The 277,328-nt window shown below is 38.7% G+C and overlaps 10 protein-coding genes and 1 pseudogene across 21 annotated transcripts; 4 read left to right on the forward strand and 7 right to left on the reverse strand.

The window, feature by feature from the left end:
• Positions 1 to 11,078: 11,078 nt before the first annotated feature.
• On the reverse strand, positions 11,079 to 45,676 carry LOC139979955 (tyrosine-protein kinase Fer-like; annotated as a pseudogene).
• Positions 32,506 to 51,083, forward strand: LOC139979953 (programmed cell death protein 2-like). Of its 5 annotated transcripts, none has more exons than XM_071991223.1 (7): positions 32,506 to 32,524; positions 46,721 to 46,821; positions 47,284 to 47,450; positions 47,903 to 48,385; positions 48,754 to 48,852; positions 49,152 to 49,300; positions 49,924 to 51,083. In XM_071991223.1, exons 2-7 carry the CDS (start codon positions 46,726 to 46,728, stop codon positions 50,055 to 50,057), a joined length of 1,128 nt encoding a protein of 375 aa, XP_071847324.1. In that variant the 5' UTR covers positions 32,506 to 32,524; positions 46,721 to 46,725; the 3' UTR covers positions 50,058 to 51,083. The 5 variants fall into 5 exon arrangements, with proteins under 5 accessions (XP_071847324.1, XP_071847323.1, XP_071847320.1 ...); XM_071991222.1 differs by lacking the exon at positions 32,506 to 32,524 and adding an exon at positions 45,745 to 45,886; XM_071991219.1 differs by lacking the exon at positions 32,506 to 32,524 and adding an exon at positions 45,748 to 45,899.
• A 3,469-nt stretch (positions 51,084 to 54,552) lies between these two features.
• LOC139979950 (uncharacterized) lies at positions 54,553 to 69,812 on the reverse strand. Of its 2 annotated transcripts, XM_071991216.1 has the most exons (12): positions 69,653 to 69,812; positions 65,769 to 65,885; positions 64,419 to 64,526; positions 63,856 to 64,031; positions 62,040 to 62,473; positions 61,069 to 61,125; positions 60,361 to 60,396; positions 59,556 to 59,608; positions 59,447 to 59,525; positions 58,417 to 58,694; positions 57,533 to 57,605; positions 54,553 to 56,362 (listed from the first exon to the last, which is right to left on the reverse strand). In XM_071991216.1, exons 2-12 carry the CDS (start codon positions 65,865 to 65,867, stop codon positions 56,055 to 56,057), a joined length of 1,701 nt encoding a protein of 566 aa, XP_071847317.1. In that variant the 5' UTR covers positions 65,868 to 65,885; positions 69,653 to 69,812; the 3' UTR covers positions 54,553 to 56,054. The 2 variants fall into 2 exon arrangements, with proteins under 2 accessions (XP_071847317.1, XP_071847316.1); XM_071991215.1 differs by having other exon boundaries at positions 59,447 to 59,608.
• Positions 69,813 to 71,870: 2,058 nt separating this feature from the next.
• Positions 71,871 to 89,465, reverse strand: LOC139980402 (uncharacterized). Of its 2 annotated transcripts, XM_071992042.1 has the most exons (14): positions 89,278 to 89,464; positions 87,965 to 88,085; positions 87,189 to 87,284; positions 84,141 to 84,310; positions 83,064 to 83,359; positions 81,333 to 81,383; positions 79,922 to 80,006; positions 79,333 to 79,363; positions 78,754 to 78,790; positions 77,772 to 77,822; positions 76,358 to 76,442; positions 75,760 to 75,790; positions 75,176 to 75,212; positions 71,871 to 73,606 (listed from the first exon to the last, which is right to left on the reverse strand). In XM_071992042.1, exons 2-14 carry the CDS (start codon positions 88,028 to 88,030, stop codon positions 73,302 to 73,304), a joined length of 1,341 nt encoding a protein of 446 aa, XP_071848143.1. In that variant the 5' UTR covers positions 88,031 to 88,085; positions 89,278 to 89,464; the 3' UTR covers positions 71,871 to 73,301. The 2 variants fall into 2 exon arrangements, with proteins under 2 accessions (XP_071848143.1, XP_071848144.1); XM_071992043.1 differs by lacking the exons at positions 75,176 to 75,212; positions 75,760 to 75,790; positions 76,358 to 76,442; positions 77,772 to 77,822 and having other exon boundaries at positions 89,278 to 89,465.
• Positions 89,466 to 98,484: 9,019 nt separating this feature from the next.
• LOC139980306 (tyrosine-protein kinase Tec-like) lies at positions 98,485 to 147,593 on the reverse strand. 2 transcript variants are annotated; one of them, XM_071991868.1, is made up of 18 exons: positions 147,412 to 147,593; positions 139,509 to 140,009; positions 135,975 to 136,070; positions 134,540 to 134,633; positions 126,117 to 126,238; positions 125,259 to 125,309; positions 122,327 to 122,463; positions 120,536 to 120,607; positions 115,859 to 115,993; positions 115,221 to 115,351; positions 112,691 to 112,756; positions 111,056 to 111,230; positions 110,144 to 110,235; positions 108,850 to 108,980; positions 105,241 to 105,305; positions 104,367 to 104,482; positions 103,335 to 103,495; positions 98,485 to 102,578 (listed from the first exon to the last, which is right to left on the reverse strand). In XM_071991868.1, exons 2-18 carry the CDS (start codon positions 139,680 to 139,682, stop codon positions 102,480 to 102,482), a joined length of 1,917 nt encoding a protein of 638 aa, XP_071847969.1. In that variant the 5' UTR covers positions 139,683 to 140,009; positions 147,412 to 147,593; the 3' UTR covers positions 98,485 to 102,479. The 2 variants fall into 2 exon arrangements, with proteins under 2 accessions (XP_071847969.1, XP_071847970.1); XM_071991869.1 differs by having other exon boundaries at positions 147,556 to 147,574.
• Positions 147,594 to 147,885: 292 nt separating this feature from the next.
• LOC139980304 (phosphatidylinositol-3,5-bisphosphate 3-phosphatase MTMR2-like) lies at positions 147,886 to 165,434 on the forward strand. 2 transcript variants are annotated; one of them, XM_071991867.1, is made up of 17 exons: positions 147,886 to 148,136; positions 148,423 to 148,667; positions 149,317 to 149,395; positions 150,007 to 150,101; positions 150,269 to 150,379; positions 151,370 to 151,471; positions 152,216 to 152,299; positions 154,481 to 154,555; positions 155,242 to 155,316; positions 155,727 to 155,915; positions 156,440 to 156,531; positions 156,940 to 157,033; positions 157,493 to 157,699; positions 158,267 to 158,359; positions 160,437 to 160,550; positions 162,801 to 162,980; positions 163,191 to 165,434. In XM_071991867.1, exons 2-17 carry the CDS (start codon positions 148,449 to 148,451, stop codon positions 163,344 to 163,346), a joined length of 1,965 nt encoding a protein of 654 aa, XP_071847968.1. In that variant the 5' UTR covers positions 147,886 to 148,136; positions 148,423 to 148,448; the 3' UTR covers positions 163,347 to 165,434. The 2 variants fall into 2 exon arrangements, with proteins under 2 accessions (XP_071847968.1, XP_071847967.1); XM_071991866.1 differs by having other exon boundaries at positions 147,887 to 148,667.
• Positions 151,479 to 171,785, reverse strand: LOC139980307 (solute carrier family 35 member G1-like). 3 transcript variants are annotated; one of them, XM_071991873.1, is made up of 2 exons: positions 167,528 to 171,785; positions 151,479 to 151,941 (listed from the first exon to the last, which is right to left on the reverse strand). In XM_071991873.1, the coding sequence occupies exon 1, from the start codon at positions 171,326 to 171,328 to the stop codon at positions 170,282 to 170,284; it is 1,047 nt and encodes a 348-aa protein (XP_071847974.1). In that variant the 5' UTR covers positions 171,329 to 171,785; the 3' UTR covers positions 151,479 to 151,941; positions 167,528 to 170,281. The 3 variants fall into 3 exon arrangements, with proteins under 3 accessions (XP_071847974.1, XP_071847971.1, XP_071847973.1); XM_071991870.1 differs by having other exon boundaries at positions 151,479 to 151,944; XM_071991872.1 differs by lacking the exon at positions 151,479 to 151,941 and adding an exon at positions 166,944 to 167,356.
• A 2,328-nt stretch (positions 171,786 to 174,113) lies between these two features.
• LOC139979647 (N-acetylglucosamine-6-phosphate deacetylase-like) lies at positions 174,114 to 188,316 on the reverse strand. 2 transcript variants are annotated; one of them, XM_071990655.1, is made up of 8 exons: positions 188,153 to 188,316; positions 183,096 to 183,376; positions 179,714 to 179,853; positions 179,105 to 179,165; positions 178,352 to 178,564; positions 177,461 to 177,549; positions 176,344 to 176,621; positions 174,114 to 175,639 (listed from the first exon to the last, which is right to left on the reverse strand). In XM_071990655.1, exons 2-8 carry the CDS (start codon positions 183,358 to 183,360, stop codon positions 175,312 to 175,314), a joined length of 1,374 nt encoding a protein of 457 aa, XP_071846756.1. In that variant the 5' UTR covers positions 183,361 to 183,376; positions 188,153 to 188,316; the 3' UTR covers positions 174,114 to 175,311. The 2 variants fall into 2 exon arrangements, with proteins under 2 accessions (XP_071846756.1, XP_071846757.1); XM_071990656.1 differs by lacking the exon at positions 188,153 to 188,316 and adding an exon at positions 186,121 to 186,295.
• A 6,120-nt stretch (positions 188,317 to 194,436) lies between these two features.
• On the reverse strand, positions 194,437 to 195,018 carry LOC139980067 (gem-associated protein 6-like). Its single transcript, XM_071991433.1, has one exon. The coding sequence runs from the start codon at positions 195,016 to 195,018 to the stop codon at positions 194,437 to 194,439; it is 582 nt and encodes a 193-aa protein (XP_071847534.1).
• A 63,938-nt stretch (positions 195,019 to 258,956) lies between these two features.
• Positions 258,957 to 262,506, forward strand: LOC139980401 (uncharacterized). The gene is made up of 2 exons (XM_071992041.1): positions 258,957 to 259,150; positions 259,625 to 262,506. Exon 2 carries the CDS (start codon positions 259,625 to 259,627, stop codon positions 261,713 to 261,715), a length of 2,091 nt encoding a protein of 696 aa, XP_071848142.1. The 5' UTR covers positions 258,957 to 259,150; the 3' UTR covers positions 261,716 to 262,506.
• Positions 262,507 to 269,124: 6,618 nt separating this feature from the next.
• Positions 269,125 to 269,916, forward strand: LOC139980068 (protein sprouty homolog 2-like). Its single transcript, XM_071991434.1, has one exon. It carries the CDS (start codon positions 269,125 to 269,127, stop codon positions 269,914 to 269,916), a length of 792 nt encoding a protein of 263 aa, XP_071847535.1.
• Positions 269,917 to 277,328: the final 7,412 nt, after the last annotated feature.

Raw genomic sequence — 277,328 nt, forward strand, 5'->3', positions numbered from 1 at the left:
TTTAACTTTTTTTTTTCTTCCAGTATTTGCAATTCACTTTTCGGTTTTCTTAAGATAAAAAATAGTACCGAAATTTGGTCGGAAAAGACCGATTTCGGTACTAAAACTATTTCTCACGATTTTCGCGAACGTTTAAACGTTTTAACGAACGAAAAATTGGCCGTTTAAACGTTTAGGTCTCTAAACGAAAACTCACAGCCCTAGTGTACTCTGTGTACACTGAAGCAGCTTAAACTATGGTCTTAACAAGACTAAGTATGATAGAGGGTTTTAACCTTTCGCAGGGCTTCAAAGATATCTCTAACTTTTTCAACCTCTAACTGTAGTGTTTCCGGAAGAAAGACCACCATTAGAAATCAATCAGCAAGGTAACAGAGAAAAGTATTTTAGTAAAATAAATAGAAATTGACAAGAAATGTTCTCATTGATTGTGGGATTCAAATGTTGGAAAAGTCCGGGCAATAACATACCGGAATGATAAACCCTAAACAAGAGCTTACAGTAACCACTTGAAAGTATTCTACAGAATGTAGTTTTGGCTTTCAAAGTGTAATTGATCAAGCATTAGCTTACATACTACATAGGAAAGGCCAACTGGAAATCTTTACTATCCAAACTATTCTCATATTTTCTACATGAACACATAAGATGATTGAATGTCCCATTGACGTAAATAAGTTTAAAAAAGGAAAGTACCTCCATTTATTGTTGCTCAATGGAGTACTATTATCAAGACAATCCAATTTTCCGTCCTGCCACCTGTGGGGAGGGGTGATGGGTGAGGGGGGTTGGATCATGCCCAGTGTCTGTCTCATATTTTGTAATATGTATATTAGTACCAGGGTAATGCAGAGTACTGTTGAAACAGCTTTATGGAACTTTATGACACTTTCCTTTTCTGGGGGGAGGGGGGTGGGGGAGTTGGTCTTGATAACATTACTGTATCATTATAATGGTTGTACAGATGGAGGGATGGTGGTGAGCAGAAAGAAGGGAGATTATTTAAGAACAGAATCATTTGCAGAACACCAACTGTGTATGGTATTCTGTGATTGTTCCCAATCCGATATGGTATGGGGGAGTGAGGCTGTCCAAGGTTGAAGACATTGAATGCAACATCAAAGTATTCTTCTATTTTCTTTCCCTGTTCAATCCATTTCTTTTTTAAGGTCTTGACAGGAAGGGAAGTGTTTGCAACAAAGGAAATCAGGCAAGGTGATTTCTAGCTAGAATAAAGAGGAGAAATCATTTCTCCTGAGGAGGCATCCAATAGAGCTAGAACCAAGAAAGCTGGCAACACTGCCATGTACTTGTATGAGAATGGTGGAATTATAGAATGGTAAGTTAAAATGTTTGCTTCCCATTTTATGGTCTGTATATGTTTAATTTTTTTTTATGACTATTCACAACATCAAAAATAACAATTTAAAATATGCATATTTTTTTTCTATAAATATTCACAACATTCAGGGTTCAAATTTTGACTATATCAATCACTAATTTGTGAGAAGGATGTTATTATTGCCAGGAGAAAATGAAAGGCACTAGTAATTTTTGGGGAGTAACCTAACTTCCCCTAGAATTTTAGGTACACATTTCTACAATAAAAGTCTCCTTTCAGAAGATTTGTCAGATGGAGGGAGGGGGGGGGGAGGACTCAGGGTAGCATGACCAGAGGTTGATATTTAATGTTTTGTGGAATGTGGAAGAGAGGGAGGAACTTTTTTCTAGAGGTAGGGAGTGGCTGGCACAAAGCAATCCACTAAGTTAAGTGCAGAAAATCTAGCCTAAACATTTGTTTAAAAGAAAAAACAATTTTTTTTTTTTTATGAAAAACAAAACAAATGCATAGCCATGCTTACAAGTTTTACATGTAGTCACCTGGAAGTGGATCATGGAGCTAAGAATAATAAATTGGGGAGAGGGGAGGACTGGGGAGAGAGGGATGGGTGTTTATAAGGTAGGTAAAAGGGAGTGCTGGCACCATATGCCAACCACATTTTGCTTGACACTACACTCAGTCAAATGGGGAGAAGCCAGCCTATTCACATGTTGACAAAAGTAAAATTTGCATAGACTTGTGAACAACTTTGGATGTAGTGATCTGGCAGTGGATGCTAGCCTTATATTCTGAGGAAGAGGGGGTGAGCAAGGACTCGGGTGGGCAACAGGGAATTAAAGAAGTATTTATATGGAGTCATTTGATAGTTTTCCATTTTCAAGCTAATTTGAGAGATGTTTGATATTGGTGTTTGAAATCTTTTTCATGTTGTTGTTGGTCTTAAATTTGAATTAACTTTTATACTACACAAAGAATCATATATAAGCTATCAGCATAATTACCCCAAAACTCACTGGTTTACGAACGACGATACTTACCTGTCTCCTACAACACTAACGCACATTTCCTAGTCTACCTAGACGCCACTGGTATAATTTTAGCACTGCGCCCCCGGTGACCTCTCCCATAGGTCACCGCGCACCCTCTCTCCCTTCCGGATTTGCCCCATTCTACTGTGGTCGTGAAACCGCAGCAGGGAGGCCCGAGTCGAGTGGGAGAACCCACCCGAGAGGGATGCGAAAAATCACGCCGAAGCGTTCTTAATCTGCTTAAAGGATGAATGGTAGTGTGAATCAAAGCAATAATACGAGGCACAAGGCACTCACCTGGTGAAGGTTAGGTTGAGAGCGTAGATGTCGTGGTTCGTTCGGTGTCCGGACTGGATGGATATGTCCTTGGTGGATATGTCCGGGTGGATATGTCCGGGTGGATATGTCCGGATGGGTGGATATGTCCGGTAGAATATGTCCGGATGGGTGTGTCCGGGTGGAAGTGTCCGGTATATCCGGGCCTGTCCAGCCGTGTTAGCACATACTATAGATAACTTATGAGAGAAATATGATCTACCAGTATCGAATGACAAGCGGTATTGTTTTACTGTTGGTGTTGTGTCGGGCTTGTGAGGTCCGCACGTGGCGGAGGGAGGTGGGTGAGACAGGTAAGTATCGTCGTTCGTAAATACCGAAACCAGTGAGTTTTGGGGTATTTACTTCACTCCTCTCTTACCTGTCTCCTACAACACTAACGCACAGAGTGGCACTGCTACGATGGTGGGAGGCCCAACGGGCGGGACCTGCCCGCAGGAACGCCCAACACCTTATGGCCAAACGTCGACTCAGAAACGACCGTGTCCGTTAGGTAGGACGCGACAAAAGTCAAGGGGGTTTTCCACGAGGCAGCCCGGAGGATATCATCCACCGGGACCCCTTGGAACAGGGCCTTCGATGCCGCCTGGCCTCGAATGTCGTGAGCCCTGACCGGTTGGTCTGTCTCCGCATGGAGACCAATTGCCTGCACCAGCCATCTGCTGATTGTTTCTTTTGAGGCAGCCGAGTGAGGGCTTGTGGGTAGTATAAATAGGGCCTGTGATGATCTCAGGTCTTTTGTCCTATGTAAGTACCATTTGAGTGCCCTCACCGGGCACCACAGTTTTTCCTCCGCAGTGTCGGAGGCCAGGGACAGTTTCGGGAGGAAGATGTCCCCTGGTATGAAGGCGAGCATCTGGTTCTTAGTGAGGAACCTGGGGTCCGGAACCAGATGCACGCCTTGGCTGTCAAAATGGATGTGTCCTTCTGCTGTGGACAATGCGTGCAGGCAACTCCTCCTCCTGGCGGAGGCAGAGGCCACCAAGAATAGTGTCTTGACGGTGAGGTCCCTGAGTAGGGATGAGCCCATTGGTTCAAAAGGTGGGCGGGCTATGTGATGGAGCACGCCGTTGATACTCCAAGCCGGTGGAAGCTTACGACGCATGGGCCTGCGGTTGGCCATACCCTTGAGGAGGGCCGCTAGCCGCGGGCAGGTGCCTACCGATGACCCATCTGGGAATCCCGAGTGGATCACTGCGATAGCCGATCTGTAATTTTGAATGGTATTCGGTTGTTTACCCTCTTCGAAGAGGAGCATGAAAAAGTCCGCTAGTTGTGCCGGAGAGGTAGTATCCGGACGGACCTGTAAACGGGAACACCATTCGAAGAATCGTGCCAGTCGGGAATCGTAAGTGTGGACGGTGCTTGGCCGCCTGGCTGAAGAAAAGCCGCTCGCTCTGAACCGAGCCCGGACAACGGCCACGCAGTCAGGTTCAAGGACCGTAGATGAGGTAGGCTGACTCGGGCCCGGCCCAAGCTCACTAGGTGGGGTGAGTCTGGAAGACTGCGTGGGGTTCCTGCTAGTAGGTCTAGCAGAATTGGAAACCACGGTGGCCAGTAGGGCACGATTAGTAGTAGCCGTGTTTGGGGTAGGTTCAGTTTGAGCAGCACTTTCTGTATGAGGCAGAGGGGGGGGAAGACGTACGCCTCCATCCCCTCCCAGCTGATCGAGAACGCGTCTGACGCCCACGCCCAGGGGTGGAAGGTCCGAGTGCAAAATACTGGGAGCTTGGCATTGGCCGCCGAAGCAAACAAGTCGATGTTCGGAGTCCCAAACAGGCGGAACAAGTTCCGGCAGGTGATTTCCTGTAGGGACCACTCCGTTGGGGTTTGGGGCCCCCCTGGACAGGGCGTCCGCCGTTAGGTTTTCCCTCCCTGCAATGTGCGAGTCTCTTAGAGAGATGTCGTTGTCGCGGCACACAGTGATCGGGACTTCGTCCCCCCCTGCCTGTTGACGTAGGCCACTACTGTGGTATTGTCGCAAAAGGCTGTTACGGTGTGGCCCCGAAGGTGACACTCGAAGTGGTGGAGGGCTCTGGATAGTGCCTCCAACTCGAGCACGTTGATGTTGGCCTGTCGCCAGGTTGGCTCCCACTCCCCCGAAATTGTCAGGTCGTCCAGACACGCTCCCCAGCCCTGTAAGGAAGCGTCTGAGGAGATAGAGATTAGAGACTTTTGTTCTCGAAAGGGGCGTCCCTGGGCCCAGTTCTCTTTTGTGAGCCACCACGAAAGGTGGGCCGTGTCGAACCCGTTCAGGGGTACTCGCGTGTCGATTACGTCCCGCTCCGGGTCGTAGTGCTCTAGGTGTATTTGGAGAGGTCGCATTCTGAGACGGCAGAATGGTACCACGTCCACAAGACTGGCCATGAGGCCTAGGGCTCTCATCCAAAGTCTGGCCGGGGAGGACCGCCTGTTGAGTAGACGGCAAACTGTTTGTTAGGTGTTGGTGACCCGCTCTGAGGACGGTCTCACCCAACCAGTGTGAAAGTCTAGAGTCGCACCCAGAAACTGAATGGTTTGGGTCGGGATGAGATGTGATTTTTCCCTGTTGAACACCCAACCGAGTTGTTCGAGGCGTTCTGTTGTGCGACCTAGGTTGAAGAGTGCCTCTTGGTGCGACCTCCCCGTGACGAGCCAGTTGTCGAGGTAAGCATATAAGGTCACTCCGCTTCGGCGTAGGTCTGCGACCACCGCACCCGCTATTCGTGTGAAGACTCGCGGTGAGGTCGAGAGGCCGAAGGGTAGTGCCACGAACTTGTAGGTTCTTCCTTTGTACGAAAACGCTAGGAAGTTTTGTGACTCGATTTCGACAGGAATGTGGAGATATGCGTCTTTGAGGTCGACGGATGCCGCCCACATTCCCTTCGCGAGGTTCGGTATAACTATTGCGAGCGTCTCCATGCGGAAGTGAGTGGGCCGGACGAAGCCCTTGTTCAACGGTTTAGGTTGAGGATTGGTCGCCATGACCCGTCCTTTTTTGGCGTTAGAAAGAAGGAAGAGTGGTCCCTCCCCTTCCGTCGCCTCCACTATTGCCCTCTTTGTCATTAGCGCATGGAGCTCGCTTTCGAGGGCGATTCTCTGGCCCGGGTTGGTGGGGACTGGGGTGTCCTTTCCGCCTCCCTCCTCTGGGGGAGTCCGAGAGAACTCGATGGGGTATCCCCTCCTAATCACCCCCAGGACCCACGGACCCGGGTCCATCTCTTTTCAGATGTTCCGGAATAACTGGAGCCTCCCCCCTACCGCCGGGTACGCTGTAACCGTGGTAGGGTGGGCACCCCTAGGGCCTTGGGGCCCCGAACGATGATCTAGGTGGTTGATCGTCCTGTGAGAGTCGGCCGTATCTCTGCCCCCGAGGGGAGCGTCTTGGTGACCTGTCTGGTCTCCCGCGCCTGTAGGATTTGGTGGCGTTGCCGCTGCCCAGCTTCCAGTAAGCGGGGCGTTGTGCCCTACCCCTTGGGGGTCTCGATTGATCTGGGCGTCTGTAAGGGGGTGACTGTCTATCACCCCTACGAGTATCTGGGCGGGAGAAGCCCGACTTTGACAGAGTCTCTCGCCGTTCTAATTCTTGTTTGACGGTTTCACCCAACTGGCCGTCGAAAAGATCCTCTCCCAGGATGGGGAGGTTCGCCAGTTTCTCTTTTGATTCCCCCGCTGGCCAGTTTACTGCTGCCAGTACGCTTTGTCGGCGGGTTTCCAATGAGCGGATCGCGATTCTTGCGAATTGGTCGTAGACCAGCCTGGCTAGTGGGCCCAGGAGCCACAGTATCTGCGCAGCTTCGCAATCTGGGATTTGATCCGGGTCTTCTGGCAGCTGCTGTTGATGTCCCATGAGGACTTCAGCTGCCAGAAGGAAGGTTGACGCGAATTTCATCCCAACTCGTGACGACTGGTCGAGCTCGAACAGCGTATTTTCGTGTCGTTTACAGTGTGGGTCCTTAAAAGTCCCACCCGTCAAACCTAAAGGCAGTCCGTCGCGTCCCGCGGAATCGAAGGAGGGTGGAAGAGATATTTCCAAGTATCCTCCGGCACACGGAGTGCTCTGTCCTGCTTTGCAGGGAAGGCTGTCCACCTCCGTTGCTTCTGTAGAAACTCAACCCGTTCGAAACAGAGCGGGTCCACAGGGATGGAGGTGGAATCATCCTCCGGCGTTTCGTTAGTCGGACGCAGTTGTGACGACGACTTTGGGGCCGAGGGTCCCGCTGGGGAGCCCTCGAACCCCAACCGTTGCTTAAAAATGTCCGCGACTTTTGCGATGAGGTCGGGTGGTAGGGTAGTACCCCGCGGTTCCACCTCCTCTTCCGTTTCTGTTTCAGGGAACCGATCGCCCTCAAAGTCTTCGAGGCGGTCCCCGAGTTCTGAAAATGCTTCGGAGGCCTGAACCTCCAAAGCATCGGGGTCCGGAACGATAGAGGACAGATTCCTCGGGACCCGTGGAGGCACGGTGCCTAAATGGACGGGATATTCCCGTGCTGCCGGAGGGATATCGGCTACAGATTCCGCCCGGTCTGGGGGTCGCGGGGGTCGTCGCGGGGGTCAAGTGTTGGACCAGCGGCGATAGGACTGAGGTGAGCTGCGAGAGCAGCCACGCACAGTTGGCGGAGGGAGGTCCTGTGGGCGGTGATGGTGCCTCCATAGACCTACGACGTTTCTTTCTCCTAAAGCCCGTGTCCGAGTCCGGTGAAGACTCACCGGGGACTGACGACGCACCGGCGAGCGGCTACGTGTCCCCGACTCCCTTCGGAATTGACGCAGATCTGATTGTCTGGTCTTGAGGGTCGGAGGGCACAACAGAGGCTTCCACAGTGGGAGCGGCTCTACCCTTAGCAACCGAGCTGGCTTTCGGTGCCTTCCCTTTAGCTCTGTTATAGGTCTTTGCCTTGACCTTAGCCTTAGGGTTCGAGAGATTCTCAGATCTCGAAGTTGTCTCCGGATCGGTGGTCCGCGGGGTTTGCGGTGTATCATCCGGAGGTTTGTCATGGACTGCGGAGCAGTTTGGTCAGGAGCCGGAGTTGGCGACGTGGGTGGAAGATGGTCCAGCTGGAGCTGAAGCCGTTGACGCTTAGCTTCCAGCTAGGCTTCCGTCTCTTTCCAGTTAGCCTGCGTGAAGGTCACGCAGATGGAACAAGGGTCCTGCTGAGTGCAAGATCTGCACTGCGGGCATAGTGCGTGCTCGTCCCAGGCACGCCCGGGGCGAAAAAGTGAGCACGTTGCACATTTAATTGAAGTCCTCCCGTCCTTAGACATCCTGAATTCCTATACTGTAGGAGGAGAATAAGTCGGGAGAAAAAAATCATACGAAAACCGCAAAAAGAGCGGTTTGAATAACGTGACCTACACAGAGTTTTCTGAAACAAAACAGGAATGTGAAGGTCTAAACTCCTCTCAAAGGGAGCTCCCGGGTGGCTGTAAAAGCCCCCCCAAGTATTTCCCGTGGAACTCCAAGGGTAAAGAGAACACGGGAGAAAAGGACCTAGACAAGTAAAAATCAACGAAAAATACGTGAATAGGTCTTAGCGGTACCACACGTAAGTGCAGTGTACAGGTGTCTCGCACAACCCGTACACGTGTGAGGTACCGTAATGCAAAATGAGGCGAGATCCTAGTTGTTAAAAGAGGCAGAAAAACTGCCGAAAACAAAAGGATACTTAGCGGAAACTTGGGGAATCCTGTTGTAAACTTTGTCAAGAACCTTCGTCGTTCATGAGAAGCCGGATTCCAGCAAGAAAAACTCAGTTTGGCGTTAGAGAAAACGGAGCTCGAAAGACACGCGTTTTCCTTCGCAATGGTAAATTCGGAAGGAAGAGAGGGTGCGCGGTGACCTATGGGAGAGGTCACCGGGGGCGCAGTGCTAAAATTATACCAGTGGCGTCTAGGTAGACTAGGAAATGTGCGTTAGTGTTGTAGGAGACAGGTAAGAGAGGAGTGAAGTAAATAAAGACATCACAGAGAATAACAGTCTAATAACAATCATGTGTCCATTGAATAAAAATGACAAATATCAATGATAAAAAGGGGTTATATTCAATAAGAATTGGATGCAAATTCCTCCAGAATGTTACATTCATTTTCCTATTATATGTGTAAAAAATCCTTTTTGCTTTGACTATCTTATGTATTGGAGTGATCTGTCTATGCAGCTCTCTAAACAGTGTTTCAACTTTTACAGTTGTTCAGTCCCGCTCCTTTGGTTTCATAGTCATTCTGAATTGTTTTATAATCCACTTAAAATTTCAATTTGTTGCCCTCAGTATTGATGCTACAGACACAGCCTGTGTTGCAAAGATGGTAAATGATGAGATTGGCAGGGAGGCCAATTCTGTTATGAAGAAACAGATACTTTAAGGGAGAGTCTGTCTCTGTTTGTTTGCCCTAAAAGACACGAAACATGGTCAAGAACTCCGGTACGACTATGGGCAAACAGATTTACCGTGGAGAAAGAAGGTAAGAAAGAAATTGCAAGGCATGAGTAAAAAATCACTGGTTTGTTAAAGTTTAATAGGGTATGGAGAAACATCTTAAAGATAAAGTCTTGGTCATAATGTTTTTTTCAGATTTTAACTTGTGAAAGTTCATATCAGCATTAAGGAAAACTGAATGGATATTGCAACTGTTTCCACATGATGTAGAGAACAGAGTGGTATGTAGTAAATGAACTGTGTAGACTTGGCGACAAAAACATTGCTGGCACTAAACACATTTCTAATGTAAAAGATAAGTTTAAAAACCCTTTCTGCTTGAATGAGATTTGATTGAGGAAACCTTGGATGTTGTCGTAACCTCATTATTCAATTGCAACTATTTATGTGGTTTGACACATTTCATAACATTTTTCTAATATAACCTTTGTGTTAGTTCATACTAATATCACCTTAATACCTTCCCTGGAGTTCAGTACTTGTCTTACAGTACTGAATCTTAGCTATGCATATGACTATGAAGAAGACAAATATGTGCTGTGAAAGCCGAGCACAAGACTCCTTTGATGCTTGTAAAACCATAAAAAAAAAAGGCATGAAGAAAACTGCCCAAAGCTTCAAGTTTCCTTCATTATTTCGAAGATAAGAATTTATGGAAATTACTAGCAATAAGCAAACTTTTGAACTGTTCTAGACCTACCAGGATTTGGACCCTAAACCAAGACCCAGAGAATTATAAAATTTATAATTTGAAGCAGTGTTAATATCACCTTTCATGGGATTAATAGTAAGGTACATAACCGTGAGAATCTGTAAGATAAAATATATACTTAAAGTTTACAGCAAAATAGTTCAATCTACTTGCTTCTGAACTAAACAGTGAGGGTGGTATCTTAATTTAACAAATTGTAATGGAAGTTGTCAATACTTGGTAAACTATTTACAAGCTAATAGTGGCCAAACATGATGTTGTAGGAATTAGAAAATATGCAATGCAATATAAGCAAGAAATTTTTTGAACAGAAATAAATGAATTTATAACAACCTTCAAGAACATCAGCTTAACCACCAATATGTGCTAGAAATGAAATAATGGTCACTTATGCTCTTTGCTTCATTCCTCAAACTTCTTTTCTGTGGCATAAAATTTTTAGAACCATTTGTCATGAATAATTTTTCTCTTCTCAAAACAATAAATAAAAGTTGTTACTGTAAGTTAAATGAAAACAAATGAATGTATGATCTTATATTTCTCAAGTTTATTTTCCTTTAATAATGTTGAAATCAAATATTACAAAACGATATAATGCAGAGTATGAATTATTACAAACCTTGGTCCCTGGCACCAAATGTTCCTATTTTCACCCATCAATCCTCATCTACCCCCTCCCCACTCCACCTACAATTACTATTTACCCATCTACGTAGTAACCTTTGTTATTTACATAAACAGATTAAGAGGGAAATATTCTAAATCTGTTGCATGATATGGATAAAATTGAAAGCAAATAGTTAATAGCCATCTCTGTAATTTCTTCCTCAAAAGAAAGAACTATTTCATACATTTTTGTAGAAAAATAATTATTAAAAAGTTTACTTTTGATAATAATAACAATAAAGATTGCAAAATAATATATATCTGTGAAGTTAAGATTTCCCTCTACCAGTAAAAACCAGAACACTGTTTAAAACATAAAAAGGACAAAATGTACAAAAAAAACACAAAAAAATCTTGCTATTGTTTGAGATCTTGAACATAACATACATCGTATTGCATCTTGCTCATGTCCAGATGTTTAAAGGAGCATTTTGAGGAAAAATATAACAAATTTTCTGCCCTGTCAAGATACTAAAATCCCATGCCAATGAAGGTCATTAATTTCACTAGACAACTTTAACCTCAAATAATGTATTCCAAGTGGAACAATTTCAAACATTATCAATGTGATTTCTGTGCCTAAAATATGAAAAATTTCTTGAGTGTTAACTATGGAAGATCAATGGATTTGTTCACCACTTTAACCACTGTAGGCTTGATTAAGTTTACAATTAAATGCATAAAGCTTCTGTAATTGCTTCAAGAAAGTTGTTGTTTTTGGTTGAAAGCAATTTATTCCTTTCCTCCCATGTTGTAAGTCCTATTCATATAGGGTAAAATGAATTGGTTTGTTTACGAGGTAAACACCCCCCACCCCCTACCCCAATACAGAAATCATTGATACAAATATGTAGCTAACCTGTTGCATTATTGTTCAAAATTATACATGGCTTTAAAATTCATTTGTATACATATCCTCCAGTTCTGCTTGTGTTAATTCTAGTTAAGAATGAAACTTCATGTCTTCTTATGGCATATATACATTTTTGTTACATGCGCAGTTTTATCAAGTTTTTTGAAACACACTTAGAAGGAAGTGAAAATACAAGGAACTCTTTTTTCTGATACAACAAATTTGTTACCATCGAAGAACAGAAAGTAAAACACAAAGTGTGTATTGCAGTCTAAGAAGTAAAATACTAAACTTTGTCGCACAAAAGAGAAACTTTATGAAATGTTGGTCCGTCAAATGTAATACAAACTATTCCTGTGTAAATAAAAAAATATCTACAATGGCAGAAAAGGAGACAAAAATCCTCCAAGCAATTCTGGGATACATATAAATATTGCAAAATTATGAGGAGATATCAGATATGCAACAGTTATCCTGTGTGACATATTGACTTTTAATTTTGGGGATTAACCTTGAATAAATAGAAAGGAAATGCATTTCTTTTTCAAATGTTGAAAAAAATAGCCATCGTAATGAGCACTCAATCCATATCTTATTTAGATTTAATACAAACCAATGACCTAGTTTTACGATCGCATTGTAATGAGTGACCATTTAGCAGTACATGTAATTATCCAGCAATGAGCTATGTTATAGACCCATTGTAATGAGTGACCATTTAGCAGTATGTGTAATTATCCAGCAATGAGCTATTTAATAGACCCCATTGTAATTAATGACCATTTAGCAGTGCGCGTAATTATCCAGCAATGAGCTATTTCATAGACCCATTGTAATTAATGACCACTTAGCAGTATGTGTAATTATCCAGCAATGAGCTATTTAATAGACCCCATTGTAATTAATGACCATTTAGCAGTACGCGTAATTATCCAGCAATGAGCTATTTCGTAGACTCATTGAAATTAGTGACCATTTAGCAGTATGTGTAATTATCCAGCAATGAGCTATTTAATAGACCCCATTGTAATGAGTAACCATTTAGCAGTATGTGTTTTCTATTGTCTATTATCTATTGTTGTTACATTGCAAGACAATATTACAACTATTATTCATAATGAGAATTGAGTTCATGTTATTGATCCACTAACCAAGCTCTGCCTGTATGAATTTCAATATGTTGAACAATCAATACCTTGTTTTGTGCACATTGGGACAATCATTATTAACTTTTGCATATGAACCTCATTTTCTTTCTTCAATTTTTTTCAATAGTTTCAAATCAATAATCCAGCTTTTTGCCTGCAAACGGTCCAATAGTGTTATACAAACTTTTCTTGCAAAGCAAATACTGCAAAAGGAAATACCAAAGAAGCAGCTTGTGTCTCCAACATGGCTAAAAACTCATTGGATATATTTCCCTTGATGTTATTGATCAAACTTTTTTGTTGCCAATTAATTTATAAGAAGTATTTGAAATTTCCTGATACAGAAAAAAAAGAGTTGGAACACAAAGATATATGTTGTTTCACTGATCAAATTTACTTTGCCATCAACTATATCAGAGTAACTGTGGTAAATATGCTAATGGCCGTCACAATGTGACAACGAACAACATCTCACCTATAAATAAAAGACCTGGTGTCATCCCACGACAAAATAGTTAACGAGACTTACCATTAATGTATATCAGTTGGAATTTAGGTACACTTACTTAGGTACACTTACTAAATCAAAAACTGTTTCAGACTGTATAAATGACAATTAACTTTACAGGGTGAGAAATATATTGTAAATACATCATTTCTTAACAAGACTGCAAGCCCACGATAATTGGATGAGTACTGTCATGAACAAACTAAACATAGGTAAATGCCATGCTATGTATATTCCATTTTGAAACGGTTATCGGTTCCAATCGTTCCAAGAATCCAGTGTTTGATGGGGGAACCATGCAACCATACAATCCATTCTCTTCTTCACCAGAAAACACCGGATAAAGTGAAACATTCTCGATCACGTAATTTGGGATTCACTTAATCGACGGCCATATTTCTGGGATGTTTCCTGAGCAAACATTGGCAATAGATTTGTAAAGATGGTGGCTTTTCACCTCTGTACCCTTGAGTTGTATCAGACTGAATCTCACACTATTGGATGTTGAAATAATTGAATTTTTTTAAAAAGAGATTGCATTCTATTTAAATATTTTATGTATCTTCTTCATCGCTGTCTTGATTTCTGAAAAGTTTGGTCTGTCCTCTGGTTCTTTCCTCCAGCAGGCCTGGATCCATTCCCAGACGGCATCTGGACATTCGGGAGGCTGGTTCATCCGATAGCCTGAAATTGTGGAGAAGATAGGCTTATAACCATGACAACGAAAAACAAGCACAGGCATCTAACGGTCGCTATGGTAGTGGTCAATAACGAGACATTTTAGGCATATTTCCAAGAATGTCAGACTTTTTTCTACATCATTTGTATCATTCATATTATATGTAACTAGCAGTAGTTAGTATCTAACGTAAATTAAGGTGGCATTTTTCTTGAGGACGAAAAGAAGGAAGCAGTTACAGCTTTACAAAAATTAACCCCCCTCCACTCCCCCAAAGAATAATTCATTAACTGTCTGGTACAGCTTTGGAAACCCTCTATTATACCTACTGAGGCTTTCTTGTGTAACTATAGTAACCAACTGAGGACCACCTGGTGTAACTTTTGTTATCTATTATATATTGTCTTTTAATTTTAATTTGAATTGCATACAGTGAGTACTATTATTTTCCAGTTCATCTGGCCAATATTCTTATTTTCCTTAAAGGGGGAGGGTAAGGTTAAGGTGACTTCATATTCCTCTCTCATTGTTTTTCAGTACTTACCGCCTTGTATTTTCTCTCTGGCCTCGTTGTTATTCATGCCGGGGTACGGAGTGCTACCTCTGGAGAATATCTCCCAGAGGAGTACTCCATAATTCCAGACGTCAGAGAGCGACGTGTATCTTCCTGAAAGAGGATAGAGAGAGGACAAGCAGAACGGGTTGATTCCTGAGGAGATAGATGATGCAAGTCTCACGTTGAATGGAAGAGTCTAAAAAACATATTTATATATATATATTTTATTATATATGCAATCAATTAAATATGTATCTGAAGAAGATTTGAATGCTAGTACCTGGCTGTTGATGTTTCATGCTACGATGTAAGCTAGGGGCAAATTTTTTACGGATTTTGACTGGTTGTCCATCTGACAACCCGGCCTAATAGTTTATATGTCGAGAAAATTATAAAAATATCAAAATAAGAATCACTAATACATTCACTTCAGGAGAGATTGATTAGACCATTGTTTAGATTAGATTAATTAAAACTGATTGGTTGGAATTAAACAGGACTATATCTGAGCCTTATGATGTTTAGATTTATATGTTTGATTATTGATTCCTAGAGCTACAGTATGATGTGTCAACTGTTTTTAACAAATAATTCTTATTTTTCAAATTGGGGGCCTGGGGGGAGGGGGATGTGGGGTGGGGAAATACATTATCAATGAATTTGGACAAAAAAAATCTAAGATGCCAATCAGGATGCTCATTATGGATTCCAAGGGCTCAGGTAAACTCTTCAATGAAGTGGCAGGGTTTGGGATTGAAAGTGTTTCACATAATAAAACGATTTTCAAAATGTTTCCTTGTGTTTTATTTCAAATTGTGAATGTTCTGATTTGGCCAAAAATGAGAAATACAATCTTAATGCTTTGGCCAGACAAAATCATTAAATTTTGAAAGAAAAAAAAAATGTTCTCAAATGCCAGTCAGGATGCTCATTATGGATTCCAAGAGCTCGGGTATACTCTTCAATGAAGGTAAGTGTCGGTCTATGGAACACTAATAAAATGATTTTCAAATGTGTCTTTGTACTTTCTTTAAATTGAGAACGAATAATCTCATTATAGCTTAATAAGAAGGACACCCTCTATACAGTGTAGAAAAAACTAAAAAAAAATGGCCAAAAAAAGAAGAGAATTGATAAGGCTATAAGCCATACGAAATCCCAAAAATTTTGACCAAAAAAAAAAGGTTCTCAAATGCCAGTCGGGATGCTCATTATGGATTCCCAGAGCCCAGATATGCTTCTCTCTGAAGTTAAAAGTGGTAGCCTATGGAATTTTTAGCCTATTAAAATGATTCTCAAAATGTTTCATTATAAATCCCCTCAAATTGAGAATGAATACTATCACTGCTGCTTTATAAGAAGGACACCCTCTATCTAATGCATATATGTAGGAAGAACTAAAATAAGGTCATGATTTTGGCCAAAAAATAAATAAACTCCTTAGGTTATATAGCCATACAAATTCATTAAATTTGGACCAAAAAAAAAAGTTCTCAAATGCCAGTCAGGATGCTCATTATAGACACCAAGGGCCCTGTTATGCTTCTCTCTGAAGTTAAAAGTGGAAGTCTATGAAATTTTTAGCCTATTAAAATGATTCTCAAAATGTTTCATTACAAATTCTCTCAAATTGAGAATGAATAATATCACTGTTGCTTTATAAGAAGGACACCCACTATCTAATGCATATGCATGGAAAGAACTATAAAGGTCATGATTTTGGCCACAAAAAAAAAAGAAACTCATAAGGCTATAGCCATACAAAATCATTAAATTTTGGAAACAAAAAAAAGTTCTCAAGTGCCAGTCAGGATGCTCATGGATTCCCAGAGCCCAGATATGCTTCTCTCTGAAGTTAAAAGTGGTAGTTTATGGAATCTTTAGCCTATTAAAATGATTCTCAAAATGTTTCACTAAAATTCTCTCAAATTGAGAAGGAATAATATCATTGTTGCTTAATAAGAAGGACACCCTCCATCCAATGCATATGTGTGGAAAGAACTAAAAGGGTCGTGATTTTTACCCCTCCCCAAAGTAAGGCTTTGGCCATACATACTCAATAAATTCAGACAAAAAAAGTTCTCAATGCCAGTCAGGATGCTCATTATGGATACCCAGAGCCCAGATATGCTTCTCTCTGAAGTTAAAAGTGGTAGTTTATGGAATTTTTAGCATATTAAAATGATTCTCAAAATGTTTCATTATAAATTCTCTCAAATTGAGATTGAATAATATCATTGTTGCTTAATCAGAAGGACACCCTCCATCCAATGCATATGTGTGGAAAGAACTAAAAGGGTCGTGATTTTTACCCCCCCTCCCCCTCCCCAAAGTAAGGCTTTGGCCATACAAACTCAATAAATTCAGACAAAAACAGTTCTCAATGCCAGTCAGGATGCTCATTATAGATACCAAGAGCCCAGATATGCTTCTCTCTGAAGTTAAAAGTGATAGCATATGGAATTATTAGCATATTAAAATGATTCTCAAAATGTTTCATTATAAATTCTCTCAAATTGAGAATGAATAATATCATTGTTGCTTAATCAGAAGGACACCCTCTATCCAATGCATATGTGTGGAAAGAACTAAAAGGGTCGTGATTTTTACCCCCCTCCCCAAAGTAAGGCTTTGGCCATACAAACTCAATAAATTCAGACAAAAACAGTTCTCAATGCCAGTCAGGATGCTCATTATGGATACCAAGAGCCCAGGTATGCTTCTCTCTGAAGTTAAAAGTGGTAGCATATGGAATTTTTAGCATATTAAAATGATTCTCAAAATGTTTCATTATAAATTCTCTCAAATTGAGAATAATATCATTGTTGCTTAATAAGAACGACACCCTCTCTCTAATGCACATGTGTGGAAAGAATTAAATTGATCATGATGTGAGCCATATGGCTGCAACTTTACAAATTTAGTGAATTTGGAGAACGAAAGTTCTCAATTCACAGTCAGGATGCTCCCTATGTTTTCATACAGAGCTCAGAAATATGCTTTACTATGCAGTTTCTATGTTTTTTTAGAATTTCTTTCAAGGTGGGAATGGTTCTTCTCATTCCATCTATTTTTGTAAAATTAAATGAAATTAGAAAATCAGAAATTTGCTTTTCTATCCAGATAAAAGTGGTAGTCTATGGAATTTTAAGCCTCATGATATCATAACAATTTTCAAAGTGTTTTAGAATAACCTTCTTTTAACCTGGGAATGAATAATACATTATTACATAATTCAAAAAGACACCCTCCATCCTATGCATATACTTAAAAGGTCATGATTATGGTAAAATATAGAGTTATTTTTAAAGGGTTAAAAATTCCCAATAAACCACTTTAAACTGATCCTAGACAAGCATATCTGGTAACTCATAATGAGCATTCTATGTGACATTTGAAAGGGGTTTTTTTTTCGACTGAATTTAGGGTTCTATTTATTATTGTTTAGCATTGGGTGTTTATTACTATCTGTTTTAGGCTTTTACAATAATGGTCTTACTGTACTATTGTTTCTCATACTTATTTATATTTATAAACATAGACTATGATTTAATCTTTTGTGCATTTTGTTAAGTTTTTAAAATTATTTTACTATTTACATACTTCTGAAGTTGTTTTGGACTGTATGCATTCAGGTTGTATTTTTTTATTATCGTTTAGTACAAGTGTTTTTTATATTGTTGGGCTTTTACATTTTATGCCTTATTGGTTCTATATATTTAATATTTAGGTTTTTGTTACTATTTGTTTTTAGGTTTTACATTTGCAAAGCGCTTTGAGCAGTGTTGCTGATTATGCGCTTAAAATATTACTTATTATTATTAATATTATTGACTGATGATTTTTTTGTCTTAGCTTTTTAATTCTTTCCAAAACTATGGTTAGGATGGAAGTTGTCCTACTGCATTAAGTTCAAATAATATGCTACATTCTCAATTTGAAAGGAAGTGAAATGAAACATTCTGATAATTATTTTAATATTTAGAGGTTTAAACAGTCCATAGACTTCAACTATTAGTTTCAGTATAAAGCATATTTCTGAGCTCTGGGAATTTATAATGAGCATCCTGACTGGCATTTGAGTACCTTTGTTGATTTTTGCATGGCTGAAACCTAATGATTTTTTTGTGGCAAATCATGTCTTCCTATTTTTTCCACAAGCAACAATGATATAATAAATTCCTAATTTGAAAGAAGTTATAACAAAACATTTTAAAAATCATTTTAATATTTAGCGGCTCTAAGTTCCATAGACTAACTATTTAACTTGGAATCCATAATGAACATCCTGACTGGCATTTGAGAACTTTCTATTTGTTTTGGTCCATATTTAACAGTTTTGTAGGCTGAAACCTTATAATTTTGTTTTATTTTTTGGCCAAAAAAATGACCTTTTAAGTTGAGGGTATCCTTCTGAATTAAGCAACAATTATATCAATTCCTAATTTGAAAGAAGTTATAATAAAACATTTTAAAAAATCATTTTAATATTTAGAGGCTTTTGGTTCCATAGACTAACACTTTAACATCAGAACTTTCTATTTTTGTTTGTCCAACTTTAAGTTTTGTTACTCTAAAACCATAAAATTATTTTAATATTATAAGAGGCCTAGCTCTGAGAATCCATAACGAGCATCCTGACTGGCATTTGAGAAATTGTTATTTGGTCCAAATTATATAAGTTTGTAAAATTAAATTTAAGTTAAATTTAAATTAACTAAGTTATAATTTTCTTTAGCTAAACTATGACCTTTATAAGTATTTCCACAATGATGCATAGGATGGTGTGTGTCTTTCTGAATTAAGCAACAATCATATAATACAATCCAAATTTGAAAGAAATTATTATGACAAATTTTGAAAATCATTTTATGCACATTTCTGAGCTTTGAGATGCCATTATGAGTATCCTGACTTCTGTCCAAATTGAATGATTTTTGATAATATTTGAAAACAATCATGACCTTTTAAGGCCTTTCCAAAATTACGCATAGGGTGGAGGGTGTCCTTCAGTAAAAAGCAACAATGGCATTTGAAAACTTCTGCCAAATTGAAAGTTTTGTAGGGCCATATATAGCCTATGACTTTTTTTTTTTTAATTCTTTAGTAAAAATCATGACTGTTTTAATTCTTTCCAAAATTATGCATAGGATGTCTTTTATTCTCAATTATCAGGTCTGGATGCTCTTTATGGATTCCTAGAGCCCTGGTTTGCATTTGTTTAGTGGTAGTCCCTAATTATCAAAATGATTTCATATAACACAAAATCATTCAATTTAGATTCTCAGCATCAAGAATTTTATGCTTTTCTCTGAAGCTAAAAGTGGCATGTTAAGAGGGTTATAACTCCATTTTTTGCTGTGGCTAAAATTCTGACCTTTTTTTAATTCTTTCTAATATTACACCTAGATTGGAAGTTGTCATTCTGATTTAAGTTATTATTACTTCTGAATATTACTTCTGACTTATTACGTCTGAGTACTTATTACTTCTGAGTTATTATTACTTCTGAATTAAGTAATATAATCAGTTCCCACATTGATAAAAGTTATAGCCATTTTTTGTAACATCACTTTAATTTTTGAAGGGTAAAACTTCTAAAGACTACCACCTTTAACTCCATTTTTTTTTTCTGTGGCTACAATCGTGACCTATTTTTAATTCTTTCTAATATTATACCTAGATTGAAAGTTGTCATTCTGAATTAAGTTAGATGAATATGATCTGTTCCTACCTTGAAAGAGGTTATAAACATTTTTGGGGGAAAATCACTTTAATGTTTAGAAGGTTAACTTTCAGAGAAAAGAACATTTCTGGGCTCTGGGAATCTATTTTAGAACTTTCATATTTTGTCCAAACTATAATGATATTGTACATGCTTATAAATACCTTATTTTGTTTGCCTTATGATGATTTTTAATTATTTGCCAAAATAATGACCTGTTTCTAAAATGATTTGATCCCAATTATTTATTATGTAACGGGCAATAGCCTTGTGATTCAATTTGTTTTTGGCCACACTCATTTTATCTTTTCATTTTAACTCAATACATGTTTCTGCATTTGAAAACTTTTGTTTTGGTCCAAATTTAATGATTTTGTAAGGCTAAAACCTTATGATTTTTTTCATTTTTGGCCAAAGTCATGACCATTTAAGTTTTTTTCCACAATTACACATAAAATGGAGGGTTTCCTTCTGTGTTAGGCAACAATGGATACAATCAATTCCAAATTTGAAAGAAGTTATAAGAAAATATGTCAAAAATCATGATAAATATTTAGAGGCTTTAAGTTCCATAGACTAACACTTTTTACTTCAGAGAAAAGCATATTTCTGGTCTCTGGGAATCCATAATGAGCATCCTGACTGGCATATGAGAACCTTTTTATACTTGTCCCAATTTAATGTTTTGTAATGCTAAAACTTAATGATTTTTGTTTTACTTTTTACCAAAATCATGACCATTTAAGTTGTTCCACAAATATATGCATATGATTTAGGGTGTCCTCCTAAATTCAGCAACAATGATATAATTCATTCCCAATGTAATAGAAGTTATGAAAAACATTTTGAAAATCATTTTAATAAGCATAAAAATCCATACATTACCACTTTTAACCTTCAGAGAAAAGTATGTTTCCAAGCTCGGAGAATCACTAATGAGCATCCTGACTGGCATTTGAGAACATTTTGTTTGTTCAAGTTAATTGATTTAGTAAGACTATTCATATCGCCTTACGAATATGTAAATTTTCCACCAAAACAAAATATCATAACCATTTTCATTCTTTCCACTATGATGCATAAGAGACAAAGGCTGTCCCTCCTAAAGTAAGCAACAATGATATAATACATTCCCAATGTGAAAGAAGTAATTATGAAACATTTTGAAAATCATTTTAATAAGCATAAAAATCCATACACTTCCACTTTTAACTTCAGAGAATAGCATATTTTTGAGCTCTGGGAATCCATAATGAGCATCCTTACTGGCATTTGAGAACTTTTTTTTGGTCCAAAATTTAACAGTTTTGTAAGGCCTTGTAAGCCTTACAAGTTTTTTTTTTGGCCGCCAAAATCATGACCTTTAAGTTTTTCCACAATAATGCATAGGATGGCGGGTGTCCTTCTGTATAAAGCAACAATGATATAATACATTCCCAGTAATTATGAAACATTTTGAAAATCATTTTAATAAGCGTAAAAATCCATACACTACCACTTTTAACTTCAGAGAAAAGTATGTTTCCAAGCTCTGGTTCCGTCATGGGCATCCTGAGTGGCATTGGAGAACTCGTTGAGTTTTTGGCCCCAATTTAGATATCATGAACAGTTTAATTCTTTCCACGGTGATGCATTAGATGGAAGGTGTCCTTCTGAAGGAAGCAATATGATATAAAACATTCCCAATGTGAAAGGAATTTTTAGAAACATTTTGAAAATCATTTTAATAAGCATAAAAATCCATACACTACCACTTTTAACTTCAGAGAAAAGTATGTTTCCAAGCTCTGGTTCCGTAATGGGCATCCTGAGTGGCATTGGAGAACTTGTTGAGTTTTTGGCCCCAATTTAGATATCATGAACAGTTTAATTCTTTCCACGGTGATGCATTAGATGGAAGGTGTCCTTCTGAAGGAAGCAATATGATATAATACATTCCCAATGTGAAAGGAATTTTAGAAACATTTTGAAAATCATTTTAATAAGCATAAAAATCCACACACTACCACTTTAACTTCAGAGAATAGCATATTTTTGAGCTCTGTGAATCCATAATGAGCATACTGACTGGCATTTGAGAACTTTTTTTTTGTCCAAAATTTAACAGTTTTGTAAGGCCTTGTAAACCTTACAAGTTTTTTTTTTTTGCAGCCAAAATCATGACCTTTAAGTTTTTCCACAATAATGCATAGGATGGAGGGTGTCCTTCTGTATAAAGCAACAATGATATTATACATTCTCAATGTGAAAGAAGTTATAATGAAACATTTTGAAAATCATTTCAGTAAGCATAAAAATCCATAGACTAAACACATATTAACTTCAAAAAGAAGCATATTTCTGAGCTCTGGGAATCCATAATGAGCATCCTGACTGGCATTTGAGAACTTTCTTTTTTGTCCAAAATTTAACAGTTTTGTAAGGCTAACACCTTACAAGTTTTTTTTTTTGTGGCCAAAATCATGACCTTTTTAGTTCTTTCAACACATATGCATTAGATAGAGGATGTCCTTCTGAATTAAGCAACAATAATATCATACATTCCCAATGTGAAAGAAGTTATAATGAAACATTTTGAAAATCATTTCAGTAAGCATAAAAATCCATAGACTAAACACATATTAACTTCAAAAAGAAGCATATTTCTGAGCTCTGGGAATCCATAATGAGCATCCTGACTGGCATTTGAGAACTTTCTTTTTTGTCCAAAATTTAACAGTTTTGTAAGGCTAACACCTTACAAGTTTTTTTTTTTGTGGCCAAAATCATGACCTTTTTAGTTCTTTCAACACATATGCATTAGATAGAGGATGTCCTTCTGAATTAAGCAACAATAATATCATACATTCCCAATGTGAAAGAAGTTAAAATGAAACATTTTGAAAATCATTTCAATAAGCATAAAAATCCATAGACGAAACACATTTTAACTTCAAAAAGAAGCATATTTCTGAGCTCTGGGAATCCATAATGAGCATCCTGACTGGCATTTGAGAACTTTCTTTTTCTGTCCAAAATTTAACAGTTTTGTAAGGCTAACACCTTACAAGTTTTTTTTTTTGGCCAAAATCATGACCTTTTAAGTTCTTTCTACACATATGCATTAGATAGAGGGTGTCCTTTTGAATTAAGCAACAGTGATATCATACATTCCCAATGTGAAAGAAGTTATGTTAAAACATTTTGAAAATCATTTTAATGAGCATAAAAATCCATAGACTAACACATTTTAACTTCAGAGAGAAGCATATTTCTGAGCTCTGGGAATCTATAGTGAGCATCATGACTGGCATTTGAGAACTTTCTATTTTTGTTTGTCCAAATTTAACAATTTTGTAGTGCTAAAACCTTGAAACCCAAAAATCATGACCTTTTCAAGTTTACCTACAATTATACATTAGATAGAAGGTGTCCTTCTGAATTAAGCAACAATGATATCACCAATTCCTAATTTGAAAGAAGTTATAATAAAACATTTTGAAAATCATTTCAATAAGCATAAAAATACATAGACTAACACATTTTAACTTCAGAGAGAAGGATATTTCTGAGCTATGGGAATCTACAATGAGCATTCTGACTGGCATTTGAGAACATTTGTTTGTCCAAATTTTAACAATTTTGTAGGGTTAAAACCTTATAATTTTGTTTAATTACCTTATAATTTTGTTTAATTTTTTGCCAAAAATCATGACCTTTTTAAGTTTTACCACAATTATACATAAGATAGAGGGTGTCCTTCTAAATTAAGCAACAATGATATAATCAATTCCTAATTTAAAAGAAGTTATAACAAAACATTTTAAAGTCATGCTTTAAGTTCCATAGACTAACACATTTCAGAAGAAAAGCATATTTCTGAGCTCTAGGAATCCATAATGAGCATCCTGACTGGCATTTAAGAACTTTCTATATCTGTTTGTTCAAATTAAACAATTTTGTAAGGCTAAAACCTTATAATTTTGTTTTAATTTTTGCCAAAACTATTAACCTTTTAGGTTTTTCCACAATTATGCATCAGATAGAGGGTGTCCTTCTAAATTAGGCATCAATGATATAATCAATTCCAAATTTGAAAGAGATATAATAAAACATTTTAAAAATCATTTAAATATTTAGAGGCTTTAAGTTCCATAAACTAACACATTTCAGAAGAAAAGCATATTTCTGAGCTCTAGGAATCCATAATGAGCATCCTGACTGGCATTTGAGAACTTTCTATTTCTGTTTGTCCAAATTTATCAATTTTTTTAAGGCTAAAACCCTTATAAATATGTTTTACTTTTTGGGCAAAAATTGTGAGGTTCTAAGTTTTTCCACATTAATGCATCAGATAGAGGGTGTCTTTCTGAATTAAGCAACAATGATATAATCAATTCCTAATTTGAATGAAGTTATTACAAAACATTTCAAACTCATTTTAATATTTAAAGGCTCTAAATTCCATAGACTAAAATTTTAATTTTAGAGAAAAGCATATTTCTGAGCTCTGGGAATCCATATTGAGCATCCTGACTGGCAATTGAGAACTTTCTTTTTTGTTTGTCCCAATTTAACAATTTAAAGTTAGGTATATCTGAGCTTTTGAAATCAATATTTTAGCACCCTGACTTAATATTTGAGTCCTTTATTAAAAACCTTCCATATAATTATTTTAAGTCTTTAGTCATTATGATTTTTTTTCTAGAATCACAATTTTTTTAAATTGTTCCCAAAGTGATGCATAGGATGCCCTGTTGATTATAAAAATGCAAAGAGTTCAAATAAATTCAGTGTTATTTAAAGCTATTTCATAATTTGAGGCTTAATATTTCATACAACCCCACTTTTAACTAAAGAATAAAGCAGACCCTAGTTTGGTGGGAATTCCTAGTTCCTAAACTGTTTAAGTTTTGCTAAATTTAAGGTTTGCATAACCTGTCATAATTTTTTCAATTTTCAGCAACAAAGCACGAATTCCTCTTGCTTAAAATTAAACATGCCATCATTTGATGATGATGTTATATTGCCCCTAATGTTAATTATTATGACCAAAAAATAATAAATAAATAAATAAATAAAATTAAAAAAATAGTGATAATAATATCTCACTTATATATAGTACTTAAATACCAGCAATAGGTCTCAAAGCGCTTCACAGAAGAGATGTTACCCCTGGTCAATGATAACCTGTCCCAGAGACAATCCCTCCAGGCGGCTGCAGTTATATACTGCGCCCAATGACAAGTTACCTCACAGGTACCCATTTAACCCCTGGGTGGAGAGAGGCAATTGAGATAAAGCATCTTGCCCAAGGACACAAGGTAATGGACTAGGCAGGAGTTGAACCAGCAATCCTTGGATCACAAGTTCGACGCCTAAGCCAATCGTCCACAACACTCTCTAAGGTTTTGAACACGCAGGTTTTGAAACACACCCACAGAATATTTCACTTTTATATAGCGCTTGTACCAGCAATAGGTCTCAAAGCGCTTAACAGAAGATATGTCACCCCTGGTCAATGATAACCTGTCCCAGAGACAATCCCTCCAGGCGGCTGCAGTTATATACTGCGCCCAATGACAAGTTACCTCACAGGTACCCATTTAACCCCTGGGTGGAGAGAGGCAATTGAGATAAAGCATCTTGCCCAAGGACACAATGTAATGGACTAGGCAGGAGTCGAACCAGCAATCCTTGGATAAGTCCGATGCCTAAGCCAATCGTCCACAACACTCTCTAAGGTTTTGAACACACAGGTTTTGAAACACACCCACAGAATATTTCACTTTTATATAGCGCTTATACCAGCAATAGGTATCAAAGTGCTTTACAGAAGATATGTTACCCCTGGTCAATGATAACCTGTCCCAGAGACAATCCCTCCAGGTGGCTGCAGTTATATACTGCACCCAATGACAAGTTACCTCACAGGTACCCATTTAACCCCTGGGTGGAGAGAGGCAATTGAGATAAAGCATCTTGCCCAAGGACACAAGGTAATGGACTAGGCAGGAGTCGAACCAGCAATCCTTGGATCACAAGTCCGACGCCTTAGCCAATCGTCCACAACACTCTCTAAGGTTTTGAACGCGCAGGTTTTAAAACACACCCACAGAATATTTCACTTTTATATAGTGCTTAAATACCAGCAATAGGTCTCAAAGCGCTTTACAGAACATATGTTACCCCTGGTCAATGATAACCTGTCCCAGAGACAATCCCTCCAGGCGGCTGCAGTATATACTGCGCCCAATGACAAGTTACCTCACAGGTACCCATTTAACCCCTGGGTGGAGAGAGGCAATTGAGATAAAGCATCTTGCCCAAGGACACAAGGTAATGGACTAGGCAGGAGTCAAACCAGCAATCCTTGGATAACAAGTTCGACGCCATAGCCAATCATCCACAACACTCTCTAAGGTTTTGAACACGCAGGTTTTGAAACAGACCCACAGAATACCTCACTCCTATAGAGCGCTTATACCAGCAATAGGTCTCAAAGCGCTTTACAGAAGAGATGTTACCCCTGGTCAATGATAACCTGTCCCAGAGACAATCCCTCCAGGCGGCTGCAGTTATATACTGCGCCCAATGACAAGTTACCTCACAGGTACCCATTTAACCCCTGGGTGGAGAGAGGCAATTGAGATAAAGCATCTTGCCCAAGGACACAACGTAATGGACTAGGCAGGAGTTGAACCAGCAATCCTTGGATCACAAGTTCGACGGCTTAGCCAATCGTCCACAACACTCTCTAAGGTTTTGAACACGCAGGTTTTGAAACAGACCCACAGTAACTGCTTTTACCACTTCTTTGCCATACTCAGGCGCGTAGCCAGGAATTTGCCAAGGGAGGGGCGAACCTGTAGGCAAACTATCAGAGCCAAATATATGGCTCTGAAAACTATCTTAGCGTAGCGCCATCACGAGTTGGCACGAAGCCTACAAGAAAACTTTGGCCGAAAATGCCTCCCAGTTCGCTGGAAATGGCACTTCCCAGGCCTTGTAAGTTGCAATTAAGCATTTTCTATTTTGAAATTACAAGGGATATCATAAAAATATACAAAAAAAATGTGCTCAAGGGGGGGGGGGCGGTCACCCCGTTGGCCCCCCTTGGTTACGCGCCTGGACATACCTATACACAACCTTTACCATAGTTCATGGCCCCAGGGGCCGTCCATTTGATTGATATCTGTCTCAGGTTGTTGCTGTCAATCTGATATTCCTCTTCTTCTCTCGACATTCCAAAATCGCTAAACCTTCAGAATATTCTTCGTGCCGACCAGACAATTCCTCGCTGCCAGGTCTCTGTCAGTGAGGTGAAAGCATGACCATGAGTTTTACAGAGGTATACTGTTGGAGCATGGCAGTGACCATATATCAATCTACTACATCTGCTGTAATATACAGAGCAATTGGCATCTCACGTTATTGGGCCCCTCCCAAAAAAATTCTCCCTACCTTGAGGTTTCATTCCTTAATGTTGCCGCATTTTTGATAATGTTAACATCATTTCAGTTCCACAGAGTGTTTATTCTAACATTCGTGTAGATGGATAGGAGATCAATGGTGTGAGGTGTGGGGGGGGGGGGCATGATGGTGGTGAGGTTCTATCTGTTAACAGAAAGTTACTTATCACTACAATTTACTAGCAGCATTCTACAATTACAACCATCAAGAGCAAAATGTCTAATTTCTAAAAGGAGTGGGAATGTCCCATTCTCCTTATTTGGTTAAGTATTAACGAGAATTGTCTTTAATTAGTATCCAGTTTTGACATTTTACCTTTGAAAGCAGATATCACACAAAGTTTTAAATAGACGCGAGTCCTGATTACTTATCTGAGTTCTTGTTTGTTCCTCAACAAATACATACTAACATACATGCATACCCATACCTACATCCATAAACCCACACACATGTTTATTAATCCCAGGACAATTTTCTAGTTTACCTGTGAATACAACTTTTGCCCTCCAAGTAAGCCATCCCTGATGCTGCGTCTTCACTCATTTTAATCCTCACGGGGACACTCAAGGTCTTGCTGTCATCTCGAAGCAACTTCAAAAGATCTCCTCCTGCAAAGGTGACAGAGAAGCAAACATCAGTCAGTAAAACCAATGTTTTTAAACAATTTACTGATTTCATCTCATAAATCTATTGTTGTTTAGTCTGTTTTGTGTGTATTAATTATGATACAAGCCTAAACGTACGCGAATAAAGTTCCTCTGTTCATGGTACATGTTGCACATCAGTGTAAAGCAAGCCAAAAACTAATAAAAGAGCTCATATATAATTGCAATCTTCTCTGAATGTGTAACCAGAAATACACCGTACAAAACTTCAATTTCTAGAAAATGTCACAGTATACTTAGAAAGATATTTATAAGGATATTTATGATATACGGATATATATGGACAATATAAGGATATTTAAAATATTTATAAGCCGGTCAAAATAGGTTACATTCAATCAACTAATAAATCTCCAGTTAGGTGCATAGATTTTGAGTTGGGTTATTCAACTAGCAGTGAGGAAACATTTTCTTCTTCGATAAAATTTCACGTTGTTTGCGACCAGAAAATACTTCTCCATACAACTAACCAGAGTGGCAGGGTATCCATATACAATAACATGTTGATGGTGTACCACATTCCCTAATGAATCAGAGGCAAAATTTGCCTCCCTAATCTAACTAATTTGATAGCTGTCACAGAAAAAAAGAAATGATGTCAAATTAATTTTTTCTGGTTTTTGACCTTGTACAAGCTCCATGACGATGTAGATTGGATGTCTGTCTGTTGCCACGCCGATAAGTTTGACGATGTTGGGATGGTTGTAATTCTTGAGGATGTAGGCCTCTGAGAGGAACTTCCTTCTCGTTGTAGCATCTACTGTGGCCTTGCACGTCTTGACGGCGACAGGTTTATTCTTAAATGTCGCTTTGTGGACGTCACCGAAATGTTCCTGCATGTACACAAGAAAAAGGATGCTTATGAAACTAAAAGAACAATGCAGTCAACAAACCCACCCCCTCACCCACCCCACCCCCGTTTTCATTTTATTAATATTTTATTTCACTGGGGGTGCAATAGAGAAGAGTTACAACCATATGGGATGTAATTAATACAGTTCTAACAAGATATTCATATAAAAATTCACTTTTTTTCTTCTTTTTTTTCACCTTAAATAAAGAATGCAGCAGTAGTATAGACAAGGAGATGTCACATGCGAGGTCATGTGATATGTCACATGAGAGCTCACAATATATGTCACATGAGAGGCAACCAGTGGCTTAATAAACCTTGAAACAGTAATTTTTCATTGCCTACAGCTGAAGGGGTATACAATAGAATTCAGCTAACATCTTACGTTAGCCCATGTACCAACAGTACGAATCTCCCCAACTAACTCAACATTAGTGCACACACATACTGTGTTGATAGGAATAGACTGGAGTAAACAACATGACACATGTTGTGCACACATGGTCATCCCTGTTAACTGCAAATACAAGTCAATTGGCCAAAAAAAAAATTCAAGGTTTCAGGGTCACTGGTACAAAGTGGGTAAATGTCACTGAAATTAACTCATCTACCAATTAACTTTTCATTACCATTAAAGGCAATGAAGACCCGCCCCAAACAGCGTGCTGCCATCTGAAAAAGTTAACTCTCTGTTGCTTGCAAGTGACGTTTTGCTCGTGTCACTACAAAATGCAGACAGTAATGAAACGTGATACCTTGATATCTTTAGCTGGACCTGAGATGTCCATCGCTGTATCGTTTGTACACTGTGCTGTGGGTATTGACCGCAGCTGTATGTACTGACTGTACACTAGTGTCTCATTTACTGACGGTAGCAAGCTGTATGTGTATTTGCTGGGATTGATGATGGTGTGTAACACTTCTATTACACCTCATTTGAAACTAGGTCAGATTACTGGCATTAGACGTTTCTTTTTTTGCGCGAGTCTTCACACCCTTTAAAAGATTGAATCATTGTGTCTTTCATGAAACTCGCCTGTCCTAATTTGGTGTCCAGCAGGATGTCCTTGTGTCGAAGCTCATGCTCGTCCTTGACCTTACTTATTGGATTTCTGATCATCATGGCTTTCGTCACCGGTGTTTGAGTTGACATGTGATGGTTCACCAGTTCCTGGATTGACCGAAAACTCCCTCCTTCCAATCGATACTGTTAAAAACCAGAACATTCAGACATCCCAAAAAATTGTGTGGAGGAGAAAAGTCAGGCTTAATGATATATCATATCAAACACACACAGTATGCCATTTCAATTTTAAAATGTGAGGGAGGAAGGGGAAGGGGGACCAAGATGTGTGGAAGGGGGGCCTTTCAGGACCCCTGGCCCCACCACTGCCTACAGAGGATGGTATTGTAACACCAAAATGTGTATTTTACATGGTGTTTTTACATGCTTTTATTTAGAAAATATTATGCTATTATGCTAATATATTACATATAATATATATATATTATGCAATTATTAAAAAAAGAAGCACTATTGTAATAATAGCTATCAGCAAAAATAAGTCCCAAGATTGAAATTGCTGTCACCTCTGCAGGTTTAAAAACTCGCAATGGACTGACCGTGCTATCGTCTTGTTTCACAATCGGGAAGTGCCTCTGTTTATCGGCGGACCTGCAGCAGAGCACGTACTGGCCGGAGGCGTCGCTCTTGAATCTGACAATGAAGTCTCCCTCCTGTTTCAGCAGCTCCTCCGTCTCTTGTCTCGGCAGGGCGCCGTGGTACCAGGCTTCATCCTCCAGGGGCACGTCCTTGTTGGAGCTAGGCTGTAGACACAAACATCTCTGCTGTAAGTTACTCAACATCAACAACATTCTGTTAAATAACAACTTTGGACGACAAAAAATATAACTAAACCTAACAGTAATAGGAGACTGACTTGACACAATGAAGTCAGACCACAGTTGGAGCATGCTTCTCCCATCTCATGTTTGTTCAGCTGGAAGATTTCAATTATCATATGACATGTGCACACTGTCACCTGACTAAGTACACTTGTCACCTGATTGAGTGCACATATGACCTGACTGAGTGCACTTGTCACCTGATTGAGTGCACATATCACCTGACTAAAAGCACTTATCACACGACTGATTGCACTTGTCACATGACTTCAGTGCATGAGAATGGTCTACCCTTCACCCACCTCAGACCGAATACTTGCTAACGTCACAGAACCTAAGCAGACTCAGAGATTGAAATAAGCCAAGACAATATGATTAACTCATATCTCCCATTCTTGGTATTATTTAAATGTACTATGAATTAACCATTGTCCACAATTCTTCAATTATCGGCCAAATGCTTAACACGCTAAAATTGTTCAAAGGACTTCCCGAAAGGCTTTCATCCTCTCTAAATTATACTGAGATGGGTGGGTGGGTGTTCAATTAGATAAATATGTCGCAGTGAGTTTACATGCTTTGTGGGTTGAAATAATATACTTCTCGTTATTTGATGTTTTTAGTATGTGTAGGGAACACACTGATGACTATTAATATCAGTGGTTAATGATCTAATATTCACACACACTTATGACTTGTAAAAACTACCTTCATACCTCATTAATACTTCACACCCACGCATGTTTATGAGACTGATATTTTCACCGGTACATTAAAACAAAGCGAATCTAAAACATATCAGTACAGAATTGCCAAGGTATAATAAATTCAGGTTGCAGATAAACCCAGCTTCCTTTAAAAAAAAAAATGGTATCAATAAAATCTGAGGTTTAATCTTCCTTCAAATCTGTAATATAGTATTCCCACCCAACATTTCCCAAGAAAATCGAACATGCTACTGAAGCACTGGGAACCTAAGTAACTCAGACAAAGTAAAACAAGAAGTGAAAGCAACAAGGAAACGGTCACCTTTATCACTAGTATACTAGCACTCTCTATAGCTAAATCAACTTTAACACACCTGCCGGCCTTGTTTATCAAACATGAGACACCTTGCAGCTAGCATTACGTACAGGTTAACACAATATTAGCAATACATGTTTTGGAAATGTCATGTCATAAGTGTAGTAATAGTAGAAATCAAGTCAGAAAATCTGCTAGAAATGAACACTTCCTTGTCCAAGGATATGTTTCTCTTGACTATAAAGGCAACAATGGAGATTCGTAATTCAGGATGTTTGTAAATGAATAAAGTTTCAACTAGCTTCAATTACGTCTCCAGTTTAAGCAACAGAGGATAGGAGGAAACAGGAGAACTAGCACATCTCCAAGCAGACACAAATTTTCTCTGACATTCAGATCAACTCTTAAGGTGGCATACTCCTATTAGGGTCTATATCAATCCGCAGCAAGTGTTCTCCTTCAGGAAAAGTGCCAATTAGGAGCAGGAGAACAACTTTTTTGCTATGTTATCAATTAGGATGGGTTTTTTTGTGGCTTGGATGTTAAAGAACATGAATGGAAGCACATGTGGTTAAAAAATTGGGTAAAATTGAGGCAAGTTTAGATCAGTTTATCCCAGGAGCAGCGGACGAAGATTGTTTACGGCCGAGTAAAGAGGTTTGTTTACAAGTGACAAAAAGTTCTGGCTCTCGTAGCAAAAAATTTTCACGGTCATGGTACGGAAAATTGATGGTGCCAAGAAAGGCCAACTTGTCAGCTATCCAGTGATGGGTAGCGTTTAGCAAGTGAAAACTTCTATCTAGACTTAGAGAGGGCAATACTTTTGTGACTTAGTGTGTAAGTCAATGGGGCTTTTAATGGGCGTATGCTACCTTAACAGTTAATATAGTAATTTATCATGTCTTATTTATAGAGGTAGGTTAAAAGTCATATGTATTTTCCTCCCAAGTTCATTGCAGACATTTCTAGTCAGTTAATTAGGACATTTAAGTGTCTCATGCCATATGGTGGCCAAAGCAAGAACTTAAGTGCAAATGATTGGTCATGGATTACCACTTTTCTAGCACATTTTCACATACATGTATGGTCATTTTCACAATCAGTGGTGTAACTTTCAATATTGGCACTTATTGCTTTGTAACTCAGTGACCAAATACCAGAATTCTTAGATTTTTTGCCATTTGACCATCCTTAGTGAAGTCTACCTTGGGTAGCTTAACAAACTTTTTCGGTTTCTTCAGGTGGATTTGGTGGCCATAAATATGCTTCAAATATGCTAGTTCAGCCATACACTTTCAACTACACTGTTTTTGTCAGAGCCTGTACTTTTTGGTGGAAGGTATTTTCCAGTTCTTATTTGGTTGATATTATCAACAAGTGTCCAAACTAAAATGCAGTTGTGTTCCCCAGGTGTCCTTCCTTTCCTTCTCCAAGGACCAGGCTAGATTTTGTCGTTTCGGAGGTGACATTTTCCATTAACAATTTCCGTTAACAAGTTCTAATTAAGCAGTGTAAATTTTGTTAAGTATGGTTGCATTATTTCAATAACTAATGTGTCTAATATCTGGGCCCTAAAATATTTTTCATTTGGAATTTTTAAAAGAATTGTGTAAATTTCAAATTTAATGTTAACTTTTCCGTTAACTTTTCCGTCACCTCTGACACAAAGCATTCTTCAGCCCAAGATTCATGTAAACTTAGTATAGCCATTTTGAACTTATTAAAATATACCTCACCCCCTAACGCAATATTTGAGTAAAATTTGTGACAACATGACCAGTCGTTTTAATTTCTGGGAGATTCTTAACTTTCCGTTAACATGCGTCACCTCCGAAACACCTTGTCACCTCCGAAACAGGTTAGTTGGAAATTTTATCTCTACTTATCCAATAAACATCTTCCTTGGCTAAAACTCATATTACAGTAATTCTGTAGAGGTGTAGCAACCAGTATGATAATATCTTTTAAGAGGTCCTTTATTAATTGGGTCAATTCATGCCAAATCAACAGATTTTTGGGTCGATTCCAAGTCGACCCTCTCAGAATCGCCTGAAATTGATATGGTGTCTTGCCACATGTCTCAAAGGATGAAATTGGGCAAAAAAACTTTTGAAAAGTTTTTGGTTGCTAGGATATGGCCACACCTAGCAACCAAATCCAGATTGCATTTTGAGAGCCCTAAATTTGTGTCAAGTTTGGAGGCATCTTTTGCATAAATGTAAAGTATTTTATGTCTGATATTGCAAATATTATGGAAGACATGTGACCAGCTTTCGAATTTAGCTAATTTTGAGGAAATTTTACGGTCTCAATTTTTCATAACAAGTAATTAAAATGGCAAAAAATGAGATAGGGGCCTTTTCTGGCCCTACATTGAGTGTGCTCTATATTCACAAGCAATGGCATGTTTTAGTTTTAATTTGCATAGGATCCTTGTCCAGTGGTAGTTGTACGGGAAAAGTGCCCAAAAAATGTTGAGCGGGTCGTACCTTTCACGAACAGCGCCCTCAAACTTAAGAAATCTCACTTCTGGCCCTAGTTGGGGGTCCAATTTGGGGCTGTGGGTTAATTTGAATTTTTCTTTAAATACCATTTTTCAGGAGTGTATTGACTCTATTTTTAAAAACTCAAGTCAAAAAGTTGTGTATTTTGTGTTATCTACTCAAATTCACGACTCGAAAATCATGTAGTTCATATGTATGAAAATGCCTGCACAAGCAGATTTGAGTAATTCAAATGACAACAACTTCTTAGCATTGGCATACAGGTGCTTAATAATTAAAGAGGGTGGTACACTAGCATAAGGACTACCAATCAACTGCATTTTCAGGGTCACATGCTCAGCGATGCCTGTGAACAGCGCCCTCAAACATCACATTTTACCAACATTTTGGGCTATTTTGGGCACTTCAAGGTCAAATTTGGTCACAATTTAAACACTTATTTTTTGTTTTCAATACTAAACTAGTAAGACATGTATAGTTATGATGCAAAGAATGAGCTTTGGGCAACTTGGATTGGATATTAGCCCTCTGTGAGGAGACATTATTTTATAGGGTGTTTGACTTGGCCTTATCTTTTTTTTAAATTTAAAAAAAAAAATCCTTGCTTTCCAATAAATTTTCAGTAAACATGGAAATATCTGCAATAGTATTAAAAACTTTCTGCCAAATCCTTTTCATTTTTAAGTAACATATAATGATTTAAGCATTTTAAAGTTTACTTGAATCAGAGTACTGTTTTAACACCGTGTAAATATGGTTGCTTAAAAATATATCTTTTTGCTTAAAGTTTCCTAGAGTCATACAGTCACCCAAAAATTATAAAAATTATAAAATAATAAGCATTTTAAAGTTTACTTGAATCAGAGTACTGTTTTAAGACTGTGTAAATATGGTTGCTTAAAAATATATCTTTTTGCTTAAAGTTTCCTAGAGTCATACAGTCACCCAAAAATTACACCCATAAACGTATATGTTTAAGCTTCAAAAAGTTGAAGTTACAAAAATTTGAACCCTTTAACATGTGATGTTAGTAAAAATTGTAATATATATGGTGTTTGAAATTTTGGCCCTGAGTGTACAAAGTTACACCAATGATTGTGAAAATGACCATATACATGCACGCATACAGGGGGATAGGAGCTTGGGGGGGGGGACTGGGGGCATGTGCCTCCCAACTATTTTTCAAAATAGCAAATGTGCCCTACTGGCAAATAAAATGTGCCCCTTTGATGAAGAACTGTCTTTTGGATATCTTAAGCCTTTGTTAATTTAAAAAAAAAAAATTATTATGTGCACCAAAATTGTATTGATAGCATACTAACAAATCATATACAGTATATTTAAGTGATTTGGCCGGTGTGTATCGGTTTATAGCATAAAGAGTGGTGGTTGTGGAATGAGAAAGTGCCCCTCTGATGTTGTGCCCCCCCCCACTTTTTGGAAGCTTCCTACCCCCTGCACCCACACATACTTATACATGAATACACAAACACATACACGCACACACACGCCATCAACATCGCATAGATTCCTTCGGCCTTCGGCAATTAATCAATAAATTGTTAAAATATCCTACCTGTAGTGAAGGATTTGTGTAATCTCTTCAATTGGTTTTCCCAAGACTCTGTATCAGATTCCATATCCCTTCACAGTCCTCCTCATATGGATCAACTGGAACAAAAAAAATTATAAATGCTATGAATGATATCTGTTGCAATATTAGGCATGAACCCAAGAGGTAATTGAATTGCCACTGGTAGTAGTTTTACTTAAGTGTAATCTTTTTGGAAAACAGGTATTGAAAAATCCCAATCTGCTATTCTCTAGCTATGGTGGTTAGCACAATATAGCTATCTCTAGTTGATCTTAGCATCATATGACCAATTCTTCAGCATCAATTTAAGATACAGTACGGTACTTTACTGAGTATTTGCTAGTGTGACTACAACTATGACTTGAGCAGAAGGAAAAGAAGCAGGTCTATGCAGTCATGCTTGTGTGTATGGATGTATATGTGTATATGTAAGTGACATGCATGTGATGCAACTTGTAAACATAATAACTTGATACTTAATGCAAACTTCAGTTGAGCTCTTACTAGGTAGGTAGAATACCTTTTTGTGAGTACATGGTCCCTATTGCTTTTGGTGGAGGTCAAAGTTCATCTGAGGTAAAAAAAACTGTTAATCTTTAATCATAGTAATTTGAGATAAACTTCAATTAAATTCATGCTTGTTATGTAGATTATTTATAGTGAGTACATGGTCCCTATTGTTTTTCTCAAAGGTCAACAGATGTCAAACATTGACAACCTTGTAAACACCTTATCTTGACAAGACACACTTCAATTGAGCTCATACTTATTATGTGTATTCTTTCGAGTGTTTATATGACCCATATTGTTTTATATGGAGGTTAACAGAGGTCAAACATAGAAACCTTGTAAACAATATATATATCTTAATGAGGTAAAATTCAATTGAGCTTATACAGTACTTGGTGGGTAGGTTACCCATAGTGAGAAGGTAGGTAGGTTTTCTTCTGTGCCAGATGGCTCATAAGGTTGGTGCTTAAACCTGGTTCCCATGATGCAAGTAAAATCAGAGTGAAACACTCCCCCAATCTGTCAATCCCTTGTTGGACAAACTCTCCTTGGGGTTGACCTGGAAGAACATGCTTGGTCAAGATCGCTACTTTCACTATCTTCATCCAGGGTACCTGCAAACCAAAATAAAAGAACCATGTACAATTTAATAATTGTAAGTATGAAATTAATTCTTTCAACAAGAAATTGATAGGTAGATATTGATGGTTTGGCATATAAGAATTTCAGGTATCCTTTGACTCTATATTCAAGAACATCATATTCACTACAAATATTGTATTCTCATAATTAATTTACATGTCATTTCTTCTGACTAGTAGCCGTAATGGTAGACTTACATGGACTGTACTGTATGTTAATCAGTCCATGTACAATATTCAGCCCATAGCCATGTACTGTTGGACACCTCACTAAAGTATGTCATTCAACACATGTGTTGTTTAGAATGATTTAGTACTACAGGTAAGCACACTTTTTTAACTACCCTTTATTTTTTGCAGTGTTATAGTGAGGGGAGCAAGGGAACTTTCCCCAAGGCACAGGGTATAGGGCCCCCTGCCCCTCGGTGCTGATAATGCTCACTATGCCACTGATCGTACAGTACTTGGAGTTTTTGCATGCAAGACATAATCAAAATTTGCAATATATTAAATATATTAATAATATTTGCATATATACCTTAGGCCTAGCCTAATCGTGCATCGTTTTATTGTACTGTACATCAACCATGGACTCTAGTGTGGAGGTTTCCGAAAAGTTCCCACTTTCATGCAGAAGAGGTTATAGCGCTTACACAGGTTAAATCTCTGACCAAGGTGGCTAAATCCTGACTAGTCCAAAATCACAACGTTGCACCACGGTGCACACACACAGAAATATTTCCTGAGTTCTCCGTACGGCATTGATTTTGCACAGGAATGAGATCTCAAAATAAAATATAGTTCGTTATATAGATACAGTCAACCATCTCTGTGAGGCGTTGCAAATGTTCAAAGCCCCCAGTCCCAAGCCCCCCACGGTATGGTACTCATACTTCATGAGCACCTAGCTGGTACATACAAAATTTGGGTCAGGACTTAGTTTGGGTCAAATCCCTATTTTCCTTGGCGCACAGGGCCCGAATCACATGTCAGATATGCCAATTTTGTTTTTGACTTATAAAAAAAATGAAACAGCTCCCATTGACTTTGTGTTAGCTCCGTGGGTGGGGTGTTGCAAATGTTCAAAGCACCCAGTCCCAAGCCCCCCACGGTATGGTACTCAAACTTCATGAACACCTAGCTGGTACATACGAAATTTGGGTCAGGACTTAGTTTGGGTCAAATCCCTATTTTCCTTGGTGCACGGGGCCCCTAACACATGCCAGATATGCCAATTTTGTTTTTATCTACAGATGTACAGTATATCCTGTACTAAGTAATAATGTAGCATGACAATGTTGCCTTTTTGGTGATTGGAAAAGAGTAGACTTTGGGACACATATCATCAGTCACTAACATAGCAAATTCTTTAACTTTAAGACTCGCGCAAAACGAAACGTTAATCTGACCTAGTTTCGAAAGAGGTGTAACAAAAGTGTTAGACACCATCATCAATCCCAGAAAATACGCACACAGCTTGCTACTGTACCTTCGGTAATTAGACACTAGTGTACAGTCAGTACATACAGCTGTGGTCAATACCTACAGCACAGTGTACAAACGATGCAGAGATGGACATATCTCAGGTCCAGCTAAAGATAACAAGGTATCACTTTCATTACTGTGTTCATTTTGTAGCTCAACAAGCAGAAAATTTCACTTGCAAGCAACAGAAAGTTTCCTTTTTCAGAGGGGCGAGTCTTTAATGCCTTTAACTGCCAAAATCTGATGATTAAATCAAAAGATATTTTCATCTCATATAGATACTACTAGACTGGATAAGAGGAGCTTAATTAGGTGTTAGGTGAGACATTTCGGTATTTAGGCTTCATTTTGTTTCCTTTAATACTGATGCTACAACAAAAATTGGGGGTGGGGGGCCGGGGGGCAGAGTAAGACTCAAAACTTATTATAGATTCAGAATCAATTTACCCCCTTGAGTTTTTAAGTTGCAGAAAAGGCAGCTTTTCATCAATGGTCTATATGTCTCATGCTTTACTTATATCTAATGATTGCTGTGTAATGAGATCCCTTTTGCGAATATGATTTGAGGTAATTCTAAAAAATAAGTTTGTGGAAGCTTGGGGTATAGGAGCACAAGGCCTAGTTTTACTAAGACAATGGTCTCCATACAGGAGAGCAGTGGCAAAATTGTGTTCCACGTCATCCATCATTTTGTCAATCTGGTTATAAATGTGAAATTTAAAGGTCTTGTTCATATGAAATCTTGAACAATAAAAATTGTAATCTTTGCAGTCATGCTGGCGTGTGTACATGGGTGTGTTTATGTGGTCATGCTTAGCAGCTTGTAAACACAATATAGATCTCAAGAATGGAAACTTTGACAGTCCCCATGTTTGATACTGTATGTAGGTGGGCTCCATTGAATAAAAGAACCTGATTGTCTTTAAAGATCAAGGTTTGGGGTCAAAGGATTTACGGAAATCCTTGTAAAAGCAATATCTCAAGAAGAAAAGCTTTCAGAGATTACAGGTTACCTGTGCTGATGTATTACACTGTTGTACTAAATAGAAGACTAAGACCGTTTTGGTCATCAATCACTCTTTGTAAATGTCTTTGTCTTTGTAAATATTCTTAATGCCACATCTCTTCCTCAATGCTTTTTGCTATAATACTTAAATCAAGTGTGTTGTTCATCCTGGCTATAACTTTTTATAACATTGAAACCACAATGCAGTTTTTCATTCTGGTTATACATCTTTCTTAGGACTGTTGTATATATATTCCTGTTTCACATGCTGTTTATGATGTTTAATTAAAGGTTCACCTTTATTGGTCTCTTCAATTCCTGTGTCTCTTATCTGTGACAGTGTCGGATTCTGTAATTTAAAATTGTCCAAGAAAGCATGGAAAACGATATTCATAGAAATTTGAAAATATAATAACCTGGCTCTGTTTTTATATATGCATACTTCTAATGCATGTTTCAAAGGATTTGGTACTCACGTCACCCTAAGTGCTTTTTGCACATTACATTGTGTTCAAGCACTAAGTATGACCAAATATAAAGTGTTATGCTCTCAGTACACTTGGTAAAGCATTTTCCTCCTATTACATGTAGGTCATCATTCAAACACTTGATAAGAAATAATGTACTGAGTGTTTGCTATATATGCAGTGCAAATGTCCCTTTACCAAAAGACCCTGTTTAATAAAAAGAAATTGCTCTGCTGTGAATGGAACCCTAATTATAAACCTATTAGCTTAAACCTATAATCCGAAACCAAAATGTCTCCGCCTTGAAGCAGCCAAACAGGCACCATGAACAACTTCGGCGCTGCAATGCAACATCAAACAAACAGTCAAAGCATTGTAGAAGAAAATATGTCAGTAAGACATCTCAAATTCTAGCAGGCCTACGTAGTTTTTCACAAAGGTAGTATGCTATTTTAATATTCTACAGCTCAGTTATTTTCTGTAGCGTTTCACACCAAGAGAGCAGTCCAAACACTAGGTTGAACTGGTTTTGCCCACCATGGTTATTCACACACTTGATATTCCATTCTGGGTGTCACTTACCACATCAAGGACACAGTGGTTCAAACACTTGGTACAAAACACTGAGTGTTTTGTGTACCATCTTAACCAGACAGTAGGGTTGAGGCTAGTGTCAAGGTGTTTCGGCAAAACAGCTAGTTGTGACTAGTTTCAAGGTGTTTCGACAACGCCAGCTAGTTGAGACTAGTTTCAAGGTGTTTCGACAACAAAACTTGGTATTGCTTTCTGAGGGTTCCACTGAGATTAGAGTCAAGGTATTTCGACACACAGCTAGTTGAGGCTAGTGTCAAGGTGTTTCGACAACAAGGCTAATTGGTATTGCATTCTTAGGGTTTCACTGAGATTAGTGTCAAGGTGTTTCAACAACGCAGCTAGTTGAGGTTAGTTTCAAGGTGTTTCGACAACACAGGCTCTATATAGTTAAGGCTAGTGTCAAGGTTTTTTGACTACAAGACTTGGAATTGCTTTCTGAGGGTTCCACTGAGATAAGTGTCAAGGTATTTCGACAACACAGCTAGTTGAGGCTAGTGTCAAGGTGTTTCGACAACAAGGCTAATTGGTATTGCATTCTGAGGGTTTCACTGAGATTAGTGTCAAGGTGTTTCAACAACGCAGCTAGTTGAGGCTAGTTTCAAGGTGTTTCGACAACACCAGCTAGTTGAGACTAGTTTCAAGGTGTTTCGACAACAAAACTTGGTATTGCTTTCTGAGGGTTCCACTGAGATTAGTGTCAAGGTGTTTCGACAACACAGCTAGTTGAGGCTAGTGTCAAGGTGTTTCGACAACAAGGCTAATTGGTATTGCATTCTGAGGGTTCCACTGAGATTAGTGTCAAGGTGTTTCGACAACACAGCTAGTTGAGGCTAGTGTCAAGGTGTTTCGACAACAAGGCTAATTGGTATTGCATTCTGAGGGTTCCACTGAGATTAGTGTCAAGGTGTTTCGACAACACAGCTAGTTGAGACTAGTTTCAAGGTGTTTCGACAACACAGCTATATAGTTAAGGCTAGTGTCAAGGTTTTTCAACTACAAGACTTGGAATTGCATTTTGAGGGTTTCACTGAGATTAGTGTCAAGGTGTTTCGACAACGCAGCTAGTTGAGGCTAGTTTCAAGGTGTTTCGACAACGCCAGCTAGTTGAGACTAATTTCAAGGTGTTACGACTGTCACGAGTATGCTTGACGCAAGTCTAACGACTATCGTGCAGCTGTATAAATTTACTCATGAATATTCATTTGTTGTCTGTTTTGCTCACGAAGTTCAAATTAGTAACATACGACATTCTAGTATATGCTTTGTTTAATTCACCGATTGCTCGACGGGCATCAACGGAATTTGTGCAAGTCTTTGTTTAGATTAATTTGCATAAAATGCAGGTAAAGGGTTGGTATGAATAGGCCGGGTAAGCAGGTCAGGGCGTGGTATTCGTGTTTGGTACAGTATACTTGGTGCAAGGGTGCTGGGTGCACCACAGCAGTTACTTGTGGCAGTTGGACACGATGTCCGTTGGGCGACGTTAGCCCGCAGTACTTCACTATTCTAATATAGTATATGTAGGGGCAACTTCAGTTCCCCGCTGGTGAATTCGTAGCAATATATATATATATATATATATCTTGTCATATATCGTAAAGGACGTACCGAAGCGTGTAAAAGCCGGAAACTGACCGAATTCCGTAAGTGTCTCATTTTCTTATGTATACTAAGTCAAACCTTACTATGCAGTAGAGGGAACGCAACTAGTTAGTCGTATTCTTGTTTCTTATTTGAGTGTAGCGAGGCCGGAATATGTTAGAGATTGGAAGGCACGTATAAAATATATTTATGTGAAGTTTGTTAGTATCGAATGTCTGTATAGGGAGGGCATATTGTAAATAGGTGATAAGTGTTAATAAGGTGTAAAATCATGAGATCATACAGTAAGATCAATGCATGTTTGATATGTTTCATATTGCCGATGTAACGTCTTATTTGTGTGAAATATTTGTTTATACAATGCGTACATTTTACGTTGTGTTTCAGGGTTTTTGCCCCTGGTTACGAGGAGTAAATAAAACTCATAGAAAAGACACACGCCATCCGCCTCGAGTATTTACGTTGTCCAGCGAATAGTTCTACCTTACCCGTGACAACGACAACAAAACATAGTATTGCTTTCTGAGGGTTCCACTGAGATTAGTGTCAAGGTGTTTCGACAACACAGCTAGTTGAGGCTAGTGTCAAGGTGTTTCGACAACAAGACTAATTGGTATTGCATTCTGAGGGTTTCACTGAGATTAGTGTCAAGGTGTTTCGACAACACCAGCTAGTTGAGACTAATTTCAAGGTGTTTCGACAACAAAACATGGTATTGCTTTCTGAGGGTTCCACTGAGATTAGTGTCAAGGTGTTTCGACAACACAGCTAGTTGAGGCTAGTGTCAAGGTGTTTCGACAACAAGACTAATTGGTATTGCATTCTGAGGGTTTCACTGAGATTAGTGTCAAGGTGTTTCGACAACACCAGCTAGTTGAGACTAATTTCAAGGTGTTTCGACAACAAAACATGGTATTGCTTTCTGAGGGTTCCACTGAGATTAGTGTCAAGGTGTTTCGACAACACAGCTAGTTGAGGCTAGTGTCAAGGTGTTTCGACAACAAGACTAATTGGTATTGCATTCTGAGGGTTTCACTGAGATTAGTGTCAAGGTGTTTCGACAACACCAGCTAGTTGAGACTAATTTCAAGGTGTTTCAACAACAAAACTTGGTATTGCTTTCTGAGGGTTCCACTGAGATTAGTGTCAAGGTGTTTCGACAACACAGCTAGTTGAGGCTAGTGTCAAGGTGTTTCGACAACAAGACTAATTGGTATTGCATTCTGAGGGTTTCACTGAGATTAGTGTCAAGGTGTTTCGACAACACCAGCTAGTTGAGACTAATTTCAAGGTGTTTCGACAACAAAACATGGTATTGCTTTCTGAGGGTTCCACTGAGATTAGTGTCAAGGTGTTTCGACAACACAGCTAGTTGAGGCTAGTGTCAAGGTGTTTCGACAACAAGACTAATTGGTATTGCATTCTGAGGGTTTCACTGAGATTAGTGTCAAGGTGTTTCGACAACGCCAGCTAGTTGAGACTAATTTCAAGGTGTTTCGACAACAAAACATGGTATTGCTTTCTGAGGGTTCCACTGAGATTAGTGTCGAGGTGTTTCGACAACACAGCTAGTTGAGGCTAGTGTCAAGGTGTTTCGACAACAAGACTAATTGGTATTGCATTCTGAGGGTTCCACTGAGATTAGTGTCAAGGTGTTTCGACAACGCCAGCTAGTTGAGACTAATTTCAAGGTGTTTCGACAACAAAACTTGGTATTGCTTTCTGAGGGTTCCACTGAGATTAGTGTCAAGGTGTTTCGACAACACAGCTAGTTGAGGCTAGTGTCAAGGTGTTTCGACAACAAGACTTGGAATTGCATTTTGAGGGTCTCACTGAGATAATTGTCAAGGTGTTTCAACGACGAAGCTAGTTGAGGCTAGTTTCATGGTGTTTCGACAACACAGCTATATAGTTAAGGCTAGTGTCAAGGTTTTTCAACTACAAGACTTGGAATTGCATTTTGAGGGTTTCACTGAGATAAGTGTCGAGGTGTTTCAACAACACAGCTAGTTGAGGCTAGTGTCAAGGTGTTTTGACAACAAGACTTGGTATTGCATTCTGAGGGTTTCACTGAGATTAGTGTCAAGGTGTTTCAACAACGCAGCTCTAGTTGAGCCTAGTTTCAAGGTGTTTCGACAACGCTCTAGTTGAGATTAGTTTCAAGGTGTTTCGACAACAAAACTTGGTATTGCATTCTAAGGTTCCACTGAGATATGTGTCAAGGTGTTTCGACAACACAGCTAGTTGAGGCTAGTGTCAAGGTGATTCGACAACAAGACTTGGTATTGCATCCTGAGGAACACTGAGATTAGTGTCAAGGTGTTTCGACAACGCAGCTAGTTGAGGCTAGTTTCAAGGTGTTTCGACAACACCAGCTAGTTGAGACTAGTTTCAAGGTGTTTCGACAACAAAACTTGGTATTGCATTCTAAGGTTCCACTGAGATATGTGTCAAGGTGTTTCGACAACAAGACTTGGTATTGCATTCTGAGGGTTTACTGAGATTAGTGTCAAGGTGTTTTGACAATGCAGCTAGTTGAGACTAGTGTCAAGGTGTTTTGAAAACAAAACTTGGTATTGCTTTCTGAGGGTTCCACTGTGATTAGTGTCAAGGTGTTTCGACAAAACAGCTAGTTGAGGCTAGTGTCAAGGTGTTTCAACAAAAAACTTGGTATTGCATTCTGAGGGTTTCATTGAGATTAGTGTCAAGGTGTTTTCGACAACACAGCTAGTTGAGGCTAGTTTCAAGGTGTTTTGACAACAAAACTTGGTATTGCATTCTGAGGGTTTCACTGAGATTAGTGTCAAGGTGTTTCGACAACACAGCTAGTTTAGGCTAGTGTCAAGGTGTTTCAACAACAAAACTTGGTATTGCATTCTGAGGGTTTCACTGAGATTAGTGTCAAGGTGTTTCGACAACGCAGCTACAGTAGTTGAAGCTAGTTACAAAGTGTATCGACAACAAAACTTGGTAAATGCTTTCTGAGGGTTTCACTGAGATTAGTGTCAAGGTGTTTCGACAACACAGCTAGTTTAGGCTAGTTTCAAGGTGTTTCGACAACAAAACTTGGTATTGCATTCTGAGGGTTTCACTTACTGTACCAGGGCAAAGTGATTCAAACACTTGGAATGCCATGCAGGGTGTTTCAATTACGACATCACAGACACAGTGATTCAAACACCTGTTACAGCAAACTGAGTGTTTCGTGTACCAACTTTACCTAGGGCCTAGATCTGAGGGTTTCGCTTACCTTAGTGATGCAAACAGTTAGTACCGCAAACTCAGTGTTTCGTTTTCCATCATTTCTTGACTTGATTTTATGCATTTCGATTTAACAATGCTCTAAAAGTAACTAGCATCTTCATCTCTATCCCCAACACATCCCAAAACTCCATAATACGATATGCGAATCCGAAACGGAAGTGACGTCAGGGGTCAACTAGCCGTGTTGTCGAAACACCTTGGAACTAACCTCAGCCCACTGGGCGCACTGATCTGTACACTAACACAGATCAGTGACTGGGCGCCATGTGAAGTCAGTGACCAATATATTCCCCTTTAGGTTCACTCAGAACTTGGTTACTTAATTTCCGACCTGTAATCTGTGGAACACAAGGTAAAAAGACATGGTAAGATCTACCTATGTATGATATTACAAGATCGCTGACGTTTTATGGCTTTGTTTGGCATTCAAAAACTCACATTGGCCAACCTGTTCATAGGCCCAGAACGAACCGGTTTTGCGAAGTGATACAATACGCAGAAATTGCCGACAGATGTAAAGCATATCCTACCCAACTGCGTTTTCCTATTTAGTAAAACTGTAAATTTTCAGCCTAATGTGGTCTGCATGTCAGACTCCAAGTTTACCCTAAATTAGCCAATTTTGGCATATGTTATGAGATGAATTGGTGTAGTCAGCTACACTGTGGAGCTTTGTGTTGCATGGTATTCTGCAATTAAACCATGAAAATGACCCAAAAATGTCACCAATAATATCAATCCAACTAAAAACGTAAGAAAAAATTATTTTAAAGCATTGACTTTGTTTAGGTTATGGTACTGTTGTGGGATTGGGGGTGGGAAGGGGTGGGGATGGAGACATGGACTCAGTTATGTACCTGTTTTGCTGAATCAAAAGTGCGTAAGACTACTCAGAAAATACTGGAGGAAAAACTATGTCTTCTAAGTTGATACTCTGGTCCCAGAAGGCTACTAGGACCATATTCATGCACTTGGACAATTGCACCATATAATTAAAACTTTGTTTATTCAGTTTCATTACTGGAATAAAAATACTCAACTACATCATTGTCTGTTGATTGAATTAATTCCCAATCATATCCATGCTTTTATCATTTGGAGTAGACTATTACTGTAATACTTAACTACAGACCATCTTATGTGTCATTTTTCTTTACAGTATATCTGTCACTTTCTATTTTATCAGTCAAAATGGCAGTGTCACCTTTGTCAGTTTTACTTGGGGTAGTAGATACAGAGTGTAAAGAAAACACATCCTGGAGCACTAACAAAATTGGTGGAGTACCCGTAAGTACATCTGTTGTTAATTTTTTTTTTTTCGACTGACTGCTTTTCTACTGAAATTCTTCCAAGTTTGGTTTAAATGTCTGAATGGCAGTAACCAATTTGTTTTTTATCTTTGTTAGATAATTTAGATGGTCAAACAATTTAGCATATGTGTAGAGAATGCCATTTGATAATTCCATCTCAGTATATTTTTTTCTAAACTCAGTCTAGGTATGGTTGTTTGATTGTATTAATATATAGTTTGGCTCAAGCGATAAGCCATCTCCATATGCATAAAAGCATTCTGACATTGGGTGTTGTCTGTTAGGGAGTTACTCCACTAACAAAGAGCTCATTGTCTATTTTCAAACAGTATAGTAGAGTAATATACATGATTTAAAGACAATTATTATACATATCTCTAAAAGGAGACAAAACCAGCATATTTTATTCACTTTTTATCTTTTTGAACTAATCATGTAGGACTGGATGGAACCTGGTGGACAACATCATCACCCAACATGTCCACTGTGCAAGAATCAGCTCTATTTGATCGTCCAGATTTACTGCCCATTAAGTGGCTCTCCTTATCACAGAACTATATATGTCTTTGCTTGCACAGAGAAACCTTGCCAACAGAATATTAGAAGGTGAGGCTTCCAAATATAAACAGTCAACTTACTGTAAGCTGAGAAACTTGCGTAAACATATTTTGGAGGTTGTTTAACTTTTCACTGGGCTGTTCCCTAAGCAAGTGGTGAACAAGTTTAGATCTCCCAGTTTAACCCTCTGTGACCTCGGCCTTTTTTTCCCGTTCCTTCCTTTTCCCCCATACTTTTGAATTAGTTTGCTATCCAGCACATTGGAGTTGGGGGAGTGGAGTTGGGGGTGGGGAGAGGAGAGGGGGAAGCTAATGCTCATGACTTGTAATGTTGGCCTCACTTGCATTATTCAATAATTGTCAAGATCCGAATTGAAACTTCTTTTTTTTTATAAATTACATACACTACATAGATTTTTAACTTCGATCATCGTAAATGTTCCATCCACTATCAAGTCTTTACGTTAAATTGTTTTTTTTTTTTCCCATATTTATTTCAAGTTGGTATTTGCTACGAACGCAAAAGTTGGAGGAGAAAAATGGCACAATTAATACATCAGCTAAGCCAGATGTCACGGACAATGTCCAAGATTGGACGGAAGATGCAGACGACTGGGGGAGCAGTGACGATGATGATGATGATTGTGAAACTGTAGATGAAGAGAAAAGATTACAGTTACTTTTAGAACCTCAGAGAGAAGCAGCTGATATTGAGGAAGGTGAAGAATTAACACTCTGTGATTCACTGACAAACTTAAAAGATCTCAGTCTATCTGAGCCAAAGCAAACATCAGTGGAACAAAAGGGTCTGAGAAGCTTTGTACCTCATTATGTTAATGTGTTCACAGAACCAGAAGAGGAACAAAAATTCACAGCAGATAACGAACAGAGACTTTTATCAGAATATGCTGAAAGAGAAGGCCTGCCCGCTGTTACAAACTGGGATGCAGCATTGTCATCAAAGACTGCTGAAGAGAAGGAAAGGTAATCATGTCAGTTTCATGGTTGCAGAAAGTCCTCCCATTTGAGGGTACCAATATCTGTATTATAAAGGGCAGAGAGAGGTGGGAAGGTTACTTTGGGGGGGATGTTTGTTGGCTGAATGAGGCTGACAATGGATGTATTGAAAGATTTCAAGTTGTAAATGTCTTTTTAATTAGCCCCTGAGGATGGGGGGGGGTGGTTGTCTCACTGATTTCTCTCTCCTCAGCATCACATTCCTGTCAAAAGTCATGTTAGTCACTGCCATGTTCTCCAAAATGTTGGATGAAATCCATCAAGGTGTTTCAGAAAAAGCCTTTCTATAAAAGTGGTTTCCTTTCTTTTTGTTTTTCTTTTTTTGTTTGCAACAGTTTGGGAGAAGTTTATGAGAAGACACTCCCTACTCATGGCAATGTAACTTTCTTGAAGTTCACAAAGAGACTTCGTCGATATCCAGAACAGTGCCTGAGGTGAGATCACTGAGATGTAAGATTCTTATTGTTGTTTGTTTGTCATATTTAATATGTAAATATATGAAAAGAACATTTCATCAGAGATACCTGTAACCAACTTCACATGAATGAATAATGTCAGACTTCTTTCTTGCCTATGACACATTGATGACTCCAAAGACCATAACTAACTTTCAGTGTGAATTTCTTCTGTAAATGATAAATACTTAAATTTGTACCAATTTGGCTACTTACTAGGTGAGGTAAAGCAAAGTTCCAATTTTTGTGTTTTTGTTTTTGGTCGTTACTTCATGAAGGTACTGCTGGAGTGGAAAACCTCTCTTAATGTCTACCTTGCCTACTGGTTTCTTTCTGCCAGTTTGTCAGTATTGTGGAGCTACAAGAATCTTTGAGTTTCAAGTTATGTCTTCTCTCATATCAGTCCTTAGATCTTCTGAAAATAGAGGTAAGTCAATTCATAAAGTCTTTAAACAGTTAGTACAAAGTATAATTGACAATGAGTTTGATTTCATTTCTCAGTATTGACATCATAAAGTCGCATTAGAAGTCGAACTGAAAAAAAGCAACCTCCTCTTTTGACTCCTTCACTGTTGCTTGTTTTTTTGTAATTGATTCTCTAAAAGACAAGAAGAGAACCAGAGGGTAAATGAAGTGAGATTCCCAGGAAAATTATCTAATGTGGTTTTAGTGTCACATCTTGTTTTAGTGCAAAGAAACCAGTGCAAACAGAATCTTGTTATGGGTGGCCATTACTGCAAAATATAATATAAATTTATTAAATGTCTGTTATGAAATATTAATGCCAAATTTTACCAACTATCCGACTTACAAGGAAACATTATTTTTGACAGCAAAATCAGCATCATCAGAGTGTGAAATGTTAATTCAATAACAAATGAAGCGATACTGATATTGATAGCAATTTCAAAGAAACAAGCCACACAGATTAAATATCAATTAGAACAATCTTTGAAGACTAAAACTTTCTGGGCTAGAAGCAAAATGACTAGATGCAAGCTGTGAAGATGGTGATTAATAATTTGATCTTCTCCATTTTATTCTCTGTAGATTCAGCCTTAGATTTTGGCACTCTGTTAATCTACAGCTGCAGTCAAAGTTGTTGGTCCGATGGTTGTACAGTCAGAGAGGAATATGCCGTTTTACAGAAAGATCCAGACCATGATGTCATCGGACATTTATGACAAGAAATAAATGTTACTGTCAAAGCCGTCAGCTTAATATTTCATGGTTTAACACAAGATATAATAATATTATATATAACATAACTTCCAATGTGATAAAAATAAAAAAAAACAAATAGATATACATAAGTGGATGCTTTTTATTTGCGCATGTCAACTTCATTCTCAAGGTTGACAATCCAACTCTAAACGCCTGCCTCTGTCCGTTATACGGCTCCTCCCTTCGGATTTGCTAGCTACCTCAATAGGTGCTCATGGTAGCTATCTCACCAGGTGTTCATGACAGCTATGTTCATGGCAGCTACCTCACCAGGTGTATGTGGCGGCTACCTCACCAGGTGTATGTGGTGGCTACCTCACCAGTTGTTCATGGTGGCTACCTCACCAGGTGTATATGGTGGCTACCTCACCAGTTTTTTCATGGCAACTACCTCACCAGGTGTTCATGGTGGCTACCTTACCAGGTGTTCAAGCCGGCTACCTCACCAGGTGTTCATGGCAGACAAAGACAATAGGAGAATTTGAAAGAAGGTTTGTGAAAGCAATAAAGGGGGATTCTTTGAGTTGGACAGGAGTCTGATCAAACATCACGTTATGTGAGATTGACCTCAAGGGACGTTGAGGAAAATGATGCAGTAGACACTTTTAATGAGTTTAAGGTTAAGTTACCTGTGTTCATCTGTTACAAATTCCTTTTTTACTGCATCGTCGAGAGAATGCTCTTTCTGCATCATGTCAAAAACATAGCCCACAATGGAGAAAGTTCAATACCATGGAAATATTTCTGGTATATAGAAAACATATCGATCGTGATATTTGAAAGAAGTCAATATGTTTCTATTAAATTTTGCATTGTTTTTGAGGTACTGACCTTGTGACATATTCTGTTTTCTTGAAACTATATATTAAAGTGCACCATGCAATGATAGTTTTAATGGCTTGTTTTAAACCAACATATATTTTTGACCATGAATCATCTTTAACTTGTACTTGTTTTCTTGTCAATTATATCAGGCTGAAATCACAGTCATCTATTAGATGTTTGTACTTTTTTAATATTCACTCCATAATCGTACTTCTTGGTTAAACAGCTGCCTGGTCTTTACCTCCAAAAGGAATGCTTTATTTATAGCAGGGATGAGACTGAGCCGGGGGAAAAAAATCTGAAATTTATCGATAGCCGTCCTGGGGGAGGGGTTTAAGGGGAGGGGGTGTCCCCCTCCCCTTTAGAAATTTTTTGTCAGGTAAGGAGGGCTTAGATGCAAAATGGTGGACTCTAGATGGAATCTATCACATCACGTAAATCGCCAAAAAAGTGTGGAATTTCTGCTTGTATAATTTATCCATTAGCTTTTTTGAACCAAAAAAAGGCTTTTTTGCTTGCTTTGTGCTACTTGATTCCACCACTGGTCAAATTCGGTGTTTCTTCCATTCACAGTCCAGCATGTTCGGCAAAAAAAAAAAAAAAAAAAAAAAAAAAAATATATTAAATAAAAAAAAAAAATTAAATCAAAAAAATAATAAAAAACGCGAATTACGAGAAAAAACGCGAAAATGAGAAGATAAAAAATCAGAAATCCGCGTTTCCGCGGAAGAGTCTCATGCCTGTTATAGAAAGTGGTATTTTAGGCTCGCACAAATTTGCAACCAGAAATATTTTCAGCACTACACATGATTCTCACATCCTCCCAAAATGGACTAGATACATTCCTTCACATCAGATTTTCAATTGCAATTTCAAAAGGAAGAAATACAAACATTATATACTGTAAATATTTCATATTTATTTCAAACCTCCGAAGTGACCAGCACCTCCAACCATGATAGAAATACTCACACATGATATTCAATAAATATTATTATATTTTGTGCATCAACAGTTGTGCATCATTATTTTCCGACTCAATATTTCCACACACAAATTTGCAGCCTTTGGCTTCTATGTTGGTGAATAATAGTTTACCCACAATGCATTTCACTTTACCAAGCCTTAAAAGAAGTCATCATCTTTTGGCAGCTTTACATAATATGCTGGTATGACATAAACAGAAACAAGGATGAATGACAACCACATTAAGAGACTACATGTGAAATAACCTCTAGAAACAAAACACTCATATGTCAATATTTGACTTCGTAATTTTGCATAGATGTGATAAACAACAGTTTGTATTTAACCCAAAAAGGTGGTTTGTAGAACTGCATCCCAAAAGTGGGTTTTCGTATAGCAATGTGCATGGTATTTGCCGTCTCATTGGCTGGACCTCTGTGACCCCCTCCCGACACTTCTCTCCACCTTTACCCCACCCTAAGCCCCTCCTTTTAATCAACAAGTTAAAGGGTGCAATAAAGAAAACAGGAAAGAAAGACAAAATAAATCTAGTGAGAGAGAAGTGCAATAAACCTCATTTGATAACACATCTGACATCAAAAACTTCAGTTGTGTGCAGACTATCTTCCTCTCCACATAACCCAGCCCTAGTCTGTATGATAAGTGTTGTTTGGACACCTATATATGCTATTCACCTCACCCACCCTTCTCTCTACAAGTCTCTCCCACCCCCCCCTTTTGCTCCCCCTCAACTTCAACCTCTCCTTTACCATTTACTCTCTCTCCCTGCCTCAGCTTCACTATCCCACCCCCCCCTCATTCCCCTCCCCCAAAATCACCTGTTCCACCACATCATGCTATCGGAAGTGTCACATGGTTCATGATCATACTATTCCTTTAAAACCATAGTTTCAAGAATCTGCTGCTTTTACATCACGGTTTGTTCACTGTCACTGATCAGTTAACGATCTACAGCGATTCTTTACACAGACGACCAATAACAGATATTCTGTGTTTTTTGGCCAGATGAAAGCAACATCATACACGCATGCCCTAAGGAATTGTATAAAACCTTGGGAATGCTTTCAGCAGAACAGCTCATTTCATGACAATTCCAAAACTGACTTCAAAGTATGCCATAAGTATAAAACATGAATGTAACTACCATGAACAGTAGAACAATGACATTATGTTACATGGAAATGTTATAGAATTAAGGAACACTGATGGATACTCATAGCAATTTGATATTTAATGCTCATTATCAAGTGATATTACATTTAAAACCTTTTGGATAAAATAGAACCAGGACAGACTCTCGAATGGGATATAGCTACAAAGAAAACTTAAAGCCATTACACCCTATGAAGTCAGGCCAGTACAATAACCGACGTGACAAAACCCTTTGTGCAATTATGTGGAATGTCCGTCTAGCAGCTAAGTACACTTTCTCTCTTTCTTCCACGATTACATTTCAAGTCCTCAACGACCAGAAGTTACACCGTTCGACCCTCAGCGGTACAACTGACAGAAAATATAAATTATAACTTATGTCCTCATTGACAATCCTGTACTCTTTTTCCATGGATTTGAGTGCCTGCCAGTTTCTAGATATCTTGTGCAACTGAACCCAACCCTCTATTACCCTGTCGTGCTTATACTGGTATTACATAATCGCATGGATACCACAAAAGCGAAAATTTAAAAGCTTGACAACACAAAAGATAAAGCTACTAGATGTCAACATCTGCATACGTGCATAGTTACATTGTACTTTCGTTTGACTACTTAACAGCTTAGACATGTTGTACCATTGACAAAACAAAACATAAACTGGTAGATGTCGACATATGCATACTTGCATAGATATCTTATCAGATAGCTTTCCTTAACAACTTAGAGACTTAGTATTTTTTTCCAAAATAAAATTGCTTGTTTGACAATGAGAGTTGAAAGACTCAAACAAGTACAGATGTAAAACAAAATGATACAGAACATGAAAAGGATACTGTACTATGAGGGAAATTTTACATTTCAAATTTGAGAAACAAATTCTAAGCATTCTGGTGAAGTTTACAATAAATCCTATGTTCTGTTTTCTGATACCAGCATTTGGTAAAAACCAGTATATACCATATGACCTTACTAAAAAAAACCTTAAAGTACTTTAGAGCTTGCTGAGTTAATCTTGGCAAATATTTTTAAATGAATCTAAAGTACTCATCTAAATGGTTAAAAATTAAAAGCCCTTTGCCAGATGAGATATTGAAGTTGTAAAGTCGTGTGAGATGGCCATGGCCATGAACAAGACTGAAAACCATAATTAAATAATATATAATAATGATAAAATATCTTGATTAATATCTTGATCAAATATTAAATCAAGTTCTTTCTGTGTAATTATATGAAATTAATAAATAGAAGGCAGGGTATTTCATTTTCCCCTCAACCAGTGACAGTTGAAAAACGCCAAACATTTCATTTTTTTGGCATTTAAAGCACCTAACCTTAACCTCACCGCTACTCGGTGAATGAAGAATTCCAATTTGTTCTGGTGCACCAAAGTACAAGAACGTGGGAAGATGGGTATTAAACATTCACTTATCTAGAGACTTCAATACCCCATCTGGCAAACTTGGGTATACAAATGAAATTTCAGCAAAATTTTTAACCATTTAGATGATAAGTTTAGATTCGTTTAAATAATGTGTATCAAAATTTTTTACAATGAATACATTTTGTTCGTAATAAATTTCATTTTGATTTTCTGTTCTTAAAAAAAATATAAAAAAAAAATCAATTTTTTTCTCCAGCTTCTTTTCTTTCTTATTTACAATATGGTTTAGAAAATAAAAATTTATTGCATAGTTTTGTGTCGTTTTCTAAACACTCAATTCAAGTCAGGAAAAATATGATAACAATGTCTTTGTACAACTCTGCCCAATGTTCTTGCTTGTATCCTAATTCGGATCCATCCTGTAAGGAACGGAGTAATCACCACAATAACCATTAGTTTGTTCAACACTGTTGTGCTGCTTGGCACTCTCTAAACAGTGCTTCTGTGACTCTACCTCCTTTAAAGGTTGCCCCTCCCACCTCTAAAAGTTACCCTCTAATTCTTACGTCAATAAAATAACGACATTTGAAACAATTCCCGTTCTGTTTAATTAAACCCACAATATTGTTGAGAAATATGTAACTTGATGATCTGTCAGACAAATAAAGAAGACATTTCCATCTTGCTATAAAGGGAATGCAAAAATGTTGAATGTAACAGAAACTCATTAAGCCTGAAATAAACAGAAAGTTCTACTTGTTTCTTCCAAGACACACCTGTAAGCCAAAATATGAAATTCACTCATTCATAGGTTCAACCAATAATATTCTGAAAAATATATATTTTTATTTACATTGATTTTCTGTTGTTGCTCGAATATGTGTCATTTTTGTTTGCTTCGATCAAATAGCACAATAATTTGGTATTAAACGTTAACAGAGGTTTCATTTGTAATGTCGTCAAGCACTTGAACATATGACAAGTATCTCTGAGAAGAATTTGTTAAATTGAATTGTTATAAAAAAAAAATATCAAAAAAAAAGTTAAATTGAATAGTTTTCAATGAAAGACATTGGTATCACAGCGTTATGACAAAAAGACTAAAAGACAGTTGCATTTCATTAACCAATTTGCATATCTAGTACTGCTACCGCTACAACATTAATGTTGTCTCCTCACGTCCCTCTGTGCCCCCCACTCCATATGGGGGTACATTATTACACTGTATGCCTCAATGGTGTACTTCATCTACTGTGAAACATAAATAACTCATACACCCATTTGTAGGGTTTCGTTACTTATGTTTGGCTTTCCGGCGAGTAAATCTCACAAATTTTTGCTCACTAGAATAACCCATCTTAAACAAACTGTACATTCCCGTCGGATATTAAGTCAAAGAGATCTTTAACCCCCGAGGTCAAACTATCTACCACCAAGCATTAAAAATTATTTTTGTATTTCAGATGGCGAGAACGCTGACAAATTTCTCCGTTCGATAGGACTTCAACGAGAACATTTCTACATTTGCTGACAGAGGATTTTTTACATTCAGTGTGATGTCATAGAATGCACAAACTTAATATTTCCTAAAAACGTTTATCTACCTCATTCAGCTTTCACCACCGGCTATGTGCGTTAACCGATCTTTCACTTTTTCGTAGAGTAACTTCACTGCTGCTACCCTCTTGTGCTTGTAAAGCACTTTTGCTAGTTCAACGACCTTGAGGTCAGGCTTGGTCATTTCAAGAATATTTTGCATGGATTTATAGCGTTTCAGCTTATGAGCAATAGTATCATCCACTCCAAGGTCCTTGGCAATTTCGTAGAGATCCCCGCAGTGTTTAACGTCCTTCTCCACTAACTTTTCTAAGTCTGGCATATTTTGAAGTTGGCTATTCCTCATGTCCAAAATGTTGTCTGATGTGCAAAACAAAAATGAGGCACTTGCTATTAACCTTTGTATTCATTAATCTATGTATGGTGAATCCATGAAACAAATCGTATATTAATGATCGGCATGTCGCACACTACACCCCCCCCCTCCCTCTCCCACCAACACACCTCCCCCTTCCTCCATCACCTCATGGCTTCAAGTGCAAAAAACCAAAGTGCATTGTGGTTTCGATGATGTATTAAACATGAGCTGTTTTCTTCATAAATCTGATGTGAGTGCGGGTGTGCGACATACTTGATCTTAAAAACATACAGTGAAAAGCAGTGACAAACAATAAATTCACAATCGCACAGGCTGTCATGAAATGATCATTGACCTCAACATCAGGCTTCTTGTACTAAATGTGATACATCAACATACTAAATACAACATCCATCCGTGTTGAAATATTGTGTAAAACATGATTTTCACAATTTGACCCATGGTGAACTCACACAACCATTGACCACTGCCCACATTAAGGCTTCTTGTACTCAACGTGGTACAATTAGATACCAAATGTGGCATCTGTTCAATCTTCCCTTGCCATATTATGGTTAGGAAGGTGCGTTGGGGTAGAAAGACAAGTAAGAAGGAGTGAAGCAAATGTTTGTTTTTTTTAACTTCAAATGACCTTTGACCTACACCAAAAGCAATAAAAGGCTCCTTAAATTTGATATGGTACATCTACAAACCAAATATTCCCTGCTAGCAATATCATATTTACAAGCTTTTCACAATTTGACCCCTGGTCACCCTAAATTACCTTTGACCTCCACTAAAACAATAGCATTCTGGTACTCAATGTGGCACTTCTACACACCAAACATGAAATTGGTGCGACATTCCCTTCTTCAGATATTGTGTTTACAAGCTGGGCTTGTCAATGCATTTAATCATAAAATTGTGGGTACTACACTTTCATAAAGAGGAAGGGAGGGGATTGGGCGCAGTATTTCTTTAACATGTTACGGGAGATTGTGAAATATTTCCATAAATGGCCCACATCTACGTGGAACTAAAATGGCCCTTTCTTGAAAAGTTTGTCTTCTATTTCCCATCAGTGAAGTGGTGTGAAGGGGTGGTCTTCACTGTTTAATGGGTACCCCATCTCATTGGTAGGACTTGGTAGAAAAAGAAAATTATGGACTCACTTTCTCTCAAGAGTCTCTGTAGCCTCCCCAAGTAATAATCTTCTTCTTCACCCGATGCCATGCATTGCTGATTCTGTTATACAAAGAAAAGAAGGCAAGGAAAATAGAACATAAAATCAACTTGAAACCACATAAGAATTGTACTGGTGGGGTTTCACTTCAAGTGCTAGCAGGTTTTTTTTTTGTTTCTTTGAAAGTTCTAAAGGCCAAATAAATGAACTTATAGGTTAGGTGAGAGGCAAAGAGAAGCAGAAAGAAAAGAAGGGGGAAAAGATGTGTTCGAGAATCTCAAGGTTGTTTTTTCCCCCCCCCCTTTTTTTTTGCAAATGTTCCCATGAGCCAGCTATCTTCAAAGGCAACAACCTTTTACTGAATTATATATGACAACTTAAAAACTATAAATATAAATTAAAATACAACCCTCTAATAAATCAGGATTACAAGCTTGACTTTCACAAGAAATATGAAGTGATCCAACTAGGTACGTATATTATAGTTTTGTCTGCAGAAAGTAGCCTGACATGTTGTCACAGGGTTTGGGGAAGCGGGGGGAGGGGTCTATTTGAAATATGGTACAACATCATTTAATATACATGTGCAAATTCAATGTAATACCACCAAGACAAAATTTAATGCTACAGGGAGCAAAAATTGCCACAGGAGAAAGCAGCCAGACTTGATTTCCTCGTCAATTTGCATAAGGAGAAGAAATGCCTTAAGGAATTCCTTTCACTTCATGACATCATCATGGCTAAATTAACTAACGAACTAACGCTATAAAATACACTGGTCAGGCGGTTTGGGGGGGGAGGGGAGAATGAAAATTGTAAGATCTCTGAGGAAGCGATCAATCAATCAATCAGTCTATCAATATGAGTATTTACCTCGGCCGGAACGGCAAAGTCTGGATGTGAAGATTCTATTATGCTGCATACACGTGCCATCTTCCTTATCTTAGCGGCTTTGAACACCCTTTTCATCACATCAAATTCCGAAAAGATATTCTGATCCATAACAGTTGTCACAAAAACAGCAAGAGTGCCTATGCTGTCGGCAGAATTAGGGGTCAGTTCTTCGGCAAGGATGAAATATTGTTTGAGAGATTTGAGAAAGTCATCGTCCGTTTCTTCCTGAAGCTGCAACACCAAATCTGCAAAGCGACCTAAAATTGTAAGAAAAAAGTGGTCACCAAAACTATACGCCAATATTTGTTGACGGGGTTTACTTCTCTTAAGCACTATTCCGATTGCCACATTCAAAACGACTGTCCAGTGTCGAGACAAAGGATTAGAAAGCATTTTCAGCAACTTGATCCAGATTTGAAAACAGTTTCTAGAAATGATTATTGTTGCATGAATTTTAACTTTGTAACACTGCTTAAACCTGCATTATGAAGTCAAAAAGACACAAATTTCAGAATTGATAAGATATTCTTAGCGTAATTATTACTATGTTTTTTCATCTCCACAGTTAATGTGATCCTTAATCTTGTATACCTGCAATGTTCAACACTAACTGGCCCCTTCACCCCCTTCGTGATATTGTTCGCTATCTCCCTCTTTCCCTGTAAAACACCGTTCACCATGATTCTTCCACATTATGACATACATTTGTCACACATCACACATAGCTTCCATTCATTCTGAGCATCGCCTGTGTAGGGTGGGCGAGGGGGAGGGGGGTGGGGGTCTGGACGGCAGCTCGGATGTAGGCCCCTTGTTTATTCTTTTATATTTTCTTTATAGCTCACTGAACAATTTGCTGTTATGTTTCCATACACAGTAATCTCAAAAGCTCACTTGTGACAGAATTGCACATTTGTACAGCAAACGCATAAATGGATAGGTTTGGACGACAATCTGTCTCAGCTAGAGCTCGCACACAATTAATGGCTTTGTTTAATTGAATTCTAACCTGCTGGGTTAGGCACGTTATTGCCCTGAAGTCCGCCGTTAGGAACGTTATTGCCCTGAAGTTCGCCGTTAGGAACGTTATTGCCCTGAAGTCCGCCGTTAGGAACGTCATTGCCCTGAAGTCCGCCGTTAAGAACGTTATTGCCCTGAAGATCGCCAGGAACTGCAATGAAATCAAGAAAGACAAAAGTTCAAACTTGGTAACATTTTGGATGACAGACAAAAATGTCTTTCTTATTGACTAATGTTACTCTCGTTGCCTCCCCTAGGTACCCTAACATGATTCCCCCCACCACCTTATCTATTATTCTATTCTCTAGCCTGGCATACCCCTATTCAAACTCCTTGTTCAATAAGTCATTCATCTTCACATTCCCCTCTGCTGCCCTCCTTATTCTTCAATTATCCCTCAGCAACACATCTTCATTCTCTTCATCCTATTATTCTCCCACTCCCTACTCCACCACCCCCTCCACCCCACCCGCACCCCACACACCCTCCTGTGAGTATAATTCTTCTCTACCCACGCATGGTCTCTCAGCTTCACACGTTTCACAATCTACAGCGTAAATTTATTCAAAATTCACAGTTGTGAGTAGTGACCAGGTTACTTTGAGCAGGAGGATCGTATACAAACATGTTTTCTTTTCCATATCCTACATGGAAATGTTTTTGTATCCAAATAGAAAAAGTTTGGGGAACTAGATACTGAACTTGAGTACCTATGTGCAGTGGTATAACACTGTAGTGAATAGTAGCAGATTGACCTGTACAGAAAGGTCACAGACAGGAGCAATGCATGATGGGCAGCAGTCATCTTCTGACTATCTTATTGGACCACTAGAATGGGTGTATCTTTTACCCTCCCCCCCACCCCCTTCCCTCCCCCAAACAAAACTGCATTAATGAAGTTACCTTGCAGCATTTCCATGGTCTCTCCATCGAATGTATCTGCAACACAGAAATTGGAAATGAACATACATTATTCATACCGAAAAAACAGACAAGAAGTCCTTTTTTTTTCGGTCGATACCATAATACACAAGGTTTCAAACATGACTGCAGACACACAGAATTTAATATTCTATTCACATGATTATTGTCACATTTTGCGGTTATCAGCAGGCAGTCTTTCTAGCCACTGAGTCGTAAAGTTCCAAGAGCAGTCGGTTCACAGCTCACCGCTCATTGACTGAGACCACCCATGCATCGATAACTGCATAGTTTAGGTATAGTCTTAGGTGAGTGCTGGGTACTTGAATGTGACCTCTTGAGATTAATCATCACACAGGAATAAAGGTGAGTCATAATAGTGGTAATGACACAACAAATTTAGCAGAAAATGAACAAAACAATTAGAAACTCCAATCTACAGTAAGAAACCTCAGTTTAATGACCAAGGTTCAGGGCGGGAGGATGGGATAGCGAGCATTCCTACATCCTCCGACCATCCCCCCCTCCCCCCTGCACCCCCATGCCCTTTATATTTTTTACACCACCCCTTGTAGTAATGTTTAGTTTAGTAGAAGAAAGGATCAGGAAGGACATCTAAGTCCCCATTAAGGACCCTATAAGCATTCCTTATAGGGTCCTTATAGGGTAATGTATATAATAGCCACATACCACCATCTTCGCTGGTCATAGAGGCATTGCCTGACTTTCTTCTTTTGCTCCAAACCCCTGCAGATGAAGACAAAAAGAGCAAAAATAAGTGAGCAGAATGCTAGAAGTGTTGGAGTCATTACTAAGGACAGAATTATACATATATATGTGGAGAGCTGTATATGTTGCTAACCAATCTCTGTTATAATTAGAATGCAAGAGACATACATAACCTTTAAAAATTTATACGAATCATATAATCTTTACCAAATGATCTTTCTCTCCCCTTAAAAGGATTTTTTTTTTTTTTCATATTGAAGAAAATAATATTCCACATTGTTAGCTGAAAACGCCATCTCAAAATCTGGACCCTAACTTGAGAATTGGTCAATTTAATGTAACCTATTTTGATTGGCTAACCCTCCAACTACTCCAGGAAGCTGGATCACAGTAAGGGCTCTAATGGTGTCATCTAGGAGAAATTTCTTCAGATGCTTTCCTTAGGCTGTTATAATCTTCTTGTTCATTTTATCGTTGAAAATTGATACCATTGAAATCTTTGTTTAGCTGTCAAAGTTCTCTGTAGTATTTTTTATAGAGAACTTCACCTATGTGGATAAACGGTTGACAAATTATACAAAGAAAAGGAAAGACATTTTCATCTGAAATGACATTATCCATTCTGCTGTTACAAAGCTGCATTTACAAAATAAGCACAAAAATTGAACAATTCGTTATCTTTTACGATGCAAAATGCTACCAGGATGTGGTTTTTCCGCCGAAAAGATACTGAAAAGTTTCCGCATTTAGTCACAAGTGAGGCGTGGTATCATAGAATTCATTATGATTGATATTTAATGAATTTGCATGTCTGTCAGTTGAAACCGAGAAACCTAGCAGGTCAAACTTTGTTCAATGGATAAGTTCAATTTGTATCCATGAGAGAGTAAAGTCAGATTGATAGGATGTCATGTAGCACTGAATAAACTCACCCCTGCACTGCAGTGATATGTGATGATAAAGGCACTTTATGGCACAGCAAATGGTCACTACCAAGACAAGTACACCAGCAATCGCTGCAGAACCCATCGAGAAAATGTTAGGCCCATTGGGCATTGGCCATGTGACGATTTCATTGGAAGGATTCACGGAGGATTCATCTGTATCTACCTCAGGCAAACTGACATCAAAAGCTTTCGTGACAGTGGGCAGTTTTGTGATGGTAGTTGGAGGCTGCGATGCTAAATCGGTGGCCTGTGTCGGTGATGTGGGGTCGTCATTCTCACGGCTCACAGTGGCCGACTGTGCTATGTACTCTTCCAGGACTGGAGGTGGCGACGTCATTTTCGGCTTTGGTTTGCAAGCTTCTGGTTTCTTACCGCGACTCGTAGAGCAACGTCGACACGCACCAAGCTTTTCAAAATAGCTGCGGAAGGAGACGGGACGAGATTTGGAATGAAAGCAGCGGAAAGTGCATCAGATGCTATCAAAACATTTCTCAGTCGCAGTCGTAATTCGACGCACAGACTCTCGCAACTTGAGCAGACCATGCGAGTACGGGTTTAACAAAACCGTTTAAACGATTAACGCCACTTTTAATGGCCATGTTAAGAAATCGAGCCAGTTAATATGTCACTTGTAGAGAGCCATATAACTCCCCCAAATTTACCGGTTTGGATATATATACCATATGAGTACAGTAACAAGACTGGTAATTGTCTCTGTGCATCATACTCAAGTGCTTTCCCATCTGCCCGACCTACTGAATGGGTAACGATTAAGTAGCGCGCCGTGCTTGGCGACCAAGTGATTTTTATTGGATGAAGAGTTCGGTGAAATACACGTAGATCAACATCTGAATGGGGAAAGTGGGCAGGGTTCCGTATATGGGATTTGAGGGTGAAGTGATAAGTGTTACAATGTTCAGACATGTAAGGTAGTTGGGAAAATTCAGTGCATAAGTAAACTAGGCATGGACAAGAAAGAGGAACAGAGTCATAAGTATTAAACCAATTCACACATATATAAGACAAGCATGCAAGCTATCAAATTTCAAATACAGACAGACAAACCAACAAAAAGTAGATTTTTGTTTGCTGTTGTTTTTTCACTCCAATTATATTCTGAGCGTGGGTATGGGAGCTGGCCAAATTGACATTCTCCTAACTGGATGCAGTAAATGTAAAAGCCTACACGATACAACAACCAAAAAGTACTTCATTCACATTCTGTTGAATCCACACACTATTGAGAAATAACAATTGCATTCGATACAACCAAAAAGTACTTCATTCACATTCTGTTGAATCCATGCACTATTGAGAAATAACAATAGCATTCGACTTCATTGTTTGAATTCTTGAATTATGAACCGCAAAGCTATCGACTTTCAGTTTCTTGGTAAAACAGTCAGAAAATCAACAAAATGAATAAAGAATAAGGGAGGACTCACTCGATGTTCTACAAACCATGGGCAAAGACCCCCTAAGTGCAGATCTGAAATTTGTTTTGGTTGGGTTGCTGGATTTTTTCCAGACGTAGCCAAATGTCTTTTTCGCAGCTTATCGACAGAGATCGATTAAGGCATTTTTGTTTATCGTCGAGTCGTAGACAGAATGAGTTTTCTTAATGCTATTTTGAATATTGATTCTTAGGGGTGGGTTTGGTTGGTGGGGGGGGGGGGGCAGAGGGATCTCACCGAGTGTGGCTCAATCCTGATGGAAAATGGAAAATTTTGCGGATCACTGCTTATGCCAGATCTAGTCAACAAAATATAACGCCTACTCAACGAAAATAAACGGTACATACCCCGGTCGACAGCCCCCACACACGGTGTCACTTATCCGGGTGCACCTGCTGATTACCACTCTATTCAGACAGTGCTGACACTGTTTACACGATGGCTCCACGTAATGCTCTTCATCTTGGTACCATCCCGCATCACACGCCCTACAGCTCCCTGGCCCGATGGACTCTTCGCAGTACTGTACGGTGGAAATGCATCAGTTTATTAAGTTCATCAAGTTTATTAATTATTAAAGACTTAATAGTCAGATGAAACGAGAACCCAAACGGGCACACTAAGATATGGTTCCTTGCTTTAATAGTGGAATATTAAAGTATTCTATACTGTCTTACAAATTCATGATGCCCATACGATGGCCAGCCAAAGGTTAAGAGATGCGAGTAGCGCATGCCCCCACGAGAGGTTGTACCTCCATCGTGGCTTTTCCTGAGTTTTGATTATTAACTATCAATGTGCACGTTTATTACTCTATATGATCAGAGAGGAGACGTTCGCCGAGAAATATTCAAAGGTCCATCACTAGATGAACTACAAGTCTAGTTTCAGAAACTTGGAGGTGCCTTACGTCTACTGCAGTTCCCTTTCCACACGGCGTACACGAGTGGCATGCCTGTTGGTCGTTGTTGTAGAATCTTCCTACAGGACAATTCAAAATGCTTCGAGGATACACGAGCTGAAAAGAGGAGAGAATCAGAGTATGGTGGAAAGAGTATATATGTCCATCCACATGTTGCAATCATGAGATTTTCACCCAAAAAAGAAACATAAAGGACATATTAATATATATATATATATATATATATATATATATATATATATATATATATATATATATATATATTAAAAGATGCTGGTGTGAGTAACTCATTACTCCTTGATAGATATTCCCTTCTTTTATTGACAAAAGACACATCTTCAAAGAGAAAAGAAGGAGGGGAAAAAAACTGGTCACAAAACTGCTTATCATCTGCAAATGGCCTGTGTAGGTTAAGTTATAGGTGGTGATGGATGGTAGAGGTGGGGGTGGGGGATGGGAGAGAATGGGGGGAGCTCACATTTCAATCTCAGCCGGATTTTTTTCTTAGGGAAATGAAATGATTAAAGGTACGACTTAATCAAGGACACATTTAAGATAATTGGTGTGGATAATTAAGATTAGGCACAACAGAAGGGTTGGGAAATGAAAAGGAAATCAAATCAACCCCAAGTGAAAAAAATTTATTTCAACATAACATTGACTGATTCGATTGCAACTGATTTACACATTGAAGGAAAACAACAGCACAATGAACTTATACATATTTATGAAAACCTGGTACACAAAACAAATACATGATGAAGGAGAGCATGTACTGTCAGATTGTCTTTAAAAACAATTAATCATAATTAATTAGTTGTTTTGTTTTCAAGCTCCCACCCACCATAAAAACATTGGCAACCAGGCCTAGAATATACAAACTTTTAGCTACTAGCTGATGAATGCCATTTGCAATAAAAAGAGCTACTGGCAAAAATATCTAGTTCTCAGTGTCTTTGTCCTGAATAATAACACACATCAGATTAAATATACATGCTGTATGGCCTTTGGGGGGGGGGGGTGGGGGGAGTTGTTACAGTAAGTACAAAAATCATGCCATTCTTTAATTGATGATTGTTAACCCAGTCACCATGAGTTGAAAAATTAATTTTTAATACATTTTCAGACAGAGAGTTGTCATGGGCCCATTTTTGTTTTTCTTACTGGTAAATGATAACATCCAACTGGCAATTAATTAACCCAGCAAAGACAATGAGTCCAGATTTAAAGGGTCTGACGACTCGGTTACAACCCATCGTTTGGAAGATTGGATCTAAATCACAGAGGCAAAAAAAAAAAAAATCCTGCAAATTATGTATCGGCAGCTGTTTGACCAACCTTCTTAGATTCCTGCAAGGGGTAAGAGTTGACGGCCAATGGCACAATGATGGCAGTGAGGATAAAAAGGTCCACCCCTCTCATTACCACATCTGACATCTTCACCCTGCAGGCTGGCTAGAGAATGGAAAGAATATCTCCAAGGTTATCACCTTTACAAACAAAAACAAAAAACCAACGGAAAATATCGATATCGTCGAGAAAAACAAAGTTGAAAGTTGTAAATTTTTCCACTTGAATGCCAAAATTTGAAGTAAGATTTGAATAGATAAGCTAGTTTATGTATGTCATTACGGCATCGTGGAATCAGTGAGGTTGAGAAATACCATAGAAAAGGACGCAAAACGCTGCTTTGACAAGTGACCTCACACAAAACAATTCCATTTGATTTCAACCTGTTGACATGGCATTTTCCACTGTATAGTTTGTATGGAAACACACCCCCCAGGAGGTCTGTAAACAACTCCGTACAGGATATGTTGCAATAACCTTACTTTTCTGTGAATGGACCCCTCCAGCATGTGATCAATGAAGCAAGGAGAGAATTGGCAGAATGCCAACACCGGATGCAAAACAAACTGCTGATAAGGTTGTGTAGGTATGTCTATTGAAGTGTTCAAAATACCATCTATTGTCATTCAACATTTTTTCAAAGGTTCAATAAACATATAAATATTAGTGTGCTTAAAAACTTCCTTCCCAATAAAAAAAAAATCCTCAAGGTTCTGACCCTCCAAATTTTTCCAAGAGGTTCAACTAGACAATTAAATTTCTAAGAGAAGAACAAAAAAAGGCACTAAAATGACATGTTTAAGTTTGAAAAAAGAGTGACTATTATATGACTTCTAGAATCTTTGGGGGGTCTCATAAAGACCATTAAATTGTTTCAAAGTTTACAGAAATGCATTCGATAGAAAGTGGAAAGCTGAAGACCACTCGAATGCCGCGGTATTGAGTCCCATCCAAAGCTTATGATGTCATTGGCCCTACTGTAATCTCAAGATACAGAGCAGTTTATGAGACTGTTTACACTACGTTCGTTCCGGAGCTTTCAGCATGTTCACAAAACCACATAGAAATACAAGTTCAAGATAAATGAATAGTTTTGTATTGCTTTACAGTTCTTCATCTACATCCAATACAATATGAATAGATAGTCCCCATTTAACCAAAAAAAACATAGTTTCTTGTTTATGATCGCTTTCTACCAATTTACCAGACCTACAGAGAATTAGTCAAATAACATTACTACTGTTTAAAGTTGAGTTCAAGTGATTTAAATGAGTCTTATAAATTTTGCTCAGTTTATTAATGATATGTGAAGTCTACTTCTAGAACAATAAATAGGTTTGATTAGTCCGTCTCACTTCCAATAATCAGTGAGAAACTTTTTGAATCTTGTTTCACTTCCTTTTTTCATGCAAATTTGGTAAATATTAATTACAAAAAGAGTTTGGTTACAAAATATTGACAATGGCATGGATTCATAAATATAACTTGCTCTTAACAGTTTCTTTGGTGGAAAAACTCTTCCAAGATGCATTAATTTGATGAATTTCAATCTTCTTAATTTGGGGTATTAACAGTTGATAATTCCAAAGAAATATATATATCCAAATATAAATATGTGCCTACGACATATTGAAACATTAATAAATCAATTGAAGGAAATACAGCAAGTTGGTTAGGCCCCAAATAATTATTTCATTTCGATTCTAACAAAACTTGATGCACACTCACTTTTTCAACTTATTCTTTATTCTTCAAAAGGAAATTTTAAGTCAAAAAGTTTGAAGCTAAGAAATTGCCCAAAAAACCATTTGCAAAAGGCTGTATTTAAAAAACTTCAGAAGCCTTGCAAATTTATGACTAAAACTAAAATATCAAGTATTATAAATGGTATAACAAATTGCCAAATAATAATGGCCTCAGAGTACTGTATATAGTAGAGTGATAGGTTAGTGTGTTTTTCTGCCCTTCTGATATGCGCTAGAATGGCCGTAAATTATCATACAAATAACATACAAATTACAGACGTGTAATTCTCTTCATCTTCTGCTTATTTGATTGGTTTTGGGGCATTTAAACTGTCCAACAATTCGGTATTAGTTTAGAATCCGTACCATTTGACCCTTCTTCCAAACCCCTAACCCTATTCCCTACTTCCTAACCCTACTTCCTAACCCTACTCCCTAACCCTACTTCCTTAACCCTAACCTTATTCTGCCTATTCGAAGTAAGCTTTCCCATTCATATGACCAGTACGGATTCTAAAGTTAGGCCAACAATTCATTTCTTTCCATTGAAGAAATAATTTGCAAAGGATTACCAACAACACCTAACAAGGGCATGCCTAGTTGGATCTGTACCATCTCAAAAACTAGGGGTCAACCTCATAAATAAAGAACAAAAATCCTCCAGAAAATTCTTCAAGAGGGAATACTACAGTACGACAACTTAGCGAAACTGGAGAGAGAGCTAAGTCGATGAAATGTAACTTCTGAAGTAATGTTATTTAGAGCTGACAATGATATCGCATACCATTTATGAAGAACCAAGAACATATATATATGTCACCTAATCACTATCCAGGGAAGGGTACTTGGAAACTGCTATGACCTTGAGCACCTTCGTATACATTACTAATGTGTATATTAACAGTCCTGAGGTTTTAATATGAACATATTACTATGGTCATCTGCTGTTAGGCCTACTTCTATAGTATGTTGAACTGTTTCGTATGCTATATCGTGACGTCACTGTAGCATGGTGGGCTCATAATTGACCCACTTAAAGGGTGTGAAGACTCGCGCAAAAAGAAACGTCTAATGCCGGTAATTTGACCTTGTTTCGAATGAGGTGTAACAGAAATGTTTAGCACCTCCATCGATCCCAGAAAATACACACACAGCTTGCTAATGTTGGTAATTAGACACTAGTGTACAGTCAGTACATACAGCTGCGATCAATACCCACACTCACACAGCACAGCAAACAAACAATACTGCGATGGACACCTCAGGTCCAGCTAAAGATAACAATTAAGGTATCACGTTTCATTATTGTCTGCATTTCGTAGCGACAAGAACAAAACTTCACTTGCAAGCAACAGAAGGTTAACTTTTTCAGATGACCGCACGCGGTTTGGGGCGAGTCTTCAATGCCTTTAAGGATTTGATCAACAGCATCTATCACGGAAAATCCAAATCACTCAATTGTATGTGTTTTTCATATGTGTGGTTCCTCAGAAATGTTATTATCTCAAAATGTTTATTGTTCTGTGCATATATATGCAACATACAATTGAGCAGAATTTGACCACAAAATGTCTGCTGTGTCAAGTTCTTTCATACCCCTAAATTTACACATACCTCGATAAGCTAACTGTAACTTTTGTGTAAGTATACATCGATCGACTCTGAATGCTGTTTACTATGCTCTAAGCTCAGACAGGTCAGGTACCAGAGAGTAGTGGTATCATGCTGAGGTAATGTTGGTTATTTTTGGGAGTGAGATTTCCAAATCCCAAAAATACGTGCAAAACTGGGGAGGGGGCGGGGGGTGTTAAAAGCTTAAAAAAACACAAATTGATCAGCACATAGCTGAAATGGATTCAAACTCATGAAATATGTAACTCTGCTTCGCTGCAAAGTTTAGGTTGTATCGTTGCTGTAACTTTGCAGTGCGTCAAATACGAAGGTACGTCAATTATGAAGCATTTACTATTTGTACCAACCTCACTGTGCGAATGCAGCAAGCATAACGATATAACAGGGATACGGTTTAACATTAGCCTAACGTTACAAATATCAACTTTGCGATTGAAAACTTCAGATACCATTTATGTGATGTGTAACAATTGGAAACCGTGTTTTATATCTTACCTTGGCGGTGACGCAACCAAACTTTATCGATGACTCGAATTCATGGGAAACGCAATTACTAAGTTGGGCTATCCTACGATTCGTAGGCTAGAGTTACTGTTTTGCTGTATCACTGTAAAAGTATACTAGTGATACAGTAGCTTACACATCATGCATCGACGTTATGCAGATACAACTATGTATTCATAATTCTATAAATAAAATTACGTACTACGATAGCCTGTAAGTGCCAACTAATGGACAATGAACTTTTTAGAATCATGCTGAAAGTCACCTCCAAAAAAATTAAAAGGATTGTATATTGGCCCCAAATATGCCAGATATTCAAATATGATCACATTTGGTCGAAATTCTAAAACTGTTTTTATTACCACCTTGGAAGAAATGTACCTCACTGGGACACTCAGTCATCTCGTGTGTTCATTTAGAATGTCTGGGAATAATTTGGAGAACATATAGACCCCCAGGAAAGTACTTTTAGAGAACTATTATCAATTACAGCGTGCTATAATTTGGGGCCTATACATGCAACCTTTAAAGCCCAACAAACTATATGGAAGGACATATGATTGACAATTTGCACCGAAAATTGGTAACTAGAGGGTGGGGGGGGGGGGAGGTTCAAAGGATACCGTTGACATGTTGTCAGCAGTGGCGTCGCCAGACATTCCAATTTTGGGGGGGGGGGGGGCAACGAGGTAAATGAATCTGGAGGATTCATGTCAATTGGGTGCGCGCGTACCATGTATGGAGGGTCATGTGATGTGTTCCAGGGTGGTACTATACTGATATTTCTCTGTAGCAGTTCGAGAACAGTGTTAGTGACTTCGTGAAAGATTGGTAGGTTCGGACATGGGAAATAACGGCATAAGAAGGTACTGGTACTTCAGGCCTACGAAAAAGTGCTAATATGCTAACGTTCAACCTTATTCTCTTGAATGAAGGCAGGCCTTCTACATAATAGATCTTACTTATTAATACAGCTCTAGGGGCAAGCTTTGTCTCATATAGCCTAACGTTATTACAACACGCTATAAGTGAATGAAATGTGGGGAAATGTTTAGTTCAGTGCAACCACGGAATTCTCCATGGAACAGAGCCTAATGCTGCTCGACGGGAATATAGCTATCACGTTAGGCTACAGGCACGGTTATTGCTAGGTAACGGGTGTCGTCTGCTGCCCTAAGCACGCAAACACATTTACGTACTAGTTGGGTGAAATCATCATGCGTAATAGGGAGAGTAGTATATTAGTACCACCCTGGAACACATCACATGACCCTCCATACATGGTACGCGCGTACGCGCGTATTTACTGTGTGATAGTTTCTCCAGATTCATTTACCTCGTTGGGGGGGGGGGGGGGGGCACAGGGGGCACAGCACTTATTTAGGGGGCATAATGTTTTTGTGAATGCCGTCCTGGGGGGAGGGGGTGATTTGTGTAATATTACTTTAGGATCCTTAGATGCAATCTAGTGCTATATTTTGCAACTTGAAGTAACTTTACGTTCAAGAATTTTCGGGCCTAGGCATAGTCGGTCAGATATTTATGTTTTTCAATGAGGCAGATAAAGTTTTTGTTCGAGTATATTTTTTCAACACCAAATATAACATCTGGGGGGGGGCACTATTTTTTAAATAAGTAAATATGATAATAAACTTATTTATTTAATAACTATATAGATATGAATTTATTAGTTAATAGAAACAAACGTTATTCTAGCATATTTCGGGTCAATATATACTAATGGTCTTTACGTGCACCACATAAACAAGTAAGGGACTATTTGTGTGTATGTGTGTAATTGGTATAGGACATGAGGTTAAACTCCACACGGGTTAACCGATTGTAGATAAACATGACATAATAATATATTAAAACTAGTGTACGTGGTGCTTAGCAAGGTATCATACACTACTCAGCCAAAGAATTAACACAAAGCCTCGTACATAATAGTATAATGGTATATATGCATGTAAAACTGTGTTTTTGTGATGTCGTGTATAGTCAACAACTAGACTGAAATTACGACAAATTTTGTTGTAAGCTATAGCAGTACAAACTCGATACTGAATCAGCGTACTGTATACTTTCATTAAGTTGGGGCATAAATTAAACATTTGTACTAACATTAAATTTGTCAGGTGCGATGGTCTATTATAGGGAAATGGTAAACATACAAATAATAAACAAAAATTAAATAAAAAAGGCGGAATTATTTATTTTCGTTTCGTTTTTATTTTATTCTTGAAGTTTAGTTATTTAAATTAACTTATACAAAATTGTCCTGTTCGCGAATAACGAATTCTCCTGAACCATTTGCTTCAATTAAAGTTTATTACCAAATATTACAAACTTATCACCAAATATCACAAACTTATCACCAAATATTACAAACTTATCATTCACTGATGGTATATACCGCAGGGGCGTCGGAAGCTATTTGGAATTGGTACGGCAGATCAGAGTGTGGCCACCTATCATATTTATCGGGGAGAAGTTTGGTAAGTCAAACTATACGCTACGCGCCACCATGGTTGGCGCGTAGCGTAATGGAGAACATTTTGAAAAAAATGCCTCCCAGATTGCAGGAAATGGCACTTCCCGAGCCTGAAAACAAGACCCCTGCCATGCCAGAGTAGTCACTTTTAGCCTACTTGCTTGGTTTCATTTTGGTTCTTTATTTTTTGCCTTTTTTTTTTAGTTTTTTTTTCGCCGTGAATGGCTCCGACGCAACTGTACCAATGATGGAGTATGGAATCGTTAAAACTATAATGATATTATATTATACACTAACCCGCCCACCTGAATACGAACGTATGACGTCAATTCTTTATTTACTGATCTAGTCAACCATGCACTACTAAAACAGACGGTTCAATGTGATAAAGTATATAATACAAAGTACACGCATAAGGGATTTCCCCTGTATTTCGAAAGACCGCAAAGCAGGCATCGGCTTTACCAAACTTCAATGGGGGTCAAACTTAATAGAGCTCGGATTGAAAGGATATAAAGAATACTTTACACTGACTTAAGTCTATTTATCAAATATTGACTATATTTTCAATGCAAAAAATGAGTGACGATAAAATTTTATATGAAAGACAAAATTTAAAAAGAAATGTGATTCTTATTTAGTACTGCACAATTCTTAACTTATGAAAGACTTAGTATAAATGCATATATCAAGTCATTCCGAACTGAAAGTGACTTTCGTTAATGATAATAAAGTACGACATGAACATATATTTTCGTTTATGCCTATCTCATCGTGTAACAGATACTATTATTATTACCGTATATATTTTACTGTTTTATCTTGAATTAAAAAGTGACAATACAAACGGGCAAATCACGGTTTTGATTTGTATCTATGGCCCTTAAAGTAACATAGACTAGATAATTTGCAATGGAAATTTAAAATTATCCATTTTTTCCATTCTTCACTGATTGATTTAGTGCTCTCGTGTGCGTCGGTACAACTACGACACATCAGTGGCAAATTAATACTGACTTCTCATGTTGGTAAACCAACGACGAGTCCCACGAAATCCTCTAATTACCAACAAACTTACAAGAAAGTAACGCTTGTATGTCGACTCGTGCAAACCTGTTTGATGGTTTCCATTCATAGCAATGATATTCAGCCATGATGGCACATCGCAGACTGATGCTTTTGACAACGTGTATTCCGATAGAGGTCATTCGCTAAGTCCTTGCGTCCGACTGTGCAAAGGCCTAACACTAGGACGCATGGTTTCTCTATAGAATATTGGTCAAGCTGTTCGAGTGTTGTAGAAATTTCACTAAACGTTGAACATTCTTCTCTGTGACGTTCTTTGAAATCTTCTAACCCAAGAGAGAGATACGTGATAAGGAGTTTCATTTGTTTCGTCTTAATGGCACCATTAATGCGAATAATCGCGGAGGCGTGCTTGAGATTGTTATCTGCAGGAGATAGAGAAAGAGGAGGAAATATGATATAACGTAAATCCAATTGAACGGCAAACAAAACCAGAACACACACACACATGCCCGAGCAACAATAACAACAACGCCATAAACGTAACATCATTATCAACAATAGCAATGCCACAATAACCGTCATGCAACAATGTCAAATACACATATGAACGAACACCAATAATAACGAAAACAAAATAACACAAATAACAACAACACCCTTACTAACAACGCCATCATATAACACAATCATCAATGTTATGAGACTGCACACATGAAACAAAAGTAACAACAGCTACCACACCCACGAATACGGTAAACCAGCGAAGGCTCCATTCGTTGGATATGTCATTTCGGGAATCAGTGGAATATCGAGATATTGTCTGACTGCTTCCGATATTTGAAGAAATAGAAGGACTTTACAACGAAAAACGAGGGAACTCTGTGTTATTACGTAGTCATCAATATGGTCATTCGACAATGAGAACACACCACTATTAATATCAGTTGACACCCCACTTGCTCCCGTAATCTTTACCATCTTGACGTAATTTTAAGTATTTCAGAGGGCTCTTGTAGCTTTTGAGGGCTATACATAGTTGCCCTTATGTCTGGATTCATTACTTCTACTGTTTACTCATTTTCCTTTAGTACATGTATCACAATCGCAGTTCGACTACTAATCGATATTAATTCCCCTGATAGATACCGTCGACTACATGTTCTTGCTAATTTTTATTACGTCTTCCAAATTACAGTGCCCCAAGATTTCATGCCGCCTGTGGACAGAATGCACATGTAGGAAAGCCTGTTTCTATTATCATCCTTATAATCTTCATTTACAGTGTTGATATGCATTGTTCAAGTAGTTTAGCCTAATAGTAATACGGAGTGGGTTTTTTTTTGGACGTTTCTAGGTACTGTGACAGCGTTCTCTGCCATAATTACACAGTCAGTAACACCTCCCCCTGGACATTTCTTGAGTAAGGTTAATTCGTATTCATTTTCGTCCCTGCTAAAGTGAAGTCTTTCGCTTCACTACCTACCCCCCCCCCCCCACCTGGACCCTTAACCTGTTGGATCTTTCCTTCGGGATGGAATATCGGTAGATTTTATCTGATTGCTTCCGATTTTGAAGAAAAAAAAATGATAACACGTAACAACGAACACTATTGACATGTGACAAAGAGAGCACTGAACTAGTAACAGTGAACATCGTTATGACACAACCTTCAATAATATGAAACTACACACATGAACCAAAAGCACCAACATCATTAAAAAAAAAACGCCGTAAAGATAATACAATCTTCAAAAACATGATAAAACACAAATGAACAAACAGCAATGACAAGACACACCATTAACATTATCAGTCACAACGCCATACTGACACAATCATCAATAATATGAAAAACACATGAACCAACATCAATGCCACCAAGAGCAACACCACTAACACCAGCATCAGTAACATGATAATGCTCAATCTAAGGACATTCCATGGACCCCAGTCGAGGGCCCGATTTCTAAGAGAGATCCTAATTAACCTACCCTGTCCTCCTTCGGTCAACGGTGGGTTACCACATTCCTAGAAAGGAAAACAGAGTAAAGTAATGATTATTCAAGCGCACAGAACAGGCATAATTTAATAGCATAACATTCACCAACTTCGAGTAATGTTTGCTGTTGTCTTTTTGGCCATTCCTTAGGGACAAACCATTACATTGGTTCCTCCCAGGTTCCTCCCTATCAGATATGTTGACAGTGTTCTAGGCAGCCCTTTCAATGAATTGGTCATAATGTTACTAGTATGTAGAAAGGAAGCATATCCCTAACACTGACAAACCGAATATTTGGTTCTTTACCAAATATATAATGCTAATATTTTAAACCAGTTTTACTCTGAGTCCGATACAGGGGAAGGTGTACAGTGCGAGGTGTAGAATTGGAAAGTGTTTATAGGTGATGTGTACTTATCAAAGACGATGCACCCTCCCCCTCCCCGAGGGTATGCATGTACCTTCCCCACAAGGGTTGCTAAACAACCCCTTTTAAACTTTAAACATTCTCGTGAATACTTTCCAAATGTTATTTATGATGAATCTCTTTGTAGGACAATGAGAAAAATTACTTACGTTCCCGGGGTTCTGAAAATGATCGTCACCGCTGTAACGGAAAAGAAGGGGAATAAACAGTAGGTGGCCAGCGTTTAAAACTTTCTTCAATGGACATTTCTACTCATTGTTGCGGAGGGTGCGGGCGGAGGGGGGCAGATACTGTGAACGGTACGGGGTTGTAGTTTGAACCAAATGTCCCAAGAATACCAGTAAAATTAGTGTCCCACAACCCTATAAATTAAGGTTTCAACACGAAATGGGCCCATTCCTTTCCCACTCCTCGTCCAAAACTTATGGGAAGGGGAGGGGGAGGGGGCACGTCCACTCATTTACCCTCAAAATATATTCGACTGTAAATGAGGCTCTAGGTTTGGGTATTGCTCATGCATTCAGGCATTTATTATTCCGAAGTTTGTTCTATTTTATGTAAGCGTCCACTTCGTGCCCATAATTTTTTTTTTTTATAAAGGTTGCTTGTTCCTATATGTTGTATTCTTGGGGAAAGGCGGGGTGGGAGGGGGGTGGGTGGAGGGTGTATCACACAAAGTATTGGTAACTCATATAACATAATATGCATATACCGGTACCCTTTATAGACTAGGAATAAAACCCTTACCTTACGAATGACCTCACACTGTTGGTACTTGTTGTGTCTAGCAAGGCAGAACTAGTGTCACTTGTGCCGGTACTTCCCATATTATCTGCAAAATTGGAAAAAAAGTAACACAAAATCATATGCAGCCGCCCATGGTCGGTGGTTAGAAGAGCATGTTGTCAATATCCTCTGATATCAAGATCGGAAGAGAGTCATGCATTTAGGATTTATAATTTATTGCAAGACACTATATCACAATCTGACAGATAGATAAATCCAAGAACACGCCATCTAAGTATGTTGTATTTATATGGACATTCCTCCTCCTCCCCTCCCCACCCCCCCATCTTCACAACCCCAGGCACCAGATCTTCCTTCCATCATGGTCCGGCATACAACAAATTCTATGTATTTTAAGGAGAGTGAGCAGATATCAATCAGCACTTCATTGGAAATACAGGCCGTCGGGAGGATGGGTTGATTTTCATACATACCTTTATACTATAATACAAATCATAACGAAAGCCAACTTTGTACAATATGCATTTCACGAGAACAGACAACTTATCCAGTTGGAAATATTGCTTATATAACTTGTACTTTCAGGTCTCTCTGCAAAAAACACTGGTGCTTACTTTCTAACAGGTTCCGACCTGTTCATACTGTCAATACTAGTGCTTTGAAACATGACATGAACATACAGTTTAGAGTGGCACTAGCAACACTATAGCAAAATGTTCCCATCTGGACGCACAACCATGCACGAATGTAGTGAACAAATGAACAGCTAACCTCTAATTACCACTACCACCCCCACTCCCCATTCCCACCCACCCCATCCCGCCTCCCGACTCCAATGTATAACAGGAGTCATATCGTGTCATTACAGACACGACCGAGCTTAAAAGGTTTCCTCCATTCTAAGATGTACATGGGTGTGTCCACTTTATATACATCAAAGTGAATGCACAGAAATCCCCACCTTTATATTACCAGGAATGTGCCAACGCTGGGCGGCACTGGGCGGCCCCGCCCAGCACTAAATATTACTAAAAATTGTCTTAAAAATCGTGAATCCCGCCCAGCACTATTTACATCTAAAATCCCGACATTCCTAACCATATATTCACAAAAACTATAAAAAAAAAAAGTAAATTGTTAGCAAAACTAGTACTTGTGTATGTGCTTAAAATGCTACACAAGTGCCAGCATTTTGGCATCTGAGCACCTTCAAAAATCGAAAATTTTCTCAAAGGGGAGGGGGCCGCCCCTCCCCCCTTAGACCCCTCCCCCATGACGGCGATCAATATACCCAGCACTCAGGACATCCTGGGCACATTCTTGTATAACTGTGTCCAATGTATGGTTTATCATTCTATACGCGATAGACAATAAATGGCTACGCTGGTTAACAACAGTTACGTAATTGACTTACGTAGTTCAATATCATTTGTTGATGGATCCATTTGATCGGTTCTGCCATTCCCTGCAGGGTAAAAATGTATATGAACAAGTATCAATGCGCTGAAATGGTTACTTTTAAATACCTGTGTGAAAGTTAATAGGTTTAATGAAAGGTGTATGTATGTATGTATGTATGTATATGTGATCTTCCCGCAAGCAGGAACTCGCGAAAGAAGCCATGAAGGCTTGTAGACTCGCAAGCTGACCGAAGCCAATCTCTCGGCACACATCCATTTAACGTCCAGTGTTGACATGCATTGTTCAAGTAGTTTAGCCTAATAGTAATACGGAGTGTTGTTTTTTGACGTTTCTAGGAACTGTGACAGCTTTCTCTGCCATAACTACATCGTCAGTAACACCTTCCCATTGACATTTCTTGAGTAAGGTTAATTCGTATTCATTTTCGTCCCTGCTAAAGTGAAGTCTTTCGCTTCACTACCTAACCCCCCCCCCCCCCCCCACCTGGACCCTTAACCTGTTGGATCTTTCATTCGGGATGGAATATCGGTAGATTTTATCTGATTGCTTCCGATTTTGAAGAAAAAAATGATAACACGTAACAACGAACACTATTGACATGTGACAAAGAGAGCACTGAACTAGTAACAGTGAACATCGTTATGACATAACCTCAATAATATGAAACTACACACATGAACCAAAAGCACCAACATCATTAAAAGAAAAAACGCCGTAAAGATAATACAATCTTCAAAAACATGATAAACACAAATGAACAAACAGCAATGACAAAACACACCATTAACATTATCAGTCACAACGCCATACTGACACAATCATCAATAATATGAAAAACACATGCACCAACATCAATGCCACCAAGAGCAACACCACTAACACCAGCTGCAGTAACATGATAATGCTCAATCTAAGGACATTCCATGGACCCCAGTCGAGGGCCCGATTTCTAAGAGAGATCCTAATTAACCTACCCTGTCCTCCTTCGGCCAACGGTGGGTTACCACATTCCTAGAAAGGAAAACAGAGTAAAGTAATGATTATTCAAGCGCACAGAACAGGCATAATTTAATAACATAACATTCACCAACTTCGAGTAATGTTTGCTGTTGTCTTTTTGGCCGTTCCTTAGGGTCGAGCCATTACATTGGTTCCTTCCAGGCTCCTCCCTATCAGATATATTGACAGTGTTCTAGACAGCCCTTTCAATGAATTGGTCATAATGTTACTAGTATGTAGAAAGGAAGCATATCCCTAACACTGACAAACCGAATATTCGGTTCTTTACCAAATATATAATGTTAATATTTTAAACCAGTTTTACTCTGAGTCGATACAGGGGAAGGTGTACAGTGCGAGGTGTAGAATTGGAAAGTGTTTAAAGGTGATTTCTACTTATCAAAGACGATGCACCCCCCTCCCCAGGGTATGCATGTACCTTCCCCACAAGGGTTGCTAAACAACCCCTTTTAAACTTTAAACATTCTCGTGAATACTTTCCAAATGTTATTTATGATGAATCTCTTTGTAGGACAATGAGAAAAATTACTTACGTTCCCGGGGTTCTGTAAATGATCGTCACCACTGTAACGGAAAAGAAGAGGAAAAAACAGTAGGTGGCCATCGTTTAAAACTTTCTTCAATGGACGGTCATTTCTACTCATTGTTGCGGAGGGTGCGGGGGGCAGGTAGTACGGACGGTACGGGGTTGTGGTTTGAACCAAATGTCCCAAAATACCAGTAAAATTAGTGTCCCACAACCCTATAAATTAAGGTTTTAAAACGAAATGGGCCCATTCCTTTCCCACTCCTCGTCCAAAACTTATGGGAAGGGGAGGGGGAGGGGGCACGTCCACTCATTTACCCTCAAAATATATTCGACTGTTAATGAGTCTCTAGGTTTGAGTATTGCTCATGCATTCAGGCATTTATTATTCCGAAGTTTTTTCTATCGTATGTAAGCGTTCTCTTCGTGCCCATAATTTTTATTATAAAGGTTGCTTGTTCCTTTATGTTGTATTCTTGGGGAAAGGCGGGGTGGGAGGGGGTGGGTGGAGGGTGTATCACACAAAGTATTGGTAACTCATATAACATAATATGCATATACCGGTACTCTTTATAGACTAGGAATAAAACCCTTACCTTACGAATGACCTCACACTGTTGGTACTTGTTGTGTCTAGCAAGGCAGAACTAGTGTCACTTGTGCCGGGAATTCCTATAGTATCTGCAAAATTGGAAAAAAGTAACACAAAATCATATGCAGCCGCGCATGGTCGGTGGTTAGAAGAGCATGTTGTCAATATCCTCTGATATCAAGATCGGAAGAGAGTCATGCATTTAGGATTTATAATTTATTGCAAGACACTATATCACAATCTGACAGATAGATAAATCCGAGAACACGCCATCTAAGTATGTTGTATTTATATGGACATTCCTCCTCCTCCCCTCCCCACCCCCCCCCCCCCATCTTCACAACCCCAGGCACCAGATCTTCCTTCCATCATGGTCCGGCATACAACAAATTCTATGTATTTTCAGGAGAGTGAGCAGAAGTCAATCAGCACTTCACTGGAAATGCAGGCCGTGGAGGATGGGTTGATTTTCATACATACCTATATACTATAATACAAATCATAACGAAAACAAAGTTTGTATTATATGCATTTCACGAGAACAGACAACTTATCCAGTTGGAAATATTGCTTATATAACTTGTACTTTCAGGTCTCTCTGCATAGCACTGGTGCTTACTTTCTAACGGGTTCCGACCTGTTCATACTGTCAATACTAGTGATTTGAAACATGACATGAACATACAGTTTAGAGTGGCATTAGCAACAATAGAAAAAGGTTCCCATCTGGACGCACAACCATGCACGAATGTAGTGAACAAATGAACAGCTAACCTCTAATTACCACTACCACCCCCACTCCCCATTCCCACCCACCCCATCCCGCCTCCCGACTCCAATGTATAACAGGAGTCATATCGTGTCATTACAGACACGACCGAGCTTAAAAGGTTTCCTCCATTCTAAGATGTACATGGGTGTGTCCACTTTATATACATCAAAGTGAATGCACAGAAATCCCCACCTTTATATTACCACGGATGTGCCAACGCTGGGCGGCACTGGGCGGCCCCGCCCAGCACTAAAAATTACTAAAAATTGTCTTAAAAATCGTGAATCCCGCCCAGCACTATTTACATCTAAAATCCCGACATTCCTAACAATATATTCACATAAATTTAAAAAAAAAAGTAAATTGTTAGCAAAACTAGTACTTGTGTATGTGCTTAAAATGCTACACAAGTGCCAGCATTTTGGCATCTGAGCACCTTCAAAAATCGAAAATTTTCTCAAAGGGGAGGGGGCCGCCCCTCCCCCCTTAGACCCCTCCCCCATGACGGCGATCAATATACTCAGCACTCAGGAAATCCTGGGCACATCCCTGTATAACTGTGTCCAATGTATGGTTTATCATTCTATACGCGATAGACAATAAATGGCTACGCTGGTTAACAACAGTTACGTAATTGACTTACGTAGTTCAATATCATTTGTTGATGGATCCCTTTGATCGGTTCTGCCATTCCCTGCAGGGTAAAAATGTATATGAACAAGTATCAATGCGCTGAAATGGTTACTTTTAAATACCTGTGTGAAAGTTAATAGGTTTAATGAAAGGTGTAGAGGTCCAGATGATACATGACAGGGGTCCGAGTCAATTTAGGGGCCAGGGACAATTTGCAAAATGGGAAATGTATTCACAATTTCCTAATATATTTAAGGACAAAATGAGGAATGCAAAAAAAAGGGGGGGTTAGGGGGTTACGTGCGATAGTGGTTTTGGTTATAACGGCATAAATGTTCATAATTGTGGGCGGTTGCAATGAAACGAGTGGTAACAGGAGATGCAAACACGAAGCTCGCCCCAGAAAAATCCGTTAGGGCTATCAGCCCCTCCCCCATCGGCAGACAGCATCTTAGACTAATCCCCTGGACGACTTAACATCTCCCTTCCCAAGCAGTACAACAAGTGTGATGCGTCCCTGGTGATATGTAACGATACACTGTTTGGGGAATACTTGCAATGTTGGCATAATTATTTACTGTTTGCAGTGACGGGTGTGATGCATGATTGTGATAGTGATGGTTGTGAAGCAGTAACTGTCCGAGTGGTGACTGTGATGTAATCTTTCTTGGTTTTGGTGGTGGTAACAGTGAACCGAGTGCGACGGTAACAGTTGTAAGTGTTGAAAGTGTGGTGTGTGAGGTTGTCCAAAGTGTGGTGTTGAGGTTGTTGAAAGTGTGGTGGGTGAGGTTCATCTTGGTTCTGGTGGAGGTTGTGATGAAACGAGTGTGTTGGTGATGGTGGTGATGATATGAGTGTATTGGTAGTGGTGATTTTGATAATGTGAGTGTGGGAAGATGGTTGTGCAAATGTTTCTTGGTTGTGGTGATTGATAGGATGATATGATTGTGGTGTTGATGGTTGTGGTGATATAAGTGTGTTGGTATAGTGGCGATGTTGATGTTAGCATGCATGGGTGATGGTTGTACATGTGTTTGTAGGTTTTGCTGATTGTTAGGATGAGATGATTGTGGTGGTAATTGTCGTGATGACATAAGTGTGGTGGTGATGGCTGTGATGATATATATGTGGTGTTTAAGTGGGGATTGTGATGTTAGCATGGGGTGATGACTGTCAATGTGTTTCTTGGTTGTGGTGATTGTTGGGATGATATGATTGTGGTGCTCATGGTTGTGATGACATAAATGTGGTGGTGGTGATTGCGATAGTGGTGTTACTATGGGGGGATGGTCGTACATGTTTAGTGATGTATGAGTCTGACAGCCGTGATGGTGGTGGTTTTAACTTGGCCAAATCGTCTCTTAATTTTAGTGGTTACTGCTATGTATGAGTCTTATTGTGCTAGTTATGATGATATCAATGTTTCGTTCATGGGTGTGTTGCTATATGTTGAACATGTGTGGTGTTTGCTATGATGTAAGTGTGGTGACGCGGGTCGCAAATTCTGATGGTAGTTCTGATGTTATGATTTCAATGGTGATGGCTGGCTCTGTGGTGATGTGGTAGTGGTGATTATGACGTCACAAACTATCACGATTTCCCAAAACTAAAACGAAAACTACAGGTACGTATATGCACCCAATGACCTTACGACCTTGAAAACCTTGCAGATAATAAACATGTGCGTGCACTTGAGATTAAGTGGTTGTTCGGAACTTCTTATCCAAAACGTTGAACTTACTTTTGACGATGACCAGTGCCACCATGGTTCCTAGTAATGCTACCACGAGCACACTAACTATAACAATCATGACAGAAGTGGATGATATTTGCCATGGCGAATATGACATGCCCGGAGGTACTTTGTTGTTTCCATTGCCTTGATTAAAACGACGGGAGGCTTGGGTGTTATTGGACATTTCAGATGGAGAGGATTCTTGAAGGGTAGGAGTATTTGATGGCGTCACCGTTGGTGTAGTGGTGGGACAGTCAGTGGTACATGGCTGACACATTCCTAAATTCATGTTAAAAGTGAACCTAAATTGGAGATGAGAACGAAAATGAAATATGTTTTTAATTTTTTAATTTTTTTTATATAAAGAACGGGTGAAACACTGGTAGTGGGGGAGGCTTTTAAGAGGCCAAATGGTGGATTCTGATGCATATTTTAGACCACAAATGAAGCGTTTCAGAGTGGGCAAATGAAGCCCTCAATATGATCCCAATGGACAGCATACATGGTTGGTTGACTTAAAAAATCTGTGCTAACAATTACGTTCACATATCTGTGTAGTTGTTTCCAACCACCACCCCTATTACCCCGTACCAACCCCCCCCCCCCACCGCTGATCCTCGACAGGGTTCTCGCCTGCTGCTGAGTAATATTACTTAAAACAGTAAGTTGAGACGATACAGCCAGTTTATAATTAACTATTTTGATAAGATATGCAAATTACAAGTATGATAATGGATATAATTCATAAATTCAGTTTGTTTGCCAGGAATGTGCATCACAGTTCTCTCTCGATTTGACTCAAATTATTCTAACTTGATTTTACGAAGACATTGTTAGTGTTTCTACTTTGTTCACGATTTGATTTATTCATGAATGTAACTTTTCATTCTTAAACAACAAGCCTTATCTGGTGTAATTTACAATTTCGCAAATTCAAAACACGAATATACCAAGTACGGTACCGTAGGCCTTAGTAAGTGGGGAGTATACTTAGTATTCTCAAAAGAATAATTTAGTTGGCAAACAGTCCAGTTTTTTATCGGGCAAATTGAAATGGTCCATGAAAATGCGTTGGTTACTCACTTCGGCAAGCAGTCTCCACACTCTGTATCTTGTTTTGCTGAACATTCTTGTATAACGTGCCTATCTTTACAGTAGCTGCATGTACTACAATACATGTCGTTGCCACTTTGGAATGTTCCTGGTTCACACGGTTGACAAACACCGCCCTCACCATCTCCCCAACCACAGTCCTGGAAGACAAAAGATTTAGAAAAAAAAGAAAAACAAATTTTAGTTGAGTTTGACAAATTGAAATATTCGAGTAGATGATGAGAAATCTTAATTTTCTTTCCTTCAATATTCCTTATTCGTATGTTTGCATATATTTGATGTTAACTAGTATGAAAAGTTACCGGTTGATTGACGACATTTGAAAATATATAATCAAATTAATTAATTGCTCGTTCAGGAAACCCTCGCTTGGTGGAAAATATATAGACTGCCTTAGTTTGAGCAATTGTTATCGTGTAACGTTATGTGGTGTCCAATGTAACTACAACCCAATTCCCCACAAGCGGTTTTGATTAAATTTAACAGAGCCTTCAAGAAATGTTTTTCTCTCCTCTCCTTGCGTTCCCTTGAAGTCAAGGGCGTAGGAACCGGGGGGCTGGGGGCGCCAGCCCCCCAGTGAAAAATGTGGAGGGGCGGAAATATCATTCCGCCCCCCCCCTCTTCGCAAGTCAGGAAACCCCTTTTTCATTTCCAAATGAGAAAAAAATCTCATTTGGAGCACCAAATTGCATCTAAGGCCTGGTGAAAATACAAAATTAAGTTTACAAAATGGAGTGGGTTTTGAAGTGTACTATATTGCACCAAATTGCATCTGAGGCTACCTGGAAATGTAAAAAATTCCAAAGGGGAGGGGGACACCCCCTCCCCTTAGACCCCTCCCCCAGGCCCGCCATCAGTCTTCAGCCCCCCCACTCAAAAATTCACCACCGCCCCCTCCCCAACCCCCTACTACTTGACAAAACTGTTTACTTCATATTATTGTAAGTGGTCTCGTTCCAACCTATGGATAGGTTCTTACGACGGAAAAGTTCAAGGTCATCACAGTGACGTCATTCACTGACATGGGTGCTGCTCAAGATCGTTGCAGTGTTTCAAAATTCCTAAATTCGCATCAATTACGTCGGAGAAGAATAAACGATGTTTTTATTCTCCCTTTTCATACCTTCCCTGTGTGCTATTTGAAAACTATGACATATAAACTAAACGATGTATGAAAAGGAGAGATTTTTTATATATAGGGTGTTCCGAAAGTTCTCTCTCTATTTAAAAAAAAAGAAAAGATTTTTAAAGATACTCTAAACACCATGCATACGGTAATTGTTATTGTTTTATATAGGCTACATATATATTTATAGATGTAGTAGAGTCAGTTTCCTTATTTGTTTTCCCTTTCTTCCGCTATTACATAGCAAGTTCCCACTCCTTTTCCAAGCCACTGTTTTTTCCCTTAGGCGCCATATTGTTATGCGTTGAGGTTTGTTTACCTATTCAATTCACCAAGTGTGCGTTGTGTGTCCGTACAAGAAAAGTTAATAACTCACTGAGTTCGTTACAGTGTGTGTTCCGTAGGCAATTCGTACGAGTATCACAGATGGTTTGAAATTGAGGGGGCTATTGTAGTACGGCTGAGATGCTGAAGGGAAGATGGGCGCTAGAGCGGAACGAACTTTCGGAATACCCTATATCAGTACCGTTCATCTTCAATGCTTACAAAGCATGCTCACTGCCATAAAGAAATACATCTATACAATTTGCTTACAAAACAAAACTCTGTCCGCCCAAACCCTTAAACAATGCGATTGCATACCGCAGCACTGCTGAACTACTGAATAAGAATTGGCATGATGTAATCCAAAGCAAAAATAGTTCATTACGGAATAGACAAATATTTCCACGTAGATTCCTTAGACTAACAATTATTCCATTACAAGTGAATAGCTCACATGACTAGGTTAAGTCGATTATAATATCACCAACTAACACACACCCCACAGCTAAAGTGAAAGAGTCCACGGTTGGAATTGGGTATACATATCCGTTGATGTGAAACAAAATCCTATTTTTTGGGTCAGGTTTTTCGATAGCTTCGACGATATGAGAGTAGAGGTTACCGATGGAGGGGAACTTAGTGTTTCTAGAGTGGTGGTTGGATGGTTGGATTGTTGGGGGTTGGGGTTGGATGGTTGGGGGTTGGGGGTTGGGGGTTGGATGGTTGGGGGTTGGGGGTTGGGGGGTTGGGGAGGAGATGATTAATATATAGGGGATGGCGGTAGTGGTATCGAGGTTGGATGTTAAGAACCACGACATTGTCCACTAGTTCTAAAGAAACCAAAATATCAAAGTTCTATAACTATATTGGAAACCATTTACGTGTTCCAGTGACCACGGACCAGCTAGGGTGTCTCAGAAGCGGGGTTAGGAGAGATACAAACACTGGATAGATAGATACCCAAGTAGCGCTGCATACAGTAGTACATCGAGAAGACAAGTATAAGGAATGCCCGCGAGCAAAGCATGCTCATTTTACCAATATTGTATTCCTTGTTGTGAGTAAGGTTATATTTGTAGGTTATCTTTTGGGGCAAAATACAGTTTCATAGAAGGAGGGGTTGGGGGGGGGGGGACACCTCTCTATTCACCTATACAGTTAAACGATTTAATTAACTTATTACTTAACGGTGATTTTCTTCACGACACCACTCCTCGATGTCTGGTGGGAGGGCCTACAGCAAAAAGTGCATTAAAAGCTTCCAGCGATATAAGTATGCTAAAATCAGGAACGGGTCCATTATTCTCTAAAAGGAGGGGGAAGGGGGTGGGGGTCACCGAGGACGTTTAAGATCCGAAATGGTACACTCTGAGATTAATTAAAGCTATCAATTAGCTTTATGGTTGTGCTGATAACTACTTTTGCATTTTTGTGTGAGAATAAAAAAAGGGGGAGGGGGAACGGTTAAGGAGGGGTAGTACATTCCCACCCTTCTGGATCCGCCCCTGAAAAAGTGGATGATGAAAGTTAATGGGTTTTTTTTAACGAAGAGATAATTTGTAACTCACCAAACTCAATTCTAGTCCAGCGCGGCACTTTGGGCATTCCTGACAGGCGCTGGTCTCGTTGTCGTAGTACTGGGTCTCACCGCATTCTGCCGAACTCTGTCGACATGATACAATATACAATAGAGAAATATAGATAATACCAACAAATAGTCACATCTCTTTATTGTCGTCCTCGATGTGGTTATGCAGGAATTTGTGTGACTCATTTTGCCAGATCGGGCTCCAAATCAATAGACACAGGCTGTATGTTTAGAGGGAGGGGGAGGGGTGGGAGTGGAGTCGGTTATGGAAGGGGTGAGGACTACCAAGCAGTGGCTCGAAGAGGGTAAGTGAGGAGTGGCTTTCTATCTTGGACAAGCATAGCTGCAACTGTATGGAAGCTGTGTAACTTTTGGTGTCGGACCTTTAACATGTATAGGTTTATTATTATTATTAGCTCTCGTTTGAAAAAAAAATGGTGCACTTCATACCTAGCCTTTTCTCTTACTAGCCAATTCCCTGTCTCGTACCCCTGCCCGCCCCCTCCTTACTCTCGACCAAATTTCCCAATGGCCTGCCACTCCAAAGAACAATTTGATAGGAGTTTGCTAACAAGTCTTTAGAGTGAGAACAGATATACATCACACTTGCAGCAGCTTTGTGGAGAGGTACACGAAAGGAATAATAAATGACGCATGTATAGCGACGCCTTGTCAACCATGACTATTCATGATCCGGAAAGGCTTGTCTTTCGAACAAGAAATGTAACTTTTTTTTTCCTTCTAATTCTTACTTACCATTACACGGGAATAAAATACTCCGAAGAGTAAGATGAGCATAATGTTAATCGTCTCTTGGTCCATATTTTATTGAAGATTTGGTTTCCGATTTCTGGATGAATATTTTGATGAATTGTTTCTGTACATAAATTAAGTAGTAAAAAGTATAACAAATTAGATCTTTTCTTGTAATTGGAAATATAATTCAAGTCATTCATTTGTCGAAAGTATACCTATTACAAAAAAAAAACAAAAAAAAAACAAAAAAACGAAGGGGATATTAGTTCGTCCAGGTGTGCAGACGTTCATAGACTCAATAGGGTCGATACAAAGGTCGGGCCTGGTGACATGATGGTCCCTTGCACTCTTCATTTAACCTTAGGTATATTACGATACGAGAATACACGAGTTCTTTATCCTATACATTTTCCAGGGCCACATCTTTGCCTTTTTTCCTGGGCCCCCTATAACTGATCCTTGACCCTGGGCTGGATCTTCTTGACCCCCCCCCCATCCCGGCCCTCCTTTCCTCATGCCTGCATAGACTACCGTTGTAAGAGAAACTGGAAATATAATAGCCCTTTCAATAAAAGTCACCCAAAATAGAACCTAGGCACGAACCCCCCCCCCCCCCCTATAAAAATTTTAACCCCAGTCCGCAGTCCCCAGTCATTGAAAATGTAACTGTGTAATCATGACGATGTTACATGTAGTGACTATTACCAAATTATAAGATGTGGGGCGGTTCCGTCATCTATATAATACAGTAGCTGTTTTACAGCTGAATGTTTGGGTTTCGTTTGTATTGTTGTCGAGCGAATCAATGAAGATGACGTCACGATAGGCAATTTAGAGAACTCACATTTTTAACATTCCACGGCACAGTCCGCAGCGAACGAGAAATTGTTATTCAGAGACTAGAATAATATAGAGCCGGGCTTATTCATTGTACCTATTCATCGGCAGTTTCTCATCACTGATCCTCGACCACGCCATAAGTTCTAAAGCGACAACTTCATTAAGCGTCATGTTATGTAGACACCACACAATGAACAATGCATGGAATAATCAGATGATCCATTGTTGATTTTATATAGGCCTACCTACTATAGTTCGTCGAAATTTCGAAATTTTCATTTCAAGAGCGAAATTTTGAGGCCGTGTAATTAAATAAAAACTTTCCAAATCGTCGATACAACATGTGAGGACCACAAGATCCCCTTGGTATCCTAACCCTATAACCGTAGCCCAGGCTCACCCACGCCCCCCCCCCCCCCCCCATTTCTAGTACATATGATTGATTTGAATTGTATTTAAAAACGTAGTCTTACCTTTTCTTTTCTCTCGCGATTGACACTATATATCAGCCTGATATTATTTTACTCAGTCCTTTTTGATGATACACACAGTTTTGACCGTTTAAGTCCTTGTAGGCTCTTTCAATATTATCTGTAAGAAAGAATGGGCACAGAAATTAGAGTCACCGCAAGTACCGCATAACTAAACCAAACGAAATCAAATTCCCAACAAACTTCACGATTCTGCTGAACACATATACGGATGCTTTTGCTGGCCACTTGATATGATTTCAAGCAATGAAGTCAACATTCTTAAAATAGCTAATTACCTAATGAAAACCAAGTTCAGTACAGTATACAAGCAGTATAAGAAGGGGGGGGGGGGGAAGGGAGTAGAAGGAGCACAATTTTATGGACAAGGGGATAAATTCGTTTTTAAATCTTCTACTGCTTTTCAGGAGAATAGGCTATGTAAAGTTTGTAATGAGATAGGCAAGGGCCGGACAAGGTGGGGTTAGGGGAGGGGATGTCCACTGGCTATGCCAATGTAATACGAGCGAGTAAAAACCGGAGTGTTTGTGTAGTATTTCATCATTTAAATCAAACATACGATGAGACCGTGTAAAATTTATCCCCCCCCCCCCCAAAAAAAAGTAATATTTATTTCTTCAAAAACCATTTGTAATATTTTGTTAAAGTTGACTTAGAAAGTAACCACGGTACGTTCATTTGAGTATTCTAAACGTGAAAGATTTTTTATAATAAAGGGGAGGGATGGGGGATAGTGGAAGGATGATTTTGGAGGGAAGGGCATAAAGCTTGCAACTAACTTTGCGAGTGTCGAACGTGATAAGGATTTATCACAACAGGTTGCCAACACATCAATTGTAAAAAGGGTCGTTACAGGCATCCGTAATCAACGATTGCACAATCCAGGACGAAAATCCCCTTTTTTATTGCATAATGTCGCTTCAAAAAGCGAAACTTGACACACATGTACAACATGTACATTCGAATTAATACGCGTATATATTCGAATTAATACGCGGATATATTATACGGTGTTTGTCCCACATGGTTTGCCATAAACGTGTTACCGGCATGGTATTATGATCGTATATTATTGCGGACAAAGTTTACCGGATACCGTTTTCCATAAAGTTAGTGGTTGAAGTTGTCACATTTGGCATCGCAACGTGAATTTGGAGCAAACTGATAAATGTTATGCAGAGTTTCTCTATTAATTTTCTACGTGGGTCAGGGTTACATTTTGGTTTGAGCAAAGGGCCCGGGTAAATCAAAATCTCACTATTCCTAGACTGAACAATACGCATGCATGCTATATACCGGTATAGGGCGTTCAAGCTTAACAGCCTAAGGCATTAAAAATAAATGTAAAACAATTTTTTTTTGGGGGGGGGGGGCGTCGGCCAGATTGAAATCTTTTGCAGGACCGGATTTACGTGGATTGGGTTCAGTTCCAGCTTAATTCATGAATTAATCCTTTACACTCAAATGATTATAAATACGAGTTCTTTATGACTGATATCTAATTTTAATTCCTGTATGGATCCAGCCTCTCCTAAACACCAACCATACCCCCCCCCCCCACCCCACACATTTCCCGCCTTCAAAATAAATTGTGGGCTCTATGTATACGGTCTCCCGACGTATTGAGTCTGTTGCACAAGTTCAACTCCAAGAAAAGAAGTAGCCCCACTAATCCCAGAATTATTTTTACACAGTCAAACTTGAAATCGTCTTTAACATTTCATTTTTTTTCTGCCTTCAATTCTTCCCATCACTAAGACCTGGCTTAATTCGACAGCTGAAGGGAATCTCAACTTTCCTGAACGGTCTAGTAATATAGACTGAATTTTACTAGTGTGAACTCCCATCATACACCTAACTCATCCTACTCCTACTTGACGTAACACGATCGGAATGGGACAACGGTCATGCTAATACGAAGGCTGAAACAGAAGTCTGTTATAGTTCAGTCTGCTTCCGGCTGTATAATATATTATAAGACCTGCTATAGTTGAAGTAATAATGAAGTTTGAACAACATTCATTCATTTATTTGTTTTATCGCCAATTTTGTACAATGGGAAAGGAAGTCTCCTATGAAGCCTTAAAAAGACTTATCAAGGTAGGAGACTCCCTGGCAGAAAAGAAAAGAAAAATGTACAAATATATATAATACAAAATATCCCAATGGTGCTGAGATGGATACGTGAATATATTATATAATACTAGTACGAGTTAATAAAATTCCTTTTCAAATGTCTGGTGAATGTGGGTTTTGAAGTTATATAGACTAAAACTTTTTGGATAGATCATTCCAAATTTGTATTGCTCTATTACGGAGACCGAATTTCCCTATGTTACTATGGTAACAAAATTGTAATGAGCGTTGTCGGCTCGTCTTGTCTGCATGGTTATGTAGTTACTACATATAAAGTACTGTGAATATGAACGTGTATAAACAGCCAGTTATGTAAAACCGCTGTGAGAGATTTTACACAGACGTTTAACTATTAATGTAGCAAAATTTAGACTCCCGATATATCTCAACTATATCTTTCTCTCTTATCCTCTCGTTATCATTTATTCATCTCGTCTCGTCAAAATAATCTCATTTTCTGTGACTTTACTAAGTCTCAAGGATCATGACGACACTATACTGATACAACATGCCCGTATGTATAGGCCAATTCATCCTATCACGATCCGCGAACAACAGCTCCGTACCTCGAGGGACGGGCATGCAGATTAGTGGGAGATTTTTTTTTCTGATTGTGGCGTCGACGGTTGCGATTATTAACTTAATATTTACTTCTGTCTGACTGAAGAAAATAAAAATAAAAATCCACGAAAACTCCATTTTCGTGACCTATAATTAAGTTTATCGATATAGCCTATTCGTGAAGATCCGCAGTCGTATGGTATACAACTGAATCCCTCACATATAGTAACTTACACCCCCCCCCCCCCCCCCGTGATTGGTTACTAAAGTATCGTGTATCTTAATTATCCGAAGTCACAAATTAGTTGTAACACACGGGGAGAGCATTGGACTAACACAAATCTCGATCTAAAATTAGCTTCATTTCTGTTTCATATCTTTTGTATCTTTAATGGTACGCACGCCTTGTGGTAACACCATGGTACTCGGGTAAAACCGGAAGTATTCGATAGCTTCAAGGTTCTTGTGTACTTACACTTGTACTTTTGTACAAGTGCGACCTTCCGGCAAACGGAGCGTGACACGGGTGACACAAACGATTGCGCAAGGAAGGGATTTATCCCACATTGCATTATTTGTTTATATTGAATGAGGGAGGGAAGTGAAAAGGTGACGGAGAGGGAGGGACAGGGAGGGGAGGCGAAGTGTAATCGTAGTGGAGTGGGGAGCGTAAATAGGACGGAAGAAGTTGATAGGAGCCGGGAGGTGGAGCGAGAGTGTGGAGGGGTGGAGAAGGAGAAAGAGAATAAAGAGGAGTGAAGGGGAAATAATAGGGGCAGGGGATGGGAGGTAGTGGATTCAGAGGGGTGGGGGAAGGGTTGGGATGGGATCGTGGATGTTCAATAGGGAAAGAGAGGGAGAGTGGGCGGGAAAGGAGGATATGTAGAGGGTAGTGGGAGGGGGAGGGTGTTTAGAAATAAATTTCCTGTCTTTTCTGTAAGCGGGGAATAGGAAGAGGAGCGTAATGGGGGAGGGGGTGGATCAGGGAGGTGGTACAGGGAGGTGGGGCAAAGGGGTGGGGAAGCAGCTATAGGGGTAGTGTAAATCAGGGAGGTGGAGCGGGAGGGGGGCGGGTGGAAGAGAGAGGAGGTGGTGTAAAAGGTTGGGGAGAGGAGATGAAAATGAGAGGACAACGTGGAACAAGATTGGGGAAGGGGAGGGGAATGGAGAGCAGAGAGACCGGGAATTTGGGAGAGAGAGAGGAATTGAGAAACTGGGGTAACAATATCTTTTTATCTTCTTTTCCATCTTTAACGATCTGTTTACCTTACAGCTCTACTATCCATAAGGCAAAATCGTTGTGAGTTTCTGTTTGAGCAGCAGAGCCTAACCTTAATAGTTGCACACAACCAGATTGCCAATTCTTCAATTTAGTTTTAAATTATATATACCGCATAATACTTGATATCTTGGAGAAATATGTACTACAAAATCTATTGGATATTATACACACGTATAAAACAAAAATCTGTCTACAAATGTAACATAACTTCTCAGACTGTCTTATTAAATCGCACGTCGGGCCCCCACAACAGTAACAGTCTTCCGGTGACTGAAGGGCCTCAAAACACTCCAGCCCCATTCCAATGCAGGAAGTTTTCATCTACGCGGCCATATTGCTTTGTCTTTTCATTATGTGTATTTTCATTATGTCCGTACTCCTGGGAATTCTAAAGTATCCTCATTACCTTTTGGGTCCCTTCGTCTATAATCAGCCGAGTTTTCTAGGTTTGTAACGGTAAAGTATCCGTCCTGTCTTGTTCGAGCTCTCCTTTAAATTGGCATTCGTTGGCAATATTCCTTCTATACTCGTCCGGTACAAGTTCTAATTAAACGCCCAACTCTCGACACGTCTGCCTGACACTTAAACACAGTAAGAACAAAAAAAAAAACAAAAAAAAAAACAGTAAGAACCAAAAAAAAAAACAAACAAACACACACATACACACCCTAGTGTACATACAAAGAAGTCTGCGGTGTGACCTGGTACAGGGCGGTACCTATCACACACCCTAACCAACTATGTTACAAAACAAAGTATATATCGTTCTTCAATGCAAATAGAGTTATGCAGGCTTACTTTAATATTAATGTCAATCATGGTAAACCACTGCAAAATGGTTGATTTCGTAAAATTCTAAAGGTGTTTTAATATAGACTCCAAGCTCAATTGGCGTGAGCACATTAGCCATATTAGTTTCCTCTCTTGTTGGCAAAAGGCGTAGGCATCTTGTCAAAACTTAAACACACCCTTCCTATGAAAGTTCTAAAGGTCTCTTTATCAAACACTAGTACTACTATACTTGACTTATTGTTATATCATTTGGTCTGGCACAAGTAAGCTAACTATTTTTACAGAAAAGAGCGATCTGACATAATACTCTTTCTCTCTCCTAATGGATCACACGTGTGACTCAACAGTTATGGGAAATTCCCATAGTTGCGCAATAACTGACATCACTGTATCTTGCACCCGTTATGAAGTGTACAATTTATGTGTAATTGACGTGATCTATTCAGTGGTAAGTTCATATCATTTTGTTACAAATTGTTGGAATCAGTGACGTAGGAAGGTACCTTTGAGTGGGGGGGGGGGGGGGCTGAAGACTGATGGCCGGCCTGGGGGAGGGGTCTAAGGGGATGGTCGTCCCTGGAATTTTTTTTGCATTTCCAAGTTGCCTCAGATGCAATTTGGTGCAATATAGCACACTTCAACACCCACTCCATTTTGTAAATAATTTTGCATTTTCACCTGGCCTTAGATGCAATTTGGGGCTCCAAATGAGATAAGCATAAAGGACCAACAAGTATATATATTTGATCCTTCTGCAAGCAGGAACTCGCGAAGAAGCCTCATTGGCTTATCAAAGCCGCAAGCTGACCGAAGTCAGTCTCTTACATTCATATTTAACGTCCATGATTATGAATTGTTAATTGTCAACAACTCTGTAACTGGACGACATACATTAATCTGGGAGTGACTCGAACCGGGGACCTTATGATTGAAAGGCACCGGCGTTAACCACTGAGCTAACACTCCACACTAACACTCCACACTAACCAGTGGCGTAGGAAGGTACTTTTGAGTGGGAGGGGGGCTGAAGACTGATGGCCGGCCTGGGGGAGGGGTCTAAGGGGAGGGGGTGTCCCCCTCCCCTTTGGAATTTTTTTGGATTTCCAGGTGGCCTCAGATGCAATTTGGTGCAATATAGCACACTTCAACTCCCACTCCATTTTGTAAAGAATTTTGCATTTTCACCTGGCCTTAAATGCAATTTGGTGCTCCAAATGAGATTTTTTTCTCATTTGGAAATGAAAAAGGGGTTTTCTGACTTGCGGAGTGGGGGGGGGGGGCGGAATGATACTTCCGCCCCCCATATTTTTCACTGGGGGGCTGGCGCCCCCCAGCCCCCCCGGTTCCTACGCCCTTGACACTAACACTCCACACTGAGCTAACATGCCCACATGCTTTGATCAGTTGGCGAGAAGTACAATGGGTCGTCAGCTCCAGTGGGGGAAAGTGCACATTCGAAGGTTCTGAAGTCCCTGGAGCTTACTTTTTCCGCTTCAGATCGGACCAAGGGGGCAGTCGGATGGTGGTGAGGGATGAAGGGTATACGGGTAAGAAGAAGCGTGAGAGGATGGAGTGAGAGGGTAGGGGTTAGAGGATAAGGCAAGGGCGTAGGAACCGGGGGGCGGGGGGGGGGGCGCCGGCCCCCCTCCCCCAGTGAAAAATGTGGAGGGGCGGAAGTATCATTCCGTCCCCCCCCCCCGGTTCGCAGGTCAGAAAACCCCTTTTTCATTTCCAAATGAGAAAAAAAATCTCATTTGGAGCACCAAATTGCATCTAAGGCCAGTTGAAAATACAAAATTAAGTTTACAAAATGGAGTGGGTGTTGAAGTGTGCTATATTGCACCAAATTGCATCTGAGGCCACCTGGAAATGCAAAAAATTCCAAAGGGGAGGGGGACACCCTTCCTACGCCACTGGGATAAGGAGTGGGTCTCCCACAAATAAAATAAAATAAACTTGCTTCTAAAATTGCTAGACAATGCACATAACGACAAGCATTCAACTTTGGTGAAATATGTTTAAGAATTTTGTTTACGTTCCGCATAATCATGTACCGAATAGTTAATACACGATACAATATTCGTGCTAAAATGATTCGTTCATGAACGAAAGCATAAAACTATCCATCGCGAGACAGATGGCAAACAAGTTTGATATTTTGTTCATGCCAGTCAAACTTACGTTTTGGTTCACAGTAACGAAAAGAGCGAATAAGTATAGCAGTCCCACTATAGGGTGTGTCTCTAAGTTAAACATAAAAAGAACGACACCATATTATGAACTTCATTGTTGAATCTTCTCTTGAGCTATGTTGCTTTTGTTTTGATGGGGGTAGCTCCTGTTGGTGTATTCTTTTAGCTGAACTCATTTCGCAACGAGGTATCCGGTGTTTTTTATTGTTTTTTTATTTTTTATATTATTGCCAATCTGAGGGTAGTCAGGCGCGTAGCGTGGAATTTGCCAAGGAAGGGCGTACCTGTAGACAAATTATCAGAGCCGTAGATTCGGCATTGGAAACTATATCAGAGCCGTATATCTAAGCGTAAGCGCTAACATGATTAGCGCGAAGCGTACAACAAAATTTTGGCCGAAAATGCCTCCCAGATCGCTGGAAATGGCACTTGCCAGGCCTTGCAATTGCATCTAAGCATTTTCTATTTGAAATAACTAGCGATATCATAAAAAAGTACAAAATAAATACGCTCTAGCCCTCAAGCATCTGTGTTCATTGCGAGCTTCAGTCTAGTTTGTGTCTAGTTTGGTGTAGGTCAGAGTACGGTGACTCTATAGGACACAAGTTAGCTAACCTGGAACCCGATCCATGTGATGATCGTGGACAAATATCCACCTTAAATTAGCAACAGATTGAGCCAGGTCGGAAGCCCGGGACAATTACGTCACCCCCTTGTAGTCCCCTGTTAGTTGCACTGTCTAATTTTGATTTTAAAGTTATATATGCAAAATGAGTACACTATTGTTCATGTAATATTTAAAACAGTGGCGTAGGAAGGTACTTTTGAGTGGGAGGGGGGGGGGGGCTGAAGACTGATGGCCGGCCTGGGGGAGGGGTCTAAGGGGAGGGGGTGTCCCCCTCCCCTTTGGAATTTTTTTGCATTTCCAGGTGGCCTCAGATGCAATTTGGTGCAATATAGCACACTTCAACACCCACTCCATTTTGTAAATAATTTTGCATTTTCACCTGGCCTTAGATGCAATTTGGTGCTTCAAATGAGATTTTTTTCTCATTTGGAAATGAAAAAGGGGTTTTCTGACTTGCGGAGCGGGGGGGGGGGCGGAACGATACTTCCGCCCCCCATATTTTTCACTGGGGGGGCTGGCGCACCCCGGTTCCTACGCCCTTGATTTAAAATGAGGGTACGTAAAGGGAACCGCCCACCTAATCAAACTCAATAACCTGATCAGTAGGCTAGAACAAAAAAACTCAAAAAGAAGTTTTACTGATAAACTCTATTCCCCCTTCTCCCTCCCCTCCCCCAAGCTTTACATATTATAGATTTGACAACTGTAAGCTCGCTTCCACTCTTAAAAAAAAAACTAAGACACTTCTAAACAACTATTGATATTTGTATTATGTCATGTACCTTTTTCAGACATAAGTTTCAACAGTTGTTGGGTGAGGGTAGGGATGGAAGGTTTTTGGGTGGATGGGTGGGTTTTTAGCTGGGAGTTATGGGCGGGGAAACAGTCAGTGGCGGAGCTGGGGGTATTGGTCGGGGGCACGAGAATGGTCTGTAGGGGCGCTTTCGACACTATCTAAGCGGAGCGCCACCACAGGTTGGTGCGGAACGTACAGAAATTTTTTGAGTAAAGATACTCCCTAGATCTCCGGAAATGACCCTTTCGGGCCTTGCTAATTTGCAGATGTGACAAATGTCAATAGGTAGATGAGAGCGCAATAAAAAAAGTCAATAATCGCGAATAAGTAAAAAGCTGAAAAGTGCGTCAGTAGTCCATTTGAGTCCGTCAGGAGGGGCATCCGCCTCCCCTGACTGTATGGACGCTCCACCACTGTGGGGAAAGGTGGGAAAGGAGGGTATGAGTGGGGTCAGGGACAGGGTCATGGTTTTTCTTTTATTTCTCTTCGTTTTTGTTTGTTTCTTGTTTAGAGACATATTTTCATTGTTAAGTATAGGGAGTGCTCTAGTCGTTAAGCCATAAAGGATTTTTAGAGCATTTCCTTTCACAACTGTTTGTATCTTTGTTACTTTATATGTATTATTATCAACAGAATGTTGTGAGAAAACAAATAAATAAATGCAATGAAATGAAATATGACATCGCTGATCAAGGAATTTGTTGTTGTTGAAAATATTGGTATGATTGGGAATGGTTTTCAGACACTTGTCAAGATAACACTTAACTGAACACAGCAAAAACAAAAAAGAACACTACACACATTATCTATTTACATCAAAGTATTGATCAGTTTAGTTCAAACTGCAATTATTTCGGCTTCCTTCAATTAAAGAAGACGTTTACAAAATACCGATTCATATTAGGTATACATCATGGTCATTATAAGTTCTTTCATTTACGCATTAAGCATAGATACACATCCCGATGGAACGCGAGACGAAACTACAAAAGTGATCAATATCCCATGGTACGTACCAAACATGCAGAATTTACAATGTACACACGTTTTCTTCCTTTCCCTTCCTCCATCCCCCACCCCCTCTCCCCCACCCCCCTCTTCACCATCTTTCTCAATGGTCACTAATCCAAGCAATAAATATCGTAAAACTGAGAAAGTAAGATAAATGTGGTTTTTTAACTTGGGGTCGAAAGATGGTTGTGTGGGGTTAAACAAGACCTGACAAAAACAATCGGGGACATCAGCTTAACTCGAGTCCTTCTCAGGGCCCAAGAACTGCAATTTGGAATTATCCCATCGATGTCTGCTGTATGGAGCAATCCGACCCACCGTTACAGTGTATACTCACCGTTAAAGTGCACGTTGTTTAGAAACAACGAGTACAGTCGCATTAAGTACAAGGATGCGAGTTGAAAGAGTTACCAGTAGCAGTAACAGTACATATATCTTGTACTGGTATATCTACACACTCTAGAGATATACAGAATGACTTGCTTAGGAGTAAAAATCCGTTAGGGTGAGTAAAAAGGTATAAACATAGGAGATCTATAGAACCTCAGTATTCACTATAAGCCTGTTAAAGCCAACATCAATTTAAAAACCTAAGTATTCAGTTTAATTCAACTAAATCCCTGAAAATATTCTCATGAAAATTTCAATCATGATTGAAAACTTGTGAGTTGCATAAGTGGATTGGAACACTCGGTCCCAAAAGAACATAAAAATTATTATCAATTCGTCGAGATCAACAATACTCTTTTTGACATCCGCAAATCAGATATCTCTCTCTTCCTCTTCTCAATCTTGTCCCTCTTACCCTCCCCCACCCCTCCTCCCCCACCCACACCCCTCCTTCTCTCAAGATGCTGACATTTCCTCATAAATAAATTTGACACAAAATGTTTGCTTTCATATATTGTCCTAAAGTTCTGAACTTCTGTTTTAAGATAAAGAGTTTGTAATTATCCAAACAACATCAACAATGTTACAACTTATCATTCAAAGCAGACAACTAACTTAACCCATTGACATTGAAAAAGCCACGATTGCGTTTGAAGCTATTCTGTAGCAAGCTGCCAAAAATGGTATATAAAAAAATCCGACCCCCCACAATTTTTTTTTTTTACAAAAATAGAGGCAGCGTGTGAACATGAATTATAGATGTACATTAAACAGGCTAAGCAACAAGATATAAAACTTTCTATACACACAACTGTTGCAAAACCATTTCTCATGACCCCCCCCCCCCCCCTAATATCACTGGTTACCACTCTATCATACAACTGTTAATCTCTTTTCACACAATTTTGGTTTTCATATCTTGGCCCAAATACATATGTTACTTTTTTTTTATGTAGGGTTTACCCACTTCTAAGTAATATGTGTGACATTCTGGTTCTTTCACAGTGGCTAACCGAGAAAATTTTTAAATGAGAATGTTGACATTAACTGGTGGATTTGCTGACTACTATTGACTACAAGTCACATTTTGTTGTATTGTACAGATGCAATATATATATGGTCTGTTGACTACTACCGATGAGTATAAATGTTAACATAAACTGGTAGGCTTGTTGACTACTATTGACTACAAGTCACATTTTGTTGTATTGTACAGATGCAATATATATATGGTCTGTTGACTACTACGGATGAGTAATGTTGGCTTTTATTTTTTTTCTTTCAAAATTAACAAGATGACAAAATGGTCTCACAATAATAGCTACAGATTAAAACTCAGGGCTGTTTCAAGGATTTTATCCCAAAAAAGTTGGGTAAATTAGGAGGTCAAGCAGTCAAAAAAAATAAAAAAATAAGAGATATAGTTTGAACAGGGAATGTTTCCCAACTTACAAGCTGACAGAATAATTCTAATAGCAACTATATAGATGTCATACTACATGATTTTTATGTAACAAACAGAATTGAATTAAAACAGAAAAAAAGTCAACAAAATATGGCATGATATATCATTTTAACAACAACATTAACTATTACATCATTTCACAACCTTCCATTATTGTTTCTCTAATTAACAGACACTGTCGTTCACAACTACATAGATGAAAAGAAAGTTGAAATTCTAAATTTGATTTTGGTCTAAAGTGACTCTTAGTATCTTTGCATATTTGGTCCAAATTTAACCAACGGCATAATTCGACAATTTCTCCATCTTCGTCTTTACAATCTACCGATGTTGGTTCAAATTGCCTAAATTATTATTTTTTTTGTTACATCAATATTTTACTGTGATCTGATGTGGTGACAAATTGATCACTCGCACACCAAAAATGGTATCACCGAAAAACAGTTCTTTTCTTTTAGTGGGTAAAATTGGGAGAAAACAATGCATTTGATCAGCTGCATATAATTAATTAGGTGCATAAAGGTTTCGGTGATCATTTCTTCTTATGTTGCCAAAAAAAAAAACGAAGAATATTAAAAGAAAGAAAAAAATAAAAATTGGCAATATATAGATACCAAAAAAACACGACACAAGCCAAAAATCTGTAATCTCAGCTTTGGCTCTTTTGAAATTAAGATATTTCCCGAAGACTGATTGATGTAAAGTCTCACAAACGAAAAATTAAAATAAAAAATGGAATTTCCTTTGCTTGAAACGAGTAAGATTCTGTTTTCAAATTTTAACTGTAGAAGTAAGGCAAATGTCACCCTATTAGTGACTGCCAGAACTTGCAAAAGAAGGCTAAAATATTGAACTTTCAAACCGATATTTGTCCCCAAAGCCCCAGATCCCCATCAGTCCACCCCTGTCCACGAGGGCTCACCGCCCTTGCAATTTCAAACCTTGAACAAAAACTATCAATAGTATTTGACATGTGAATTCCCACAAAATAGGCAAATTTGACAGTGCAAGTTATCTCACAATACTTTTCTGGTGTTTAGATTTGACACCCCTTTCGATACTTTAAAGGAGCATCCCTGCTTTCAATTATCGTTCTGGGTTCATCCCAACAAAAGTCATATGCAGCACTGGTTATTAGACAAGACGAAAACACAGTCCATTCTAAAATTACTGCATTCTTGTGGGAAATGAACGGAACTCTGTGGGCAAGACTTTGGAATGATTTGACTATACAACGATAATTCATGTCTGACCGGCAAGAAATCCAAAATAGACCTTATTTCCCTTCTAATCTATTCTGAGAAACAAAATGTCGTCAATGTGATATTTTCAATCAAAGCCGAAACTGCTACTTTAAAAGTACTCCTTTTCCCCTCTCGTTACCATATCTCCTGTCTCCAGAGAATCAATTCAAGGTATTTTAATAGAGTGTTCTCTACACGGTCTTCTTCGTCAAGAATTTTAAGAAATATTAGCCGCTGGTCTGAATGGCATAAATAAAGCATTCAGCCCCCTGACCCTTATCTGCAAAATAGCAAATCTGTGACAACTTTGAAAAATGGTGCCAAAATATTATTTCGGTTCATTTTTCTTTATCCCCCATTTCTATTTGCAGATGGCTACAAGCTGAAGCTTCGCTGTGATTTGTATGTTTTCACGATTAGCCTTTATGGTTGGTTTCAGAGCAAAATCTTCAAGAAAAAAAAAAAAAAAAAAGGGTATTGAAATGCAATCTGCATTAACAAATGGTTTTTTGATATGACCAAATGACTATCTCTCCGCTGAGAGTCATCCTTTAAACACTCCATTACTTTGACACATGACCCTATCGATGGTCCGTACTGGAAGTATGCAAAACACAACAACTCCATCTCCTTTCCTCCGAGGTATAAATGATGAGAACTTCCAAGAAGAGTCCCGTCCTTCCGTATCTACGGAGCCCACGACTGGACGGTAGTGCTGTCATCGTAATTTGAAAGGTGCATAATTTTACTCAGGAGAATCTTGAAGGAAGGTCGATCTTCGGGTTTCTGGAAATGGAAAGAGAAAAATGGAGGAAAATAAGTGAGAAGATCCAAAGAAAGATGGCAAATGCTAACATCACGATTCGTTTAAAAAAATTCCTGTCAATCACGAAAAAAATACAAAAGAATATGCGGAAAAGCTGTAGGGTAAAGCTAGAGTCAAAAGAATTTAACGTATGAGGAAGAACCATTTTATTGACAGAATATTCAGAAATATTTGGATTGGTGTGGTGGGGGCAGGGGGTGCACAGTTGCACCTCAAGGGCACTAAATACGTTACAATAGTGTGTGGTGCTGTTTGTTATATACAAAACTTCCAAAAATGTCATCACCAGCCTTACGTCGGGTGATATTTACCAGTGGCAATTCATCTGCCCTAGGCTGCACATGCAAAGCCGAAATGATTACGGAATTGTTTTCAATCCTTCACTTCAAACAAAACTTAAACTATCCCTCAGTCATCAATTGACCTTTGACACAAACAACATTAGTATATACTAAATGTGTCATTTTTATCATCACTTAAAAAATGCCTCAGCTATCATTTGACCTTTGACTGAAATGAATTTACATAAAATTAATGCCTTTTAAATTAAACACATTTGAGCTACTGACAAGATAAATTTCACAACTCTGTGAAACTTCATTATTAATTGAGATTGTGCAATCAATGTTTTAACAGCATTGGAGAGCACCGAATGGTCTTTATAACTTTAAGAATACCAAAACGACATTAATGAGATGAGGCTACTCTCGGCTTACCTCGTCCCAGCAATCTCGCATAATTCGGTAGACAGGTCGAGGGCAGTATTCTGGCTGTTCCATTCTGTATCCTTGTCTTGTCACCTGCGACACAACCTCGACATTACTCATAGTTGGATAAGGGGTCTTACCTCCACTGAAAATCTCCCACATCAAAATTCCTAGATCGAGCAAGAGGCATATGACATTACTCCTTGATTTGTAATTATTATATTATGTTTTATTTGGGTGGGAGGAGGGGTGGGGGGGGGGTGAGATAAGAATTCTTTCTTTCTTGGTTGGTTGGGTAGTAAAACTAAACTTGCAATAAACATTAAAGCTACATTATAACCCGAAAAAAAAAAGACATTGACCAAGATTTCTAGCTTCAATCTGAACTACAGAAAGGTTTATCTCTATGTGTTTTATCATTAGGCCTAGTGTGTTAGTGTAGTCTAGGATACATAGAATGTTATGTAGGTTAGGCTACCAGTTTCTATATATAGCCTAGCTGGGTCAGAGTAATGGTGTGTATTACAAGCATTAATGTTAACTGAAAGTTGAATGGTATAGTGTAGAGACACCAACACAGTTTGGAGATTTGGGGGGTAAAGGGTCCAGCAGTTTTGAGAAATCTTAAGTGATGTAGGAATTTCCGGCCATCACTGCACCATGACTGAGTGAAAAAAAATTGCTGTGAAAATTATTGAGGGATAGCCTCCCCCCTCCTCCTCCCCCGGCCCCTAAACCTCTTCCCACATCACAGGTCCCTTTACTGCTCACCAGTGCTGTCACTGAGGCAACAAATACACAGGAAATTTTGCACTCAAATAGAACACCTTGTCTTACTTTGTTGGTGATATGTTTGTACAATTAAGCTGGAAAAACCATGCATTTCCATGCCACCACTATGAGACTAATTACAACACCACTCCCTTTACCAATGGGTTGCTCTTGAGATACCGTCACAAAATCGGTGAAAATTTGAGACGTGGCCACTCCCTATGTACTTACTTACAAAGAGCATCTAGGGCAGCAGGAATGTCAACTTACCAAATGCCCATACATCAGATTTACTACTGAATCTTGTGAAGTGAAGGACCTCAGGAGGTGCCCACTTTATAGGGAACCTTGCCCCTGAGCTTGTGTACTGGTCATCAAGAACATATCTGAAACAGCAACATTAATTAAAAGTCTTCTTGGAGTTTGAAAATATTATTTTATAATCTGCGAGGAAGTTCTTTCTCCTTAGGTGACCATACGACCAGGAAATATGGGTACATGATATTGATGTTGACCCTCATGTTGGCATGATAGTATTTAGAGGGTGGAGTCTTTTAGGGCATTTCAGTTGTGGTGGACAGCTATGTTTAAAGTCCATTCTTTCTTGCCCAAGTTTTAAGAAAGGATCTTGAAACAAGTAATTTGGACAAAATGAAAAAGCAAGGCCAAGGAACCAAAGGTTGTTGAATTATTTGGTGATCTATGTTTGATGTCATCTGTGAGTGTGAATGAACTTTATGTGTGTAGTTAATGGGGCATTTTTCCTTTTGTTTCCAGCTGCTTCTGTAGCAAACAGGTAAAGTTTAACTTATTCAGGGCCTGTGTTACAAAATTCAGAGATTACTCCAGGAACACTTGTAGAGATTCAGACACAGTACAACAAAACCTGGAGACAATTCTGGAGACTCTTTTAGTCCCAGGGATGGTACAAGAAATCCAAGGACTGTTCCCGGAAATTGGGAACGACTGGCCATCTTATCTTTCCCAAACTTTTGGTTCTTTGAACAGAACGATAAACAAAGTTCCGAACAATGATTGGCCGAGCCTTCCTTACAGACAGCGTCCCAATGTTGAACAATTCACTGGAATTTACGAAGATAGGCATAGAAAATATTTGTAGCAATTCATAGGCTCAAATTTTTACCTGGTTAGGCCAAAATCAGCTACTTTAACCACATTCTTGTCACCCACAAGGCAATTCCTGGCAGCCTGAAAAGAAAAAAAATAATGACAAATATTACAGTTTTGAGGAAAATTGAAAGACCTGAACCGTTAATTGTGTTAGGAAAACATAAAACAAAACATTCAAGAATAGAGGATTGGGAGTTGGTACAACAACTTATAATTTTTTTTATTTTTATTTTACTTTATTTTTTTTATATATTTTTTATTATCATTCCATCAAGTATCCAAGCAATGTACAGTTCATAATAACATATACTTTATGACCATTAGTCAATATTATCCACAACAACCAATAAATCATTAGACTTCAAATCAAATAAAGATTTCCAGTTATACCATCTGATATCAAATGCATTTTGATTACAATTAGTTTGATACATAAACTTTTCTTTTAAATAAAAATTCTTTAGATCAATTTTACCATAGCTAAATTCTCTTTTTTAACCTTACTTTTGTAAACACAGAATTTCAGAACCAGAAGGATGTTATTAAACACATAGTCTTTGTACAAATAATTTCCAAACAGAACAAGCTCTTTACTAACTGCAATTATAGTATGCGTCGATGAATCACCGACTTTCACAAGCAGAGTTACTTCCGTAATGTGACCAAAAAGCATTCAACATAAATTGAAAAATAAATATAAAATGCCCATATTTTAGCTAACCGGGAGAAGTAGGATAGGATTATGCAAAAAGGATTATGAAAGTGATACTTAAGAAGTGGCTTCCAAATGTACCCTCCTTTTGATGGTTGCCTTTAACAACCTAGTTTGCCATATATTAAACAGAGTTCTGTGGATTTTACAGAGAGAGATGGATGGGTGGTGTGGGTGGGGGGTGGGGTGGATTTCTCCCCTTTCATCATTTTATTATAAACAAAGGGAAGATTTACTCATTTAGACTGACAAAAAAAAGAACTACTCCGTTCCATTTGAACAAGATAGAAGAGGTATTCCTTTTAACAACCAGAATGAAAACATTTCATGGTTCCTTGCTGCTGTTCATTAGTTCCATTCATAGGGAAATTTTAAACAAAGCCCTAATACAACAACAGCAATTTATGCACACAAACTTTTGTTGCCAAAGTAATGCTAAGCCCTGATATCAATTGTAACACACATCAGTGTGTGAAGACTATCTACCATTAACATCATACCAAGTTTGACAAAATTCCGACTAGTAATATTAGCCAAGTAATTGCAATTTGGAGTATTTCACGTTTGACCCCATGACCTCATTAATATTCATGATACAAGCACCAAAATCAACAGGGTTCATCTACTAACTATGGGCCACACACCCACCAAGTATGGTAATGATTGGTAATTCCCTTGTTGAGTTATCGTGCATACAAACTTTTCATAACGAAATATTGCTAAGCCCCCCCTCATAAATATGCATGATATCAATTGCAACACACATCAGTGTGTGAAGACTATCTACCAATATCATCATACCAAGTTTGACGAAATTCCAATAAATAGTAGCCAAGTTGTTGCAATTTGGAGTTTTTCATGTTTGACCCGTGACCTCATTAATATTTTGTAACTTTGACCTCGTATAACTTCGCACACGAAGGTCACACAGGGGTCAACCTATTGACATTTATGATCAATAGGTACCTTTGACATCTGAAAATAGCTTAGAAACTGTAAAAATCCCCAAAACACGAAAAGGTCACCAGAGGTCAAATTGAGGTCAAGGGTCACCCAGATGCGGGTCGACAACTGCATTACATTGAAGCAACTCCCAACCTTTACGGACAGTTCGTTCTCAAGTTATCACAAAAATACTAGTTTTTTATCATTAATTGACCTTTGGTGACCTCGGATCACATGACCGTTAAGTTTGAAAATATTTCCCTATACCATTTGCAACTTGTCCAAAAATATCAAACATGTCACACCTTGGAACTGGGAGTTATTGCATTAAATGTCTGAAAATTAACTTTGACCTTGTATAACTCTGCACACGAAGGTCACATGGGGGTCAACCTATTGACATTTATGATCAGAAGGTACCTTTGACATCTGAAAATAGCCTCGAAACTGTAAAAATCCCCAAAACATGAAAAGTTCACCAGAGGTCAAATTGAGGTCAAGGGTCACCCAGATGCAAGTCGACAATTGGATTACATTGATGCAACTCCAAACCCTAACAGACAATTTGTTCTCAAGTTATCGCAAAAATACTAGTTTTTTATCATTAATTGACCTTTGGTGACCTTGGATCACATGACCGTTAAGTTCGATAATATTCCCCTATACCATTTGCAACTTGTCCCAAAATATCAACCGTGTCACACCTTGGCACTTGGAGTTATTGCACTAAATGTCTGAAGATTAACTTTGACCTCATATAACTTAACACACAAAGGTCACCTTGGGTCAACTTATTGACCTTTTTGAGCGGTGAGACGTGAATATAGCATCAAACTATAAAAATTCAGACATTTTTTCTTTGCCCATTTTCTCCCCCCAAAATACTAGTTTTTTAACATTAATTGACCTTTGGTGACCTCGGATAACATGACCGTTAAGTTTGAAAATATTCCCCTATACCATTTGCAACTTGTCCAAAACTATCAACCGTGTCACACCTTGGAACTGGGAGTAATTGCATTAAATGTCTGAAAATTAACTTTGACCTTGTATAACTTCGCACACGAAGGTCACATGGGTGTCAACCTATTGACATTTTTGATCGGAAGGTACCTTTGATATCCAAATCTAGCATCAAAACCAAACATTTCCTTTTTTGCTCGTTTCCTCCCAAAATAGGCACATTTTTTCTAATGTGACCTTTGACCTTTTGACCTTGGTTTCAGATGTAGTTTTATCTCCTGATTCCAAAAAACAAAACGACAAGTCTGTACAGCCATCCTAACTCCGACCAAAAAACTTTGACCCCATATAACTTCGCACAAAAAGGTCACACGGGGTCAACCTATTGACATTTATGATCAGAAGGTACCTTTGACATCTGAAAATAGCATCAAAACTGTAAAAATCCCCAAAAACACGTAAAGGTCACCAGAGGTCAAATTGAGGTCAAGGGTCACCCAGATGCGGGTTGACAATTGGATTACATTGAAGTAACTCCCAACCCTAACGGACATTTCGTTCTCAAGTTATCGCAAAAATACTAGTTTTTTATCATTAATTGACCTTTGTTGACCTTCGATCACATCACCGTTATGTTTGGAAACGATCCCTTACTCCATTCACAACTACTCCCAAAATATCAACCATGTCGGACCCTGTCAATGGGAGTTATTGCTGTTTTTAATATATTGGTTTTTGGCATCTAACTGACCTTTGGTGACCTTTGCCGGCACCAAAATCAATAGGGTTCATCTAGTCACTATGGGCCACCCACACACCAAGTATGGTAGTGATCGGTAATTCCCTTGTTGAGTTATCGTGCATACAAGCTAAAGCGTCACACACACACACACACGCACACACACACACGCCAACCTGAATACATAGGTTCCTTTGCTTTCAGCAAGGAACCAAAAATGAGATATTATTAGTTTAAACATTTAACAAAGACGAAGCACTCACTAAATCTCTATGAATAAATCTCTTGTGTTCTAGGTACTTCATCGCTGAAGCAATTTGTTGTGTGAAGTGTATGAGGATGCTAGCCTTATCCCAAAGATCAGCATGTCTCCTCAGATAGAACAATAGGCAACCTGAATATGACAAAAGAAACTATTGTTAATAAAAAATGTAAAAAAAAAATGACATGAATCAAGAGAAAGTTTTGACTTATAAATAATAAAAGAACCTGAGTAAAACAAAAGAACCTGTTAAGATTTATACAAACAATTGACATTCGATCAATGGTCACCTTTGTACAATTATTGAATATTCACTTCTATGGTGTTATTTAATATTCACTTCTATGGTGTAGCATTGACACATAAGTTACTTAAATCGACCAATAAAACAAAGGCAAGTCCTGTAAATCAACATTGCTACCATATCTTTCGAGAGGCAACCAGTATAAGTTTCCGATCCACATGAAAGACTTTATGTTTCACTGGAATCTTTTTCACGAAAACTTAAGAAACAATGTTCTTGATTTACGCACTGAAAACCACCTAATTTAAAGGAGCTCACTTGAAATAAACAGTATTCTGTAACAGGTTGCTGCAAATTGCTGTGCTTTGTGTTGGATCTGTCATATTACCAAGCCATTGAGGATTATAAAGTCATTTACTGAAAGTAATCCACTCTCAGCGATTGTTTTTTTGTCAAATTTATGTAAATTAATGAATTTTATTCACTTCTCAATAGTTCCTCTCCCAGACACTACCCACTAGTATTAACCACAACCACAAAAGCAAACTTGAAAGTTTCAATTCTTTTCTTGAATCCACAAATCGAAGTAAAAACGTCGTCTAGCTAATGGTTAACATGGTGTGGAGAGATTTTTACAGTCAAAATTGATCAAAATCATCCCTCAATGTTGCTTCAATGGTGCTTGGATACAACATAACTGCACAAACAACCTATGTGGGAAAGGAAACACCCCCCCCCCCAAAGAAAAAAAAAGCAAGTGATGTAATAAAGAATTTCTTAACAAAGGAAATATCAACAGAAGAATATTAATCCTAACTTTTAAAAAATTTTCACAAATCTTTCCAAGTAAGAATGCAACAGATCAAACCATGACACACTTCTAGAATTTCTCGCCAATTAAAGGGGAAAGTGAAAGCAATTTCAGGATTCTATGCTAATTTTAGAGTGAGTCTGAAAACTTATTCAGTTTTATGCCACTGTTTTTGAAATGAAACTGTACTTGATAATAACCTCCATTTTTACAGATGTTAAGTACCCTGCCAAGGCTTACCTTTGGACATGAACTCGGTCACTATTGCGAGTGGATGGGCTTTGTCCGTACACACACCGTAGAGTTGGACTAGATTCTCATGCTGAAACTCTCTATAGGTAAAAATATGACAAGGGGGATCAATATTGCAATCATAGCAGCTTTGATTTATTCCAATATAAACTTATGTTGCCCAGAATAATCAGTGTGATGTCTGCATATTCATTGACACTCTTCAAAACAAGTCCTTTGGGAAAGTTACACAAAAAACAAGCAGAAATTTCATCAACTTTATTGAGACTCACTCAGTCTTCCCTGTTAATGGAGAAGACTGAAGCAATTTTCAAAAACATACAAAACTATGTATTTTTGAAAAATATAGAATGATAAACCAAAACCAAAAATACATTAATCTAGCCCAGACATTAGCCCGAAACATTTGCAGAATCATTTGAGAGATACCAAATCTTTTGAGTTGGGTTTGGGTAATTCCTGTTACTTTGACCAAAGCGAGTAATATTCAGACATGAGTGGATTTTTCCCTCAAAATCTAACAAAAACCAAATTTCATATATATAGCGACATTTCATTTGATCGCTGCATGCTCATTTGTGAATGATAGCATTCAGAAACTAAAAATCACAGACTTTTTGATTTTGAGAAAAGTTTGAGAATCAGCCAACTGTTTGATGCTTGGTTAACTCAAGATCACATTTGAAGTATAGTAATTAGCGTATGGTGTTTGTCTCGACCAGCTTTGTACTCTGAGAATTTTATTAATCAATTGTCGCACAGTTGCTGTTACAGGAAAAGGAGAAAATATTCCTGCTGGCAGCATTTAATGGTCTTGTGATTTTGGTCGCTGAAAACTAAGCATGATTAATTATTGATAATTAAATGGAAAAAAGAATGAGAGAAGAATGTGAACTATACTTCATGTTCTTGGCTTCCTGGATGAATTCATCTTCTGACATGGCGTTTGGCTTCATGGTCTTGATCGCCACAAACTTATCCAGCTTAATGTGTTTGGCTAAATGTACCACTCCAAACTGGCCACTTCCCAGCTCTCTGAATATATGTAGTTCATCTCTCCTAATTTCATATTTATCTGTAAAGGATAGAAAATAGTTGCTTAACAAAGGTGCATAATATGACATATAAACTATATAATTCCTCATTCACCATGACAACATTTGTTATTCCTAATTTTTTAGCAAACTACAACCAACAGAGCTTGATGCTTAAAATAGGTACAAATCAATAAACACCTCCCTCTTTTTTTCCTACTCATTACAATTTCAATCATATATATTCATTTGCCTTTGACGTTTACCTCCATTTCATTACCATAAAGTATGTTCAAAGTATCTCTTTCGAGATCCGGTTTTAGGAATCACAAATGATTTTGAGTTGGTTAGCATCACGTTTGATCTCTAAAGTAAGGTAAAATATGTCACCAAAACAGAACTAGTATTGTTTGATACAGGTGACAAAAATGCCTGGCATCCTACAGTGGAATTACGACCTTCCTTACCGGTTTCGAACCTCTAGACATACAATCAGCGTCCTTAGCCTAGTGGTTAGGGTGTCCGCATATAAAGCAGGAGGCCCGGGTTCGAACCCCGGTGGAGGCTGGAAGTTATTTCATTGTTCTCGATTTTCCAACTCATTACTATATATATATATATTATATATATATATATATATATATATATATATATATATTATATATATATATATATATATATATATATATATATATATATATAATATATATATATATATATATCAAGGTCTTAAAAATTTAATTTGAATTACTTTGAACAAAGTGTTGGCTTCTTCCGTAAGCAACTACAAAGTTTTAAATCATCAATTGATGCTGCGCAGCAGGTTACATGCCCTTCCAAATAATGCCTCATTTATTTCTGTAACCTTTAACAAGACTTAACCGCTCTTCTTCCTGTTACAAGCCATTTCCTTCAATTACGAATAACATGGCGGCTGAAAAGGGAAATCCTGTGCACATTTATACTCCCAAAGACAAGTCTACATTGATTAAAATGACGTGCATGATGGTACCGTAACATATGTGTCAGGGCTCAAAGCAACGATACAAAACCAGAGCAAAGAGACTCCCTTAGGGCGAGTTACAAATTGTCTTAGACACTGATTTCAAATGGCCGGACAACATGGTGACTTTTGTTAGCTTTCCAAAGGGGGCACACCGAGGCAAATTTTTGGATCATTTGAAACGGCACCGAGGCAGGTGCGAGAAAACAAGTGTACTTAATGGATGACAGTAATGATTTGAATAGAGATAGATTATCAAACCGTACGTCAAGATCTTTTGTTTCCCAGCAAGCTGCTGAATATCTGTTTTCTGGAGTTGTTTGGACAATTTTTGGAGCCCTGATCAAATGGTGACTTGATTATATAAGGCATGTTAATTGGTGCTGCTGATGGCATATTTGCCCTGGGTGCCTTCGGTTAATTTGAGCTATGATGTTTCATGTATTACTGTGTAAATGAATAGGGTCTCTTTACACAGTTTCATACATTGATCTTTACCTGATCCTAGGCCTGCTGTGGTTGGAGGTATCTGTCCAGGAGCAGATCGTAACCGTGTTACCAACCCTGGTAGAATGGGAGGAAGAAGAAGAAGAAAAAATACCAGATCAGTCTCAATCAGATACTTCTCATGAGGACATTTCATGCTCTGTACATGGTAGTATTAGCATTGTGAAATAGCAGTACACCATAATAAAAAAAACATGCTCTATAACATGTTACAATATTAATACTACGAAACATATGCAAGTGTTATACTATGGAAACATGTAATACAATATGTTACAGTAACTGATGTTGCATTTACCTACAATAGACATACTACAGTCATACTATGGACACCTGCCAAAGCATATACTGTAGTAACAGTACGCTGATGTAGTAGCACTCTACATTAGCAAACTACATTAGCACACTACTGTAGCATGATACAGTAGAATACTAGAGTAGAATACTAGAGTAGAATACTACAGTAGCATACAACAGTAAAATACAAGACTAGCACAATACATCATCACACCAAAGTAGAATACTACAGTTGCACACTACAGTAGCACCTTACAGTAGCACATTGTAGTAGCACACTACATTAGCATACTACAGTAGAATACTAGAGTAGCATACTACAGCAGCACACTACACTAGCACACTACAGTAGCATACTACAATAGTATACTAGAGTAGAATACTACAGTAAAATACTACAGTAGCACACATTAGCACACTACTGTAGCACACTACAGTAGCATACTACAGTAGCACCTTACAGTAGCACCTTACAGTAGCACATTACAGTAGCACACTTAGCACACTACAATAGCACATTACAGTAGCATACTACATTAGCACACTACAGTAGCATACTACAATAGCATACTATAGTAGCACACTACATTAGCAAACTACACTAGCACCTTACAGTAGCACACTACAGTAGCACCTTACAGTAGCACAATACAGTAGCACCTTAGAGTAGCACATTACAGTAGCACACTACACTAGCACACTACTGTAGCACAATACAGTAGCACACAGCCCACTACAAGTCACAGTCTAGACACAAGGTGAGTGGGTAGACAGTGGATCAGATAATTTGTTTGTTTTTATGCCCAGGCTCTCAACCTTGGATGACTTTTCTAAACCAGTACCTGTCAATAGTACACTAGAGTAATACTATATTACAAACACTATAATACTATATGGTAACATACTACACTAACCTATCGGAAAACCTATTTCAGTATACCACAGTATACTGTGTAAAGTAACATAACATTCATTCCATTTCAATTAAGGGGACAATACAGTTGCACAAAACTGAAAATTATTATTGGCAACATAAGATAAACCAATAAAGTAGTAAATTTCACTTATGAGGCAAACTGCCCAAAATAGATAAAGTGTTAAAACAAATACCCCCCAAAAACATCAATTTAAAATAGGATCTCACATTAGCAGGTAGTAAGATTCACCTAGGGACGAAAAATCGTTTGACAAATTAATTAAATTGTTAAATCCGTGGCAACAAATTGATTCAACTGTCACAAAGAGGAAGTCTTCAAGTGTGACACAGCAAATGATAAATCCTGATAGGACGTGCTAATTAATTTTTCCTGCTTCTGTTTGCTTCTTGAAAGTTTCCGTAATTAAAAGTTTGTCAAGTTTTACTGACAACTATTTCTTTCTTTTTTGTTTAGTAAACATTTACAGTTTCTGCTACGGATGAGGTGAGGAAACCTTTATACAGGAGGGTGAAGAGAATCTAGACCTAATTTAAAGGCTCCTTATACAAGCACCTTGAAAAATCTTGTTTGCCCAAAGGGCCTCAGACATTTCCTGTGCACAGCCTTGCTTTGACTTTTCTTTGCCAGCAAGAAAGTTCAGAGCAGATCAGGAATGTTCATTCGTAGTCCTTCACATTCATCGCTACAGGTACATGACATTTCACTGAAAGGTTTTGTGTCAGCTCTCCCTCCACCAACCCACTACCCCTCATCCAACTAAGCCCCCCTTAATGTCCCCTCCTTCCTGCAATCACAAATCTTGCCCAGGCTGTGAATTTTACCGACGGCAAGCTGAGATCTGTCTCCTCAAAACATTAGTCTACTTTATCTAGCACACACAGTGACCTTTAAGTATGGTCCTCCCTTGATGACTGACAAATGCCGGTCTGAGGTCAAAGGTTACCGGGTACTCTAGTGAAGGTGTGTCGAGAGTGCAGTTGATAGGTGGAGACAGGGAAGTGAGGATTGAAGCACATCTCTTGTATCTCCTTTCCCTATTGGCAGCCAGAGAGGGTCACCAAATGAACATTGTAAGAGCAAGCACGGTTTTTAATTTAGTGTTCAAATTTTGCAGTTTTAAAGAAGGCAATGAACTTTTTATCTCTTATAAAATTACACATTTCCTGTGTACGACAAGTTGCGATACGTTGATGCACTCGTGCAGCCCATTTTTTTTTAATCTAACATTCTGCGATGCCATACCGGAAAAAATCATCCCTTGGGTAGGAGAATCTCGTGCAACTTACCTCCAGCATTCAAACTGTGGTATTCTACAAGACTGGGAACATCTTTGAATGTGTGGGCCTGTGAGATGAAGAATTCTCCTGCGGCATTCAGCTTGATGTGGTAATGTTTGACTTCAAAATCATCAGATTGGCTGTTTTAAAATAATAAAAAACGAAGCACAGATAATAACGTTACGATCCCCCGTAGCATTTTACTGACTTCTGTTTTGTTTGATTTCGTTCTGTGCGAGATTGTCAGGCTCCATTGGACAATTTGTTATTTTTACATTCAACTTTAGACGATGAAAAATATGCTTTATGAACTCTTAGGATGAATAAAGAAAAGATATGTATATGTATGATCTCGCATAAAAGACTTTCACTTCAATGTCTGATTAATCTTCGACATAATGAATTCTGTTGGTCGTAGTTATGACCTCTTTTTGCATTAGTCATCATAGATGAGACGGTACACATTACTGATCAATCCGGAAAGTAGATGTACAAAACTTAAAACTGACCAATCACATTACGTAAAAGATTAAAGGGAAAACAACAGATAATCACCCCATCCCACCCCCCCTCCTTCCCCTTCTCTGACACAAAACACCTGCAATTGACCTCCTCATCCCTGAGTTGAATAGAAAAAGTGTCCAAACCTGTTATTTTTGGTTAAAATGGAGGTTGTGTATCTGCCAGGTGTGCTTGAATTGCGTAGAATAAAGCAACCTTCTTTATTTTCGGCTTTCAGTTCAACCTCGGCTCTCGGCCTTGACCAGGTGCCTCTGAACCATCTGGAATGAAAAGAGAAAGTAAATCTTCAGGTTCAAGAGTCAAGCAGATTTCAACTGAAAATATAAATTTCAAATATTTGTCACCATTGACGAGAGCAAACGATAGAGAAAAAAAGAAAAAGGGAAACCGAACGTGATTTTTTACATTTTTTTATTAATGAAGTTTCCGATGCAGAAATTTCCCATTTTTTTAATTCATTTTCATTTTCATATTCATATACTTGATATCACAACTTTTCGGTTGCCAATTTTGGCCTGCATGGACCAATTTTTCTTTACGTAGGACATTTGGAGAATGAGTTTGAAACATGAGAATCTAAAAACAAAGAAATTGTCTGTTTGTTATATTAAACATCCTCTTCCTCTACGTCCGTTTCACAAGACACATAAACAAATGCTGTCCGGCATGCATACACTACCAAAACCACAGATACATATTACTCACATGGGAACATGAACAGTATGTGAAAGCCATGCATATAAAGACACAAACACCAACCAATGAGGTTAATGATTGCATATGAAAGATCTGTTTACTATTACATTTAGTTACATCTACGACCCATCAATGATCTTCTACATCCATGGCCAATACCCAATATCGACCGGACAATGTTATACCATCTTTTTTAATTCAAGTATTTCTGAAACTGGGAGAACTTGTGAAAGACAGAAGGTGGTGGGGGTGGGTGAGGTGGGGGGGAGGGGTAGTGTAGGGAAAAGGGAAGCACGGAGCAATTCGGCACGGTTTACTACTATCTTTCCACATCATCTTGACTCACCATGCATGGCTCATTCTTTTCTTCTTTTTTACTCATTTTACGTTACTTAAATTTTTGGGGTTTTCTTTGGTTGTTTCCAAACCAATGAGGTGGTCTTCTACTGGACATGCCGTAGAGACAGACATACTCTGCACAAATGTACATTTTAAAACAACATGTGATGACGTCGTGTGTCTCCAGGAACCACGTCAGCAAAAACGGCTTGCAAAAGTAAGGAAGGACGACGGAAGGCGGAATGTGTTTTATTATTTCATTGTAAACATCTTTGCTGTTATTATTACGCAGTTTACAATAATATCAGTAGCACACAATTCCTTGTGTAGCTACATGTACAAAATCCACAAACAAATTGGATTTTGACAACAGAGTTGTATTGTCTTTATTTTTGACTTTTAATTTTATGGAAATGTTCACTGTTATCTAACTTCAAAAAGGAAACCATTTTACCAAGAAATAATAAACCAAATGGATCTACAGTCCTACATCGACATTTTCAGTTTCGAATTACAAACATCGTTAGACCTTCCCTGTGCTTTTCTGTTAAAGTGTGATACAGTAGCTCTGCGGTTTTATGGCAATTTTATGCAATGAAATAGTAACTAGTTACATTGAAAGGCTCAGAACACAATTATTTTTTATTTCCTTCTCAAGTGGCATATCGAAACATAGGAAGTTAAAAGGAGACACAGGCCAAACCATCGCCATTGCTCTACGTGATAATGTCATGAACGACTTCTCCAAACAGCAAAGAAGAATTTTGATTCAATTTCATAGATATCACAAGAAAGTTGATGTTCTTTTGCAGACAAGACTGAATATTTGATCAAGTCCAAATATGACATCATCAGGCCATCTGTGTTAATTTTTTTTATGGTTTCTTTCTTTGTTTGTCACAATGGTTATCAAAAAATTAATTCTATTTTAGGGAGATATCATTCGAGTTGATATTGCTTCAAACACAAGGCTGAAGACTTGATCAAGTCCAAATATGACATCATTTTTGTCTTCATGGTTTCTTTCTTTGTTTCTTACAATGGTTATAAAGAAAAAATTAATTCTTTTTAGGGGATATCATTCGAGTTGATGTTCCTTCAAAGACAAGGCTGAAGACTTTATCAAGTCTAAATATGACATCATCAAGCCACATGTGCTTAAATTTTTTTTATGGTTTTCTTGATTTATGACAATGGTTATATGCTCTAACAGAGTCCATGGTTTGTAGAATATATTAAATCTAAAATATTGAACCTCTTAATATGACCCAATTAATGATGACATTGGTTTCAGTCGCAGCATTTTCTACTTTATGAAAGTATGAGAAAGAAAAACAATTGGGATATAACTCCTTTTCAGATCCAAGTTTCACTATGACAACACAGAGTCACCAAAGTACACCCCCCCCCCCAAAAAAAACACAACCTTTTAACTAGGATATATCCCAGACAAAGCATGATTGATTTTAGTTGGAGTTTGTTCATCACAAGAGATCTTATAAGCTAAAGATGATAAATGGGTCTGTGTCTCAATTAATGTACAGTGTATGCTGCATTACCATATCCAATGTGACACACACAAGGTACATGAGTTTACATGTCAATGACACTGGAAACATGTTTCTTCTTGCAAAATGTAACTGCACCATGCTAATTTGAACTCCGATTAATCAACTGTCATTTGAATTGTTTTAATGAGTTTCACTTTTCTTCTTAGTCTACCTACTGGTTTATAGATCAACAATATTTGTTTACATATATGTAACTGATAACCTACTATCAAGTAATTACTACTATTGTTTTATGCAGCCAAAAGACTTTCTGTTTTGGTATTAACTGTCTGTGTACCACAGTCACACTTAATGTGGAACCAGGAAAAAGAACAACAAAAACAAAAATCACACATCAAAAAATGTCTGAAGGAAACAGGAAATAAATCATACAAGTATTAACAAGACTGTAAAGGGATAACTTTAGGCACACGATTGATATTATTATCCGTAAACTGTTAACATACCACACTGCTATTTTAGTCCAGGTTCTATTACACAACATACTAACTTTACCTCTTGTTTTTTTTTGTAGTTTATGAACTTTTTAACATCTGAGGCTCATCAAGTAAAGTGACTGGACTACTGAGTCTAACAACCAGACTTTTAATGCCACAGAATCCTCAGAAAGGGAAACGTCAGATTTTCCTTCACGGCCTAAAACAACATAATTACTTTAAAATGAATACAAAATTTGGCAAGACCAAATGGTGATGCATGCCATATAAAGTTCATTTGTTATTTATGACAAATATAAACTTAATTTAAAATGGACATATTTTTTGGTTGGGTTTTAGAGTTTACAAAATAATGGCTTAACGATACATTAAAACTTGCACAGCAGGAGCGAATGTCATCATCATCAGTGCAGCCTTAAAGAGCCCTTTCGAGGTTTAGCATATTCTGTAGCTGAATATCTGGACAACTAGAATAATTGCTAGCATTTCAAATGCCGCTTTTCCTTGGCACAGGAGGCATCTCAAGAATCAAATTCTGCCAATTCTTTTCAACAGATTTACGTTGTTTGCTATTTCATCGGCATAGAGATATATATGCAGTCCTTCCCTTTTGTGTTGTACCTAAGGTAGGATGTCAAACAATCAAAGACAAGAACCACTGCATTTCCATGAAAAGCCATCTTAACCTTAATCCAAATACTTAAATATTAACCCATCCTCCTCATGCATGCAACGACAAAAGCTCACTTGCCAACCTTAACTTGCCTGAAGGTCTCTGCCAAACAAAACTATCCATTATTTGTTATAGAAGCAGAAGAATGAAATTAGAAATATTAGGGAAAAAAATGATAATACAAGAGGCAAAAAGATTAGGAAAAAGTATCATAAATTAGAAATAAGAAGACCACCTTTCATAGGACTTAACAGGATGCAGTGGAACAGTCTGCCACGCAAACGTCTCTTGATTGAGAACTTTAATTATTTAAAGCCTCACTTAAGACCCACCTATTTAGTGAATATTTTCATCATACCTTTCTGTTATTGGAATTCTATACATTCTTTGTTAACTTTTCAGAATTGTTATTTTTACCTTCCTAATTATTCTCTGTACATGCTTATATTGCACAGTTCAAAAAAAAAAAATTGTTTACAATTTTATCGTTTTTTGTTATTTTATGCTTGCAACAATTGTTGAGATGCTATACATGTAATGCGTTTGATAAGAATGATTAACATGACATTACAATAGCTTGGCAAACATGAATAGCATTATCCATATATCTACTACATATAAATAATACTCTTAATATTGTCACCAATTCCTGGCGATATTAATAAATCTACAGAGTAATATTACTCAAAGGGACAAAAAGGTTACGACAAATTATCCCGACTGTTTTTCTTCCAATTTTTTCTTCATTATAAAGTAATAGTAATATTTTTTGGTTGGAAAACTCGTTCACAAGAGTACCCAAATTTCAATTGATCATTTTGCTAGATTTTGCAAATAGAGTGGAAGAAATGAGACACCATACCAGTTGTTAATCTGTGAACATAAAAACTGTAAGCTTCAAATATTCAGGAATTTTGATGTATAAGACTGGACAATGTTTGAAACATTGACCATCCTCATGGGAGCTATTCAATGACCTGAATTGAAGGAATGAACTCAAAAACAGCATTACACATAAACATATTAAATATATAATATATAAATATACAATGGAGCAGCTTCCTACAGGTACATTTGTAAACTTACTCATATTTTTCCAGACCAGTGTTGAATCTTGATTTTTCTTCCACATAATTACTAGGAATATAACCAACTTGACTGAAAACGAAAGGAAAATGGAAAAATTCAATCTATTACCTGTGTAACTGTTTTTCAATTTTTTTTCCAACCCCTTTCTATGCTCCTCCGAATGATAGCTATTCTGAGATGTCACGAAAATATATATTTTAATCGGCTAGAAATAGTGTAGGACTGAAAAAGATCACGCCACATTAAATCCTTCATATTCCCCGTTCCATAAAACGCAAAAAGCAGCAACTGTATTTAGAGATGACATATTTATAGTAACAAACTAAGTCTTTGCAGAAAGAAAATGGCAACATGTCAAAGAAAGTCAAACAAAATCGCTCCATATTAATTCTGAGAATCGGCTTAACATTGGTAAATGCATCTGAGCGAAAACCATTGAAAAATATAAATTAAATAAAGTAGTCAAGGAGACAGATAAGATGGGTTGTGATGAAAATGTCTCTGAGATATTTATGGACAAAAAAAAAAAAAAAAATTATTGTTACAAATTTGTTAAAATTTGGCCAAGCACAAAGAACTTGCCCTTTAAGGCAATCTACTTTTGTTTATGTACAGGCATGGATTAGTACTGAACCATTCATTCAATAAGAAGCAATTATGTCAAACAGCTCTCAGGAAGTGAACAGTTTGATTGTTTCCATATTGCTACCTCTTCATATTTCATGCCGATAGGCATACATTGATCTCTACTTTTGTTTTTACTGACAAAAGAATGTTAGAATTTGCTAATAAGGAAAATTCCAAATAAGGCACTCCGATTCCAAGGATATATATAATAACTAGAGTAAAGACTACAGAAAGAAGTATGATGTATATGCAATCAACAGTGGATCTTCGACTTGCCCAAGTCCTCCGTCTATTGCATGGGGTGTTAACAAGTTTTACATGACAAAGATAGTTTGTTTTAGCTTGTTGAGTGACTTTAATATTGACATCAGAATGAGTAATTGTCCTGGGTGGGGAGGGTGATGATACCATCATTTCACATCTGTATATCCTAGGTATTAAGGGGAAAATTGATTGAATGTCTCTCTTTAAGCAGGACATAGAGCTAAATTCTAAACTGTGTCGTGTTTCTTTTCCCATTGTTTTGCAAAACCATTGTTACAGTTCTTCTGCAAATTCCACGGATCTAGATTTTCTATTTCAAATATCACCAAAAAAAATCTACTTTCATCTGCAAAGAATGTTCTTGGTAACGACACTGTTCACTTGGCTTGTGTTTGATCTATGAATAATGTCGACAAAATTGATATTCGGGAGATCTGCATGAGCCAAATATTGACCGATTATTCTGTGATGAAAGCGGCCTTATCCATTGATGCTGAAGATTGGTATCATTCCATAATCCCCATTGCTATTTAGTTCACTGAAATTATGTTTAAATTATTCAAACAAACAAGGAAACAATAAAACAACATATGAAAACAATGTAGGCAATATTTTGTTCACAAACAAGGCTCAATATAGCTTAACTACTAATCTTTGCATGTGAAAGGCTGATTAACCAGAATAATTGACACGAGGGAGGAGGCAGGGGGCAGTTATTTGTTTGTTTTACAAATAAACTGTTATGTTTATGTTGTTCTTTCAGAGTTTTCTGCTTTATAACAGCAACTGTCAAAATCACTCCAATCATAAGGGAGAGCCCCTTTAGAATACATCCGTCGCGATTCGTTCCTGTCTTTGAACGTCATACCGGCAATTTTTGCTTCTAATCAGACTTACCCTTGCTTATTCTGTGCCTTCCACCAAAAGTCTCTACTCGAGTCCAGAATAATATATTCCTCCCCTCGGACCAGTTTGATGTCTGTCGGTTCGACGGGGTTGTACTCGTACCTGGCTATGGCTATGAAATTCTGAGGCTGCGGGTTTAACGAGAACGGGAAACGTGTCATTAATAAACTGTCAAGTGGCCCCCCGGTAACTCTCCTCTTAACGATGACTAACGACTTGATATATTTAAAAGGATGAGAAATGTTTTTTTAATTCCAAGTAGGTCTTTGCTATAATTTGGTGAGAATAAACCAACTGCAGACACAGATTATTGGGAGTATATTTCCTGTTCTAATTACAAAAGAATAAGAACAAGATGAATACAAACAAAAAACATAAGATAAGATCAAGAAACTTCTTAGCGACCCCATTAAATCCGCCACACCCTCCCCCTGCCCCCATAGATAATAAAACAGCCAAAAGAAGGAAATCAAAATAATTAGATATGTTTAAAAGTGACAACAAATATCATTCATTGACAGCTTTGGGAAAGATTGTGTGGTGGTATTCAACACTGTGGGAAAGCTGTGTTAACATCCACACTGTTGACATGTATATGTGTAGCACAGATAAACAAGAGAGTCACCCAATCACTTTCAGTACCTTTAAATCGCTAAATCCTTTTGTTGCATGTAAATTAAATGTTGGTTTAAATTAAGAAGAACCTTTAGTTCCCAGTATCAGAGAAATATAGTAATTTTTCTCTGCAGAAAAGAATTAGTATAATCTGACTGAATTTGGTTTCTGTTTCTAGCTGTATTCAAGGAATAAATCCATATAATATACCTTGTCTTGGGGAAAATATACTAAAATCTAATATAATGTATCAGTTATCATTAAAATGATAAAAAGGTCTTTATTTATGAGATAATGGAGTAAATAATACCAACGTTTCATTTTTTAAATTGTTGGTTTTGTCCTTTATGAATGACAGATTTAAATCCAAAGACTGTCAAGTCTTGCCTGGACTATTCTTTGTATTTTTGTATTCTTTGTGTGAGAATAAGCTGGAATATTATAGAATATTATATTGGCCATGGCCAATGACCAATATCTTGAAGGGGCCTGTACGGTGATTCGTAAAGCCGAGCAGAAGACAATTTTTTTTTTGTATATTTAATTTTAAGTAAATCATGACCAGAGTTACAGACAGACTGACTGGGAATTCATAAAATTGAATTTTGGAAAATTATTGGCTGAGAAAATTGGAATGATTCACACTGATTTCACCAATTTCTGATCTACAAACAAAACTATATCACACTGGGTTCCGTTAATCATCTCGATTCTCGTTAAGGCCGAGAGAAATAAAAAACATTTTTTTTCTCGTCCCTATTTACCTCATAGATTAGGAAAGAAGAGTTGTAGTTGATTCCATCAAATAAAGCAAAGGATTTAAATTTCCTTACGTATCGGTATATTTTCGAACGGTTTTGCACAAACAAACAAAAACATAAAAATAGGAAGCATTTTTTTGTTTTATTTATTTGGTCTAAATCAATTAAACTGAGTAAATAAATCCTACTCTTTCCGTCTGATTATCGGGTCTGACTCTTAACTCGACTTATTCTGAGCTTCATTTCCTATCTCTCTAGCGTTCTCTTGATGCGCACAAATAAATTTGTTTGCTTAAACTAATATTTTCCCACTTATCTCGAGATTCAAAGGTCAAAATTGTGATATCATGCAAACATACTGGTTGGTCATGAAAGAAAAAGAACTAGTACATAATAAGGTCCATCAACCAGATTATCAAACAGGTTGTTAATTTATGTATTTTTTTTTTATTGGTTTTTACCTCTCACAGAGTACAGCTGCAAATTTGAACAACCTACATTAGACTTGAAAGTTTATTGCTTTCGATGTTTATAATAAAGAACTAATCGAGTTATAACCCATTGATTATAAATTGGTTTATGACAGTGTTAGACTTCTCGGTATCGTCCAAACCTGATGTGAAAACAAAGACACGATACAATACGAAAGAGGATGAAAACTGCTTTTGTGGCAAATTTGTCTAAAGGCTAAAACGAAGCATTCTCCAATGCAGAGACTTACGTAGGATTTTGGGAAAGGGAAAGCACCTCAACTATGACGAGAAAGCACTTTGCGCAAGAGAGTAATTATAAATACAAGTACGTAATGACCTCTGAGCTGTTAAAAGTACTTCAACTGTCGGACAACAGAAGCTCTAGTAGACAATTTCTGCTTTCCCACCGTCACATCGAACATCAAAATTATGTTTAGGCCCAAAATCATCCTTTCCAGTTGGAGGAAATGAATGTGAAAGTATATGTTAGGAGTTCTGACGATTCTTTCTCTGAAAGGTGTGTCCGACAACAGAATCTTTAGTAGACAACTCCTGCTTTCCCACGGTCACTGAAATGCAAATTGATGACTCCGGTGTTTCTTTAACATACTTTCTTTCCTGAAGCCTGGAATTACACCTTTCATGAACATTCTACAAATTAACATCAAAATTATGGTTAGGCCCCAAATCATCCTTTTCCAGATGGAAGGTATGTATGTATACGTATATATATGTTTGGAGTCCTAACGCTTCTTTCTGGAAAGGTGTGATGATGGATTGCCTGTGGTTACTGTATATTCCCACATACAGAGCAGCACCACATACAGTGTAAAGTGCAGGGTACAGTCTGCTACTGCTGGCTGAAATCTACACACGTGTGTACACAAGAACAAAAGTCAAAGAGGTAAAATATAGATAAACCCTTCCAACTTTATCTTTCGACTAAGGTTCACCACGCACAGATCTGTTTGACGAAATGTTTTGTCATGACAGATGTACACTTTGACCTCTAAGCGACCCCGGTACGGTAGCAATTTGACAATTTTAGTACGATGAAAGAAGAAAATGTCTTACGTCTGGTGTTCCACCAGCGGGGACTGGAGGCAATGGCAGCTGCAGCTGATTCTATGGGAAAAAAATATAAGCAACTTGGTTCCCTTGGGCGCTTCTAATCTACATAACAACATTTACAAAACTGGAGGTGTTTGATTAACATTTATTTCAAATCAATCCAACCATTTCTTGCACATTTCCTGATCGATCAATAGATTACGGCCAAATATGTCACCAACCGGACGAACGATGTCTTATAGAGGGCGTGGTAACAACAAAAATCAAACTATAGCCTCTCTCAATGCTTTCAAACACTATGGACATCAACATCGTGTCCGTACCTCATAAAGTTATGATTTTCTGATATAGAATGATGGCCCGTTGTAACGTGGTGGTGTTTTGAAATTCTTTTTTATTCTTTTCTGTTTCTGATTCTTTGCACATACACAAATTGAATATCACTTACTTATTTACTTGTTTTATGATTTATTTATATATTATTTACTCATTTATCATTATGTGTGTACATATCTCAAGATCAGAAAGAAGGAGCAATTAAGCTTGCAAGGGAAACCTGAGCCACAAAAAAAAAATTGGCCACAAATAGGTAAAATCTATCTTAGATATTGCATTTTGAGAACACATTGGGGCAAAAGAACTATCATCATCCTCGCAATCATCATCCTTGGATTCATCTTCGTCACCATCATCGCCTTCGTCATCATCATTTGGTGTCTATCCACTGATATAACAGTTCTTTGATGATCCTAATGTATATGACTCAAGGCACCAGTCTGATGTTACTGAATCTATTATTGGTATTGATTACTATTAAAAAACTAATGCTCCAATTGACTGGTGTCTTCAGACATTTCTTACCTTGAGGAATGTTGGCCTACAGCCAGGTGCTCCTTGATGAGCCTGACTGCAGCAGGACCACTTACTGGCATTCCAGACTCCAGCATGGTATTTGAGGGACATGTTGTTATTGTTGGCACAAACTGCAAAGAAGAAATCAATCAATAATACATCCAAATTAAGAATTTTAATTAATATTGTCAGTTTTTCATTTTGAGATTAAATGAAATATATTGCTTAAAGTGAAATATCCAATGATGGGGAAACTTGTGAACTTTACTTTTTCAGTGTCACAAAGTTAGCAAACATTTTCTCCTAATTCATGAAATGTTTTTTCCATCCATGTTCCAAATATTCTCCAAATATTCTCGCTGATATGATTGTCATCATATTAGATAATAGGGTAGCAATGGGAAATGTTTTGGACTTTGCGCCAACTGACCCGAACAGGATCAACATCATGAATATGCATGAGCACATGTAATCATAAAGCAATTACATACACCATAAAGAAAACACTTCACAGCCGTTTGGTCAAACATACCTTATCAACATTACAAAAGACATTGTCATCTTACGAAAATAGAAAAAAAAAAAGGCACAAATTTAAATATATAAATAAAATAGATGGCTTATGTACAGTAGCCTTAGCCTACTTTGCATCATAAAACTCAGGGCAGACACATTTGCCATCCCCTTACCGTATATTATAAACTGGTAAGGCTACTTACTCACCAGTTGAATAATACCAATGTGGACTTCATATTAAGCCATGGCTACTATCTGATGGTAGTGCATTTTTTCGAATGTACATAGTTACCAATATATATTCATCATGCTGTAATTATCATGCTGTAATAATAGCAGGCTACGATGCCAGTGGATTTTGCCATTTGCCAGTAGAAAAAAATGAGGGCACTTGCTTTTTTCTGCCAGTAGACGTTCTTTTAATACATAAACAAAGGACGAGTCGTTTAGCAATCGTCAGTCATAGCATAGGCATCAGTTTCTGCACCTAAAGTTAGCTGCGTTATTACTGCTGATTATTAGCAGATATCATTGGGCTTCTACGCCTAAAGTTAGCCGCATTATTACTGCTGATTATTAGCAGATATTGTTGGGCTTCTACGCCTAAAGTTAGCTGCGTTATTACTGCTGATTATTAGCAGATATCGTTGGGCTTCTCTTAAAAGCATGTAGAGTACACTGATGTTTGTCGCAACTCACGGAAATGCCAGTGAGAAAACTTGATACGTTTTTTAATCACTGGCTTTTTTGAAAAGAGTTAAAAATAAGTTGGGAAATTCTACACCTGCAATCCTACACTAAAAATCCTTGCATGGCTTCCTGAATTAGGTCATACTCATAAGTAAAAATAGCACTTGTCATTCCAGGTAACGGGATTAAATAATCAATGCAATTAAAAAGGTCATCTTAATTGGCCCAATGTTACGTACAGTAGCACACACTCAACAGTCCTGAACAAAACTTAACAAACTTTTCAAGTTTACTTTACAAGTTTGCTTTACAAGTTTACAACTTTACAACTTTACTTAACAAGTTTACTTTACAAGTTTACAAAAGTGCTTCCTGGAAGTTCTGATCAATCCTGCAAGTTATTTTCCAGCCATTGAGAATAAATGAATCAAATAGACAATTACTGTAAGTACCTCAGTGTGAATTGAAACTACTTTTGTGTATGTGTGTTAAAGTGACAGTAAAATTCTCGTTGACACTTGACCGTGAGCGACCATTAATCTGAACTTTCTAGCATATTTGGGAGCAGTCAGTTCCATAGAGTGTTTTCAGAGTGTTTTGTGCAGTTGCACTGCACAAAACACTCTGACAACATTCCTTTCATAACCCCTCCCCCCCCCCCCACAAAAACGAAGACAATACAGAAGTCATTTTCCTCAAGATTTGAAAACCTGAAAAGAAGAATCTTTATTATGAAGCAGTCGAGACACTTCATTTACACAAACACAACTTGTTTGAGCTTGATGAGACCCCCTCTAGAAATGAGGAAATTATTGTGAAGAAATCATTTTGACAGTCAGTTCAGTAGTGTGTAATACTGTACTGCACTAAAAAGCTTTGACAATTTATTCTTTTCATAACAAAACAAGAACAGATATCCAGAAACTCAATTTCCTCAAGATTTGATGACCTTGAAAAAAAACGAAGAACATCTTACGAAGCCGTCATCGTGGAAAGTAATTCGTTTAGACTGTAAACAAACAAACCTACTGTATCTTGAGCTTGAACAGACTCTCTAGACATGAGGAAGCTATAAGTGCGTCAACTATGACAATGTAAATACTAAATATATATATTCAAATGGAGCCCTGACCTTCTGTACCGTTACGGCATATATAGCACACTACAGGCTTGATATGTAAAGTGTGTACACCGCCCGGGGGTACAATTTATCCAGTATTAAGACAGATCGCAAAATGCTATGCAAAGTGGGACAAATCAATATGGAAATGCAAAGATGTACAGTATTGCAGTTTCTGTGCATATGAACCATGGATGTAAGTAGTATTCTAAAAGAGAGGAAATTCTCAGAGCCTACAAATAGTCCAAAGCGCGGTAGAATGAGGGTGCTAAGATTGTGGGGAGACAGGTAAGCGAGGAGCGAAGTAAATCTGCTAAAACAAACTTTGAAAAACTAAATTATTCCTTGCACCTCCATGTTGTATCTTTGCTACAGCTACGTACATCACACACATGTATCCTACCTGGTGTGTAATACAAGGCTAGCGTACATACACATTAAAGGCATTGAAGACTCGCCCCAAACCGCGTGCGGCCATCTGAAAAAGTTAACTTATTGTTGCTTGCAAGTGACGTTTTGTTTGTGTCGCTACAAAATGCAGACAGTAATGAAACTTAATACCTTAATTGTTATCTTTAGCAGGACCTGAGATGTCTATCGCTGAATCGTTTATACACTGTGCTGTGAGTATTGCAGCTGTATGTACTGACTGTACACTTGTGTCTAATTATCGATGGTAGCAAGCTGTGTGTGTATTTCTGGGATCGATGGTGGTGAATATCACTTCTGTTACACCTCATTCAAAACTAGGTCAGATTACCGGCATTAGACGTTTCTTTGTGCGCGAGTCTTCACACCCTTTAAATAACATACATGATGCATTCATGATGTAGTGAGATATAAGAATCCTATCAGGTTCACCTTACAGATTTGAACAAGAAAGAACTTTAAACTTTAAACACTTTAACTTAGACTTAAACACTTATCACTTACACTTAACACTTACACTAAACACTTTACACACTTTAACTTAGACTTAAAGACTTAACTCTTACACTAACACTTATACTTACACACTATACACTTTAAACACTTTAAACAAGGAAGAACTTAAACACAATTGACAAACAAAACTAAATAACTTAAAAGTCACTTTATGGCAGGAAATCTTACATCGGATGTCTGAAGAATGTTTCATCTATCAAATTCGATATTTCAGTTGATTATTTTGTGCAGCTAATTAAAATGTTTATGAAGAATTGCCCACAAGATGAAGAAGGAAATTCATCAGTGGGTTAAAACTTGAAAAGCTGTCAACACATTAAAGAAACAAAGAAAATATCATTTCAACAGTCAGATGTCTTCAAAATTATAATGTCTTCAAAATTATAATTATTAGACGTTAATGTAGAGGACAGGGGACTAATATAAACAGGATTAACCAAAAAAACAAATCATAATTTGCTTTCCTGTTGTTGATTTATTTTCCTCTCGTCAATTTTGTTTTCGTTGAAGCCTAAAGCAACAATTGATGACAATTTCAAGTCAACTTTAATATTTTTACAACATTCTTAAGTATTTACTCTAGATAGTCAGTCATAACTTCATCATATTTTCGTCCTTGGTTTTTCTTGCACAAGTCTGCAACGTGTACCCTTACAGGCTTACACTAGAATGATTACAAGTGCAAGAATATTATGTTATCATATTATGTGTGATGTTTATATTATATTTAAATGTATATTAACTCAATTTATATCCTAAGTTGCAGAACACTCTAAAATAGAAGAACTCTCCATAATCCCTCAATCTTTTTTTTTTAAATCTATTTTTTATTATGCAATGGCAAAATCAAAGGCATCAATTAAAGTGTGACTAATCACCACAACATTTACTCTTTTTTTTAGTTTCATGTATACCGTATGTTAATTTGATCACAGCAGGAAAGTTAGAAAACGGGGAAATTTCCTGAAAATGTAATTATCAAATTTGGAATACAAACATTTAAAATAACTGTTCAGGCAAAACTGTGATTTATTTTACATGCAGTCTACATCATCACCACCACATTAAATATGGATGAATATCACTGTTATCATTACTGTCACTGTCACTGTACACTGTTACTGTACAGGATAACGATACTGCTTTAGTTTCTAACATTTTCAGTTTATACTGTACACATGTACAAAGCCCATAATATCATCACCACTTTAAATATGGATGAATATCACTGTTACTGTCACTGTACACTGTTACTGTACAGGATAACAATATTGCTTATAGATTCTAACTTCTCAGTACATATGTACAAGCACCCATAATATTATCACCACTTTAAATATGGGTGAATATCACTGTTACTGTACACTGTTACTGTACAGGATAACGATACTGCTTTAGATTCTAACATTCTCAGTACACATGTACAAGCTCCCATAATATTATCACCACTTGAAATATGGATGAATATCACTGTTACTGTACACCGTTACTGTACGGGATAACGATACTGCTTTAGATTCTAACATTCTCAGTACACATGTACAAGCACCCATAATATCATCACCACTCTAAATATAGACGAATATCACTGTTACTGTACACTGTTACTGTACAGGATAACGATACTGCTTTACATTCTAACATTCTCAGTACACATGTACAAGCACCCATAATATCATCACCACTTTAAATATGGATGAATATCACTGTTACTGTCACAGTACAGAATAACGTCACTGCTTTGAGATTCTAACATTCTCAGTACACGTACAAACACTCATTATACCAAAACTCAATCACATAGTATTAAAAAAGGAATATATACTGTTTGCTACATTATAAACTACAGTACAGTACAGTAACAAGTAGGATAATTATGAAATAAATGATGATATGAATCTTTGCAAATCAATACCCTCTGAGATATAATTACACATGCATGCACATGGCGAGTGACAGTTAAGTAAACAGTAGTATGGGCTAAGCAGCCTAAGCCACATCATGACTTTACTCATAATATATCATCCTAACCTAGCATTTCTACTAAGGGATAACGTGTGGGCTCAATGACTCACCCCTCCACAGTGATACAGATGAACATTGAACCTCAAAAGTTCAAACAAAGTGACAGTAAGCCCACTCCCAAGTTACTGACTGACTATATATCTGGATGGTCTCTAAGGATTCTCATCCCAAATTAGAGATCAGTATGCAAGGTGTCAGACTCATTTACTGCTCAAAGCACTATCAATGCTGCTATGTACATCTTTACACTCTAAACCTGCTATGTACATCTTTGCTCTTCAAAACTGATATGTATATCTTTGCACTTCAAACCTGCTATGTATTTTTTACACTCTAAACCTGCTATGTACATCTTTGCTCTTCAAAACTGCTATGTATATCTTTGCACTTCAAACTGCTATGTACACCTTTGCACTTCAAACTACTATGTACACCTTTGCACTTCAAACTGCTATGTACACCTTTGCACTTCAAACTACTATGTACACCTTTGCACTTCAAACTGCTATGTACACCTTTGCACTTCAAACTACTATGTACAGTACACCTTTGCAATTATTGATCCCTATCATCTATCAGGGTAAACCAGGCAGGATGAATCGCTAACTAGAGACGAAGACACAATTCAATGCAATATGAGTTTTCCCCTAGAGATCAAGATTCTTGAAAGGCCAAACAAAATATAGAAGTTTATATTAATAAAGACCAAGCAACATACAACGTTACACTAAGATGAAACCTTTCATGACACATCACTCTATCTCTCTTTCACAAAAAAAAAAAAAAAAAATAGTTTTCAGGTCTCCCAGCACCAATGGAAGGGGAGGCATGGGGCAGGGGTCATGGTCCCCAATAATTATGACAGCAATGACTCTGGTGTTGGCATGGTACCATCACTGGTGGTTATTTTAACACCACTGAAAATAACTTTGAATCCTACCACAGTCCACCACCCCCTCCCCCCCCTCTCCCCACCAAGCCCCTCTCCCATCCACCAAAAGGGAATAAAAAAAACCTGTGCAGGGATACTTGTGGTAAGTTACTGTACTTTTTTTCAAAATGTATTTTTGTCTACCATAATAAATAAGGGATAGTATGCATTGACACACTTATCTGAATAAGAATTGATCTAATGAATACAATATTTGAACAATTCCTATAAATAATGAATTCCTAGTCACTGAAACTGCAACATAAATACTGAATTCACATGAACCTCAATTCATTTTGCATGGATTTCATTAATAAAACAAACCCTGTTCCACTGATTGTTTACATTTGTGTCTTAAATACACAATTACAACTTACCTTTCCCTGGAATGATCATCTACATACAGTATAGCCAGGAAATATGATAGCTACATGAAGTGTTAGCTCAGAGGTTAACGCCGGTGCCTTCCAATCATAAGGTCCCTGGTTCGAGTCACTCCAAGATTAATGTATGTCGTCTACTTTACAGAGTTGTTGACAATTGACAATTCATAATCATGGGCGTTAAATATGAATGTAAGAGACTGACTTCGGTCAGCTTGCGGCTTTGATAAGCCAATGAGGCTTCTTTGCCAGTTCCTGCTTGCAGGAGGATCTAAAATCCATACATACATGTACATACATGGGATACCCAAGCTTCAGCTTTCAAGCAGCAATATTATACTAGACCTACAGCCCTTTCATTTGTGCACCTCACTGAGACATTTTCTTCACTGTATTTGTTACTAGATTTAATAACTACAACTTCCTCAATTTCTCAGAATAATTTGGATGGTTGAGAATCCCTGAAGTGGTAAATGTCTTTTGAAAAACAAAAAACAAAACTTTCCTCAGTTTTCATTGACATGATAAAAGTTTTTTTTTTATACTGATCACTTTTTGAACTGACATCTATCCAAATTACTGTATGTATAAATGCATTCATATTTTTTCTCTAGTTTCGAAAGATGAAAGAGATGGATTTTGTGAGAGTTTCACAGGAAATAAGACCGTTACAGGTTCAATTATGATTGAAATGAACAGGTCTGATCTATTTTTCAACTTGATTAATTTTGTGAGCAGGGAACCGTTACACTGATTTTAAAGTCATTCTTCGCCACTGTGGTTCATAGAAACCTTCAGTGCTCAGATTAAACAATTGAAACCATATCTACTGTACTTCCTCAACGTATATATACAATGTCCGCACTGCAGGGTACAGACTGTGCCTTTGCACGCAGAGTCAAATATGTACGCAGGTACTATGAATTAAACAACTAAGACGAAAACAGTTAGACACACGATGGGTTATACAGAAACCCTGTAAAAGATGATACAATGGCAGAATGCATATAAAGGACAATTTTATCTTCTGTCACTCAAGTCAACGAACATATCGCATTGATTGATAATATGCCCTGCTTTTTCCAGTTCATGAAAAATACTGTATGGGTGGAAGACGCTGTTTACCTGTCTCTCTTGTATAACGTTAAATTATGGCTTAATTGGTCAGAAGACTGAATATCTGAAGGTCTGGTGTAGGAAAGAGGAGGGACAGGTACATTGTGGACCAATGTGGTCTGTTACTTCATTCAATAAACAAAACAAAAAGTTTGAGAATCACTTTTTAAGCTACGGAATGGTAGGGTAGAGTGGGAAGGAAGATTGGTATTGATCCTATTTCCCAGTTTACGAGAGGGCACAGAGCAAAAAATGTTACCAATCGTCAAAGGGCAACGCTTAGGTACAGTAGGCTCGAAACATCCCAAATTAAAGGTTGAGTACAGTAGAAGTTAATAACAGGATCAGCTTTCGTTTTGATTCAATATTTGGTTGCCACTTTGAAAAGCCCTTATTTTGTGTCACAGAATACAGGAATTGCACACGATAAGCAACGGTGTCTTGCAATCTTGCAAATGGCGTCTCGCCAATGAGAAACAGAAGACAAAAAATACGAATAACTAGACACCAACAATAGGATACAATGAAAGAAGGAAAGATAAAGAGAGAAAAGATATACTTCCTCCTTGCAGTCTCTTCAGGAAATCCGCAAACTATTATTTTCCCATTTTTTTTGTTGGTTTTGTTAATTTGCCTCTAGACTAAAGTTACTGCACAAATAAACTCCTCGGTAAAAATCATGAAAGGAGTTAAAGAGTTTTCTTACCGTTACGGATATCTTCGAGCCAACCGTCCCTCTCTTGGCGTGTGCCGGGGAAAAAGTAGAGGGTAAGATCGGCCAGTGAGTCTGAATAGACGATCTAGGGAAGAAAAGCAGATTGTGAAAGCGGAGATGTCCTTGGCCTTTAAAAGTCAACAGTATTGGACCAAATTTTATTTTAAAAAAAAACAATTTTCCCGAAAGTTTCAATACAGGCGTGTTCAGCATTCACTCCCATCCTGCTGCTAGGACCTTTCCTCTCTCTCATTCTCATCTTCATCGATGATAAATTAGTCCAAAGCATTCAACGATTTTATCAAAAAAGGAATTAAATACTGAGCGATGAATGACCCCCCCCCCTTCTTCAACTTCACTGCAGTGTATAGCCGGCTCTTCCTGCTTTTGATTATTTCCTCCCCCCCCTCAACCCCTCTTCCTCCAGATTTACCATTCTTGGAGTTGATCAAATGTTACTGATGAAAAACATTGCAGAATAGAAGTGTAACTTTGAAAAAGGAAACAACTTTCTCAGGCATGACACAGTAATGGTGATTTTGAGGTACTTATAAAAGTTGCCAAATGATACATCACTGACTCATAACCAAAAAAACCTTCCCAGATCGAAACGGGCAGGCCTACTTATCGGGCTGCGCACCAAAATATGACAATTTATTCCTTCTTATGGAAAAAAACACCAAATGATCACAACAGTTCGGAGTGAATTGTGTCGAAAAGAAATCCAAGCACAATGACAAAACGTTCTAGACACTTAGGGTAAAAGAATGTCTTAGAGGGCGCACAGTGTTAAAAAGCTCACCAAATTCATTCTAGGCACCGTAGAACCAGAGTGCAAAGGTTGTGAGGAGACAGATAAGCGAGGAGCGAAGTAACTTTGTAACACAGTAAGTTAACACTGGGTCAGCTCAAGTGGGAGTATCATTGTTCATAAATTACTACTTCCTTTAATTGTGCCATAAACTGTGAGACAATTAAACAAGTTCAACAAAAAATAGCAGACTTTGTTAAAATGCTATTCTCCCTCGATATCATCCCAAGTTCTTACGCATACTACTGTACGATAAAGTTGCACTTCCGTAGCGAATGACCTCATTTTGAAATAAAACATAGTACACTGCACTCCTACTGATTACTTCCCATTGTTACAACCCTCTAGCCCTTTATGATCCCTTTATGATCCCTTTACACTTTCCTTTCATCTCTCCCCACCCCCCACCTTTGTTGTGTCTACTAAATAATTGCTCTACGAATTGCCCATTTGTCCTGGAATCTGACTGTCTGTCTATCCGTGACTGTTAGCCTTGTGTCGTGTTTGTTACTGTAGTTTCGTTTTTGATTCAGCTAGCCTCTCAAAGCAAAACGTCAGGCCCTCTTTACATTTTACGGACACTCCTGCTGAATGGTATATTGAACTCGTACTCACTTGAATTGCATTGTTGCTCTGGAAATTATTCCCATCGACGGTCTCAATTACCTTCACGTCGATCATGGCGATGCAGCCTTTTTCTCTGCCTCGCTTCTACAAAGACAAAAAAAAAAAAAAATTTGTTTAATCATGTAGCAACATAATAATTGATGAGCGCTGTATAAATGCCGTCCCGTATCGGACGATGTAAACATGACTTTTGATGAGAGTGTGGATGTGACAACAAGTGCGGTCGAAAGTCCCTAGGTTTTGGGATATATTTACAGGTCGCCATACATAGTACCTGTCTGGACTTGCCTAGTATTGCACATTCTCATGAGTAACTAGCCTATGAATTAGTTCAGTATTACTATTTTAGTTCTCACTGTGCCCCTACTGTGCACCCACTGTGCCCCCATCCAGGGCACGAATGTATCACCACGTCAGATAAAACACGAGCCAGAAAAACACGGATAAAGTCAACCTCTGGAGACCATTACCCAGCAGTCGAGTAGTGTGCACATGGTTGACCATACTCCAAGAGGGTTGGATAGAAGAACTGGGGCTGGTGACAAATAGTGATGTGACTTATTTCGAAGGAACATCTGTCCCAAAATATTGCCGTTGGCTGTCCACTGCTGGATTTGCAGATTCATATAAAGAGGTGGTACGTTTACTATTATTACCCAAAAGGGGATCAGGGGGGGGGTGCAATGTTTTAATTTTTTTACAACTTCATAGGTACAGTAAATGGTGGATTGGAAAGTGCATTGATCTAATAGCCGAGTCGAAACTCACATTTAAAGAGGTCGGAGTGCAGTTAATCCCATATATAAAACAGCGAAAAGCATATATATTGTATTCAAAGTGTTAGCAACTTAGCATGGTGGAAAATATTCAGATGTAATTGACAAAAAGAGAAAAGAAGAGGGCCTTGATGTAGGCTATGGGTAAAACTATTCCTGTAATCTGCATTTGATAATTTACCGACTACAGGGCGAACTGTTCGTGCTACATGACGTATTTACAACTGCACAAGTTTATACCGCGTAGGGTAAACATTTATCACAAAGAAGAGTATGTTATAACTGTACAGGTGAATAATATGAAGGCATTCGCTTCACAACAGGATCAGACAGTGTGCAATAAGTTAATAAACGGTACCATTCCCACTAAACCCAACGACAGGCACATATAGATTATTTACACCACCCATATTCGGTCTACTGTACATACATGTTAAACATTTTTAACATGTTTCACCAAGTAGGGAGCTGTGGAGCTATTGGTACCACTGGAAAAGAATCAACTCCCTTTTTTGACACCACGGTAACTCCGCACTAACGGTCACATTGTGCAGGCTGCAGCACTGTTTACCAGGACTGGGCCATTAAACTGCAATTCAAAGAAACACTAAGTTTTGGGTGAATCAGTATTGATGGTTCTTACAGGTCAAACAAATCTTCCAAAGGTTACCTTATTTAAGGTAACCTCAACCAGAAAGTAGATGACTCATGATTTGAACCTATGGGAATTCCCTTCCTATATTGTACAGTATCTTTGGTGGTAACACAATGCTATTGCTCAATAACCACTGCTGCATTATACAGCAGATCTGGCGCAAATTGCCAATTTTTGTTTTCTATTTGGGGAGGGACTACAGAAGCTTGTTTGAACAAGGAAGCAATACTAACCCTCAAGCTCTAGCAGTGAACAAAAAGTTCTGTATATTGTATTTGATTGTGTGTGTGGGTGTGTAAATATATATTTATAATTGAAATCATAATGAATTGGAAAATCCAGAACAGTGAAAAAACTTCCAGCCTCCGCCGTGTTATATATATATACATATACACACACAGCCTTCCTAAGGATTTTCACTGTTCTGGACTTTAAAACTCATTGCAATTTCAAATACTAATATTCATTTGCCTTTGTCATATATTTCCATCTTATTTAACAAAGTCTGTTCAAAGTATCCCTTTCGAGATCGGCCTTTAGGACTCACAAATGATTTCGAGTTGGTTAGCATCATGATTGATCTCTAGAGTAGGGTAGAACATGTCACCAAAACAGAACTAGCATTGTTCGATACAGCTGGCAACCTTACCTGTTCGAACCTCTGAACAGTAAAACAGCGTTTAATTGCCTAGTTGGTTAGGGTGTCCGCAGATAAAGCGGGAGGCTAGGGTTCGAATCCCAGTGGAGGCTGGGATTTTTTTTTTCACTGTTCTGGATTTTCCAACTCATTGCAATTTCATAAATATATATATTAAGTAGATTTAATTAAGCAAACAAACAAGAAGCTATTGTGATGATTTGGACGTAGCTTTGCAAATTTACGTCATTATTCGGCTTTTTTTTAAAAGTTTTTTTAAAAGTAAAACATTGGGAGAACTTGCTACCATTGCACACTTCCAACATGTAAATATGTCACAGTTTACAGAATCTCATATTTTTGCTATAAAAGCACAACTTCTGGCAATAATCTAGTTTTCATGTTTTGTGAAGCGGTCTTGAAGGCTCTGACTTTGTCCTGTAAATCACTACGGTTCCCTAAAGGTGCTCAAAATTCTTGTAAATCTTTGCAACTATAAAGCATTTTGCCCATTTTTCAGCATCTTGCTATGTAAATATACCAGACATATTATTTCCAGCATAATTCTTGGAATGCAGTAATAAAGTATGTATGTTAGATCTTGACTTTACTGAAAATTTATATTTTACCAAATACACTGTACATACTTTATACCTATACCATTACTCTAGTACTATAACCATAAATTATTGTTAACAGACCAGAAACATTCTCCCCAAGATATTATCGCTGGCTGCCTTAAAAGGTCAAACCGTATCAAAATTTACTAGACAGATATCAACTTTTTTCCCTCAACCTTCCACTGATTCTAAACCACAACGAAATAGTTGGCATATCTAAGTAGTCACTGTTCAAATAGTGGGCAGGAACCACAAAGTCAATCAAGATGTATTGTTTCAAGTGAAGCCCAGCTTTACTGTAGCTCCACTCCTCCAATGTCATGTAATTACAGTATTACTGTACCCTGATTTATTGCAGCCTGGTGGTTACTGAATCTGAATTTAACTTCAAGTCGGCACCAGGGAAGGAACATTCCCCTCTTTGAGGACTAATAGTAACTATTTTTTCGAATGGTTTAAATAGTGCCTTGTGAACCCCGGCAGTCACGGGGGGGGGGGGGGGGGGTTATGAAGCCCATAGGTTACTTATTTGAAACCCTATCCATTCGACGATCTTGGCTAGCTTGCCTTCTCTTCTCTGTAATCGATCACAGAATTACACACAGGGCCCAAATTTGAAAACAAGACACGAAACATCCATGGAAGAAGACTCGGGACTCTCAGAAGTGGAATGGAAAACCTGGTACCCGGTGGGTTTTCATACCTGGTATCTTATGTTCCAGGAACAGACCAGGCTGTACCTGCTACACCAGACTTCACCATCCACCATCCCCCATTTTATTTTGTCCCACAAAAATACCAAAAATTTAATAATTATATACTGTAAAACTCTACCTCTGGAGTGTTGTCCAAATATCTCAGTTCTCTCTCCGTCAGTATGAACCATCTTAGCTTGTAGTTAGTCCGACCGAATCTCGACCGGTTGATAGATCTCTTCTTGAGCCAGCCTTGTCGGATTGTCTCGGAAGTTGACGTCGCCATCTTGGAAATGTCTTGTCTATACGGCATTGCAAAATTGGTGATTTTAATGGTACCTACGTAAACTCTGTGGGTCCTCTGCCCCTCTAGGACATTTTAAAGCGTGGAATAATTTCACTATCTGTAAGAAAGATGTCTGTCCTTTCCACACAGTATTCTCAAAACGGCATTTAATAGCATGGACGAGGAAGAAAAAAAAAAAAGACTCCAGAAGAAATAGATTCTGCTTAACAAGGCTTTCTGTTCCCAATTTGGCTCTCCTCTCGACTGAAGTAAAAAATAAATAATTCTCCTTCGGAATCGTCACCGAGGCAAAATCTTCACAAGATCTTCACCAAATACTCTCGTTTTGGAAACCTGAAAGAGAAGAATTTAAACTTGCATTACAGACTGGTTTATACAGTTTGCAAAGGATCAAAGGAATTTTTTTTTTTTTTACAATAGTTGGTAATGTAACCAAAACTGCTAAGTAATTCTCAAACAAGACACCCCTCATTAATTAAAGTGAGTAATTAATGCAATGATTTGTATGCTTAATTCCTTTTTTATAGGCACTATACACAGGCCTTTATTTCCTGCGGTAGTCAGTACCGTACTTACATGGTTAATGTCACTTCTCAGAACAAGTTATTCGAAAGTGAGTAAAGCACCTGATATGTATAAAAGGGTCACGTACAGTACAGCAATTCCTGGAACAGGAAGGAAATTCATTCCTACTTTAAAGGAAATGATTTTTGGACTGGTCAAGTAATTTCTCCTTGTTTTAACTTGTGTGTCTAGATTCATCTTTCCCAACCTGGCATCCGTAGACCATTAGGAAGGGGCGGGGGGCAGGGGGCGGGGGGTGTCCATGAAAACTCTTGGGGGTCCATGAGCGCAAAGGGTTCCAGAGGGAATCGGTTCCAAAAATGGGATGTGTAAAAGCTAAAGAGATCCCATTAATGTTGTCGAGATAGTCAGAACAAGTCCTAAATATTAAACAGCCCAAATTTTCTAATTTTGTTTGTGAACTGAATAGACCCGATGGTAACTGCAAAACAGGGCCAAACATACAGTAGGTTTGAGTTAATAGGAGGGGTGGTGGGTAGAGGCTACACCAAAGTTTCAGTGGTTTTGAACTTGCTGTGGCTTCACCACAAGGGAAACATTGTGAATATTAGCTGGGGCGGGGGGGAGGGGGAGGTGGGATTGGCCGCACTCTCATAGTGTCAGGGGCCCAGAAAGATTAGGATTTTGCTAAAGTCATACAATAAACGATCTATAACATTTCAATCTGTTTGTAAGTGCAACAAAAGTTTTGAGAATTTATCTTCCAATAGTGGTTCTTTTGTCAAATTTGTTGTGCTTGGCTTCTGGTAAATAATATTTGTGACGTGTGCCAACAACTTGGTCCAATTTTCTGGGAAAATTTGTGATATCTCAAGAACTATATTAATATTCCAGGAAATGAGAATATCATGAACCACAAAAGATTGCACTTTATTGACAACAAAAAAACTTATTGAGGAAATGATTGTGTAAATGTATATGTATGACCACTCTCTCAGTTTTAGACAGAAATAACAATATGTGGCATTGTTAGTGAACGAATAAATTACAACATGGCATATAAAATAAACTCAAATATGGTCAAGAATTCCTAATACAGGATATACGTATGTAACTGTATCCAGCCTTACACAGAGTTTAAACATTTCCTGGAACAGTTGAGTGCGTGTGGCAACGTCATTGGATTGTAAAACTGTCGGGCTAATCAGTTTCGAGAAAACCAGAAATCTGAGGGGCTAAGTGATCCCTTGTCCATAGGAAGTATTTGTCAAGTACTGTGGTTTCAAATTGACAGTTTTTCATCTGTGAAGTTACTGTGTAAGATCCATGGGCATTGACTAACAGTTAAATTGTGTAGTACTAGTACTATGAATCACAGTATGAGTCATCATTGAAGTTTTACCTCTGAAATATCATGTTTACACAGCTTTCACACAGTTTGACCTTTGATCTCCACCATTTTTAATAGGGTTTGTTGTACTCACCACATGTTGTTATGAATAATCTAATAATAGAGGATCAAACAGATTGATGTCATGTTTATATGGTCATAAATCAGCTTCTTGCTGTAAATTTTGTGCATTGCATGCCAGATATTATATCAATGCAAGTTTTCCTGCTTGATATATATCATGTTTACAAGGTTTTCACCATTTGACCTCTGGTGACCTCAAAAGACATTTGACCTCCACAACAAAGGTTCTTCTATTCAATATGAGGCACCCACACACCATTTATGAGATTCATCAAAGTTTCTCTTCTGGAGATATCATGTTTACAAGCTTTTCACAGTTTGACCTCTGGTGACCCCAAATGACCTTTTGACTTCCACCAAAGACAATAGGGTTCTTGCACTCAATATGGGGCATCCACTTGCCAAGTATGAGATTCCTCAAGATTACACTTCTTGAGATATCGTGTTCACAACCAGCATCACATGCACACACACACACACACACACACATGCAAACATAGGTCATCACCATTGCATAGATTCCTTTTGCCTTCGGCAAGGAACCAAAAAGATCGAGCTGTTTATTTGCGGCATTCCAACAACGAATTGTCTGTTAGACTGTTAAATATTCCAATCCTAATTACTAGCACTTGCTCACAGTTATAATCCTACGCATCAGTAAAGAGTACTTACGTATATATAATATATAACGAAGATAGCATTGTTGTGAGCCATTTCCTATTTCCTTCCTGAACTATTCCCTGTAATGTGTTTTATTTCAATCTCTATTTGAATAGCCTGGTCGAGACTGTAAAAACATACTTAGTAACAATATTTATAAATAGGTGAATTTTTTTCTGAGAATAGTTCTAAGGCTGATTGTAAAAGGCTAAAGAATCACAGATTCATGATTCTTACTTTGTTTATCATTAACATTATTGTTTCAGTTGTAGACATACGTGCACAGTACAATGTCTGCTTACTGTGTGTCACATTGTCTTTGTTAGTGTGAAGTTTAAAGTCATTGTGTTCATAATACTGTAAGTCTACTTGTCATCATGAATTATGTGCACAAATAATCAAGCCATATGTATAAATATATTTGTAACACTGTTACTGTAAAGTTGTGGAACAATGGAAGTTCTGTGGGGGCGGTGTGGAACCATTGTGGTAGTTTAAATCCCCTTGGAATTATGTAGGGGTTATCTCTCCTGGCATTAAGTAAACCAGTTGTAATTGTTGGCAGAATATGGCTTTTGGGGCTGCTCCTATAGATGGCGTGTGGTATCAGGCTTATTCTGGGATTGGTGATGTAACACATGTGATATTTTCTAGGGATATTCATGTGATCACATTCATCTCTGTAAAGGAGTGCAATTGTTTGGGGAGGGTGGGAATGCACTGTAGACTGTAGTATTTGTGTATTTTGTCTTAAGCTAAATTGTAGGGTAAAGTTCATCATTTGTATACATGTGGTATTTCCATGTATTATTAAGGGATTTATATAAAATGCATTACCTGGGAGGGACAGGACAGTCTACTCTGGTTGCTGTTGCAAGAAACATTCTTGATGGTAGGCTTCAGGGCCCACGTAGCCTCAAGTTTGTACAACCCATCTGGTACAACACACTCAACCTTACTGTAAGAAGTTTTCATTTCAAATTTTCAATATATCTGTGCTAGAAATACAATCATCTCTCTGGATTTATTTTGTGTTCATCTTTATTCTCTGGCCTATTACAATACTACATCTTAGGCCAAGAACCCTGAATCGGCTGGCCGGCGCTACTCACAGAGGAAAGTGTTAATGTTACTATGTATATCAGAACACTTGGTTTGTTTATTTCGGCTGCCAGATATTGGCAATTGAACCCAAAGTTTATGGTGTACTCAACCAAAATCCCAAGAATCTGATGGTTTTTACCATAAGGTCTGGTTAAAAAAAAAAATTCTAATAGCATTTGAGTTGAAATGATGGATTTCTATTCTTTTTCTTTATTTATTCTTGTTGACCTTAGCTGATATCTGAACTCCAGAAATGTCTGACTTTTTCATTTTCTTATAATGCAACCTTTTAAACAAATTTTGATTTGTTTAATTTTTTGTTTTATCACAAAAAAAAAATACAATGTGAAAGGAAGTGTTCTATAAAGCCTGAATTGGCTTAACAGAGTAGAAGACTCCCTGGTAAAAGAAGAAAAATATAATACAAGTTGAATGAGCAGAATGATACAGATACTTTAAGGAGTAATAACTAGACAGGATAACATTGTCCTAGTTCATAAAGAATTTAGTTATACATGTAATTACTTAATATATATAAATATAGCATAATGACCGTATTAGTATGTTGTGATGATGTATTTTCTTAAATATATACTTCTTAAATAAACTCAACAACTTTTTGGTCTTTATATTATCTGAAAGGGAATTCCATATTTTAATTATACGGTTACGAAAGCTATAGGTTCCTATAGTGGTACGGTAAAAATTTACGATGTGCATTATAAGTATGTCTCGTTTGATAGTGATAAATAGTTTTGTTACTATTAATAAAACTGTGGAAATTTTCCGGCAGTAACCCATTCCATGACTTGTAAGCAAAGCCGCAAGCTTCATTTTGATGATATCATCGAGTTTATAAAGCAAGTTTAGTTTCTTGAATAGCGGACTAGTGTGAAATTGGTAATGTGAATCCATCCATGCAGTAGCAGTGTTGATATAGAAAACTGCATTTTCACACATTTATACTTAAAGAACACATAAGGCTTTTGACATATCCTTTGAAAAGAATTACTGAATCGTGAGAGTGATTTTCACATTGTCGATGTTAAATACAAGCTGCACCAACTGTACTCAAAATGCACTACAGAGTATGGGATAGTTGATCAAAATAACATAAGTATGATGAAGACGAAAGCTTGTCTTCATGTTCCCATGAAGACATTCTGCACAAAAAAAAAAGAAAAGGGTGTGATTACTTCCCAAATTAATGTGACTTGTTAGAACCCAAACCTTCAAGACAATATTTAGCACATTTTAAAAAGATTTCTATGACAGCATTTAGCACTATTACAGTATGAACTGAACTTTTTAACAGAAATTCGGGAACAGACAAGTTAAAGTAATTTCATGTACAGGTAGAAGAGGCCTTAGTGTATCCATAACCGAGACTTTTGGAGTATCCCTGGTGTTTATTTCAGCAAAAATGGCAACCCTTGTTCAATTTCATCACTTACCTAAAAAAAAAAACCACTATCCTACCTTTGAATGGCCATGGGGTGACAGCTTAGCTTAAGCAGACCCAAAACTGTCCTTATATGTCTGCAACATTCGTTACCCAACAGGGAAAAACTTTCTTACTACTACTGGGAGAGTCTACTATGTACATAAATTATGTAAATAAGGTTCTTTGATTCTTGCAGAACTCCCCAGTGACCCCCGCACCAAACCCGCTTACCTGCACCAGCCCACGAAAACCCTGCATTTCAGTTTGCTTTACAAAAAAAAAAATTTCACTTCAAATTTAGCGATCATTAAACTTTTTCCAACTCCTTCAGATCCTTAGTTGGGTGCTTTGGTATACCCACTAACAAAACCTGAAGATTCCTTGCCACGCTATCTAGACAAAAATGCAAACATGTATTGTTATTAATGTAGACACATGCAATCCAATCTTTTTCCTTACGTACCGAAACACATGTTTTTAATAACCTCCAACAGGTGCTATGCTGTTTTCTGTACCTCCCCCTCCCCCATCCGTACATAGACTGTTACAAATTATCGTGTGTAAATGTAACCCATCTGTGCTAGTGATTGGAACGATTAGGCTTCAACCATTTTTGGGTGAAAGCGCAAGAAATCATATCAGTGTGTCCCTTCGTTGGCCTTTCAACTGGTACAGTATAAGCAACACATGTGCACTATAAGGGCTAAGAGCACAGCAAGAATGTTTACAGTTTGGGACTACAGGGAGTGGTAAGTTATATGTGATACACAGTTAGCAACAGGAATTTCCTGAGTTTGCATGTATTTTCTGGGTTGGTATTTTTATAGGGTATTCAAGGTTTGTTTCGGATATACCTGGTATTTTCAGTATATTCGTTGATGACAGATTTCAATACCGTCGGTATGGATATGTATGAAATACCAGGTAAACCTGGTATATTGATTTACAGACGCACCCTTCTCCCTAGTCGCAACATTGTGACTTCCGCAATTTTGGTCTGTACCATTAGTGCGACAATTCCTGCTCAGTCTGATAATCGGATGACATCAAGTCAAGGTTTTCTACAAAATGTCGCGCTGCACAGGCTCTCCTTCAGACCTTGCTACACATGAGTTGTTGTTGTTCACAGTTGTGTTGTTGTGTGTTGTTGTTGTTCAGTTGTTGTTTGTTCACACACTCATCGTTGTTCACACAGTGTTGTTTACACTGTGAACAACTCTTCCTTCTTGCCTGCGAGCAACATGTAGTTTTTGTGAACGATCGCAAGTCCACATGATAATTTGCAGTTAGCTCTCAGTGTATTCTCCACAATTCTACCACAAACATACCACCTTTGCATATTTTCTTAAAACTACCCACCTGTGCAGAAATCACCGGTCATAATGCGCTCTGATTGGCTACACATTTGTTATGATTGTTAAAAGTTATATGCCAGTCAAATTCAGTATAACACATGAAAAACACAGAAAAATTTAGGCCAATTGTGGGAGTCAAAATCCTAACTAAAAATGCAACCATTATGAAAATGCACATCATCAGAATTTAAACAAATTCAAAAAGGGGAGGGGGAACCCTTATAACCCAATATACACCCCTTATATCCCTATCCTAGGCAGCAGATATGTACAAATGAACAGATCAGTGATGGACCATCATTTTGCTTTTGGAAACTTGGGAGCTATGTTCTTGCCAAGGATTTTACATGAACTTACAGATGTTTGTGAGCAGTGCCTACAGTATACTCACTCAGAAAAGGCTAGTTTAGTAAAATCAGTGACATTGACTAGGTAATATCAGACACATTGTTTTCAAGAGCCTTAAAAAGAACTAATTTAACTAAATTTAAAACAAAGAAACCATGAAAGGATGAATGACTAAGAGATTCCAGGAAAGGACTTCAAATAATTTTATATAGCCTTAGGCCTAGTTAGTTTTATGATTCCAAGTTTGAATCTCTTGATTTTACTTAAATTCCGTATGAGAAGAACTATGTTAATCAAAGTTACATGTGTGTAACAGGCTACTGCTGCAATAAGTTCCTTTGTCGTCAAGTCTCAGTTATTTATTGGTGATGTTAATTTGCGAAATTTAGTGAAAAATCTAGTGATAGTAGTTTTAGTACATTAGTAGCTAAGCCTGGCCTAGGGGGCCTAGGCTAGGCCTGGCTGCATGAAAGCCAAAACTTCTTAAACTGCCTTCTCCCTATGGAAATGTATTATGACAATATTGCCCATTTGGAGAATGCAAATCCTGTTTAAAAATGAACATTAATTTCCTCTAGCCTTATACATGGTCCACGTTAGGCGAAATACATATAGGCCTAGGTCCGAAAAAAAATATTTTAGGGCTAGTAAGTAGTACACTGTACTATAGTAGTACAGTAATATAGTATTAGTAGTGCTACAAGTATTACTGAGTAGGCCTACTACTATATTAGTTTACCAGACCTAACGTTAGTACTAGTCTTGGTTATGTAGTTAAAGGTACAAGAATCCTTAAATTAGTACTAACTTAGCAGGTTAACTTACCTTTGTGGATGCTTCTAATTATTACTCTGACTCTGAGTGTGACTACTCGGTCCTTAGTTAGAACAGGACTTCTCAAAAATGCTCGTATTATAGGTTGTTTTAAGTAAGACATCCCCGTAACACAAATTTTAGATTAAGACTTACCCATCCGTTATAGCGTAGCAGCAACGAACTATTTACAATGCTACACAAGTTCCCCAATTCGGTAGACACTTTCAGTGTTACAACAGTAAACCCGGAAATGAAATTCATGAATCTCAGCAAAAGCAGAGCAAGTCACATACAGTCGTTTATAATAAAATTGAGCTACATATTTTACTCCTAATATCTGAAAAAAAGGTTTAAAATTCAAGAAGATACTTTTATCGTACATAAAATTTTCTTCTACAATTTATGTGGCATCTATATAGACTAATGAGCTTCTCGTAAATACCTTTGGGTAAAAACGCCTGGATAAATATTGAAGTAGCAAGGTCAGATCTTTGCTCAACTAAAGCCTAATGTTACAAGATTCACTAAGTAGCATTTGTATCAAAACCCATATCCTTCAGTAGTACATACACCGGGCCTTCCGCCTAGCATAAGTAAGGACTTTTGTCAGTGAACATTGCATGTTTCGTGTTATCGAATTCTTAGCATTGATACTTCCCACAGATTATTGAACAAACTGAAGAGAAGACGCACATCTTGTTCCTGTTCGGTGACTGTGAGAGTGATTTGCCAATGTAAGGCCTAACGTATGTTAGTAGTATTGTTACACACCCTCTTGTACGCAGGCCTAATCAAAATAAGGCAAACATTTTGTATGCATTCATTCTTACATCGCAGCATTGTCATTTGTAGACGATGTATCAGATATAATACAAAGGCTATACAATATAGCATACACTGATTAACTGTTTTGCGAATGCCTATTACTATGTGCTTGAGCAACTGCAAGCCATCTTAAACCAGCCTTGAAATTCAAGTATACTAACTAGCTGCACTAACTAGCTGATTTATGATCCATAGCCTAGGTCAAACCTTGGGAAGGACAAATGGCTGATAAGCAAATTGAGGATGGTGCAGATGACACTGCTAGACTTGGAAGACCTGGACAGGGAAGTAATTCTAGCTTAGATACAACAAATGCAAGTGGTGGAAGTGAAAGTACAACAGGATCTTGGTCCCATTCCACAAATAGTTCAGCTAGCGGCAGTAGAAGAATGGAGACTTCAGTAACAGTTAGTGAACCAAGTGCAACAGATACACTGAAGGTAGGTGAAGACATAAAAGTCATAAGGTTTCCATCACAAGACCTAATAGTAATATGTCCTATACTATGGTATTATTAAATAGCCTACTGTATTGTAGGTGGTTTAAACTTAGCACAGTCCTAAAAGAAATTTCACTCGTGGTATTGTGTGATTGTTTAGGATACTGTATGTGGTATTCCTACTGTACTCTAAGTCTGTAAATGCAGTAGATGTGATCTAAACACACAATTGGCAGTATCTAGTGATAAAAAAGCATACACCATCTTAAGGAGAAACAGGGATGAACATTGCCTGACCATGAATGTAATTTGCTAAATTTATTTACCAACAAATTCAATTTGAACTTTAAATCATCTAGCATAGTGTTACTCTGACCATATGCAAACCATTCACAACATGATTTTGTATAAAATTATTGTAAATGTTGACCATCGAAAACAGTGTGACAGATATTTTAGCATAACCCTAACAGAACAGTTTACACCTGTCTCATATTGCTAGTTGATCTTTATGCAATTTATTCCCATTTGTGCTGATTTATACTGATATTTGCTGGGGGTTTTTCTCCTTCTTTTATAAATTGATCTGCAAATATGACATATTTAATATTTGTTCTCGCCATCTTATTTTCTGATTCTTTTGTTCACAGGCTCTCAAAGAAGAAAACAATAAGTTGGATTATCCAGAGAATCTTCCTCTGCTTCTTGGCGAAAAAATTGTCGAAACAGGTTAGTTGATGTAAAATGAATCAATCTACTCCACAACATCTCATCAGTCAAACAGTGTTGAAAATCAGCTCTGTCTATTTACACCCTTCTAAGATGATTTGATTATGTGATCTACATTAGTGACTTGCCTGTAAATGAAAGGCAAACCCTTTGTGGCATAGTTGAAACAAAACACTTAACTAGTCAAAAGTAGTTTTTCTTGAACATTGTTTTGCAGCTGGTAAATAGATCTATATTGATTAAAATTCCCCCTTTATTTGCCTTTAAAGTAGTTGTTGGGGCAATTTCATATATTTTTTTCTGGAAATTTAAAGTACTGATTGTGCAGAAGGTGCATACAAGAGGTAGTGATCTATTCTAGAAGATGTTAAGGGTGTTGGGGAATGGAAGATATATGAGTTTGTACACTTGGGTAAGGGACAATTTTTTGTGGGTTCTAAAGCAGCATATCAGGAGATGTTCATATTGTTTTCACATGTATAATTTGTGATGTACTTGTGTTTCACTGGAAATTCACTTCATTTGTTTGTGCAAAAATTTTCCCAGATTTTTCTAGGAAGGACTGTCTATTTCGTTTGTAACTTGATTGTTAAATTTTTTCCTTTCCACAGCACATGATGTCACATACCTTTGTCCATTTCAGGGGAAGGTGAAGGGAAACCTCTATGTGACAAATTACAAGTTATTTTTCCAAGGCACAGAAAGGGTAAGTAAATGTCGATCATCAACTGTGATCTAGATTTGTTTATTATAGGTTTCCTCAATCCAGTTTTGCACTGCTAGAAAGCTTTTCTCCTTTTGACATATATGGTCCTGTGGATTTAATCAGATGACTCCATTTGTGCATTGATCATGTGTGCTCTTTCCTCGCAGAATGCAAAGTTTGTCTTAGATGTACCCGTTGGGACCATATACAGAGTGGAGAAGGTCGGAGGTCAAACGAGCCGAGGCGAGAATTCTTACGGCCTGGAAGTATTTTGCAAGGTGAGCAAACGTTCCGCTTATTTCAAACTTTAACTTCTGTACCAGCGATCGCTCCATTAGTTTCACCCTGCATCTTGACATTGTACACTAGCAGGAAAAGGAACCTCAGACATTCTTAATATCTATCGATAATAATGATCGTTATTACATCATTTGTGTGCTTTCTAAGTTATACCGCATTGCAGTGGTGATTGAAACTATGTGTTTGTAAGTTTTAAGACAGTCTCGTGTAATGATTGTAAGGAGTGGTAGTGACCTCCTTCTGTACCGCCAAAATCAATCATCTTCAAGTACTTTGGTTTCTCATAGCACTTTATAAGTAGATTGTGCTACAAAGCCTCTCTTAAGCTGTCCTTACATATTTTACTCACATTTTGGTCATGAAATACCCCCCCCCCCCATTCCCTCTGGTTTGGCTGTTTATATTGATGTACCATAGTACAGTATGTGTGGATTTTTCTCAGTGCTGCCTGTGATTCAAGGTACACTTCCTATGTTTGGAATATATTTCTTTTTAACTTCTGATATTGCGTTTCATTTCGCATCACTCTGTCAAGCAGTTATCAATTGCCCAGTGCTGCTGGCAAGAAATTGCTGTTTAAAGCTGCATGGTCCACTTCTATTTCTACATTACGATGTTATTGATTTGAAGTGACGGGGGTTTTTAATTTGTGAATCCTTGATCAGCGAGCTTAAGATGACCGTCAGTTATCTTAAGATCCGTTATTTCCTCTTGTAGTGACCATAAGGTGTTGACAATATTCCAACTTGGCTGTAATATTCACACTCCAGGTGTGCAATAGGTTAATGGAATACTCAGACATACGTAATGCAGGAAAATGCATATTAAATCAACTGGAACCCATGAATCTTGTAGTGAACCATAAGACGTAAAAAGAGTACCCTTTTACAGGGCGAAGAAATTGTTTTAAAGACAGGTCTGCTCTTTGTACAGTATATGCCACTAATTCCATATGTTTGATCTTTCAGGACCTGAGGAATCTGAGATTTGCTCACAAACAAGAAAACCACGACAGACGCCAAGTGTATGAGAAATTACAAATGTATGCTTTTCCATTGTCACACAAGTTGGTAAGTTGTCAACCCAGAAAGAAAGTGTAATAATTTTGCAGTCTTGTAAATTATTTTTCCATTCCTTAATCCCTGCACAAATATTCCTTGGACCACAAAAATGAAACCATAATTCGAGAACTGTTCTTAAGTGGTAGCAGGGTTCTGGCCAGTCCATTTTATCCAGGCGGTGCGCAAGGTTGGAATGTGGATTTTGCTTCTCAGCACATGGTTTGAAAATGTTGTGCCCGTTGTGTCCATGTTTGTCAAGATAATGAATTTATCAAATCCAAATAAAATACCGTGCTGCAAAGTGTTTGCGAGGATTGTCTTGGCATTCTTGTGTTGGTTAGTTACGGTACTGATGTTTCACTCACCAAAATGTTGACTGTAGTGCATCTTTTATTCCCCAAAGTCAAAATTCTACTTGCCAATTTAGAATTGCAGATAATCGTTGAGGCCCGACAGCTCGTTAAGATAGAACCCGTCAACTACTAAAGATAAACAATTTAAAGCTTGTCAGGATGAATTAACAATCTCACAAAGAATGTGCCACAGCTTTGGTATGCCCAAAGTTACATTAAGGATAAAAAAAGCGTGTCCACATTTCATTTCAACAATCTTACATGCCCCTCACCAAGTCCCCCTCACCAATCCCCCTCCCCCTTCACCCCCCAAAAAACAAAACAAAAACAATGGAAACTTACAAGAACCAATAACCATTAAAATTCTTTTGTTTACTCATTTTTCCTTTCACTCTTTCAGCCGTTCTTTGCATACGATTATAAAGAATATTATTCCGAAGATGGCTGGAGTGTTTACGACCATGTCACAGAACTCAAGAGACTGGTACGTACAAACCCATTAACTGTCATGATTCTTCTCTTTTTGGAAGATTGTAATTTACAGAGAGCCCGAGTGACTCCTGTCCTCCGGTCGACGTGGCATCGGAGGTGCTGTGGCTTCTCGCTGGGACCTTTAGAAATTATTCACTTAAGTAGAAGTCAGGTACAACTTAGTACAGCAGGGGGGTTGAATTCCTGACGTTGTTGACTCATTTTGTTCTTCCAAAATGAGAAGACACACAGTCAACAGGGGGACATATTTAAATCTAGTAAGATTAGGTTTTACCTTAAGTACTACAAATACCTCTATTGTAGAGAGCTTTACCATTTTTGTATTGCTCTAAGTACAAGCCTCTTACCTCCAGAGTGTCCAGGCAGATGACCAGTGGTCAAAGAGCCTGTAAACATTGAATGATTAGAAAATTACACATAGTCCCATCCTGTGACAGTTGAAAAAGCAATATTTTTCTGAGTTTAATAGTAGACTGATTTAGATGTGAAAACAGAAATAACAGCAAGACAGACCGACCACGGCTGACACCAACTCTCCCCAACCCAACAAACCCCCCCCCCCTACCAAAATAAACGGAATCAGAACGCTGATTTATATTTTCCAATATAGTATGTACAGTGCGATGACTTGTTAGTCCTTTTAGGAAACTCCCCATCACTTAGTTAAGCACGCAGGCACCCTTTCAATTTTAATTATTTTACTTTTGAAATTAGTCGTATAATCTCTAAATATTTGATATGTAAATGCATACGTTGTTTCGACGTGTTACTTCAATTAGAAAAGCTCCATCACTTTATAGTTGGGCGAGGTGAACCTATTCAAGTTTTAGTTATTAATAGCGTTGAAATTAATTATTATTTACTTTCCATTTGTTTGAGCTGTGTGAGAGTGAAAGTGGGTGCTTCTCTTATTAAAATAACCACTGTACAGAAAACTGCACTGAATGATTTAGTGCTCATATCTTCTATAAGTGTTTAGTTCTCATAAAAAGGTTTCGAAATTTATGAAGTTTGTGTTTTTTTTCGCCCAGGAAATACTGATAACGATATGTACCTGTGCATCCTAACCGCTTTACTTATTTCCATTCGTGTAGCAACATGCTCATGTTAGCAGTATTTTTGCTATAGGATATCACATAATATAGTCCCTACATAGGGGTTTATCGTGGATGCAGGTCAGAAATAGGTCTTTATTTGTAGGCAGTGTCCTTTACCAAATTAGGTGTGAAATGGATCATGAAAAGCAGTTTGTATTTTGTTTCTTGATCTATTCAATCTACCCCTGAATGGCAAATTTAGAGTTTTTTATAACTAAACTGTATGAATATTGGAAAAAAAATTGTCTGCTAACAAACAACTGCCAACTGTCAGTATTCCCTATATCAATTAAACAAATTATTTCTGAAGAAAGAACAAAAATTACTAATCAACTCATTGCTTTACAAATGGAACGTAAAATGTACATGTTGTCAATTTAAAGGCATTATTAAGTGATAGCTCAGTTAAAGACGCTGCTGATCAATGTGTTTGTCTTCTGATGTCAGATATGAGGATTCACTACCAGGACAAAATTTTAAACAGTAGTCCGGTTGTCAGAGACAACCAAATTTCAGTTTGGACAACACCAGAATCAGATTTGGAGGTTGTCCGGCAGATCGGCAGTTGTTGTCATCGAAAATATGATTACATTGTAAATCAATACCCCCAAATAGTTACGACGTAAAAATGGTATCATCCCAAAATGGTTGCGTGCTATTCACCAACCTATACAACTCTCCTACAGTGTATATATCGGTCATTTGTGTTATTTCCGACAACCAAATTTGCTGTTCTGATAACCAAAATGTAGGGCCTGATTGTCCTTGGGACAAGCAAGAAAAAAAATTCCCTAAAAATGTGCCTCTCTTACCTGTCTCATCCCTACTATAGCACTTTCCCATCTACCTAGCCTAATAACTGGAAATGCAAAAACTTTACTAATACTTTATCTACATGATAGACTCTGAATCACCTCTGTCACAAGTGTACACTATTATTGCACATAAAAACATGTTATGAATGAAATACGAATTGATAGTTTTAGCTTTGTTTGGTCTGCGATGGATAGGATTTATAATGCTCGAAGAAGACTTATCTCTTAATTTTCTTTTTCTCTTTTCAATTTCATCAACAGGGCTTGCCAACTGAGAGCTGGAAGATCTCAAAGATTAATGAAACTCACAACTTTGCTGACACATATCCAGCAATTGTAAGAGTTATGCTATATTTGTCCCATGCCAAAGGCAAAAGGAACCTATGCAATGTAGATCCCATGTTTGTGTATGTGTGTTTGTGTGAGCACATACTGTATGTGTGCGTGTGTATGTTATGCCTTGGGTTGGAAACAAAATAACTCTAAAAGTTATAAGTGGTTAAAGTGTGGATGTACCATCATACTGATGACAGGAAGCATAGCCCCTTTTTTTGTACTGATCAAAGATCATTTCAAGTTGATAAAGGTGAAACCTAGAAAGCCTTATTAATGTGATAACTCAAAATGGACCAGGAAAAAAAAAATCAAAAATGGATTGAAAAATCAGTTTTAGAATTTAGCTCCACCTTATCTGTTTATTGGCTCTGTAGATGAATGAAAGCCCAATACATTCTGCTTTAAATAAAACTTGGAAGGTGTTTCATTTCATATCGTACATTTGAGTTTCCTTTCCAGTTCATGTATTGTTTGTACTCCAAGAAAAAAAAAACAAGGAGGGGAAAATGTTAACTCCTTCTGCAATAAAACAAGTTCATTTCTTTAAATAAGAAACTAAAGGGCGTTGCAATATTGAATGGATAGGTATTTTGTTTAACCTGCAAGTTCAGTAAATTTCATCTTCAAACTATTTTCTTTACAGATTGATAGATAATTTACCAAATAAATTTTTTTTTCTCTGATAGTTTGCAGTGCCAGCAGATGCTACAGACGAACATCTCAAACAGGTCGCAGAGTTCAGAAGCCGGGCACGTATACCCGTAAGTAGTTTGGTTTAAAGCCACAGATTTTTTGGGAAGTTACTCCCCAGCAAAATTGACGTCTGGGGACTGTAGGATATAGATGGATTCATCGAAGGAAGATATGTATTTTACCGGTGCTGAGTCTTGGATGTTAATCCATCAGCCGCATCGTATAGGTCGTGAAAGAGCCAAAGTTATTTATTTCTGCACATGTGAAGATAAAGTTTATACTAATTGCCATTTTTAAGTCAAATAACAAGTATTACATTATTTCAAATATCTAGTATACATGAAAATGTGATGTTTAAGGCTGCAAACAAAAATGGAAATATCGGATGGTAAGAAAAGGAAAAGAAAAAAAAAAGAAGCTAATCTTTGTTTCGAATTTTACACGAATGACGATCCTCACGTTCTGTCTGTTTTGATAGCTGTTGTCATGGTTACACCCAATCAGTCAAGCCAGTATCACTAGATGCAGTCAACCTCTCGTCGGGATGGGGAGTAAGAGAAGCAAGGAGGATGAGAAGTACCTGCAGTACATCATGGACGCCAACGCTGAATCTCACAAGATCGTGATTATGGATGCCAGGCCGTCGGTCAACGCCACGGCCAATAAGGTAGGTATGAGAAAATAAGGTCCCTAGAAGAAAGATAGCACCTCGATTTGTTCAACGCTGCTGTTGAACGATTAGTTTACGTTGTTTTCATTTGTATGAGTCAGTCCAGCAGAATATTTGTCTTTAAAAATATCCATTATTGTCTATTAAAATAACTAGCACTATGGTAAAAAATTGAAATTTTTTTTTAGAATATTTAGGCTTTGCAGCTCTAGAGGCAGCAGATTTTCTGCCAGATGAGTTGAATCTTACTTAGTCAGTCAATCCATTTTAACTGCCTTTACTTTTATATGGAACCATATAGATTTTTTTTGCCACTAACGCACCCCTTGCTTCATTATCACTCTCCCCCCCTTCCTACCTCCCTTCCCCACCCCTGCCCCCCTGATTATTTCTTTTCCAATGGCTGTTAACACAGATACGTTTCTTTAGCATATAACTCAGTCAATATAGCATGTAGTTGTTTCGGCAGTTATCCTTACAGACTGGTTTACAATTTAGTTTTGGTTTCCTTGGTTTCCCAGGCGAGAGGCGGTGGATACGAGAGTGAAGAGATTTATACGTTCGCTGAAGTGATATTTTTGGATATTCACAATATCCATGTCATGAGGGAAAGGTATGTATACAAGCATTCATGAAGTAATAATGATAAGGGAAATAACGAACGTTATGTCATACGCCGGTATCCGTCAAGAAAACAGTGCAGAAAGCTTTCAAGGTCGACTTGAAGAAGGGGAGAGAGCTTGAAGGGTTCAGGTAATTTGCTAGGTAGGGTTATGGTGGGTTGCAGAGCTATTTTGAGGATGTTAAACGGCCTTAAAACGTGTTTGGTAGTAATAGATGTGAAATGAAAGCCTCTAGTAATTTTGTTACACCTGTCCTGATTGACAAACCCCACTTAGTTGTAGATCTGCCGCTACTGCCTTTTCTCAGATATAAAATTTTGTAACGAAAATGTCAGATGTTTTATGTCAATAAAAACTGTATTAGATAATCCATAATAATCTGTCATTATTTTTAACAGCTTGAGAAAGCTGAAGGATATTTGCTACCCCACTGTGGATGATGCACACTGGTTGTCAAACTTGGAATCAACTCATTGGTTAGAGCACATAAAGGTAATGGAGTAGAGCAGTGTTTATTATTTGTATCTAAATGGGTTCATAACTGCTGGTGAAGACAGGTAGCAGACAGATTGGTTAGAGCACAAAAAGGTAATGGAGTAGAGCAGTGTTTAATATTAGTATCTAAATGGTATGAATCAAGGTACTTTATATGTAAATGAGGTTCAAGGTACACTAGTGTCTAATTACCGAGGGTAGCAAGCTGTGTGTGCATTTTCTGGGATCGATGGTGGTGTGTAACACTTCTGTTACACCTCATTCGAAACTAGGTCAGATTACCGACATTAGACGTTTCTTTTTGCGGGAGTCTTCACATGCTTAATATGAAGATGAGGTAAAATTGGCGTACACACATTCGGTCCTCCATAGCGTTTGTTATGATACACCAGTCATCTTATCACAGGCAGTCTGCCCCAGTACCGAACGATAGTACTTCTCTTCTTGCGTACACAGGTCGTCTTAGCTGGAGCAGTCCGCATCGCTTACATCGTGGACAACCAAAAGACGTCCGTTGTGGTTCATTGCAGCGATGGTTGGGACAGGACATCCCAGCTGACAGCTCTGGCCATGTTGATGCTGGACCCTTACTATCGGACAATCATCGGCTTTGAAGTACTCATAGAGAAAGAGTGGATATCTATGGGACACAAGTTTGCGCAGGTTTGGTCCAGTAGACTGATTTTTATCAATGTTTTATCCATAGTATGATCGATATCCATCCAATAAAGTGATATTGATCGATCGAATAGACTGATAAATGATGAAAAGAACAATATTGGCCAGATCAAATTGATTCTGAAAAATCTATCAATTTATTGCTGTTAGCTTAGAGTAATATCGACTCCATAGATTGGTATCGGTCAAATAAATTGGTATTGATTCCGTAGACTGATATTGATTGTATATGGGATAGGATTGATCAAAGAATCTGATATTTGATCTAGTACTGACAGACTAAGCACACCCATCCCTCCTGTCCGATTTCAAAGTTTGACTTTTCTTGTATTGCTTTAAGACAACGTTACAGTCAATGATCTATTTAACATTTTTTTGGTGTAGTTGTGTACAACATCTTGACGTCAAACTTTAATCAATAATGACTTCAATTGTAACCTTTTCCTTTTTGTTTTTGGGGTGTTTCTTTCTGCCTGTCTTTCTTGTAGTTCAGTCCCAATTTTTCCATGTCTCCCTTTGCAACCAATTTCTTATCTTGATTCATCCAAACAGAGACATGGTCACGGAGATAAGAACCATGCGGATGCCTTCAGGTCGCCAAACTTTCTGCAGTTTATGGATTGCGTTTGGCAGATAACTAGACAGGTGATATACATATATATATAGCAGTGACTATCTATACTCTTTAGGTAGAACCAAACAACCATTTTCATCCCCCCCACCTCCCAAAAAAGGGGCTTTCATTTGGTTCATCAATATCATTAAACCTCTCAATTATTTGTAGAACCAAACAAAAGAGGAAAAGAATGCAAAAATATTTAAAAGTCATGTTTAATACAAATGTCTTTATAATAATTACATCTTCCTCCTCAGTTAAATGAAATGAAAGATAAAAGAGTTACAGATATAATTCCATGGCAATCAGTTAATTAATAAATGATAATTATGGTGCCAAACTTCAGATTTAACACATTAAGCGTTTCAACTTGGCACATTCCATAGTAGCAACAAATAATCACAGCCAAATAGTCTTGTTATCAGTTTCTTTTTGTTTTTTTCCATCATCTTTTGTTTTCAAAAAAAAAACAAAGGTTTTCATGAGCCTGTTCATTCCTCTTGTCACAAGAGTTTCATATCAAATATTATCAAAATTTCATTTAAAGCTTGATTTATAAAGTAATGCTCAACTCTGATATTATATGACTCACAGATTAAAACCAAACATTGATATTTGCTTACCATGTATTTATTCCTCCTTAATACTGGAGAACCTACCGGGAAATAATTAAAACCCACTCAGTTTCATGGATGATTGATTGGTTGATTGGGTGGGTGGGTGTATTGCATTCCGTGACCTATCGACCACATTCAGGCAAACTAGCAGCACATATATATTGTATATACCCCAGTGACAAAATGTGAGCAAGTTTATAATAAATAACCCTAAGAAATTAGTCTAGGAAGGTGTGTTTGTTGTTTGCTTTTCTTGGGAGGGGGATGGGGGGTAGTGGTAGGGATGGATTAGGTTTGCTTGAACATTTTCTCCTCCAGGGATGTTGGATCTGAATCAATATCTTAAGACATACTCTCTTGGTGTCATACCAAATGAAATGTGAAATTTTATTGAAAATGAATATGCATAAGGGGAACGGGAGGAAAGTGATGGGTTAGTGGAGGTGGGGGGAGGGGGAAGGGGGGACAAGGGCATTGTTTAAATGATAATGCTTTACCTCTGTCAAAGTGAATGCGGACCCCTTTGGCCAAAGTCATTATTTTGAGTGACAATGCTAATAGAAAATGAATCCATTGAGGGGTTCAAAGGTCAGTTCGTGTACAAGAATGGGATCCACCCTATTGAAAAGGGAGTCACATTATAGTCTTAAATAATCTACTCACAAAACAGATCTTTATAAAAAAAATAAAAATTCATAAGACAATGTTAGTTGCTATAGCAATAGTCACATCATTGAAGATTTTGCTTGGTACCTTTCAAGCCGGCCCACACTGCCGGACTTTACACATGACAACAGTTGGGTCGTGATCAGGTCTTCAGTATACGGCAGGCTTTGAGGCGTGTTTTGCATAACTCCGTAGGTGCAAGAGTTTTACCAAAGTAAACAAAATTAATAGACGAATAGAATTCTCCGAAACGTTTGTTAAAATGAAAGATCTATATGCAATGAAATATTGATTTAACATGTAAGTTGAGGTTGTTCAGAGCCAAACTCCAGGATGGCTAATGTTTGACAGGTTTTGAATTCAATTTGAGTTTGGCTTGTCTGTCAAGTGTGGAGACTTAACAGACAGATTTATCGGCAAGTTGAAAGTAATCCCAGCCGAAAAGGAAATGTAACATTGTACATAAAACAGAGACTTGGCATGTTGAAAAACAAATGTAAAAATGACAAGTCATTATTAAAAATTTCTTTTCAATACTTGATAGCTTGCAAAGTTGTTGCATGCTATTGTAAAGAACGGAAATGCTTGTAGTAAATTTTCTTGAGACCAACTTCACTCTCATTGGAGTATTTCAAATCAATTTTTTGGGTATATACTTATATGGCCAATATGACTTTTTCTACCTTCTTTTTTTACTTGATGTGGGAAAGGGAGAGGATGGGAGGGGGTGGGGTGGAGTCCAGGACAGTCTTTTGCTAGCATATTTGAACTGTTTGGTGTCTCTGTATGTTGAGTAAAGAAATTGATTTTGTTTGGCTTACAGTTTCCAAATGCTTTTGAATTCAATGAGCACTTCCTTATCACGATTCTGGATCACCTGTACAGCTGTCTGTTTGGAACGTTCTTGTACAACTGTGAACGTGAAAGAGTAAGGGAGGTAGGTATTAATAACTTATCAATAGCTGCTAACTTTGTCTAAGTTTTTTCATATTTTTTGATTTGATTTTTATTTTTTTATATTTACTTTTATTTTTTTACCCTCCCCCTTCAGTGTGGAAACTCTGATCTTATTTAAATAATCTAACATTATGAATACCTGTGTTGTTGAACAAGAGTGTGAAAGGTTAAATTGTTTTAAGTTTGCCAAACTTCCTCGTGAAAGGTCAAGGGAAGTATGAACGTAGTGACAAGATAAAAAAAGAAAAAAAAAAAAAGAATGAAGGATGTTAGTGTTGGTGATGGGTTGTGTTTATGATGGGAATGCATAGTGAGACTTCAACATCAGCTAGACAAGGACTTTATTTCCCTGTTTTAAATAAGAAATCAAAGGGAAAAGCATTGAACAGAGTTAATGCCCAGGTGGCACAATGATATCAGACTACATAGTAAACCTAAAACAGCTTGAATACGCATATAAGAAGAATTAACACAATTATGCATACTTGATGTTGGGTCGCCACAATGATTCTTGTAAAAGGCATCTCGTGATTTACTCAAGTCTCTGATACAAAAAGGTATTGCATATTACGGTGGTTGATAACTGGTAGGAGGTTGATATAATTAATATTATCAACACATGAGCACGCCAATCAATGAATATATAACGACTCTTTGAAGAACAGTCTATGCCATGTTGGCTGATACCAGCACATTATATTGCACAAAGGTTCTTAACAGATTTCTGCAGACGACAGATATTGTTGGAACTGCCTAGACAATATTTATTACTATATTGAATATACAGTGTGTAGCTTTTAGTGTAAACAAGGCGAAATTAACTCTTCATGACTATCTTTCCATACAGTCGGAGAGCATCAAAGCTATCCAGTGATGTATGCTTAAACAGTTCATGGCTCAAAAAGTTCCTAAATTTCAAATGTGAACCGACTTGAATAAATTTAGGCAGCCATTTTCCCTGTGTGACGATAGAGTGACTCAAGTCTTCAACAAGTCTTGAGGGTGGAAAATGACTGGTAATTAACACACAGGCTAACTTTCCAGTCTAATAACCTTGAACGGTGTAGAAGTAACCAGGGGCGAAAAAGGAACGGCAGTCTTACTAAAGGGCGGATTTTCAAATGTACTGTAATTCACATCAGGGGCGAATCAAGGGCTTAGCCGGTCAACAATGGTTCTATCCAATCAACCATATTTGGAGTTAGGGACAAGCTTATTGCGATGTGGTTTTCCAACTAACAATGTTGAATATATTTTCTTTCCCATATAATTGTCATATTATCTGCCACCTGAATATCTCTTTAATGGAAATTGGCCAACTGTTTATATCAACGTCAGAAAGATCCTTGTAAAAGGCATCTGGTAGAAAGTTGATATAATTAATATTAATTAACAGAGGAGTACGCCAAGCAATGAATATATAACGATTCTTTGAAGAACAGTCTATGCCATGTTGGCTGATACCAGCACATTATATTTGCACAAGGTTCTAAACAGATTCATGCAGACGACAGATATTGCTGGAACTGCCTAGACAATTTTAATCGCTATATTGAATATCCAGTGTGTAGCTTTTTGTGCAAACAAGGCGAAATTAACTCTTCATGACTATCTTTCCATGTATGTCCGCATACAGTTGGAGAGAATCAAAGCTATCCAGTAATGTATGCTAATATAGTTCACAACCCAAGTCATCCCGAAATTTAAAACGTGAACCAACTTGAATAAATTTAGGCAGCCATTTTCCCCTGTATGAAGATAGAGTGACTCAAGTCTTCAACAAGTCTTGAGGAAGGAAAATGACTGGTAATTGACTTGAACTGTGCAATGAAGTGACTTGAGTGTGCAATCAAATATCATTCTGGTCGGACCCAAGTCAGGCTAATAGCTAATACAGTACAGTTTTAGCACAATATAGTTCTCTAAGTCCAGACAATGAAAAAAGCGATTTGGAAATTGAAAAACAAAATTAAACACGAACGACAGACTCATGTCTGGAAGGTCTGGTTCCTTTTCGTAACCATCTGTAAAACATTTATACGTCTCCCGAGTTTTCAAGATTAAACCCCCCAGACAAATTCTTTCCAACTGAAGAATTACTGAATAAATTTCAAAACGATTCCAATCGGAACGACGAGATACAGAAAGGTTAGATTTTGGATCTTGTGACTGACTTCCTCTCGACAGTGTGCAACATTTCTGAAACATGTTCTTTTTACTCTTTAAACAGCAAGTGAAGTTGAAGACGGTTTCGCTGTGGTCTCACATGAACAGTAACCGTGACGAATTTATCAACCCAATGTACGCCAGCTACCCGCATCAGCATGTGATCTTTCCCGTCGCAAGCATGAGACGCATTGAATTCTGGGCAGGCTATTACCTCCGCTGGAATCCCAGGACCAGACCCCTGGTAAGTGTACAGGGCTCTTTCTAGGCAAACACTAAATTTGGTGATTTGTCGACCTACTGATACGCTCTGAATATAAGATCAATCCTCCCCCCTCATCTACCCTTTGTAAATTTACTTTAAAGCAACATGCACTGCAAATTTTAATTCCGGGGCAATACTCGGGTAAGTCACTCGGTGGTATTAATGGCATTTGACCTTTGACCTATACAGGAACCAATCCAACAGAGACAGAGGGAGTTGGTGCAACTGAAGGAGTACTTGGAGAGAGAGGTCAAAGAGCTGCAGAAACAGATCGAAGCGAGAGATTTCGGTATCGATTCTGGCTCCGGTTCACCGCCTCGGGTGTCCAGTCCAGTCAATGCTTAACAAGATAAGCTAGGGACGACTAAAGGCACCAGGGATAATGAAATGGTATAGGCAAGGATTGCATTCTCCCCCCCCCCCGGACACAAGAGAGAGCTATAGAAACAAGAAAGGGCTGGGGGAGGGGGGGCGGGGTGAGTGGTATTGACTCGGTGCTTCACTATAATATATATTCATTATTTTAATCAGCTTAATTTGTATATTGGTTTTGAAACAAGTTCCAATGATTGGAGATAAAAAAACAGAATATAACCCGCTGAAAATTCATCCTAATTGAACAATATCAAAAGTTATCGTTACCGTGTTGCAATTTCAAACAACAATTTTACGATGTGAGGGTTCTGTATATATATTAGTATTATGCACCAGGTTGAATTCATTTTAAAAACGTGTTGAATCTATGTTATATCTTGCATCGCATGCAAATTTTGTGCAATTTTTACTTCCTCACTTCTACTGTATAATCTATTGCATGTCAAACTTGTTCGTACGTATGTTTGTACTAGTCCAAGAACCGCTTTACTATGGCAGTTGAAGTTTCTTCAAGAGATGAACTCAAGTTATTAGCATTGCTACTGATTGTGAAATTATTAACTTTTTTGGGGGGAGGATAAGAAGAATTGAGAGAATAGCGAGCAGAAGTGTAACACCGAGCGGCTTAATTTTAAATAAGGTCAAGTTGAAGCATTGCTAGTGATGTTACTCGACTCCAGTCACTGTATTATCTGTCCCTTTAGAGGCCAAAAATCTTTACAATCTTCTTCGAGTCTCTTTACTTGAAACGTTAGTGACTCAAGTCATGACTTGGTACAACGCTACTACTGAAACTGGAATAAATTAGAACCAATTTGCATCTTCCTTTTTTTTTCCATTCTTTCCTTTTATGAGAAGAATAGCCAGTAAGATCCTCGTCTTTTGTGCAGAGATGTAATGACTTCATTTTATGGTCCAGCCCAATCATTACTATTATCTCTGTGGAGAAAACCAAGACTAAGACCTTCTACTTGATTAGTACCACACTGTCTACTTGACTGTCTACTTGACTGTCTACTTGACTGTCTACTTGACTGTCTACTTGACACTCTACTTGATTTATACCACACTGTCTACTTGACTGTCTACTTGACTGTCTACTTGACTGTCTACTTGACACTCTGCTTGACACTCTACTTGACACTCTACTTGATTTATACCACACTGTCTACTTGACTGTCTACTTGACTGTCTACTTGACTGTCTACTTGACTGTCTACTTGACACTCTGCTTGACACTCTACTTGACACTCTACTTGATTTATACCACACTGTCTACTTGACTGTCTACTTGACTGTCTACTTGACTGTCTACTTGACACTCTGCTTGACACTCTACTTGACACTCTACTTGATTTATACCACACTGTCTACTTGGCAGCACCTGATACACCGATCACATTACAGGCATTGCTGTTCAATTGTGCCAAAGAAGGAAAGGAAAAACAATTACACAATAACGAATTCAGTCTCAAATACAGGAATTTGAATATTTATCCCTGTTACATTTTCCACTAGAAATAACGTGATTTCAATAAAGTTCCCAACAAACTTGTGTCGGAAGTCATCGGTTTCTATTACGCGTGTCAGACCTTGACACTGTTCACAGTCAACACTAAATCAAACTATAGCTTTGACACAGTGTAGCATACCAGCTATTCTATAACTCAACCAGAGCTAATGATGATACCAATATTTCACCTGGTTTATTGAAGGTTATGGTTGGCAGTAAGTCGTTAATCGTAATGTCTAATTATTGTAATTAAGCTTATGTCATCTTCCGTAGACACCATCTGTATTATGTTAAAAAAAAATTTTTAGTATTGAAGTAACACACCACTTCTCATGATAGGAAAGCATGTTTGAAGGTTTGCTCTGAGCAAGGGGAAACTAGTGTCTAGTAGGGAATGGAATGAAGGGACTGGAAATAGATAAGTTATCTTGATTAAAATATGAATAGAAATAGATTGGTTAGAGTGTAAACAATATTTCATTTAATCTCTTACCAAATGTCAGTTATTGCAAAAGTGTAAATAAATATACTGCTGACTAATAGCACTACTCCTGTCCATGTACAAAATTGTCTTTTTTGTATTGTTTGGCTGAGTATGGAAAGAGGGTACTTGACAGCAGATGAAAGCCTCACACAACCCCCATAAACCTTGCCCCTCTCCCACCCCCCCCCCCTACTAACCACCCTGTAAATCTGGACTTCATATCAGGCAACAGCTAGTACACTGTGCTAAAAGGAAGTTTTGCTAGTTCAAAGAAAAGAAAATGGTAGGCAGACACAATGTCCCACCCCATCCAGTTCAAAGAAAAGAACAATGGTAGGCAGACACAATGTCCCACCCCATCCATCAACCTCTTGTCACCACGTTTAGAAAATTTTGGATAAAAGTGCAACCTTAGAGCCTCCCAATCATTCTCCTTCTAGTATTCCCCCTCCCCAACCGAACCTCGTTTGTTAAAGGAATATCTAATGATTAGAGACACTTATTCTAATGTTAAATCAGCAAAGAGCAAGCAATAATGATTTCATCACTAAGATTTTTTTTAAATTTCTTAGTTACACCGTCATTTAACTTCCCACTCAATCCTACACTCCCTGATAACCCTTCCATCCCAATGTAGGAAACTTCGTCGTTACACGCAGTACGCAACGATCTTTGTTCTACTTAATTGATCCTTACTGAGTCTCTCAACTTATAAGCATTTTTCCCCCAAATAGATCAGTGAAAGTAACACAGTTTTAAGTAATAAATTAGAAGCATCTCTTTGTTAAAGCATTGTATTATCGGCCTAGTCTTCCGATAAGCGTAACTAAGGGTTACAAGAAATCAGCGAGAGCAGGCAGTAATGATATTTACTTACAATACTGATTTTTTTCAAATCTCATTTAGGACGAATTATTAGGTCCCCCTGGTAACATCATTTACCCCCCCCCCCCATTCTCCTCTACCCTTCCTCACACTCACCGCTTCTCTTACACCTAATATATTAGATATCCTCGTAAAGCGTGATGATCTAGGTCCCTCATTAATCTAATGCATGGGAGGAACTCGAAACTTTCTTCCTTATCCGCATATTCCAAGCTTTCTCCAAGAAAAGAGTTACAGTACCTATTACCCAGATGTTATGTAAATAATTAAAAATAGCCTCCCTCCTCATAAAACGTGATGATCTATGTCCCTCATTAATCTTAAGCATGGATGAACTCTCAACTTTAAGCATATTCCAAAGTTTTTCACAAAAGAGCTACAGAACCTACTACACACAAATTATGTAAATGTCACTGGACGGCATCCGTAGGGACATCGTTTTTTGGTCCACATTTGAGTTTCCATCATATCTTTAATCTGCTTTTCATACATATTTTTTATTGTGATTGTTATAATGACCACATCTAAGGACTTTTGAGTCGTATTATTGTATCCAGTGGAATTGTCTCGCTGAGATATAAAAGGATGAATTTTCCGTACTTTTCCACGGTAGGCCCCTCTGTTCTATAACATTAGGTCCACTAAGTGCGGATATTGGTCTCCGTTTGCCGCTATTGCAGTAAACCCAACCGAGCAACGTATCTACGGTGTCTCTTAAAAGACATCATTATTAACAAAGTCGAAAAGAATTTGAAGTCTCTTTGGTGTCATTTTAAAAGTATTTCTGATTACATTACATACAGATTCGCACTCCCTCCTTTTCTACGAGAAAGGTACATATGGGAAACATGACAATGACCGTGATAAAATCAAATTTAAGATTACTAGAGATCAATTCGCTCAATTTGTTTCAAAAAACGGTTAAAAAGTGTTATGAATTCCTCCTCATTCATTCATTTTATTTGAGCATGTTGAACGCAGGCTGTAACGGTCGTGGCAAGACGAAATATTAAGACGGTTACGAACAAAGGTTGTGAAGTCACCGCAATTTATTAATCCGCAGTCGCACAGATTCCATGACTCTATTACTCCGTAAAACTATCGAAATGCAAAAAATAGAAAACTTACAGTACTAAATACAACATTTTTATAGTTTGTTTCTTGGCACAAATAAAACTACACAAATTTCACTTTTGCACAAACATGAACCAGCAAACACACACGAAGAAAGCATTTAACTTATAATACAGTATATAAACACCAAAATACCTCTTTAGCCCTTTAACATCGAGAACATCCAGAAACCACTGTTACGAACAGCATTACGTGAACAGCATTACGTGGCACTACTTTCCATCCATTTTGGATCTCAGATATATAAATTTACGTATTCTGGCTAGACGCAACCAACGCCAGTAGTCCTTTTTCCGTGTGCGCCCAATATATGTATGTATATATCAATGGACATTGAAAAGGACTTATTACGTAACCCAGATCACGAGGGTTCAACAAGCCAATCACGCAAGGTCCTCGTTCAAACATGAGCGAATAATTATGCAGCTGAATCTGAACAATTTGAGGTATGGTCAAACAAAGTTACCAAATGTTATGTAACAGACAACAATACGGAAACACGCAAAATACATTTCACTATACACTTGCGATAACATGTCATTACGAATCACTGCAGACTCTCACCCAAACCGTTAAAAAATACCGCCCCCCCTTCTCTTCCTACACTGCGCTCCCAACAGTGGCGGAGCGTCCATACAGTCAGGGGGTGGATCCCCCCCCCCCCCCGTGACGGACTCAAATGGACTTCTGGCGCCCTTTTCAGCTATTTACCACTTTTTACTCATTCGCGATTATTGACTTTTTTATTGCGCTCTCATCTACCTATTGACATTTGTCACATTTTGTTGGCGATGACACCTATTTATTCTTCGTTTATCTGCAAATTAGCCAGGCCCTAAAAGGGTCATTTACGGCGATCTAGGGAGTATCTTTACTCAAAAAAATTCTGTACGTTCCTCGCCAACCTGTGGTGACGCTCCGCTTAGATAAAGTCGAAAGCGCCCATACACACCATTCTCGCCCCCTCTAACCAATACCCATAGCTCCGACACTACTTAGATTGCCACAATGGAGATTGTTTCTATACAAGTAAGGTTAAACTCGTCAATGTCCCACCCCGCCTCCCTACTCCCTCCTCTTCTAAATATGCTAGACACCAAATACTGGTCACTCGAGCATTCGACTGCCGTTCCTCTTTTAGACATTTATTTGTCTAATTGAGCCCTCTTCTTTGCCAGTCTGTGAATTATGGAGAGTTACATCTAGCAATGATTTTTATCATGCTAAATTCCCTGCAAGCACTGGGAAAGTGTAGACTGAAACTACAAAACCCCACACATGGAAAGGAAATAATCAGTGGAGTTTACAGTAGTACATGATAATTTAACCTCACTACTAGGCAGCTGCAGAGTAAGCCAGCAGATGGCTTTCATAACCATCAATGAAAGTTCGAATGCGTTGAAGCAGTTTCTAGCATAAAAGCGGAACTACCATCAAGCATCCAACCTGAACAACAGTTCGCAGCAGTATTCGATGATAAGTTGAGATGCCAGGTGAAGTACATCTGGAAATTGACAAAAGCTTCCGACCGACCTTTCCTCCGCCACATCGGCTCCCGCACGCCATTAAGCCTAAAGTCAAAGTTGAGTTAGATGACTTAGTGATTGAGCAAAGGCGTCGTCACAGCGCCAGTCACAGAGTCCACACAGTGATGGGAAAGCCAACTAGTTGTAGCAGAGAAAAAGAACGGCAAGTTTCGCATATAGACCCAAGGCCCCTCAATCAAGCATTAAAGAGAGCACACTACCAACTACCTATACCATAGACGATATCTTACCAGACTTCATGTTATGAAGCTAAGCTAGCAAATCTTACGTGATACGCGCTTCCTATAAATAATTATTACACTGCTAATATACTGCGATAACGATATTTGTTTATAGGCCACTGCAGATCTGGCTGTCTTACAAAATATGAAAGTTAATATTGTCCATCAGTTAAGTTCGTCAAATATATTTAAGTCCAGACATTGGACAATAACAACAAACATCCTACTTGAAAAATTGTAAAAGAGCACTATGTTTGTCTTTCTGATATAATATGTAAAAGAACATGTGAAAAAATTCAAACAGGAAACAAAATCTGCTGAAAATAGGATATCATATGATAATGATGAAACTGGCAAAACATTGTAGCATCAGATCGCATCTAAGGACCTTCAATTGTTCAAAAAATTTCAAAGGGGAGGGGGAAACCCTCTCCCCTTGCCATATTGCTAGTCAAACAATTCTTTTCAAATAGAAGCTAAGGTGGGCTTCTGTAGCGTTTCTGCTCTTGTTATTATCGTGGGGCGGCGGGCTAAGATGCTATGTAGTCTTGGGGCAGCTGTTGAATTAGAAGTAAGATATGTTGGTAACATATAGGGAATCTATGAAATATGTTGATTCATTTCACAACTTTCAAAACAATGCTGAATGATAAATGAAGTGATACAACTGTCTTAGTACATTTGCTGTACCCGTAAACTTCAGACAATTGCGTGTATTACCATTTATTTTTCCTAAGAGCAGAAGAAAGGAAACATAGTATGCCACACGGACGGTAGCTTCTTTTACGTCTTTGGCTTCATCCAGATTCGCGTGACACGGTTTTCTTAGGAACGTCGATCAACACTCAGCCCCCAAAGCTAAATAAGATTTCTCCGTTTGACAGTGATAGATCCCTTTTTGTAATAGTAACTCAATTTCACTGCAAAACAACAAAAAGTCGAAACTGAAAGAAACTTAGATTTTGGTTAAACAGTACTACATAGTCCGTTCGTGGCGTGTTTTGTTTTAACTTTTCGAAGACTGATGATTTAATCAATATATACAGATATGTTGGCAAACGGTAGCGATGGGCCACGGCCCGTATATTTGAACTTGTATATTTCTTCAATTCATCTGTAGATTATGATTTCCTTTGCTCGTGTACTATCTCTGTATAATCTTCTCGTCGGTTAGGCTGACCATCCTTATCATTCCCCTGTTGGTCAAAATAGCCTCTCACTATTATGTAAGCAATGATTGTAATTGTTATAATTGCTCCACCGACCCAAGATAACCAATAGTATTTCTGATGCGGTTTATTTGTGACGACGTTCTCAAAAACGTACGTGATTGGTGTATCTAGGTTGACAATTACATTGACAACAAGGACACAATCAAAAGTTAATGCCTCAATGGTAGAGACAACAGCAATGACACCAAAACAGCTAGCAAGAAAAGTTACCGCTATGACGTCAGCAGAGCTCGGTATTGTCCACTCGCTGTACCATGCGCACGTGGCAGTAGAAAAAGTCGTCTGTACGAATGCGTGAGTCAACAGTATTAGCGAAAAATATCCTTTCTTCTCTGATAATTTTCGAATAAAAATATACCCTAAAGCGACTGATACTGCACTAGCTAGGGCATACAGTTTACCGAAAAACGCTGACTTTGAAAGATCGGACCACGCCACCTGAGAGACGTCGCCGAATATGGCATCAGTACCGTTTGCGTTTCCTTCGATTGGGAACAGGTAAGGTGGCCTAAGAATCAACTGTTGACCAAAGAATACGAACACGCAAAGTCCAATTTCTTCCCAACCGAACGGCTCCTTTAGAAAGAAACTCCCAAAGATTCCACAGAATACTATTTCAGAAGCTTGTAGGGCCATCACGTCACCAGCTGTTGCCATGGCTACACCGTGGTTCTCTAAGATATGGCTTAAAGCCATAAAGAATCCAGCGCATAAGATGTAAAATGTTTCTGCTTTGTTGGGTGGGAGTTCCGTTCCATTTTTGCGATGCATGAAGACTACCATAGGTAAAAGCAACATCCCAGCGAAAGCAGTAACCTCTCGAAAAGTTAAAAATTCCGTCGCCGCACTCGTAAATAGAACGTCTCCGGAGTTCGTCAAAGCCACAACCAAAGCTAAAAGTATACCCTTCAGTGTTGCACGCAGCTTATTCGCCATCGCCTTACCCTAGCTGGAATCTCACCTCAGTCAGATACCGCATCTCAGATACTGCAGGATAAAAAGTTTGAACTTCAGAAGCTCGATGATGAACCATTGCATCTTTGGCAGGCTAACGATGTAAGGAAATTGGCAATCAGTTTGGTTGGAGATATTTGCGGGTCTAGATTGTCGCATGTTTATTTTGCTGTCAATTGGTTGCGTCACTCTCAGCCGAGAATACAGTATAGCCTGTCAATCTACAAACGCAGTCGAATAAAAGTAAATTACTAAGGAAAATAGAAAGGTGTAAATGTAAGTGGGCCTGACGTTTCGATCCCAGCATGATCTTCTTCAGTTTTTGTTTTACTTTTATTTTGAAAATAGAAAGGGCACAATATGCTAACACAACGCAACCACGTTAAATATTATATTCAGTGAAATATACCAAGACACTTGTTGAGAGATAACTATCATTCAAATTAGGAGTATTTGCATATGAATATAAAGTATACCAAGTAGGTGGCGCTATATCACTACTCAACAAGTTTGGCCAGCAGCGCCCTCGCTTTCATTCAGTAAATTGTAAATATTTGTCCTGCTCGTTATTGGTTTATTCAACTTCAATTTAGTTTCAGTGACGAACTGCATGGCTTCTTGCATTTGTCTTATCAAGATTTGATTAATGTGTGAGTGAGAGGGCCGGGGGAGGGGGGGGGGTGTACCACTCAAATTCAGTCTACAAATGTGTGATTTATCCCACAATCTAACAACAATGAGTAGCAGATATTAACTTGTATTATATGACATTGCATTGAAGTGATCACTTGTTTTATAGCCTAGCAAATTCTTTTTGTAAGGTCAAAGGCATAATTATCAGGATAAAGGTTGGGTCGTCGGTGGTGAACGTGAAAGGGAATAGCGAGGGGCATGTTAGAGGAGGGAACAGATAGCTAACATCATGGGCGTCAGCAGGTTTCAGAAAGTGAGGGGGACACTATACTATCTAAGCGGAGCGCCACCATTGGTTGGCGCGTAGCGTACGAGAAAATTTTGGATACATAAGACCCCCTAGATCGCAGGAGACGGCCTTCCTGAGTCGTTTATAGTTACATCAGAACCAGATCTGTGAGGAGAAATTTGTCTCACAAAACTAAATTCCAACAGAAAGTACTGGTAGAAAGATGCCGTTCTGACACCATGGGAGACGAATTACACAGCGTCCATCTCAAACGAAATATTGAAAAAGTTGCGCCGTCACCTCCGGGATGAGTGGAGTGGTATATATAATACATGCATGTAGGTGCGAGACGTCAGTTGTTATGTGCCCAGGTACTTTAATAATAATAATCAGAAAAAGGCACCGCGCGCAGAGCGTGTGTAGCGCCTAGCCGGCACTCAACAATAAAGATCTACCATATCCGGCGAATACATGTACCCCTATTCGTCCGTCCAGTCCAAGGGACTGGAGGTAGTGATATGAACATAGTAACTCATCACCATCTACCTGTATGGCTTACCTAATCCCTTGGAACCCATACAAACAACATGTGTGCAAGATTCAATACACTTTCGAATGGTCTCTCCCCCCCCCCCCCCCCGAACGAATTAAATGGGCAGATTTAGGATATTGGGAGATAAATGATGGTGCAAGTGATAGATAGCAGGGGCCCAGATTTCTTGACCTTAAATAGAAAATCGCGCATATGCATGTGATTTTTTTTAATAACTGCTCTAAAAAGTGGGTAGGACAAATGATATGATATCCCCTCCACTTTTGAAAGTGGGGGGGGGGGGACATGTCCCCCGTCCCCCACCTGTTGACGCCCATGGCTAACATAATAATTCATTTCACTCTTTCAGTACACAAAATCCGATATCATCACATATGATAGTTGCTGGTAGCAGGGGGTGCAACAGCTACCTTGTATTGGGGGGGGGGGGTGTGCTTTGATATCACGTGATGTCAGGGGCCTACATTTTGCTACAATAGAGGGTGCTTAGATGGTGTTACTCTTTGCAATCTTTTAAACTAACAAATTTCAAATGTTTCGTTTGTTCTATAAATACAGTGTTGTGTGTTTATGTACCATACCCTGGGGTTTTTATTTTTTAGAATATACTGTCGTCCAGTGTTTACATGGTTGTGCCCCCCCCCCCCCCCGGTTGGTTGAGCACATGACTTACATTACAGAGTTCATTGGTTCCAGTCACTCTGCTCTTTCAAATTGTTAATAATACACCATAATAAATAATAATCAAGGATTTATAATGCAAACATATCTGGATTTTTAAGCATTCTCTAAATCATTTCTGCTCAATGGTTTATATTTATATGTTGCTAAACACAAGGCCTGCATGACCAAAAAGATCACAAAAAAAACAATAAAGATATGTTAGCTTAAATCAATTCCAATTTCAATTTGGAAACGTCCAAGCGCGACGCGTAAGGGCAATGCTAGAAATGGGCGTGGTTTCTGACATCTCTGAGGCTGCCATTGAGGCTAATGTGTCTGAGTGTTGTATAAAAATTTAAAAAACTTGGGTTGATGCATAACGATGAATTTTGTATAACTTTTTCACTAAACAAATTCCAGAACTGTAGCAGACAGGGAGAACATCACAAAGTCGGGGGGGGGGGGGAGGGCATATCCAATGGCACTGCCACTTTGTGAGCGTGAGCAGATCCTGCAAGATTGCAGACGGTACAAAGGTTAAATCAAGTTGTTACTTCATTCTGTAGCACCTCCCAGGTTTAAACATTGACTGTGCATGTTGCTATAGAAACAGACAACAAGCGTTTGGATTGCTAATTTATCGTTGCATATATTTAACATCACAATTAATGGAAAGAAAAACATGTTGACCAATTTTTAAAGATAGCACACTGCCCTGTTTCCTGTTAGATCACTTTCAGTAAACAATAGGGTATTTTCTACTCAAGCACCAAGCAAATTATAATAAAAGACACTACTTTACCTATAATAACGTATGGAAGACATTTTTTATGATTCATAAGCATGGATAAAAACAAACTTAAACGTGACGATCACCAGACAGAAACCGATCACAAACCTAAATTAGAGTGACGACAGTGAATGTCTACATATCTTAATCGGCAATCAAAAACTGACTCGGCAATTAGAAAATACATCTCCTCGATAGCAGATGGTATTATTGGCAGGAGATATGGTTTGTACATAACGTAGGTTTATATAGTTTCTGATATTAAATTTGTGCGGAACTCAATTCAACTTTAAAAAAACATTATATAGTCTTGGGTAATCGGACTTGTGGAGTAATGGTTATGTCATATAGTCTAAGAAGAAGTTTAAGGTTTGTCTCCGGGGAATCATACTAAATTTCAGGCACTTTTACGTAGTTATAAGAGAAGTAGGTGCGTAGGGTACTACACTGAAACTACACTGTTAGTTCTGTAAAGTTGTAGAGATGAGGTCTTCAGTGTACTTTAATAACACTGCCAGAGTTTGTTTCATAGTAATTTCATGGTTATTTATGTCGTCTAAAGAAGATGGTTTGTGGGTACTCAAACTAAATTTGAGTCATTTCATATAGTCTCTGAGAGATTACATATTGGGGAGTAGTCTACTGAAGTTAGCTGTTATTGTTGTACAGTCTTAAAAGATACGGTTTGTTAACGACCCAAATTGGTTTAAAACATAAAATGATGACATTTCTAGAGCACCTGAACTGAAATACGAGTTCCATTGTAGCAGTTCGGTAATCTTCCTTAATTCTGGCTTTTGCGAAACTTCTTCGAGATGTTATCACAAGTATTTGAACGATATGTTTAACTGCTTCGATTGTAGCAGTCCCTGTAATCTTCTGAATTCTGGCTTTTGCGTAACTTCTTCAAGACGTTATCACAAATATGTCATAATTTGAACACGTCTGGTTATGTCAGCCCACTCTCCAGCATCGACCAGAATTTTACCATAATACGTGATGTTTCCATCCTATCAGTTCCTCGTATTAGTGATACATCATTGATGTACTCCAACTGCCGCTTTGCGGTTGCCGTTATGTAAGCGTTTCTCACCCGCGGTTGATAGCCCTCTGAATTGTTCTTTATCTTTTCTCACCTCTGCAGTCCTACTATATACCTTCTCCCCTGCGAGATACGTCGCGAGCACATTTAAATTGTCGTCCAACATGACAAAATCCGCTCTGGATCCGTAGTTCAACGTCCCCTGCTCCTCTTCGATGCCTAACATCCTCGCTGGATGGAGGGATGCAGCTTCCAGGGCCTGTACAGTCGAGCATCGTGTGCTCGCCTTAAAGATACGTACGCAAGTGTCCAACGTGGCGACGCTGTCAAAAGAGAAAAGGAATAACGCTACCATCGGCGTCGAAGAGAGACAAGAAAAGTTACATTGTTCTTATGAATAATTTCTAGTCAGTGCAGTCAAGTAGACATTTTGGAATGAATGAAAGAAAAAAGCTGGATGAACGTTTTACATAAATCGAGAACAAAAATTAGTATGTTGTCTGGTTCTTCTAGAAAATACATTCTTTCCTTCAGCTGAGATGCATCTCTCACACCCCTCAATATCAGAACACCCCCGGTGAGGAAAAATAACAATACGCAGATATGGATGGCAAGTACCTAGAGGCCCCAGAGAGGGTGGATCTCTGTGAACACTTCGAAACGATACAAAGCAACTCTCCATATTTGAGGGGGGGGGGGTCATGACTGCAACAACATATTAATGGGATGGAGTAAACCATACGGTGCCTAAGACGTCGCAGGGGGTGCTATTCGGAACCGTGATGGTACAAATATGTTGTTTAATTTTTTCATTTACTATGAAATCCAAAATTATTTCAACAATATTTGTAACTAAAAGGAATTCAGAGTTAAATTTACTTGTTGTACTCTTGTTATTTAAGGGGCATCTCTCTGTTTCTGAGGGGTTTCACCCTCAAGGCCAAAAAAAAAAAAGACAAAAAAATGAGTGATCAAAAGCTCCTTTTACAGATATGACAGCAATGCCTAATTATCCAAAGTGCCAAACCTTCCAGCCAGTGTAGTTGTGCCTTTCACATAGGCCCTCCCATCGCCGGTGACCTCCACTTCTACGCTTCCAAAGGAATACGAGCCAGGATCTAAACCCATGGCGGGTATCGCGTCTGTGATGAGTACCACCCCCTCGGGGTGCGCTTTATAGGCGATCCTCAGGGCAGCGGGGTTGGTATGGATGCCATCAGCGATGATTCCATAATAGACGATCTTATTGGACGGTATCTTGCTACTGCCTAGTAATCCAACCAATCCGGGATCTCTATGGTGAAACTGTGAACAGTTATTAACCAATCAGTTTGTGTTGTAACTATCGAGTTGCTATATCTGAGTATGGAAAACTTGCAAGTACCTTGAGGTTCCAAGTACCGAAATACCGACAGCTGGGTACAGCTCTTTACTATTCCAGGTACAGAGAGCCAGTGTCCGAGGTACTTTTTGAGTACCGCTCGAAAATAAAGATCTACACACTTTGGATGGTAGAATGAGAAGGGCGGTGACCGGAGGAGCCGGTCTTGGAGGGTGCACAGTGTTAAAAGATTACCAGGGCATACTAGACACGGTAGAATGAGGTGCTAAGGTTGTGAGAAGACAGGTAAGCGAGGAACAAAGTAAATTTATGAAATATGCAAGAACTGTACACTTGTAACTGCTACCTGAATCATTGTACGTGAATAATATGACAGTTAAATGTGATGACATTGCCTGGTCTTGGTTACTGTCTGCCAAACTCAGAATGTCTCAATATTAAAGCAGGAAAATTCTTATCAAGTATGATTGGAATGAGAAAGAGGGAGTAGCATGCAAGTTCCTAACTGTATGTACACATTGGTTGTTAAAGTGACAGAGAACAGAATATAAACCGATCGGCACACTGTTTATCATATCAATATGATTAGTAAATAAAATCATTAAAATCAATTCGTTGCTTGTTTGAACCTTTGTGTTGCATTTCTTCGTTGTTGACCCTTGACACGCTGCTTAATGGGCGACACAAGACGTATTTGTAGAGGACGAGAACTGATTACAGGCCGATATGGTCTACACATTATAATTATTCTGCTTATCAATACATGCTGTGAACCAGTTCCAAGAAAGGGTTCAATACTCACTGGTAACATAGCGTTAAATAAATGTGTGATGAAGTTAGCGCCATTTTCAACCGCTCTCTCACTCTCCTCCAAGTTAGCCACAGAATGCCCTGGGAAGAAAATAAAATAATTCATAATTTGAAATAGTCTCTTAACCCACCTTGCTTAGTAACGACAAATTAACTAAAAAATTGTGTGGCACATATAAGCTCTATACTAGCCTTGCCTTATAAATCTTCACCCACTGCATCTAATGTATATAAAACATCCCTACAAAGGGCTGTCTCTCAGATGCAAATTAGTTCTAAACCGGCGATATCTTGGAAAGATATATATGCTTGAAACCAGCTCTGCCCTTATGCATAAATATCAACCATATATCAGCTTTGTCTTATGAATATACATTAGTTCGAAACCAGAACAGTCTTGGAAATATACATAAGCTTGAAACCAGCTCTGTCCTTAACCATATATATCAACCATATATCAGCTGTTTCTTATGAATATACATTAATTCTAACCCAGCATTGTCTTAGGAATATATAAATCAGGTGCTCTACACTAGCCTTATCTTTTGAATATTCAAACTACTGTAGTTACAGACCAGCTTTTGTCTTATAATGAACATTTACTAATTCTACACCAGCCTTGTATTATAAACACACATTCGCTCAATATCTGGTCCACCAAATAATACACATCCAAGCTTGCAAATATCAATAGGAAATGATATTGTCTGTGATGGATAAATGTGAAGAAAACGTATTCCTTCGTCCTTCTGACAAATTCTTGCAGCAAGTATTTATAACCCAAAGTGTGCAGTATCGGTCACCTTTTCCGTGCCACATTTACATGTAGACAGGGTGGTGGTAGGGGGGGGGTACCCCTGGAACAAGTGACTGTATTACCTACCAAGAGCGACCCTGATGCCCTGTCCAGTCAACGTTCTGATCACATGATCGGAGAGGGGTATCTCAGGGGCGAGAGTAACGATAGCTACATTCTGCAGTACGTGATACATATTCATCACATCGTTAAAGCCGTCTTCAGCAAAGGATCTGATTAGATCTGAAGGATGGGCACCCCTCTTCTCTTTGCTGATGAATGGACCTTCCAGATGAAGGCCTGGAGAAAGAGTGGGAAAATTATGTGAGGTATGGAAATAGGCTAGGCTGTGTAGGAGATAGAGAGACAGGCTAAGGTGTAATGACGTTGAAACATCTGCCTATTGACTGAGACTAGAAGCCCATCTTTTTTAATAACACATAAACTGCAACTTAACCGATAATAATATCATTATTATTGACCCACACACCCCATCCCGTGTCTGTCAACAGTTTCTCTAACTTTGATCATCAACGATTTCACTCAATTGTTGAAAATTGAGGTTCAGACACTTTTCAATACAAGTTAGGCTTCAGATTGCCCAAAAAAAGAATAAAAAAAAGCAGAGTCCAGTTTAAGCACTTTTGATAATTTATCCACACTAAATAAATGGTTCCCACGTATTTTACACAAAATGAAAAATTTCACACTTTTTCCCAGATCATAACAGCTCTTTTGTTTAAGTATGAAGCCTGCACAATAAATGATGACCTGAATCTTAGGCTAAAATTCTGCCTAAAAAGTCACCCTATAAATATTGTAATGTTTTTATAAACTCACCCAATACTTTGGCCCCACTACTGTGTTTATCATCGCAAAGCCTTGAATATTGCGTACTTACCTATATTGAAGAAGAAATAAATCGAAACACAGATAAAGCATACAGTTTCAGTTTACAGGATTTTTATAGTTGACACTTGACAGCTTAACTTTTGTAAGAAAGTATTGTGACTAAGGTACGGTTAAAGCGCTGGTGATTCTCATTGCTAATTAAACCCCAAGACAATACTGACAATTAACTAAAGTAACAATTTAATGAGGAGTAGTTCGTAAATATTTCACTTTATATGAACAGTCCTTAAATAAAAACAGCTGCTAAACTAAATTAAAAGCAAGCAAGAAATTCAACTTGCTATCATTTCGGTGATATCAAAATATCAATGTTTGAGTTTTTAGTAACCGGAGGGCGGTGTGCATTTTTCATAAAAAATGTGAGAAGATTGAAAAGAACAGTGGTATTGATAATTAAAATTCAGTTATATTGAAACACAATTAACACCAATTTCTGTGAGACATGGTTATTTTTAGATGGTTTTTTTTTGTTATTTGTTAAGCCTCATGTCCACAGTTCATGGGATTGTCCATATGATTTTATAAACATTTTTGTACCTTCTTGTAAGTCTCACAACTGGAGGTAATAATTGTTGGACAGAACGCTGTCACTCCGTGGGCAAGAATCTTTTTGGCGACTAAGCATATTGAATCATTGATGTCTGTTGTAGCAGAAGAAAAGTCAAACCCAAAACCACCTGAAAAAATTAGAAAAGAACAGACCAGAAAAGATAAGACTATATTATAAAATAGATTAGATGATAAAAACCAGAAAGCCAGTTACTTTAGCTATTGTGATTCCTTGCCATACATTTGCTCCAAATGCCAAATACTTATCTGACCAATGTAGAGTAAGTGAGTACAATTTGTCCAAAAATTAAGTGAGAACCAGAAAAGAATACACATTTTCAGCTCTTTTTTATAGCACTCCCTTGTGGGCATCAACCATTTTAATCCACTGGTAAGGATTTTACAATATATGGTTTTAATTCAAACTGTTCCAAAATCCAGAAAGAACAGTCTTCCTATGTGAAATATAGACACATAGTTTGCATGGTTATAGGAAATTTTTCTGTTACCAATTTTGAGCTAGCAAATCAGCTCTACCACCTTGAAACCATCCCTTTAATAATTGTTAGTAATGAATGAGAGCTCTACATGACATTGTTTTATACACTGTGAAATATTTTCACAACTTACTGCCAAAGCAGTCATCTGGTATCAAATTATAGAAAAAATGGTCAATTTTTGAGATCATTTGAGATAACCTGTTGAAGCTCAGATGTGACAACTGATAAGGACTGGTAAGTGTGTTAAAGCAAGACTATCAACTCAGTGAAGCAGATTTCATTTCCTGGGTGCCAGGTATGTTTTGTTGAAGACCTATAGAGCCCCTTCACAAAACTAACAGAACTGAATTTGACCATACTATGTTCACCAAAAGAAAATCATAGCATTGGAGAATTCACAGATTAATTGTACTGTAGCTTTAAGTTTGTAGTTTTCATATTTATAGGTTTTCAGACCTTGACCCCTATTGACCTTTGTCCTCCACCAATTTCAAATAGGGTTATTACACTCACAAAGCTGGATCTATATACCAAGTATGAATTTAATCCACCATGTACTTTTTGAGTAATACCGCATTTACAAGTTAGTGTCACATACACACATGCCATCACCATCTCATAGATATCTTTCTGCCTCTGGGCCAGGAATAAAAAATGGAATAAATTAGAATACATTACAGTAAAAAGATTAGAATGGAATGAAACAGGTAAAGCATTGCATAGCATAGAAAAGAGTAGCATACTAAGCACCTGTGGTGGTTGTCCAAATACTGATTACATTGAAACAAAATATTCAAAACAAAACATATATAACAAAACATTCAAACAAAATATTCCCAAAATGATAAAAAATGATGAAATGATAAAGTAGTGTCATCCTCCATCACTGAAATGTAACATAATTCAATGGTAGGCTGATGATCCACTCAAAGGGTAAGTTTTATTTGTCCAAAGCTGGTTTTCCAATCATCATACCTCTACATCTCTCCTACAGTGTAAATATTGCTCATTCTTTCTTATTTTGCTACAGTTTTTCAGACATCCAATTTCGCTGTTCGGAAAACCTAAAAAAAAGACTCCGTCGTCTGGAGGACGACCAGGAAAATATCCTTAAAAAGCAGAAATAACAATGAACTCTAACAGGTTTGCAGTACTTAGTTCTTTCTATGTTCCACACTCTAGTATACAAATGTAGAAATCACGCCCCTTGAAAAGTTTTACTCAGGGATATCTAACTGTTTTTAAACTCTTAGTATATGCCCATCTGTATGTAAAAGCTTGAGGATTTTATTAACTGCATGAAGTTCTTTGAAATGGAATTATCAACATTGACAGAGGGCAGAAAGAGAGAGAGAGAAGGCATAAGATGGATGTTGTATGATCCGGGCAAAACAGGATAATTATGTTAACAACCACTGAAGAGTAAATTGTTGCCTGCAGCATACATGGACAGACGAGGCTGTTTTCACTTCCAGGAACCTATTGAGGTTACTATTTTTTTATAGCTGAGTTCTGTCTGATGAACTGTAAACTACCAAATTTTACATACTCCTGTTATATTGTTGCACCATGGGTTCTTTTTGTTTTGGGAACAAGCCTTGTAGTTTGGATTGATGTTGCTTCACATCTCAAGATTTTAATCAACCTTACTATGACAAAAGCAGGTAAAAGAAAAGTAGTGCTCAGAAATGATCTGTTTTCATGTTTAACTGCTTCAGTTCATATTGAAGCTAAGACATTACAGAAAACAATACGAGACTGTTCAATATGATAGCTGTTGCCACTTCACAGAGTTTTGGACGTACATATTTGTGTATTAAAAAAACTTGTGTCCATTTTACGTCACCGCCTAACAATGATGATTTACTATTGTATGTCATAAATATGGTAGATCATATCTAAAAACAAATCATGTTTAGAAAGAACATAGTTGTAGTTGTTATGCTATATCATGTGTTTGCCGATAAAGAATAAAGTCTTTGTGTTAAACCATTTGAAGTTTGAAGAAAGTCTTCCGTTTGCCACACCGTACCCTTGGAACTGACCTGGGTCTCAAGTGACAAAACACATCCAGTTACTTGAACTCTGCACAGCTTTGTGTTCCACAAAAAATGTACCCTACATCTAGGCAAAGACTGTTAATGCTTCACATTTATAAAATAAATATCACAAACAGAACAGGATGAATGAAGTATGCATCACTATTGATTCACAAAACATCTATACTGCTGAAAATGGAAAAAATAGAAAAAAATAGAAAGTACCTTGTACAGAAAGAAAATTTGGAGAGTGGACAAACCTTCATCTAGCTCCAACAATTTGGGAATTGAAGTGAAGTACAAAGGGGGATACAATAGAGTTAAAAAAAAGAAGAAGAAGAAATTATAAACCAGACAACAACAGTTGACAGAATCAATCTTACCTCAAAGAGAGAGTAATAGTTCCACATACATGTCAAGCACTGAGAGAACAAATTAATATGCAAATCAATTTTGAGACAACAGAAAGCATAACAACCGGGTACTGTAAATGACTAGATAACAGGATACTGTACATAACACCATTGCACCCACAATCTAAACAAAATAAATTGAAGCAAAAGCATGTATTGATGCTCTATGAAGGCGGGAGAGGGTGGTGAGGGGGGGGGGTGGGTGCACAGAAAGGGGATAGAAGCATCTTGCATAACATAATTCACAATTAATTACACACTCAAGTTATGGCCAAATATAGTTTGGAAGGGGGGAAGGGGGGCTTGGGAATTGGATGGGGGTGAAATAGGAGGTGATGTAAGCATATATTTTATTGCAAGATGACAGGTGACATTAACACTGGCATTTTGAATTGATTTTGGAAAAAGACTACATTACCATTTATTTGGGTGTCAATAAATCCTGGGGAAATGATGCATCCTCCGCAGTCTACCTGTTTATCGCTCGCTATCTTCTCTTCCCAGAAGAGTTTACGGGGATCTTGGATGATCCCATCCCTCACCCAGAGATCGTCCCTAACCAACTGGTGATCACGAAGTAATCTGCAATTCTTATACTGAACAAGGTAAGAGTAACAACCTCTAGAGCTAGAAGACATGCCCTCAACAGTCTTCCTGTCCTGAATTTGCTCCTTGCTGTACATGAACTAACCACCTTCTCTGCAAAAAAGAAAAAAATAAGGATAGAAACATTTTTCTATGAAAGCCTGACAATTACAATTAGGTAAGTTGGAATAGATGGCAAGAAAACTTACCACTAGAATTCCACATCTTTCCTTCCGTGCCAGTCTCTTTTTTAAAGAAGGAAGATGAATAGTTCAACAGTATCTGTTTTCAAATTCTGGTATGGCACAGTATATATGCAACATTGTGAAAGTATTTATGGGTGTTAAGACTTGCGCACAAAGAAATGTCTCATGCCAGTAATCTGACCTAGTTTCAAATGAGGTGTAACAGAAGTGTTAGACATCACCATCGATCCCAGAAAATACACACACAGCTTGCTACCATCGGCAATTATACACTAGTGCACAGTCAGCCTACCCACAACACAGTGTTTATAGCAGCGATGAACATCTCAGGTCTAGATACAAGATAACAAGGTAACACGTTTCATTACTGTCTGCATTTTGTAGCGACACAAACAAAACGTAACTTGCAAGTAACGGAAAGTTAACTTTTTCAGATGGCCACACGCAGTTTGGGGGGAGTCTTCAATGCCTTTAAACCTACATAGACTCTGTTTATGTTTAATTTTAAAGCAATTTGCAGGCAGCTACTGTAAAAAAAAAGATAAAAAAAAGAGCAAGATGTTAATAAAAAGATTCTCTTCATATACAAAACTTTGGGTGCAGTATGGGCTAGAATCAAGACAACAATCACTATCAATAATATCAGTCCATAAATCCTAGCAACTACTTAGCACATGATCGATATGAAGTGAATCAATGCTGGCTAGACGAAGCAAGTTATTATGCGCACTGTATAGTGGGCTAAATATCTTGAGCAACTGTAAATACTTAATTCGTGTGTACATGCTCAAGCTAATATGACAGTGCTTTAAGGCCATGTTACTCTAATGATGCCAGCAATGATCGATCAAATGAAGTACATCAACCTACATATCAGTTTACATTAATTGCTACGTATACTAAACTGATACATTGCTGTGCTGGTCTGATTTATGCTGCTGTAGTGGGCTAAATATGTTGAGCAACTGTAAATAGTTTATTCGTGTGGACATGCTCAAGCTTATATGACAGTGTTTCAAGGCCACGTTGCTCTAATGATGTCATTCGCAACAGCAATGATGATCAAATGACGTACATCGACCAACATATCAGTTTACATGTTGCTACGTATACTAAACTGTGCTGGTCTGATTTATGCTGCTGTAGTGGGCTAAATATGTTGAGCAACTGTAAATAGTTTATTCGTGTGGACATGCTCAAGCTTATATGACAGTGTTTCAAGGCCACGTTGCTCTAATGATGTCATTCGCAACAGCAATGATGATCAAATGACGTACATCGACCAACATATCAGTTTACATGTTGCTACGTATACTAAACTGTGCTGGTCTGATTTATGCTGCTGTAGTGGGCTAAATATGTTGAGCAACTGTAAATAGTTTATTCGCGTGTACATGCTCGAGCAGATATGACGTACACTAGTGTTTCATGATGTCATTCACAACAGCAATGATCGATCAATTGACGTACATCAACCAACAATGGCAACATATTTCAGTCTACATTCATAAAGGCACTACAAGGCTAGTAGCATCTGTCGTTTGGCTTTCCTTTTGTGCAAAACACATTGAAGCATTTGCTAGCATTCTTAAAGTCAGATTTTCTCTCCATTATTACGGTAAAATCAGGTAAACTGTTCACCTTCTATGTTTCATTGTGTCATATGGTGGTGTATAGTAACTTTGTATGTCTCCAAACTTTGTGCAATGTGTTATAAATAGCAGTTTGACTCTCACCCTTTACAAGTATAGCCAAACTTAATTCTCTCTATTTTTGGTGGAATCCTGTCAGAACATTGATGAAATCACATAGCTGAATGACAGAACTAATGTTACACAGCATCAAATATCACAGAGTAGGCCCTATGTTGAAATATCACAGAGAATTGGCATAGCTACAACTTTGCCAAGAAGCATTGCAAGTCAGATACATGTCTCAACTATTTTCCATACTAAGTTGTTAATACATGGAACACTCTTCTTGAGGTTGTGGTTTCTGTAACTTCATTGAATGATATCAAGACAAAATTGGAATCAGTATATGATGAGGCAGTGTATACTAGTTTTAGGTAATTGAAGTTATACAGTGTATCATTAGTGTGCAGTGCTGTTAGTCTATTTCTGTTGTTTGTGAACTTTTGTATCTGTTTTATTCTGAAGTTTGGAGGGTACAAAAGGACTCCCTTATGTTGGAGCCTTTCCAGAATCAAGAATCTTTACAGCTATCCTAAGTAAGAACATTAATGCCCATATCGCAATGTTACTGTATGGGCTAGCCTACACCTCTCAAGGGTAATATTAACAAAGTGGCTATTCTTACGACTGTTCGTAAGAATAATTTCCGATAACGCATGCTCAGTTGCTATTTTTATGATATGAGTACTTTTTTTACAACCAGAAGTAACAATAATTTCCGGTTAGGGTTAGTGTTAGGATTGGGGTTTACAGTTAAAGTTAGGGTTACCCCTACTACATGCGTAGTTGCTTTATTTACTTTACTGCGCTTGAATTCGCCTTTGTCGTAAGATTAGTTTATAAATAATTGTTACGACTAGTCGTAAGAATAGCCACGGCCAAATATTAATCTCACTCTTACGTATTATACACTTCATCCAAAAAATAACGAACAAGGAATCGGGTTGAACATACTTACACGGTATTATATAACAAAATGATGTGCTTACGCCTAATTTCATTGAGTTGCATTGATATTTTGAGGGGAAACAACGAAAACACCGAGTGCGTCTACAATCATGTGGATATGACATACGGCGCCAAACGCGAACTGTAGGTACCACAAACTCATGTTGATTTCTAAAATTCCATTGTTGTCTAAACTTACGTGGTTGTCTAAACTTACTATACGTTTATGGCAAGCCATGTGGGACAAACGCTGCACAATATATCCGCGTATTAATTGGAATTTATACGCGTATTAATTAGAATATATACGCGTATATATTATTAGCCAATCATATGGCTTAAATATATCCGCGTATTAATTCGAATATATACACGTATTAATTCCAATATATACACCGTCACGTATTAATTCGAATATATACACGTATTAATTCCAATATATACACGTATTAAATAAAATACATATGGGGATTAAATCCAATATATGTACGGATTAATTAGAATATACACGAAAAAAAAAACATTTCCGCTCTTGCTGTGTACATTTACCAAGGATAAATGTTTTGGCGGGCTCGCGAGATCGCTTCAAAAAGCGAAACTTTACACAGTCATGTACTACACATGTATATTCGAATTAATACGCGTATATATTCGAATTAATACGCGGATATATTATGCGGTGTTTGTCCCACATGGCTTGCCATATACGTTGAACAACTTAGCGACGGAATTAGTTTGCCCTGTTCGCGTTTATGGCAAGCCATGTGGGACAAACACTGCATAATATATCCGCGTATTAATTCGAATATATACGCGTATTAATTCGAATATATACGCGTATTAATTCGAATATATATGTGTTGTAGCCTACATGTGTAAAGTTTCGCATTTTGAAGCGATCTCGCGAGCCCGCCAAAACATTTATCGTTGGTATATGTACGCAGCAAGAGCGGAAATGTTTTTTCGTGTATATTCTAATTAATCCGTGCATATATTGGATTTAATCCCCATATGTATTTTATTTAATACGTGTATATATTCGAATTAATACATGTATATATTCGAATTAGTACGTGTATATATTCGAATTAATACGCGTATATTTTTAAGCCATATGATTGGCTAATATTATATACGCGTATATATTCCAATTAATACGTGTATAAATTCCAATTAATACGCGGATATATTATGCAGTGTTTGTCCCACATGGCTTGCCATACGCGTTCCATACTCATCATGCATACAAGGCAAGACAGTACCGGCGCGTAAGACAAACACTATACTACGTCTTTGACATAACTAGTAAAGAGATAAAGTTGACATAAATCACTCGAAAGGATGATATCATGTGCCGCATCTGGATGCCAAAATCGTCAAAAATATGGCAGTGGACTGCAGCTCCACAGATAATTCTTAGGAAGCGATAGTGCAGGCAATAACATAGGAATATAATTACTTTACTATAGTGTCGTCTGCTCAGCTGCTGATTGTTATACACTGGACCCTGGATATAGTTATCCTACGCCTCTAGACCGGCTACGGCCGTCCTTTCGGATGTGATGATGATGACTTAAGCCTAGTGACAACAATTTTAACTACCTCATTTGACTTAAAACTGTATCCCTAACGATAGATCCAAATTCCAGAATAACATGGTATGACGGTTATGATGTCCTTGAATTATCTCTAACAATTCAATACTAGGCATTTAGGCTTAGCCTAACCTAAGTTGACCTAGGCCTAGCCTAGGTAAATAGTTTGGTCTATTAACATATCTAGAATTTTAAAAATGTTCAAACAAATCATCCATTTGCAACCTATTTCCAAATAAAGTATAGGCCTAGCAAGTAATCTGAGTTTTGAGGTAGGCCAGAGCCTACTCAGCCTAGCCAGGTATGTTCTGGACAGTAATTTTGAAGGCTATTTGCCAGAATTTACTCAACTATGACATTAAGGCCTAATGATATTCAATAATTATGTTTGGACAAAGCATTGTTGGCAAAACGACACAATCAAGTGACTACTCTACTCATGCTTACATCTCATCATTTGATGACTGTGACTGATAGTCAGGTGGCTTAGCAACTTTAACGTTACCGGCGGACAAAAGTACCAAATTTGGCATGGAGTTTCTTTTCGACCTATCTATCGACTTTCTCCGTGGAACCCACTTTATCGGTGCCGATTTTTCAAGATGTCGGCCAAAATCCAAGATGGCCGCCAGAAAAAAAAAGAAATGTCATATGTCTGGCTGTAAAAATCAGAAATGAACAAATGAGGGGTAAATTCAGGTGTTTCCGGGGTTCACTAAAAAAGATGATGGTCATGGCATGTTGCCTGAGCCACCTATTTTCAAGATGGCGGCCAAAATCCAAAATGGCCGCCAGAAAAAATGGAAATGTCATATATATGGCTGTAAAATCAGAAATGAACAAATGAGGGGTCAATTCAGGTGTTTCCGGGCTCACTGAAACAGATGATGGTCATGGTATGTTGCTTGGGCCACCCATTTCCAAGATGGCGGCCAGGATCCAAGATGGCCCCCTGAAAAAAATAGGAAATTTCATATTCATTCCCAGACCCCCTCTGCCCTTTACTGATCGGGACCATCAAACCGTCCGTCCTCAAACGTGTAAATGAAACCGGGCTAGCACCCTGACTATATGTTATAGCTGGTATTCTAATTGTGTCACTTTGGCTCAGGAAGCCACTTAGGACTTATTGGGGAACTTTGAGGTGTGATCGACCGTGGATAGACACTGTCGCAAAGCCTGTTTTTATATGGGAGTTACGAGTGTCATGTAAGACTGATTACATTGAGTCAACTATATATTAGGGTAACTTGAGGGAAAACCGACCAGAAGTGAATACCGACTCATTGGGAGAGTTGTACGATTGTGCACCCTTCATAAACACAATGTCAATTGTGCGAACAACACACGCTAAGTCAGGTCACTAGGCATCTGAGGTATTTAGGTCGTTCTTTTCGAACCTGTACTCCAGTGCTGCTGTTAGCGAGGATCTCCAGGAAGACTTGTTGTTTGGTATAGACAAGGCCGCCCACCTTCATAAGCACAAAGTCAATTCTGCGAACAACACACGCTAAGTCAGGTGACTAGTCATCTGAGGTCAACCAATAACACCAATAACGAAGGCGTGAAACCATCATTCCCACACCAACAGGACAAAGGGACACGCCAGCAAAAGGTGTTGCATATAGTCTCGATGGCTTTACAGCCTACACAGGGACAAATCCCATAACCTAATCGCCACCTGACTAGGCGAAAATGGTTAGTGATGAGGACCCCATGTGCAATCCTCCTCGCCAAGTCCCGGAGACGGCTTTCTAGTGACTTACAACACACAGACCGCCACACATCTGGAGAGATGGCGGTTTGGCAAGCCGACGGGCACACAGGCGCGAGCATTGAACATAACACAGAGGGGGTCACGTTCAGCAGAACATCTGGCCCACCCTCCTCTTTGATTCTACGAAGTGAGTCACCAATCTGAGTATACACCCCGAAGGGCGTGTCGCCTTTGGCCGGTTTAGGGAAAAGGATCCGGGCCAGTGGTGGCGAAAAAGAACCCCCCCCCCCTCCCCCAGGACCTAACAAAAGAGGCAAACGAGGGATTCTCAAACGCAACGAAAAAACCTTTCAAAAGGAGAAAGCGCAGTTAAGATGGTAGGTGGACCAAACCATGCCCACCCGCTCAAGGGATCTTTTACAGAACGGTCCTTTTGACAAGGTTTGGTTTGCACTTCCCCAAATGAAATAAAATATGATCCTCTCCAATCGCACCAAGGCATAATCCGGTGCAGCGATCACCGTACCAGGATACCAAAGGAGAGGAACAATAAAACGATTAACAACTGTAACATTCCCAGGGAGGAAGAGCCACCTCCGACTGAATGTGCCGAGCCTTGCCTCTACCTGATCAGCCTTCTCGGCCCAAGTGGTGGCCTCCGGGGCACCATGACCTAGCCAGATGCCATTTACCCTGATCATAACATCTGACCAAGTAGCATCGAACGGGATGGTTTGGCCGCGCCATCCTCCTAAACGCACCCCTTTGGTCTTGTTAAGTCTGGCACCAGTAGCCTCTTGGAAGGTGGCCAAAACCTATGATAAAGGCTTGAAGGAGGCGAGGTCCGACACAATACAAGTGACGTCATCGGCATATTGCACGCATTTAACTCTAGCCCCACCCGGTACATTGAAAGGTCGAAAACCCAAGCATCTGTTCAGCGAGGTATTGAGCATTTCGCTGAAGAGAACATACAACAACGGGGAGAGGGGACAACCCCGACGGACTCCCCTTCGAACCGGGAAGTGACCAGAAGTAAATCCGTTAATAGTGACCATGCTCGTGACGTCCTTATATAGTAACGAGACCCAACGTATAAACACTGAGTTCAATCCGAAGGACTCGCACAGCACAAGTCCGGAGAGGACCTACAATGTCCGGCACCACATCCGCTGAGCGATTTCCTGCTTTGGCCAGGATTTTGTAGTTATTGTACGCCTATTAGGGTCCAAAGGGTCTCCCCACTTTGGAAGGAGAACAATATTTCCAGCCCTCTGTTTTTGGCTCATGTAATTCAACTGGAAAGCGGTAGCGAACATGTCTCTCAAATCTCCACCGAGAACCTCCCAGAAGGTCCTATGGAACTCAGCAGGGAGGCCATCGGGACCGGGGACTTTCCCTTCTTCATCGCTGTTACCGCGGTTCAGAGCTCACCAACGGAGAGATTCGAACCCAAGCTATCGTTTTACTTTGAGAGGGGGGGGGGGGGGGCTTGTCTATACCAGACAGCAAGTCTTCCTGGAGATCCTCGCTAACAGCAGCACTGGAGTACAGGTTCGAAAAGAACGACCTAAATACCTCAGATGCTTAGTGACCTGACTTAGCGTGTGTTGTTCGCACAATTGACGTTGTGTTTATGAAGGGTGCACAATCGTACAAACTCTCTCAATGAGTCGGTATTCACTTCTGGTCGGTTTTCCCTCAAGTTACCCTATTATATAGTTGACTCAATGTAATCAGTCTTACATGACACTCGTTACTCCCATATAATAACGGGCTTTGCGATAGTGTCTATCCATGGTCGATCACACCTTAAAGTTCCTCAATAAGTCCTAAGTGGCTTCCTGAGCCAAAGTGACACAATTAGAATACCAGCTATAACATATAGTCAGGGTGCTAGCCCGGTTTCATTTAAACGTTTGAGGACGGACGGTTTGATGGTCCCGATCAGTAAAGGGCACAGGGGGTCTGGGGAATGAATATATATGAAATTTCCTTTTTTTCCAGGCCGCCATCTTGGATTCTGGCCGCCATCTTGGAAATGGGTGGCCCAAGCAACATACCATGACCATCATCTGTTTCAGTGAGCCCGGAAACACCCTAATTGACCCCTCATTTGTTCATCTCCGATTTTTACAGCCAGATATATGACATTTCCTTTTTTCTGGCGGCCATTTTGGATTTTGGCCGCCATCTTGGAAGTGGGTTACTCAAGCAACATGCCATGACCATCATCTGTTTCAGTGAACCCCGGAAACACCTGAATTGACCCCTCAATTGTTCATCTCCGATATTTACAGCCAGATATATGACATTTCCTTTTTTTTGGCGGCCATCTTGGATTTTGGCCGCCATCTTGGAAAATCGGAGCGGATCAAGTGGGTTCCACGGATAAAATCAATAGATAGGTCGAAAAGAAACTCCATGCCAAATTTGGTACTTTTGTCCGGCCGGTAACTTTAAGCCTGAAAATTGTTGCTAAGCCACCTGTCTATGAATCTAGCCATGCATCAAATTTTTTGCACTTTCACTTCATTAAAGGTGGGATCTGTTATCATGGAATAACTACTAACCACTTTGCAAAAAAACTGAGAACTGCATGCATAGATTGATATGGAAGTATTACTCAGAAGTAGGTGTGTGTGAGAAGGGGGGAGGAAGTATTGCTTTTTCAAATCATTTTCCTGGGACAACTATGACACTATCTAAGTGGAGCACTAAATAACATAAGCAAGGAAAATGTTTGACATGTGACTCTCAATTACTTGAAATGACACTTTCCAGACATTTAAAGTTGCATAAAACATTCCACTTGCTCAGGTCATTAGAGGCGGGTAAAAAAGTTGGTTCTTAATAAGTCAGGAGGATCGAACTTACCACTCTGGTAACAATTACATGTCTCTGTTGTGTAGAGTACACCTTCTATTTCGAAAGGACAGGTGACATGAAATTCAAATTCAAAGTTGAATGTATAATGTACATTTAAAAAAAACATTCAAATGATCTGGCTTTTTGCCGTACAAAGCAAAGCACCCTGACTTTTTTCAAGCCTTCACTGCTTAAACACACTGCAATACACTGTGTAAGCTCAATTTCCAAATTCTATGCCGTCGTTGGAAAAGAGAGCTAAAACAACCTAAGTTAATGCTTGTTTTAGCAGTTACCATCATTATCTTTTCTGTCTGTATATGAAAAAGCACAATATAAAGTACAGATGGTGTAAAAATGGGAGGATTGAAGGTGATATAAACCATTTTAGAAAATTTTACGTTAAATGTTGATATCGCTCCGTGTGAGCAGACAGAAGGGTTGGGGTTCAGTATGCTAAAATTGCTCCTCTTCTAGCTCAAAATCTAAACGGTCATGATTTGATATTTGCAAGTGCCATGACAGGCCAAGATCACAGCTATCATGTGGTGGGTAGGATATCCCAGTTGAAAACTTTGGCAGGTCTTGAAATTGACGAGTTTAGTGTGTAAGTCGATGGAACAATTAATTGTGGTGCGACACCTATATACATATAAGAGAAACGGGTGCAAAAAGTATACCATTATGGAACTCCAAAAACGGAAAATTTTATGTTACTATGACACAACTGTTACAGTGACCACACCAAATTTAGTTGTGATAATAAGATAATGTCTAGTGACAATGTAAACATAGGGTGTGATAATAAAAAACCCTCTGACGATTAAAGATTATGCTGTGACGATGTAAGCAGACGTCGTCATAGTATATCATGTGATGATGTAAATTGACTTGTGATGTGAAAAAAAAGTACAAGAAAACAAATAACAATCAATACAAACCACAGTTAGTTTTTTCTACCATCTAACAGTATGGCTTTTATTAAACCCTTCTCACTTTGAAAAACCAGGTAAACCATTAATACTGACTTCCTGCAGGTATAAACCTAGTCAATGCATATACAATCTGTGTTGAAAACAATTATTACGCACACGTATATCTATACATGAGCTAAGGCATTGTTGACCTATCAACATTCAATCATAAACTTTTGTCTGATATTACTGACACATATGACAGATCTCTGATTCAGTTAAAAAAAAAACATTTCCCTAGTTTTCAACAAATTTATTGCCAAGTTATTTTCCACCTAGTTATTAATTTCTGCTTCCTCACCAGACAACCAAACACTCCTGCAGCTACTTCCAAACAGCGACCCTTCAGCAAACATTGTTCAGTCTGAAGATCAATGACAACATTTGTGCAGTGGAAGCTATTAGTCATAAACAACAAGGAACAAAATTATCATGCTATCATACATTAAGAAATATAAAGCTGTTTTTAAAATGTTTTCATTATTTGCTTTCATTTTTGGCAAAATTGTGAGAAGATTCCCGATACCACAGCTCTTCAACATCAGAATGTAGCAATGGGGAGCACAGTACAAGGAGAGATTAATGAGCTGTTACACTTATTACATTTTTACTGACTTTCCTTCAAACTACCTACTTTTTGACCATTTAAAGAGAATCATGATAATTATTGTGTCAAATATGTAGGCAGTTTCTCTAAATTTTCAACAAATTACAACCCTACAGTACATGCTGTTTTGAAACAATCCTGACACAAATTCTTGCAATAAAATACAATCCTAGAATGCAATTTTTTTTTAAACATAGGATATAAAAATTTTGACAAAGTACAATCCTAAGACTACATCAACCATTTCTCACAGACTCACACACAGTGGTATTAAAGCCAGTCATATACACAGTAACTCTTATCTTCCTTTAGATTTAGAATGCTGACAAATTTCCTAAAAAATGAGCACAAGTCCCGACAGGTAGAGTAAGATCAACGACTTCCTTAAGGAAGATGCAACACTGACTCCAGGATGAAACTGGATGTGGAAGTATGCTTTGCAATATTCTCTCGCTTCTACAAGCCCAAAAGCTTGTAATCTAAAAGTTATCCCGGCTAAGTCAGTCATTAATAGTACAGAATAAACAGATGTCACCTATAAAGTATATGATATTGGTCAATATATTCAGGTTGGCATGGACTTCACCAGCGATTGTACTTTCCCAAGTATTATTTCATTCCTACTTAAACAATTCTCAGGTTGGTAAGGAGGCTCGATAAATAACGCATCTGTGACCTGTATCAATTCATCATGTTCCCCTGCCAACTGAGCTGGAATCCTGTTCTTTGCAAACCACTGAAGTAACTCTGCTTTCCGATTTTCTAAGTCGGATATGGGCGTTTTGTTAGAGTTAACAAAATTTCCAAATGCTTCAGTTAGCAGTTGTTTCTGTTCTTCATTACATATCCCTGTGACTGTCACTAGCCGTAATGAATGTCCAGGTATAACAGTTAAATTAGAGTTTTGACCCTGATTGTCTGCAAAGTTGGAGATGACGAAGCTTGTTGATACTGGATCGACTGTGTAAACAGTTCCGCTGACTTCTTCGTTATTGGTGCCACATTTTATGCAAACTGTTTTATCTACAAATCTACGAAGATCATTTGGGGTCATGGCTCTGATCTGTTCAGCAGTGAATGAATCTTGGTTTGATTCAGAACTTCTATTCATTGTTTGAGATTCTCCATGTGATATTACTGGTTCCATTTTCCTTGGGTTTGTGCTGAAATCAACGAAATACAGATAGAATATTTTAGGGCATTAATAGTACATCTACACCCCATTCTTCAAACTTCAAAGAACAATTTAGATATACATACATTAATACAGTATATTCAAAAAGACACTTTTAAAGACTAAGTACAATGATTTATGAAAAACGCTATTATCACTAAGTAGGACTGGGCAATGTTGCAGTGCATGTTGCATCTGGTATTACTAGTATTATAGTAAAGGCTTCATAATTGACGCACCCCCGTAATTGACGCACCTTCAATTATTACTAGCAACCATACAGCAGGCCACCTAAACTTTTTGCAGTCAAGCAGAATGACATATTTCATGAGTTTGAATCCATTTCAGCTATTTGCTGACCAAATTGTGGTATTTTTTAAGCTTTTAACACCCTCCCACCAGTTTTGCACATTTTTTGGTCATTTGGAAATCTTACTCCCTAAAAATAACCAACATTACCTCAATATGATAACACTGCTCTCTGGAACCTGACCAGTCTGAGCTTAGAGGCTCAGAGCATAGCAAACAGCATCTAAAGTCAATGGATGTATACTAAGGCCTACACTACAGTTAGCTTTACAACAAATGTGTCAATTTAGGGGTATGAAAGAACTTGACACGGCAGACATTTTGTGGTCAAATTCTGCTCAATTGTACGGTGCATAAGCACAGAACCTTAAATATTTTGAGATCATAACATTTCTGAGGAACTACACATATGAAAAACACATACAGTCGAGTGATTTGGATTTTTCCTTGATAGATATCGTTGATCAAATCCTTAAGTGCGTCAATTATGAGCCCACCATGCTACTAGTACTATTAGTTATTACTATTAATTTAGGCCAGGCCATATAATATTACAGCTTCACAACATATTTGAACAATTGACCAATTTCATTGTATCAAGCATCACCCTATATCCCTGAAGACTCGAAAACGTCTGCTTGATGGAATAGAATAGGAGTATTTTGATGGTTTGAGAATAAATATCAGATAAACACACTAGGTATGGCATTGCAATACTGACAAGGATTTATTAGTAGTTTCGCGAATACTCTGTAGAACCATCAAATACTGCTTAGCCTATGCTTACGAAGATTACCTCACACTCGTCTTTACCAACGTTTCTGTAAAATATGCAAAAACTGCATAAGATTTAAATTAAGCTTGAGTATTGTTGTGGTAGTGTCTTGGTGATGACATTACTGAATAGCAGCTCCCGGCATGCAGATGAAATCGTAAATTCTTACAAGCCAGCGTCTATTTGATATCGCGCAATACGCATAAGGTAGCACACTACTTTGAATTCCCCATATACATTAGGAACTTGCCTGAGTCGTATAGGTCTGTGTAAGACTCTGGGGCTCTGGTTTTCGCATGCCATCATGTGAAACCACTTGGCTTATTGACACGCTAACATATTCATTGAATACTCAGTTTTCGTACCATCATTTTCATGGCTGTTTAGATTTGAGGTGAAATTCGTCGAATAAAAATCATTACCAAATGTTAAAGTATATATCAATTAAAAACATGCAAGAAGCTCTTTCAGTTCAGTGCCCTTCGAAGTCGTATCCTTGCGCTTGATTTACTAACGTTATAAGTTGAACGTCAGAAAACTCAATGTGGATGTGACCCCCCCCCCCCCAATACTTTACCCTAACGTACATTCATAAGCACTATTGATACAGACAAGCATCACTATCAAGATAAACCAAGCTTGGTGTTCGTATGTTGGTAAATCTTGAGAAGTGTGTGTCTTTGAACGGGCTAACGGTATGTTACTTTATTTGGGCAACTATACAGGCCAGTAAAGCTGAAAAGTTGCGTTGTTTTGTTATCATGTGATAAAGTTGTTGTTTCTCGTGCACGGAGCTCAGACTACATGACCGGAAAGACCACATGAGATTGTCAACATATGATTTCCGTTAGAATCTACCTAAGTTTATATCTGCACTTTACAATACCATTCACATTACAAAAACGCTTTCTTGCACTGGCAAGTGTGAGATCACACCACTGATTTTAGTGCATACAATGAATTACATAAATGTGCGTGTGTAATATCCAATCTAGACTACTCAAATAATTATTTGGTATTTCAGGTGTGGAGTAAACTAATCTGTTTCAATTCTTGCCATACACAAAAGAATCCATTGTCAATTGACCAAAGCAGGAAATCACACCAGAGCAGTATGACGTCATTATGTCGCACAATAGCGTAACACTTTTCAAACTTTACATAGGCATATCGTGTTTCATGTTGTACAAATAGAATATATCAGTATTACGTTGGCTCTAGTTGTAGTGGTTAAAGAAAAGTTATTCTCAAAACTCGTTATTACATATCTCAACAGTAACTATAGGTATAGGTAAGAAAGCATGGAATTCTCTATTTGCGAGGAATACTTGAAGGGGAAACTTGAAGTTTTAGACTCCCGAATTGACCATTTTTGGGCTTTCAAGCATATTTTAAAGCCTTAGTTATGATGTTGTTTATAAATCACCCACTAAGCATATTATACCACGTGTCGGTCATAACATGGTATCAAGGTGATTTGTATATTACTTGTAATGAGCAGAGTTACTCCCTGCCCGTGTTAATACAATGGGACGTGCCACTGCACTATTAAACACCATTATTAAAGTGCTGTGGTCGAGTGGATAAAGGCGGTGGCATTTGAAGCAATGAGGCTTAGCAATCTGGAGGTTCGGGGATTCGATCCCCGGTCGGGTCATAGTATAAGGTGGGTTTTTCATCCAAGAGCAATCTACGGTTTTCCCATCTAAAACGACTTTCTAAATTGAAAAAAAAAATCCAAATTTGAGTTAAAATGTTGAATTGGAAGCCACCCGACGTGAAAGTTGTAATCCATAAGCCCATACTTCCAGTGGTTCGTTACCGGTATGTATACAAGGAACGTATAGTATCGTTACACAGAATTACATATCTCTATATACGGCTGCTGTATTTACGGTTCTGTCGTTACTGAATACGCTGCGCCCTCTATTTCGAACAGTAAGCGGTCCGTTTGTGCGTGCGTGCACGGTCATACGTGATTACTATGAATGATGCAGTTTCATTGGCTTATACTTGATTGCACCTAACGTATACCAATACCACTTCAGAGTTTATACATTGTATGTAAATATAAGTCAATACTTTAAATCTCAATAACGAAACAAGTTACGGGGATAGAAGATTGGACCAATGTGTTATAACAGCGATCGGCGACCCAGAAGCTTCCAATATATGACTAAGCCTCGACCGGTTTTCGAAACCATATAAATGCTGTCCCGCAGAACGTGATGGCAATTTAAGTCATGAAATATGTATTGGCCTATACTTAGAGGTCACGGGGTTGTATGGCCGTGTAGTACCTTTATAGGTGAAAGGATTTATTTCAACATATCAGATGAACAATGCGTAAGTAGATTTTTGTAATCTTTCAATTGAAAACAATAATAAATATTACTGCAATTTCACGGGCGCAGCTTCAATTGTGGCTCGCGGATTGGGCCAGAAATATCACTTTGGCACGCCAGAGCAATTTAGCGCCCTCCCGGTTATAGAAAACACTGTACCAAGCATAAATCACAGTCTCGATTCGGGACAAGGGTGTGGTGAAGAAGAGAAGGTATGGTTGAAACTGGGTCACATTGACATGGTGCCGAAAGGGGAATAATTGTTATTTTTTTTTATCTGCAAAGTATCTCAAATATTCATGTAAGTTGTTTTTCCGTCGAAATCCAATTTCCATGAATCATATTTATGTTCTCTGTGTTACATCAAACTGATATGGCAACAGCAGGGGTGTAAACTGTTTGGAGAAAGTTTAAATGAGAACAAGAAAGAATATTGGGTTAATCGGTTCAAGTGATTGGGCATGATTAGTTATATAGTACGTGTGACAATTCTATGTAGTTATTTTAACTGGACGGGGGTCTCAGTTGGGGGTGCCGACGAGATCCCAGTAATAACCTCTAGGCCGATACCATCTAGTACTCTGACCTGCCCCAAAATGTAACTGAATGTACACATTTATGCCACATGAATAAACAGCTGCTGTTAGTATCTTCTAGCAAAATATGAGTTTGAATTTGAACCTATAACTATATACTTTAACTGCTTAGAGACGAGTTTTCACAGGAAAATCAGAGGAGCATAGAGAAAACAAAAGGGGATGGGATGGGAAGGTGGACAGGTGTTTCAGTGTGCAGGCCCGTAGGCAGGTCGCGGAACATAGGCCAATCACCCTCCCGTGCTGGCTACTGCACCGCCCCCCCCCCCCCAGATCTGTGCCACTATCATGTGTACAAAAACTTCACACTGAGTTACATAAGTATTGTGCCACCTCCTTAAATTTTTGGTAACCCTACCCCTCAATAAATTGTTAGTGACCACTCTCCGACATAGAACTAGGGGTTAGGTGGATATTTCAACATTTCCCGTAAACTGTAAGGAGTGCACACGCGGGAAACGTGGCAAAATATGCCCAATATATATTTTGTTTAAGATTAATTAATTTTTAGTGCCATCATGTTGCAGAAGGGCCCTTTCCTTAGATACGACCGTGGATACTTACATGTATGTGTTGATCGTTACCTCCATGGTAAGAGAAGGTCAAACAGCTCAACAAATTAGTCTAAAGTCGTTTTTGACATTATGTGTATAAAACTATGTAGAGTTCTCAACTAGCGCCACCATCTATATTTGAAACCTAGGTTTACATTTTATGACGGAATAATATGAAATAAAATTGTAACAAAAGGTAACATTTTCATAGAATCAATTCAAGTCAAACTCGAACCTCTGTTTCAAAGGTATTCTCATTTAATTGATTGAAAATGCAAACAGAATTTTATCCACATGCTATAATGCAACTATTCATATTTTACAGAATACACAGTGTGTGTAAATAGCCCATTCAAGCAATATTCGGATGCGTTTATATCAGCAATAGGGAATTTCTTTAACCGCATACAATCCAAAATACAATAGCGTTATAGCTGTTTTAATTACAATCAAACTATTGATATAAATTTGGAAAAACATCACCTATGTTGATCAATGCTTCTTGGTTGGTTAGCAATGTTTGTACAGTTCAAATGTAGTTTGGGTGAAGGAAACGGGTATTTATTACCCTAACCATGAGGGTTCATGGAATTCCATTTAAGCTTTACAAACACCTATAAAGTGGAGCTTTTAAGCCGGTTCAAACCATGATGTAATTAAACAATGAGCATGGTTTACATTCTTTCTCAGTTCTTCCATTTTGGTTTTTGTATGTTACATGAGAAAGCACAAAGAGAAGAAATACATGGGGTGGGAATGGGGGGAGGGGGGTGAGGGTTGGTGGGAACAAAGTCACAAGGGCAACGTGGTGGAGGGAAAGAATGGAATGTGGATGAGAAGGCTTGAAAGACCATATAAAAGCTTATTAATCTAAGAAACCGTTTCAGTGTTTCGTTAAATTATTTGCCAAGTTAAACATGTAAAGGTAAGGACGTTACAATGACATGAACCCTAGATGCACCCCGTGTACTAAGAACGGTGCGCTCCTCCCCCCCCCCCCCCCCTTTAACATATTCGGCTGTTACGAATATCCTAGGTTGGAGAATGCGTGGGATGTGTGGATGGTGAATTGATGGTTGGGGAAGGGTTGTGGCATATAAAGTATGAATTAATCTTGCAGGTCGACATTACACTATTTTTGTGACGATGATTAATTAACTTCCAATTAATTAATTAATTATGATCCGAATAAACATCCTACCTTAATTCTCGTTATAAGTAAAACTCGGTGCAAGCGTTTTTTATTTAATCAAATGACTTGTTCGCCAAACAGTCATGATGCCATAATGATGTCATGGTATCATAATTTATTTTTGTTTCTACGAAAATGTCAACATATCTCGAATTCAGTTTCAACATTTCTAGAAGATAAAAATATACTAAAAGAACGATGTTTATTTGTCCTGCACATCTATACATGGTATATAAATCTCAAATCTGAATGCGTATCAGACGACATTAAACAGACTTTCTGATCATGTTCGATGTTAATGGAATTATAATAGGTAAACATAAACATTAACACCTGTTGTACTTTCGTTACTAGGCAACTTCAAAAAACAACGAAAATTCGAAATCGTTCGACCTACATTTATTATGATGGTATATTGCAGATGAGATAAATAATCAAAACAATTCTTAGAAAAATATTAATTCATACTCGAACAGAATATTCCAAGTTGAATTAAACCGTTCATGACAAATCCATGATTATAGGAGCAACCAAAATTGTTGTAACCATGGAGATAGCTAAAAACGTTAATTAGAATGAGTGGTAATCAATTATATGTGGATATTTTTGATGGTCATATTGATGAAGAGGCCTGAGTTAGCGTAAGTTCATACGAAAACCGTTTAGTATGGTGTATATGGTCTCTGTTGGGAAACAGGCATAGTTCGATATTCAGAAATTTGAATATTCCAATTTTTGTCAGATTAATTGATTACAAAAGCTCATTTTAACTAATATGTAACAAATTATAGACAATGTTGAGGTTATATACTAGATGGCTAGTGGAAGGGTAAATGTATGTGTATGTAGTCCTATGAATGTATGTATGTATGTATGTATGTATGTATGTATGTATGTATGTATGTATGTATGTATGTATGTATGTATGTATGTATGTATGTATGTATGTATGTATGTATGTATGTATGTATGTATGTATGTATGTATGTATGTATGTATGTATGTATGTATGTATGTATGTATGTATGTATGTATGTATGTATGTATGTATGTATGTATGTATGTATGTATGTATGTATGTATGTATGTATGTATGTATGTATGTATGTATGTATGTATGTATGTATGTATGTATGTATGTATGTATGTATGTATGTATGTATGTATGTATGTATGTATGTATGTATGTATGTATGTATGTATGTATGTATGTATGTATGTATGTATGTATGTATGTATGTATGTATGTATGTATGTATGTATGTATGTATGTATGTATGTATGTATGTATGTATGTATGTATGTATGTATGTATGTATGTATGTATGTATGTATGTATGTATGTATGTATGTATGTATGTATGTATGCATGTATGTATGTATGTATGTATGTATGTATGTATGTATGTATGTATGTATGTATGTATGTATGTATGTATGTATGTATATATGTATGTATGTATGTATGATTGTGTGTATGTACGTACGTATGTATGTATCTATGTTTGTATTTATGTTTATATACTCTAATTCCGAGAATTCGTCATGTCGAAAAACGGTTTCATATTCAGACATTAACCTCAACACTTGGCTGAGTTTTATTCTCACAGTTGGCTTCGAACAGATGAATGCGAAGTCGTGAAGATGATCGATGCCATTTTGGATTTGACCTCGAAAGTCGTTATATGAGATATGAATTGATTAGTGATTTCCGCTTCAGGTTTGCTTCCATTACATCTGTCCAAAGGTCACGGACGGACCCCCTCACTGTGGGGCGGAAAATGCCTTTGAACACCTTCACACCTGTTTGCTTTAATTCGACTAAGGCGCTAAAACTGATTGGAAAAACAAGAATTCGGTTGGCTCTTTCCCTGTCGACTCGAGATGCATCGCACAGTGTCTTCTCGCCAGTTGCTACGGGCCACGACTCATGCTTCCCGCCGATAAGTTTTAATCCTGACTGCGAGAGGCCAGAACAAACAGATTAACTTAACAGCTGACCAAAAGAACTCCCCCAGTCTTTTATCACTGGGCTCCGGGAAAATATTTTGAACCCAAATAACCAAAATGAATTAACAAGATAAAACGACAACAATCTGGTACAAATTAAGTCAGTTTGAATCGTAAAGATAACAGGAACGATCATGTGGGCAAATATTGAACTATGGTCGTGGGAGTGTGCGGGCTGAAACGTTCCTTGATGAATCGGAAGTGATACAACGTAAAAGGAATGAAATTCCCATCGTTATATTATATATTCTTATATATTCGAATAGATCTTCGTGTGAGTTTCAGTCTCTTCTCTGTTCTCATTCCCTTGTTCTCGATTTGTTGTTCCTTCTGTCTTTTGTAGTCTCGTTCTATCAAAATGTGCGATGTGTATGACGTCACTGTAGTTTGCGCGCGACTGTCGTCTGCCAACTTCAAACCTACTTCTTGTTACGTCTGTTTTAATCTATGATATAGTGTATGGCATTATACTACTCAATTGTTATGGTTAAAGTTATTGCACTATCGTTGGAATAGTCCAACATGATAACCACCTCGTGCCACTCACATGTATGTCTGTTCACTACTCATATCTGCGTTTTGATACAATTTTCTCTTCTATATGTCTCCTGACGTACCTTTCTGACGAATATGACTTGTATAATTAATGAAAATTTTAAGTAAGAAAATTGTCAGTGACGAAAATATAGCGTGACCATCAATGGCACCAAAAAGTTCAATCATTAAGGCGATAACATTTGTTCATGCCCAGCGTACTTTGCGGTATTACTGATTCACCGGGACAGGCTTTACACATGCGCAACAATAAATTGCAAACATATTGCCAGATAATGTAACCTACGTAGCCCACCATTAGTTCTCTCCATTTTCCCTCTTTAGCGACCCTACGTGACCATATTTTTATTTAGGACCTCCACGTGGACATGGTATTGCTTTTGACCCCCTCCCCCTCCTCGCGATGACATCATTTCGGTACTATTTACGCTATACAGTTAAAGCAAATTGAGGAGGATCGAAATTTGAGGGCATCTCAGTTTTGGTGGTCGGATATGTTTTAAAATAATGGTCAAATGTCCAAGTTTCGGGAAAAGTTCCACTTGTAATGAGTCGGGCACAGAAACTATGCATGATGAACTCCGACGAAAATTCCTGGGACACTTTTAGTCCGTGGACGGAATATGGAACGGGGACGTCTGGACACCTTAAGCTTCCCAACCCGCGATGTTCTTCTACGGTAGGCTTTATATAGGTCTAGTGTTAGTCCAGGTGAAAGATACGTTAACCAATCATATGTGCAGTATTTCCTTTAGCGTAAAGCAGTACACTCAGTAATGAATAGGAAACAAAGATCGCCTAGAAATGGACTGACACAGCAGGATATATTGCAGTTAAACAATGTAGTAAGTTACGTACATCCGATTTTTTATTTCGAAGAGGTTACTCTGGGTTAGGCCGGGAAAGTGCAATGACATGAACGACTGCATATATAACTTGAATAATATAGCTAACTGCATAGCGTATATTCAGTTTAACAGCTTACAAAGACTACTTACATTTCGGTATAAGTGTCACGAGCGAAAATTCAGAGCCATTTTGTATAAGCATTTACAAGTTTGGGGGGGGGGGGCTGGAGTGGATAATTCGTAATAAAAGTATAAATGGTAAAATACATTAGGAAACCTACGGAGTTGTGAAATGCTTTTTCCTGCTCCCAGCCCTTACCCTCCCCTGAATCCCCTTCGCCTCCCTTCCTCTTCACCGGACGCAAAATATCGAATGCAAAAGTCGTTGCAAAATAGAAATATTAGCTGAACATCACTTGGGCCATACCGATGAAACTCAAACCAAACACAGTCATATTTCACGTACTGTATATGGCTAATTTTATATACACTAGACAAGACACGTAACACTTGAGATTTAGGCTGTGACCTGCAAGAAAACTAGGCTCTCCCTCCTGCACGATCTTGATAAAATAGAAGACCAATTTTTTCTCCTTTTTCCTCAGCTCAAATGAAGTCTAGATGAAAACAATATCGGTTACCAAAGTCAGAATACCGCACCAGAGGGGGGTCCTTCTAAACTTTAAATGAATGGTACAAAACAAAAGGCGAGCTAAAGGAGCCGCTGATTGGCTAAGTTATGCTAACGGGTTCGTTAAAATTCCTGGACCGACTCAACGGCCTGGTTCAACAAGAAAATAATAATAAAACAAATACAAAAAAAAAGGAGGCATCCCTGCATAAATGTAGCTTCTTATTTAAATGTTCTTTCTGTTACTCTGCATGTGTGGTTCACATTGGGATCGTAATATGCTGTCAGAGCCCTCACCACCCACTCAGGAGCAGGGTTTAAGATTCCATCTTATATTCGATGCGACATGTTACATGCAGCCCGGTACAGACTGCCTGCAAACTTACAACCTGACAATACATTTAGTCAATGTTTTTCCAGCTGCGGGATTTTTTTCTTTCTTCGTCTTCTGAAGTTCATGAATTCTTAACCAAAATTGTTGGCATGGAGACAATTTAGGCCCATATAGCAGTGATGGTATAACAGGCGATATTTAGATATATGGGTCTATGCCTATACATATACCATGTACCATGGAGATGCCATCCGAACACTAGGATCGGTAACTCAAATTTCATGGGAATACTGAAAGGTTGTACACTCTGATGAGGCATGAGAAATATGTATATCACCGTAGTAGGTATATTCCACGTTCTGCTGACATATTTTCTTCCAGAAAGAAATCTCTAATTATTCAATATTTCAATCTCCTCACTTATTCACAGATGACACTTAATACTTGAACAAAAAACAAAACAAAAGTTGCACCATTATGAAACTCTATAAATACAGAGAACGTCGATAGCTATGTTAATATTACAAATGTATCACATTTTCAAGAATAGATCAACAAGAAATGGTAAAGAAACGTTTTGATAGAATATATACCCGGATGACATCACAGACCACCCACTGTGATCCAGTTCAGCGAAAGAATCGAGGGTATAGCCTGTCAAAATAGGTTAACATGCAATCATGGAAATAATAATACTAGAAAATAGAAATGTGATAAATAAATAAATAAATAGAAAAAAAATAGTAAAGTAATTACATAAAATGTAATGAAATAGGGGAGACGGCCAATCGCACTTCAGTTTTTCGCTAACCGGTTAACCGTACAAGAAACAATCTCTCAACAGTAACACAATTAACCCGTTAACCGTCACAATGGAGCAGATTAACCCTCTCCTCTTCCCCTCTCCTTTCTCCGACCCACATGCGCCCCGCCGTACCCACCCCTCTCCCCTTCACCCACCCCTGTGGACGCCTATGACATTGTCTTTGCCCTATGTGTATATGCTGTCGCTGTGCATTATCCTAAACCAGAAATATAAAAGATGTGTGGAAAGTCAAGCCGCGACAGGCTCTGTAACACAAGAGGGGTAAAAAAAGTCCTTCCGAACAGATGTATTCACTTGTCAGGAACAAGAAAGTGTGACAGCCCCAACGAAAATTTATCTCACAGGTCGTAACCTAAAGGGAAATGACGCGCAAAGCTTCCGGCGGTGTGTGCAAACATCGCGGCCTCGAATTTCATCCCTAGTGAATGTATAGCACTCAGGTGTTCTCCTCCATAATAATATAGGCTAAAGTATAATCTCACGCCGGGGTGAATGTATAGAGCCCAGATTTTCGTATATGGTTGTGTGAAGGATTAATGAGGCGTAACGCACTTGGTAAATGTCTGCTACCGGATGGACATACACGAAGCCGGGCTAATCATTCTCTAAACGTAGCTACTTTTTTCCTTCTACGTTCTGGAAAGTCACCACCGTACGAGATTGTTGTCAAATACCTGATTGATTGGAATGTTTCCTATATGTACTCACTGAAGGTTTCCATGCAGAAAGCAACGTAAACATATTAGAGGATGAAACTTCCAAGAAAACTTGGTTTTGGATTAATCAACATTCTTAATGGATTTATACAATTCTTGTTGGAACGTTCACATTGAAAAAAAAAACGTTTTTTATTTTTTATACAAATTCTGAAGTTGGTTGGGAAGTTGGAAAAAGCGTAACAGGACATTATATCACAAAATATCAGTATTCAGTGGTTTGAATAAAACAACCCATCCTTACTAAGCGTGATTGGTTGGACACTTTTTTACTTTGTGCATGCTTTTTTTTTTTGACAAATAAACAATTTCACAGGCCACTTCATGTTTGTGTTCTGTCAAATCCAGTCTCTGCCTGTACTTGGACACAGCGGTTTCTAGTTTATATCATGAATATGGGATATTTTCCGAAACTGGTCTTAGTTCGGGATTTTATGCGTATACGCGTTTTATGCGTGTTGAAGGCGTCTACATGGAAACTCATGGGATAGTGTTGTTGTCGTCTGCTGATTATAAAGTGAATACTTAATTGTGTCATCAAGCAACATCCTCATCATCACCATCATCATCATCAGAAGTAGTTACAAAGCAAACAAGGTCAAAGTAAGTTATTTTGTCTCTCGCTGATTCAGGATTTTATCTTTAAAGGCCATCAGTAATGCCCCCAAATATGCTAGAATTGCTATTTTACCTGCCATTCTCTGAGACTATGAACGGTAATTATCCACACTGAGACATGGAACATTATCTATGTTAATAAACCCTCAGAGGCTGCAGGGGAGTAAATCAAAGCCTCCAGGAAAGTAAAACGTATAGCATTTCAGTAGCATGCTAAAATTGGGGGCGAATACTGGTGTCCTTTAATATACTTAGCTGTATCGCATTCTCTATGTGAAAATGCTAAATGAACAAAAACGTATACATACATATGCATATATATAGCCTACACAGAATATGAACTAGTTTGTAAACCCCATGATATCGATAAAACAATAACCCGATAAAACAATTACAAAATAATAAGAGGTGGGCGATTGGGCTTCAAGAAACAAAAACACTTGACTGTAAAGATCTAAACAAATTTGAAAAGAGCAAAGAAAGTTAAGGAACCATTGGTTAGAACTTAGAAACCGTTCATTTGCTTCGAATCCCCGATTCGAGCCTGTAATGTATGCATGTTCTTTAAAATGTGTTTATTTCCAAGTCTTTTTTTATTGAGTTGTTGATATACCTATAGTTATACTTTCTGAAAATAATCCTTTTGCGTGATAAACTACTCTGAATTATGTTCCCCAAAATGAGTACAGGATGGTCGCGAATTGATTGACCTTAGCCTTCCACTAATACACAAAAGTCATCTGCTAAAAGATATACCGTAATATATATATAAATAGCACATGTGCTATATAGGCAACTATGCAGTGTATATAGCAACTTGTTGCAGTGCCTTTCATAATCAAATCGAACGCCTTATACGAGTGTGTATGTAGAGACCAGCCAGTGTTGGGGACAACTTCCCACGGTGTTAATACCACTCTATTTTGTACTCTCATATGATGCTTTGAAGCACTCATACTAGCAGTATGAACAGTTCCTAACCTTTGCCTTATGTTCATACTGCTCATACTGTCACATAAGTGATTTGAAGCATGGCATGAACGTACAGTATACTGTCTGCACAAAATTTCACAACTGGGGGATTCACTACTACATATGCGGCTTATTTATCCTGTCGGCGGTGTTAGTTTTAACTGCATACAGAAATATCTTGGGCACCTCGTTAATTTTATATAATAAATTGATCCTAATTGGGGACAAATGTCAACTAGCTTACTGTGAGATGGGGAGTGTCTTGTACTGAGATGACATCCTATAAAGTGAACAATATCGCACTGGTCTCATAATCATGAAGACAATTTTCAAAACCCCATTTTCATGATTTTGTGTTTTGAAGTGCTTTTAATACCATTTTGCCGAAAGTGAGTACGGCACTCCACGACTTGCATGTAAGACCATAGGATTATACACTGACTTGCTGCATGGTAATGAAATTAGTCAAGGCAAATTAATATTCTGAAACAAATCTGCAAAATAAGTGTCCATATTCCTCTGGTTGAGCCAATGTTAGCTTTACTGTTTGTTATCTACATGCTCAGTCCGCTCAAAATATAAACATATATACAAACATATATATATATATATATATATATATATATATATATATATATATATATATATATATATATATATATATGTATATTACTCCAAAGTTGTGAATTACACTCTTTAAATGACATTTATTCGTATACAGGTCAGCTTTGTTTAGACAAACCAGAAGTTTTAGAACCTGCATTATGACTTATTTTTGTTTACTGTTGTTGCTTCATCTCAGTTTTGCTCCCATTAAAGGGCAACACCGTTTGCCTGTAAATATGCTAGGAAGTCAGATAATGGTCACCCATGCTAAAACATCAACACGCATTTTATCTACCACTACAAAGGTAAAGTTATCCATATTTAATTGTTTATTTGTGATAATCCTCGGTGGCTGGGATTAATTTGAATAATCAAACCCTCTATATATAGAAATGTAATTTTGAGAACTTCTAGCAAGTTTTAGCATGATAAAAGTCTTGGGCCAACGGCACTGATGATCTTTAATAACATGAATTTGACATGTTATCAGTTGACTTTGTTTCTTTCCTGCAGCACAATATTGTTTATAATAAAATGAAAGTGGGAATTTATGAAAGCAAGAATTGATACATAATAACATATTTTAGATCTTTTAAACCGACTATCTTGAAATCTGTTTCCGGAAGACGAGGAAGTGAAAACGGGCAATTAATTTGTAAAACACAATCGTGAATAAACAATTTCCAAACATTAATACAATTGATGGAAACTGAAACACAAAATTCTCTCTTAAAGATTTCACAGAAATAAGCAGAAAGTCACGTAGCCTTATATATACGCACAGTCAAAGCTGATTTACAACAATTGATATGAATCAAGAATGAAATACCTTGAAGTTTAAGTTTCCTGGGGTTCACTCGGAGGAATATAGTTAATAGTGTATTATATAATAATAAAAATTTGTTGAACTTTTTCGATAAGCTCTTTTCGTTTCCAAGATATACACATTTGAAGTTTTGATAAACCTGGGGAAACTCATTAAATATGCGCAAACTATGACGTAGAGTGTTGCGCTCATCAACTTTGACTTTACTAAAAGTTTACTATACATGTGGAGAAATTGCATAAAAAAAACCGATGTACGGTCATTCTTGAAACGTTTTAAAACGTCATATACAGGCTTTGAAGAGTGTCACAACTTCCGTGGGATAATACAAAATGGCACCCTCTAGCGCCCCCTCTGTTGCGACCCCGGGTTTTTCCTTTGGCCTTCAAAGCCGATAAAAATAAAATTTTAGATAGATTCAGGGAAGTAAACTCAAAGGACCAAAAGACTACTGAGAGGTTTCTGAAAGTTAACAAAATCGATATATTTACAATGATACGATCTCTACTGATTTGTACAAGGATTATTGGTACTAGAAATTTGGAATATTACAGACAGATTTTACAATATTATACGGCCGTTAAATTTTTAAAAGATTTCTTAACTTATCTTACGCGGCGCGTGCCGGCTCTCGGTTCCTTTCGTAGCTGTTCTGACCTCCTTGCGTCACCAACAACGATGTCGGGATTCTCCCTCGTAGGCTGGTATCTCGTGACTTGGTCAGGAGCAAAACCGTTCCCCGCTGGTCCAATTCGACTCAACGTTTGTATCCCAAGGATGGCTTCCTCCTGGGTGAACTCCGAAAAACTCTGCCGAAGTCACGCCTGTCCCGGTTAAACGACGCACCAATCTTATAAACAAACAGTCCACCAGTTCCTCCGTCCGTCCCCTCGATTAATCTTTTATCTCAGATGAATTTCTTTTTACAATAGATCGGAAAACTGAACTAAACTCCTCATCACCGAAAATATCTCTTCTTATATAGCCGGGTTTAATCTCCCGAAAATTCTCTTCCAGGAATCCTGACGGAAAAACATCGAGAATCATCCATGTCTCGAAGATACGACTGATAGTGCATCGTTCATTGGTCGACGATATCCGGTCACCTGCTAAAAATTACTTCCCGTATGTTCTGGAAATTTGCACTCGTTAATACCGAATAGCGCCATTATTTCTCGTAGCTTCCAGAAAAAACGCACAAGTTGTCAGTACGAGTGACCTACTTATCACCCTGACCAGCATATACTGAATACACGTACAATGAATAAAGTCGTTCGTGACAAAGAGTCAAAATAACATGATTCCTAAAGTTTTAAAGCATCGGGGCATTGACCCTTTGATAACAAGGGCGTGGAGATTCAGTCACCGATCTAAGCACTTTGTGCAATGAAAGCTCTTTGTGACGTGCGTATATAGAACCAGATGGGACACCGCCGATCAGATATATCCCTACTCCAGTGTACTCCTGTTGTGGTCTAATGGACTTGTCACATATTAATTATTTAGGTAATATTCTGGCCGTTTTGCCCCCTAAATGACATTTCATATATTATGTGATAAATAACAGCCGGGGTAACTCATCTTTAGGTCTATACGCAGTGAGAGACTAATCAAACCACACACTGTGTAGAAGTGCAGGCTAATCAATGGCGAACAGCTGCAGCAGTGAGTAAGTAGCTGTATAGTAGGCCTATATATCATTGATTCCTTAAAAGGATATTTCAGGGGAATATTAGATTTTGACTAATTACTAGGGACATTTTCTAAGCATTCTGGTGAAATTTAGAAAACCATGCATGATAAAATTAATAGCTGAAATTGCCACAGTTTGAATAGTTAGTTGATAAGGCATTCGATTCGAATATAGGTTTTGCCGTTGGTTTGTATTTATCATCTATATATACCAGAATGATTACGTACAATCGGACATACATTGTGATTCCTCCTTTGTAACCTGGGAGTTTGCTAATGACTAGCCTTTCGAGAATAAGATGAAAACGACTCAACTGCAGTATTGCAATAACATAAACCATTAAAATAACGAAGATATGCTCAAAATAACAGCCTTGATTCTTTCCGAGTATCATTCCTTCTGTCCATTGTTATTATTATTATTATTATTATTATTATTATTATTATAATTATTATTATTATAATTATTATTATTATTATTATTATTATTATTATTATTATTATTATTATTATTATTATCATCATCATCATGATCATCATCATCATCATGATCATCATGATCATCATGATCATGATCATCATGATCATGATCATCATGATCATGATCATCATCATGATCATCATCATGATCATCATCATGATCATGATCATGATCATGATCATGATCATGATCATGATCATCATCATGATCATCATCATCATCATCATCATCATCATCATCATCATCATCATCATCATCATCATCATCATCATCATCATCATCATCATCATCATCATCATCATCATCATCATCATCATCATCATCATCATCATCATCATCATCATCATCATCATCATCATCATCATCATCATCATCATCATCATCATCATCATCATCATCATCATCATCATCATCATCATCATCATCATCATCATCATCATCATTATTATTATTATATTATTGTCATTGTGGAGATATGCTTATAAGATATGGTTACTCTATAATATAGTACAATATTAAATGGTGAGACACGTGGGCTAAGATGACTCAGCTAGTGTACAACAGTTGATTTATTTCGTGTTCTCTTACACGCAAATATAACGGTTATTGTACATGCGATCTGGTATAAATGGGGAGCTGTCAAACTTGAGAAAAGTTCTATAATCAAATGTGGTAATGCGCAAACTCGTCGACACAGGCTACGATAATTTGGTAAGACATGGAGAACCAAACATATACATGCATTTACATGTTAGAAGGTTGCTACATTAATTCCTGCTATTCAAATTGGGGTCGCGACCCTTTCTAGGATCGCCGGCAATCTGGATGGCTGTCTAAACCTTAGGAAGAACAATAAAGAATTGGCGATATTTGTGGCAAAAGAAATGGAAAATCTTGAATGTGAATGACTTCAAAAGTGGCAAACTATGACACCATGTTGCAATTAAGCAACATAAAAGTCTCAAAGGGGAGGGGGATACCTCCTTCCCGTAGACAGGCTTTCTCCGGGTCATAACATTCGCCACTGGATGGTCGCCAAGATGATGGGGGTTATAATAGGGGTCAACAAGCGAGAAAGTTTGAATATAACGGATATGGACCAGCATGCGTATACTCCAATATTCATGCTGTATTCATGGAATCCTAAAATCTTTCCCATGCTTTTACCAGGGTCGTTTCTTTCCTCGCTGTACGATGCATAGATTGCCAAGCACTTTCACGTTGAATTTCACACCATGTTTCCGTTACTAGTCGTGAGCAAATATCCCACTATACAGATAAACATGAAAAACGAAATTGTCATTAAATGTCATATTACAAAATATAGGGCGCTATAGGTCAATATCAAATTAGCCATGCAAAAAACTGCGAATCATAATTTCTTAGAATTCACATAACAGGTTTTTGTATTTGAGTGCCCCCGCAGGTATGAAAGGGAGTAGCTTCAGAACTATACATACCTACATGTTTTCGTTACTTAGGTGTACATGTTTTTTCTCTCTCGCTTCTGTGCTGATTGGGACAAAAATATTCTTAACTGCCGTGTTGGTAACTTTAGAAGCAATTGTAACATACGACAGTTTATCTTCACCCCCTGATGATGGGAAACATTTTCCCTCAACATTTCCATTTTTTCTTGTACTTTTAATCCAAAACTCAAATATGTCGTTCGTCGGTCAAAATGTCAGCATTTTTTTGTTACTAGGTTTTGAAGGTATATTTAAACATGCTATAATCATATTAAACTAGGCCTGAGCTCTCACAGCCCGTGTGGAATATTTAACTTGATATGCTCAATTGACGTATAGCGTGTCACATGCTGGGTAGGAACACCTGCATGCCGGATCTTTATACAAGCGGGACTCACTATTTTGACGTAAACGGCTTGCCTTGTGTGTTTTTATAAGAGAGCGTGACCAGACTGGGGTATACAAATGTACTACTTTAGATCTTATCCACTTTCTTCCTTCCTCTTATGGTAAGTAGTGTTCTTTCGCCTTTTAATAGTAACACTGCTAATATATCAACTTCAACGTACAACTTATAAAGTTTCTCATTGTAGACCTCAAATATGCTGGGAAGTTATATAATGGTCACAAGCGAGTTCACTGGCCACCACCCAAAACATTTTAAGCTTAGTAAACTTGGCTGTACTAATTCATGGGTTCGTTTTGGTTTTGGTGCGTTGCATTGAGTTGATTTTGGTAATATTTCTGTAATATTAAGTCATTATAAAGTTTCTAATACATGCAATTTGTTAGCCTAACCAGTAAAGTTTCATTTAAGTAATACTTTGGAAGGATTTTTTTAAAGAAAATGGACTGTGAATGCAATGCTAATATCATAAAATGTCTGGGCGACGATTTTCTTTTATCATCGAATCGAACCATAAGTGAATCACCAACTAACGTCCATTTTGGTAACAATAGATCTGTAAGAATGTCTTAACTTGAATACTATCAATCTCATCATTTCTTTTCTTAAACGACAATCCAAAGCTTCTTCTTTGGTTTGTATAGGCTACTACCTTTCCAACCAAACGTGGACACCAGTCACATTAAACACTAAATATAAATGGAAAGGTCAAACCTTTACTTTTACCAAGAAAGTGTTCATGAATCAAACGCATGGTGATCACATGGTATCTAACATACATGTAAGAGAAAATCCCCTAAAATAATTACGCCCGCAACATAGTACAAAGTAGATGGCAGTATTAATGAATGTCAGCCGACTGTGTTCATCACGGCGGTCCTACAATAATATTGGTACCGTAAAATCCGAGGGATCTCAATACTGTATATGATGTTCTAACGCGAATGACAGAAAACGTGAGAACACATTACATTAAATGGGAAATAAAATATCTACATGTGCATTGTGTATCCATTAAACTGTAGATTAAATCGCAAGTACGCCCCCTTATATCCACTATATATTTAAGGGTCCACCTACCCGATTAGTGCAAGATCGTGAGCCGATTATTTTCGTGGCCGGACTGATATCATTCGCGGGCCGGCCGGATTGGGGCCGAGGGCCAAGAATTGAGAACCTCTGCCATATAAGGATCGTGTTTAGATGAGATACCATTTAACAGAAGTTTAAAAGTTATACAGTGTCGGTTACTTTAGTTTTACCACAATCACACCAAACACAATTTACTTAGTCTAGCACTTCAAAGGTTTGCCTTATTAATTAATAAAGCGTTACATGGGGTTTGTGGGACACAGTTATCTGCACGGGTTTTTAAACTGTTAATTCATAGTGTAGTCAAACGGTTGTTAACACTAAGGATTGGGAGAATTCTATTTATGCTATGAATCCCGATCGGTGAATATAATCAGCTACACAGTATCCGTGAAATAAACCCCACACACGTCGTGACGGTGTAAGAAATATATTTTGTGTAATTTGTGAATGTTTTGGAAAGAAAAAAAATCATAAAGTGTGGATTTCTTTCCTGCATTCTTCTAAGAAAAAACCCAGAGCTCATATGGTAATAAGAAGAAACAACAAATGTTGTTGTTTATATTCAGTTTGTTTACTGGATCTAACAACAACAAAACAACGACCAACAAAAAATGTAGAAAGCGTCTGTGTATATTGGAAAATTTGTACAGCCGTACTCGAAGCTGTACAAAGATACAAATCGCGTGAACTCTAACTGGCTTACCGAGAATAGAATCCACAAGGGTACTGGGGGGGGGGGGGGTGTCCTTAAAATGATAACTAGTATAACATTCTTAAGAATCCCCAGTTGTTGGTTCCTACGTGCATATGGGTATGGCTGCATTATCTGTCAGGGTATAATACCTCATTGCTAGGGATACTTTCGAAGGGTCGAGGAAGATTCTCGGCTATAAGGAACAACTTAAAACAGTAAGGTTGAGATGGGATTTTTTGCTCTTCATATTGGATAGACAAGTGTACTTTGCAATGAAGACTACTATTGCAGTTCATGTGATCACAAGAAATAATGGAGAGATCCTGATTATATGAAGTTTGGGGGAATTAGGGAACGTGATTACATGTAACATGTAGTGAGTGTAGTGTGTGATTATAGGTACTGAGGAGTGATTGTGATTACGTGTAATGTGGGATAGAATGTGATTAATAGTATTGCAGTCACGGATTTTGATTACAACACGGGAATTGGATTGGATGAGTAAGATGAGAGATACTGTTTAAGAAAAAGTCGCCCATGAAAGAACCTGGGCACGAAAACCAAACTACCGAACGACTCATCCGCTCTCAACCCCAGTCCCCTTGCATCGGGACTGTGACTGTGTGAACATCGTCGGGTGTGCATCACCATTCCCCTCGAAAGGGAACAGATACTACACATGATTTTAGCCAAAAGGCCGAGAAGCCGATTGAATGTGTAAGATGAGAGATTATGATTACAAGCAACGAAGGGGAGATTATGATTACATAAAATGTGGGCACAATCAGGAGACAATGTGCCTTTAAAACTTATTTACGTCATAGAGAGATTGTGATTACATGCAGTTGGGGACAGGGTGTGATTGTAAGAAATCACGAATGACTGTGATTAAAATGAGGGGATTTGATTACATGTGAATGAGGGGGGGGGGGGGGAGATTGTGATATGGTGCGACTCGATTACAGTCGCTGGGGAGTGTCTTTTCAACTTGAAATCCTAACGTAATGGGTAACAATGACGAATGTGATAAAATATGCATATTCATTGCGAAAGACACAATAAATTATGAATATTCATTAAAATAATAATTTAATAATACTCAATTATCCACATCTTTGCTCGAAATCATCCATAAGAAAATCATGTTTGTGAAGGATATATGTAGAAAATTCGTGCGGATATATCTTAAATTAATCCCGAACTATGACAACGAGGTGATAATAAATTTATGAATATTCATAAAGACGAATATAATCAAATATGATTATTCATGAGCAGATTTTCCTTTTCATAGTCAAATTGACTTGTCCTCTTCTGTGATTAATCTATTATGATAGGTTTCCCCCTTCGTTGTCCAAGCCAACCTCTCTGTTTACTGATTCACACGTTTGGTGCGAAAATTCCCTCAGTTTACATGAACTTGTCATAACAAGGCGTACGATCTGGTTGTCTATTGTGACAGCTGCCAGCGACCCCTGACCTTGCTAACATAAATAATTATTGCACAGCGAGAGCTTTAAAAAAAATCTGTAATAAACCAACTTCACGTGATGGTGCCCTCGCAGGAATATATATACTGGAAAGAAAAATTAAAAGGAAAAATTATTTTCATAACTTCCACTTTTTCATGAGTTTGTTTCCGGATCAAAAGTAATAAGCGAACCACAATTGTTTCGCGTCGCTAAAAGTAACATCGTATCTGTCATATCGAGGGGTGCACAGTCATAAATCAATGTAAAATAAATCTTCAGGATCACACCAGCATTAATGTCTTGTAAAGGTTCAAGTTCAGCCAAAGTATTTACAATTTTCTGTTGTAAGTTGAGATATTTTTTTAAACGAATTTGTAGTTTTATATTTTGCCCCTTTTTCTCTTTAAAAGAATTGTTTCCGAATTAAAAAAGTTTATGAGGTATACTCTCGCTACCTTCCGACTTCACCCTATCGTGTCATACGTTTTCCACTGCACAGTCAAGTATTGCGTGTGTAATATCCTTTGACTCAGCCAGTTGGGACCATTTGCTAATGCTATGATACCTCTCTAAACTGTCCTCCAATGTCATGCTTCAAAGCACTCGTACTGACAGTACAAACAGTTCCTAACCATTATCTGATAGAAACATGATCTTCATATTGCTCATACTGACAATACAAGTGCTTTTGGGAAGCGGGACATGAAAGTATACAGTATAGACAAAATTGTTCCAACTGGTTGCTTTGACTAGAGAAAAACTATATTAAAAAAAAAAACATTTTGTTTTCAGTTCAGTTTGTGTGTTAGTTCGTCCGTTTATTTGGACGTTTCGGTACATACCGTTGATCGTTCATATACATCACGGATCACGAAAAGCAGTCACGGTACCAACGGAAAGTGGCAAATTTAACCCAAATTGCAAGTAGGGTAAAAGTTATTGGATTATCTTACGAATTGAAAGAAGTATTTATTACCTTCACTGTTTTGATTAATCGTTACGTAGTTTATAAAGAGGATAAGAGGTCCGTAGGCCTCGTGCATATAATATTATCATTATCATGGTAAATTTTGTCTTCAACGAGTCGAAGTGTATAGTGCATATCTATACTGCAGCCTACTATACCATATATTAACTGTATTGAACTAGCTGCAGGGAGAAGGCATGTATATTCTTCTTGTGGCTGTTCGCCGCAAATGTTCTTTTTCTTCATCATTGTCCCGAACCAAATGTATTTCATCGAGTCAGGGACGCCCTCATTATATAAATGACGTCAAGGTAACAAACGGATCTATTTGGCTTGATTTTTGGTTAAGATTTTGACTGTGCGATGGTGAAATAGTGGTAACTCTTTAAACGGCTAGACTACCTTTACTCACAGCTTCCCAAACGATTACGAGCTAGCAGCAGAAAGTGTGAAAGTGTATAGCGCCACCAGTATGTCGATTATATTGCGCTCATATAGGTCGTGCCACGTTGCATGAATCTGTTACGTGAATTTCAAATCTTTTACGATATTCCTATACACTGAACCTGCCACGGTTCTTTGATCTCAAGATGAAGCCCTTTTTGAGCACTTTCCACTTACTTGCTCAAATGCGATTTAGAGTTAGCGAAACAGAAAACACAACCCTCGAGTCGATTTGGAGAGATCCCTTTCGGTTTAGATCAACAACAAAAAAAGATAAAAAAGAGCGTATCCCAAGAAGACTGATGCGAAAGACCTATAGAAAAGGCTATTCCGTGTAGCAAGCATCATTTTCCTTCCGGCGTCCCTCATGAAATATAAGTGATATTTCAAACAAAACAGCGCTGCGCAAGCAGGCAGTCGAGAGGAGAGCGCGCTTTAACTAAAGAAACGTAACACGTCCTGCTGTCCTTACGGCCAACCTAATTCGATTAAGTACTCATCATTAAAGGTCCATTGCATCCGACATACCTGATTAATTTCGGTCATTAGTTATGGAAATCATTATAACTGTACTAACCTGACGTTTTATACAGACATATTACCATGGAAACGGTTTTCAGTTGCCTGATATGGTGCTCAAATGCCCAAAACATCCATGATATTACTATAGGAGAAAATGGTAGCTCTTTGATTTCATAAACATACGTTGCCATGTTGAATTCCCGGTGTGGGCTTATATAGCCTGATGGACGCGTTCTTTGCTGTACTATACTGCATAGCTACGAATTCTACGATGGTGGGCAAATCCTAAAATAGTAATATCATGTAAGCATATGGAATTCGGATTGTCATAAACTAGGACAAATACAGTAACCACATCGAGTGGTATAGTCTTCAGTAGTATGAATTGGTTTAGACGCAGTTATAGCAGACATACATAGTGTTACCTGGAGAGTGAGTAGGCACGTATCATTGAGCTGGAAAAAATGTTGGCAAGGCGACTCACGTGATGGTGCTACCTGCTGTTCATGCATGTACTACGTTGATACATCAATGTAACCACCATTAGCATACAGCGTTTTATACTGAAGTATAGGTGCAATCTAAGGAGGTCACCGAGTTTCCCTCGTCTCAATATATGAATAGGCTTTAGCGTTATGTACTATGTAATGAGTCCTGATACACTATATAAGATGTATCACCCACCTGTGTGAGACGGATGGTGGGGTGCAGGAGGGATGGGGTGGGGTGGGGGAGTTGAGGATTAGACTTCAGCCTCTTACTCCTGTCATATTTCTGGAGGAAGCTGTACATTTATACAGGAATGCCAATGCTCACGTTTCGTTATTTCGAAGAAATCCATCAATTATAGGCTACATTAAAACTATATGGCGAAATCCTCTAGCTTCATTGGATTCATGTATGGTGACGACAAACATGGTATTGTTAATTGAACCATCGTATACGCTCTTCACAACTCTCTCAAGTTCACCCTCCCACCTCCTACCCACCATCACGTACCTCTCGTCTCCCTGAGTCCTGGATACCATGTGCGCCAATCAATTCAGATGTCAAGTGCATGATAATGTAAGTAACTGTTCCCTTTCGAGGGGAATGGTTATACACACCTGACGATGATCACACATTCACAGTCCTGATGCAAGGGGACTGGGGTTGAGAGCGGATCAGTCGTTCGGAAGTTTGGTTTTCGTGCCCAGGTTCTTTCCTGGGCAACTTTTTCTTAAAAAGTAGTGCACATTAACCATTGTACCCAGTAGACCAATAAATATAGTGCATATCTTCCAAGTCAAATATAAACTGTTTCGCTCTCACTATCTCCCCTCCCCTCCCACTTCCTCCCACCCCACTTCCTCCCACCCCACTCCCACCCACCTCCACTTATAACTGCAAACCCTAACTATCTGGTCATCCCTATTTCAATATAAGCTATTTTTCTTTTTCTTTCTTTCTATTCTCTGGTCAATTAAATAATTTTCCCCTTTAAAGTAGGCCCTACCATTGACATTATTCTGTTTAAGCCTGGTAAAATTAAAGGAGTACTGCCTTTTTGATTACCCGTTAACCTACTATAAATGCCGACATTAAAGGAAGTTGTATATGTCACCCGCGTTTGTTTTGATGTCATTTCAGTTTTTATCAAGGTTTGTTAGGATTACCCAGGACGATAAACTTTAGACCGTTTCGTGAGTGGAACGATGATTGTAAAGAACAGTCTAGCTCTGAGACTTCTCATAAACTGATTATATTCTACACACGGTTGACTGTGTACCATATTGTCGAGGTTACGGTTTACTTTAACCCGTTACACTGCGCTATTATATTACCAAACAACCGATAACCGGAAACATGAAGATTAGTAATGTGACCGAACATGTTTCCTTCCACATCTGTTCGGAACGAACAATTATATATAGTCTTGAAGGGTAGGTACTGATGCCTCCAAGTGCCATCTGTAGGGTTCGACATCGACGAGCGCTTTGTATTTATTTAGGAGATGCCTAAGTTGTATAAAGAATACTCCAAGTGTCAATTTTTTCTTGATAGAGGAAAGAAAAAAACATATTTGTTAAGCAGCCGGTAGGAATATATCATCCATGTTTCTATATCATATATATATGTGCCATTTTCGAGATTACTAAACGTCTTGTAAGTCAAAGGGTCAATTAAATCAAACACATGTGATGTTCATATATACGTAAGAAATTAACTGTCATGTGTTTTTTTTTCCTTCGAATTTTGATGTCTATTTTCTACTTCAGTATAATTACATTAAAGTCAACGGTATACTTGCTAACTTCACGTCCCTATAAAGTTTAAACGGCGAATATTACGATTCAATCAATGTTCATGTTATCTGTAACGATTCGCTCTACAATTCACAAAATTAAATAAAAAGGGACCCCTGAGTTTGATGCTCTTGAACAAGGGCCTTAATATCAGAATTTAGCTTGGTTAATGTGCGTCGTAAACCACTGCGATGTGTTACGTGCAGCTCTGAATTCGTAATGAACTAGATAGGAAGAAGGCCACCCACCCCCTCCCCCCCATTGCCCCATTCTTCTCAATTCACCCCAAGATTTTTCAACTCCCCCTGGGGGGTCCACATGGACCCCTGTAGAGAAGCAATGGCCTTTAGACATATTTCAATATTTGTGTTAAGATCAAGATGATCCAAGAGTCACTTTTTAATATTCTTCATTTTGCCTGTTGCCCAAACATGCGTCAAACGACGACGAGGAACATTTCCAACTTTAGAGCAATGGTAACCGTTGTCACAGTGTATACCGGTATACATGCTGTGTTCGGTGGCACTATGAAAGCTTCTAAAATGTAATAGAATTATATTAATATCTTGAATGAAAATAGTACGTGTTTCTCATTTCTTCACGTCAATCCGCGTCCGAGTCTGCGCGGTCATTGGCTTCTAACTTGGATCGTGATGTCATGATTGAATAACCTTTCTCGTTATGGCGCAAATAGTGCTCCGTCGGTAGCTATTTTCGTAGCCCGATTTAATTATCCCATTCCATTTGTCAAGAGGCCTTGAATTTCTCATTGGTCACCGCAGGTATCGGCGGCCTTTGCGCCCGGAACACCTGCTTACCACAATAGGGCAATAAAAGCAAAAAAGCAAAAACGAGATAATAAATACCCAAAATAAAAGTGGCGGAAACAATGTCTTGCATCATACAAGTTATAAACAACCGATTAAGATTTTATGTGTCTTTCGGCAAGTTAACATCAGTCAGTTTTCCGTACATTGAACCATGGAGGTAAAATCAGAACTGAGGAAGCTAATAAAACAGATGAAAGGCTGAAAAGAGATGAAAATATTAAGGCAAATGACCACGTGGTTGGCAAAACCGGGAATGCCCAGATCACAAATAGACGAAGGGGGTACCATTAATTGCGTTCATTACGAGGCTCATCCACGTATTACACAACTTTCCCCCACACCTCTTCCCCATATTCCATCCCCTCTGTCGATGCCAGAAGCAGTGGTTGACTATATTTATAAAAGCAGAGAGAAAAATAATGAACATTTGAAAAGCACATCATTATTGCGTTCATTGTGAGGATCATTCACGTATTGTACACCTTTTCACCGCTTTATCCAAGACCCGTCATCCCTCTCGAAGCCAGAAACCGAGACGTTCGGTCGTAAAACTAAAATAATATCCATTTCACAAGATTTAACAACAGTCAAAAGTAAAGAAAAATGTCAGAAGAATATATCGACTCGATATTTTGATGTGTTAGTTATAATTTGATATAACATGCATTGAATGGACAGAATTAATGTATGTATTACTACTGACCTTTGGCAGTTCGTAGCTCTTTATAGATTATGATACGCTAAGGCTATGTATGTGGAGAGACATCTGTCTAGCCGGTATAGGCTTAATGATACTACCATATAAACTGTGTATAGGCTAGCAATTATCTTAACATGTTATAACCATAGCAAAGTCCGGTAAGACGTGTTTCCACTATACGCTTGGTGATGACAAATTTACATAGATAGAATTTACACCCCCGTTGACATTTTCATCACCTTATAAGTGATCGGACCATGTAATAAGCTTCGCCGATGACTGATAAATGGAAACCAACTTCCTCTGGATAACCTTGCTTAATAAGTCCACATTTGACAAATTACCTGCTGCGATGACTTTGGTTTTCCGTTCAAGAAATGAATGACAAGTGTTATAGCTTTTGTTCTCAAGGTCAGGTGTGTACGAGAAGAAACCATCAAGTTGAGCTTTAAGTCATTGTGGTAGTATATACGTGTTTATAGCTCAAAAGTTCACTTCCTTTTCGTCGGAGGCTAACTGGAAAATAATAAACAATTTGAGAAACTATTTTTTTATTTGGGGGGGGGGGGGGGCTATAGAAGGAGACTCCAATCAGTGACCTCATGATTAAAAGACCTGTGTCGTACTGAGCTGAGCTATCCATCTAGCCTTTAGTAGGTGGCGAAGCCATATTTCTTTGCTGATAGGGGGGGGGGGGGTATCTGTTAGCTTTGTGGCTGTTTGTAATTGGAGTTCTCCAACGAAGGCAGAGATGGGCCTACATTGAGATGTGACATCGTAGAACACATACATTTACCCATAACCTTGAATCGTTTCCATGTATGTTGGAAACTGGACTAGTACCATTAGACGAATAATACAGTATGTAACATGCAATGCCACCTTAATCAGGGTCGCATCACTTATCCCTCCAGGGGTTATGGGCCCCATTCCCTGCAGAATAAAATCAGGGCCCAATTTGGGAAGGGGAGGGGGGGGTCGTAATCTGCAACTTTGGAACATCCCACCGAATCGTTCAAAAGTCTGCCACTGTAAAAGTTACATGAGTGTCTGGGACATATGATTGTTTTTTTACGCAAGTATAGTACAGCCCATGGTTCGTAGCATGGCATATATACAGACCACACTACAGTGAACAGTTCTAAATTAAGAATCCAGCGCAAATGCTGTGGTAAATTTAATAACAGGACGGTAGAGTCACCAAGTAAATGAAAATCTGCATTAGCAGAAAAAAAACTAAAACATCAGCCTTGGAGATAATAACCATGGTTACAAAACGGCTGCTGAAACTTTAACACCATATCAGTGCCAGTCTTGTGTAAAGGCCTATTTCTATTTACAAGATACACAGCGTGTGTGCTTGCAGTGTAAGGTAATCCTATTTGAGGCCATGTCACAGCCCACTGAGCAAAACCCGATTTTTGGCTGACAACCTTTAAAATGTCGTGCATGGCTTCAGACTAAGAAGAATGTGTGCAGTAGACGAAACCACTTTAACTTTGTACTTAATAATACATCAAAATGACTCGTACATAAACCATGCAAATACACGCTACAGTATTCTCAAGGACAAATAAATTTGACATAATTTCTCAAACAGTGCTCCTTATTTTCAATTATCTGTCATATCTTATCTCTCTGCTTTTGCCTAATGATACTGTTTCCTTTTGAAGTACACACGTGGAGTTTTCTTTCGCGTATCGCTTTAAGATCCCAACCTTTATTTAGTGAATCGCTGATTTGCGAAACAGCACGGTTGGACAGTTCTTTTCAGCCGTATTTTAAGTAGTCAAGTGTGACATATATACACCGGACATCCTTGCTAATACAATGGAGATAAGATACAAAAACACAATGAGAAGAAGGATAGAACTTCAATAAACTTTGGTGACAAAATAAGTCTGAATTACACAACACATGCTATACTATATGTGCATGGTATCTTTATACTTAAAGGTTATCTGTAATGCTTGCAAATATTTTGTTTTCTAACATGAAGAAAAAAATGGGCTAGATTGGTCCACCGCCCACTTAACATGCACCATGCATACACCACTACCCCTTTAAAACATTACTGCTGGTATATGGAAACATTTAAATAGCTAATGTAACGTTTCTCGCCGTGTCGGAAATATTTTGTGAAGAGTAAGAACCATGCACGAGGAAGCTATAGGTGACTTTAGGAAATATCCGAGCCGTTATAAAAAATATATATATGGGGGGGGGGGGGGGGGCGTTGTGATGTAGACCTTTAAGTAGATTTCGATTGACGGGTTAATTCGAAAGTATTTTGATTCAACTTTAAATCTTCAAGAAACTATTCGTAATTAGTGAACAGGAACGGTTAAATGATGAAACGTTTAGATAAAACGTCCAGACGGTCAGTCAAACAAAGACAACTTCTTTCAGTTTATACTCTTCGGACAAGAAAAGTAAGGTATTACCAGCCAACTCTTTCATCAAGTTCCGATGGGTATGGTTATATCATAAGAAGCTAATGAGGGTTTGCAACATTGTGTAAGAGGAGCGGAGGTCTAGTGGTGATATTGTGTTCAACAATTTTTCGTCTTCATTGGTCGAAATCTGAGGAGCGGTGTCACCACCCCCCCCCCCCAACCACTCCCTCCTCACCACCATCCCTATCATGAGTCCCTATCGTTGAAGGTTAACCACTGAGTTAACGCCAAATGAAATTAAGCAACATGATTCGAACGTATAAGAAACTATTCCGCATATTAATTAAGCATAGTAAGGAAACATCGTCCATGCATGCAGGTATATATGTATATATTACCCTGCATGGTAGTATACTTGTACACGTATACAAGGAGCGGCCATGTGTCATATATGTATGATTTATGTATGCTGTCATTGAGTATGTTTGATAATAGCATTTTGCCTGTACACAGGATACAAACGTTTATTGCTGCTCTAGGCAAGAAGGCAACGAAATTGTTTGTAAATGTCTGCCCGCCTAAACGGAGGTCATCGAATCTGCTATAGGCTGCTGATTGTCGTGTGATTGTCACTACAGAATCATATAAAAATCCAGAAAGAAATGAGGGGAAAAAAATTAAGAACCTTTTCCAAATGGCTTCCTGGACATTGCATGCTTCTTGTCTGAGAAGGTATATATTAGACCTATTTGGTTCTCTAGAGTCGGACCGTGTATAGATGTTATAAGGAATCCTCGATGCAAAACAAAATTGTTGTGTTGTCTATCGCTCCATTACATTTCAATGGGGGGGGGGGGGGCATGATTGTTCTAAGGTTTCAACCCTTTAACTTATCACCGGATGTTTTGCTCCAGTGATTATACTCCGTTTAGGAGAGGCAAAAAGAAACTGCTGTCAAGAATTGTTTCGTAAACTCTCTCTCTGCCTCCGCGGATAACTGCTCTTTATACAAAGAAGAATAGAGAAACATAATAAAGCTTATTTGACCGGTTTGCGTAGATTTATAAGACACCTGTTTACGATGTGGTGACAATAGATTATAGCTCTAGCCTTTCGGCAATAGATGTCACTTTCTTAAAAGTGTTTCCTAACTTGAGTTTCTCTTCCGTAAATAACTACATGTTATACATCTCCCCCCCCCCCCCCCTGCATGCACCCTCCCCGCCCCCACCTCATCCATTGTCATCTCCTGTCCAACGAAAAGAAAGAAAAGTATAGGCGACGCACCGCTCCCCCAAACCAATCCCCACCCCCTCCGCCCTAAATCCACGATTAATTGTTATTTGTTAATCTATTGTTTCATAAATTGATAAAACCTTTTCAACTAAACATCCTTATCACCTCACCTCATGTGAACAAACTGGTAGCTATGATTGATTTCGAATCACTATATTTGTCCTTGACGAAGTTGTCAGGCACTGCTGTTTGTTATTTGAGGCCATGGAAGTCGTGTATTTTCCAGCTGAGTTTTACATTGCTCATGAACTGAGGGGGTAAACCTCAGCTATATTGGTCTCTGTGTGTTAGACTACGCAAGTCAGTCACTTTGATTGACGAGCCCTTGTGATATTGTGGACTCTTTTCTTCAGCAATTAACATATTAAAATTGATGTAAAGTGGTACGCCCCTGCATTACTAAGGGATCATATCGGAATTAATTTTTAGTATACATGAGGTCATGTTGTGGGCCTTAATGGGCTATACTCGCCCTCTTTGAACAGTACCATATAGGTCCTTTCCTTTTCCCTAAGCCTAAAATAATTCTTCCAATTATAACAATAAAGTCAATACGTCGTTTATTTGCAGACATGTCGGACTAAAAAAAAAAAGGTACAATTACCACATCAAAACAAATGCTGCTTTTTTGAGTTAGTAGTTAATGAATTTTGTCCACTATTCCTAAATATTTCGTCCGGTCCGAACAGTTTCCAAGGCATTAATGACACACTACGTTAAGAAGCAAGTTGGAAAATGTAAGTTTATGATACAATTTTGACATTTTATGATTTTAATTTACACTTGGCATGTCAAGGATATAGAAAACACACAATAGGCAAGCTATGCTTTAATTCATTATAATACAGTGAACGGATCACAATATTGGTTTTGTGTGGTCATCAAAGCCAGTGGTTCTTAAATAGGTTTTACATCTTCCTTCCGTGATCTGTCTGTTATCGTTTTCGTCACAAATGTATGATGCGATTGGCATGTTCCCTTAATAATATTGTTGATATGTTCTGCGAACAAATGTTTTAGCAAAAACATTTGAAGAATATGATATTTTCTTCTATCGATAAATGACTTGTGCATTATTAAGAAGACCCATTTGCTATTATTATAATGATGTCACTATAAACTGTTGCCAGATACATTCTTACCACTTCATCAAACTATAGATTTTTAAAAAGAAGAAAAAAAATCATATCTTCGCCATTAAACATGCTGTCTGAATGTGCATTTTTCACTGCCTAGTACAAAAAAGAAGTATTTTTGAAAATGGCAGTCAACTTTATCCATGCGCCGAAATATTCTTTCAATTTCGAACAAGTATATATAGATGGCACCATCTGACGTTGATTTGTGGCGGTTTCCTACCTGTGTTTTGATTAATCTGTGGGTATTGATAGATGCCCTGTTTCTAATCATTATTCGAGGTTAAATTAATAGCATAAATCAAAGACCCGCGTCGTATACACGATGACAGGTTACGTAATCTTGTGCTAAGTCGACAGGGGACTCTTGTCGTTTGTACCTGTCATCGGCCTGTCACCGGCGGAATTATAGGACCCCAAAACAGCCCTCTCTGACTAATAGTCTCATGCTTCATGGAAGGATGGAAATATCCTACTACATACGATACTGCACATAGTACCAGAGAGTTGCCCTCAGACTGTATATGAGCAATACTGCCATTCTTTCAATGCCATTCAGAGATATTTTCAAAGTTTAACAGTGCTGTCAATTAATATGCAAGAAAATCAAATAATGGCTCATTCATTTTCAAACGTACATACAAATGTTTTTTTTTTAAACATGTCGTCCCTGCCTATCCCCTTTTTAACATACCGACAACCGAAAATGCCAGTAGGGTTGTTTCTAGAATTAGTTCATGTTATGCATATAGATTGCTTGTACTTATTTCCAGGCTTAGCTTATTGCATGTATCAATGTGATCTAAACATGAAGATACTGTTAAAGAAAGGTCACACAGGATGGGGTTTGGGCACGAAAAACACAACAACGGGAATGCCTGGTATACCTCAACCTTAGTGCCCATATACCTGTAACAGTGTGATCATGACATTGTTTCTTCTACTGAAGTATATCTCGAATCCCTTTTTCAAAACGGAACAGATATTGCACGTCAGGCCCGTATAGGCTAGAGTTCGAAGTTGGAGGTGATTGTGGTGCGTGGAGGGAGGGAGGGGGGGGGGGAGGGCACAAATGTTGGATAATGCCCGCCCTGGGGATGGTCGAAGGGGAGGGTTGTCGTCTCCATTTCGACATTTTATTCTGTTTGGGTAAAGGGGATTAGATGTATAGGCCTAATATAGTATCGTTTCCATCATATCTATGGAAACGATATAGGTACTATAGTAACTACATTTGTGTGTAGTGCAAGTAGACCTTTTCATATTTTAGCGTGTGCTATCAAGTGTAATCCAAGAAAGTCTAATATTTTGAGGGGGTGTGTCCCCATTCCCCCTCCCCCTCCGTGGCTGCGAACCGACTGCACGTGACCCTGGTCTAACATGAGCGTAAGAGAGGAACCGGGGAACCATATCGTGCCAGCGTATCGTGGCTTGAGACAGTCGATATATGTACGCGTGCAGACTATTGTAACTTCCACTGACTAACAACGGAACGAGTGTTGAAGCTATCAACGGGGTGTGAATTGACTCTTGTGACGTCATGTGTATTTAATAGGTCTATAAATGAAGCATACAGTTAACTATTATCAACCTACTAAGTTTTTTCTTTGCTTAATATAGTACAGACAAAAAAGGAAAAGGGTTGAGTTACGTTTTCAGTTGCACTAAATATACAAGTGAAATTATGTGACGTCATCGGCGGTTTTGTTTACGTCACTTGTGGGAAGTGACACGTCGTTGATACCAAGATGTCGGCTTGTATTGAAATGTTATAACATTACACTGTATAGTCTGTGTATAGTCGTTTATTTTACGTTGAATGCCGCATTTTCTGATCATCTTTGTAGGTTATTTGAAACGAAAATCCCGTACCAACTTCGTAGGGCATGCAGTACCGGTACATCTTGACCAGTCAAACTTCACATCAAAGGAATATACATGAGATTAATATAGAAATATTCCAAGTTCCTTTTAAAATATCATTCAAACTTGCATATAAATTGTCTTAGCCGACGAAATATCATCATTCAACCAACCACGTATGCATATGCTAGATAAGACTGCAATAGGCAAGTGGGATGTATCTAATCAAATGTAAATTAATCTGGTCTCCCGTTTTCATTTATTTATTTTTTATCGTTCTCGCTATGACCATCCATAAGTTCGTATATTAATTGAGATTCTGCACCCCTATAGGCTATATGTGTTTAATTTAACTCCAAGTTAGATTGTAATGTTATTGAAATGCTACTCCAAGTCAATTCCCCTTCTTTTAGGAGTTGTCGGCGTACCTTCCCTCACCCCCATCCCAACACCACCACCACACCCACCCACCCATCCACCCACCCACCTCCTTCGGTCCTTGCAAAAACGAATGTGGTTTTGCTACGACTGTATAAGCAGGGAGTTGTTATGGAACAACTCCCTTGCATGTATAAATAGTGTAAATGTGCATTTCAAAGTACAGTAATACTTTTATAACAGACACAAGAAACGCGGTACTACTGTAAGTAGTCGAGATATTTTCGTCGAGCGCCAACATTTTGACCCATTAATCGTTTCACGTGGAAAGTCACCGTCAAAAACAGTTCTTTCGAACATACGATCTTGTGACTATACTTTGTGAAAGCAGATGGACTTTACAAGCATATCGGTGAAGGGAGTTGGGGGGGGGGAGACGGATTAATTTTTCACAGAAAAATGAGAAAGGGTAACAAAAACTCCTCTTCCAATTAACTTTCTAGTAGTTTCTGAGGATTCATTTTTGCAATTTCTAGTTATAATTCGACTCTACAGAATGGTGTTCTCATCAAATTTGATACACAAAATATCGGTAAATGTGTATATATCACCAAACTATGCATGGAAAGAGAAAGACCATTGGAATAATACATTGTAAATATCGATAGCTTTCGCCGGGTATGAAGGCGGATACCTTTTGTAGTATGTTCATAACACTAACAAACACTAACACAAACACCAACAACCACTTTCAACGTGAACAGGGGGGGGGGGGGTGGGGAGGGATTTTGAAATCTCTGGTGGGAATCTGTAGTGGGATCAGAGAGGAATTTTTCCACCCACTTCAGAACTTATAAAGTGCTATTCGATGTCGGTGTTCTGCAGTATTTTACATAATATGTGATGTCGGTATGTATGACGTGCGCATGCGCAGTTTGAATAACGAAAGGGGCTTATTCGGCAGAATAAACAGTCTCCTAGCATATCTCGCCATCTGTATCCGGTGAGCGTCTCGTTAAGTAGTTTTCATATCAATAAGATGTGACAACTTATTACTGTTTAACGATTAGTTTCCGTCTAGTGAGACAAATCTCATTAACAACTAAAACGAACAGCTCACTAAAGTGATGAAAATTGGCGGTAATTTAAAGTGCAACTTGAAGGAAATCTTTTCAAGGAATATTCCGGTGGTAGGGGACGTATCTTTTACATTGAAATGAAATAAATTTCAACAATGTTATGTTGAAAACCCCAAACTCAATATTTTGTTCCTGACACAAAATAAAGCTAAATTGAAACAGGGGGATGTTAGGATCAATCATATAGTTCCTCCGGGGGGGGGGGGGGGGGATCTTGTTTGATTTACCCTTGAAATTTGATACATTAGGGATATTTGCTCAGCCGTCAATATTCTTTGTATTTAGAATTTGCTCAAAATGCAAATATTATGATCCTCTGATAATAAATGAATTAAACATTGTAAAGAAAAGCAAAAACATTTTCAGCTGAATTTGCGGTGATGACATCAATCACTTTCTTGTTGCCAGCTAGAAATATTAACAAAAGGGCAACTGTACACTAAATTCAAAATCATATAGTTTTGCTATAAAAAATGCTATATGTTTGTTTACCTAAAGTTTGAAAGAGTAAATTTAGTCTGTGTTTTAACATTGGTTGTAATGTTCATTTAGTATTTATTTATTCTTTCCATGATTATGCTGTAATATAGAAACAAAGGTATTGAACTATTTAAATTAGTCCATGATATTTTAATTATCTGACGAATGTATCGGCTTCAGTTATTTACAACGTGATGATTTAGCCAGCTATGATGATTTTCCACTGTGTATAGCGACAATTAGGTCTGTGTCGGAAAATTGGTGTCGGTACCCGTTTCTTATAAACCGCCCGCGGCGGACGACCATATGACTAACCAGGTGATATGCTAGAAAATGGATATCCAACAGTTTCAGCAAATATATGCTCAAAGCTTTTAATCCTATTTGGTTGACTCATATCCAGCTAGCCTGAGTAGTCTCTAACCCTTTGATTAAACATTAGCAGTAAATATGCTAGAATGTAAAATAAATGGTCACACAAGTTCAAGCTCCAAGAAGTATTTTGTTGCAATCCGCAACCGAGGCTTTCCATCTGCCAAATATAACCCCGTCCCTCCCTCCCCACCCGTCCCCCTTCCCCCGCCTCTCTCTCTCCTTTTATGTCTATGATAAGTCTGGAGCGGCATGTGATGGTCAGAGAAAGTTGGCCTACTTTTTAACGCTGTTGGCAATGTTCAGCATGCTCAAAGTTGGATGTTATGCCATTAGTTCTACACTGCCCGTCCCCCACCCCCAACCACCTCTTATTGCTTGAGCGGAATCTCACCGTAACCATGGATACTCATCACTCATCTCATACTCATACTCACTCATACTCATCTCTGTCAGTTAGTTTGTTGTCGAGTATAAGTGTGGAAAAATTTAGTTGTTTTCTTTTACTAACCGAACACACACATGCACACACAAACTAAACTATGAAAGCTGAGATAAAGCGTATAAAATTAGGTCCTACAATATAAGATCAACCTTGACCTTCGCCCAAGCCTTGTTTACATTTCTGACGTCACCAAAGACACGCCCGCCAATGCAATCAACAGATCTGTCTGAACATTGCACTATATATCTGTGTTGTTAATGGCGTCTTTGTAGTGTTGTATGTCAACAACCTGTGGTAAGATGACAAGCCTGGTGGGTTTGTTTAATTAAACATCTCAAAGTCTCTTTAAAGTCCAAAGTGAACGATGTTCTTATTAAATTGACTACAACTGTAAAAACCAAATACTATGATAAAAACAAAACATTGCGCAACTTACGTAGTGAAACACTGGACGGTATAGTTAAGTGTGAAAACCGTATGTAGCAATCCTGGTCTAAGTTTTACTTCTGTACAATCCCCCCACCCCCTCCCCCCTCATAGTTCCATCACCTCTTCAGTATTTTTGTTCTGCTGACGTGTGACTGGTGGTACGTTGAAAAGGAAGCTAACGAGAACACCAATTTTACCTTCGTCTTTATAAAGGACTTATCGCTCGGAATTCTTGTTTCCGTTTGGTATATTGTGTGAGTAATTGTGTGTCTGTGACAGTGTGTCTGTCACGATCAATATAAAAGCAGTTTTTTTTTTGTCTTTCGTTGCCAATTCTCACGGTCCATAATTATCTCTCGTTTTTTATCAAACCTTGACAGGCAATTATTAAAAAGAATTAAAAGAAAACAAATATATATATATATATATATATATATATATATATATATATATATATATATATATATATATATATATATACATATTTGTCAAGCTAATACACTGCATTATAATGGGGATTTAGTTTCGAATAGCCTACTATAAAATAAAATAAAAGTAGTAACAAGCAACTAAGAACGCTGCTTTAATACTGGACCTTTTAACTTCCGTGTACATGTTCTGTCCCGCAGTCGCAACCTTTTAATTATATCCAATGGTTTATGGCAGAGTTTATTATAAGTCTCAATTTTCTCGTTCCCCATATAGCTGTGTTTTTGCATTGTACACAAACCGTATACTTGGAATAGGCACAGTAAGAACGACTCCTCATTTTTCTATTTTTCCCCCTTTTCTTCCTCTTTCTTATAAATTCCCCTTCTTTATGAACTATAACATATTTTCTCGACATTTTATAGACTTTCTGGTCATGGAAAATTCTATAGGGACACATTCCACCGAGTGCGGCTGAGAACACAACTATATATATTATCTATATATACTATAGACTCAATGGATAATGGATAGCACTTCCTCTTTTATGAATGCAAAACTGCAAAATCATTGCTTATATTTGTCTGTAAGATTTGCTTAGCTGGAGTCACCAGTGTTATTAATTGGCCGAGTGTACACTAATTTAGGTTTGGTAAGAAACCACCCATTATTTGAAGTACAGCCTTGTCACTCCTGTATACTATTAGCAATTCGTTGGTTCTGAAAGGAACCATTCAGCACCTTGTTTTGTTATCTGCGCTCTAAAGGCCACAATTCGTGACCTGAAAATAATGGTTCTAAGAAATTAATGGAAAAGATTAAAGAAAGAAAAAGAAAAGAAGGAATAAAAAAAACGAAAAAAAGAAAAGGGGGGAAAAATATGTGAATGTCGTGATTTCAAAAGAGTATATTCAAACGATCTTGTTTGTAATTCAATAGTGAAGAATTGTAGGTTTTAATACAGTTGAGATTGACATAATAATGATAGTAATAATAATGTACGGCAGGGATGTATGCTGCAGTCATAGAAATTGAACTTCAATTTTCATGACTGCAATATAATCTGTGGAGAAGGCTAACGGTATATCACCGCGCTGAGACTGAAGGTGTGATCAATATTGTGGATGGTATAGGGCCAGATTTGTGTATTCGTGTATAGTTTACTAGTATATATATATATATATATATATATATATATATATATATGTATGTATATATATATATATGTATATATATTTATATATATATATATATATATGTATGTATATATATATATATATATATATATATATATATATATATATATATATATATATATATATATATATATATATATATATATATATATATATATATATATATATATATATATATATATATACTCGCACTCCTGAACTTGGATACGTACTATGGACATCTCGGTTACTTTAGTAAATATACCACTATAGTACAAGGCTGTTTAACCGTATATAACGGGAAACGATTTCTCCCAGTAACCATATATCTCTCTTTTCGGTGCATGAAACAATATCTCGTTGGTGAAAGCTTCGAAGTATAAATCACATTAATTCCGTTTGTTGAATTTGGGTTACTTGAAAACTGGACGATAAAACATACAAATAATTAACGCCTCCACATTGAAACATACGAGAACCGAGACAAAACAGAACATTATTCTGAAATGAGTAACATTCGTTATATAAGCGAGGGCGCTGCCTGCATGTACAAATTAGAGTTCCTTACTCGTATACATATGATGTAACCAAGTAGTTTTGAGTCGCGCCCCATAATTGTTTCTAAACGTCGCCGTAAGTGGCAGAACTTGGGGGCTCAGAATGTGGTCAGGTTGGATATGTTTGTTCCGAGAGGTTTGATTTTCGTGTTCAATTTCTGCCCTGGTGACGCCGGTAAATTTTGTGGGTGTGACTAGAGCAGAGCGTTACCGGTACTGATTGATAGATATTTGTAATTATTGTAAGATCCTAAACGAAACCATGAACTATTACACTGTCTTAGACTATTTGACAGGAACGAAATTGCAGACAATATTCATCTTTGGCTCGCCAATGCGGCCATAAAGCTATAAGGACCCTTCTCGAAAATATAACTACAAGAATTTCAATGACTTGTTAATTAACTCATGAACGGTAATTGCTTTTGGCAAAAAATGACAATCCTAATTAGAAAATATGAGAAGGAAGCAAATATGTTTTGAAAAGTTGACAAAGCGGAAGAAACTTCACCCTGATTAGATAATTAACAGAAATCGGCAAAGATGGTTTACGCCCGTCCTTAAGTCTCGCCGCCTGTCTACGTCAATTTATTATATACAGACACACGAGACTGCATGGGTGTCTGTAAAGTTAATTAATATCTTCCTCAAGGTCACACTTTAGTCTCTATAGTATTACGTCTAATATGTATATGAAATTCCCGTGTATGGGTGGGTCTGCTACAAACTTCGAGCTTTGCTACAAACTGAGAGCTCAGGCCGTGTTTTGGCGGGCTTTCTTTGCGGAAAGAATGGACGATATATAGACGTGCAAGTTGTAACATGGAGCTTGTAGGACACGTTTCCACGTGGGTGTTGTCATGTATAAGTGTCGTTATATTATCAAAGAGGTCAGATCAACTTAGGGCACTGAACTATGGTATCGGCAGTTTATATGATATACCTATCGCACTTATAGGCCTCAATTCGAAGCGGCCTCACCCAACACCATTTAATTTATTTTTCTTAGTTTTAAGATTGTATGGCAAGCTGGACCGACAGGGAGGCAGGCTAACCAGTATACCCACTATCTCAAAGCGATACACATTGAACTAGATTTCCGCACACGATGTCGTAGAAGGTCGTTTTGTGGAGATTTTGTTTCAAAACTATGTAACAACCATTATCCGCAACAAAGCGACCAAAGTTTGAGTAAATATGTTCCTGCATTCCAGAGGAAGATGGTTTTTCCCGTATAAACGTGACAGATTGTACTCCGTTTAACTTCAGTACTTCCTTGTTATATAAAACTGGCTATTAGTAAAATAATCACGAATTACATACATTGGTTTGTCCTGCCACACTGAGAAAGTGTTATAATATTCCCATAAACTTGATTCCCCATATACCAGCCATCGCAGCGAGCATCAGACATTTGGTGACAAAACTTTTGGGCCATATATTTCTATTATTATTAATTTTTTCTTTAGTCCGCCGAAATGGGATGAATTTTGTAAAGAAAAGATTTTCAGGTTTGCCCTTCCCTGCCATCGCGACAATGATCTTTGTGTTTGCGTTTACTCTGTCGACCCCGAGGAAAAATAAGACTCTGAGCAGGGAGAGAGACAGCCAGGCATCTCATTCATTTGTGTTGAAAGCAATACTATACTTCGTTCTCGTCGAATCGATGTAGCTAATAATTAGGACTACAACCTCTTCTTGTGCACATAACCCCATCTGACATATATGAGAGTTCTATTCTTCCACACATCAGTCCTATAGCCAAGTTTAAGATCCACTCGGGGTCTATTGTACAAACAACAGGACAATCACATTTCATTTTAACTATACAGTGTTCATTGTCTTGAAATCTTTACAAGATTGGAATCGGTTTCGACGAACATCAGAAGTAAATGGGCCCTTTTTTTTTACATAATACACCACCTTCATCTGCAGGTATAATTCTCAGATCAATAATTTTACCTTCACACACTTTTCCAAGTTTGTTTTCATTCAGTCCGTATTTCTGGGAAGATGTATGTTCGAAGCTTTCCACTAAATCAATGAGTTGCTTGTGAGAACTATTTGCGCGAGTAAACAAGTCCTTCGCTTGTACAATATTTAATTGGAAGTGAACCACACACACCAGGTCAATAGAAGTCTGAATACGAGTATCCCAACTTTGCATAAATGAGATCGTTACGTTGGCAAACAACTTCCTTTTTCCAAGGAGTAGTAAGGTTATCAAATGGCCGGAATTACGATGTCAAAGCGCGCGATCGGTATGTATGCGAAGTAGTGCATAAACAACAAATTGAATTAAAGGTGCAGCTGGGTGCTCTTAATTATACAATATAGGTATACCTATAGTTACAGCCAACGCTTACAACATTCACTGAAAAGGTCTTTTTCGTAACAAGGTTATTCATTTGTTTGTGTTTGGCTTCCTATATGTTCATTTGAAAGATATATTCAGGGGGAACAATTACCTTCATACTTTGACTCTTTCTCAGTATGGTTCGGTAATTGGCCATCCAACGTATACAGCTACTTCAACGACAATAACAAACTCTGTCCGATTTTCTTGTACAGATAAAAAAGCTAAGTTTTGTAAAATCAGCTATGAAGCTGTATTTGAGGGGGTTGGGGGGGGGGGGCTACCCAGGATAATGTTTATAAGTGCGGACTGTGCTATAGGGATATTAAACATATATGAAGTAATACAACAAGCTATATGCGCACCAAGCGAACGTAGTATAGGTAACAATGTCGGAAGATATTGCGCGTGGCGTAAGGAGGGGAATTATAGTTGGGGGCGTAACTGCGCTTTTTTGTTCCTGTTTATAGGCACATTCTCTACATGATTAATAACAATAGAATGTCAATTTGTGCTCGGTTATTAAAATGAGGGAGGTAATTGTTTACTGAAAAACATAAAAAATAAAATGAAACATCCCACGCGAGTATATATTCATACGAGAGGTATAAAACCCGTATATTTTGTGTGTGTATATTAACGAGGGCAATACATATAAATTGTTCCAATAACGGTGAATAAAATACTTTGAACAGTGACCGCGATACATAAGAAATACTATCCGTAAGCGATACGTCCGAGTCACATCACCGAGTCACAATACATCATAAACACGGATAAACTTTAACCCATCACATTAATGATCTCCTTTAGAACTTAGGTTACAACATTAATGTCTACTATCGCGATGTTCTACTATTCATTCGATTTTGTTTTGTTTTTTTGCACCTCCTAAAACGAGTTACAAACATGTCAATTGTACACATATTCCCTACGCTGATAACATAAGACCTGAACAAAGCTCTACCCTATCCCATCCCTGCAAATTTGTTACAAACTATATGATTCCTTGTGGTTCGAGGGCATTAGCCTTTCATTCATTTAACTGAAAACAAAGGTAAGTTCGGTTAACGAATTAGAAACAAAAGAATACATTCTGGCTGATAATTATGTATTATAAGTTTATGAATAAACAGCATATAACTTTATGAATATCAAGCGCCATCATGGTATCATTTATGTGCTACAGATGGGTGATGATATCATATTATTTATTGTTTCTTTCACGTCTGCAATATAACGTTATACATCTACTTTGTCGTCACTTTATCAGCTAATCGAGACAAAGAGGAATTTAAAAAAAAAAGTTACTTCCTTTCGACTTTTGGCCCGCTTTTCATTTCCACAAGAAAGTTTGATTTATTTTGAAACAGCCATTGTTTGCCAACACCTCTTCGTTTTGAATTATTAATGTTTACTTGATATGTAAACAGTAGGGTCGTGTTCTCCGATGCTACGTATACGCCGCGATGTTACAAATTTCCGCTCTTTTATTTTTTCTTCTTTTTTTATAAGCTCTTTTAAAACCTGATACTTCCACGTATCCGACGATGAATGATAAGAGAATATGTCAGCCTGGAATTTACCTCCATGGCATGCCAGCTAGGCCTTTATAGCGGGACTTATTTGAGTTCGTTCAGATATAATCTAAACCTTTAAAGCGCATTGCCACATCTTACTCGTATTCCGTTTAAGTATACTCGGTACTCGATTAGGATGAGTACCATTCGAGTACCTTATCTAGCAACAGGGAGTATCATTTTTTATTTATACCTCTTTGGCATTCCATGTAGTATTTCTCTTCAATAGTGCTAATCATAAATATGCCTCAATATCTCAGTATGGTACATCATACACGTAGTATTCTACATACTAATTACTAACCTACCATCTAGCCTATACCGCAAATTTGTTATTCCAATAGTGCTAATCATAACTGTACCTCAATACGACAGTATAGTACATCATACATGTATATAGTATTCTACATACTAATTACTAACCTACCACCTAGCCTATACCGCAAATTTGTTATTCTGAAAGCAGCACTTTCGTGGTGATATTGAGACATTCTGAATTTGGCGAAGAAGGTAACGAGATCCGAGTAGTTTCCTCAAATTCAATTGTTATATACCATTTGCTTACACGAATGTCAAGTAGCAGACAACATCGTAAGGTTCTTGTGTACACTGAGTAAGTCAAATAAGGCATTCGAAAAATAGTCGCATATATACTAAAAATGGGATTCCCAAATGCGTCGAACACTAGTACTCGGGTACCAGAAAGCAATATTTGGACTATGTTGTTTAGCATCATAAGTATAGGGTACTCGGAGTGCTTAAAGCTGATTAAAGTACTCACTTTAACACTAATGCAAGAATCACGTTGAGTAATTGTGGAATAATGATGACGTAGTTGTGGGTAAGACTGCTTGGGTCCTTCTGATGCTGTGGCGGACTTGTGGCTGAGAGTGGGTATGTCATGATGAACTAATTATGGGATTGTTAGTGGGAGTAGGATGTAAATTATTATCTGATGAGAGTGGGATATTAATTATGATATTGTGGATGATAGTGGGTTACTCATGATGAACGCATTATGGGATTATTAGTGGGAGTATAGGATGTATATGATTATCTGATGAGAGTGGGATATTGATAGTGGTATTGTGGGTGAGAGTGGGACTTTGATGATTCTCGTACGATGTTTTAGGTGAGAGTGGGTTTCTCGTTATATACCCCCGTAAGATTGTTGGTGAGGATATCGGATAGCTATATATGGTCAGACGAGATTGTAGGATATACCGTGCTCTGTCTAGAAAGTGAGGGTTAGAGAGGGTTACTCCTGAAGCTCTCATTGGCTTATGGATGACACTGGGACTTATCTTTGATGGTCTGGTGACATTGTGGGATATCAATCGTGATCCAATGAGACTGTCACGTGAGAGTGGGATGTTAAAGATTTACTCGCAGGACATGGTGAGAGTGGGGATTACTCTTAATTACTTTACTATTTTTATCTTTGAAATAGCCTGACGAGATTGTGACATAAATTATGATCTAATGAAATTTTTAGGAGTGGGTTATACCCTTAATACAATCACGGGATATCGGGATGTTCTGATGGGATTGTGGGAGATATATGGGGCATTCAGATTGTGGGTGAGAGTGGGGTGAGGGGGGGCACATCGATGATCATCTATCGATTATATGTGTGAGAATGATATACATTCGTGCATGATGATCTATACGGTATATAGCCATTAATAGTATGCATGGGTTAGTTACGCATGTCTTAAAAAAATTACGCGTATACATATGCATGTGTGATTCATCAAAACTGAAACTAAGCTTCAATGAACTCATAGTTTATTTTTTAGTTTATAACTCCATAAATTTTCGATTGAATGGTCTTATGTTCTTCTATGTGTAGTAGGAAACAGGTCTAATGTATAAATCAATGTATATATATACGATGTACGAGACTATTTGGCAAATTGCCAATTATCTTGAGTGAGTTTTAACATTGACATACTGCCGACTGGAGCACGTTATAATCGACAGCAGGAGTCTTCCGTTTCGATTCCGGTGAAACAAGACAACAGAGACTGGTGTAAATATTTGTCCAAATTAGTGTCGTAAGTACTCATCAAAGAACTAAATGTATACAGAGGAACTAATTCAGGGTAATAAATGGATCTAGGGTCTTTCTGGAGTCTATCAGCTACTCAACTTGGTAGACTGTGCCATATAACAAACAAATATATAGTCTTCGTCAGTTGCAACGACTCTTGAAGCTTTCCCTGTGATGTCTTAATGACAAGCCATACTGATAACAAACGCTGTATATTTACGGTGACGACAAAATGGACTATAAAACTGTAGTTGCTATCGTTAAATTTATGATAAATTTCTTCGAACGTGAAAGCTAGTGCATGAATATTGCGTTATCTTTCTATCATGCAAGAATGCACGGTTTAATGTATACATTGATATAGGTTAAACAAAAATCAGCGTCGATCGCTAAGAAAGAGCCGGTTGTATTTACCTGCAATAGAAGGTTTAAAATGGGTAATTGGTATCACTTGCCTTGCTCTCTAAACACTATCCCCTTCCCCTACCCCACACTCACTCGACATCACACCCTCACTCATACTAATATGTACTTGACCCCCTCCGTGAACTAACTAACAGTAATTAACATCTGTGAATATTTTATAATAGTTCATTTTTGGATAGTAGAGAAAAATGAGCTTCGTTGTTTGTGAATGCTGGCTTTCAATTTTTGCTTGGTTTGTTGTTATTATTATTATTGTTAATTCTTAATTTTATTTTTGTTTGTTGTTTTCGTGTGGCTGTGGTTTAAGTTTTCAAACAGACAATTTTCACTTTAGTAATTTACCCTTCAGAAGAGCTATTGCATCTGATGCTCATTTTTTTTTTTAAAGACTTCTTAAATTTATGTACAGAAATACAACATCTCGTGTATAGATGTAGCAGGACGTTTCTTTTCACTCCTTTAATACATCCACTTCTGAAGCTCCCCACTTTGCCTTTCTTTTCCCGTTAACTTGAGCCCTTGCTTGGTCCCTCGTTTGCCCGCGGGGGACCCTTCGAGCAAACACGATTACACCCAATGTCGTTTGTTTTTGATAAACTCTAAGAACGTACAAGATAAGACCGGAAATGTCTTATCCCTGGAGATTAAAGTGTGTTGGTTGTATAGGTCTTCAACAATAGCGCATCAGCTGTTGACAAAGGATAGTCCATTTGTTGAAGGGGGATTTGTTTTGAGATGACAATGCTGATAGGTTCGTTTCATGGGTTAGTGTTTGACGAAAGTATTTGAAAGATTTAAAAACTGTTGGTTCCCTATTTACCTGTTATTGCTCTTTTGTACCAGGGTGAGAAAGGTAACAAATGGTGCAATTAATTTACTGATACGCACTTCAAAGTTTCTTCTAGAAACTTGTCTAGATGGAATAAGAAGAAGGAAAAAAAAAAAAAAACCAAAGGTGAGTGCTGCAGCGACCGTCAAAGATTACCCAAACAGTAGCTGTCGTTTAAGAATGTCGGTCGTGACTCAGAAGTGGGTCACGTTAGAAATGTCGGTGGGTCGCGAGATTTATCGAAAATTTATTGAAAAGTTTTCGGTGGAGCTTCCCGACGCAGATCGATTCTGTTACTTTTTTATCAACAAGTCCTTAGATCAAGTTATATCATATTCATTCTGATTAAAGATTCTAAGGGGTGTGGGGTTTGTTGGTCGTGGCTCAGTTATAATGGGAGATCCTTAATCGTGCGTTTAAAAGTATGCGGACCGCTGCTACATGGGACCCCCCCCCCCTAATCTCAAAATTGAAATACCTAATGTGTCAATGTAGTCAACTAATTATTACTTCAAACCACAAATCGTATTACATCCTTGCACTTCAGAAGGATGAACTTTGCCAAGATGACCATTATTTTATTTTTAATATTTGTAGACCATATTTATATTTCATTTTATTGGGAAATAGTTTAACAATTTATCGCACATTGGTTATGTTTAACAAAGTGATAAAACATAACGGAAACATTAACTAACTCGATAGATAATTGCACGTAGGCCAATATAGGATATGAAATATTTTATATGTGTATATTATACATGTATAGAGAAATTAAATTGAGAATATAAGCCTATAGCACGTTAAGGAAAGATTATTGTTGATGGTTGTCGTCTGTCATATATTCTTTGACATATAATTCGTGATACTGTGCTGGATAGACCGTCGTCATGACGATATGGTAAACAATTCCAACTGAAGGGGACTGTGGTGAGGGTGTGTATCAATTCGATAAAAAATAACGTTTTTTTTATAGCTTTGTACATGTCTCTTTCTTGAATTACGTTTCTTTAAAAAGGAATCCTGATACAGATTTCACTGTTTGACCCTTGAACTTATCATGTCTAATGTAATGATATGTATTGCAGAATTGTGCTTTATAAGTAATAAATGATAAAAAACAAAATGTGCGCGCAGAGCCTGTGGAACGAGACATGTCTGCGCTTGGGGGGGGGGGGGGGGTAATGGGGTTTGCTCGATAGAGAAATGATCATTGGTTAAATTGAGAACTAGATATTTTCCTAATCCACCCCTCCACCGAGAGCATAGCAATGGCTTCTTATATAGATCCGATGTAACTCCAGAAAGCCATAGAAATGTAGTTCGTTGCATAATTAAATCATCAGTCATCAATTGAAAGAAGTATGCATTCCTTCACCTAGTTTATAGGTCTACCCTGACCAGATGGATGGATGATAATAATAATAATAATAATGATAATAATAATAATAATAATAATAATAATAATAATAATAATAATAATAATAATAATAATAATAATAATAATAATAATAATAATAATAATAATAATAATAATAATAATAATAATAACAATAATAATAATAATAATAATAATAATAATAATAATAATAATAATAATAATAATAATAATAATAATAATAATAATAATAATAATAATAATGGTGATTTACAACGCGTGCATATAATTCCGGAAGGGTGTGCTAAAGGCGCGGGTTGCCAATACACTTGACATAGTTTTTACATATTTTTCTTGTATGTAAGCAAACCAAAATCATCGTACTATTCACAAGAATAAAATGATCTAGCGATCAGAAGAAGGGAGCATCTCCGTGCTCACCCCCCCCCCCGTCCCCCGATCTCCTTTGAAAAAATTGGTTCTGCAATTGGAGACCTGTACCTGTCGCTGGCTGGGTAAGCTACTGCTCTTGGCAGAATGCTGAAAGCAGTTTGGCTCGTATGGACGGCGAATACTGACATTTTCTTTGTACAAAAAAAGACAAAAGAAGGAGAGTCCTTTTGTATAAATATTACTTAGTATAGAAATCCTCAATTCTCGTATACTGCGTTACCTCACTTGGATTTCTTGCTACAATTCTTTGAAGTCATGGCAAGATTAATGGAATTTGATTAGGCGGGTAAGACTTTACTAGGAACGAGGTATTTCATATACGAACTTCTAAGAAAATCACACAACAAGCGACTTAGAGTGAGGCAATTTCTCTGGTAAACAAACCGTGTAATACTACGAAACGCAACCTGCGTGATAATGGACTTGTCCGACCTAAGCTCCGCCTTCTCTATTATTTACCTGTCAATAACCAACGTAGCCGCCCGATAATGTTGCAGGCCTGCGCTGTACTGTGTAATATTGTGTACGTGTGTGATGAACCATCAATAGCCCAGTGTACACGCGACTCAACGGAAGCGCTAAACATAACTTAGCACGTACAAAAACGTGAGTCGAAGCTATACCATGAAGTCAAGAGAACTGTGATCTTATTTTGGAATTTAAGTACGCATGTTTAACGATTGGGATTGGTTCTATCATCTTATTGTTTCTACCGAAGATTTGGAAAATATTAAGGATTATAAACGTTCATCTATTGGAGGATATGGTGTGTTCCAGGGAGTACGATTTGGTTCACGTTTGGCCGCCGAGCGGATTAAATTTACAATGTAAGTGTAAAAAAAAATTGTGTTAGTATCACAGGCTAGCTCAAGCGACAGTAGGTATGTGTTACATGGTACTGAATAAGTTGCAACTCTGTAGTTATGCAAACTGGCGAACTTGAAGGCTTAAGCATATAACTCTCATATTATTTAGGGTGAAATTGCACGGGATAAAGGTAAATATGATATTGACTTGATGTTCAACGAAAACATCTTCAGCACGTAAAAACATCCTTAGGCCTACATTGAAACACGTTATTAGTACATATTGTTGAGCTTAATTACAAGGCGGTTTTATACTTGCCTCACGTAAGTATCAATTTACTTCTGACAGAACTAACGTCCACTTAACCTAAAATAAATTAAAACTGTCTGTACAGATGCAAACAAGTTAGCGGATCTCGCCTATGCACTTGTTGGCACAGTGTATTTCATAGCCAATGTTTAAAGGTTTGCAGTAGTAACCAGAAATGTTACCAGGTAGCTTCGTTTGAATGTATTTCAAATTTTATCTCCTATTATGTATAGTATTGGACTAATAAAGATATTACCGGTTAGAATAACCTCCGTATTGAAGGTTTTAAGTCCTCGAAGCGAGAATGCTAAACAAATGTAGCCTAATGTGAGGCCATATAAAAATGTTTATGGTTGATATACGACTCTTGTCAATGGAATGATAAAATAATTTAGTTTTTAATCAATTCATTATTTGTAGCATGAACTACAGAATACTAAAATAGTGTTAAATTTTGTCATTGAAAATAAGTAAAGCCTAAGATAAGCTGATAAATTTGAATAACCAACAAATTTCTATCCCCTTCCCACACTTTTATCTGGTTGAAAGCATAAATAGGGACAGCATCTTACACCACATACAACTTCCCTGAGAAATTTTTCTCTAATTAGGAAGAAATCTTTCTGGCCCTTGCAGTAAAAAACAGACATACAGTTACACTCTTCATGATCTAGCAGGAACAACACTTTTTCATAAACACTTACTCTGGGCATATGTTCACGTTAATCCACCAAAATAATATCTAAAAATTGTCCAAACTGCTTGAATTCTTGTACACACAATTCTATCGAAAGATTATATCTTGCTCAAGTTTGCTTGTTTCAAGTCAAAATACAGAATTTGAAAAATAATGCCCTTCAGCAAGAATTAAAAGCAACGAATATTATTTTTTGTGAAGAAACACACTATATCCTTCCGGTAACTCTTTATTTTTTTTTATCAAAATATTACACCCAACTCCGCATAACGCATATATTCATAAGCAACACTTGAACACGTGCGTCGCCGTGCATGCGAAGATCATGCCGTACTAAAGCGCGCTCTTTCTAACCAAAAATATTAATGAAGTCTCGAATATTTCCGGTATTTTTTACAAACTTGGAGAGCGATGTCATTAGTTGTTCGTATCGGTGTCATTTACAACTCGGTTAACGGCCTTAACCGAGTGTAAACACTTTAAAGTAATGATCATGTACCGGTTATTTCAATATGTTGTTATCTTATAATTGTAACCTTCCTTTGTACAGCCTATAAAGACAAAAACATGAAAAAAAAATCACGTTATCTTTTTTCATAAGGTTCAATGTCTCAATATAATTGTTTTAAACTTCAAATTTTGCTTACATACAAGATCTTCGAGATAACTAAAAAAATGTGTAATGTTCTATACTATTTAATGTCAAAACTGGTGTATCATTTTAATACGTTGTATTCCTTGACAGGCTGCCGTGAATAACTCTTGGTACACATAGGAAATGGTTGGAATAAAGGTATTAGGATATAACGCGTTGTTTTCTGTGTTTTACAAGAGCAATATCCTGTTATCTGTCTTTGGTTTTCGTGAAGGTGATTAGCGCATATTATGTCAAAGCCATTATTCTACTCTACAAGCCTGTCAGGGCTGCATATTTTCCTGGGACGCTACCGGCCAAACTGGCGATCTGATCGGGTGAAGAAAAAAAAAGAAGCCAAATACGAATTTGCATTTATTTTATGGCAATATTGACCCTGTACATGGGTAGGACCTGCAGTGTGTATATGGTAGGACTTGTGTGGGTTCGCAATTCGTTGTAATAGGGGGGGGGGGGGGAGGGGCTCTCTCTTAGAAGAAACAATATGTGAACACCACAGTGAACACCACAGTGAAATGGGGAGGGGGAAATTTTTCATTGACGCATATATAGGCCTTTATGCAACTGAACATCATGAAATGGTGGCAATCAAATTCAATGTGCTTTAGGGGAATTAAAAAAATTCAGTACTATTTCCCTTAAATTGGAAGCCTCCCCCAGAAAAAAAAATGGCAAAATGCTCACGTTTGAATTTAAAAACATTATATTCAACCCACGTTTCCCTTCTACCGTGTTCAGATCAAATTTATGAATCTTAAAAGTAAAATTCTGCAGCGCAAGCCAACGGACTCGAAGATTTTACTCTTGTACTTGATTGTTAAATCATTAATTCTCCTATTCAACATGTAGCCAAGTACTTAATTCAGATCCATCATCTGTATATTAAGCCATAGTTAGGAAGAAGAAAATATTCCCTTTTTTCTGTTTATTTGAGAATTTCTGTAAATATTGGACTTTTCATCGTTACTTCAGTCACTGAGCGCCACGCAGGTCGGTACCAGAAGATAGCTGACAAGGCCGGTGGGGGGGGGGGGGGTGCTAATGTGCATAATTGTCAGAATAAAAAGCAACGGCCTTGCTGAATTTCAGGTTCCATTTATTGTCTTCTTGCCTGTAAAGCCCATCCGAATAAATTTATTTTCTCTGTATTATTTAGGTATTTATGTATTTCGATGATTAACGAGATGTCGTATTATGGATACCGTACACCTTAACGTACTATTGTATTAGAACCGAGATTTTGGGTGCACTGTGTGTAGTTTTCATGGATTTGAAATGCTTATTGCCTTAACAACTTATTCACTCACTCTTCTGCATGTTCGACATGAAAAAGACGGGGGTTGGGGGGGGGCGGGGTGGGGGTAGAAAGCAGTTATTTAGTGTACCTTTGCTTACAGTTGCTTCTATAAAAGCGTGGCACACTACGTGAAGAGTAAATACCTTTATGAAGTGATGGTCGGGTGGGTACAGTGAGAAAACTGCGCAACCATGATGGGAGGTATTCAGGGTAATGCTAACACGATGCCCCGTCATAAATCACTGTCGATTTCCCTGTACGCTATCCGATAGAGTAGTCTGTAGTCATATCCTAGAGTGAATATTTATCTCGAATTGCGTTAAGTTTCACCTGCTGTCTGTAAAACCAGAAAGTAAGTTGAACCTGCGGACTCACCCACCCGCTTGTATCTTTGTTAAAAGGGCTGTGTGGGGATGAGGGAAGGGGTAGCTGGAATTGATTTGTGAATAGATTGGTAGTGACGGCACATATATAATTCCACGTAATATCTTACTTTTACAGTTCCAATTTAAAAGACAATTTTGCTTAATGAACTTGTTAAGCTTTCTCGTATTATAGTTGTTACTCAATACTGTTTAAGTATAAAGTTTTAGTATAAGTTAATTCTTTTTGAAATCTAGCAAATTTAACGAGGAATCAAATTCCAGTATTTTTTGTAAAATCAACAGCCACAATTGATTTTTTTTCATTGATAATTTATCTAACAATTTTATATACATATGCTTTGTAGTGTTATGCTTTGTAGCGTTATCCCTAATGAGCTGTCAGTTCGGTAGTAACATCTATTTGTTACAAGTCAAATTCAGTCAAAAACACAATGGCTAAGCCTTAGAGATCAGTCTACCGATAAGGAATGATTGTCACTAAATGTTAAATACCCTCGAAACTTGAACACAAATGGTGATGAAACCGATAAAATCAATTTATATGTCTCCCGGCAAGTTTACAAGCGACTCGCAATCTATTTAGTTCCAGGCGTGAATTGTTTGGCCGTTTTGAACGATCGAATTCGGAAATCCGGCTTGTATGCGGTTAGTGGTTTAAAGGGGGTGTGGGTATGAGCGATCGATAAGTCGCTAATCACCCGTTTTCGAGTTATTTAAAGAGGGAGAGGGGGAAGAGAGGAGAGGGGGAAGAGGGGAGAGGGGGAAGAGGGGAGAGGGGGAAGAGGGGAGAGGGGGAAGAGGGGAGAGGGGGGAAAGGGGAGAGGGGGGAGAGGGGGAAGAGGGGAAAGGGGGTTGGTTGAGACGTCATATTATATATGCTTATTTCAATCCTTTTGTCAAGAACGTTGTCAAGAAAATATAATCTTACATCCAGAATCGGTTCCCTGATATTTATTGATTGCACAAAACACAGACACACATACGCACATAAAGACTCATATGAGGAAGCAAGAAAAAAAAATGTTGTGCTAATGAACGTATGTAAAGTAATCTTGTCATCACTAAAGAAAAAAGGAAAAGAAAAAAGAACTTGCTTTATGTATTTCTAGAGTATAATTCTACCGTGTATAAAAGTCAAGCTACCTAAATTTGCAAATTGTGCAGTGGTCAATGTTCACAGCCATATACAGTAGAGAAATTTCATTGAGCAACGACGTATAAATAAAGGGCATACCTTTCATTCTATATGCATATAATTAGTTCCTCGTTCGCAATACTTTAACCATTTGTTGTGACTTTCAACAGGCGCTTGCTTTGATGATGTATAATGAAAGGTGACGGTTTGTTGTGTGCGGTTCGCGATGGCTCTTTCATTCAGTCACGCGACTTGTATGTACATTGACTGAGGAATTTGCTCGACAATATGCTTTTCACTTGCATGGTTTAACGATTGAAGTACTATCGTGATGCTAATACGTTCTATTGATACTTAACCTAGCGAATATAGTACAAAGAAACATCAGATAGCATATCGCAATAAAATGCCAATTGATGAAATCCAATCACCACCCCACTTAGAGTTTTGTTTCCTTCCTCAAAATTAAGCTAATGATATTTGATTCCATTCTCATCATTTCGTCGCTGCAGACTCTCTTTATACTTCAGTCAGAAAACCTCTTGGAAGTTCACTTTAAGTTCAATCATATTTAAATGAATGTTGAATAGATAAATGAAATGAAGTACACTGCTTTCGGTATTCAGATCTTTTAAAGAGAGAGGGAAAAAACGGGAAAATGTAACAAAGTAGTCTAACGATTGAAGAATTGCTTCGTGACGTCTGTATATCTTTTGATAAGAACTGTGAACTCATCAAACTTATATCGTTTATTTATCAAGATAGCTATTCAATCAACTTCAGTTTTTTTTGTTACATTGACCGTTTATACTACTATGTAGTGGTTTGCATTAGAGTGGACGTTTAATGGGCCTGAATAAGGGACAGTCTACATTATGTACGCTGTGACACATATTATTAGACATTATAATGCCAGCAAGAACTTCTTCCAGTCATTCCAATGTTCTAACTAACTTGTTTGTGTACAGCTTATTATGAATAGCAGGCCTTTTACAGTACGGTTTTTTTGTTTTGTCCTGCCCTATAACGATCAGCGCGCGGCGTTTGGTATGTTACAATCGCTTGGACTTCAAAACCAATGAGAATTTACTTGCATATGATGTAGCCTATATATATATACCGCGTGGTTGCGTCATACCTATGCTAACAGACGCACTAATTCCACAAATATCGCGGTATACCAACCGTAGATTACGTGAAGTTTGGCCTGTTAGTGTTACCTTAATTGATAATCTATTTTAAGAACAGGTTTTAATACCGCTGCTGCCGTGTCGAATTGATTGATTGACATGGTACAATATTTGGTTAAGACAATATGTCAAAGTTCTTTATCACGAAACCTCGTCTGTATATCTGTTTGCAGCCTGACGTACATATATACATGTATATATATAAATGTATACTACTACTACTACTACCACACAGTAGTCGTACCGCGTGTGGCAAGCTATATTTACAGTGTTACGTTGGCCGATCCTACGAGCGGTATGCAAAGCTGCAACACGAATTACTTTGTGTAAGGCTCAATTCTGTAAGTGCATTATTTCTCTCTCTCTCTCTCTATATATATATACACTCACTCGTTTGTACTAAATGTACTGTGTTTGTGAATAGACGCTCTCTTGAATAATTTTGTTTGGATGGAGAGGAAACTAACACTTTGGGCATGAAAGGTTCCGTTGACAATAAGATCAAATTTGCTGCAATTTCCTCTTTTAACTCTCTCTGGCTTAACGCATTTTTTCTCTTTCTCCGTCTCTCTCGCTTATTGCTAGCTATCAATCGATTGAGGGTAATTATTTACGTCAGTTTTCCTTTTTTGTAAAGAAAACAAAAATCGAGGTTTAGCTTAATAAGATCTATTTCGTAATGAACGAAACTAATGGACACCCGTCATTATTTTAGCCTGAACTATAGTGCTGGGCCTATAATATTGCGTACTTGCTGTACATACTAAAGTAAAGCGTTTGTTTGAAAATTTCATTAATTATTGTAAAGACTAGCTCATACATTGCCCTCACAATACTGCGAAGGAACTGAAAGAGAGGTGGAGAGAGAAAACTGCTTTGGTTCATGTTTGGTTTTATGTCGCACAGCAATGTCCATGTACCGCTTTACATATGTGTACAAAGTTTGTGTACTATGAACACTTTGTTGTAAATCGATTGCATATTGATCGATTGCCTATTGCTCTTGAACACGCAAAGGGGACGAATTCCAGTACTGACAAAGGACGTTGGCGTTCGCAAGTATGAGGAGGGTGGGGGTGGTGAGGGAGACGTGATAAGGAGATGCCACACAGAGCGCATAATTTCAGCAATGTTCACCCGACATGTATTCGTGAAGTCCTGCCAGTAGGCCTATATTTGATGTGAACTTGAGTGAGTTATTGTTTTACTCACTAGGGAAACTGTCCAGTTTGTCAATATAAAAGCGGTGCATCAGGCGACCTATATACCTACGGGAGGTTACGGTTATGAGGTCTTGCTCACAACCAGCTGGGTTTTACATCTGTGCGATCTGTGCAACGCAGCCCACACCGCACTGAAGATATTGTAAATATGTTCAGTGTTTTATTTAGTTTTTGGAAACAAGAAGCGTGTGTACATGCATGCGTTTTATAAGCATGTACTTTGCATAAGGGGGGGGGGGGGGTGGTATACTACTGACACGCGTATAAAATGACACCCCGACTTGGGAAACGCTTTTGTATAATAAGCCGTTGGCCGTGCGTGATACTGTGGAGCCGTCCATGCATGCATGCGATAAATTCAGCGCCTTGGGTTTTTTTTAGTTTTTTTTTCTGGGAATACCCCACCAGTACCGGTATAAGTATTCAAATGTGCTGTCAAAAGTCTACGCTTGTACATTAGGCAAAGAGGCGTTCCCAATGACCATTATATACCTCATTTTGTCATTCGGGGGAATACGTAATAACGACAAGTTTTGTTTAAGTATGCAGAGATTTTTTGACTACTGTAAGTTGCTAGCAAACGACAGTGGGTTAAGATTTGGACACTGTTTTGGTGTGCTCCGTGAGAGTTTGATATAACGTTCATATGCTCCTCTCCCCGCACATCATCTCGATGAAACTAAAGCCTCTAGATACATAAACTCCGCGGGGACCTTCTTCCCTTGACCTTAGTTACATATATTACGACACAATGTTTTGGAAATAATTTTAGCCTCTGTGATCTGAAATGGTAAGGCACTATAGAGCGGATGACGTTAGGCTGCAAAAATAACAGAACTATTGCTGGTGTTCCTGGTAGTAGTAAAACTTGTAACTATCGAGGAATGGTTTCACCGTGTTCTATAATCACTATGAATATCGTGTGACGTGTTTACAAGCTTGTTACCGTCATAAATAAATGATTGTAGGTGGAACAGTCTCGCGGGACTATGTCAGTCTGTCTGTGTCAAGTTGAAAACGCAATGCGATTAATCACATCGCCACAGCTTTATAGGGGAAAACGAAACATTTACTTTTTCGGGAATTTATAGCTATAGGTGGTTCACCCGGGCGTTATCTTCTTCATTATCCCCTTTAGCCACCCGTGTATTATTCTACAAATACGAGCGCTATATGAACAGAAACCAAAGATTTTATACCCATTGTTTAACTTTTGGGGCGTTGCAACGCCGCCCACTCGACCAGCACGTTCGTTATTACCTCATCGTGTTAAGTGCGTTACTGTGATATCATAGAACTGTGAAAAGCAGCCACACGGAAGGAATAAGCCATTTTACGACTCCTTATTGCACATGCGCAAAGCTAAATCACATTTATAGACTAACGAGTACTGCGTCTCTACCTTCATTGTTAGTAGGCCTACGCGGTTCGATAAACCGTTCGTAATTGCAAGAAATAGCAGGGTTAAAAATGCTTTGAAATTCTCCGCATGTCCTTGTCGGATTAAGGAAGTGAAGCAACTCGCTGAACTTGTCAGGCATGCGCAGCTTGCCTTCAATCGGTACATTCACGCTATCATGTATATATATATATATATATATATATATATATATATATATATATATATATATATATATATATATATATATATTCAAGTTGCCACACTCATATGGGGGCTGTAGTCTAGTGCTACACATAAAGGCCACAAACATGGGGACACTACAGTACTATGCTGTACTTTCGTCGAGAATGGCTATACACGGCGTTGTGACTCGTTGCATAACATATAGCATCTTTCCGATTGGCTCCATCTGTAACGCTCTGCAATACTAGTGTCGCTGTGTAGTTGGCTTCGTGGTTGAAATGACACGGTAATTTAGACGGACAGTAACCTTCGTAAGTCTTGTTTTGTTATCGCCATCAGAAGGCAAAAACGACTAGCTCATTACAAACAACCTCAGTATTTATGGACGTAGGATAGGGATCGACGTTTCATATAAAAAAGGACCACACACGATCTCATTAAGCCAGGCTAATTCCTTTCGGTCGCCGTCGCCGAAGCGATGTTCCATAAACAGATGCCATCGCACACAATTTAAGATGATGATCTTCAGCATACAACAATGCGTCTTGGTTTCCATAAGACACGTCCAGTAGCATACCAACCTAGGACGGGGCAAAAATGCATGTGAGAAGAAAAATATGTGATTTTGTAAAATTGTTTTCGTACAAGTCTTAGAGCTCCATCCCTTCTCTGGTGACACAGATCTTATTATCACTTTTAGGCCGAATTGCGATGGTTATATCGGAAGGAAAATGCATTTCCATGAACAAAAATGACGCTTGTCCTTCACCAATGTCCTTCACAAGAAAGGGAACATTTCCTTATTGATACTGGCGAGTTTAAGATGTGGATATTTGAGGTGCAGATCATTCGACAAATATTGCCAAATAGTCTGTTTATTATATACAAAAAATACCACTCACCCTGCAGCTAACCACTCACTTCCATCGGTAAGTTCTTCGGTTATGTCTGGATGTCGGTTTTAAATTCTTCTGTAAGGGTAGGGTCGCTAGAATTCTTTTTGTGGCCATGGTCTGACTCAGAAAATGCCTGCCACGAGTTCTGTCAAATTCGCACTGCATATTTGTAATTAGGCTTATGTATTTATGTATAATTTGCACGCATATTATGAACCATGAATAAAGTACAGTATTACAACAGTGAAATGGGGAGAGGAAAATAGACGAGTTAATATGCAAAATATGGAATAATTCTTATTCTCCTTTATATATTTCTTGACTTCATGGACTTAGATAAATGGCCTTTTGGTCACGGCGTCCTGAAAGTAATTTTGAAGAGAAATATATTTGTTATGCGGAGTTGAGCCCGTTTTGTTCCGAGCTCTTTTGATTTGGTTGAACATAATTTGATGTATGAAGTTTTGAACAGACTGACTCAACATGTAATTTGTTTGTATAGCGGTAGTAAAGTTGCCACCAACTTAATACAGGCGTAAGTATATAGGCCTTCAATCTGAAAGGGACGTGACTTTGAACATCTTACTACGTGAGTTTAAACATGTAAATAATCCAAAAACATTTCGCACATATGGCAACATGAATCCGTCCCACTGAGAAAAATAAATTCCTTCCAAAGTTATGAGAATTGAGGTAAACAGATGGACATATCCGGTTTGAAGTTGCTATGGCAACACCGTGTGATGTTCATGCTAAGAGATACCACAAACGTTTCCTACGCTGTTTATGATTGCCTTGTCCCGTTGAGTGTGCGGTCAAGAGCATATGATATTAGACCCAGGGTGTAGAAAGCCACAGGTCATAGACACATACCTAGTTACCCACAATCAGGGAATCTTCACCTTCTGACAGGATGTAGCAGGAAGTACTTACGCAAGTAACACTTTCCACTGATTTCGGACTCTTCCCTTCAAGTACTTTGGCCGTCGATCAAGAACCAGAAGAGTTCGTTTTTTCTTCTTTGGGGCTATTTTTGTAGTACCAATCTACCAAGTATTAAGCCCAGTAAAAATTGTGATCACATTATTGAGACTTTCTCCAATAAGATTTGCCCCAGTGTTCTGTGTGAGTTGTTTCATTATTCGAACTGGAAGTTTCGCTCTTTTAGAGGCTACGATGAACAACATTAAAGCAGCTTTCCTTAATCTCGGTGCGAGGCAGGGGGTCAGTAAGGGGTGCAAAGATAAAGGAATAAGACAACAATGAAGAAATTTATGCGCAAAGCGTTTACCCGCAGCTGGTTAATAGGATGCAATACCCCCCCCCCTTCCCACCCGGAATTTCAATTACAGAGGGGTGCGAGTAGTGCAGGCTGTTCAAAATCACTGCCTTAAATATTAAATGAAACAAATGACTACAATCAACGTCAAAAGCAGCTGCAACATGTGTCTTCGCACAGATTCATGGGAATGATTTGCTATTAAACAGTTATTGATACTCCTAACTTATATTTAATTTTTAAGTAGACTGTAGTTATTAAATTGTCTATACTAAAAAAAAAACTTGCTCTTATCCCTCTATACGATAAGTCACTACTAGTAACATCTTTGTGCTTATTAGATTAGCTGGGTCAAGCAACCCGCCACCCCCTCCTTCCCCCCTCCGGCTTGTTCAAGGCTGGAAGATCAAGGTAGTTTGGTTTTGATCGATTCATGTCGATTTATTGTCAGTTACCAGAATGACTCACTCAGTGTTAATATCGGTTTCAAGTTAACTTTTTTTAAGTCTTGTTTGAAGTTAATTTCATTTACTTAGTCTTTGTTTGAATGTTAAGTAGTACATTTCTTAGTCTTGTCAATTCCAATTGACTGTTTGTATTTCCGACTGCAGTGATTATAGAAACCTATAGTTTAGTTGTTCGTCGTACCGTTGTTACTCAACGGACGGACTAGTCGTTGCCACGGGTCGTTGGTCCGACAGGCGCCAAACAGGGCGACTGCTTTCATTCAATGAACTACTTTAAGATTGATTGACGTCACGGCGTCTGCTCTTTATATAGTTTCAGTCTTTGAAGTCATAACAAGTTTCCTTTGCCATATTGCCATATAGTGAATTATAAATTTGCCACAGGCTTTTTACTTTATGTCATCAAAGTTTCCTTTGTAGTAAGTAATAATAAATTTGTATCGTTCGTATCATATACAAGTTCCAAAATTTTCTTTTCGATATTGAAAGTAACTCATAAAACCTTTCATTTTATCTGCCACCTAACCCAAAGAGTTGCTATAGATGTAGCTTATTCAGAAAAAAAAGTCATGAAGTGTAATTTCATGTTATTGAATTTCACATTTGGTAGGGTTTTTTAATGATGTCTGGGCACTCTGGTGTTTAAATAAACGGAACACTGGATATATTGGACTCTCTGGGGGTTATTCCCATCATCCACGAAACCCAACTTGTAATTTGCGGTTCTGAAATTTTACTTGATTGATTGAAAACATCCTGTTTGTTTAGAAGGTTGAAGTGAAATAAGTAAAGGGGGGACTTTTCTGTGCAATGAGTGTAAATAAACTGTTAAGTATATTTATTTGTTGTTGCTTCAAACACAGAGGCAAACACACACCCACATATAGTACACTTTACTGGCCAACTACTCTGTATACTGCTATTTTGAGCATCGGTAAAGGTGCATGCTTCGTGCAGCGTTTTGCATTTTGAGGGGGAAGTATTCTCTTTCGGCAGCAGCCTGGAAATCCGGTATAATAGGCAAACTCTGTGAGCTCTACAAACTTAATAATACGGTATTGTTAAACTCGCGTGGCCCTTTGTTTAGCTATTTTGATTGGCCTCCTCGGCCATTCAGGCGCTAAGTTATAGGTCTATATAGTTAGTACTGAATTGTCTGTCAAAATGGTGGCCTATCGTGCACACGACGTCAGTGCAAAATTGCCCTATTCTGTTGAAACCGCAAGAAGTACGCCCGCCCTTTACAGTAATGCCAAACGACTTGAACGTTTCGAATGTTCAGAGTATCGTCTGCATAAAAATTAATGTTTAATTAATAAGTATTCTTATAAACCCATAATCACGATGACGGTATATTGATGGCAGCAAGCCGGTAATTCCGGCTCCCCTTTTCAAGTGGCCACTGCAAACGTTCACATATAGTCCATGGTCTTATTTTCGCTGGGAGATGATTTTTACAATTCATTTATTAGATACTCAGCCAACATTTCCCACGAGACAGTTCGCGGCCGGTAATGGCGAGGCCCTCTAATAGGAAAGAACAGCAGAGAGACCACCCTGGTGAGAGGAAGGTTTTGCTATCTCTAATAAAAGCAACGCTAGCATGTATCCACAAGACAGCGATTGACAGCAATGGCCTTCGAGGTTTTAGACGGCATCTGTTCGGAGGAATTTTCTCGTTGGGAATAATGTGGCTCTAAAGTGATACAGTATTTACCATGGGATTTGAGAATAACAACTTTACATTTCTTCTTTACACAAGGCCCGCCGTTGACAGTAGATCCGAATCAAACCCACAGACACCCCATTTGGAAGATGTTTTTTCCCTGAGACAGGGAGCTGATATGAGCAGGTCCCTGCCTGAGGCCTTTTAACTGCTTAGCGTTTAGACTATTAATCCGGATCAAGTGGAGACGGCGTTTGTTACGCAATATTGCAGTGCATAGATTTTCCATGCATTCATTTGTTATCATCGTATGCGTGCGTAAACTACAGCTGTCACTTTTGGCGCGGGTTACATTTGGTCCGGCAGAAGTGTTTACCCCCCCCCCCCAATGGTCCCAAGCTGATTTGCGATGAAACGTCAAGATGTAATCGATAACTTAATTCAAATGTAGGGGAATTAATTCAAATGTAGGGGTGTTGTTAGGTCATAACCGGAGGACACTGATTTCCCCCCACCCAACACACAAAAACACACTCTTGTTGGTATATGCTACCATGTGCTCCAGTGTAGGTGAATTAAATGAATGAGGAGGACCATGTTAGGTTAAGGGAGGCATCGAATACCTCGTAACTTCTTTGAAAGAGGTGTTCTTTTTCCATATGACTGTCTTGTAGACATGGAGGTAATTCAGAGAGTTTGCCAGCCAAGAAACACCAAATGAATTGTCTGAAATGAACATATCTATTGCTTCAAAACTCCACGATACCTCTTTGAAGATGGCATCCTTCATATATTTGCATAAATAAGCCAGTTTTAGACTGTCTCTGTGCTATCAGGGAGTTGTTTCATAACAACTCCCTGGTGTGATATCCCTTCTCCCCAATCACAGAGCGTCCATCTAATTGGTAGCGTCCTTGTCCGGTGATGGTATTGCCCAACACCAGACTTATACTAGTGAGTGATATAACACAACATCGTCAAAGTAACAGTTGTGTTGGAGGATGCGTACGTACGTAGACTTTGCCTCTCTCTCTGTAGCTGAAGTTTTATCTTTGGTTCGAGATATTACTGAATTCAATTGAGTTTTCTTGCACGCAGGTCAGAAGGTTACCTTTCCATAACAGAATCTTCATTGAACGGACAAATCTGACCTTTGACTTGGTTTCTGGCCAATCGGTCATTCTAATCACCGGTCACAATATATGTAAACCCCCCTGAAGGTAAAAATGCCAGGTATTAAAGAAAATAACAGCAGCGACGGGCTAACTGATGTTGAGCCAAATTGTGTCAAATGCATTTACTTCGCTCCTCTCTTACCTGTCTCCCACTCCACTATTGCACTTTCCTATCTACCTAACTACACATTTGGAATATTTTAGCACTGCGCCCTCGCTCCCTAGGCACCGCCCACTAACTCCCCCTTCCGAATCTACCAGCCAGGAAGAAACACTACATTTTTGTGAACGAAATCTTTTCAATTTTTCGAACGCTTTTTGGACAAGTTTTGGGACTTTTTCACAGATCTGCAGATCCTAGAAGACATTTCCAACACTTCCTTAGAAGCACTGCTTAAGTATCCTTTTAAATTCGATCTTTTCACCATTTTCTCATGCCCATTCTGTACACGTTTTTAGACCATATACATGTTACTGTGGGTACCAGATGCGCGATTTTCGTAGTCACGCGAATCTCGTCCAGTGGCCGTTTTGGCTCAGCTGTTTTCTCCCCTTGCACCCTTCGGTGCTGCTGTTTAGCCTAGACAGGGCTTAGGCCCTCCTGAGCCGTTTTTTGCGACCACCTAGGCTGTGGGGAAACTTGTACCCGTTTTTCTAGACGTGTTTGTCTTTTGCCTTAACACTAGGCTCGGTTTTTGTACGATAGGATACGACTTTTGTACGTTAGGCTAGAGGCTAGGCCTCAAAAAAAAAAAAAAAAAAAAAAGTTGCGACCTTTACGGTCTGAATCATTGTTCCCTTGCCCCAAGTGGTTCTTCCATGAGGGGAAGGCATTTTGTATGTTTTTGTGTGTTCCTTAACGATCTTTTCAGATGGCATCAAAGGAAGGCAGAACATCGATCAAGTGCGCAACTTGCTCGCTCTTTCGTCCAGGAAGGACCTGGGACGACCATGAGCTATGCCCGATGTGCAGGTCTTGCTCACGACGGGACCCATGCTCGATATGCGTCACGCTGACTCCAGCAAATTGGCAGGAGATTGAGGCCTGGATGGCAACTCGCAGGGAGAAATTGCAATCTAAGCTCACAAGACTCTCACCACCTCCCGCCCCGGCTTCTGAACCGGAGGCACCTGAAGGGAGTGTTTTGGAGCCAGTCGCCTCTGGCGATGGTTCCCCACTCGTTGCAGTACCGGTTGGGTCCGGGAATAGCACGAGTTCTAATGCCAAATCAAAAGGCAAGAGAAGCAACAAGGGCAAGGGCAAAGCCCCCAGACCCAAACGGACCACACGTCCGGAAGAAGGGTCGACGCAACTGCAGTCCACTGGTCCACAGACCACCGAACCTCCAGACCTCTGGTCCACTGGACCACCAGAATTGCCAGTCCCTGCAGACCTGAGCTCTGAGATACAACTCACCAGGGACAGAGGAAAACGGCCGGCACCACAGCCGACCAGACCTCGCTCCAGGAGCAGATCCCCACATCCAAGGGACCCATCTCCAGTCCAGGACGAATCCTCCCAGGACTCAGACAGCGGCTATAGACGCAGAGGCAGCGATAGACCGACAGGAGCCAGGGACCCTCCCCGAGGGGAGCGACCACAAGCGGATGGGAATTGGCTTCTCTCCCAACTGTCCGCTATATTACAACCACTCGTCGCACAAATGACGCCCGCACAGAATGCGGCCACAACCGACGCATCCACCGCTCCGCAGCTGCCAGTCAGGCCGCTAACCCTGGACCAGGGAAGACCTCCACTGACACCCATGGACCACGATCTGGACGCACTGGAGCTAGTAGCGTCAGAAACATGGTCTGAACGTGGGGATGAAGCCTCAGTCCTGGACGAGTACGAGTCACAGGTTGACGAGGCGGAAGATGAGGAGGACGAAGAGCAAAGCGTCAAAGGCATTGACCTGCCCCCAGACCTCATCGCGAAGGCCATCCACATCTTCACAACAAGACTCGGCTTTGAGCTGCCTCCCAACCCCAAGCCAACAGAGCGGACTTCGAAACTGCGGACCACGAATGAGCCGTCGCAGTCCACGACACCTTGTGTCCCGGTGGACGCTGTCTGCTTCGACAGGATCGAAGGGCTTCAGGCCAAAAAGAGATGGACTGCTTTTCCAGCAAAGCAGGATAGAGCCCTAAAGATCCATGACGATACTTGGAAACGAATCTTCAAGGTTCCGTCCATTACAGGGGAGGTCAGGGACCGACTCAGAGCGGAACAAGCTCTGAGCTCGGGTTACTTCAGAGAGCCGCTGCGCAAGAAAGCGGAACAATCGGCCTATGACCTCGACCAGGCCTCCAGAGTCGGGATGAAGTTTGCCTCTACTTTTATGCTCGCAGCAGAACTGCTGATGAGGCACCACCAGCAGCTGCCAGAGGACAAAGACCAGATCCCAGACCGGGAGGCATCACAAATCCTGTGGCTGTTGGGACCACTGGCGAGACTCATCTATGATCAGTTCGCCAGGATGTCTGTAAAGCTGGTGGAATCAAGACGAGACAACGTTCTTGCAGCAATGCGGTGGCCAGACGGGGAGACTCGCGAGAGATTAACACACCTCCCAATAGCAAACGAAGACCTGTTCGCGGGCCAGTTTGCGGACGCTGTGCAGTCGGAGTTCACAAAACGAGACTCCCTCGCCAAGACGTCGTTCTCGAGGCTGAACACCCGGAGACCCCAGGGACAGAACGCTCCCACGAGATCGTTCTCTGGCCCCAGACCTGTCAGGAGCCGCGGTCGGAGCAACGCCCCGTCCTCAGGCGACAGACGTGGCAGGTCTCGTAGACCATCCCCACCGAGAAACAGACAATACCGGGGAGCGGGATGGAGACCGCAAGGAACGGTTCGGTCATGGAACGCACCCAGACAGCCAGCAGCACGACGAGGTAGGACCGGACCTGACCCACGTGGTGCTCAGCCACCCAGATCCACCTTCGGTGCCCGGCCCTAGGGATGCCCACCCTACCACGGTCTACCCGATGGTAGGGGGGAGACTTCGACTATTCACCCAGCAATGGGAACTTCTGGGTCCGGACTCTTGGGTATTGGAGGTGATCTCAGCGGGGTACCGCATAGAATTCGTCGATATACCCCACTTACCTCCGGAAGGCGGAGGGAGGAGAATCACCCCAATCCCCGAGGATCCAGACCAACGCCGCGCTCTGGAGACAGAAATCCAGGCATTGTTGGACAAGGGCGCGGTAGTGAGGACGACAGGAAGGGAGGGACCCCTTTTCCGTTCGTCATTCTTCCTCACTCCAAAAAAAGACAAGTCCTGGAGGCCGATTCTGAACCTGCGGCCATTAAACAAAGCGTTTATAAAACCAAAACGCTTCAGGATGGAAACACTATCCATCATCCTACCATCCCTCAACAAAGGGATGTGGGCATCAACGGTGGATCTGAAAGACGCCTACTTACACATACCGATCCACCCGAAACACCAGCGATTCCTCGCATTCAGCTATGGGGGAACAGACTTCAAGTTCACAGCACTCCCGTTCGGACTATCCACCGCCCCAAGGGTGTTTACCCGAGTAGCGGGAGCAGCAGTCAAGGAACTCCGTCGCAGAGGAATTCCTCTGTTCGTCTACCTAGACGACTGGCTCATACTAGGCGACTCGTATCAGGAGGCACGACGCAACGTCACCCTTACGACAGACCTCCTTTTTCGTCTCGGCTGGCTGGTCAACGATGGCAAATCCAACCTCACCCCAAGCCAGCAAGTCAAATACCTCGGAGCCGACCTCGACTTAGCCGAGGGGTCAGTCCGACCATCCCAAGAGAGGATATTACAACTGGCGCAGCTAGCCCAGCGCATGCTCAACAGGCAATTCTCGACTGCGAGAACCTGGCTGCAGCTCCTCGGACTCATAGCCAGCCTCGTGGGCATCACCCCCTTTTGCAAGCTTCGGATGAGGCCTCTCCAATTCCACTTACTGAGCCTCTACAAACCGGAGGTCTCCGACATACAAATGCGAGTACCTCTAGCCCCCCTAGACACACAACACCTCGCTTGGTGGGCGAATCCGGAGAACTGGGCCAACGGGAGACCCTTCCACCAGGAGAGGCCCCTTACGTCAATTACCTCCGACGCCTCATTAGTCGGCTGGGGAGCATTCTGGCAGACCCTCACAGTCGCAGGGACTTGGTCAGACCATTACAAACGCCTCCACATCAACGAGCTCGAACTCGAGGCGATAGCAAGAGGACTCCGCCATTTTCAGGAGCAATTGCGAGGCCACACAGTGACGGCATTCGCGGACAATACCACCGCAGTCTCCTACATCAACAGACAGGGGGGCACCAGATCGACCCGACTTTGTCAAGCGACTTGGGACCTCCTACACTGGTGCCGGCAAAACGACATACAACTGAGAGCCTCACACCTGGCTGGGGAGGACAATCAGGTGGCAGACGCCCTCTCCAGGGGCACATTAAGCCCCACAGAATGGTCACTACAACGCCAGACTTGCGCACAGCTCTTCAATGTCCTTGGTCGTCCGAACATCGACCTCTTTGCCTCAGCCGAGAATGCCAAACTCCCGACTTTCTGCTCCAGGAGATGGCACCCACAGGCCTGGGCAGCAGACGCGATGTCCATCTCATGGGACGGGATGCAGGCATACGCCTTCCCACCCCTGTGCCTCATCCACAAGGTCCTTCTGAAGCTTCGGAGATCCAGGACGAGACTGCTTCTCATAGCCCCCAGATGGCCCAGGAGGCCGTGGTTCCCCCTTCTGCTCGACCCCCTCTGCGGAGTACCTCGCGCATTACCAGACTCCCCTCACCTACTCACCCAAGCCAAGGGGAAGATCTTCCACCCGAACATCAGGTCTCTGGACCTGACTGCCTGGCCATTATCAAGTCTGACCTCAGAACGCGAGGATTTTCAGAAGACGTTGCCGATATGGCAGCAGCGGCAAGGAGACCTAGCACCATCAGAACTTATACTACAAGGCTCGACTGCTTCTACCGATGGTGCACGAACGCCCAGATTGATCCGCGTTCAGCCTCTGTAAAACACGTAACAGACTTCATGATGTCCCTGTTCCATCAAGGCAGACAGGTCTCCACCATCAAAAACTACCGCTCAGCTATAGCGGCGGTCCACACAGGCTTCGCAGACGGCTCCACCATGGGGTCAAACAAGGTCATCTCGGCAGTCCTCCGTGGCATGGCCAACAGGAGACCGACAACACCAAAACTCCCCCACTCTTGGAGTATAAATGGTGTTCTCAGGGAGATGGCGAATGATCCTTTTGAACCGATGGCATCAGCGTCCTTACGACACGTCACACAGAAGACCCTGTTCCTGATAGCAGCCGCATCGGCCAGACGGAGAAGCTGCCTCCACGCGTTATCCGTGGCGGAGGGACACATACGTTTTGACGTCAATGGGGTACGACTCATCCCCGATCCCTCCTTCCTCCCGAAGAACCAAACTCTTGAGTTTGTGCCAGGCGACATTTTCCTACCAAAAATCTCGCATTTTTCATCGATCAGGGAGGACAAACTCTGGTGCCCAGTCAGGGCACTCCGATGGTACTTACACAGAACCAAAGACCTCCGAACTTCGCCAAAACTGTTCATCCTACCGTCTGCCCCTCACACTCCGGCGTCTAAGGACACGATCTCCCGGTGGCTGGTCCAGCTCATCCAGCCTCACACCACAGGGGGAGAGAGGGTTCGGGCACATGACCTCAGGGGCCAAGCTTCCTCTAAAGCACTATTCGCGGGGGTACCCCTGGAGGAGATCCTGAAGGCGGCGGCATGGAAGACACCATCAACTTTCGTCGCCACATATCTGACCGACACCCTCGCTTCGGAGGCGGCATTCGGACGTGCGGTGTTGGGGGTTCCTTTGGGCAGGTCCCGCCCGTTGGGCCTCCCACCATCGTAACAGTGCCACTCTGTGCAATAGTGGAGTGGGAGACAGGTAAGAGAGGAGCGAAGTAAATTCCCCAAAACTCACTGGTTTGGGGATTTACGAGCGACGATACTTACCTGTCTTTCCCTCCTCCCACCACCACTCGGGACCTACCCGACGACACAAACGCCAACTAGACCGCTGAGCACCACATGACTCAGGACGCCGCCCTTACCGCGAGCTCCTGGGATCGTCAGCTAGCCTCTCCCGGCCGCACAGGCCTCACATGTCTCACCTGGTTCATAACGAACTCTTCCAACAGGACCCTGAGACGCTCGACGATCGCGACACTCCTCTTACACCCATCCTGATTGAGGTGAGTGCTCATACCCTAACAGGGCTTCTTTTCGAACTGATACCTCTAACATGCACCAGTTCGAGCGCACTCCAGTGTAAGATTACCGTCGCACATAACATCACTTGCACCCCACCTCCATGTCACCGGGTGGGGGCTTCTCTGATGATCAGCGGAGCTCGCGCACGCTTCTTCGCCGCCCTCGGCTCCCCCTTAGGTGCCACCCGCCCTCCCTACCCGAACGAGGGGCAAGCTGCCTGCTTGTGTCCTGGGATAGATTCGGAAGGAGGAGTTAGTGGGCGGTGCCTAGGGAGCGAGGGCGCAGTGCTAAAATATTCCAAATGTGTAGTTAGGTAGATAGGAAAGTGCAATAGTGGAGTGGGAGACAGGTAAGTATCGTCGCTCGTAAATCCCCAAACCAGTGAGTTTTGGGGAACCACTGATTGAAAGGGTATACTGAACAGTGTGTATCCCTGTTTGTACAGGATAAGTGCTGCTATATACGGACGATGAGGTGTAGGGAAGCTATAGATAAATGGCATATGCTTACATGGAGTACATTGTAGTTGTTGATAATGATGTAGGATGCTTCTTATTGCTATATTAAAGATATCTGTAAGACTCATACCTTCGATGTCATACATGTAGTCTCTCCATGGAGATGTCGTCTCAAGCATTTGATGGCGATGTCTCACTGACGATGATGATATATCAAGCCTTCGGTGGCGATAGCTCATCCTGACGAGCTCAGTCCACTTTCGGTTAATGTCTGTTTACGATTTCGTAACCGTCCTTATTACTTTCGCCACGGCGTATAGAGTGTATTTCATAGGTTGCATCCCGCCTTCCGTGTGTCTGTTTTAACGATGTATTTCTCTGTTGGTTACACGAGGGTTTGGTTTCGATGGATTGGCTATAATTTGTACCCCCCCCCCCCCCTTTTTGATCTCAGTTAGATTTGTCTCAAAAGTCTTTCAAGTGGTATATTCAGTTTCGCCAATGCTCTTCTATTGAACTGCTTATATAGCAATCTGTCCCTCATTTAAAACGTGACAGCGAGGTACAATAAATCTTGTAGCAAGCACAAAAACGGTCAACCGAGGTGAGAAGAATATTCTTTACCAACTTTATTAATAGAGTTTGCAAATAGCTGAGGTACCCTCAAGGGGGGAGAATTAGAAGCCCTCGGTTCCATATTTATTTTTTACCCGTGTCAGTTCGTCGTCACCTTTGGAATGGATTATCATTTCAAGCGGCCGGTCAGACAGCCTAAAGTCGATCGTTTTTGGTTTGATTTCTAGCAGATTTATAGGCCATGGGAATTATGATGCGTATAGATTTCTGGCATGTTTGTTGTTATTAATGTTGTGTGGAAAGATCATTCACCTTATTTTTATATGAGCTGTTGAGAATGGGCTATATAGGACTACACACATTCCTGGGATAACACACACATCTGGGAGATGTTACTGCGGCACTTCCAGCGGAGTCGAACGGTAGACGTCCTACGAACACCACTGTTCGTTAACTTCCCTTACCCTCAAATCCAACTGTGTGCAGGCATATTTGAAGCATTAGCAATTGCTTTGACAGAATAGGTAGCTCTTCTTGTCTAGGGTATGTCTGTTTATTCACCAGAGTTTGGCACGGCATCGAATATCGACTTACCCTCGCGATCATCCCTGAGAAACTGAACCCAATATACTGATAAACTCTCTCCCTACGACAAACCTTCTTTTACCCTACTAAAGATAATTAAGTCAACTTAGTCCACAATACCCCCTCCACTTCCCGCAGTGACTTCCCAATTCCATAGCATGTATTTGTTATGTGTAAACCATGGAAGTATTATACCCAGGGTAAATACATCCTTGTAAAATCTATACCGCCGGAGTATGTAACGTCATCCTATACCTCCATTTGACGTATGCCATTCGTGCATACACCTGTTTTGTGACTCTTTCTAAAATCCTAGAAATGTTTCGTGGGATCACATCCCTTAACATCTCGATCTATGGATCTTCATTGCGATTACCGGACCCAACTATTGTGCCGTATTTGCAGATATACCATTGATGATATAAAGTTTGATCATTTTTATCATCAAAAAAATCCCTCCTGAAGTCTTGCTTGCTTCCTTGTGTTATGATGTATGATGTTCGCCTAATTTGTGGAGAGCCATGCCGGTTCTTCGCATTTCAACAAGATGTAAAATGCTTAGAATGTAACGGTTATCATGCAATATTATTGGGTATTTACTGATACAGTGTTGGTATAAATTTTTGATTATAGTAGGTGATGGCGCAGCCTTTGACTTGACCAGAGGACCCCCTTATCGTGTAGACCATGGTCTGAAAGATTCGACAGCTCGATATGACCAATTTGGACATTTTTCTGCACGGGTCAGGAAAACTACATTAGGGACACTGTCACGCGCGCCTTATCTGCCAGCGAACTGTATTTTGTTTGGAGGCCGATAATATTTCTTGCTTGATAAGAATGTAGAAAAGGTGTTTATTAGGACCTGTTTGTTTATAACTTAATAAACACAATAACACATGTCACTTGGCTATCTCCGTGTTCGATCAATCCCCTTGTTGGTCGATTCCAAGGAACACAGTGAACTTCCCTGGCATACTTATGACCCTGAAATTCATCGCAGGGGTTGTTTGCGTCCGGACGCCGCTATCAGCAAAAGAAGAGAATTAGAAATCAACCCATGAGAAGAATTGTTAGTCAACCTATTCCAGCATGTTCCGTCCAGGTCCCCTTACTTTCAGCGTAGACGTACTCGCACCGGCCCAATTCCTATGAAACTTGTAAACACAGCAAAACAACGCGGTTAGCTATCGGTATCATATATCATTGCCGTCCTCTGTGTGACATCAAATTTGATTCTAGTATAACATAACATTGGTTCCAAACAGTTCAAAAAGATGAACTCGCTCACTGTGTGCCGTCATTGCCCGTGTTAACTGTATGGTATTATGTAATAGACCTTCGTGATACAACTCCCTAATGCAAGGCATATACAGTTTTCACTAGTGTCTTTCATCTTACACACCTTAGATAGACTGTATAAAACTGTACATTGCATCGGATAATTGTACTGTTTGAGTGGATTTTAACTGGCGATTTTCTGGTTCACTTATTTACGAAAAATAGCCGACGATTGATTTGTTTGAGTGGTGGTGCACAACTAGAGATGGGTCGGCCAACATTTTTCATCACTCGGACTATACTGAGCTTTTTTTTCAGCTTTCTTGAAGCTCAAACCGGTAAATCAGCGGGATCCTAAGGAATCTACAAGATTTCCTGGGAACTTAAATCTGTACATGTTATTTGTTAAATAGTTTGTGACGTGTTGCTTCTGATAAGGTCAAAGGTCGGCACAGTGAAACACGCGATAGCACCGGTATATATACCGTCATGTATACTGTAAAAAGAAACATGTAAAATGTATAATTGTGGGTTACGACAGCTACTATCATTGACAAACCAATTGTTGGCATTACAAACCCAGATAGTCAATAGGCTCATTGATCCCCTTATCAAGTTTTATAAAATAAAATAAAACTTAAAAAGAGAAAATAAAGTAGGCTATGTGTATCATGCTTGAAGAAAACCTCTCAATAATGTGTAAAAGACGATGGATGGGGGTTTGAAAATTCAAACAGTACTACAAAAATGGACATAAACAGAGATCTCGGGATCTTCTAATTTTTTGTTCCTTTTTTTGTTCCCGAATTTTGCGATCACTTGACTTACATTACGTACGTGCACTTCAAGAAACGACCACCCAAATGTTGGGTAAAGCTCTCTCTGCCCACATACAAGTAAGATCGAGGCAATTGAATGGGAAAAAGTTATAATGTGAAAATATTCGCAAATCGCATGGACATTCTTTAATGTGGTCAATTTTCTACCTACTAGCAGTTGGATTCATGTAGTAGTACTCAGTGTTGGTAACATCATGCGCCCAACATTTTGTGCGGAGTGCAGAGCTAATAGAGCCTTTCATTGTGATGCCATTATTTTAAACTTATCTTTGTCTTTTCTGTTACAGAATTTATGGCTCGTCGTCGGCGCCGCCTTTCACCTATGACCCAAACCGCCGACAGTCTCAAGTGTATCCATGGCCGAAGATGGACGCAACGGCCTGATAATTTCGCGGCAGCCCCTGCCGATCTTTACGACACCGACGAACACAACCAAGTCGAATAAGAACCACTCAAATCTTCAAGCTCTGGAGTCAGTGTCGGGGCGAACGGCCCCTGATAACGACTACTGTGATCTCCCACCTGCCAAGGATCTTGGACAGAACAATAACGAAAGTACATCACATTCGCCAACTCATTCTGTCGTGTCCTTTGACCAACGATCGTCGACGGACAGACATAAGGCGAAGTTCATAATCGTACCGTCGTCCGAAAAATCGCCAAAGGCCCCGGCGAAGGTGCTGAAAGTTGTGAAACGGGAACCAAGCAGGACCAGTGAGACGAGTGTGGGCAGTCAGACTCCACTGCACGTTGAAGGGAAGGGCGCTGAACTCTGTAGTTACTGCGGACTTTGTCGGTGCGAGCGTTGTCGGGCCAGCAATAATCTACCCCGCAGTTGGTTGTGCAATTCTAGGTGTCTCTGCTCGCCGGATAGCGTGCTCGATTACTGTACATGTGTGTGCTGTGTTCAAGGGATATTTTACCATTGTGCTGAAGACACCGAGGACGATTACCGGTACGTGGACGAACCGTGTTCTTGCAACCCTCACAAGCGGTGTCTACGGTTTTCCTGTATGGGACTTTTATCGGTGTGTCTACCGTGTTTGTGGTGCTATTGGCCTGGTCGAGGCTGTTTGGAATGTTTACGACTGTGTAGAGCGCAGGGTCGGAGAGGTTGCGAATGCGTAGATAAACCAGTCAAAGTGTAAAGAGGAAGAGGAAGAAAAAAAAAAACACTCCAGCAGTTACATAAGGTATTGGTTTTCATGGGAAAATCTGCATGAATTATGGTGCTTGGTACAAGAATGGCGCAGGTACTTCAGGTGTGTCTCGCCGTCATCACTGGCGTGGACTGCCGGTTGGTCTCGGCTCCGACCGTCTGTAGCGGAGAAGGGGACAGAACTGTCCTGTCGACGGCACCGGCATGGAAGGGGATTTCATTGAAAGAGAGCTTGTTGAATTTACCTACGGTGTTTGCATTGCTAAAGGGTTATAGTTATTACTTTTTGCCATTAAGAACATTTGTACATCGAACGCATCCCGTGAGGTGACTAGTAATAATGACGTAATAATGACGTAGGTAAAGCATAGATCTAATATTTACGGAGAGACGGCCTATATTAAAACGAGGAAGCGAATGGGTTATGGTAAAACTAACCGAATGTAATAATGATGTATCACACCTCTCTTTAAGTAATGGTACACTCTAGAGATATTTTAGTCAAAGTAAATGCCCTATAAAGTCAAGTGGACTGAATCTTGTGTGGTTGAGACTACACAAACTCCCATGCATGTACAGTTTTATGTATATATACAAGTGGGGGAAAACGTACAGGAACACATCGGTTCGATATATTGCTAAGCCAGTAACATTTAGGTTGCATGAGTAAATATTTGTTGTTATTTTTTTGTTGTTGAATGGTTTCTACATCTTTGTTCTCACTTATTTCGAATATAATTTAAAACTTGGAACTAAACTACCTGAAAACATTTCTGTTATTTCAAATCCTAGACGATATACTCCTCAGATCCGACGATGTTCTAACTCTGTTTGGTTCATGAAGGGGTGGACTGGTCCGGGGTGGGGGGGGGTGGGGGTGTATGCGGACTTTTGTGTGTATGTGGAAACAACAGGTCCTTCTCAATTCTGAAATTCTGACCTTCGTTTCGTTATGGATAACTAAGCTCATACCGAGTATTGACTATTCTGCGTTGAATACACTTGCCAACGTTGTCAACCGCTGCATGGATCGCTCATAGTGAGTAGATGAGGAAGAGAGGGTGGTTGGTGGTGGTTGGGGGGGGGGGGTTGGGGGTGAAGTGGTATACGAATAAAAAATTGATAAGCACATCAACTATTTATGTGGAGAGTCTAAGGCATGATAAATTTGAAGTGTGTGTTGCTCGATTAAGTTAATTGGACTTTGGTAACTAAAACAGCATGCTGTCAAGTTTATACTGTGTGAGCAAGTCGTATATTGAACCTCTCTCTTCTATAGTGGAGTATGCGCTATGTATAAAGAAGTACATCTTGATGTTGTATTGTATTGCCTTCTACTACTACTACTCTGTTATGTATTTAAAAGAATATTTTGTTTTTAATGCTAGGGCTGTACCAACTCACTATGTTTGTCGAAGGTGACGTGTAGTTGCGCTGTATTCAGCAGTTTGTTTTTATGATTTTTAGTTTTAAATTTTTTTGTGTAAGATAAATGATGTATATATCACCATATATATGTATATGTAGATATAAACGTATATATATGTACATATATATGACCATTGTACAAAAACGTGCTAAAATCGATATATACGAGTTATGCGCGAGTGTCTATGATATCAAAACAACAAACTGTGCGCGTACCATGACGGGGTTAAAACATATTTTATGTGTGTGTTTCCGTTAGCCTTTTTGCCTGTAGTTACAGAAGAGTAAAAAGACGCTTAAGAATACCGTGTCCATGATGTAAGATATAACACATTAATTAGGATATCGTTTATACTGCAGTAGATGACGTCAGCTAGGAAATATGGGGACCGCTTCGTACGTATGTCAGTTTGCATGAAAAATTTCAAGACGAAAAGGTGTGTGGTGTGGTGCGTTTTCAATCAGAAGCACATAGTCACGTCTAATTGAGAAGGAATTTGTCAGATTTGAAACAGCCAATTCTCGCTAGGACTTGGTCACACTGTTTACAGCGTACCTCCATTTTGAGAAATATTTATTGATGTGTTACATTTCTTGGAAGGGTTATTTGTGAGGGCATGGAGATATTGCCTCGTAATTACGCAGCATGTCCTAGTTTTACAGCTCGTGTATCGACAAACAACTTTTAGATTTTCCCTTGTCATGCGTACGTCTTCATCACGTGCTAGATAGTGACCAATGGCGTTACGCGATATAGTTACAATGTTATAAAGTACCTACACTATATCGTAGCCACATTAAGTTACCACATTAATGTGTGTATGACGTAACGACCGTCGGCGCCATGTGTATCGTGTGTCTTGAATAGCCAACAAGTAAAGCAGAGATATACTATGTAGTGGAATTATCAGTAGGCCTATATGGTAGAAGCGCTCTTTGAATATTTCACACACGTCATAGTGTGTGTGACGTACAAACGATCAGTTCTGACCAATAGGAATATCAGTTTGTTTATCACGTGATGTTTTGTGATTGTGTGTTAATTTACATTTCTTTTGTTAGTCCACCGACTCACTCGACCTCAGGATATTCACAGTGGATTCATGGGCTCGTGTTATGCTTGTGTTTATCATGTATCGTTCAAACGCTGGATAGTTATAGGCATTAATTTATATTGTTACAGTTATTATTTTATCACTATTTTTCGTTGTTTTCCTTTTTGACGTTGAAATAAGTGACGGTCAGAAAGGATAACAGTTCACGTTGTTATATACACTTTTTTCTTCGGTTTTTTTTTCTTTCTTTATTTTCGGTTTCGTTGTATAGTTCATATTTACAATTTTCTATTTTCAAGGTGCAATGTTAAGAAATCTCGTGTAATCCATTACACAGGACACGAGTGGAAAGAACGTGTTTAAGTAAGTAGTTTTGATTAGTTTTGATTTCGTGTGCTCCCATCAGCAGATTTTACAGTGCCTGTTGTTTGCTGTCATCAACGAACATATACTGTGTTAATTTGGTATTTGCTACCATACCAATTGGCACACTTGATGTGTGCACCACCCATCGGCGGACATACTATATATTAAGCATGGTATCATGTGCTACTTCTATTTTACCATGGTGTGTGATGTATGGTGCAGCATGTGTGCACCGACCTATCATCACGGGGTAAATGATGTTTGCACCCACCAGGAGACGACATTAACTGTATCATGTCGATGCTGAGTGGTGCACCCATCAGCAGACACACTGTGTCATCATGGTGCTATGTGCTATACTCTCAGCAGCACACATGCTAAATAATGTGTGCTGTAAAGCCTACATGGATTGGGAGAGAGGAACTGCAAGGGGTTTTACATGGACAATCTGAACGAATTCCTGTACTGTTCATAAAGCGTTCAAATACCAGTATCCATGAAGGACAGAAACTATCTGGTACGGTGGAGGGGTGGGGTGATGGGGGGGGGGCGGTGAGGAATGGTGAGTTGGATGGGAGGGGTGTACTTACCTATATGGGGTAAAAGATGGTCGGGTTTTCGAGAAGCCTCTCTTGAAATTGTAGTTTTGTGTGTTAAATATTCTTATTAGAATAATCTCAACACACAAAACTACAATTCATGGTTAGCCTATGTTATTTTCAGAATTGTCAACTTACAAACAATTACAGTTCTCTCTTGTATGGAAGGAAAAGTAACTGTTCGACGTTTCTACCAATAAGTTATTTGTAGGCTATTGAGCATCTGTTATAGTAAGATAAGGCAGTAAGGGGGAATGACTTTATGGTGGCCATTGGTCTGTCTGCAGTTCAGCTAAATGCAGCGCTAGATATACACCCAGACAAATTATGCACACCGTTTTGAATTTTCGTTTCAAACCTTAAAGGTACCTTCTTAACTTGGGATATTTTGACATTTCAAGCTATTTGTGGGGATCAAATTCGAGGCCCCGAGGCGAACTATTTCAAGCTAATCGTGGCGATTTAGTCGCCATTGTATGCTTCGGATTATGCCATAATGTTTAGTAAAACGGGTTACCTAGCGACAGTTATTCGGTCTAGATTTGCCCTTCTGATACAGGCAGAATAAAAATTCATGGTGAAAATAAAAAGCATTAAATAAATGTTGTAATAATCCAGCCAACCACATAAAATAGGTAGTTAGTTACCGGGATAGTTTCGACGATGTTTAATATCCCGTAATCTATTTAGCTAGTAGCTACCATATAACTCCCAATAATTGAAACTTTGTGGTGCCCAGATTCTAAAGATAGAAAGCTGCTAATTTGGATAAGCAAACAATGACAATTTAAGTTGAGCTATTATAACAGTTCCAGAGGGTATACATGATAATGATTTGGGTTTTTTTGTTTCATGTTTAATTTATTTAATTTATTATATATTTTTTAAATTTCCAAGGCAAGCAGCTTATTTAACAGATCGGAGCAACTCATTTGGTAATAGCAACGAAGTCATTCGTAACATGATTCAAGGTGCGCATGCGTGTGTCGTAGCTTATAAGTCAAGGTAATGTACATACCGTGTCGCGTAGATAGGAAAATGTAATAAGGTGATGATTTTGTTTTTCTGTTTCTCGTGGTAACCGAATGTATTTTTCTTGATTTTCATATGATGGATTTTAATGACTTTCAAACTTATTTTAACCCTTGTCATGAATTTTGAGTGATGAATCAAAAGAGTAATTTAGCACTGACGTTATAGCAGAGTCTCACCAGTGAAGTATTATATGATATTAGCTTACAATTCAAATATGCGCATGCGCAGATGAACTCATGAAACGACTTGATCAATTAAACATTATGGTAATAGTGGAAATAATGATGCTGACGATGATGATGATGATTATTATAACATTGTAAATAAAGATAAGTGGTCGCTTTATCTGTGTGGGCTAAGCAAGTATGGGGAAAGTCCCTCGAGGCGTTAAGTTGAGGAAAACACTCACAGAATAATCATGCGAATTTTGGTTCAGACTCATCATTTTTACGATCCTTTGAAAGAATTTCATGTAAGGGTTTTTTTTTTGGGCATGCAAAAGGTTGCTTGTAAAATACGTTTTAAAAACAAACGTTGATTTCATTGGTCGATTACATTGAATAATGACATTGAATTATTGACATTGAATAATGACAAGGATTGCCCATGATAAAATTTGATTTAAAAAAAATCATGAATTCTGAGGAAAACAAACAGGAACCCGACATATTTCATATAAATCCAATACGAATTTATGAGATAAATTAAATACCTAATCTCCCAACAAAAGACTGCTTTTAATATTCTGAGAACAAATTTGGAGAAGAAGGATTTTATAGAAAATTAATGAAACGGCTGAAATGTTAGCACATAAAGATTGTCAAGCGGTTTGGGAAAGTTGCTACAAAAATGTCTTAAAATGTTGAAAGCATTAATCTGTGGAACGCCGCGCTGCTTAGCAAGAAAAACAAAAATATAATAATTTGGTGAGGTTTTTGTTGCAACATTTAAGAGAGAACGTACTTAATCAAGGGGGTAATTACAAATATCGAAGGTTTTCGGGGTTTCATTTAATGTTTTCTCTCCTGTCGATTATTGTTTAATTGATATTTTATTTCGACAGATAAATAAAATATCATGATAGTTTTGATTTTCCTATCTTTCTAAATGCTGTGAATTTATCATCATAAAAGTGTTACATCTTGGAGCACGTGACAGATGGAGTGTTAGGGTTAGAGTTAACGGAGTTAACGGTTAGGGTTAACAAGAGGAAACGGAATAAGCATGTGCCTTTTTGAGAAAGAAAAAAAGTGACAACAAAATGTTATCTTTTCATTATTTTGAAATCGTGAAACAGTAATAGGCCTATAGTTGACTTTCTCAAATCATTTAGCAGTTATTGTTCATTACGTTATGGTCAACTATAATTGGCTAAATGTAGTTTATCATTCGCAGCAAAATTTACTTCCAAGAAAAAAGGAGATAAAAAAAACCCAAAAGGACAAAAAAAAACTCAAGTCTTATTCGTTTGTTATTTGTTGATAGTCTGCCTCAGTATATATATTAAGGTATACATTTTGGTTAACGAAAAATGAGTAGAACCTTCTTAAGAAAGTTATTCTTAGTAGGTCAAACCTGCTGAAATTCATATTATAAGGTAAAACAACGTACAAGTATAACATGTGTATTGTATGTATTTGAAGATATTAAAACAGGAGAATACATATTTTAAAGGAATCGTACAATACGTTGTAACTTGCTTTTTTATATTGTTTCCATGTGACGCCAATTCTGGTAACACGCTGTTTCAAAACCCACTCAACAACACACACCCCCCCCCCACCGCTCGTCGCAGGGTAGGGTATTATATTCATTTATCTTGATGCAGCAGATTATGGTCTCAAAATAGTATCTTCGTGTTCACATCAACTCCCTCCCCTACCCTACCGTGCACTACATTTTGTTGACCTTATATGCTGGGTTTACTCACGTATTTTTCAGACGTGTCATTATCTTGATCCAATACTTATCATATCCACCAGCTAACCCCAGCTAAACTTTTAGGGACAACAAAGGATATCAAACCTTTTGTTGTCCCTAAAAGTTTTTCGGGTTTCTATTGTTCCTCGAAAGTTCCAAACTGAGCGAAGAGGAGGGGTGTAAAGGGCGCTCGACGCATCTTGCCAGTGAAACGTGATTTCAAAGTTTTTTCAAGGTTTGATAAAACGCTAAGTTTTTTACTCACCGTTGTGCCTAAATTTTAACAACACAAATGATATAACAACAATACATATGATGGTACATTGTCAATTTCAAGTCCGAGGCCACTTCCCTTAGGCTCTCGGGTACATGATTTCGCTAAATGTCGGCTTTTTACCACATGTCAACATGATTTGTCTGCTTTGAAGGGGCCTAGCTCTTGCAGGGCGCATGTTAAGCGTCAACTATGTCTTGAAACTGTAGGTATGGTTTCCCCTAACCCTAATACGCAACTCCCCTCTGCAAAGCCCTTTCCTTGTTTGTTTGTGGGGACACCCCTTGGGTTCCTGTCCCCCTCCCTAGGTTTTTGCCCCCACACAACACCCATTAATATTAAACCTTTTGTTGTCCCTAAAAGTTTTTCGGTTTTCTATTGTTCCTCTGAAGTTGCAAACTGAGCGAAAGAAGTGTCATAAGAGTGCGCTCGACGCATCTTGCCAGTGAAACGTGATTTCAAGGCCGACAAATCAAACCTTTGTTTGTCATCTTGAGTTTATCTTGAAATTTATGAATAAATAGGTTAGTTTGGGAAAAAACTGCAAGGGGTACGTACCATTACGGTTTTTTTAGGTGAAAAAACTTTTTGTCGCAAAGGCGATAAATGTGTATCTTTTCTGGTAGTTCGCGACACGCTGATCACGAATCTGAGGTTTATTTTGGAATTTGGTACCAAATTGAGGTACTTTATTAACTTTGCATGACAAAACACCTATTTTTGG

This window comes from Apostichopus japonicus, chromosome 14 (genome assembly GCF_037975245.1).
Source record: "Apostichopus japonicus isolate 1M-3 chromosome 14, ASM3797524v1, whole genome shotgun sequence".
Lineage (NCBI taxonomy): Eukaryota > Metazoa > Echinodermata > Holothuroidea > Aspidochirotida > Stichopodidae > Apostichopus > Apostichopus japonicus.

What these genes read in the sequence shown, in the direction of transcription:
- LOC139980401 (XM_071992041.1), top strand. Translation starts at nt 259,625, where the DNA reads ATGGCATCAAAGGAAGGCAGAACATCGATCAAGTGCGCAACTTGCTCG.
- LOC139980402 (XM_071992042.1), bottom strand. Translation starts at nt 88,030, where the DNA reads ATGGACCAAGAGACGATTAACATTATGCTCATCTTACTCTTCGGAGTA. An exon ending in GTTGGCCGAAGGAGGACAGG is followed by an intron (nt 77,823 to 78,753) that starts GTAGGTTAATTA and finishes TTTACCCTGCAG; the next exon opens with GGAATGGCAGAACCGATCAA. An exon ending in AGTGTGAGGTCATTCGTAAG is followed by an intron (nt 75,791 to 76,357) that starts GTAAGGGTTTTA and finishes TTTCCGTTACAG; the next exon opens with CGGTGACGATCATTTTCAGA.
- LOC139980307 (XM_071991873.1), bottom strand. Translation starts at nt 171,328, where the DNA reads ATGGCGAATAAGCTGCGTGCAACACTGAAGGGTATACTTTTAGCTTTG.
- LOC139979647 (XM_071990655.1), bottom strand. Translation starts at nt 183,360, where the DNA reads ATGTACAGCAAGGAGCAAATTCAGGACAGGAAGACTGTTGAGGGCATG. An exon ending in GTTGTGAGACTTACAAGAAG is followed by an intron (nt 179,166 to 179,713) that starts GTACAAAAATGT and finishes TCTTCAATATAG; the next exon opens with GTAAGTACGCAATATTCAAG. An exon ending in GGGCATCAGGGTCGCTCTTG is followed by an intron (nt 177,550 to 178,351) that starts GTAGGTAATACA and finishes TTTTCTTCCCAG; the next exon opens with GGCATTCTGTGGCTAACTTG.
- LOC139980068 (XM_071991434.1), top strand. Translation starts at nt 269,125, where the DNA reads ATGGCCGAAGATGGACGCAACGGCCTGATAATTTCGCGGCAGCCCCTG.
- LOC139980304 (XM_071991867.1), top strand. Translation starts at nt 148,449, where the DNA reads ATGGCTGATAAGCAAATTGAGGATGGTGCAGATGACACTGCTAGACTT. An exon ending in TTTGGCAGATAACTAGACAG is followed by an intron (nt 158,360 to 160,436) that starts GTGATATACATA and finishes TTTGGCTTACAG; the next exon opens with TTTCCAAATGCTTTTGAATT. An exon ending in ATCCCAGGACCAGACCCCTG is followed by an intron (nt 162,981 to 163,190) that starts GTAAGTGTACAG and finishes TGACCTATACAG; the next exon opens with GAACCAATCCAACAGAGACA.
- LOC139979950 (XM_071991215.1), bottom strand. Translation starts at nt 65,867, where the DNA reads ATGTCAGATGTGGTAATGAGAGGGGTGGACCTTTTTATCCTCACTGCC. An exon ending in CCTTGCAGGAATCTAAGAAG is followed by an intron (nt 64,527 to 65,768) that starts GTTGGTCAAACA and finishes TCCTCTTTTCAG; the next exon opens with CTCGTGTATCCTCGAAGCAT. An exon ending in TAACGTGCCTAACCCAGCAG is followed by an intron (nt 58,695 to 59,446) that starts GTTAGAATTCAA and finishes TTACAATTTTAG; the next exon opens with GTCGCTTTGCAGATTTGGTG.
- LOC139979953 (XM_071991223.1), top strand. Translation starts at nt 46,726, where the DNA reads ATGGCAGTGTCACCTTTGTCAGTTTTACTTGGGGTAGTAGATACAGAG. An exon ending in ACTGCTGAAGAGAAGGAAAG is followed by an intron (nt 48,386 to 48,753) that starts GTAATCATGTCA and finishes TGTTTGCAACAG; the next exon opens with TTTGGGAGAAGTTTATGAGA. An exon ending in TAGATCTTCTGAAAATAGAG is followed by an intron (nt 49,301 to 49,923) that starts GTAAGTCAATTC and finishes TATTCTCTGTAG; the next exon opens with ATTCAGCCTTAGATTTTGGC.
- LOC139980306 (XM_071991868.1), bottom strand. Translation starts at nt 139,682, where the DNA reads ATGCCGTATAGACAAGACATTTCCAAGATGGCGACGTCAACTTCCGAG. An exon ending in ATTTGGACAACACTCCAGAG is followed by an intron (nt 136,071 to 139,508) that starts GTAGAGTTTTAC and finishes TTGTCTTTGTAG; the next exon opens with AAGCGAGGCAGAGAAAAAGG. An exon ending in AAGGCACAGAATAAGCAAGG is followed by an intron (nt 120,608 to 122,326) that starts GTAAGTCTGATT and finishes TTTCGTTTTCAG; the next exon opens with TCAAGTTGGTTATATTCCTA.
- LOC139980067 (XM_071991433.1), bottom strand. Translation starts at nt 195,018, where the DNA reads ATGGAACCAGTAATATCACATGGAGAATCTCAAACAATGAATAGAAGT.